The 288,358-nt window shown below is 34.1% G+C and overlaps 8 protein-coding genes across 8 annotated transcripts; 5 read left to right on the top strand and 3 right to left on the bottom strand.

Annotated features, from left to right (window-relative positions):
- Nucleotides 1-13,405: 13,405 nt before the first annotated feature.
- Nucleotides 13,406-24,971, top strand: LOC129946607 (Golgi resident protein GCP60). The gene is made up of 4 exons (XM_056056862.1): nt 13,406-13,656; nt 13,799-14,235; nt 23,884-24,240; nt 24,299-24,971. Exons 1-4 carry the CDS (start codon nt 13,560-13,562, stop codon nt 24,704-24,706), a joined length of 1,299 nt encoding a protein of 432 aa, XP_055912837.1. The 5' UTR covers nt 13,406-13,559; the 3' UTR covers nt 24,707-24,971.
- A 5,257-nt stretch (nt 24,972-30,228) lies between these two features.
- On the top strand, nt 30,229-30,999 carry LOC129944976 (transcription factor Adf-1-like). Its single transcript, XM_056054635.1, has 4 exons — nt 30,229-30,240; nt 30,305-30,437; nt 30,500-30,659; nt 30,723-30,999. The coding sequence occupies exons 1-4, from the start codon at nt 30,229-30,231 to the stop codon at nt 30,997-30,999; spliced, it is 582 nt and encodes a 193-aa protein (XP_055910610.1).
- Nucleotides 31,000-35,951: 4,952 nt separating this feature from the next.
- On the top strand, nt 35,952-37,503 carry LOC129945628 (probable tRNA N6-adenosine threonylcarbamoyltransferase, mitochondrial). The gene is made up of 4 exons (XM_056055470.1): nt 35,952-36,233; nt 36,294-36,427; nt 36,502-36,963; nt 37,022-37,503. The coding sequence occupies exons 1-4, from the start codon at nt 36,043-36,045 to the stop codon at nt 37,453-37,455; spliced, it is 1,221 nt and encodes a 406-aa protein (XP_055911445.1). The 5' UTR covers nt 35,952-36,042; the 3' UTR covers nt 37,456-37,503.
- A 29,242-nt stretch (nt 37,504-66,745) lies between these two features.
- LOC129943986 (proton channel OtopLc) lies at nt 66,746-205,166 on the bottom strand. Its single transcript, XM_056053093.1, has 8 exons — nt 201,876-205,166; nt 117,055-117,672; nt 96,936-97,053; nt 88,076-88,172; nt 79,095-79,304; nt 68,427-68,587; nt 68,187-68,352; nt 66,746-68,112 (listed from the first exon to the last, which is right to left on the bottom strand). Exons 1-8 carry the CDS (start codon nt 203,096-203,098, stop codon nt 67,148-67,150), a joined length of 3,558 nt encoding a protein of 1,185 aa, XP_055909068.1. The 5' UTR covers nt 203,099-205,166; the 3' UTR covers nt 66,746-67,147.
- LOC129943992 (ubiquitin-conjugating enzyme E2 J2-like) lies at nt 108,685-109,835 on the top strand. The gene is made up of 2 exons (XM_056053100.1): nt 108,685-108,822; nt 108,885-109,835. The coding sequence occupies exon 2, from the start codon at nt 108,895-108,897 to the stop codon at nt 109,714-109,716; it is 822 nt and encodes a 273-aa protein (XP_055909075.1). The 5' UTR covers nt 108,685-108,822; nt 108,885-108,894; the 3' UTR covers nt 109,717-109,835.
- Nucleotides 205,167-225,342: 20,176 nt separating the features above from the next.
- LOC129943987 (transmembrane protein 185B) lies at nt 225,343-234,278 on the bottom strand. Its single transcript, XM_056053094.1, has 6 exons — nt 234,062-234,278; nt 233,915-233,985; nt 233,741-233,846; nt 233,347-233,684; nt 233,149-233,279; nt 225,343-226,386 (listed from the first exon to the last, which is right to left on the bottom strand). The coding sequence occupies exons 1-6, from the start codon at nt 234,097-234,099 to the stop codon at nt 226,027-226,029; spliced, it is 1,044 nt and encodes a 347-aa protein (XP_055909069.1). The 5' UTR covers nt 234,100-234,278; the 3' UTR covers nt 225,343-226,026.
- Nucleotides 234,279-244,173: 9,895 nt separating this feature from the next.
- On the bottom strand, nt 244,174-245,137 carry LOC129943989 (NADH-cytochrome b5 reductase-like). The gene has a single exon (XM_056053097.1). It carries the CDS (start codon nt 245,113-245,115, stop codon nt 244,174-244,176), a length of 942 nt encoding a protein of 313 aa, XP_055909072.1. The 5' UTR covers nt 245,116-245,137.
- A 6,083-nt stretch (nt 245,138-251,220) lies between these two features.
- LOC129943988 (band 7 protein AGAP004871-like) lies at nt 251,221-273,160 on the top strand. The gene is made up of 6 exons (XM_056053095.1): nt 251,221-251,362; nt 251,535-251,689; nt 272,053-272,203; nt 272,272-272,637; nt 272,699-272,864; nt 272,926-273,160. The coding sequence occupies exons 2-6, from the start codon at nt 251,551-251,553 to the stop codon at nt 273,058-273,060; spliced, it is 957 nt and encodes a 318-aa protein (XP_055909070.1). The 5' UTR covers nt 251,221-251,362; nt 251,535-251,550; the 3' UTR covers nt 273,061-273,160.
- Nucleotides 273,161-288,358: the final 15,198 nt, after the last annotated feature.

Here is a 288,358-nt window from a genome sequence, read left to right on the forward strand (position 1 = left end):
AACTTTTGGTGGCGCTACAAGCTACATTTGAGATGACAGAAACCCATTTCATTCTTTGACTTTTCACTTTTTTTTTGGGAACGTTCAATGCATTTGAGAATTTTTTCTGGTTTTGTAACTTTTTTATAGTATGCTACCATACAAATTCAGTTCAAATACAAATTTCATATGCGTTGAACATGCCCGCTGCAATACACCATTGTAAGCGACCTTTGCTACATTAGTGAGCGTTTTTATTGACAGCTTATACTACAGCGATTTTTTTAGCTACACCTGCATCTCATTCTGTTCAAGGGGTTAACATCGCCTATAAAATATTCTCAGCCGTAATATGTGATAGTCTAAAGCCCATCGTCAACAACCAGATAGGTCCTTATCCGTGTGGTTTTAGACCGGGAAAGTCCACAGTTGATTAAATTTTCACATTACGGCAAATCCTGAAAAACCCAAAAACACCAAATCGGCACCCACCATCTTTTCATCGATTTCAAGCCCGCATATAACAACATCTACAGGGACGTGCTGTATATAGCCATGTCTAGTTTTGGCATCCCTGTCAAACTCGTCCGTTTGTACAGGATGACCATGGAGAATTCACGCTGCTCCATAAAGGTTGGAAACAACTTAACAGAACCTTTCGATGTCAGAAAAGGTTTTAGACAAGGTGATGCGCTAACATGTGATTTTTTTAACAACGTGCCTGAAAGAATAGTGCAGAGCTCAAACATCAACACTAGAGGCGCTATCTTTTAAAAATCTGTCCGTTTACTAGCATATGCTGATGATATTGACATAATCTGAAGAATTTAGCGTGATGCCAATGAGGCTTTTGTGGGTATTGAGTCAGAGACGTCAAAAATGGGTTTAACCGTTAAGATTGGGTGGCGCAACAGTCCGTTGTGAACCAGGGCCTAGTGGCTTACAACTCTCAACCATTTGCTACTTATTGGGATATATTCCCAATAAGGAGTAAAAATGCACGGAGTGTAGTCGGTCGCCTGGTATGTATGTAAAATAAACATGCAGATGCCTATCCTAAGGAGGATGGAAAACTACCAGGTATGTAGCATGTAGGTGCACATTTAGCATTCCCTCTTTAATTTAACTTTTTTTTTCAATTTCATGAAAGAGAGAAGTCTTTTACCTGCCGAGATGAAAAATCAATTAAGGGAAGCATCAATGGACAAAAATAATCCATGCAGATATGTCTGTATATCAAAACATCAACGGCAAGGTTATGGTGAACCCAATTGAACCGGAAAATACAGTGCGGCTACCTTAATCTCTCTTCAGTAATCTTATGCGGACTTGAATTTTTGTTTATGTTTTGTCTGTGCTGTGGGGAAAAACCCACGGTTCAAGCCGGGCACAAAAAAATGTCGAAGTGTAGGCGACCTTTCTTCACCAACCACTGACTAGGCTTCTGTGAAGGTTAGTACCATTATTTTATAACCTATTCAAATCTAATAATTTTTGTTTGTGTTCAATTTTTAGCAGATTGTGTTTATTGAGTGGTACGGGGACAAAAGTTATTTCCAATGATTTGCGAACCATCTTTTCAACTAATTTACTGGAGAAATTATTATCTGTGAGTGTTTTAAGTATTTGTATTTACATATTCTAGTATTAAGCGTTATTAAAGCGTTCAATTGATTCAAACATGCAAGACATCACAAATTAATAAATAAATTTCAATAAATAAATGAAGGATACAAATAAAACTTAAATCTAGTATCACAGTTGTGTAAAAAGTCAAAAAGTATAGTAAAAAAAGTTGTAAATATCACAGATTAAGAAAAATATAATTTACTAAACTACCATTAAACTAGATTAAAGTAAATATCACAGCTTATAAAAAATATAATTAGCTTAACTATCAGTCTTCAAAAGGTATTCAATCTATAAAATCACAGATGCTTAATAGTTTTTATCACAGTTAAGTACCCACGTATCTATTCTAAATTTTAATCAAAACATATAACAAAATTTCAATAAATAACATTCAGTAACCTAAGTAAAACTAATTTTTAGCATGCAACTAATAAAATTTCTACTAAGTCAAATAAAATAAAAAGCGTTTTTTAATATAAACTGTTTAGGTACAGGGTGTTAATAAAAAAAGCGTCAGGTACTATATGAAATATATAACAAGAATAAACAAAACAAATAAACAAAACAGTAGTATGGCGACTCAGAAACCAATTCTTCGAAAAAGGATTTCCGTTCAGGTAGACATATTTTTATCGGGTTTTTAAATCAGTTTAGCCTAAGTTTGACTTAGACTTATTGTTTTAAGTCCTTTGCATGAAATATGCCCACTTTCTTTCCGTTTAGGTTTTCGAGTTCATACATATGCCTCCCTATTTGTTTAACAATTCGACACTTAATATATTTTGGGGACAGCTTGGCGGACAAACATTTTGAAGAATCGCTCAAAATAAAATTCTTTCTATATACTTCCTGTCCGGGCACATATCGGGTATTTTTAGTTCGGACGTTATATATTTTCGCCGACTTCTCATTTGCTTTTAAAATATTTTCACGGATTTGATTTCGAATGCATTGCAATCGGCTTTGTCGGGGAAGAATCAACAACTCGTTGTCGTCCATCGCGTTCAACTTTTTCGCCAGTTCATAACTACTACCGTGCATCATCATATTAGTACCAAATAAGGCATAATATGGGGATACACCAGTAGCACTATGAACTGCACTCCTTAACGCACACGCAATATCGCTAAGGTGCGTATCCCATTCTCTTTGATCGTTTTTAAGGTATGATCGGATAGCAGCTAACAACGAGCGGTTAACCCTTTCCGACGCATTCGATTGCGGTGAATAAAAAGCTGTTTTAAAATGTCTTATTCCATATTTGGTGATAAGATTCTGAAACTCTTTTCCCACAAATTGTTTTCCATTATCAGAATGGATTATGTTTGGAACTCCAAACATATTAAAAACTTCCTCTTTCAAGAATTTTATCACTTTCGAGGACGTTGCTTTTCTCAAGGCTTTTAATAACACAAATTTGGACAAATGGTCTAAAACAACGAAAACATACACATTGCCTAATTTGGACCTAGGATAAGGTCCTAAAAAGTCAATGTATATTTTTTCGAAAGGACGATTACTACAATAGGACGTTACGATAGGGGGACGGGTTACTTGATTTGACGCTTTACATTGCTTACACACACTACAGTTAGAAACATATACGCGAACATGCACAGTCATATTAGGCCAGAAAAAATATTGTCGAATCCTATCTAACGTTTTGGCTATTCCCCCATGGGCAGCCTTAGGGGGATCATGTGCCCTACTTATAATTTCTTCTGTCAGACCTGACGGAACCCAAAGAAGCCAAGAATGCTCTAGCATCTCTTCTTCACCTAACTTCTTGAAAGCTTTCTTATAAACGTATTTATCTTCAATTTTTAAGTCGGGAAGTTCGTCGGGGCGATTATATATTTCTTCTATAAGATCTAGATATTCTTCTGATTGAAATTCTACTGATTCCAAGTCGATCAACGGGGCAACATCATCAAGAGCCAGAGAATCTACATGTACCCGAGAAAGAGTATCCGGTACTATGTGTTGGCTACCTTTACGGTGCTGTATGTCGAAGACATAGGCCTGTAACGACAAACTCCACCTAGCAAGTTTCCCACTTAAGTCTTTCATACTCATCAGCCATTGAAGGCTGGAGTGATCAGTAATGACCGTGAAATCCATGCCTTCGACATACGGCCTGAATTTCTTCACAGCCATCACTGCGGCCATGCACTCCTTCTCGGTCACACTGTAATTTCTCTGACTTTTGTTAAATTTCTGCGAGAAATAAGCGATTGGGTATTCTTCTCCCTCATCATCTACTTGAGACAATACCGCCCCTATACCCGCGTCTGAAGCATCGCACTGGATAAAAAATCTTTTAGAAAAATCAGGGCGTGAAAGAACAGGAGCGGAGATCAACGCTTCCTTCAAATCTTCGAAAGCTTCCAACGCTTCTTCCGTCATCTTAAACTTTGCGTTCTTCTTTTTAGTTAAGTCAGTCAGAGGGGCGGTCAGGGTGGAGAAGTCTTTTATGAATTTTCGATACCACCCTGCCATGCCCAGTAACCTCCGAACTTGTCTGATAGTTTTTGGGATCGGGAAATCTTTTATTGCTTCTACCTTAGCTGGATCGGTTTTGAATTTCCCACCACCAACAATGAAGCCCAAATATTTTAACTCCTTGAAGCAGAACTTTGATTTCTTCATGTTGATGGTGAGATTAGCCTTGCGCAAACATTCGGCTACTTCACTTAACAATGAGAGATGGGTCTCAAAATCCGGCGCCATGATAAGCAAATCATCGAGGTACACAAAGACACGCTCCCTAAGTCGTGCAGGAATCACCTTGTCCATCAACTGGCTCAACCGTTGAGCAGCATTACACAGCCCAAACGGCATCACAGTGAATTGGTACAAGGGTCTTCCCGGTACCGCAAAGGCAGTCTTTTCTCTACTCTGCTTCTCCAGCGGTATTTGCCAAAATGCTTCTTTCAAATCTATACTACTCATGTAGATGGCATCCGGAAATCGGCTGGTAAGTCCCTCGATATGAGGAAGAGGATTAGCGTTCTTTTTCGTCAGTGCGTTCACCTTACGAGAATCGAGGCAAAGTCGATTTTTGCCTGGTTTCCGCAAGAGAACCACTGGCGAACACCACGGACTATCACTCGGCTCAATAACGCCGAGACTCAACATCCGATCCAATTCTTCGTATAGTATGGCTTGTATCGCTGGAGACACAGGGTAGTGACGCTGTTTCACAGGGAGAGCATCCCCTGTATCAATGATGTGCTCTATTAACGTCGTCTTTCAAAGACCGTCGCGTTCAAAACATAAAAATTGATCCTTTATTGCATCTAGTCTGGCTTGCTGCTCAGATTTCAACTGATGTGCATTAGGATCCGATGGTTCATCCATCGAAAGACTACTTATAATGTTCGGGGCTAATTGAAACATTTTCCAGAAATCTACGCCTAGGTAGACTTCCTGGTCCAAACTAGGCACTAGAAAGAAAGTTAGCTTCTCTTCTCTTTCCTTATACTGTACGTTAAGCTGTACTTTTCCCACAATGGACTGACTTTTCCCGTCGGCTGTTTTGACTCCGGACTTATATGGCGTCACTCGACAGCCGAGCTCCTTGACCAGTTGCATACAATTTTTGCCAAGTATACTAACACTGGCTCCGCTGTCTAGCAAACCTAAAAATTCTTTCGACTTTAATTTGATTTTTGCATACGGTCTAGGATCTGACTCTATATTTAAAACAGTCGACAAAATCTTAGATTCGGTCTCTTTTCGGGCTTTATATCGAGCTCTTGCTTTTAAAATATTTCCCGGCGGGGTATACCCTTTGCTATTAAAAATACGATCTCTTGCTTTATTATACTCACTTATACGAACATGTAACGGCTTTATTTTTGAAAAATGTTGTGTAATCTTATTATCTAAATTTGTTTTTGTACTTCCTTCTCGTTTTAAAATTGTAATTTTTGTCTCACTTTCACATGGAAACATGTCTAATTGTATCTCTTTTTCAGATTCTTTATTTTTGTTATGGTTTTCTATACCTATTGGGGGTACTGTTTCGGGATTGCACGCGATTCCCCCGGAGCTTTCGCGTCCCTCGCTCGGTTTTCCGAGTGGCATCGCGTACAGTTGGTTGTATAGTACCCCTCTAGACCGCAGTTGTAGCAATGAACAATGCGTCTATCTGAGGGGCAGTTGAACCACGTATGGCCCCGCTCCTTGCAGTTCCAACACTCAAGAGTTGAAGCATCGACTTGTTTCCGAGGAGGATTTTTGGATCGTGCCTGACCGAACTGGTAAGCCGCTAGTTGTTCCTCCGAAGACTGGTACTCTTCTTCATACTCCAGCTCGTTCACCCCAAATCTAGCTGGAGGCCTACCAGATGGTTTCGGTAGTTCCCGATCTCTCTTCGGAAACGCAGCTTCTGCTTCCTTGCAAACGTACCTCAGTTGATCAAGGGAAAAGATAGCTTGAGGATACACTAAATTTCTCACTTTTTCGTTGAGGTTCCGTTTTATAATTTTAACCATGTCAAGCTCGGGAATTGGCTTGCGCAACTGATACCTCATTTTATTAATTGCTACGAAGAATTCCTCACTACTTTCGTAGGAATATTGTTTACGTTCTAATATATTTCTTACAATTTCTAGATCAGTCATCGGGTTCTGATATCGGCTAAGCAAAGCTTCTTTTAATGTTGGCCAGTCTAAATCTTTATCTACCTGATACTGCCAGAACCAATCGTATGCCGGGCCTGAGAGCAGTTGGTGGAAGTCTCTCAGTACCTCCTTCCACGGAGATGCATATTGCTTCTGCTGTTTTTCTACCCTTAACACGAATTCTTCGACTGTCAGGTGGTTGGACAGACCGTCGAACTTCCCTATACCCCATTTATCTACCCTTGTTGGGGCGCGATATCCAGAAGTCATGTACGGACTTATAACTGGAGGTGGATAAGGAAAAGGCGTGTATGGAGTTTGCGAACTCCCAAAAACTGTATCTCGATGCCCTACTGGTACGAACGCACTTCTACCTGGATTAGCTAAAGGATTCGTATACACCGGTGGTGGCCCTGCAGGAGCAGGGTTAAAACTAGCTATTGGTGATGGACCTACCTGAACTGGATTTGGTACTGGTGGCTGCACTGTTGCGACAGGTGGTTGACTAGGTGTCGGAATACTGACTGGTGGAACTGGTATCGCCAGCGTTAACTTTTCCAGAAAACCACTTAGTTGATTCTGGATACTTTCGTTGATAGCTTTCTCAACATTATGTTGTAACGCATCCTGACATCTAGACATACTTCGGGTAATTTCAGACTGTATAAATTTTGTTATATTCTCAGGAATAACTTTCTTTTCTTTTGTTTTAGGCCATGATCGAATCAGACTATCGAGTACACCTCTAGATCCCTGGTTGATATGGTTACCCATTGCCCTATCATCAAATTCTGGACCTGGACAGACTTGCCTAACAGTGTCGTCGACCCCTGCACCACTAAGATCACTATAAGGCGGGGTTGAGATCGAACTGGTGTTATTACTGACATTCGGATCGTTTGCGTTTTTAGCGTTTGGATTAGTACAATTTGCATTTATGGGAGTTGTGACAGTTGTGACTACACCGTTAGAATTGGTTATATTTCGAGATGCGGATCTGGTTTGTCTATCAGTTGGAGGTGGTGAGTGTACGACTCGATGCCTAGCACCTGTCTTTGTATTTCTTGTCATTCTCTCCTCTTCTATTTCAGCATCCCTAATCATTCGCTGGATACGATCATCTTCCTCTTTTTTATTTTCGTGTGCCATTTTTAAAAATTATAATCACTTATCTCAACAAAAATAACGAATAAGAGTGGTGAGTTTTGAACTTATTTAAATTTTTTTTTTTTTCTTGAAAACCTTTTTTTTTCCAAAACTAATACCTTACAGTAAACTAATAAACAAAAAAATATTGCAATGAAAAAGAATATGAATTAAATAATCGAACTTTAACCTTTCACCAAAATTTAAAAACAAAAATATGGAAATGTAACAAAAAAATGTATGTAAATGAAAAACAAAAAAATGTAACTTACAAAAAAACTGAATAAATAAATAAATTAATAAATAACGAAAATGTTTAAATAAACGAAAGAAAATAAATATAAATAACGAAGAACGAAAATTGAAATTAATAAATTAATAAGAATTTAAGATTTTTGTTTTTTTTTTTCGAACGTAATCGAAGACTTAAATTTACTAATTTAAAAAAAAAACTAAATGTATTTTCAAAAAAAAGATTGTAATTAATTATAGAATTGTTTTCAAAAACTGTTAAACTAAACCTAGTAAATTTTCAAAAAAAAACAACAATTTATAATTCAAAAAGCAAAGGTGTAACAAAAAAACTATCACTAAAAAGAAACAAATTTTCTAAATTATATTATTTTTTTGAAAAACTTAAAGTAACTTTTCCATAAAAAAAAAACCTAAATTTTACCAAAAATGATTAAGAAATGATTTCTAAAATATCTAATATCAGAATTTTATCGAAAATACTTGAATTAGAACATTAAGAAACCAATTGTAAACATTAACTAAATAAATGAACAAAAAAAATACCAAACTGAAAACCAAACTTTTTCACTTAAAAGGAAAATCTTAACTTTGAAGTAATTTTAACAAAAAAGTTAAATTACAATTAGAACCTAATTTAAGAACTTAAATGAGGCTTAAAATTTCTTTTATCAAAAAAACTTAAACTATTTCAAGAAATCTTCAAAGAAAAGAAGGAACAAAAAAAACGAAAAACGAAATCAGATATCGAAGTTCCAAAAAAAAAATAATTTATGTTCTTTTTTTGAACTTATCTATTTGTATTATTTTATGTTTTGTGTGTGTTTGTATTTATTTTTAGGTACATTAGTTTTAATATTTCAAAAATGGTTATTATTTAGCAAATTCTTTAATAATTTTTTCTTAAGTATGGATTTGTTTCAGATGTTGTATCATAAGCATACGGGGTGCTTCAGGTAGTTAATTCAACGATGTTTTGACCTGAAGAGTTGGAACGACTTTTCTTTAACTATTTACTAGTGTTTTGAGACTTCGGACGGACTAATTTAAACTTCCCTCTGGGTGGTGAAATTGAAGGATAAGGAACAATTCAACAAATTACATTACAAAGTTATTTTCTCATACCCGCAATTCAAGTCTGCCTCTAGGGCTTTCGTTGAAGACATGGCGTTTGAAAAAAATAAACATACGAAAAGAGAAATGAATTTAAACAGAATATTGAAAATCATGCTACAATGTCCGACACCCTGCCAAACACGGTCACTATTTCAACAAATGCTTTATAAAAAAAAACTGTACAAAAGGATAAGAAAATGAAAATCGTATAGAAAAGTAAAAAAAAAATAATAATAAGGATGAGGAAAAAGGAATACGAAACAAAGGTGGTAACTGAAACTTACTTCCACTTTCCAGAGCCAGTCGCAATTCAAACCTAGCATGTCAGGGACTTCCTAGATGAAGACATACTGTACTCTGAAGAAATCTCTGCAAGGCCAGATAAAACACCTAACACACATCAACCGCAGTCACTGAAAATTTTCAACAAATTGTCGCAATTTACACGAGTCCGTCTGTGACCTTCCCTGTAAAGACTTACAAAAGTTAAAAAATTTCAGTAAGTGTGGTTGTGAACTATAACAACATAAAAAAACAGAAACGAATACTACAAAAATCTAAGACGAATGCCTAAGACGTTGGCTTAGACATTGCCTCACACGTTGGGCGCCATTTTGTTGCTGGTTTGTGGAGGGGAGAGGAGTGTGGATAAGGATAAGTCGATAAGGCGGAGAAGCTACCATACCTGGACAGGAACATCTGGAAAAGGAAAGAGGAACACCAGGAAAAAGGGACAGAGTATCTACTCCCGAGAACGTGGCCTGCTTGCTGTGCGCAGCGTTAGCTCGTCGGATATGGGGGGGGATCTTGTTCCCGGAAGTAAACGTCACCAGCAGCCAAAAACACGTATCAGGCCGGTTTATTAAATATTGGACGCGGACGGACGTTCACCACCTCAAGAGCACTGCCGGTGTTATTGCAGTGTGGCCTATACCCACCCAACCATGAAAATCCTTAGGCCATGTTTGGATTTTCCCAATCGTTATCATTCTAGTGGAAATCAGGTCATTACCATCGTTGAAAAGCTGCTACCATCGGCACCCCTGTAACGTTCTTCAACAAATCATCTTCAACAACTCAATCGAAACCAAAATTAAACAAACGCTTTCTTCTTTTCTCATTATAGGCGTCAAGTTTTATTATCACTTTTAAACTTACTTTTTTTTTTTTTGAATGAACAAGAAAAACAAAATCAAATTAACAAAGTGAGTTAACAAAAAAATGAAATGAAAAACTAAGAAAAAAAACCAAAACGCAACGAAAAACAATTCTTTCGAGTCAAAAGAAACTAACAAACATTAACTTTTAAATATCCTTTTTTTTGTTTAGATGGTATTACCGAAACTCTATAAGCAAAAACTAAAAACGTCCTAGGATGATCACCTACCCCTAGAGAGCTCTGTGGAGGTTGGTTCTAACCTGGAAAATCAATCAACACAAATTTTTTTTTTTTCCGCGTTGACCTCTTCAAAAAAACTTATTTTCATTGCTTACATAGGTAGTACGATTAAGAAATTAAATTAATTAGAAATTTTAAATAATAAATTAATGGAAATGACATTTAATAAAATACTTTGGACGCCAAAAAAAAAATAAATAACAATAGATAAAGACAAACACAAACACAAAGATTGACTTATCAGTCCGAAAAATTTCTCCTCCCAAGTGCCTCTACACGGACCGGCGCTGACGGGAACCGGGGTGCTTCGATGGACCAACAAGACGTTTTAAATTTTTTTATTTAAACTGTATATTGCGGCGGTTCAGTCCTTTTAATGATGTTATGGGACCGCCAATTATCAACCGCTTTTAACTATTTTCCCCAAATTTGTCTTTATTGGGTTCATCACATCACGTTCGATTTTTTTTAATTTAGTTTAAATCAATTTTTGTTGAATTCAATTAAAAAATTTCAAAAAAACTATGGCAACACTTATTCAACCGTTTGCTTTTTTTTCAAGAAAAAATGTTGATGTAAAATCACTCTCGAATTGGTTTGTATTTCTTTTTTTCTTTCTTTTTTTTTTTTGAAGTTAATAATTTTTCTTAAAGTTAGCGTTTTTATTTTTGTTTCACAAAATCTTTGGCAGCTTTTCACCACCGAACTCTTTTCTCGGTCGATTTTCAAAAAAAAAAACTCCCACGACTCGAAAAGGTCTTGTCTCGTCTCGAAAAAATACCGATCTCAACGGCGCAAAATCAAGAATCAATCTTCTTCCGGAACAAATATTCGAACATCTCCTCGTACGATCCGTCTAACTGCAAAAAACATCACCCGATCCACATCTCTCAATCTTAATTATCACCTACCTTTCTTTGTATTGGTGAGCTAAAATCAACTTCGAATTCGAACTCATTCTGACGACTTTCATTTGTACTAAAGCTAAAAAAGGAAATTTCTGGTTGTAACCTTCAACCGATAGATGGTGTAAGGTTAATGGTCTCATTACATTCAGATAAATTCAACTAAAAATTGGACGTTTAACTTTGTTTTGTACGTAAAACAACACGAACAACTGGACACCTGATTATTACAAAAAGTACGTAATGAACAAATAAAAACAATAAAAACGGCTGATGCAAACGTGCATTATTGTACTGTGTCCTTATAATTCATCTCTTTCCTTTCCAATCTCTATCTAGCTTTAGAATTGACATTTAGTCGAAATGGTCTATTTCAACTCGACCCCATGTAAACATAAAAAAGTACGAAGTCTTTGTAACCAGTAGTCTCTGTCATTCAAATACAAATCAACCCGACAATCAACATGGTGGTAGGTAGGTAAATAGTTCGTGGTTTGTTTATTTTTTTGCATCGGTTTATTATTTACAAACCTAATAATAATTTTTGTTTCTTTTAGGTCTGGGAGACAGTCCACCAGGCGTCCGCAACACATTTCTGTGTGCGAGTACTGTTGTAAGAAATGGAAGGGACCTACAATTTAAGGCCGAATTCTAACTGCTAATTTGAGAAAGTACTTTTTCATGACAAGAATTACTCTTGGAGGATTTGTCAATTCCTCGCAAGAGGCAGTACCCGCGAAAGTTAATTTTTTTTTAATTAAGGTGGTACAGGCAGGGATTGAACCCAAGTCCCCTTGCATGACAGTCCAACGCACTAACCATCATGCCACGGGTACCACTGGGGGGGTTTAACGGTTAATGAGAGCAAAACAAAGTACATGTTGTCGTCAAGAAATGACATACAACACCGACGTCTTGGACAAAACGTCATCATCGACAGACGTAACTTTGAGGTAGTCAAGGACTTCGTCTACCTAGGCTTCGCTGTAAACGCCTAAACCAACAGCAGCGCTGAGATCAAACGCAGAATAACTCTTGCTTACTGCTGTTTCTTTCTACAAAGAAAGTAACTGAGTGGTAAAGTCCTCCCTCGAGGGATTAAAGTGTTGCTATATAAGACCCTCATCATCAGCGTCCTGCTATACGGTGTAGAAGCATGGACTATAACACAAGCGGATGAAAGGTCGGTTCGAGAGAAAAGTTCTTCGTTTGATCTACGGTCCCGTATGCATCGAAGGGGAGTGGAGGAGAAGATGGAACTACGAGCTGTACGGGCTGTACAGCGACGTAGACTCAGCCAGAAGGGTAAAAGTCCAACGACTAAGATGGCTGGGTCACGTAGAGCGCATGGAAGCCAATGCTTCGGCCCTGAAAGTCTTTGAATCCACACCACACCCAAAGTAACTTCACCCAACTTGGAGCGCGAAACTGAAGTCATCTAGCTAGGGATTGAGCTAGATGGAGAAGTTTCTTGGGTGAGGCCCTAGTTCACATAGGACTGTAGTGCCACCTTAAGTAATAAAGTCAATATTCAGTAAAATTTTGAGAAAAATCGAATTGACAGTTTTCTTACAAAAAATGAAAACCTGCAAAAAAAATTAAAAAGAAAACAATACTAAAACTTGGTAAAAATTTACTTTTGACTCAAATAGCTTTTCAAAAATTTAAAATATTGTCTTCCCTTTTTTTCACAGAAAATATTTTTTTCGACATTCAGTAGTTTTTTTTATTAAAATCCAACAGTATGTTTTTTCATAAAAAATTAAATCTACAAGATATAGTACGCAAATTTGGTAAAAATTGATGTTAGGTTCTTGATATCTCTCAAATTAATTTCATTCATCCAATTTGTAAAAATTTAAGAAATGCTACTAGTTTTCGACTAAAAATCTTTTTAACAAAACTAGGTTTTCAAACTAAACTATTTCTTTCTATGAAAATATTGTTGGTAATTTTAAAATTTATAAGAATAATTCAACTGACAACTTTCTTAACCTAACACGAAAACCTACAAACTTTTAAGCATGACAAATCGACAGACGGGATGGGAAGTTATCAGTGTGGCTCGCATCCCATTCTCTTTTTTCTTCTGTTTTCAACCAATCTGATTTCATTGTTTTTTATCCTTCCTAACTGCTTACTTCGAAATGCAGATACATGTAAGTATACACCATCATACAACTATTGAAAACCTGGATAAACCAAATAAATTTAGGGTTTTGTTTTCCAAAGAAAAAGAATTTAATGATTTATAGTCTTTTATCGAAACAAGAACCTGAACACCTCTAGCCACAAGTATAAAAATGACAGCTCACACCAAAGATAAAAAAAAACAAACAGACCTAAAAATTTCGTCTTGTCAATCAAATAGTTTTCAACAAAAAAAAATCAGGACAAAAGTTGTGGTCACTTTTTGAAGAATCGAGAAAATTGTTGAAAAATTTCACATATTCAATCGAAACTGTTATGTGAAACATTATTCCAAACACAGTAATTGAAAATATGGCTAAATACGTTGAAAGTGATCCACTAGAACACGAAGAAAAATGGGGAATGCCTCTGCGGGAACTTTATCGTCTGGCGTTGACATTCTACAAACGTAAGCAAAAGCAAAAGTAAAGGCACACCAAACATCTGCAGCAGCCCAGCACCAGCAGCAGGCCCTTGGCCTACACAATATTTTTTCTCTGCAAGCTACATAAGTTTTCTGATATTTTTGTTGTTGTTTTTTATTTTCATAGAAAACTCTGGGAAGGCTATTCATTTATCTTACGAGGACAATTTGAAACTAGTTGCATTCACAAACCAAGCTAACAATGGACCCTTCGATGAGAAATGTGCTCCCGAGTTGGGAATATTCGATGTTATTGGCAAAGATCGTCGTTTGCATTGGCAACAGCTTGGTGATATTAGCAAAGCCCAGGCTATGGAGGGCTTTATTAATCTCTTGGACAGAATGTGTACTTCATTTAAGCCATATATCGAAGCTGTTAAACAGGACAATGAAACAAAGCTTAAGTTAGAATTGCAAAAGAAGCAAGAAGCTCTGCAGCTACTGGAAAAGGAGAAGGAGCTGCAGGAAAAACAACAACAGGAGGAAGAGGAGAGATGTAAGGAGGAAATACAACGGCGACAGTTGAAAGATGCTCTCAATCAGCAAACATATCAGCAATTTAAGGTAGTTTGTTATTATTATTTATTTTCATTTCATGTCGATTGGCATTTAACTATTTTTGAGATTAAAAGTTAATCGAAAACTAATTGCATAAACACTGCGCTTTATATTGTTCTCATCGCATTTAACAACGATAAGAACTTTGTACTTTGTTACTAGATAACATTCTCTTTTTAACCCTAACAATGAGTAGCTATCCATCGAATTACTGTTTCACGAATAAGCGTTGGTTATATTGTTTGTGTTTGTTGAAATAATTAAGTGGACGCCTGAACTATTATTCTTTTCTCTTCTGACCGACCCCACAAATGGACAAATGGAAATTAAACTATACTTTAAATATCATAATGTTATCTTCAGACAGAATCCTCGGTAGCTATAGTCTGTCCGATAAAAATTGGCAGTACAGGGAAGATTGGGATATCTGCATCTCGTTCGCACTCTTTTCCTACGCATAAGTACCTTTCTCAAAAAAGATCTTACAGGGTTGCCGTAATGCGCATTTTGAATTTGAAAAAGCTAAAAAAAATAACTGCAGGGTTACCATTCTTCTTTTTTACATTGAAATTTCATTTTGTTCATAATTATATATGAAAATGAAATACAAATTATCTTTTTCCACACCACCAAGAGGTAAGATAAATGGCGCGTTTTTGAAGGGTATCCCCAGTAGACCTAATCCCTTTTTGATAAAAAAACAAACAAAAAAAAATTTATTCATAAATATTAAGATAACAAAAAAATAAAATAAACAAGCATAACAAAAATAAATAACAATTCATGTATCATAATATTTACATATACATATATACATTTTAATCCGAAGAGTAGTTACTGCTGCTGCTCTCTTCATCTAAATTTATGGTGAGGCTTTCCACAGCATCTTCCGAAAAAACTATCATTTCCCACATTTTTGGCAAAATGAACAAACCTACCGCCCGGCACAAGAATCTACGCAAATAATATACTTCCTCAAATAAAATGGCTTTGATTTTTATAACTGCATTTTAACTGATTTCCAGAACTTTAAAAGAAATGCAAAAGTCAAAACACAACACGATAACACTCATCGTTAAGAACTTTTAAAAAAGATCTCAAAGCAAAAGCTCCTCAACAGAAACCCATTGAAAAAGTAAGAAAAAAATACGAAGTGAGTTAAGAAATTGAAAAAGGCAACTCTGAAGTGTGTGATTTAATGAGGGTTGAAAAGCAGCAGAGAACGATCAGTGCATGCTCAAGTGTGTGCCAGGTAGGTCGTTGTGGGATCTACGTTGGATGCCATCGAAAATTCATGGGTGTTTTATTAAACTTTTTAAAGGAGTTTCCTTCAATTGGGTGTGGTGTAGAAAATAGCGCGCCACTGATTTTTAAAAAGCTCTCAGCAGTACAGGCCTGCCAATTTTTATCGGACAGACTATAATAGCTTTAATTACTCAGCTCTGATCCCTGATAAAACTAATGCCAAATACTCTCGTAGTGAAAAATGTCATACAAGTTTGCATTACGAACGGTTTTCGTGATACGGTTTTTCAGAGTACGTAAAAGTTTCCGATTACGATAGAATTCGTGATAGGCCTGATTATTCTATACATTTATACAGAACAGTCCGTAGAGAACCTGTGTGAGAAAAATGAAAAATGTCAGGGATGGAGGAGACATACAATTGTTATGCCAAAAGGCAAGAAATACTCTTTGAAAATGGTTGCAACTAGTTTCTAGGTGGTAGACCTTTGGCATGACAGTCTTACGCAGGAACCACCCAAAGGATACTGCTAATATAGTTGGTTTTTAAATCTAAATTCCGGACTCATCGTATAAAGTGTGTTCGTTTCAAGTCATAATCTATTTAACCTTTTCAAAATGAACTCTTTATTTCGGTGACCTTACAAAATAGACTGAAAATTTTCATGTACCCAAATCTGCATCTCTTGTAAAAAAACAGTAGGAAATTGTTAAACTGAAAACATGGACTATCTACGGCGGGGGATCGAGGGTAGCTACAGCTGATGGTGTCACTGCATCAGGCTCCCAATCAGCTGCAACGCCATCTGTGCGGCAAACACAAAACAACATTTTGAATAGAAAACTTGCCGTCTGCCATCAAAACATTTTTAACGTTTTTAATTTAAGTATTTTTTCATATAATATAACACGGCTTAAGAGTAAACTTTTGTTACCTGACTTTTAAAGATTTATTTTAAGCTTTGATATAATAATACTTTTAGAAAATTTTATTGAAGAAGAAAACGAGCAACGTTATTATAAATAATGGATTTTGTCTTATTTCCTTATAAATTCGTAGAATTTATACTACATTCCAAAGTGGTTGAACAGTTGTTAATTTGTCTGTATCCTCTAGTTGTTTTTGTATTATTTTTTTGATTTTCCAATCCGCCTTGGATTCTGAGGATTCCATTTGAAAAACTATAATACCACCGTTTGATTCTTCCCAGTGAGACTTGCACCGCAATTCTTAATTTTTTGAGTAAAATCTTGGTAATGTGCAAAGTTTTGAAAAGATATAAAATTATAGATTTGTTATGGCCTTTAAATTGTATGCGAAACATTTTAAGGATTTTTTGAGGAACTTATTTCAAAGAAGTGTCCTCACTCTTCTACCATCTTGAGCAGAGAGAAAAAAACTAAACGAGAGAACCAACTTCGACGGTTGCTCTCTTTTTGCCTACAAGCTGCGATTTGCACATAAAATTGCATATGTTTTAACTCCATATAAAAAAATGTGGGGAACGAATACTTATGCAAGAAGATGTGCATACTCCCCACATTTAAAAAATGGCGTCCACCTTTGAAAAATGGCGGATGCAGTCAGCTGTTCAGAGGTGTTCAAAGAAAATTCAAAATTGTGGATGAACAATTTTTTGGTACTCTCATTGTGTTCGTTTGGGTGTAATATCATTCGAATATGAAATGAAATTAATTACTCTTGTTAGGTGCCAAAACAATGAAGATTTAGAAGCAATTCTAAATTACGCATTTAGAAAATATTAGTTAGTTATTTGAATCCAGTTTTAATCATTAAGTAAGTAAAATAAATTCCAATGAGAATTAGGACCTAGAAACATAAAACTCTAAAAGCACTACAACTATTATTTTTTTATTATTAGCTGCGTTTATGCGTTTAATTTTCGCTCAGACCGTTTATAAATGCAAAAAAAACTCAGATTTCTTTCAATTTTCAGAGTTCATCGACTTAATTTTGGCTGCGACTTAATTTTGAAAACACGAGTTAAAGAATGTAAACATGGATCATTAGAATAAATCAACGCAGGAACATTTAAAACATTTTTATAAACTCATCTCTTTTTTACATTCCCATTTTATTTGTGTGTACTCGTTGTTTATTTTCTTTACGTTACCGACATTTCCAAAATGCTGAAAATAAATGATTTAAGTAGAGACTAAATAAAAAGACCGTCAACTTGTTACTTCTGTTGACAATTTTCATCGCATAAGATTTGTGAATAGGTGATAAGCTATTCTTACTACTTTCCACTAAGCTAGTATGTTGCTAAAGGCTTAACTACATAAGCCGAAAAGTACTTTTGTATTCTCGCTAGGTCAGTGGTTTTGTGAAAATAATATACAAATTTGTTCTTCAACCAAAATTTAAGTCTTATGCATCATTTTTATAAGTTTTCCAGTTCTATTATTTATTTATATCTTATCTTTCAGTTATATAGCGACAAGGAAAAATCTGTGAGGGAAAGTTCTAACTACAGTTTTTCTGAAAGTGCATTGTGGTTTATTCATAGATGTTTGTTAAACTTTTTAGGCTATTCATAAATAAATGCAAATCTAAGTTAAGGGCTAAACCTGAATAACTATAAACATAGAAAATGCTGTGTTCAAGTAATTATTATCGCAGCCAAATTGCATAATTAATTTTGTTGGTCTATAAAAAACCTGAAAAACTAATTCATGACAAATAAATGTTACGTTAACACTAAGTTCCAGAAAATATCGATTGATACCGCAATTGCAGAAGATATGGATATTTTATATAAATATTCCCGGTAAACTGTAGACGTTTATTATTTCCGCCTATTATAATTAATTCGATTTAAAATAATTCAATGCAGAATATTTTAGATAAAGCAGCAGTTAAGTTATTAGTAAAGATATTACTATTGAAATAAACATAACATACATTTATAAAAAACATGAAATTGTTCATAAAAAAATAAAGTCTAGTCTAAAAAACCTTAACCTTGCTACACTCTTTCTGAACACATCTTTTCTGGTTTTTGTTGTTAATGCCATCTATCTGTAACTCGAAGAAAGAGAAAGGAAAAACAAATTCACCACGATTTGCCCTTATAACGTTTACCGTAATTTATTGACAAAACGAAAATTATTTGCTAAAATTAATTTGTGAAAACCAGATAAAGAAAGAAATATCAAATGTCTCAATTCTCTCTGCTTTTTTTTCAAAAAAAAAAACACTAAATTTAGGCTACTGTACGGAGACTTTTTGGACTAAGTGTATTTAGTAATGAAGGTTTGCAGTTTCCTAGTGATAGTTGCTGTCGTAGTTTTACGTTCAAGCTGATATCCTAAGCCTTTGCTTTTTGATATGGGTGGCGATATTGTGTTACTTTCCGCTCTTGGTACGGACAATTTTGTCCGTGTACTGATAGCTCAAGGCATTCAAGGCTGAATATGTTAGTTTATCACGTATTGGTTTTGAGCCTCAAGAACTCTGTTTCTCTCTTCGCTTTTGTTGTTATTTGATTGAAATTTATGATCTTTCTAAAAAACAAAGCTATATTGTATTTCAAGTCTCGATGTTTGAGGTCAGGGGTCCGAGTTCATCACGAATCAAAAATGTTGATTTTTGAAGAGGTTTTCCAATAAGGACTTGACTTCCCCAATAGGTAAACATAAGTCGCGTCAAATGACCTATTGGCTACCACTTATTAAGATAGCTTGATCTGGCAGTTTAAAGTTGTTGGGGGCAGCAAAAGAGAGAGAGAATTCCTTAGTGAACACCTTATAAAGCTTCTTCGACTTATTCGGAGCCCGGCTCCGGTTTATACGGCTCCCCATCCTTGGAGTTATACTTCATAGTTGCGAAGCACTAACAAGCTTCGGATACGGACGGATTTCCTGTTGACAACCTACGCAAACGAATTAAGGACAACAAACTTCGGGTATGCACGTGGAATGTTAGGTCCCTTAACAGACCACGTGCGGCTGAAGAATTAGCGGAGGCCCTAGAACGATATAAAGCAGACATCACCGCCATCCAGGAAATACGATGGGATGGACCGGGCAAAAAGAGAATGAAAAACTGCGATATTTTCTATGGTGACTGCTACCACGAAAACCAACAGCGCTTATTTGGATGCGGATTTGTCATTAGAGCCAGACTTAGGCAAGGAGTCTTGAGCTATAGGTGCATCAATGAGTGCTTCATAACCATACGCATGAAGGCTAAATTCGGCAACATTAGCCTGATATGTACGCACGCCCCCACAGAAGAGAAAGACGACAACACCAAAGATATGTTCTTCGAGCTCTTAGACAAAACATATGAGCAGAGTCCTAGCTACGATATTAAAATATTCCTGTGCGATTTTAATGCCAAGCTAAGAAGGGAAGACATCTTTGGTGGAATAATCGGGAAGAACAGCCTGCACGACAACACTTCCGACAACGGATTCAGGCTCATAGATTTTGCTGCGGGCGAAACGTCATGGTAGCCAGTACGCGTTTCCCACAACATCCACAAAGGAACTTGGAGTTCTCCAGATCAATCTACAGTCAACCTGATTGACCATATTGCGATCGACGCCAGACATGCTTCCAGCATCATGGATGTACGAACTTTCCGAGGGGCTAACATCGACTTGGACCACTTCCTCGTTGTAGCCAAGGTAGCACTTCGGATTTCCAGTGGTGCAAAACAGGGAGGTGCTGGGAGAAGGTACAACGTCGAACGGCTGCAATCGCCAGAGATCGCCAAATCCTTTTCCGACCGAGTTACAAGTAACCTCTCTCGAAGTTCTCTGCCGCCAACACAATGTATCGAAAACCAGTGGCAACATTGCCAAGATGCAATCAGAGAAGCCGCCTCTGACGTGTTTGGTTCCAAGCAGCCACCAACAAGGAACCTTTGATGAGGTGAGAGGAACGCCGACTTCTCAGAAGAAATAAGAGAGGGCATGAGAAGCGTGGGTCGAAAATATTGAGAGGTTTAAAAGCAGGAATGAAGTTCGAAAGTTTTATGAACAGGTGAAACGAAATTCACAGGTACATAAACCTAGAACCGAAGGCTGCGGAGACGAAAGTGGAACGACGAACTGAATTTCGCTGTCAGGCAAGATGATGATCCATTCAACATAGACGACGAAAGCCAACAATCCCGTCCTCCCGACTTAGACGAAGTAAAGATTGCCATATCTAAGCTGAAGTCTAATAAAGCCGCTGGAGTTGATGGCTTGAATGCCAAGCTCTTTGAAGCAGCTGGAGATAAGTTGGTTAGGAGCATGCACCAACTTATCTGTAAGATATGGTCGGAAGAAAGCATGCCCCATGAATGGAACCTCAGTATTGTTTGCCTGATCCTGAAAAAAGGAGACCCTCTAAACTGCACCAACTGTAGAATAATCAGTCTACTTAACATCGCCTATAAAATTTTCTCTGTCGTAATATGTGAACGTCTAAAGCCCATCGTCAACAACCTGATAGGTCCTTATCAGTCTGGTTTTTGACCAGTAAAGTCCACAGTTGATCAAATATTCGCATTACGGCAGATCCTGAAAAAAACCCAAGAACATCAAATCGACACCCACCATCTCTTCATCGATTTGAAGGCCGCATATGACAGCATCTACAGGGACGAGCTGTATAGAGCCATGTCTAGTTTTGGCATCCCCGCCAAACTCGTCCGTTTGTGCAGGATGACCATGGAGAATTCACGCTGCTCCATAAAGGTTGGAAACAACTTAACAGAACCTTTCGATGTCAAAAAAGGTTTTAGAGAAGGTGATGTGATGGAAAGAATATTGCAGAGCTCACACGTCAACACTAGAGGCATTATCTTTCAAAAGTCTATCCAATTACTAGTATATGCTGATGACATTGAGATAATCGGAAGAACTGAGCGTGATGTCAATGGGGCTTTTGTAAGTATTGAGGCAGAGGCGGGTTGTGCTTAACGGTTAATGAGGGCAAAACAAAGTACATGCTTTCGTCAAGAAAGGACATACAACACCAACGTCTTGGTCAAACGTCACAATCGACAGACGTAACTTTGAGGTAGTCAAGGACTTCGTCTACCTAGGCTCCGCTGTGAACGCAGAAAACAACACCAGCGCTGAAATCAAACGCAGAATAACTCTTGCTTACCGCTGTTTCTTTGTACTAAGAAAGTAACTGAGTGGTAAAATCCTCTCTCGAGGGACTAAAGTGTTGCTATATAAGACCCTCATCATCATAGCGTCCTGCTATACGGTGCAGTAGCATGGACTATGACACAAGCGGATGAAAGGACCTTGGGTCGGTTCGAGAGAAAAGTTCTTCGTGTGATCTACGGTATCGAAGGGGAGTGGAGGAGAAGATGGAACGACGAGCTGTACGGGCTGTACAGCGACATAGACTTAGCCAGAAGGGTAAAAGTTCAACGACTAAGATGGCTGGGTCACGTAGAGCGCATGGAAACCAATCCTCCGGCTCCGGAAAGTCTTTGAATCCACACCCACACACAAAGTGACCTCACCCAACTTGGAGCGCGAAACTGAAGACATCTAGCTAGGGACAGAGCTAAATGAAGAAGTTTGTTGGGTGAGGCCCTAGTTCACACAGGACTGTAGCGCCACCTTAAGTAAGTAATTAAGTGATCTTGCATCTCGGTCTGACTTCGACCAATCCGTTTTTTTCACTGGCATGGCAAAATCACACAACTAATAAAAGACGAACATTTTTAATCTAAACTTTTTACTGCCTGTCTACTAGGGTGAGACTTACGACTGAAAACCATGATGAAACTGATCAAGTTCAGACGTCGTAAGGGACTTGAAGTAAAAGCAAGTTTCTAGTAATTGGCCATTGTTGGTAAGCTGTCAAAAAAATTTCTATCCAATTAAAAGCAACTTTATTGGAAAGTTGACTCGAAAGTTAGCCAAGAAAAATATCCCTTATTACCAAGTCAAGTCATCTTACCTAAAAATATGACTTGATCATGTTTTTTTAATACAACTGAAAACTAAGCTCCATAATTTTGTATTTTTTCATTTAGTGCACAATTTTATTTTAAGTTTTGTATAAAAGGATTTCTTGTCATTTTGATTTAGGCAAAGTGAAATGTTAGCCTAAAGCTGAGTACCTATACACGATTGGTCTTCCAATACTGGCCGAACTGTCAAAAATCTTCCAATAGCATTCAACTTTCTATTAAGTGAAAATTTTTAGTTTTTACTGTTTTTGGGTAGAAAATCGTTTAAAAATTGCTGACAATTGTCCGTTTACACAGTTGGAAGGCTTAAGAAAACAACAGATGACTGAGTATATGAACATTTATTTTAGAAGTGAAAACAACAGGTCGTACGAAAACTTTTTTAAAATATATAAAATTTAAAAAAAGTGAAACAATAATAAATCAGGTAATAACTACTATCTTGTTCATGCGTTTAAGCATTTAAACTTTTTCTTTTATGACTTTCTTCTCGTTACTTTGCCAAACGGTGACTTCTTATTTCTTAAATCTTCTTGCAATACAAAAATTGATGTTGCTGTTTGGAAAGAACACCAACCAATATTCAATTAGTGGACAATCGTCCAATTATTTGAAAATACAAACGACGCGTGGCCAATTTGTTGATAGAAAATTGACCAACGGTTTGTTACCTTGTCACTTTTGACAGATAAAATTGGGTGTTTACATGGTTGATAGAAACTTAGTTAAAATGTTTTTGCGAAAAATCTTCCAATATTGGAAAATCTTCCAATCGTGTATACTTTTGCGTTCAAAGAATGTAGTTGACTGCGAAAAAGGTATGTTGTCTTAACCTGTATAGCGTTATTTTCACATAATAAATTTAAAATAATTGTTTGATATTCAGTGAAAGGGTGTATTTACAAATTAAGTTACAAGGTGTAAGTCCCTATTAGAAAACCCGATACGTTGAAGATCTCAAACTCGTGTGAAACATGCCGGCAAAAGTAATAAAGGGTATAGGCATATAATTTTATGCAAAGCGTAATGGCTTGTTATTCCCTATTTTGTTGGACAGCACTGCGAAAATATTTGTTATCCGATTTGTTAAACAAAATATACAAAATTTTCTGATCGGTAAAAAGTTCCGGAAACCTTAATAGGAATGAAAACTTGGCATACACCTCCTTCAGAAAGCAAACCAAATAAACTCCTTATTGACGCTATCTTCTCAAAGCTTCTATCAAAGAATATATTTTATTAGCTGTTGGGTTCTGCTAAATTTAAGACGGTAAGCCATCAATTCACATCATTTTATCTCGTTAAAAATGTGCAGCGTATGTGCAAAGTAAATGTATGGTAAAGTTAATTCAAAATAGCTTTCCAAACCTTAAGTTCACCAGTATTTGTACTAATATTACAGTTATTGTATGTATATTCTAAATAATTTGATTTCTTGTCTTTAATTTGTTTAGAGCTACGCTGTCAAACAGTTTCCTGGCTGCCCCGAGCAACAAGCTGTATTGATATGTCAATTACAAAAAGAACACTACCACCAGTACATGCAGCAACTTCACCTACATTCGAATTCAAAATCGCCAAACCTTTTGCAGAATGTAGGCACAGAAGAACCAGAGTCTATCGATTCAAAGCAATCTTTGGCATCCGAACAGAGTTTCTATGAGAAAAATAACGATTCAGACAACGAAGACTATGTGACAATTTGCCCTGCCAAAATGTGGACTCGACCTGATATCAAAGCATTCAAAAAAGAAGTTGCTGCCGGCCGTGGTGATGGGGTAATTAATGTTGGCCACGGTGACATTGTAACGGTATTAATACTAAATTGATATCCAAAAACAGAAGATAGTTAAAATGTTTCAATTACAGGTTCGCGTTCCGACAAACTCAAACGGAAAGTGTATTTTCTGGGAATTCGCTACAGACAACTACGATATAGGATTCGGTGTTTACTTTGAATGGAGCAAACCCTTGACAAATGATGTCACTGTCCATGTCAGCGAAAGTGATGACGATGATGAATTCAATGATGATGAAGACTTTAGTACCCCGGAAGATTTGGAATGCGGTTCAGTTTCGACTGAGAGAAGTCTTACAGCTGCATATAAGGCTCCAATTTCAATAATTGTTCCAGTCTATCGCCGCGAATGTTTCAATGAGGTTTATGTTGGATCCCATACTTATCCCGGCGATGGAGTCTATCTCTTAAAGTTTGATAACACTTTTAGTATTTGGCGCTCAAAAATGCTTTACTATAGGGTTTACTATGAACGCTAGGTTCATGTTTTCTATATACAATTTTTTTAATTAAATTTTATTACTATTGTTTTTTCTTCCTATGAGCGAAGAAATATTGAAAAAAAGATATATATATATATTTATGTGTTGTAATCTATAGAGAATGGAATAGTGCAAAATATTAATTTTCATTCGTGAGTTTTTTGTTGCGATACTGGAAATAAAATTGTTTCAGATAATAAAGAGTGTTTTGGAGACAAGGACAAACTATAAGTGTAAAATAAATGTATACAAAATTTTACAATTTTTTCTTTTCATTTTTCGTTGTTTTTATATTTTTTTCTGAAGACGATATTCGGCCCTATCGAGGTAACCGTCAGAGCGGAATTCTCTCCGATTTCCTCCGAATCGGAGACATTTTGCTTCAAGGTAGTTGTCCGATCAGCTAATCGGACATTTTGTCCGATAAAATTCAAGGCATGCAATTGCGATGAAGTACTTGTTTTGTTTTATTCTTGACAGATACAAACATACAATTTTCCGAAGTCCTCCGACAAGTTCTTGTTGGGGAAAGTGTTTTCTTTTTTTAAAAAATAGTTAAATTAAATGTAAGTAATACAAAAATTATTAATTGTTTTATTAATAATTGTTTGTTTTTAGGCAAAACGAAAAAGCAAGCGCTCAGCAATATGAGGGAATGGTAAATCTGCTGAGCGAATATCCAGACATAGTTCAAAACTATATAAAAAGGTTACCAGAAATTGTGGCTGTGTTTTGGGAAGATCTGGCCAATCAGCTAAATTCATTAGGACCAAGCAAAGGGATGTTGGTGGATGGAAGAAAGTATGCTCGTGATTTTGTGCATTTATTCCATTGCGATTTAAGTATACATATTTCATTATTATATTTTTAAAGGTTTGGAGTGACTATAAGTCTTATATTAAAAAAAAAACTCTCGGCAAATACAAAAGAAATAGCGGGTACTGGTGGAGGACCATGCAGGCAAAAGTCTTTCACCTCTTTAGAGGACGCTGTAATAGCCTTAACGAATATTGGCAGCTCTGTAAGTGACATTCATTGGCTACATCATTTGGAGCAGGAAGCACATCACGCCAAGTGCCACCTGCGGAACCGTCCACATCAAATACCGCTGTCGCTTATGAGAACTAAAAAGAGGACAATCGACCTTCAGAAGCTTGGCAGAAGCTCCAATTGAAAAAAAGAAAATTGGAATTGGAAATTGCAAAAGCCAACATTTTGATGGAATGATTTTTGTTTACTTATTTTAATTTTTGTTTGTGTTTTTATTTTTAAGAAACCTAAATAACGCCATGAAGGATGGTGATTTTTTTAATTTTTTAGTTTAAAGAACAATCATTTTAAGACAAACGCCAAGGAGGTTTGATTTTTGAAAATTTTTTTTTTAAAAAAAAGTGATTTTTTTGAAAAATTAGTTTTAAGAACCAAAGACAAGGCCTGCAACGTCCATATTCGACGGACCAAATTTTTACATGACCAAAAGTTACGCAAAAAATACTGCAATGTCCCAAAGGCAGTAAAAATTGTTGGTCATTTGTTAAAAACATGAGTAATTCATCCTCTTCATCGGGTCCTACGCTCGTTGTGAATGACACTCCTTTTGCTAGCACTTTAGAGAAAGCAAATCAGAGCGGATGGAAAACTGCATTTGTCCAGCCTATTCCCAAAAAAGGCGAATCTTCCTCACCCTCTAACTACCGACCGATGGCACTTACGTCCCTTCTTTCCAAGGTCATGGAAATGCTGATTAATTATCAGCTCAAGAAATATCTTGAAGATCGAAAGCTTCTTAGGTTCACTGGTGATCTCATGGTTCATCTCACCGAACAGTGGAGCAAATCTTTACATAGTTTTGGAGAAAGTAAGATTATTGCACTTGATATTTCAAAAGCATTTGATAGGGTTCGGCATCAAGCTCTCTTACCGAAAATGCTTGTTTTCGGTTTTCATGAATCCTTCATTCATTGGATTAGTAATTACCTTTCGGATCGTTCAATAACATATGGGGCTTTATTTGCAGTCAACTTCATTCTTTGAACGTACATTTTGACCAAGGCAACTAGTTAGTTTTTTAAGTGTCATACATTTTAAATCAAGTGCTTTCTCAAATTAGCCGTTCAGATTCGGCATATAAACTGTAGGTCCCCTCCATCCCTGACAACAGAACTCGTACACAGGAATGGTTGAGAGTTGTAAGTCACTAGGCCCTGGTTCTTCATGGACTATTCATTTTTTAGTTGAATTAAAAAAACATGAACAATTTGATTTTGACATAAGTTGACTTGACTTATTAGTTAGGGAGATTTTTCTTGAATAACTTTCCAATAAAGTAGCCTTAATTGGAAGGCAATTTTTTAGCAGCTGGCCAATTAGATGCTGGAAACTTGCCTAACTTTCATGTCCCTTATGTCGTCCGAACCTATATAATAATTTCGGGAGTTTTTGTGCTATGAACTTGAAGTAGAGGTTTGTGAAGTTAAGTTCTGAATTTGAAATTCATGACACATCAAAAACTAACTAGTTGCCTTGGTCAAAATGCACATTCAAACATTAAAGTTAACTGCAAATGAAGTCCCTTAAGTTATCTGAACCTGCCCATTACTTCTCTTTAATTAAGTTGATTGTTCCTCTATCTATAACATAGAGAAATAAACTTAAGTACGTAGATATATTTCGCTTTGATCTATAACTCGATTTTTGTTCAATACTAAAAGCCATGACCTGAGAAACCCTCGCTTCCTATGGCCTTAATAAACCTTATACACGCATACTCCGGTAAAAGTGCTCAAAAGAAATGTTTGCATTTTGCTTCAGAAAATTCTTCCTTAAGTTTGAAACTCTTTATGAACTTTAACTAAGAATCTTATTTGTCTTTATTTTTCGAAAAAAAAAATTATTAAAATGATCGCATGTACTGTAAGTTAATAATATTATTGAGTAATATGTAAATTATATGGCGCAACAGTTCGTTGAGACTAACAGTGGCGCTACAGTCCTGTGTGAACTAGGGCCTCACCCAACAAACTTCTCCATCTAGCTCGCTCCCTAGCTTTCTTAGTCCAAAGAAACAGCGGTTAGCAAGAGTTATTCTGCGTTAGATCTCAGCGCTGGTGTTGTTTTCTGCGTTTACAGCGGAGCCTAGGTAGACGAAGTCCTTGACTACCTCAAAGTTACGTCTGTCGATTGTGACGTTTTGACCAAAACGTCGGTGTTGTATGTTCTTTCTAGACGACAGCATGTACTTTGTTTTGCCCTCATTAACCGTTAAACCCATTTTTGCCGCCTCTGACTCAATACTCACAAAAGCCCCATTGACATCACGCTGAGTTCTTCCGATTATGTCAATGTCATCAGCATATGCTAGTATGACAGATTTTTGAAAGATAGTGCTTCTAGTGTTGACGTGTGAGCTCTGCACTATTCTTTCAAGCACGAAGTTAAAAAAATCACATGACAGCGCATCACCTTGTCTAAAACCATCATTCAAGCCATCTGCTCCAGTGGCCATATTAGACTTCAGCTTAGATATGGCAATCTTTACTTTGTATAAGTCGGGAGGACGGGATTGTTGGCTTTCGTCGTCTATGTTGAATGGATCATCATCCTGCCTGACAGCGGAATTCAGTTCGTCGTCGCCGTTGTACATTCTGCAGAAGTGGTCTTTCCATATCCTCAGCATTGACTTTTTACTTCTAAGAAGTCGGCGTTCCTCTCGCCTCTTCTGCTCATATAGCTCATGAGCAGCTCTCGTCCAGCGCCGCTTTGCCTGCCGACATTCCTCGTCAAACCAGGGGTTCCTTGTTGGTAGCTGCTTGAAACCCAGCACTCGGTCGGAAAAGGATTTGGCGATCTCTGGCGATTGTAGCCGTTCGCCGTTGTACCTTCTCCCAGCACTTCCCTGTTTTGCCTTGGGTCTGGAAATCCGAAGTGCTACCTTGGCTACAACGAGGTAGTGGTCCGAGTCGATGTTAGCTCCTCGGAAAGTTCGTACATTCATGATGCTGGAAGCGTGTCTGGCGTCGATCGCAATATGGTCAATCTGGTTGACGGTAGATTGATCTGGAGAAGTCCAAGTTCCTTTGTGGATGTTGAGGTGTGGAAAACGCGTACTGGCTTCCATGAAGTTTTGCCCCGCAGCAAAATCTATGAGCCTGAATCCATTGTCGGAAGTGTTGTCGTGCAGGCTGTTCTTCCCGATTATTCCACCAAAGATGTCTTCCCTTCCTAGCTGGCATTAAAATAGCCCACGACTATTTAAATATTTAAATACCAGGACTATTTAATTAAATAGCTAGGGCACTGCTCATATGTTTTGTCTAAGAGCTCGAAGAACATATCTTTGGTGTTATCGTCTTTCTCTTCTGTGGGGGCGTGCGCGCATATCAGGCTAATGTTGCCGAATTTAGCCTTGATGCGTATGGTCATGAGGCGCTCATTGATGCACCTATAGCTCAAGACTTCTTGCCTAAGTCTGGCTCCGATGACGAATCCGCATCGAAATAAGCGCTGTTGGTTTTCGTGGTAGCAGTCACCATAGTAAATATCGCAGGTTTTCATCCCCTTTTTGCCCGGCCCATCCCATCGTATTTCCTGGATGGCAGTGATATCTGCTTTATATCGTTCTAGGGCCTCCGCTAATTCTTCGGCCGCACGTGGTCTGTTAAGGGACCTAACATTCCACGTGAATATCCGAAGTTCGTTGTCCTTTATTCGATTGCGTTGGTTGTCAACAGTAAATCCGTCCGTATCCGAGGCTTGTTGGTGCTTCGCAACTATGAAGTTTTTACGTGGCCAGGAAGTCACCCCGACGCACAACCTCCAACCTGGAGGGCCAGATCCTAAGTATAACTCCAAGGATGGGGAGCCGTACAGGCCTGGGCTCCGAATAAGTCGAAGAAGCCCTATAAGGTGTTCACTAAGTAGTTCAACCTTACTAGAACTGTAGACGCCACCGTTGATTCCATCTCGGGAATTCCTCCGCTGCCGTCTGGATAAGGAGAGGTGCCTTAGTGGAAACACCTCTCCCCACCTCTCTCGTTTGCTGCCCCCAACAACTTTCCACTGGGGTTGGAACCCAATCTCCAGTTGAGGTACTATAGGCACCCGAATGCACATGTCTACCATTTGAACATCAACATCAGTTCGTTGAGAACTAGGGCTTAAAGTAGTATTCACAAGAGCGCGACCAACGAACGACGAATGAATTACAAAATGTTAGTTTATATACATTTGAAGACATATTTCCACACAAATTCTTAACAAAACTATAGCAATATAGTCTCTATTTGATTTATGATATACATACTTTTACTTTTCAATATCATATATTAATAAATTTAAGACCAAAAAATGTATTCGTCGCGAAAAAAAATTAAGTTGATACGAACTGTCAAACTTTATTCGCGTCCCACATTATCCACACTCGCAACGAATAAAATAATCGCTCGTACTTAACCTAAAATAATCATTCTTGTTTTGGTTTGATGGTGAATGGTGTTCAGCTGTGGCTTCTTGAAAAAAATATGGATAATAAGGTAAAGAAAATTTGATTGATAATAAAATTCAAATGAGTATCATAAATATATAAAATAATTCCAGGAGTTTGATGAAAGGTTAATTTTAAAAGTGGAGGCCAATCCAGTGCTTTACAATAAAGCCGACCCTTTCTATTCCGATAGAAATAAGAAGGAACAAATTTGGAAATACATTGGATATGTTTTGAATGCAGATGGTAATTAAAAAAAATATTGCAGGGAATATTTCATGCGCTAAAGTAAACATTTTTTATTTCAGTAACAACGTGCAAAGATAGATGGAAGAATTTGAGAGATACATTCTCGAAATATTACAAAAAAGAAAAAAATGTGCCGATTGGGTCGCAGGCATATGCGAAGAAGCCATGGCCGTATTTTGAAATAATGAAGTTTTTAGTTCCGAACATCGAAGTGCCAAGGTAATTTTAAAATAGCTTTTGTTGAATGTTTTTAGTTAATTTTTGTGTGTCTTTGTTTTCTAGAACTGTCATGAATATGGCACGAGGAAAAGAAAACTCATTCCAATTGCAGGATGATTCCGAGGACTCATTCCCTACGGTATCATGCTGGACTTCAGAAACACCATCACCACCAGCAAGAAAGAGAAAAAGGGAGTCTGATACTGAAAAGGATTTGGCGGCATTGACTCAAATCAATGAGCCAGAGTCAACTCCGCTGGAGACATTTTTTTGTCACTCGCACAACGTGCCAGTTCTTGGACCCGGCGGAAGCAATCAAAACTTGAGGTGCAGACATTGAATGTCTTTCATCAAATTGAATTTGAAGACGACTAAAATTTTTAATGTGATATGTTTTGCTTTTGCTTGTTTTTTAATTAGTTTTAAGTTTTGTGAAGTGTAAATTTTTTAATAGTACAGGAAACATATTTTTATTTCTATTTATTTTTATTTCAAATTAGTTGTAAGGTTTTTTTTTAAATATGAAGATTGAAATTTTAAATGTGATTTTATTTTACTTTTGCTTGCTTTTTTTTTAGTTTTTAGTTTTATGAAATGTACATTTTTTGTTAGTGCAGGAAGCATATTTTTATTTGTGTTTATTTTTATTTCAAATTAGTCCTAAGGTTTATTTAAATTATGGAGTGCATTTTTTATTTGTGTTTTGTAAATATAGAAGAGGCACAAGTTAATTAAATTAAAATTAATTCTTTTTGGTAAAATGAATAACGTCTTTAAATTAATATTGTTTCATTAAACCATATCGTATTGAAAGCTAACACTCCCTTCCTCCAAGCACCAGTTAGCAAGCTTTCCTCGAACATCATATCCTGATGCCAGTGTTGACATTAAAATCGAATCTTCTGAATCTTGGATAGGATTTTCTTGTTCAAACATATTTCTATGGTTTTTTTGTCTGAGAAAATTGTGGAGGATGCAACAGCTTAGAATTATTCGATGACCTGATTCTTTGCCAACTTCCAACCGTTTCAGGAGAATTCTCCAAGTATAGGCCATGATGCCAAACGCATTTTCAACCACTCTCCTAGCTCTGGATAATCTGTAAAAGAAAAAGGTTAATCAAATAAATACATATTTACAAGTGTAAATATTTAAGTATTGCCTATAGTTAAAAATTCTTTCCCTATGTGAGAGATTTCGCCCAGGAAAAGGTCTCAAGATTGTTGACTTCATCGGAAAGCCTTCATCTCCAATGATAACATAGGGTGATTTTGTGGTTGTTCCAGGAAGAGGTGAATTCTCTGGAATATTCAGTTCTGTAGGATTATTGAGCCAAGCGTTGCCAAAAAGACTGCAACTGAAAACTGTCGAATCCGCGTTACTGCCATAAGCTCCTATGTCAACCATAAAAAATCGATATTTTGCATCCACAACTGCCATCAGGTTGTACGAAAATGTTTTTTTTATAATTGAAATAAAAACTTCCACTTTACTTTGGAGCAAACGTTAAAACATGTTTGCCGTCTACAGCACCTAGGCAATTCGAAAAGTTCCAGCGCTCAAAAAATTCTAATGAAATTTGTTTTCAATCGTCTTTTGAAAGTGAACTGGGTATGGCGATTTTTAAGCAATTGGCGTTGATAGCCTCAAGGGTAGTATCTATTACTTTTTTTTACGGTGGACACTCCCATTCAAAATCTGTAGGCAAGTTCGACAAAGCTTGCACCAGTAGCTAAGAATCTGGAAAAATTATAACCTTTAACAAATTTGAAACAACTTTATATTGTACAAGGACAATAGCTCTTACCTCAAAGTAATTACTAACTTTTCCTTGGTGCAAATAATGTCGTTTCTAAAGCTAGTAAGTTTTGCAATCAAGTTGTTCTTTACCAAGCTCAAAATGTAGTCAAATGTTTCCTTTGACATCCTAAAATATGTAAAGAACTTTTCTGGATATTTACCAGCAGTCTTATTAAGGAAACATATTCTCCTTCAATTTTCCGATTTGCATTAAATGGATGAACATGAAATCTCTTACTTGTTTTGTTTATTAACAAGGACACCAATACATTATTTTTTAAACAAATGTAGTTTCGACCGCATGTTCTCACTTGTTTGTTTTCAAAAACTCTCATGTTAACCCTAGAAAGATAATCATATTTTTTAGTGCGTGAAAGATAATCATACGTCTTAGAGACGTATGGCACTTATTCAGCGCGTTTAAAGATGACAATTGATTTTTCATCATTATTTCGTATTTTAATTCATTTTATGTGGGTTATTTTAAGTAAAGTGAATCAATAATTAAGTACAAAAGAAGTAGAATTTGAGCAAAATTTATAAAAAATCTGAACCACCTTTGAAAACAGAACGAACAAAATTCTTTAATTTTTAAAGAAACCTTTGAGTTGACTTTGAGTCTTAAGGCCCAACTATAATAGGCATAAGCAAACATAAGCTTATGTCAAAAACCCAACGATAATTCACTTAAGTTTGCGAAATTACTGCATAGCCATAATGCAATTTTGCTCACGTATCTAAATGTCACATTTTACTTATGCGGCGAGCGACTGGGATCGCTCTTGCTTAAGTGTGCTTAAGTTAACGAAACTGAGAAAAATTGAACGAAACGGAGCTAGACTCCATTATGTTCACTCGTATTGAGATTCTTTGTATTCGCACGTTCACTTATGCGCGCATATGCTAGCTTATGCCTATTATAGTTGGGCCTTTAATATTTAGTAAATTAGTTCATTGAGGGGTAAGCTAACTAAACGGTGGTTTTTTAAGAGCTTGAGAACTTTAAAAAAAAAAACGCATAAAATTTGCAAAATCTCATCGATTCTTTATTTGAAACGTTAGATTGGTCCATGACATTTACTTTTTGAAGATAATTTCATTTAAATGTTGACCGCGGCTGCGTCTTAGGTTATCCATTCGGAAAGTCCAATTTTGGGTAACTTTTTCGAGCATTTCGGCCGGAATAGCCCGAATTTCTTCGGAAATGTTGTCTTCCAAAGCTGGAATAGTTGCTGGCTTATTTGTGTAGACTTTAGACTTGACGTAGCCCCAAAAATAGTCTAAAGGCGTCAAATCGCATGATCTTGGTGGCCAACTTACCGGTCCATTCCTTGAGATGAATTGTTCTCCGAAGTTTTCCCTCAAAATGGCCATAGAATCGCGAGCTGTGTGGCATGTAGCACCATCTTGTTGAAACCACATGTCAACCAAGTTCAGTTCTTCCATTTTTGGCAACAAAAAGTTTGTTAGCATTGAACGATAGCGATCGCCATTCACCGTAACGTTGCGTCCAACAGCATCTTTGAAAAAATACGGTCCAATGATTCCTCCAGCGTACAAACCACACCAAACAGTGCATTTTTCGGGATGCATGGGCAGTTCTTGAACGGCTTCTGGTTGCTCTTCACTCCAAATGCTGCAATTTTGCTTATTTACGTAGCCATTCAACCAGAAATGAGCCACATCGCTGAACAAAATTTGTCGATAAAAAAAGCGGATTTTCTGCCAACTTTTCTAGGGCCCATTCACTGAAAATTCGACGTTGTGGCAGATCGTTCGGCTTCAGTTCTTGCACGAGCTGTATTTTATACGGTTTTACACCAAGATCTTTGCGTAAAACCTTCCATGTGGTCGAATAACACAAACCCAATTGCTGCGAACGGCGACGAATCGACATTTCACGGTCTTCAGCAACACTCTCAGAAACAGACGCAATATTCTCTTCTGTACGCACTGTACGCATTCGTGTGGTTGGTTTAATGTCCAATAAAGTAAACTGAGTGCGAAACTTGGTCACAATCGCATTAATTGTTTGCTCACTTGGTCGATTATGTAGACCATAAATCGGACGTAAAGCGCGAAACACATTTCGAACCGAACACTGATTTTGGTAATAAAATTCAATGATTTGCGAGCGTTGCTCGTTAGTAAGTCTATTCATGATGAAATGTCAAAGCATACTGAGCATCTTTCTCTTTGACACCATGTCTGAAATCCCGCGTGATCTGTCAAATACTAATCCATGAAAATCCTAACCTCAAAAAAATCACCTTTTATAAAAAATATTTTAGTAATTTTTGAGAAAAAAAGTTTTTTCCCCATATACTTTTGTTCAGTGCACAAAAGTTTTATAAAAAATAAGCATACGTCTCCCAGACATATAACATAGTCGTTACTAGCCCTAATGCATCTTCAGCGTGAATTTTAAGATGCACCATGCAAGCTCTGACTTAGTCCTGAGCAAATATAAAAAACTTATGTAATACGGCTTATAATTCAAAAGATATAACAATTTTTCCCCGCGCCATACGTCCCGCAGACGTAGATTATCTTTCTAAGGTTAAAGAAATGTCAAAATCGACGAATATTAGTTCATTCGTTGGTCGTTGGTCGTGCGCTTTACACCTTCATAGTCTATTAGTTTTTAAAATGTTTAAACAAGTGTTGCGTACCATTGTTCTTGGATTTCTTCCGTAGTGTCCCGTATTTGTGGTCTTCTTGCACAATGCTCTTTTCTATTCAAGTCTTTCCAAAGGTTTTCTATTTGCCAATTGTGAACGCCATTGTAAAACTGACAAATTCTTTCGACCTTAGCAGTGTGTTTGGGATCATTATCCTGTTAAAATGTTCACACCAATGAAAGATTATCTTCTGCATATTGAAGCATAACGCTTTTCAATACTTGGAGCTCCGATTTTTTGGCCATAATACTTTTAATCAAAAAAATAGGACATACTCCATTACAGGGAAAACACCCCACAATTTGTATATAACCGCCAACATGCGCTACCACGTTTATGGTGTTTCTAGGATTTAATTTTTCAACACAAATCCGGATATAAGATTTTAAACAAATGTATTTTGGTTTCGGCGATGTACAAAATATTTGTCAAGTTTTTTGGACTTCCTTGGCTGAAGTTTGCGAATTCAATGCGTTGCTTTATGTTTCTTTTAATGAGCAATGTAACTTTCCTTACTACATATTCTTCCGTGTACATTTTTTCTAGCAAACGTCGGCGAATCGTTCTTGAGCTAACATTCAAGGACAAATTTGTTTTTAGAAAGGTGGACATCTAATTATAATCCTAATAGATAATTTGATTGCTAGGTGAGAATGAACAGAGCAGTGAATTGTGTTTACAATTCATTCGCCAGAGAATTGATTCAATTCTCAGACATTTCAGAAATATAAACTGGCCCATTGAACGATATAACAAAATTAGTTGCACGTTTGTAAACTAGCATTGTCCTTTTATTTTGGATTTTTTTTTGACAGAATAGAAGACAGATGATTTGAGTAGATTTGATTTTGTCTTGTTTTCATGTTTTTATATAAAATATCAAAGTTTTGATTGTTTAAAAAATGAGTTTATTTAACAAAAACAGATCATTATTTCTTGGAGCACGATATATTGCTCGATTACATCAACAAAAGTGTAGTCTTTCGGTCCTAGGGATAGAAACGTCCTGCGATGACACTGGAGTTGCTTTAGTTCAATCAGATGGCAAAGTTCTTGGAAACATTACAAATTCCCAACAGGGAATCCACTTGAGGTAAGCTTAACAATTTTAGTTAAAACGAGTGCTTTCATAATTGATTTTATTATATCATAGATACGGCGGCATCATACCACCAAGAGCTCAGGACCTACATAGATTAAATATAGAAGACACCTATAACAAATGTATTGAATCTGCCGGCGTTGATCCGTCTTCGTTAGATGCCATTGCAGTTACAACACGACCAGGTTTTTATTCAATTTTAAGGTATATTCCAATAACTATCACTACAATTTGTGTGTTTCAAAATATCGTCCCTAAGGTTTGGTATTGAGTCTCATGATTGGCCTTCGGTTTGCAAAATATTTGGGTCGCAAATACTCCAAGCCTATTATTCCAATTCATCATATGGAAGCGCATGCCCTGGCCGTGAGAATGGAGCAATCTGTTGAATTTCCATACTTGTGTCTTTTGATAAGTGGTGGACACAGTCAGCTTGTGTTTATTAAAAAAGCTACAGAGTTCTATCTTCTTGGTGAGAGCCTTGACGATGCACCTGGGGAAGCCTTCGATAAAATATCCAGACGACTTCGTTTGAATACTATGACGAAGTATGCCAACTTGAATGGGGGGCAGGCAATAGAAACTGCTGCTAAAGAGGCTACTTCACCGGATCGTTTTGAATTTCCACTACCGCTTTGTCGGTACAAAGATTGCAATTTTAGTTTTGCTGGTTTGAAAAATAATGCCATTCGCGCAATTACCGCAACTGAGTTGAAAGAAAGTAAGCAAATATACCTCATTTGACTCTAAATTAAATTATATAATTTTTTATTTATTAGAAACTCGCCCTGATGATGTCATAATTGAGTATAAAGACTTCTGTGCAGGATTTTTGAAAGCTACAACTAGACACATCACGAATCGAACTCAAAGAGCACTAGAATTCTGTTTAAGAAAAATGTTTTTCGACAACAACTTAAAGCCAACGATAGTTGTCTCTGGTGGTGTGGCTAACAACGATTATATCTTCGACAATATTTGTAATCTGGCTAAAAAATATGATGGACGAGTATTTCGACCTTCAAAGCAATATTGTTCTGATAATGGAGCAATGATTGCTTGGAATGGATTAGAAAAATTAATGGAAGATAAATCTTATGCACTCACGAATTTTGATAATCTAGATGTTAAGGGTAAATGTAGTTTAGGCTTTAGTTTAATTGACGAAGTAGCAAACGAAGATATTAAATGTAAATGGGTTAAAACGTTATAGTAAAAAATTGTAAAAGAAATTAGAAAATAAATTTATTCAGAGATGCAACAGTATTTTTAAATGAACTAGGGTATCTAGTGCTCATAAATGATAACTATAAAAACCGATAAGGTAGATTTGCCAGTGGCCGGCCCTTTAAGGATTTTTCCTCATTTAACATAGCACAGTAGCAACAAATACTAACATTTTCGAATAATTCTTAAAATAAATTATTCTTTATAAAAAAAAAAATATAAATTTTCTTACCGACAAATATTTTATTTAATTTTTTGTAAAAAGAAGTAATTTTTCCAGTGGCCGGCCCTTTGTTTCCTATTTCCGACGATGGCCGAAAATGGGACACAGGTCCCACAGGTCTACTAAACAAAAGTCTTGAATTGTTTTATATTTTTTATTAAAACGTTTTGATAAAGAAAATTAAAAAAAAAGTAATTTATCTTGAAAAAAATAAATAGAACAAAAATAAAAAAATAAGTTAAATTAATTAAATCCATTTTTGCGGCTTAAAAATTAAAATAAAAAAAACCTAAAATTTAATTCAATTAGGCACATGTTTTTGAAAGCTAATTATGAATTATCAAAAAATTATAGGTACACATGTAAATATTATTTTTTCAATACACTTAAGAATGTATAAATTGCTTAAAAGTAACAATTTATTAAAGTTTTTTATCACATTTTAAACAGGTAAAGTCTTGTAGCTCAGCATCTGCAAATGGCATGGTTGAAAGATTTGTACATTGTAGATGAAACCAATTTTTACAGCTATCACAGCCTATATTTTTCAGTCCTTCTTCTTCCACGTCCGAAAGGACATCTTCATTACATGAAGGACATTTTGGAACAGTCTTTTTTCGCTTATTAGTTTTTTTCTTCCCTTCTCTTTTCATTTGTCGCTCAAGCTTCCTTTTTTCGACTTCGGCAGATGAGATTGACATACTAGGGGGTTTTTGAGTCTTAAAAAATCTTTTGACGGAGTTTTGGTATAGGTTTTGGATACTTAAGATATTTTTCAAAAACGAATGGGTTTTCAGCGCTTTTTGAAGTATGAGGTTCTGTCAAAATATAATATAAATAAGTAATAATTTTAACTTTTTTAAGACCTTAAAAATGGAGCATAAAAATTACCCATAGTCAGTGTATTTTCCCTAATAATTTGGGAAGGAATTTCTTGCAAAATATTATCATTCAATATTTCCAGCTCCATAGTATCTTATAAACGGTGATTTTTTAAGAGCTTGAGAACTTTTAAAAAAAAAAACGCATAGAATTTGCAAAATCTCATCGATTCTTTATTTGAAACGTTAGATTGGTCCATGACATTAACTTTTTGAAGATAATTTCATTTTAATGTTGACCGCGGCTGCGTCTTAGGTGGTCCATTCGGAAAGTCCAATTTTGGGTAACTTTTTCGTGCATTTCGGCCGGAATAGCCCGAATTTCTTCGGAAATGTTGTCTTTCAAAGCTGGAATAGTTGCTGGCTTATTTGTGTAGACTTTAGACTTGACGTAGCCCCATAAAAAATAGTCTAAAGGCGTCAAATCGCATGATCTTGGTGGCCAACTTACCGGTCCATTCCTTGAGATGAATTGTTCTCCGAAGTTTTCCCTCAAAATGGCCATAGAATCGCGAGCTGTGTGGCATGTAGCGCCATCTTGTTGAAACCACATGTCAACCAAGTTCAGTTCTTCCATTTTTGGCAACAAAAAGTTTGTTAGCATTGAACGATAGCGATCGCCATTCACCGTAACGTTGCGTCCAACAGCATCTTTGAAAAAATCCGGTCCAATGATTCCACCAGCGTACAAACCACACCAAACAGTGCATTTTTCGGGATGCATGGGCAGTTCTTGAACGGCTTCTGGTTGCTCTTCACTCCAAATGCGGCAATTTTGCTTATTTACGTAGCCATTCAACCAGAAATGAGCCTCATCGCTGAACAAAATTTGTCGATAAAAAAGCGCGAAACACATTTCGAACCGAACACTGATTTTGGTAATAAAATTCAATGATTTGCAAGCGTTGCTCGTTAGTAAGTCTATTCATGATGAAATGTCAAAGCATACTGAGCATCTTTCTCTTTGACACCATGTCTGAAATCCCTCGTGATCTGTCAAATACTAATGCATGAAAATCCTAACCTCAAAAAAATCACCCTTTACATAAAAAAGCAGATTCATAAGTTCATAAGTTATACTTAGCTACCTATGACTGTTTCGTAATCCTGTGAAATTTTTTCTTGTAATGCGGTCTATATCGCAATCGAAGTTGACCACGAATTCCTCGTTATCACCGTTACCAAGATCACCACATACATCAACATCCATAATACCATCATCAATATGAGAACCGCGAAAAGATATACCACCAGGAACTGCATCAAGATTGCCCTTAGAATCCCCATCGCCACCAGAATGAACGTCATAACACTCTCCAGATACAACAGCAGGAACTTCAACATTTGAACCGCGAACATCACCACCAAGATCGGCAACAGTAGTCTACGGCATTAGGGTCGACATGTGACATGTGACAAAAAAAGAACAGGACGTTTAACATCATTCTTGGATATCCAAACGTTAAGACCATCTTTCACATATTGAAGAAAAGTTTCTCCCCGCATCCATCCACTCACAGTCTTGCCAAACACCCAGTCAGGCTTCTTATTTTGGACTGATTATTCAACCAGTTGGGGGATCTTTTGTAAGGCAAAGCAACCATAGGAAGAAGTGTTCTTCCAACTCCTGAAAACGTCATCAGAACAGTTATGTTCTCTTTTTCATTCGATGCCTTGATTTCGTTAACATTTTTGATTCTTTTTGGGGCAACAACATTCCCGGTTTTTGGAGCCATACTAAATCCCGTCTCATCGGCGTTAAAAATTCTAGAAGATTCCTCAAGAATATCTAAGGCATTCTCTTCTGTCAAATATTCCTTCAGCTCTCTAAACCATTTTAGTATACCTTCTTCTGTTATCTGAGCACGGCTTTTGGAAACAGATTCAGCAGTTCGTAGGCTTAGAACGGGATGGCGTCGCATAAAGCCATAATACCATTTCTCACCGGGTTTGTTGTCTTTGAAAGGAGTTTTGCGGCCGTCTTCTTGCAGAATGTCTTGGACCGTTTTCAAAAGATTTTCACAAGTTTGTGGAAAGCCACATTTTTCTGAATTTACAAGCCAGTTTTTAGCTTATTTTCTTCTTCTGCAGACAGGACGGGACAAGGACCAAATTTCCCAAGGTTATCTGATGTTCTATTGTGAATACGGTCCTGAAGAGTCGTCCTTGGAACATTAAATCTTCTTGCTGCTGCTCTGATTGGTAGTTTATTTTGACGTAATTCAAATAATGCTTGCTCTAAATCTGTGCCTTTATATGAAATGACGCGCTTTTTCTTGTCTTTTGCATGCTTCTCATTTACCCGGGTCATAACTAAGCCGCTTAAAACAAGAATTTAAATATTTGAACATCAAAATGTAAGTGGGAACCTTAAAAACATTTGTTTCAACCTTAAGATAAAACAAAGGGCCGGAGTTAGGAGACCTGTGTCCTATATCCGGCCACGAAGATTTCTTGTTAAAAAGGGTAGGTTTATTTATTATTTTGCGTAAACACAGTTAAAAAAAATTGAGTTGCCTATCTCCGGCCGGGGCGGCCGATAATAAGTAAATAGGTTTATTTGTATGCCCTATCTCCGGTCCCCTTAAAATCAACAATAAATTACAACATTTTTCACATTTAAAAGTTAATTTTAATGAAGAATAATATATTTTATAAGAAAAACTACATTTAAAAACACTTACCAACAAAATGAACACTCAAAACACTAATTCTGACAGCAATTTCATAAGACGACGCAGACCGGTTAATTTTTCCAAAGCAACTGAGCAAACGCAAGTAGATTTTTGACAGTTAAGAGAACAATTTAAGACCTAAAATTTGGAAGAGAACTAAACGAATTCACTAGTTACAACGAAATTTCTGAGAGGTGGCCGGCCACTGGGGGGGGGGCGTCATTAGGCTACTCTACCCTACCAATAGGAACTATTTAACAATTGAAGTCGGTTCAATTTGTTTTCCATGGGTAAATTAATTCAATTTATTCTTGATCTAGATTTGTCAAAACACAAATTTGCCCCTGTTTTTGCATTCCATGGGCAAAATAAATTCTTTAATTTTTTTTATTTAAGATCATATCTGCAGATCTGGATCATTTGGTAAATTTAACTCCTCTTTAAAAACTGCGTTTTCAAAAAATATTTAGCTGGAAATTTGACAACTCTATTGCACTCTTTAACACGTAAACACGTACAATATTAGAGTCAGAGGCGTATTTAAGGATTTGGCGCCCTGGGCTGATAAATATAGCCGACCTTTAAAATAATGAAATTCAAGTAAGACATTTTCTAATGCGATTTTTGGAACTATTAACAAATAAGAATCTCGCTCTGCTGTTAAGTAATAAGTCGAAAAATTTTGCAGCTTCTGAACAAGAATCAGCTGCCGATTGAAGGTCCGATGAAGTTTAAAGAATGTGCAGCAGATGGTATGTATGTTCTATACTTATATTTTCTTTTAATACATTTTTGCCCTAACATGTTACTTTGATTATCATAGTATTTACCTCTGTAGTTTTCTTTGTCAATTTGTAATGTAATAAGACTTCTATCTTATGGCCTGCATTTGGCAAAAAAACAAAGAATTCGTTAAACGGGTTCAGCGTTTTTTTTTAAACCTATCTTAAAATGAATGAAAGCTGGTGCATATATAGGTAATGTAGGGTTGCATCGTATGCGCATGTACGCCATTAAGTGTGGAATATGACATTATTTAAATCACGCCTCGGCGTCTTACGGTGGAATGGATCCGAGTGGTCCAATTTTCAATGACTTTCGCATAGATCCGGCTGAATTTGAGCGATCTATGTCTATGGTCATAAACTGAGCTCCTGGGTCAGTTGCATCTTGTATGGGTGTAGGCGCCAGTCCCGACGCAAAATTCGCCAAGTTACAGTCTGCGAAAGGCAGAGTTCTTGTGCCCGGCGAGGAATAGTCTGCCTCGGGTTATGCTGTGCACTTTCACGGACTACGGCGATGTTTTCGACGGATCTTGCGTTCCTTGAGCGTACGGTTGTTGGCTGATTTTTTACTGAACCGGTCGTTTTAAATTTGCCCACCAAACGTTAAAGAGTCGAATGTGAAGTGCCACCAAGTCTACGGTAAAATGGGCGCAATGCGCGCAACGTTTGTTCATTTTGATTAAGTTTTATCATTTGAAGTGTAACTTGTCATGATTTGGCATAAACAATTGGTCATTCTCTCCTAGTTAAGTTTTCTTTCCTAGCAAGGAACTTAGTCAAAAAGAGCGTCTAAATTTACATCAAGTTTTGAAAGCTTTAGTACCCGTGGCATGATGGCTATTGCGATGTACTGTTATGCGAGAGGTCTTGACAAATTCTCCAAGAGTAATTCTTGTCATGAAAAATGCTTTCTCAAATTTGCCGTTCGGAATCGGCTTAAAACTGTAGGTCCATTCCATCCCCGAAATTACTCGCACACAGGAATAGTTGGTAGTTGTCAGTCACTAGGCCCTAGTTCTCAAACGGACTGTTGCGCCACTCAATTTTTTTTTTGAAAGCTCCGACTACTGTAGAGTGTAGATATCCCACTTTTTAAATTCAACATGTTTTAAAGGTTTTGAGTTCGGAAAAAGAAAGATCGACATCGATAAAACGGAATTTCAAAACTCCAATTTATATTTTGGATCGATGTCAATTTGATTTCGAGTAAAAGTGAAATGTAGAACCTAGCTGATAATCTACATTTTATTAATAGAAATATAGGTTCGAACACAAGTTCTGCAGATGACTTTGTGTTAATTCAGCAGAAAACACTCTTGACTTGTTTCTTACTTCTGACCCTGGTACACTATTAGTGTTCTATCTCCTCTAGGCACATCTGATCATTGTGCCATATCAGCAAATTTATCATGCGAAAACTCTCCAGTTAGAGAAAGAGCTCCTAAGAGAAACGTTTGGCAATACGAGAAAGCCAACTGGGACGGTCTCAACAGTTATTTAAGGATCTTTAACTGGTCACTATGCTTCCTCGATAGTGACGTTGACGCCAGCGCTGATATGATCACAAGTTTGATTCTCTTGGGAACGAGAACTTTTATCCCGAATAGGGTTAAGTTAAAAGTATCAGACCCAAGGAAAACGCTTGGTTTGATGGATGCGAGCTGTAAAGAGGTTATTAGGGTTAAGAAGGTAAGTTTCCGTTGTTTTAAAGCCAAACCAACTGAGGAAAACCTGAATAAGTTCAAGCAAGCCAGGAAGGCCTGCGACGCCCATATTCGACGGAACAAATTTTTTACATGACCAAAAATTACGGCAAAAAATACTGCAATGTCCCAAAGGCAGTAAAAATGTTTGGTCATTTGTAAAAAATATGAGGAATTGTTCCTCTTCCTCGGTTCCTACGCTCGTTGTGAATGACACTCAATTTGTTAGCTCTATAGAGAAAGCAAATCTCTTTGCTAGGCAGTTCGCCGCCAATTCAACGCTGCCAGTAAGTGTAATGACTTCGCCTGTATTTGAGCGAGTTAATGATTCTATGGGGCAAATCTTTTTTCGCACTCGTACTGTAGCGAGAGTCCTAAAAGATCTTAACATACATAAAGCTGCTGGTCCAGATGGTATACCCGCTATTGTTTTGAAGAGGTGTTCTTCATCGCTGGCAAAACCACTGCGTAAGCTTTTTCATCAGTCCTACTCCCCAGGTCTCGTTCCAAGCGCATGGAAAACGGCATTTGTCCAGCCTATTCCCAAGAAAGGCGAATTTACCTCAACATCTGATTACCGACCGATTGCACTTACGTCCCTTCTTTCCAAGGTCATGGAAACGCTGATTAATTATCAGCTCAAGAAATATTTTGAAGATCAAAAGCTTCTTAATGACCGACAATACGGCTTTCGTAGCAATAGGTCCACTGGTGATCTCATGGTTCATCTCACGGAACAGTGGAGCAAACTTTACATCGTTTTGGAGAAAGTAAGATTATTGCACTTGATATTTCAAAAGCATTTGATAGCGTTTGGCATCAGGCTCTCTTATCTTCATATTCGTTTTCAGATTTACATCCCTCTTCTTCGGATATGGAACTGCAACGACAAAATTTAATAAGTTCATTAAATTCTCATTGTTCAATGGGAATTAAAAAACCGCATGGAATTTAATGCTTCCAAAACCCAATGTTGTTTTGTATCGTTAAAGCGAGATATACCCCAATTGCCAATAACCATTAATGGCACTTGCATCAATGGGACTGAACACCTCGATATTCTCGGTATGTGTGTCACTAAATACCTCTTGTGGAATGATCACATCCGCGATGTCGCCAAAAATGCTGCAATGTGTTTGGGTTTCCTTAGGCGATTTAAGAAATATTTCACCCCTTATGATCTGGCTGTTATCTACAAGACTTACATACGTCCAAAGCTTGAGTATAACTCCCATCTCTGGGCTGGTGCTCCTGCAACTTACTTAAGCCTCTTGGATAGTATTAAACGTAGAGCATTTAAATTGATAGTATCATCATAAGTTCATTTACTTCATTTGAACATCGTCTTTCAACCATAATACTCGAATGCTCATCAGTATACTCTCGAGCCCAACTTCGGCCGTACTGTCGAATACAGAGATTCGTTCTTTGCCGAACTACGCGAATGTGGAATGCCTTATCACACTCTGTCTTTCCTAGTCATTGCAATATTCAGGAATTCAAAACCAATGTGCACTGACATCTCCTTTTAAACTCTCTCTCCTCTGCCTAGTGCTCACACTCTGCATAATAAGGGTAGTAATATCCCCTTAAGTGTGGTTTATTATAAACAAAATTCACCTTTCGAGAGCGATAGGTTTAAAATGGCTGTCAATGAGAAAGTTAAAGATGAGGCACATTAAAGGAATAAAATTTGTGGTATACCATCAGGGCCTGCATTTGTGGTGCTATCTAAACCTAATAAGGCTGTTTCTACTTCAAAAACCGTCAGAACCATAGACCCTATGTTAACGATAGAAGAAACTCTTGGTATACAAACATTCGTTGGAGTATTTGTGGAGTTAACAGATTGAAAGTAAACAGCAAATAAGTTACAAATTTCTTCAACATCACTCGTTAATTTATTCAGATACTTCATACAGCTTGGATACCCATTGCTTTTGCGCTTACCGTTAATTTACTTCAAGAAATGTTCATATTTAATATTTGACTCAATAGAGAACAAATAAGCCCGATATAAAAATTTATTAAGCGTATCGAATTCTTTTTGAATAGACCTATGCTTTAAGATGAGGAAGCATATTCTTATATGGTGCTGAACGATTCGGTTCTTCATTGTTTAAAACGAATCAACTATCTCACTTGCATTTTATAAGAAACATCGAAACACCATTTGCATTTTAGAAACTGCTGTCAAATTTTATCATTTTTAAATCTTCTTTTGCGGTGGTAACACTAAAAAGATATATTTAATCTAAACTGAGATAAACCTTTGGTGGAAACATAGCAAAACTTAATTATCTTTTCTATTGTTATCTATTGCAAAAAAAGGCCAGTTAGTCCATTTTCATTAACAAAACTAAATAATGTAAACACATGATTCCAAATGCACAACTACTCAACGAACACAGCCGTCGAGATACAAATGCAATATCAATTGTACCAACATTTGAGAACGTAATCACCTAAGACCCATTCGAGACTCGTATAAATGTGAAAAACCCATCCGTAGTAAGATTCTGCTTTAACTTTTATCGGTAGTGTTCATACTACCGATATTGTTTTTGGTATTCGTGTAAAATCCTGCTATACTATTGATAGATTTTGCACTGGTATTATAGAGACTATCGCAACCTGTACTCGGTGAGTGTAAGAAACGATATTTTTTGAAAAAAATGTTGGTTAATTCTGTATAAATGTAACATGTCTCTATTCTTGTCACATTCATTTGAAAGATTTTGTAACAGAACAATCCAAAAACGGTTTTTATTGTAATTCAAACCAAGAATGAACTACCTTATCATTATCATTAATATGTCCATAGAGGAATATATTTCCTCTATGAATATGTCCTTGCAGATAAAGGAATGTGCAGTTTTTCCTTTGCAATAGCATGTTCAATAACCTTTATATAATTTTATCCGAAGGAACATTGTTCTTGAACAAATATCCTTCGATGAATTTATAACCGGTTATTAACAAAAAACCTCGCAATGAATTTGGAACTTGTAAGGAAAATAGTTATTGGAAGGATTTTAACAGTTTCATTAAATTTCCGTGCAGAATATTTTGGCGCTGTTCATTATGTAGAAAAATCCTTTGAAAATTTCCTTTTGGTAAATTTGTAATGAGACTGTAGAAGTATAGATGTCACTCCCGGATAAAAACCATCTGCCTTTGTGAACCTTTGTATAGGGTGGAATCTAGATATTTTTTGTGGAACGTTTAGTGGAGAAATTCATTTTCAGGCGGGAGACTTACGAATGCCATACCTTTTTTATGAAAATATATGCAAAGATGGAATCAAATAGACTGAAAGAAATTTTGGTGTCATTTCAAGTGGTAAATTAATTGTCTCCCTTATTCTAGTGGATGCTTATGCCAATGAAAATAATATTTTTCTCTCGTTCCCGTAAATCTTTCCAATCCAAGTCAAATTTCGGCGTATGTTCGCCCTAATAGTTTTTGCTCATGAGAGCATTGACGAATTTTCTGAATCTAAAATTTGCGAAAATATAAATTGGGATAAAGATGAAGTTGAAAAAAACGTATGCGCTTTAAGATAAATAAATTGAAAACAAAGAGAAATCTCACAAATGTTTCTTAAACCGTTTACAAAAAAAAATTACACAATACTCATCACAGCTGATGAATTGTCGAAGTTTTTGAAGACTGCTCAACCTAAGGAACGGAAAGAAGATGGCATCATTGAATTTCCCATTTTTGATCCCAATCATTCACGAGTGGGCATTATCAAATGGTGTTCTGACATTGAAACAAAAATTGAGCGTGTTGCCGAATGACAGGTTTAAGTTGAAGAAAATCAATTCCAAAATTGTTATAGTTGCTGCAAGAGAGACTATTAGACCAGTTCCAAAAAAAAATTAGAAACATTATGTGATAATGTTAGTTTTATGTTACATTATTAAATTTTATTAAATTGTTACCAAGTAATTGGCTGAAGTTTGAAGTACTTTTGGTTTTTGTTAATTATAACATTACATTTCAAACTACTCTGCACATAAATGTACAGAGTAGAGAACACAACACCTTGAGCAACTAGACTATGTAAGGTGATAACAACACAAGACATTGATAGAAGACAGAAGGACAGAAGAGAAAGAACAAATGGTGTAAGACCAGTGTATGTTCGAGAGTCGAGAGCTAACCCTCTGAGCTTATAAAGGGTGATTTTTTTGAGGTTAGGATTTTCATGCATTAGTATTTGACAGATCACGCGGGATTTCAGACATGGTGTCAAAGAGAAAGATGCTCAGTATGCTTTGACATTTCATCATGAATAGACTTACTAACGAGCAACGCTTGCAAATCATTGAATTTTATTACCAAAATCAGTGTTCGGTTCGAAATGTGTTTCGCGCTTTACGTCCGATTTATGGTCTACATAATCGACCAAGTGAGCAAACAACTAATGCGATTGTGACCAAGTTTCGCACTCAGTTTACTTTATTGGACATTAAACCAACCACACAAATGCGTACAGTGCTTACAGAAGAGAATATTGCGTCTGTTTCTGAGAGTGTTGCAGAAGACCGTGAAATGTCGATTCGTCGCCGTTCGCAGCAATTGGGTTTGTGTTATTCGACCACATGGAAGATTTTACGCAAAGATCTTGGTGTAAAACCGTATGAAATACAGCTCGTGCAAGAACTGAAGCCAAAAGATCTGCCACAACGTCGAATTTTCAGTGAATGGGCCCTAGAAAAGTTGGCAGAAAATCCGCTTTTTTATCGACAAATTTTGTTCAGCGATGAGGCTCATTTCTGGTTGAATGGTTATAAGCAAAATTGCCGCATTTGGAGTGAAGAGCAACCAGAAGCCGTTTAAGAACTGCCCATGCATTCCGAAAAATGCACTGTTTGGTGTGGTTTGTACGCTGGTGGAATCATTGGACCGTATTTTTTCAAAGATGCTGTTGGACGCAACGTTACGGTGAATGGCGATCGCTATCGTTCAATGCTAACAAACTTTTTGTTGCCAAAAATGGAAGAACTGAACTTGGTTGACATGTGGTTTCAACAAGATGGCGCTACATGCCACACAGCTCGCGATTCTATGGCCATTTTGAGGGAAAACTTCGGAGAACAATTCATCTCAAGGAATGGACGGGTAAGTTGGCCACCAAGATCATGCGATTTGACGCCTTTAGACTATTTTTTGTGGGGCTACGTCAAGTCTAAAGTCTACACAAATAAGCCAGCAACTATTCCAGCTTTGGAAGACAACATTTCCGAAGAAATTCGGGCTATTCCGGCCGAAATGCTCGAAAAAGTTACCCAAAATTGGACTTTTTGAATGGACCACCTAAGATGCAGCCGCGGTCAACATTTAAATGAAATTATCTTCAAAAAGTAAATGTCATGGACCAATCTAACGTTTCAAATAAAGAATCGATGAGATTTTGCAAATTGTATGCTGTTTTTTTTTTTTTTAAATGTTTTCAAGCTCTTAAAAAATCACCGTTTAGTTGATTGATTTTTAGAATACTAGTACACACGCGGCCCGCCTCTTATTTACTTAGGTTTTGTGGCAAATAAGACAAGTTTACGCTTGTGAGCAAAACCTCTGAGCTTATAGTTTGCTGATAATGGATTGTTTTGCGAATATTAATAGACAAGTTTTTTGCCTCTGAGTTACTAAGGTTTGTTGTTAATGGTACAAGACAAGTGTACGCTTGCGAGCTACACCTCTGAGCTTACTATTTGTGTTGAATTTATTGTTTTCAAATTATTATTTTGTTTCAAAATAATGACGGTTATGGATGGCCGTGTTATAGTTGAAAAGTACTTTGTTCTAAACAACTTTATAAGATCACTTTCAAAAAGATCGTACGATCATTGAATAATATTTGTATGAAATGTCGTTCAGAATTAGTATAAATAAATGAATCTGTGCTCCTGGAGTTCATTAAAATTTAGACTGTATAAGGAGTAAGCCAGAAGGTTGGCACAGAATCGATTGCTCGGAATTTATCGTATATTTAATTTTTCAAGGTGAAGAAATTAAGTGAGTTGATTTTTTGACCAATTTGTGTCATTATTATAATAAGTGGAATTTTAAAAATAAAATTATAAACATATTTTCTAATTCGAGGAATGAAGTTAAGTCTGTATTTAATAGAGCAGAAATTAAATTTGAGAAGAAACAAGAAAGCAATATACAGGAAAGTTGTGTTTTGTGTCTTGTTTTCGGTTCATGTTGTTTTTTTATTGAGAATATGTAATTTTTCTAACGTGAATCGGTTAGAAACATGTTTCTCTGTCTGTATAACTTCAAGAAATTAATTATATAAATAAATATTTTTTTTGATCGACGGTATACAGCTTCCGCATAAATAAGTCCATAGTTTATTTCACCGGACAGTGAAACAAATCTTTGCATCGTTTTCGAGATTTTATTTTGTTTTAGTTGAAACCTTCCTTTATTACATGAAAAATTATCTTTCTGACTTCTTACACAAGAAGTATTACATAGGCTTAAGTCCGACGGCTTACAAAATAAATGCTGGTGTGCCTCAGTGCTGTATTCTTTCTCCAACACTTTTACTCATTTTTATTAATGTCTGTCCTTAACTTAACTTAACTTTACTGGTTGCTTTACTGAATTCTTAGCTTATTGGTTTCCAAATTTACAACCTTGGTCACTCTGTCCTTGACATATAAATGGTAAATCTTCTTAAAGATTTGTTACCTTTTATCTGTTAATAGAGCTAAGAATAAATTTAAAAAAAAGCTGGGATGTTACTTACACAGATAATTTCTCAATCATGCCCGTCTGTCGATTTGTATAATAGTTCAAAAAATAAATTTAACATAGAATAAAATCATTTTGTAGTCAATATCTACATTTAAAGAGATGTTGTTCCACATAAGTTTGGCGTAATATTTTTGGTAGATCCTTACTTATTTTAATACAAAAAACTGTCAATTAGATTTGTCTATAAAATTTATTATATGTTGATAATACATATATATTTTTATATATACATATTTAAATTATATTTTTTATATGACAAAATGAGTTTAAAAGCAATATCTTTAATTTTTACCAAGATATTCGAGTCGAAAATCAATTATTAACAGCTGAAACTGAAAAGTTGTAAAAATTATACTGAATATAATATCATTTCCTGTTTGTAAAATATTCGAGGTGACAAACATTTTTATCCAATTTTCCTTATTTGGTATCACATTACATAATATAAAATATGATTAAAATCGCTGACGTTATTGGTTCGTGAGATATTTGGAATCAACAAAAAATTTTATTTTTCATCTTTAGTAAAAAACACCATCTCAATTTTTGTGAAAGTCCTTTCTGCATCTTTCGATGTTATAATATGGAAGAAAAAATGTATTTGAAGTCAAAATTTCTTCTAGTTCTTGAGATGTAGACGACGAAAATTGTATCCCAAACGTGCGGACGAGCGGACATACCCTCCCTCTAAAAGTCTTTTGCTTAAGTTTTAGGGATTTTGAAACGTCAAAAAATGTCAAATTTTTCACTTCGACAAATCCCTCAGATTACAATAACTTCCTATGGAAAGTTAATAATTTTGATACAAAATAAAACAAACATTATTTTTGTCACCCCAGTTGTTAATTTGTAATGCAAGTATGAGTATTGTATATTTAGGTATCTATCTATGCCTTCTCTACTCATCCGCAGGTAAGGTAGGTACGTACATATTTATTTATCCCAGGAAATGATAAACATTTTTCACCCGCGATATAGATTCAAGCTGAACTCCAACCCCCACCCCCCTTCACCTCCTCTAGATAAAAACTTTCAACAACTTCTCGCATCTACTGTATTGACATAAATTCAGTGTAATTTCAATCAACAAGGAGCGCACTTTTAATCCTTATCTATAGCCCTACTAGCATCCTTCAACATTCAAAATGCACAATATACTTTTCTACGCAACAGCGTGCAATATAGCTAGCTTCCCTATACCTGCCTCAAAGCCTTGCTACTGCTATAACTTATGCTAAACTGCTCATGCGCTTATCTATTCAAAACAAAGCACGTATCCAGAGCTATATTTTGCAGGATAATAAGAGAGGAGAAATAAATGCAAATGCATCGCAGAAATGTTTGGAAAAGGACAAAGCTATGATTTCTGATATCCCACCGACTTACGACACGGGGAACTATTTTCGAAAAGGAGAACTCTATTGCGAGACAACACTATCCATGCAAAAGAGACCGTTAATTTGGAATCCACAAATTATACCCCAACGAAAAACCTTCTCACTTAAAGGAGATAGAAGAAGGAGGAGAATCTATACAAAGTGATAACAAACGCTTTGCTGTACTACATATCCTTATCATCGAATGTGTGTATCCTACGCTCATTATGTATTCCACCAAACATCCTTCCATATTCCATCTAAGGCTTTGGAGCACCATCAACATCTACCACTTATTACAGTCACACACCCTATCACCACCACCCACTGTAGCCCATTTTCGCGCACAAAATTTATAGTAGTGTAGAGAATTTTCCTGTTTGAAAACTGGGATAAAGTTTTCCAGTTCGACGTCCTTTTCTGGAGTTTTGCAACTTTTTTTTTGTACCATCGATTCCTCTGAGGCTAAAAATCGTTGAAGGGAATGCAAGGATGAGGAATCAGAAATAAAAACTAACTTTTCAGATTCACTTGGTTCCTTTGAACGATGGAAAATCCAGACCCCCAACAACAACAACTATTTGCTTGACATCTATCCACAGTGGTGCGGCTTGGTTTAAAAAACCTCTCTAAGTATAAGCATTATAAAATCTACCATATAAGGATAGCTATAGAATTTCGTTATCCTTTTCTGTTATAATTTATGTATATTTGCATAGATTTATAGATATACTTAGTACCATTGTATAAAATATATGTATGTATTGTATTTTTTGCATTCCCTTTTGCAAAAGTCTCCGCTTGGTGTAGGTAAGGAATTTTTGTTTGACTAATTGAAGGCGAACAAGTTGTGAGGACTTGGGGGCTGCGATGATGGGTGGTTTCGGTTCTTAGTTGGATGACGGATGCATGCTGATGGTTGTTGCTGATGCTCTTTAACTTTATCTTTTTCGATGAGCACGAGAGAAGCATCCTTATGGGAATCGGGACCAAGGATGGTTGTAAAGACCTTATAAGGATTACTTTGTTCATTGAATTCATTGTCGTATGTTTACCCGGATTGCCAGTGGCACATTTCCTAGACATCGAAAATATTTTCCCACAAATGTAGGCCTTTCTTTTTGATGCAAACAAAAAAGCAAGGCAAATATAAAAAAGAAATAACAATTTTTATTTGACCGAGTATATTTTTTATTTCAAATAGTTGGTGAATGTGGAGTGTTATAACAGCTTTTAGAAAGGTTGTCGGCCACAAATGACCAAGAATCCAACTGACCCACCCGGACTTATCTTTATGAGGCACTTTGAGAAACATTTAACCCTTAAAGGCAATGCTTACATTAAAAAGATTGAAAAGCATATTTAAGTCGGGATTTTATATTATGTATGTTTTGAATACTTGCAATACCTAAAGGGTAAGGTGGTATCCTTCACGAAAATAAATGAAGAGAGCTCAAAAAAGGGTGTCCCAAATTTATCAAAAAAATTGAAATTGACGCCATTAATTTAATTAAAGCAGTTAAGTGATGGCAACCCTAATGCCACTCGATATCTTTATGTTACAACAGATTTTTTTTTTACTAAATAATAATGTGGAATAAATTCCTGGTTTTTCAGAATGTAAAATGTCTTTGAAGGAGTTCAATTACTGAATTCGACATTTTCTGTGGGTCCTATTTCTCATTAATACAAAATTACACATCCCAATAACTGCTGACAACAATACTCGCACACAGGAATGGTTGATTAGATCTTGGTCTAGTCATGAATGCGTTCATATTGACTTTTATTTATCAAGTTTTATTATTATTTAATTTTTAATTAATTTTAAAAATTGGGTTATAAATGCGATAAGTGTAAAAAATTGAATTGAAAAGTTCTTCGTTTGCATCATTCAAATTAATTTGTAGGCCTGGAAACTCCATATTGCCGACACCTTTGACAATAGATATTTTAAAGAACTCTATTTTAAGAGTATTTATGGTCATCATTTCATTAAACATTAAAACAATCTTTTTTTGCCTCTAATCATTGCATTACAGATCGAAGTTGACCTACTTTTTAATTTCCCATAAGAAGTTATTGTAATCGGTCCGATTTGACGTCGTCCATATCTCAAGAACCAGTGAAGATATTGACTTCAAATAAATTTTGTTTCATAGGCAATAACACAGAAAGATGAAGAAAAGTCTTTCAAACAAATTGAGAGGATGTTTTTTTTATTTTAGCAATTTGGAAAAAAAACTACGAACTGGCACCAGTGCGATAACTTTGGCTGAAAGATTATTTTTTTTATTATTATTGGTATATCTCCCCTCGTTAAGGCAAGAGGGACTGTTTTATAAAAATTGACTTAAAATCTTTAAATAAAAAACTGTAAAACAACGGCAACATTAAAATTTTTCCTACTAAAAATTGGTAAAAATTTATTTTCGACACAAATATCTCAAGAATAAATAATTTTGTAATTGTAACCAATGCTAAGTTATGAATTTACTAAAATCCAATAGACAATTTTTTTTTTACAAAATTAAGAAAATATCGAGTAGCCGGGTCCCAGCTCTGCAGCTAAAAATAATTAAAAACGCGCAGAAAGTTATCCAGATTAATCTGAAGCACTCTAAGTGTGCTTAAGATAATCTGAGAGTTTTCCTTAGGGAGGAAAACTTCTACATTGGCGTTATCCAAGAACCGTGGCCTCAAGGTGCGAGGCCTCCAAGACAACCAATACGACCTCTTTTATAAAACCGCAGATAAAAACCAAGGTAATCCCAGAACTTGTATTTTAGCTAAAAAACATTTAAAAGGTTTTTTATGTCCAAATTTCAGCACTCCCGATCTGACAGTTGTCAAATTTGAATATAAGAATACACAGGGTTCGCTGTTGACACCTCCGGAGGAGGTGTGCAAAATCATAACCGAAGCTGAAATCAAAAAGGCAATCCTTCTGATCGGAGGCGACGCAAATGCTCGGCATACCCTTTGGGGAATTTCTGTGATCAATGAACGAGGTGAGTCACTTTTTGATTTTATTATTGAACATAATATGACCATTTGTAACATTTGTAATACACTCACTTTCGTCTTTCCGAGATCGGAAAATTACGATGGATGGAATGATGTGCTTGATGTTACTTTAGTAAACAACCCTAATTTATTAGTGGAGAATTGGAGAGTTTCCCGTTTGAATTCGTTTTCGGATTCTTTTTCAAATTAATTTCGAGTCGAAAAACACACCGCTTTATAGATATCCTAAAAAAAACTAACTGGAAGAAAGTCAGTCAAATTGCTAATTCCAAACTAAGCAACTTACCGAATCTCACAGAATCGATAGGAGACCTTGAATCAAAGGTAAAAACCTTTGAAACTGCTATAAGTAAAGCTTTTAGAGTCTCTTGCCCAGTTAAATATAGCCGCCTGGTGAAATGAAGAACTGTCCAGTCTTAGGAAAATGACGAGGACAATTTTCAATGCCACAAACATAAGTTTTACCAACCGTATAAAGACTCTCTTAAAATTTACAAGCAAGCCCTGTCATCAGCCAAAAGACAAGGCTGGAGAGAATACTGTCAATCAATCGAAGACATATAGGACTCCGCAAGGCTCAGCAAAGTTTTATCGAAGGAACATTGTAATCCTTCATTTCTAAAAAAGCCTGATGGAACCTGGACAGACTCTCCAGTCGAATCTCTTGAGCTACTGATGAAGACGCACTTTCCGGGTTGCGAGAGTGATAACCTTGAATCGCTTGAAACCACAGAGCTAAACGTAGCTCATGTGGAGGAAGTCAATTCCGTTATAACCAGAGAAAATATTTTGTGGGCCATCAATACTTTTTCTCCATATTAATCCTCAGGCATGAATGGCATACTGCCAGTTATGCTTCAAAAGTTGCATAATGTGACAGTTCCATGGCTGGAACAAATTTTCAAAGGATGTCACCTTCTCAAAAAATTGCCCATGTTGTGGAGACAGGTCAAAGTAGTTTTTATCCCGAAAGTGGGTAGGCGAGGTCACGAATCCGCGAAGGATTTCAGACCAATAAGCTTAACATCTTTTGTGCTTAAAATCTTGGAGCGCATTCTTGATTACCATATTAGAGAAATCCTAGTTGGACGACCTCTCGAAAGCTCTCAGCATGCTTATCTTAAGGGCAAATCTACGGAGACTGCCCTCCATGAGGTAGTGCGTACTGTAGAACAAACAATCCATTATAAAGAACTTACTCTTGCCACCTTCCTAGGCATAGAAGGTGCTTTTAACAACGTCCTTACAGAATCCATAGAAGAATCGCTCGTTAAGTTCGGTGTAGAAGACTTCATTCGAGAACGGATTATTTCCATGCTCAGTGGTAGGAAGATTCGAGCCTCTCTAGGCAATACAATCGCAACAAAACACGTGAGTAGGGGAACACCCCAGGGTGGTGTTCTTTCGCCTCTTCTATGGCTTCTAGTCATGGATACAATTCTCGTTAAATTAGAGAGATGTGGAGTGAAATCGGTAGCCTACGCGGATGACTTGGTGCTATTGGTGTTAGGAAAGTACACCTCTGTGATTAGTGAAATCACGGAGTCAGCTTTGAAGAAAGTTGGCAGCTGGGCCACGAGTTGTGGACTAGGAGTTAACCAAAGTAAAACTGAACTGTTGCTCTTTACCACCAAAACTAAAGTACGGCCCTTTAACTTTAGTTCACGCTACCTCGACTCAACGGTCAAATCCTATCATTGTCTTCCAGTGCAAAATATTTGGGAGTTATACTTGATCCTAAACTAAACTGGAAACTAAATATTGAAGTATGGGTTAAGAAGGCCTGTGTTGCCTTCTACGCCTGCAGCAAAACTTTCGGCAAAAAGTTGGGACTTCAGTCGAAGATGATTTTATGGACGCACACAGCCAATCTTAACATATGGGTCGATTGTGTGGTGGCCTGCTCTTAGCAAAGCCTATAATATTGATAAGCTAAAGAAGGTTCAGAAAACAACTTGCGTGGGCACCACAGGGGCCATGCGTACTTGCCCAACGGACGCCTTAAACGTTATTTTGGATCTTCTACCAATCGACCTTTTTATTAAATACATAGTTTCCTGCAGCGCTATTAGGCTGAAGGAATCAATAAGCTGGTTGTCAAAACCTTATGGTCACAGCAACACTACGAAATTGATTCCCTCAGATATTACCTCGGTAGACACTGACTACTGCACTCCTACTTTGAACCTTAGTAAGGGTTTTAAGGTTATTTTCCCATCCAGAGAAGATTGGGAGGATGACATCGTGTCGATAGGTTTCGACACAACCATCTTTACTGACGGCTCAAAGATGGAGTACGGAGTTGGTTCTGGGATTTTTTCTGAGTCCCTAAATGAAGCAAAATCCTTTAGGCAAAGTCCGGAATTGCTAGTGCTTTTCAGGCTGAACTGCTGACAATAAGGGAGGCATGTAAGGTACTCAAACAAAACCGAAACCAAAACCGAAATGCAGCTATCTTTACAGACAGTCAGGCAGCTGTCAAAGCCATTAACTCGGCCACATTCTCATCTAAATTGGTCCAGCAATATCGCGATGAGCTTGCGAGCCTGAATATTAACCATTAGTATTACAAAAATGTCACTTTTGCTGTTCTTGGGACATTTATATCATTAAAATTCGTGTTTAAATCTCAGTTCTAGAGAACGCAAAGCAAATTCTCTTCAAAAAGTAGTTTTAATTAATGTTTTAAGATCTTCAACGTTTTTGTATACAATTAAAAAATAAATTTTGAAAGAAATAAAATGCACCACTGGGTCGCTAGAACTTGATAATGTCTTCCAAAAAGTCTCATTTATTATATTTTTAGATTTTAATATGTATCTGCAAAATAAGTTTTCTCAAAAATTTAAATGCCATTTTATTTCTCAAAAAAAAACTAATTTTTTTGGAGAATCAATAGATCCGTTTTTTTAATTGATTTTTTTATATATAATTTTTAAATTTTGTGTGCAGTTATTAAGTGCTTATAAATTTAAAGTTTCGAATTTTCGTATTAAAGAAATGAAATCAAAAGCCTTTTTCCGACTTTTCTACCATCGTAATGTCATGTTTGAGTAAAAGCTCGAGATCGAATTTTTTTTAACGAATTTTTGAGACGTAACTGAAGGAAACTTATTATCAATTTGACGATCTCTTATTCCAAATTTCTTTTTAAGAACCTGAACATTTGTTCTTTTTCTTAGAAACAAATTTTATGAAAATAATTTAAGCATTAATAAAGTTTTTCCAAATTATAAATTAAGTGAAACAAAAATTTTAGTTGTTTTTGATAGATGTCGTTTTTGGAAAATGTCGTTAAATTATTAACAAATCTTTAGATGAAATCTTTATTTATGCAACTTAACTGCATAAGCTTTTTGGCTTATATGATCCCCCCTTGGATCGTCCATTGGTCAAAAGTTGATGAACTTGTGCTGCGTTATTGAAAAGAGATGAATTTCCGATTCATATTACATATGTTCTTGGTCCAGTCCTCTGTTAAAAATAGTACTTTTGGCAAACAAAGTTAAAGGAAGTAAAATATAATTTTTTTTCATATATAAAAAATAAATAATTAAAAAGATAATGGGAGTCATATCCATTAATGCAATACGATAGTGGATCCACCATTGCTGTAAGCTTTCAATGATCAAATTTAACCTCAAGTACTTTCTTGCAATCAGAAAATATTTATCCAATGACAGAACTTTTCAATGGAAGCTACAATAAACTTGTGAACAAATTCTAATAATTGATTTTAATGATGAAAACTAATGCTAGCTTTAACTTGAGAAGGGTGGCTTTTAATTTGATTTAATACATTTAAAGAAATTTAAATAGCGATTTTGTTAGTTAGGGGCCAGTTATAGCTATTATTAAAATCGATCCGGGAAAATTTTTGAATCGATATTTTGTTTAAAGCCTAGTACGCTGCTGATGCGAAACGAAATTTTTCGGTGGTCTCCAAGTGTAGAGCGAAATTAAAACGAAAACCACAACGGAAAAATATTTGTGTAGAGTCTATATATCTATAGAGTCTATATCTATATTAAAATGAAAAACACCGAAAGTCACGAGTAAACAATTTTCAATTTTGATTTGTAAACAATTTTTTCCAATAAATAAATTAAACGTCAAAATTTCGCAAGCAATTAATATACCGGGCAATTAAATTGAGAACGAAAAGAGTGGAGAATTGTACTAAAAAATCTAGTACAGCTATCCACTAAAATGACACACATTTCGTTGTTCAGCAGCGTACTGAAAAACTAAAAGCACAGCGAAATTTTTCGTTTATGATTTCGTCATGTCATTTTTGTATGGGAAATTTCGTTTCGCATCAGCAGCGTACTAGGCTTAAGGAAAAAAAGTGTAATTGAGCATTTGTTTTTCTCTAGAAATGTATTTTTCTATTTTCCGGACGGAAATTCATTTTCCTGAGCAGCTGATACTTTAATGTTTAAAAGTGAAACGAATCGTTCCACTGATTTGTGTTCCAATTTCATACAATTCCAATGACAGATTTCTGTCAGTTAACATTTTTCGGTGGCTTTCAATCAAGACATTTTTTCAATGGGAGACATTTTCAATGATAGCTATAGTCGACCTGTCAAAAAAATCCAATGTTTTCTTTTCAAATAATGAAAACTAATGATAGCTATAACTTATAACTGGCGCCTAAGGGCCGTTCCCATCCTGAGCAGCTGATTCATTTATATCCAAAAGCGAAACGAATTGTCCCTCTAATTTTTGTTTCAGTTTCTATTAATTCCAATGACATATTTCTGCCAGAAAAGATTTCAGGGGGACTTCAATCATTAAAATTTGTTTAATGATTGCTATAAACGATAGGTCAAAAAAATAAATATTGCTTTTAATGGTGAAAACCAATAAAAGCTATAATTGTCAACATAAACTTTATTAAAATGTTAACAACCAATATCTTTTGAAATTAAAAGCAAAAATTATTTTATTAACTTATTACTAAATTATTTAAAATGTTGGATCGGTTGTGTTTAAAAGAGGACGTTCAGTGAAGAAAGAAGATTTTCTTCTTATGTCCGCCATGACACGCTATTCCACAGCTGCCATCTCCATCTGTAACTATACTTTTCCGTCGAATTATCATCCTTCTTCGATTCTAGGTTGAATAAGATAGTTTTCATTCAATTGTTGACTAGCGCCAACATGAATGGATTTATAAAAAAAAAACTTTGAATCCTTATAAAAGACTTTTTCTGATTTGATAGGGTATTGTATTAAATATCCTTCCTGGGATAATTTTTCATTTTGATGTTATTGTTTTTATTATAGTTAAACCTTTTCTTCAACCTACAATGAAAATTTGCGATGGTAATATAACTATTTCAGCTTTTTAAATGTTCACCTTTTCCATCGCTTTCTTTCTTTACAGTGAATATAAAATATAACAATATAAGTACTTATTGATCTTTGGAAATTCTGCAGTATGTACAATTTTGATTTCTTCAAAGTGTTCAACTTTTTCTAGAGGTAATATAAACATTCAAACTTTCAACCAACGACCGAACAGGGGAACGCAAACTATTAACAAACGGTTTTTAGTTAGACGTGAAATTGAACAACAATCTTATAGTTAAAAAGTTGAATGATTCAAAAATTTAATGTTTAAATTAATGAAAATTGTATTTTTTGGTTGCGCGATGTTAATTTTTCGATGTTTTTTCGGACACAATAAGTATTTTCTTCTTTGGAAAAAGAGTGACCATTCCAAGTTTACTTTAAATAGAGTTTAATCAGAGCTCTCTGATTTATTATTTATGAAATTCTCATCTTACTGAAAATGTGAAAGTGCAAACAAAAAGATATTTATAAAAAAGAGGCTGGAATGCGACCTACACTGCACCTTCTACACCTTCCCATCTCTGCCCGTCTATCAAGTTTCTAAAGCCTTTAACAAAATATTGATAACAATATTTGTATAAGATACAAAATTTGAAGTCAATATCTTTCTTTGTTCTCCTAATACCTGTGTCGAACCCCATTTGTTATCAGCTTATCGTTGTTTTTGTAGGTTTTCCGTTTTTGTAAAAAAAGTTTTCAATTGATTTTTTTTTAAATTAACTAAAAGTAAGGAACAATGTCCCTCCCTGTGCGAGGAATTCTCAAAGAGTATTTATTCTCACCAAAATGAAAATAACTTAAAGTTTGTGGATAAGATAGATGCAAGTGAAAAACCAATTGTAAGACTTAAAGAAATAAAAAATAAAAACTATCAAATAAAAAATCACCAGTTTACGATCTAATTACTGCTCAGGTTATGAAAGAAATGCCATTAAAAGCCTTCATAAAAATCCAATATATAATAAATGCATGCCTTAAGCATCGTTATGTCCCGCACCATTGGAAAATTGCTGTAGTAATTGTAAACTACCTACAGAAGTGAAAATTTACAGACCAATATCGCTTATACCAATAATGGCAAACGTTTTTGAAAAACTGCTTCTGAAGTGACCTAGCAAAATCATAGAAGAAAGAAGGTTAATCCCAAACCATTAATTTGGCTTTAGAAATAAACATTCCACGATAGATCAAGTTCATAGAATATTGGATGTAATAGAAAAAGCATTAGAAGAAAAACAAGTACATTCAGCTATTTTCTTAGATGTTACTCAAGCTTTTGACAAGGTTTGGCATGAGGGACTTGAGTACAATTTGCAAATTGATCTTCCCAGGCAGTACATACTTTGAAATATTAAAATCGTACATTTCAGACTGATTGTTTAGAGTAAGGTACGATGAAGAATACTCGGAATTGGAGAAAATAGAAGCCGTTGTACCACAAGGAAGTGTCCTAGGTCCTACCCTGTATTTACTATATACAAGGGATATTCCAGTTGGTAATCACACCATAATGGCTACTTTTGCAGATGATACCGCAATTTTGGTACCCGACAAATGTGTCTCTAAGGCAGCAGTAAAACTACAAAATGCCGTCGACACAGTGAAAGCTTGGACCGAAAAATGGCGTATCAAACTCAATAAACAAAATCTTCACATATAAATTTTACAAATAAAAAGATAAACAATATTCCAATATTCATTAATAATCAAGCTGTACCTTACGCCAATACGGCCAAATACCTTGGAATGATTTTGGATGCAAAGCTAAAGTGGAAAGAGCACATCAAAAAGAAAAAAAAGAAAAGAAAAGAACTAAACTTGACCTCTAATTTATCAATCCAAAACAAAATAATGCTGTACAATCAAGTGCTAAAGCCTGTTTGGACCTATGGAATCCAATTATGGGGCTGTACAAAGAAAACAAATACCTAAATCATCCAAAAATTCCAAAACAAAGTTCTTCGTGGAATAGTTAATGCACCTTGGTACATACAAAATACCGATCTACATCGTGACTTACAAATAGAAATGGTTACAGAAGTTGTTAAAAAAACGCTGTATCGCACATGTAGAGACTGCAAAGTCATACTAATTCTGAAATGGAGTCCGTCTTGAATATTATAAGAAACCATGTTCGGAGATTAGGAAGAACCAAGCCTCATGAGCTTATGGTCTAAAAAAAACATGAGAAAGTATTAAAAGTTTAAACTTCCCCCAAAGTGATTGTACAAAGTTAAAAAAAAAATCGGAAGTCGATCCTTCAAGATTGGTCCTGATGAAGAGGTGGTTTTAGTGGTTAAGAGTCCCACACTGCTTGATATCGAATACTGACAAGTGTCTTTTGAAGATTTCCTCCTGTCAAAAAAAAAAAACCAAAATTGCTTTTGACATATAAAACTTAAAACCTCGAGAAATGTCAAAATTTTAAATTTGCCAAATCTTACCGATTACAATAACTTGTAAGCGTTTTTACTCCATTAGCTCCGGCATTTATTTTTTTTGAGCTCATAAAATTCTCTTCATGCTCAGATTGAAAAAAACGGACATAACCTAAACGCTTTCATGTACTTAAGCTAACACAAAATTTTAAGCTTCTGCCCAGATATAGTTTTTGGTGAGCTGGTTGAAAGTTTGAATGGTTGATTTTGATTCGATTTGTTTACAAATAATTATTCTTAGAATTTTATTCGGGTAACACAATCTTAATTTTTTTAACGCACCTTGTGTTAAATTGAGAAACCATTAGTCTTATGGAATCATGAAAAAATAACATAAAAAAAACACATTTTTAAGTTTGATTGTTTCTATTCTGGAATTTATTTTATTTAAGGTTTAGTGATTTTGTTTGTCATAAATATTTTCATCAAATACCTACATTATACACTGTAGAATTAAAATTATTCTACACTGTCCAAAAAATTTAGTTTTAATTAATAAAACTAATAGTATTGCTTTGGAAAAAAAGTCTAATTACTAAATCGATTTTTAAACAATTCGTTATTATACATTTAATTAAATATATAGACTTAATAATCGCACAATTACTTTTTTTGTTTTTCTTAAATTCATTATTACAAATTTCTTTCTTACCAAGCAACTAATTCTGTAATATATAATTATAATTGTATAATAAAGTTTTATTTTGTTATTAAATTATTATTTATAATATAAAATACCTTTGTGTAGTAACAAGTCAAATAAATAAAATATTTCACTGTAAAACTTATTTGCTATTAGAATTTATATTACTTTTAATTTTTGTTTTATATTAAAAATTGATTACTCTTAAAAATTTTAAATAAATGTATTTGTTTTCTTTCTTTTTGTTTATGTAATAATTTTTAAATGTTTGAATTAAATTTAAAGTAACGTGAAATCTATATTTTACTTTCTGTTGAGTTTTGAAATAAATAAAATTTCTTAATATTTGGCAACTTGTTTATTTATTTTTTAATTCTTTTTGTTTCGATTTTATCACTGTTTAAACGTGTTTAATTTGTTCCATTAAAATGTTTTAGTTTGTTTTTGTTTTCATAAAATGGCGATGAGCGAATTCAATTGATATATACTTGTTATGTTTTGTGTTGATTTTGATTATAAATTTTTATATATTTTTTTTAAATCGAGTTTACATATTTTTTTTTATATTAATAATTAATTAGTAGTTTTCTTTTTTTGATTGCAATGTTGAAAATTAAAATGATTGAAATATGTAGCTGACAAATTTCAACGTTTTATATTTGTCAAAATTATCACAAATTATATTAAAATACATATACGTATATATTTATAAACACAAATACAGCAAGCAGAGATGAATTTTTGTTTTTTTAAATGAAGATTTTGATAACAGCCTTGAAAGGAAAAATAAATAATACTACATAGTTTTGTTTATGACAATGATTATTATTTTTATTTTTAGTAGGGATGAGAAAAATATTTTGTATTTAGATTGTTTTTTTTTTTAACTTTTCTTTTTGTTTGCTACCACGTACCTAATTGTACTCTTTTATAAAATTTTAGAGCTTATTCAGTCTATATGCAAGAATTAATTTTGTTAGAATAGAAGTTTTTGAAGATTTAATCTAAGTTTTTAGAGAATTAATACCTTCACAGAATTATGGCAAATCCAAGATAATTTTGTTCTTTTTCAAATGGTAAACAATTCCTTAATTTATATTGGAAACAATAAGTTATTTCGACTTAAGGCAAACGTTAATAACAGTTTTTCAATTTTAAATGTTAATTATTGATCAATTCATAACTCAATGTCAACATTCTTGATCATCTCCAAATGTCGAAACCGAAATTCGAAATGAAATCTTTTTTGAGACTGATAAAATCTTTGGGAAACCGATTTACTCCTATTTAAAGTTCGTTTTGACTTGACTAGCTGTTAAGTTCAATCTTTATACATGCGAATTAAACAGTATACTTAGAAGAATTTAAGTCCAAGCCAAGGATTCGGTCTTGAACTGTGATTTCAAATACTAAATTCAATAAGTGATGAGTTGTCATCATTAAGGTGTTAACAAATACTTGCTTCTTGTGTTGATCTATGTTCACTTTTAGTATTTGGAGTGACATTTGAATTATCAATGAACTTTAATGTTGTACCAAGTCAGTAAATCACCTAAAACATCTTTAGCATCTTTAGCATCTGCTTTATCTTTTTATGCGTATGAACAGAATAAGACTGTTTTCAGAAATTCAATTTTTTAACTTATAAACTTAAAATTTTTCAATCCGTCCAAATCACAATTACTCTTATCACGAACAAAAAAATGCTGTTTTCTTTTCACAGATTATAGAGCAAGGTCATGATTTTTCTTAATACTGTGCTTATTTTTGTTACACAGATTTGAATAGTACTGTGAACTGGGGTATGTAATTAGTTAAATTAGAATTGCTGTAATTGGTTTTCATCATTGAAAGCAATAATTGTTTTTTTTTGATATGACATTCAAAATTACTGTCATTGGACACAAATTTTCCGATTGGAATCAACATTTAAGGTAAGAGTTGATCATTGAAAGTAAAACTTCGGTGATAGTACAAAGAAAATGGACCGCTTTCAGTGGAACGATTTTGTTCTGAAATGTAAAATTAACAATCAGTTGTTCATTGAAAACAATTTCATCATTGAAAATTTAAATTTTAACTACAAGAAAAGTCGCACTAAAAGTATGAAATTTGACTCTCTTAATCGCTTTTAAATCTCGAAACAAAACTTTCATTGATGAAAATTAATGATAGCTACTGACTGATTTTTTTGACCGATCGTTAATAGCGATTATCGAACATTTTTGTCATTGAAACAAATTTCTTGATTCAAATGGAAGCGACAATTTTTTTCAAACCGAAATATGTCATTGCAGTTATAAATTGAAAAACAACTAAGTGAAACGACTCGTTTTAATTTGAAACATAAAAGCTCAGAAAAATGAATTTCCGTCCGGAAAATAGAATTTATCAATTTTAATTTTTTGAGTTATCGGGGTTTGTCTTAATGTATGTTTTGTTGGATCCATTTAAAACCCTTTTAGGTTTTGAAAATTAACAAATTTCTCAGCAACTTTTAGATATACTAAACAACACTTGAATTTTTCAAACTTTGTTTGAGAAATTTGTTAAGATTTTATGATGGTGTTTACACAGGTCTTTAATGACTGTATCATTCATGCTAAGGCAACATTAATTCAAAAGCATTCTTATTCAACTTTAGATTCAATTTTTATGCAAACGAAAATAAGCCAAGTTCCGAGAAATACATGCATTTTTGGCAGTATATTGGGTCTTTTGAACCATTTACCCTTGGTAGATCAGTAAGCTGAGTTAAAGTTAAATCCCCAAAAACCATTCCATTCATTCAAAATTATGTTTACAAAATTGAACAAAATTTTCCTACAACTCGAATATTTTTTTTAGTATGAAATAATCTCAATTTGTTTGTATTCTTTATTGGAAAATTTCAAAACTTCTATCTACGTTATTTTTGTGTTTTTGAAAATAAAAAAAAGGTTGTTTTGAATTTCTTTGGTTGTATTTTTTTGTTTTGTTTAATAGTTTATGTTTATTTTCTTTTTTTATGTTTTGTAAGTATAATTAGAATTTTACAATATACAAAAATAGTATGCAAGTTTGTGTATATTTTTATTTTATTTTATAACCTCGTTCGTGGCTTTTTTGGTGGGTATAAGTTGAGTATTTTTGATCCAAAAAATATTCTATAAAAACAGATGATGGAAAATTAGCAGTGCGAGTGTTGTATATATCCCGTTTTAGCTCTTGTTATAATTTTTCGGTTCAGATAAAAATGATTCGAAATACATGGTAGACATATTCGTTTTCAAGAGCTTTAATATTGTATTGTTATGTGTCGAAGTGTAGGCCTTTGTGTATTTACAACATAAGTCAATGTATTATTTTACTTTAATTCATGTCTAATATTTTAGGAATACGGGGATATGTTTTAAAGTTCTAAAAAATGTCTATTTTATTTACTGTATATTGTTCTGTTTGATCTAAAAATTGGTCATTACAATTCTTGAATAATAATTTTTTTTTGTCATAGGGGGACTGGATTTTGTTTTTAATAATATAATACTAAATTTAAATAAATCTCAAATCCATATAAGTAATAATAGTAATAACTTAATACTAACTAAAGATCTTTATATATATTATAAAGTGTTTAAAATCTCAAAAACATAGAACCTAACATTCCTTAATTGTATTTAATTAATTGGCATCCGAAATAACGAAAACAGGATACCGATCCGCTTGCTCGCTACGCGTCCTTGACGACGAAACTAAATCTTCACGATAATCTAAATCAGAGTAACAATAACAGCGCCCCCTGGCACATTCTCACATGTAAGTAGGTTTTAGTTTGTACGCCCTCTTCCAGATCTCGCACAGACATACAGTGCTGTGGAAGCGATAGAAGATCGCCAAAGGCATCGAAACGTGTGTTATTATCGTCCATGCCCAGAGACCGTAGAAATTCAATTGAATAGGGTGGGATTCAGCTCGTGATTTTTCCAGCGTACTTATGGCCCACATTGCCAAATTTACCACAAGCATAAAGGTTACGATTTCACGGCCGGGTTTCTTTCGAATGTGTTCGGGGCTGACAGCCTGACGACGACTTGCGTCCAAAATGAACATCGTTTGGCAAGCAGTCTGCACGATTGACGCTAAGGCGTTAATCAACACGAGGATTGTATCACGACGTAGGGTGAAATGTCCCGCAATAACGGTGAAGATGTTATAAAGAAAAGATCCGGTCTGTGCCCCCACCAACAAGATGTCATCCAACTGGAAACTTCGAGCTGCGTCGTACTGCAAGTGCCTAATCTGGATCATTCCGACTAGAGTCGCGATTGTTGCTGTCCCGTAGATGAGAAGCTCACAGATAGTCACTTCTGTAACTGCTAGACTGACAAAATCCGGTCGGGATATGAGTACGAAGAAGAGTATCAGCGAGATTATGGTGAGAACCAGGATGAGAATTCCCACAAAGAGTCCCTTATGGGCTCGAGCACAGTCGACTGAGTAGTGATGAGGGGATCGTTTGCAGGGTGAGTTCACCGTCTCCATACGCTGGATTGGAGGAGCTTGTGGTCGGGATATACTACGCCACATGACATACAATATGGCCGCGCATATAAGGGAGTATTCAATGGTGCAAGGGAAAAGGAATGGTGAGGCGTCTTGTACCAATGTTCCTATAATATTCGTACGACGGCATTCGAAAATCTGATACGGACCCTTGAGACCACGAGGTACACGAACATGTGCCATAGCGTCTATATTATGTTGAGCTCGATGTCCTTAAAAAAATAATACAAAAAAAAAACAAAATTTAATTAATTGTAATGAAATAAAATTTTATTCAAGAACCTACCTAATCGATGAGCTATTCTTAGAGTTCGATTTTCTGGATTATAAAATGTCAAAATTTCGTGCTTCGTTTCTTGAATTAGTACATTTAACCAAACAGCCAAATTTGTTCCAATCATGTGCATCAAACCGAATCGGGCTATTATCTTGTAACGATAAACCTTTATTTGCTGTAAAAATAATTAAGTTACATGTTACGTTTCATTATTTCATCGGTTAATAAATGTTCATATAATAACTTTACCTCATTGTTCAAAAAGATAAAGTACATTTGAATGAAGATGAAAGCCATTCGGGTAGCAGGTGTTAAAGCCAGCATAACATTATGACATTTAGTATCGCGCTCCAATTCGAAATACTGTCCGAATTCAAGTCCTGAATAGATCATACTTCCAATTCCAAAAGCTAAAACAAAAGGAATTATTTTATTTTTGTATCTACATAAATTATTTGTCTAAAAATTTGAATTAGCAAGAGTTGTGATATAATTTGTTTTACATTTCTGAAAGCATCAATAACAAAAATAAAGTTGGGTTAAGATTCTGATATTTTAAACAAGCTTAGTCTACATTTATATCTTAGTTAAAAAGTTAGAATTCTAATAGCATTAACATACTAAACGAGCTGGCACTAGTGAAACATGTAACCACAGCCCTTAAAGCACAATAAAGTTATTGTTCTGACATTCAACGAATTCAAAGAAATACTATTAATTTTTCATAAAGTGGATTAGAGATTAAAAACTATATTTTGGTATTAAAAATTACATATATTATATTCCGAAAATGATCGAAATATAAATATTATATCCACAAAATATTTTTTCTGTTTCGAGTCTTGTGGTTTTCAATCTGGCAATACTTTTGTCGAAGTTTTGACAGCTGTCACTTAAATATTCTCTAAGATTTCTGATAGCAAAAGTGAGGAATTAGTATGAGAAATACAAAACATACAAATTTGAGCTGTGATAATCTGCTTTGAGGAAGGATATTGGCTTGCGGGCAATCACGCGCGTCTTCGTACGTTCGGTGAGTGGGCACAGAACAAGATGGCCACCAATGCGATTTTCAGAACAAAATTTTATTCAGCGATGAAGCTTATTTTTGGTCTTCAATACTCCTAATATCGTGTGGAAGACTATTCCAAAGACGAATACTATTTATAAAAATTGGCGCTCCGATGTTAAGGATGAGTACCGCGGTTGAATGAGTTGTCCGGATTTACTAGAAGTAGGCGTTCGTATTTTTTCGAACAAATAGCGGGGTTCATGCGTTAGTAAAATGTCAGAAAACAAAAGTAGAGTACGAAGCTCCAGGAAACTGTTAAATGTCATGTTGAAAAGCTTAACTGAAAACGCTGAAACATGCTCATATCTTCGTAAACCATAGCGCTGTTGAAAGTTACATTTAATTTACGCTTGCTTTCAAAACTGCACGAACTATATATTTCACACCCATAAATAAGAATTGGTACTATTAATGTTTTCACCAGCATAATTCGAGTTTTGAATGGGGTTAAAACATTGAGAGGCTTTAAGGGAACGTAAAGCACCATACGTTTTTCCTATGACTGAATTTATATGATTATCCAACGTCAAGCAGCGATTAAAAAGAATACTTAGATTTCTATCTGTCTCAGAGTATATAATTGGAGTATTGTTGAGGAATACCAATGACAAGTAGGATAAGTCTAATGGTTTCCGTGAAATAACGAGACAGTTTGATTTCAAAGGGTTTAATAAGAGGCCATGAGATTGAGACCAACGTGAAATGCTCTCCAAATCTTCGTTTATACAAGCTGCATGATGTCCAATGAGACCGACTCTGCAACTTAGGTACAACTGCACATCGTCAGCGTACATACGGATTTTACAGTACTTTTCAATACTAGGAAGTGCGTTAATGTACAATGAAAACAAGAGTGGACCCAAAATTGACCCAAACTCAGATAAATTGTTATTTATATCAACTGCTTGTTTTCTTCTACTCAAGTAAGATTTGATTAAATCTACAGCATTGGATGAGAAACTAAACTCATTATGAAGTTTGTTGCACAGAACAGAGAAGTCTACGGAATCGAATGCCTTGGAAAAGTCTAGTAAAACTAGAAACGAGATTTTGTCTTCATCCATCGTCTTACGGAAATCAGATTGGTTTGGCGTTAATAGATTCGTACGACTTAAATACGCTTTCATTTGTCTTTGTACCAATCTTTCAAAAACTTTTGAGATGTAAGGCAAAATGTCTATGGGCCTAAAATTATCCGTTTTTGATTTTTTTTTTTGATAGGGATGACTTTTGCAAGTTTCCATTGAGGAGGATATTCACTTGTTGTAAGAATGTAATTAAAAATATGAGTTATGTATGGTAAAAGAATCGGGAACATAACTTTTAAAAATATGGGATGAATATCATCAAAACCAGAAGCATTAGATTTTAAAGATAAAAGGCTCTCTACTATATATGTGTCGTTTATTTGTGTCGTTTATGGTGCTGAAACCAAAACTTAATGTTGAGGTTATGGCCCTCTCGCCCAGTCTTACATCGTTTGAGTTTTCAACGTTGATGGAAACGATTTACGATTTAAGACGTTGTCATCGTTATTGTCAACCGCGTCACCTTAAAGTTTACCAATGCCTATTTCTCTTAAATTCTTCCACAACTGACGCTTGTTCAAAGACGAACCTAAACGTGTAGAAAAAACCGTGGCCTTAGCAGCTTTTATCTCTTAAACTACTTTATTACTTACGGAGCAGTAAACTTGTCTTAGTTCCTGTAGTCTATATCGTTTCCACCATTTATAAGCTTCATCACGTTTCTGTATAAGAATTCGTATTTTGGAATTGAACCAAGGAGGCTTATAAACGTCAGTTCTTACTGTTTTTGAAGGAACATGAGCATCGTACAAGATTTTAATATTTTCGTTAAGGAATTGTATTTGTTCTGTTGTTGAATGCATATAATACAAAGCTTCCCAATTTACATTTCTAGCTTGGTGTTCCAATGCATTTATATTAATATTTCTTAAGTCCCTGTACTGGAATGTTCTTAAATATGAAGAAATATGAAAATCGAATGCAAGAAATATCAGGTCATGTCTTGAAAAACCTGGTGCAGAAAGTTGGTCATAAAGTGCAACTTTTTGAATATCACTTACCCAGAACAGATCGAGCAACGTTGAACTGCTTCCTGAGAAATGTGTTGGCATGGTAGTATTTACTGATTGCAAACCAAAAATACTTAACCTTTCAGGAAAACTAGTATCAACTTAAAAATTACTGTTAAAGTCTCCGCACAATATAACATCAGAGCAGATATGAGAAACTTCTTCCAAGAGGCTTATTAAAAGCAAAAAGCTAATGCTATTGTTTGGTCTGTATACTACTCCAACAAGAAGTCTACGAACACATACTCAATTTTACTGTCGGAAGCGGAAACACAGTGCAACTTACATTTAATAATGTTCTTTACAAAAATTGCCACCCATCCACCTCGACCCAATCTATGTATCTGCTCGAAAAACTTTATATCCCTTCAGTGAACACATTTGATCATTAACATTGCACGAGAACCATGTTTCCGAGATACAGATAACTTCCACACCGGATTCCTCGAATAGATCCCGAAACTCATCGATATTGGGCAGTAAGCTCTGGTCCTTATTTCTTAAATAATAAAGCTGGCTTTAATGTAACAATCAATGGGGAACGCTGTAGAAACACTTTTAATGATTTTTTCATTCCTGAATAGCAGGATATGACAAGGACGACCTGTGGTTCCAACAAGACAGCGGCGCTACGATTTAACACCGCTGGACTATTTTTTGCGAGGTTTTGTTAAGTCGCAACAAAACATTTTGTTGTTATACGATTTGGGCAATATTATCGAAACCTTTAAAACTTTGTTGGGTTCTTATGACATTTTAAATAAAAGTCTTATTGCCCAATGAAATAAGTCAAAAATATTAAAAATGACATATCGAAAAAAAATGGCTCTATTGCCCAAAAAGCTTTTTCAGAAGAAAATTCCACAAAGCCCAAGATCTATGTCATATTGCCCAAATCAATTTTAAAATATCATAACGCCAAAGAAACTTATTGACACATCGTCCAAAAGATGTCATTTGTTTCAACAATTTGTTAATTCTGACACATTTTTTGTTTATTTTGGCGGTTGTAAATTTTTGTTTAAAATTGTAATTGTTAAATCAAACATTAAACGAAAAAATGTCAGATCCCCCAAAAACTCTGAACGTCAAGAAAACGTTACAAAAATGTTTGACCTTATTTCACTTTAAGGAAACGAGAAAAGTTGCTAGAATTTGCCAATATGGCGTATAAATTGATATGATTGATATGACATTTTTATTGTGGACTTAGTTCGACATTTCCCTTTTTGGGTTTTATGACATTTTAGGATTTGGATGAAAAGACCTAAAGTCAAGTAGTTGGTTGTCATTTTTTGTGAACCCTAAATTTTGACAGAAAGTTAGTCTCATAAAAGTCCAATTGACTCAAAAGTTGAACGCACATGATCATTCCTTTCGCAGATGATCCTTAGAGTAGCTTTATTTGTAAAACGATTTTAGGTACAAAATAATCCTTTCTAACGATGCTGAATATTCAATTCGAAACGCAGTGGCATAGGTTAAGTTAAAATACAAAATTGAGAAATCCAAGGTTGGAAAAACAGTTTGATGTGGATTGTGGTGTAAAACCTCATACCAATTTTACAAATTTTTATATTGTGGGGTGGACAGATTATAAATGATAAAAGAACAGAAACAGAGATAAAAGTTTTTTATGAAATGATCACTATGATTGATTTGAACTGCATAAACAAAATTTTAATTATTATATATACGTAAATAAATAAAGGGAATAAATATTATTAAATGACGTAGTTTAACAAAGATTCAATGTTATAAGTATCGAAATTATGGATTTAAAGCAAGACTGTTGTATAATTTGCGAGACACAATAGTGTAAAAATTCCTAAAAAGTGTAGTTCGAAAAATGTTTGATCGTACCGAGTTAGAATTTCTCATATTATATGTATTACTCATAGGGCTTTCCAAATAACCACTATTCATAAAAAATATTTCCAAAACCTTAAAATAAAACAAGTGTCTTACTGGTAGAATACCTGTTTGGCTAAATAAATCTGCAGAATGAGTAAGGCGGGCAGCGTTGCATATTTTTCTTAGTACAGTTTTTTGAACGTGGAGAATGAACAATATTTTTTTAACCGATAAAAGCATCTTACGGTTGAAAGAAGATATTGCTTTAAATCCATAATGTGCTCAGTCCATTTTAAATGTTGGCCAATTTTGACACCTAAATACTTAAAATCTTTCACTATTTCTATATTAAAGCATGTACTGCAGCAGTCCATTGCTGAACATCAAAAGTTTGGATTTGTTACTGACTAAAAATGTATGGTCCGCAAACAATAGCCTTAATAAATGTACATCATAGTTTATATCCGAAACCAAATTTAATGGACTAAGTGAATTGTATCCAATTGCTATAATATCAGCAAATGCGTTAAATTTCCCTAAAAATGGCAAATTGAAGATGGAATTTATATAAACCAAGAAAAGAATGGGCCCAAGAACTGACCCTTGTGGGACACCCAAGTTAATATCCATGGAATCACTTAGAACATTACCTACTTTGACTATCTGAGACAGGTAGGATTCAAACCAATTGTAGATGAATCCTCGGAAACCAACATCATGCAATTTTTTCAAAAGGATAGAGTGACTGACCATTTCAAAGGCTTTTGTAATGTCAACAAAAAGCGCAGCACATTTCATTTTTTTGTCTACTCCTTGTTGTATTGAACAGCAGAAATTTAATAAAGCATCTTCTGTTGACATTCCCGATCTAAATCCAAATTGCAAGGGGCTAAAGTAATTCTTGCTTGTGAGATATCGTAAGATTCTACTTTTTAATAATGAAATAGGTCTGTAGTTCTTTACATCCTTTTTGCTCCCTTTTTTGAAAATGTGTATAACACAAGCAGATTTTAAGTCATTTGGGAAAACACCTGAATAAAACACTTTTATCAAAAATATGCGTCAAAACATCCACTAAATATAAAGCAGCTTTTTTTAGCAATGTATTAGAAACGCCATCAACGCCAACTGAGGTTGATTTATTCAGTGTATTTATAGTTTTCAGTACTTCAAGGCCATTTATTGTTTCGAAGACGAAACTATTTTCACTATGTACTACATTTGAAGAGGTGAAGCTATTACAACATTCACAAGAGTTTGTGATATCACGAGGAAAAGAAGTTTTACCAACATTAGTAAAATAATTGTTGAATAGATTTGCAATTTCTTTTGGATTTGAGATACATGTATCTCCATATTCAACTGTCATAGAATTATACTGACTATTTTCTTTTCTGTTTATAATTTCATTTACGACTTTCCATTCTTCTCTTGGATTATTCTTCGCATTTATTATTTTGTTGTTATAATAACTAGCAGTACCCGTGGCATGATGGTTAGTGCGTTGGACTGTCATGCAAGGGGTCTTGGGTTCAATCCCTGCCTGTGCCAGCTTAATTTAAAAAAAAAAAATTAATTTTCGCGGGTACTGCCTCTTGCGAGGAATTGACAAATCCTTCAAGAGTAATTCTTGTCATGAAAAAGTGCTTTCTCAAACTAGCCGTTCGGATTCGGCCTTAAATTGTAGGTCCCTTCCATTCCTGACAACAGTACTCGCACACAGGAATGGTTGAGAGTTGTAAGTCACTAGGCCCTGGTTCACAACGGACTGTTGCGCCACCCCATTTGATTTGATTTTTGTTATAATAACTATCGCGACTCTGATGAATTTTATTATTAACTTCCTTGCTAATTTTTTTAAATCGTAATTTTAGATTTGTATTAAGCGGATGTTTTCCACATTTTTTTATAATTTATTTTTAAAATTTATAGATTTTAAGAGCAAATTATTTATCCATGGCTTTAATTTTATATTAGTCCTTTTTTTGATGAAATAGAACAAATTGTTGATTAGCTGTTTAAAACGATTAAAAAAAAAGAGGCTGGGATGCGACCCACACTGATAACTTCCCATCCCATCTGTCGATTTTTCTTGCTTAAAAGTTTGTCTATATGTACTAGTATCGATTTAACCAAATTTGCGTACTATTTTGTATAGGTTTCATTTTTCATGAAAAAACGGACTATTGGATTTTTATATAAAAATCACTGAATATTGAAAACAATATTTTCTGTAAAATAAAATAAGTTTGAAGCCAATATTTTGAATTTTTGAAAAGCTATTTGAGTCGAAAGTAAATGTTTACCAAGTTTTAGTATTGTTTTTTTTTAGAGTTTTATTTTTTGTAAAAAAACCGTCAATTCGATTTTCTTCAAAATTCTATCGAATTTTGAAAACATATTTTCTATAAGATGAAATTAATTTGAAGCCAATATTTTATAGATTTGAAAAGATATTTGAGTCGAAAATCAATTTTTACCAACTTTTGTTATTTTTTTGTTTTAGGTATTTAATTTTTTGTACAAAAACTATCAATTCGATTTTTTTCAAAATTTTACTAAATGTTAACAACAATATTTCTTGAAAGATAAAAGTAGTTAAAAGCCAATATCTTAAATTTTTGAAAAGATATTTGAGTCGAAAATCAATTTTTACCAACTTTTATACATTTTTTTTTTAAGTTTTTATTTTTTGTAAGAAAACTGTCAATTCGATTTTTCTCAATATCTTTCAGAATACTTAAAACAATATTTCTTATAAGGTAAAATAAGTTTGAAGTTTAACTTTCAAGTTTTTGAAAAGATATTTGAATCCATATTCAATTTTTACCAACTTTTGTTAATTTTTGTTCGGTTTTTAAATTTTTATAAAAAAAACTGTCAATTCGATTTTGTTCAAAATTTTACTGAATGTTGACAACAATATTTTTTGAAAGATAAAAGTAAATTAAAGCCAATATCTCAAAGTTTTAAAAAGATGATTGAGTCGAAAATCAATTTTTACCAACTTTTATTAATTTTTTTTTTAGGTTTTTATTTTTTGTAAAAAAAACTGTCAATTCGATTTTTCTCAAAATTTTATCAGATTTTTAAAACATTATTTTCCGTTGCTCAAAATTGTTTTGGAGATGAAATCATATGTTAGTCGTTAAATTTAGGAGGTGACAAATTTTTTTTTTTCAGTTTTTTTGATTTAGAAAAAAAAATTGTTAGATAGATTTTTTTCAAAAAATATACTTCTTTGAGATCACGTTGCAGTCTATTATATAAAATTTAATTCAACTCTCTAGCGTTTTTGGTTCGTAAGATATTAAGGGTTAACCAAAATGTTCACCTTTTTTTTAAACTGCTATGGTAAAAAAACCACCCACGCAATTTTCTTGAGAGCCCTTTCTGCATCTTTCTGTCTTATTATCTGTATAACAAAGTTTATTTGAAGTCGATATCTCTTCTGGTTCTTGAGCTATGGACGACGAAAAAAACGTCGCGAACGTACGGACGTACGGACGTACAGACGTACGGACGTACGGACGTACGGACGTACGGACGTACGAACGTACGTACACACGCACGCACAGACATCTTTCTAAAAATCTTTTATTTCGACTCTAGGGACCTTGAAACGTCGAGAAATGTCAAAATTTTCAATTTGACAAATCGGACCCATTACAATAACTTCCTATGGGAAGTTAATAAACTATAAGTTTTGATTTAGACTTAGAAGATCTCTGTATCAACTGGATCTATCCTCTTTACATCAATCGTGTTATCAACCGTCCTGGAGTTGTAAATTGATTTCGTCAGATCTGCTATTTGAAGCATTTAGATATTTGTTGTAGGGAACTATAGATGCCCGATGTTATGCCAACAATCCGGAAAGGATTAATTTATGAAAGGCAACTTTATCCAAGCAATCAACTGAGCTACAGTCCAAAAACATCAACGAAACTGCGAAGTCAGCTGATGCAGCCAGTTGAACGACTTTGTGTTCCATAATTAATAAAAATGTTTTATCTTAATAAAAAAGCCACAAAACATGTGGTTTGGTTCATTTTATTTCTTCGGGACACCTCTTACAAAACATTTAAGATTCTTACAAATTTATCTCCTTGACCTCCAACTTTTTTATTTAACTTCGCTAAATGCATTAAAAAAGTTTTTCGGTCTAGAGATATACGAACAAAAAATTGTAAACAAAAGAAAACTTTAAAAAAGTTATTAAGTCGTGCCTTATTATCATCTCCATATAAAGATATAAATGTACAGATACCTCCAATGTCCCAAGTAAAGAGATTAATAGTAATTTGTCTTCTCAGTTTTATCTGAGTTTGAAATTTTGTGTACTTTAAATTCTGACGACAAACCAATGTATTCAAAAGTATAGGTAAGTTAGGTAAGGTTGGTAAGTATCTTATGAAGATTCTTTAAAGACTTTAAACTTTAAACCATAAATCGTATTTTCGTTTTTCATTTTTTGTTAATTTTCCACGAAGCTATTAATCCAAAGTAGAGATTCACTTAGAAACTTGATCCTTAAAACTTTTATATCTCTTCACACATAGAATAAAGTAGAACCGATGAAGAAGCGCCAAAAAACGAAGACGCACTGCCTCGCCGCCGTTCTACACGCTTATTCCGCTTTTAATTCTATAAATCACAAAAACTTTTCCAAGTATGAAATCGGAAACATAATTAATTACCACACCAATCGCGCACTCCCAAAGGAGCTTTCCGCAACAAAATTTACATTTCATTTCCGGCTTTGACTTCCTCTTCTATTATGAGAGTTATATTATGTAGGTTGGGTATGTATAGGTTTTTGGTTTTAGTTAAGGAAGGAAACGTCACTCTTAAAGACTGTGAGGCTTCTCTAAATAATTAATATTAACAAGAAAAAAAAACTCTACACTTTTTGATTCAATTATACAAAAGAAAATGACAAAAGGATAGAAAGCATCCCAGATAAAATGAAAAACAAAAATGTTTCTCTAGAAAAAGCCTAGCCTATAGGTAGAGGTACATATATATGTTTAATGGAAGAGAACTCCACATTTTACCACCTTCTTCATTTCAATGTGTTTCTTATTCAGGAAGTGGAATGGCCCTAGAATGGAGTTCAAGTTGATAATCACATCGTGGAACACCTAATTTGTCAGCGCAGTGAGGGCATAAGTAAGGCCTTGGTGGTAGAGGACTTTGGCATCACAGGCAAAACTTTAACTCTGGAAGGAACTCATTAACACAATTTTGTCCTTATTTCTTAAACTATATTCGTTCAACGGAAAACTTCAAAAGTCAACTTTTCTATTTTTCTGCTGCTTTGCTTTTAAGGGTGATACATTGGTGGCAAGGATTTTACGGGGAAATAACTGCATGGTAAACAAAATCATCTAAAAGAACTCCACAAAGTTGAGGATAATTGAGGACTTCTTATGCTCATACATTTGGAATGTTTTGTGTGGTTTCTATTGAACTCACGGCCCCAGCATTACAAAATAAAATTTCTTCACAATTGAGCATGTAGATACAACCCTTTTGATCCTCTAAAAGTCCCCAAGACCCACTCAGTTATAGAGCTTTCATAGCTTAGGTACTTTTTTTTGTTGGCCCCTGATGCAACGAGTAAAGGTTCTTAACTTAGAAAATTTCCGCAAACCTGTCCGGATGTTAGTCCTATTCCAAGTTTGATTCCCAGGCTTGCATATTCATAATTATAATTCAGAACTTAAAGGAATGTAAATAGGGGATAAGCAATCCCTTTTTGATTTTATCAGATGAAGGGAGGGGGATTCGGAGTTCGTGCACTTGCATATGTAATTTGTCTGATCGTATATAGGTATTGCAGAGGAGCTACGGTTATGGTTCTGGTCTTGCGTTTTAAGGGAAAACTTACCAACAGCACCCATTCTTAAGTAGAAACTTCCGTAGTGATGTTGACGTCCCAATGGGGCCAACAGTGATGGCCTACGCGCTGATGGTATTGTACTTGGAATTGGCTTGCTATCCGTTGAGTTGCTACTTTCCGTATCCGATTCATCCATGCTCTCCGATGAGGCACTAGTTGAGTTGCGTTTCTTCGAGGATGAAGATTTAGATGGAGATCCTAGATGGAGAAAAAAAGAAGAAAAATACAAAAATTAAATTATATGCAAATGCTTTTGAGAGAGTGCTCTTTATTGCTATGTCAAAGCAAAAGAAAAAAATCAAGTTGAAAACTTTAATGTAGATTTATAGAGTAGAATAATGTTCTCATCAAACTTGTACCCCTTATATGAAGCTTCGAGGTTTTCAAGTAAGTTATAGCACACAAATTCACATGATCATAAAATAAGTAATAAATAACACTTCAAACATGAAAGTGGTTTAAAAGTTTTGAAAACTGAAAACTAAAATCACAGTTTCTAAAATTCAAATTAACGGAGTAAGTTTTCAGCATATCTAAACGTATGTGTAAAGATAGGTATTCAAAAATGCATATATTTAGGGTAGCTGGTGATGTGAAGTTGAAATTTCCCCTTTAATGTTGTAGAATATGATATTTATTTCTATATTAATGAAAATGTACTATTCCAGTAAAGAATACTTTCCTATTTAAAAAAAAATCATTTAATTATTTACAAACTTAATGATTGTTATAGTCTTATAGGGCTTCGTCGACATATTCGGAGCCCAGGCCTATAAAGAGCGGTTTTATCCGGCTCCCCATCCTCGGAGTTATACTCAGGATCTGGCCATCCAGGTTGGGGGTTGTGACGTCGGGGTGACTTCCTGGCCACGTAAAAGCTTCATAGTTGCGAAGCACCAACAAGCCTCGCATACGGACAGATTTACTGTTGATAACCAACGCAAACGACGATAACACCAAATATACGTTCTTCGAGCTCCTAGACAAAACATATGAGCAGTGTCCTAACTGCGATATTAAAATAGTCCTGGGCGATTTTGATGCTAAGCTAGGAAGGGAAGACATCTTTGGTGGAATAATCGGGAAGAACAGCCTGCACGACAACACTTCCGACAACGGATTCAGGCTCATAGATTTTGCTGCGGGGCGAAACGTCATGGTAGCCAGTACGTGTTTTCCACACCTCAACATCCACAAAGGTACTTGGACTTCTCCAGATCAATATACTGTCAACCAGATTGACCATATTGCGATCGACGCCAGATGCGCTTCCAGCATCATTGATGTCCGAACTTTCCGAGGAGTTAACATCGACTCGGGCCACTACCTTGTTGTAGTCAAGGTAGCACTTCGGACTTCCAGAGACAATGCAAAATAGGCAGATACTGGGAAAAGGTACAACGTCGAACGGCTACAATCGCCAAATCCTTTTCCGCCAACACAATGTATCGAAAACCAGTGGCAACATTACTAAGATGCAATCAGAGAAGCCGTCTCTGATGTGCCGGGTTTCAAACAGCCACCAACAAGGAACCCCTGGTTTGTTGAGGAATGTTGGCAGGCAAATGCAGCCAAACAACAGGCACGCAAAGCGGCGCTGCATAAAAGGACGAAAGCTGCTCATGAGCTCTATGAGCAGAAGAGGCGAGAGGAACACCGACTTCTCAGAAGGAAAAAGAGAGGGCATGAGAAGCGCGCTGTCAAAGATGTTGAGAGGTTTAAAAGCAAGAATGAAGTTCGAAAGTTTTATGAACAGGTGAAACGAAATTCACAGGTACATAAACCTAGAACCGAAGGCTGCAAAGACGAAAGTGGAAACATCATGGTGAAACCGGAGTCAATGCTGAGGATATGGAAGGACCACTTCTGCAGACTGTATAACGGCGACGACGAACTAAATTCCGCTGTCAGGTAGGATGATCCATTCAACATAGACGACGAAAGCCAACAATCCCGTCCTCCCGACTTGGACGAAGTAAAGATTGCCATATTTAAGCTGAAGTGTAATAAAGCCGTTGGAGCGGATGGCTTGAATGCCGAGCTCTTTAAAGTAGCTGGAGATAAGTTGGTTAGGAGCTTGCACCAACTTATCTGTACGATATGTTTGGAAGAAACCATGCCCGATGAATGGAACCTCAATATTGTTTGCCCGATCTTGAAAAAAGGGGACCCTCTAAACTGCACCAACTATAGAGGAATCAGTCTATCAGTAATATGTGAACGTCTAAAGCTCATCGTCAACAACTTGATAGGTCCTTATCAGTGTTGTTTTAGACCAGGAAAGTCCACAGTTGATCAAATATTCACATTACGGCAGATCCTGGAAAAAACCCAAGAACATCAAAGCGACACCCACCATCTTTTCATCGATTTCAAGGCCGCATATGACAGCATCTACAGAGACGAGCTGTATAGAGCCATGTCTGGTTTTGGCATCCCTGCCAAACTAATCCGTTTGTGCAGGATGACCATGGAGAATTCACGCTGCTCCATAAAGGTTAGAAACAACTTAACAGAACCTTTCGATGTCAAAAAAGGTTTCAGACAAGGTGATGCACTGTGATGTGATTTGTTTAACATCGTGTTTGAAAGAATAGTGCAGAGCTCACACGTCAACACTAGAGGCACTATCTTTCAAAAGTCTTTCCAATTACTAGAATATGCTGATGACATTGACATAATCGGAAGAACTCAGCGAGATGTCAATGGCAAAACAAAGTACATGCTGTCGTCAAGAAAGGACATACAACACCGACGTCTTGGTTAAAACGTCACCATCGACAGACGTAACTTTGAGGTAGTCAAGGACTTCGTCTACCTAGGCTCCGCTGTAAACGCAGAAAACAACACCAGCGCTGAGATCAAACGCTGAATAACTCTTGCTAACCACTGTTTCTTTGGACTAAGAAAGCAATTGATTCGTAAAATCCTCTCTCGAGCGACCAAAGTGTTGCTATATAAGACCCTTTTCATTCCCATCCTGCTATACGCTGCAGAAGCATGCACTATGACAAAAGCGGATGAAAGCTTTTTGGGTCGGTTCGAGAGAAAAGTTCTTCGTGTGATCTACGGTCCCGTATGCATCGAAGGGGAGTGGAGGAGAAGATGGAACGACGAGCTGTACAGCGACGTTGACTTAGCCAGAAGGGTAAAAGTCCAACGACGAAGATGGCTGGGTCACGAAGAGCGCATGGAAACCTATGCTCCGGCCCGGAAAGTCTTCGAATCCACACCCACAGGACAGCGCAGTAGAGAAAGACCGCGGATCAGGTGGCTCGCGCAAATGGAAGGTGTTTAAACAACCATTATGATGAGCCTTTGATCGTAGTTTGACGCTTGCTATAAGCGTAATGTTTAAATTTCGAGTACTTATTAGAACTTTCTTATTTAGGGACTTACTTCTATTCTGATTACTTTTTCGTTTATTAGAACAAAACAATAATGTACCTCCTAGTCACTGCTCTTAGTATTTTTAGACATAATGATGTGCACATAAGTAGTACCCGTGGCATGATGGTTAGTGCGTTGGACTGTCATGCAAGGGTTCTTGGGTTTAATCCCTGCATGTGCCACCTTAATTTAAAAAAAAAAAAAAAAAAAAAAAAATAATTTTCGCGGGTACTGCCTCGTGCGAGGAATTGACAAATCCTTCAAGAGTAATTCTTGTCATGAAAAAGTGCTTTCTCAAAACTAGCCGTTCGGATTCGGCATAAAATTGTAGGTCCCTTCCATTCCTGACAACAGTACTCGCACACAGGAATGGTTGAGAGTTGTAAGTCACTAGGCCCTGGTTCACAACGGACTGTTGCGCCACTCCATTTGATTTGATTTTGATGTGCACATAATCACCTACAAAATTTATTTCACCGCCTTTGCAAAGCATTTGAAGCCAACAACGTCAAAATAATGTTTTTTTTCCGTCACACAAATAAAACAAGACTTTTTTAAGGGATTAATCTATCCTGAATTCAAATCTCGCCTTAATTTGTCTAACACATTAGATTTTTAAAACATGCAATTTTTAAAATGCTTAAGACTACCAAAATAGAGCTTTTTAACGCTTAGTAAGAGCTCAATATATTGCTAAGCAAATAACTGTATGATGATTTTAAAAAGTACAAATTTGTTTTTTCTAGATTCAGTTTAAATTACTTCAGAATCTTACTTAGTTTCTGGATATTCTCATTAATTATTAGTTTTTATATGACAACATATGAAGTTTTAAGCAAACCTTGAAAATAAAGTTTAAGTTTTGAAAAATATGTACGTTCTGGAGATAAGTTTTAGTGGTGATTGCGAATCCTTCGATTTTATAAATATCCATTTTCATTTGATTTATTAACATATTTCAAGGAGTTCATTTAATAGAATTGTTTACATACAAGATTAGTTTCAAGAAAAAAGCTTAGTTTAAACCGTTTTACCTTGTTCTGTTAAAAACCGTTTCAACACAAATATTTTAGGGCATTCTTTTTAGATTTGTGTAAGACAGCGGAATAAAAATCTGCATGAAATACTGTACGTATATTTAAACTGAATTTTGAAAAAGGAATATTGGAAACTGATCACGAGTCGTATCGAAATAAATACAACTTCATGAACTTAGCCTCAAAAAGACTTATTTATGTATACATGTTTTTTCGCAATTTAAATGAAATATCTCAAAAACTTTACGTTAAAGAGTGATTTTGAAGTCAAATTGGAATTAAGGTTATCAAGACCGATTGAAAAAGTGCAATTTGATTGCCTGGAAGAGAAACTTGCCGACCAGTGAAATTGGACTTTTATTTAAATAAAAGAATGAATATCTATATAAACCTTATACATATTACTAATTTTAAAAGCTTAACGGAAATAGTTTTGGTTTATTCTTAGATAACTGTTTAACAGCAAGGCATATGTTCTAATTATTTCAACAACTTCTTGATTATGAAAGAAAGAAACTTAAGATGGCACTTCAAAACTCTTCTTATAGCACGGTGATAGTTTTTACGAGAAATATGCATTTCTATCTTACAAAATGGCGTCGTCATGAAAAATCTGTTTTATTGCATTTATAATTATCGTTATTATTTGATAAATTCTGGAAATGACCCACTTTCACAAACCCCACAACTTTTAATGTACGTTAAAAACTTAAATGAAGCCAGAGTTGAGTTTGAGAATTGGAATGAAGACTTTTTCACTAAACATGTTTCACTTTGTAACTTTGCAAAAAAATCATATCCTGCAAAGTAAAATTGCAAACTTCACAAAATTTGCAAAATGATAAGATTCGATTTTAAAGATTTTATTTGAAAATTAAAAATAAAAGTGTTTCACCAATTTACTCATAAAATACAACTTTGCAATTAATTAATTAAATCGTATTTTGAAAAGTTGCAAATTAAATCTTAGGCTATGTTTAAGATCAATGCAATGAAAAAAATCTTTGATCATGGTACCGGAAATCCTCATTTCCTTAGTCGTAGTTAATTCGTATAGTTCCAATAGTCTTTGGTCACTATTTTTAATTTCTTCGTTTTATTTAAAACATTTATTGCAACTAACTGTCAAATTTAATTGAAGGATGGCTATGGTGTCGACGGTTCGAAATTGAGAAAAATCAACGCGTTAACCTTAAAATTCAAAATTCCTGTTCGTGTAAATTCGTCAAATTAAACAAAAAATAGCCTATGTCCGTTGTCTTGTTAACTATTATTTACTTCTTCATTTTCAAAGCAGTTCATTTATTAACTTACCATAGGAAGTTATTATAATGTGTCCGATTTGTCAAATTGAAAAATTTTACATTTCTCGATGTTTTGTCGAAATAAAAAATTTGTGTGTGTACGTACGTTCGCGACGTTTTTTTCGTCGTCTATAAATCAAGAACCAGCAGGGATATCGACTTCAAATATATTTTGTTATACAAATAATAACGCAGAAAGATGCAGAAAGGGGTCTTAAAAAAATTTCGTGGGTGGTTTTTTTTTACCATAGGAGTTTAAAAAAAGTTGAAAACTTTGGTCAACCCTAAATATTTCATGAACCAATGGCGCTAGAGACTTGAATTCAATTTTTATCATATATTGTAACATGATGATACCAAACAAGTTTGTTTTTGGAAAAAATTCCATTTTTTAAAAAAACTAGAAAAAAAAATTTATTACCTCGAAAATTTTACGACTAAAATATGATTTCATCTCCAAAATAATTTTGTGCAACGAAGTATAATGTTTGTAACATCTGATAAAATTTTGAAAAAAACATAATAGACAATTTGTTTAATAAAAAACAAAAACATAACTTAAAGTTGGTAAAAACTGATTTTCGACTTAAATATCTTTTCAAAAACTTGAGTTTAAGGTTTCAAACTTATTTTATCTTATAAGAAATATTTTTGTCAATATTCTGAAATATGTTGAAAAAATCAAATTGATAGTTTTTTTTACAAAAAAATAAAAACATAAAAAAAATTGTTTTTCGATTAAAATATCTTTTTAAAACCCTGAGATATTGGCTTTAAACTACTTCAATCTTTTAAAAAATATTGTTGTCAATACTCAGTAAAATTTCGAGAAAAATCGAATTGACAGCTTTTTTACAAAAAATAAAAACTTAAAAGAAAATTTAACAAAAGTTGGTAAAAGTTGATTTTCGACTCAAATACCTTTTAAAACTTTGAGATTATGGCTTCCAGTTTATTCAACCTTACAAAAAATATTGCTTTCAACATTCGGACAAATTTTGAGAAAAATCAAACTGACAGTTTTTTTTACAAAAACAAAAACCTTAACAAAAAAAAATAATAAAAGTTTTTAAAAATTTATTTTCGACTCAAATATCTTTTCAAAGCTTTGATATATTGGCTTTAAACTACTTTTATCTTTTAAGAAATATAGTTGTCAATATTCAGTAAAATTAAAAAAAACGCATTAAAAGTTATTTTACAAAAATTAAAAACCTAAAAAAAAAACAATACTAAACCTTGGTAAAAATTTACTTTCGACTCAAATAGGTTTTCAAAAATTAAAAATATTGTCTTAAACTTTTTTATTTCACAGAAAATATTGCTTTCGACATTAATGAGTTTTTTTTTGTAAAAATCCAACAATAAGAAATATAACGTACGCAAAATTTGATGTTCGGTTCTTGATATCGCTCATCCAATTTATAAAAATTTAAGAAATGGTAATAAAATTGGTTAAAATTTTATTTCACAAAACGAGATTTTCAAACTAAACTGTTCCTTGATATGGAAAATATTATTGGTAATTTTAATTTTTTTAAGAATAATTCAATTGACAACTTTTTGAACCCAACACGAAAATCTACAAACTTTTAAGCAAGACAAAACGACAGGCGGGATGAGAGTTTATTAGTCTGGGTCGCATCCCAGCCTTTTTTTTTTATTAGTTTTCGACTACTTTTCAAAAAAAATATTATGTATTTGCAAATGAAAATTCCTTTTGCATAGTACTGAAAAATATTCCAAAATTCTTTGTAGCATTTGAAAAGTCTATTGTTTGGTGAACTTTGCAAAATAACAAAAATATTCACTTTTTAGAAAAGACTTTCCACTTTGCAAATTTGGGTTTGAAAAGTAGAATGTGTTCAAAATGGTAATTTTTCCTACATGAATGCTTTAAATCAGAAAACATAAATTATATCACATCGGCGATCTCTTATCCTTTTTAAATGTGTTAATTTATTAAAGTTAAAGTATTGTAATAGGAATGGGTTTGAGTTTTGGGAAGACCATACAGTTTTTATTTATCAGAAAAAAGATTTTGAAGATTTACGTAAAAAAAAACTGCAAATTTATGCATGAAATCATAATGGGGTTTTACTACTAAAGATGATTTCAATAATTTGATGGATTTAAACTTCATTTCAAAAGTTCTTATGCGAAATATAGTGATAAGTCATTTGTGGATTTTAAATATCAACAAGGAATCGAGAAAGCTGGGTTTTAGTAAACAGTACGGACTGTAACTACAACTGGTCTTGAATAAACCACACGATTTCGATTGTAAACTTGTAACGATTGTTCAAAATTTTCCACCCAATATGTACTTCACAAAGACTCAAAAGTGCTTAACAAACTGTGACAGAAAATGTTCATTCACAGCGAATTTCGTCAACAATTTTGTTGTTGTGTATCTTTCTACTTTAAGTAATGCCTTAGATATTACTTGTCAAATGTCAAAATATGACATCCTTAACAGCCACATATACCCAACAATTGAAATATTCAAAATTAAACATTTTATTGGAAAACGCTGTGTAAAACTAGCACAGGTTTCTAAATCCTGAACATTCGAAATAACCTTTCATTTGTTAAAAAGTTACATCACATAAAACTAGTACGCTAACTTGTTTTCTTGCCAAATTGCTTCATAAACTTCAAATTCATTTTTCCGACTGCCGGACTCGGCAGTGTAAATTTTTATTTGCATACTTTATTATTTGCGCATAGCACGACCCGACGCTCTCCATCTTTTTTAATGTTTGTTATTTAATGCGAACAGAAATTTAAAATAAAAGCACCATTTTCAGTATCATGTTTGAGTTTTCTGAAATTTCCCTCTGGCGTGCAATGTAGTCAAATAAAACGCAATTATACACGTACAACTTTTTCCCAATTGCTAGGACATGAATTGTCTCTTAGTCCAGTAGCGGATTTGATTATACAAAGTATTTTGCAAGTAAAGTCATACCCCCTCTCTTACTGGGAGTGGATTCTGATACGACATCCTTTCATATATTTGAATTACAATTTTGAAATCTTCAACAAAAAACTCCCTTTTGAAGCCAAATAATTAGAAATTTGTTTTTGGTATTTATCTTAATTTAAATCCGGCTATGTCACGAAATTGGCATCAGGAGCCCTTCCAGCTCTCCTGAAGCTGTAGCTCTTTAGAGACATATCTACTGTCTCGCGCAGCAAGCCAACCATCCTTAATATTATAACGAACTCAACTCACCTATGCTTAATGGAATTTTCGGTCGACCCCAAAGCAATGTGGCGTACATGAAGAACAGAAACAGCATACTGCCAATATACAGATACAGATAGTACACCTGAAAAGATACAAATAGAAAAATAATAAAATACCATCGTCATTTTGAAATGCATCTATCTATATGTAAAAGTTCACATACATATATCCAACTGCATACATATTTGTATACAGCTATGGCCAAAACAATAGGAACACAAATTAATTGTTGGAAGTTATGTCTTAAGGATTTAATGGTACAAATCAAAAAGTTGACTCCTTGATTATAATGTTGAATATTTTGTTAATGTTCCTTAATTTCGGATCTAACAAATGTAATATTGATTTCCAAGATCTTAAGGTTTAAATTTATTACATGATAATTAATTTTGATTAATTTGAATGTAGGCAACATTCTATATAGCAACAAAAATTTAACACAAAGTCACCCAAGAAAATAAATCCACAAGTTTTTTTCTGTAATCTGCATTTTTGCACATTAATTTTTCAGCTTGGGATTAAATGATCCTCACATTGACCCAACAAGCCAAGTGAGAATCATACAAACCCAAGCTGAAAAATTGATGTCTAAAAATACAGATTACAGAACAAAAATTGAGGATTAATTTTCTTGGGTGACCTGTGTTCAATTTTTGTTATACATTAATAATTTATACATTAATTTGTATTTCAATACTTTAAAATCTCTTCCAGCCCTCCTTCAAGCCTTAAAAGCATCATGATTTATATAATACCCATATTTTTGCAAAAACCAATTGTTTTTACGTCCTTAATTCAAATTCGGCTTCAAAATTACTCTATATCAAGGTTTTTGAGATATTATTTTCTTAAATAAAGCTTTTTGCGGTAGATTTTTCTAAATAAAATTCTTAATAGTTTTTAAAATCTTTAATCGGTTTCTTCAATATTTAGTTGAAATATTTATATTCCCTGATAAAATGTTCAAATAATATTTTTATATATTATTTGAAGTGTCTCAAATTAATCTTTAAAAAACGATGAAGATTTTGTGCTAAAACGGTTCGCAACAGAAAAAGGCAAAACAGATTCAACGTAATTTTTGTTCTTGTAACGAAACCGTCGTTTAAACAATTTTATCATTTCAAGTTTTTGAATAATTTTAAAAATAAAAAAACCTTGAAAACGGGTATTTTATAAAATTTAAGCAGATAGTTAAAACCGAAGTTCGAATTCGCAATCAGCACTTAGAATTAACTCCAACGCTCATTTTTCGAAAAATTTGAAAGCATTAAATTCAAGGATTGCTCTAAATTTCTTATAAAGTCAAATAGAGGCTTAAAAACAATGAGAATGTCCAGAAACTAAGAGACAAAGACTAGTAATTTGCAAAATCAAAATCATTGATGTTAAGGGATGTGCTGTGTTTTAATTACTTCTTAAGAATCCACTTTTCCAAAAAGTGTCCTACCACCGGTGAGGTGGTTACAATTCGGTACCGATTCTTACCGATTGTCTTTTGAAGATTTCCATCGGAAAGAAAAAAAAACTTTCTATCGAAATTGTGCTTTAAGGATACGAATAACAGTTGAAAAACTGCATCTAAAAATCTCAATACGTAAACTTAAAATTTTCTTATTAAAGTTATCCTGTCTCCAAAACACATTTAAAACGAAAAAATGGTTGATCATGAGAGTAAGAAATGTTCCTATTATTTTGGCCACAGTTGTGTGTATGTAAAACTGAAAGGAAGAAAAACTATGAAAAAAAAATAGGGAATGTTTAGTTGCGAGGTTGGAACAAAACCAACACTAAAAAGTTAAAAAAAGAAGAAAACAAAAACTCGGGAAAAGTTTGCCAATTTTGTGCTTCTCAAGGATAAAAGGTAAATATCCTGTCAATGTTGTTGGTCTTGGTATAATAGCGATGCCAACCTCATGTACATCAATAAACCCGGAGCAAGTGAAAGTGTTATATCCAGTCGAACGACCCAGACTCTGTTCTCTTTCTATAAGGACTATGACGACGACGACGACGACGCCGACGATGGAACGGTTTGCATTCGGAATAGAAATTTGTCTACAGTCTTCCTTGTGTTTCGTCTGGTGTCCATCCATGCATGTTTGGGTGAGTGTGTTTTTTTTGTTTTTCGTTTTTGATGCTGCAAGGACAAAACGCAGTGGCAGCATCCCAAAGGTGGAATAAACTGTCTATACACACAGGGGCATGCACATGATTTACTGACTCCAAAACATCCCCATTTCTGACGAAAGTTCCTACATTTCGGGAATCAAGGTATGTGTATGTACCTGTTCCTAGTATTTCGTTGACTCAGCTTGAACTGATGAGGTGTTGTATCTTAAAGGGGGTGTAGTATGGAGGAAAGTATAGATAAGGGTAAAAGGTACAGCCATTCAATCGGACTGTGGAGGAGGGATGAGTATGGAGATGGTTGGAGTAATTTTACTGTGGGGCTGTCTGAGATTTAAATTGATTCCAAGTGATTAATTTCCGGCGCCAAGTCATGTTTAGGTAAGAGTAACCAAACTCTTAACGCATCAATTTATGCGCTTGGTCTGAACTCTGGTTAGAAATTCCATACCAAAATATATGTACCTATTCGTAGTATACGTATATATATATTTTTTGATTAAACCAAATCAAAGGGCATACACCTTGGGATTGAATTGAGTTTTGTAATTTTCTTTCAATCTCAAAAATACCACTGGATAAGGTAGTTCTTCTTCGAATTTTGGTTTTGAGTTTTACCATCATATGTATATGCACTTGTGTTCTTGAATAAAATTGAGCTCAAATTGTGGCAATTTTCTGTACAATAAAGATTACTAAAAATTAATTTTCTATAAAGTTTGCAATTCAAATTAATGCTAATGCAAGGAAGTGAAACATTCCAATCAAAATTTAAATTATGAGATGATGTACATGTACGGAAATTCAATTGAAGAGACAATTTTTGTTGAAGAAAACAGAAGACACTGATGACTTGGTAACCGCTAAAAACTTTTAAATCTTATTTCTTGTGAATAGTAATTGTTTTAAATTTTCTTATGAAAACATATTTGAAAAGTTCAGCTTTTTTTTGTAGTTTTTTGGACAACTTTGATTTTCGAAAAACTATCAAAGCTAAAGTTTTGTATTTATTTTTTGAAGGAATGGCAACTCTAATATTTAGCAATTTGGTTAGTCTATGTGCCATCAGTATAATTATTCTTATAAGAGCAGTACTTCGGTAAATTCAGTCAGTACTTTGGAATTCCAATTAATAGGCCTGTTTAAGCTTATTTGCTTTGTTTAATTTCAGGAACTGTCCCTTTTTAGACATGTTTGGATGCTCGTTTTTTAATAAAAGGCAATCAGCAATTTACTAGTTAGTAAAACGAAAAGAAAGGTTTAACATTTTGTTGCTAACTATTAAATTCTTAGACCTTTAACAATAAAAAATTAGGTGGCGTAGCAGTCCGTTGAGAACTAGGGCCTAGTGACTTACAACTCTTAACCATTCCTGTGTGCGAGTACTGTTGTCAGGGTTGGAGGGGACCAACTGTTTTAAGCCGAATTCGAACGTATAATTTTAGAAGGCATTTTTCATGACAAGAAATACTCTTAGAGAGTTTGTCAATTCCTCACAAGAGGCAGTACTCGTTAAAAAACTTTAGATGGCAGGGATTGAATCCAAGACCTCTGGCATAACAGTCCAACGCACTTTTTTTTTTTAATACATTTTTATTAGTTCATTCTTAAACCTATCTCAAAGCTAGACAAAAATTCATAAAACTAGCCTAATTATCCATAACTTACAACTAACTTAATAGCCCCATACGGACACTCTAAGCTTAACTATAACACTAACTACTAATGCCTTTGGCCCTAAGATCTATTTTATTTCAAATTAAGTTTTATTTATTTTGTTTTTATTAGAAAATTTTGAAAAAAAAACTAATATCAAGATCCTTTTTTATTTTCACTTAAAAACTACTTAAAATAAGGGCCTTAATATAAAATTTAAAGCTAACTTAAACTAATTATTCTACCTATAAACTACTTAAACTAAAACAACCACAGCAGCAAATCTAACTATCTAACAGTTTTGTTTATCAAATTTTGCTGTCTTTTTTTAAATTTTTGTTTTGTATTCCATGTTTTTTTTTTATTTTTTATTTTTATTTTTTTTTTCTATTTCTTTTTGCGCCACCATGCCTATTCTACTTAAAACTAAACCCTAAAACTTTAAAACAAGTATGTAAGCAGGCCAAGGCTTAAAATCCCATCCCGACTTCCAACTATCCAGTGCCGATTGAAGACACCAAAACTGGTCCGCCTGCTACACCCTTTCAGTTCGGTCCCGTTCGGATACAGCCCTACTGAACAGAAGGAGCTCTGCTCCGCCTTGTGCCATGACGTCCCGCTTGTACAGGAGTCGCCTATTCACGGTTCTTCGTCTGACGTGGTAGATTAGCGAACTGTCAATCTATCCTGTATCAGACCGCATCTATCTAAAAAGAGGAATGCCTCTGGTGGAATGAAGCCGTTCAAGCGTGAACTTTCAAAATACTCGTCGTTCTATCCGAACGAAGAGTATTAAATTGTTGGTAGAAGACATAGCTCTTGCAATGATGTGATCTCGAACGAGTTTTATTACGAAATTGTCAATTCTGTTGATTCGAGCCCCGTTGTATAGGACCTCGTTTGAATAGTAATGCTGTTCGATATAAGCCGGTACAACGTCGGAAACTCTGCCGCTCGAACGCCCGAAACATCTCCATCTGGGAAGGGCCAACGTTGAACCACACAGGACAACCATAAACGATCATTGGCCGTATGAGGGCCATGTAGCAAATTACCTTCACTCTGGGGTCAAGCCGACTACTAAAAAACATCCGTTTCGTCAGAGCGAAGGCTCCTCTGGCCCTGGTCAGAGCAGCATTTAAATGTCTGTCGAAATATAAATACTGATCGAAATATAAATACTGATCTAACCAGTCCAACGCACTTACCATCATACCACGGGTACTACCCTGAACAAAAGATTGTTTAAAATTTTGCGTCAATATCTTATTTTAGGATGAAATTATTTTAAAGTGTCTACCTTCATTTGCTCTCAACATATTTGAATCGAAAATTTATACGAATAAATGAAGGCATTGACTTCAAAATGTTTTAATTCTGTTGTTACTTTTGTTGTTAAATATAATGGTCTTCGACTTGAAAAACAATAGAATGTAAAAGAGAGAAAAAACAAAGTTAGAGTTAAGAAGAGAAGATAAGCTGAGTTAAGTAAGTTGCTTTGCTTCGAAAAGAAGATTTAAAAAACAGTATTAATGTTCGAAGCTTCCTTCATGAAGTTATTTAAGGGCATATTAAGGAGAATCTCTTGCAAATGTGAACATTCTGGTTATTTTCCAAGAGATAAGTTGGTTGAAGTGTTTTCGAGATTTAAAAAAAAACAGTATCAATGTTTGAAACTTCATGATGTCATTTAAAAGCATTTTATTGATGATGGATTCGCAGTTGTATAAAATTTCGCATCCATGAGTGAGAAAAGGTATTGCTAGGGTCCTTGCTAGCATTAGTCTGGTTTTAAACGGAGTGATGTCTTAGGCGGTCCACAGAGTTCTAATCATTCCAGGCCAATGTTCTATTGAAGATGACACCTACATTTTACACCTAGAATTTACGGATTCTAATATACAGGGTGTCCCGTAAGTAATGGATATCCCTGAAATGCCGCATAGTAGACTTTATGACCGTCCTGAAAACTGATACAAAAAGTTCTATCCCAACCACAAGAAAAGTTATATGCATTTTTTTGTTCAGTGCCTTATTTTTTTTCTGACTTTACATTTTTGAATGCCACGACTACAAGTGAATGAGTTCCATCATTTTTTTTGCAGGAATATTTTGCATTACAGCACATAAGTAAAAGAAAATTATTATAGCTGTTGGACTTCTTAGAGAAACAAATTATTTAACAATGAATTTCAATGCAAAATGTGAAAACAAATAATTTTAAAAATATGCGCGTTAAATGCAGATTTCAAAATGATATTACTTATCATTATATCTAGAGTCAATAGCAAGTTATTGCTAAAAATCTGCAATACTAGAGTAAATTTAGCAAACACAAAAGTTTTCAAAATTAGCACAGTAAACGTGAAAATAATACCAAGCGTTGAACATAGCAGATTTTTCATTTATTGGCTGTTTCTACGATGTTGTCCTAATTACAAATCCCAACTTCTAGGGCCGAATGCATTATTAATAAAAATGTCAAAAAAGTGCAAAAAACGGTTACATTTTCGAGCTTGTTTTGAATTTTACCTGTTCTATTGGGCTTTAACAAACCCATCAAATATTTTGTTGGTTGGTATTAGTTTATTTGTTGTTGTTGTCCAGTTAAATATCTTTTCTGGTTTCTGGTTCCGGGTGAAATCGCAGTCGGCAATTAAAACCAAAGGACAGCTTTTGTAAATTTGAATGTCATCTGGATAGAAATGTTTTGATACTTCATTTATAAATAATTATTTACATATAATGAAAATAGAAGGGGAGATAAAATTGATCCTTGAGGAACTCTTTGTTGAACCGTAAGAAACAAAAATATCGGGAACAAAAACAGATATTGCAACCAGACTTATTTTATCATATGCAAAATATTGCATTTTTAGAAAAGTTCAGTTGACAACTTTTATACAAAACACAGACATCAACAAACAAAATCGACAGATTGGATGGAAAGTTTTAAGTGAGAATAGCATCCCAGTCGCTTTTTAGGAATATTTTGTAAGGTATTCAATAAAGAAAAATTTCAATTAGATTTTACTAAAAATGTTACCAAATATTAACAACAATGTTTTTAAATTCAATATCTTTATTTGTTACCAAGATATTTGAGTCGAAAATTATTGTTTACCAATTTCTAGTAGGAAGTTTTTGCTAAAAACTATCAACTAGATTTTTCTTAAAATTTTATCAGATGGTAAAAAAGTTATTCTTCGATGTATTTGACTATTTAAAATATTCGGGGTGACAAAATATTTTTTGATTTATAGAGAACCATTAAATGTCGTCTAAAAATGTCAAAATTTTCAATTCGACAAATCGGATCTTTCTTTCTATTTGAAATTTATATCAATTTGTGTTATCTCAATGAAGTAGAACTTTGCTTTGTTTAAAAAAAAGGTAACAGACAGCCAATCAAGTGTTCAAATCTACTCTCGCTGATAAGCTGATAAGCGAGGAAGAGAAATTTCGTGGATCAGGTGGCGTACTTCAACGAAGTAGGTGTGTGCAATTGGAGACATCTAGATATTAAAGCATGAAGAAATTTTTGTCGGCGAGGGCTAAATTTGCACTGCATCTTTCTTGTTAAAAACAGTTATAGTATAGTTCTTTTTTGCTTAATATTCTCGTCGAAAAAACATCTTTTTTTTCAATAAACTGTATTGTTCAGTTTCGCAATAAAACTCTACTTCCGATGAGTTTAACTATTTTTAAAGCAAGGTTATCGAAATGATAGTTAAAGTTATAAATTTGGAAGTACCTAAGCATGTCATATTTAATGTAGTGACATTATACAAAAGTCACCAAACATAACAATTTCTTATATATAAAGATCAATGAATAATCAATTTCTTGAAAAACTTTTTAAAATTGAATTCAGGTGTGGTTTACAAATAAGATCGTGTCTGTGTCGACAGTTCTTAATCAGCGCCAAGAACAAACAACAAAAATTTCTAGAAACAAAATGGGATACTAGAAGACTTATATAATCTATATCTCAAAAGATATACATTTTTACTTTGCAAAATCATTATACGATTTTTCCAATAAGAAGTTTTTTTTGATATTAAATATTAGCATTTTTTAAGAGGGACGTTTACATTTTTTGTGTGCTATTAAAAATGCAATGAAATGGCTTGAATCGATTGTGGAGCATTGGAATATGCTTTATCTTTCACTTGGCCTAAAATCTCGCCATTTTTGAAATGTCAAAGGATAGCAGCTTTAAAGGAGGCGTGAGCTTTTTAAAATAAAGCCCCTAATTCGTGCAAGCAACCATTTTGATTAATGTTTATTTACGACTTTAAGGAACTTCAAAGTTTTATGTTGATAAGAACAATAACAATTATTTGTTTGATTCATTTTTTCGTCATTTATTGCAGATTATTGAAATAACGTAAACAAATAAAGTTAAATTTATTCATTTTCATTTTATAGAGCTACAAAGTTAAAGCATTTAATTTAACTTAATGTGTTTTTGAATTCTGAATGAATCAATGGCAATTAAAAAACTAATAGAGCTCATAAATTAAATGAAAGTCCCTCTTTTTGCAACCCTCTTTATTATAAAAATAACCAAAATGCTGTAAATTTCTGCCAGTTTTCTTTAATTACTTTTTGCAAGGATCCTATATAAATATTATGATGTTCTTATTTTTGCCCTTTTAACAGTAATCCTTGGTTATATAAAATTTTATTTTGATGTTTTTTTTTTCCGATTAATTGCTCATATATTGAGGAGCATCATGGTATTGCAATAATGTTGTTGATGATGATGAGGACGATGAAAGGAGATTATTTATCATCCTCTTCCTTTGCTGCTGCTGTATCTGAAAAGTTTCAGTTTTCACTCCAACACTTTCATCATAGTGTGTTGTGCATGCAGCATGTAGACGCTCTATAAATGATTTTGTGAAGCGTATAAAGTATTTAAGCAAATAATTTAAGTGATGGCGTTTGCTTTGCTTATACTCAAATATGGATAGGGATACCATCTATGTAGTATACATTATATGCAGGAGTATAGTGTTAAAAATAAAGATAAATATATATATAATGTACATACCTCATAGAATGATGGCGGGATGTATGTCGAAATGACTTCAGCCATTGGAAAAGCAATTCCCATCACTACCAAAAGTTTACCGTAAAGCGCTGAGAAAAGTGTTGCAAGTGCATCCCCGCTGTAAATATATTTAAAAAAAGGAAAACATGTTATTTTAAAATTAATATACAAAACATAAAAATAATACAAAAAATGAGAAAAATAATTTATAAAAGTAAATGCTTGACTAAATCGCACGTACTTGCTCTTATATGGATTTGATAAGCACTTTTTAAAGGGCATTTCATTATTTCCTGCGTATGTTTTATTTTTAAACAAAAATGTTGGTTGAGATATAATATTAACATTTTGTTTTTCACAATCCTGTATGATCAAAATTTTGTATGACACTTTTTGGCCATAAGAAGGATATCTTAAAATCATCTTTAATTCCGTTACAAAACACTGTAAGCTAAGAACACTGCATACCAAATGACTGTACTTCATTATACTGTACCTCCGAATTTCTTATAACAATATTCTGTATCTTTAAAAAATGTGGTTTTGATAGTTCTGTTTCTTAACTATCTGTAGAAAAAAATTAATACTTGATTTTATAACTAGTCTAGCCATAAGTTCTGTTACAAACTTTTAAGTTGAACTTGCTCGTTACTTTAAGTGGAAATAGTCCCTTAAACATTTTCTCGTAACACATATACTTATGTGCTTACAATGGAATCTAGTTTTGTTTAAACTTTCGATCAGTTAATATGGAGTGGGGTCCCAAGAAAATCGTGTTGCTCTAATCGCTTTTTAAAAGTGTGGCCAAAAATTAAACCAAATTTTTGAGCTTCTAAGACCACTCGGTATATATCAAAAATGTTTCGATGAACTTTCGGAAATAAAGGATACACTACGAAGTAGTCGTCCACGTGTCGCTTGAATAACTAGAAAAAGTTAAAGCTGTGCGTAAACGAATTCCTCTTCGTAAGCGAAAGATAATATCCAGGGAATTGGATGTTTCTATTAGATCGAAGTCAAGGCTGGTGAAAAAGGATCTCCACATGAAAGCCTATCGTCGATTGACGATCCTAGCTCCCAACCAAACAAAATAAGACTGGAAAAAAGTAAACGATTGCTGCATTGGCACGCGAGAAATGGGCATCAAAATATTTTATTTTCTGATAAAAGCATTTGTACGGTAGAAGAAGAGTTTAATAAACAAAATGATAATGTTTATGCCACGTCGTCTAAAGAAGTCAAAAAAGTTGTTCCAAGGGTTCAGTGTGGACACAACCCATCATGTGTTATGGTTTGGTGAGCGGTATTGTATCAAGGTGTCAAATCACTGCATATTTGCGAGAACTGTGTCACAACCGGAAGAAAAGTCTACTAGGAGAATGTTCTTGAAGGTGTTGTGAAGAATTCAACAAACGTTTTTGAGGTTTTTAGCGCACAAGGCCAAAACAATGCAAGATTGGCTTCGAATCAATATTCCCGCTTTTATCGCCGCTTCGGCTTGGTCATCAGGAAGTCTAGATTTCAATCCGTTGGACTACAGTTTGTGGGTAGAGTTAGAGAGCATGGCTTGTAAGACTTATAATCGAAATTTGGACAGCCTGAAGCGAGCCCTAATAACGGCAGCGTCGTCGATTCCTATGGAAACACTGACGCTACAGAACAATGACCAAGCTATTTTGATTACAACTTGTTTCATTCAGTACACACTTTTTTATTGCGTTTTTAATATGTAACAGAACTTATGGCTGGATTATATTATTTTTATTGAAAATTCGAACAATTGTTGTATCAGAAGAAAAAAATCTTCAATACAAACAAAAAGTCGACATATTGATATGTTCATGAAAAAAAGTAATTAAAGTACGGTTTTTGAAAAACTTTTAAAATTGATACCTAATTCTTTAAATTATTCTGTTGTAAAAATTCTGTACTTCAAAATGCTGTTAATAGTCAAAAAAAAAGAAAATCTCGTGGAAAATTTAAAGTGCGCACTTTTTTACTTTAACAGCACGTTTAGGCTCTTTTAGACTATTGACAGTATTTTGACTAAACAGAATTTTGACTACGGAACTTTGTAATACAGAATTTTGACTTACAGTATTATATTTACAGTATTAATTGCCATAAAGTATTTCAACAACCAAACCATTTCATATTCATTTTGAATAGTACGCTACTAAGGCAGATGCTAGATCTAAACTTCTTATCTTTAAAATTTTAAAAGTAAAAATTTCGTCTTTCGTAGAAAAAGTTTTCTGACAGTGTTACTTTTCGAAGAGGTGATCACAACTGGTCAGCGAGATTTTCTGTGACAATGTTTTCTGATATTCTTTTTATGACAAGACAGTACGACCGAAGTTGAGCTCAAAGGTTCATTGATTAGCATTCATGAGGGCTTAGTAATACGGTTAAATTGTTTGAGGATGTTCAAAAATTTTAAATGAAACAGATTTAACGATGATAACACCTTCAATCTATTTGAATTCTCTGAACACAATGCTGCCTAAGAGACTTAAGTACGTTGCAGGAGCACCAGCTCTTTTTACGTATTTGTGTTGTGACAGCCAGATCAGAGAAGGAAGACAACTTTTAACGCAAACATCATTTTTCGAAATTGCGAAATTTTTAGTCTCCTTGATGAAATTGCCACTCGGATAGTAGAAAGGTGGTAAATTATGTTTTAAGGCAAGTAAGAAGCATTGATTTTTTGATGCATTAAATTCTACTCGATTTTTGAGTCCCCATTTAACAATGCTGTTTGCCGTTGAAGATCCATATCCGAAGGGCAGGGTTGTGAACGTAAAAATAAATATGAAAAGCTAAGGGTACGATTAGCAGTTTTAGACTTCGCTTAAAAAAAATGAGAAAAATATCGGTGCCAGAAGGGAGCCTTGGGGCACACCAAAACGATGTAAAGATTTGTTCAATTGTTCGTTAAAATACGCCATCATATCACCAGTGAATCAATTGCTACGAAAGCCGTACTGCCGTTCAGAAGGCTTCAGTCTTCGATATCGTGGTTCATTGTCTATAAGTTTATTTTTTCGGAGATGAATAAACATCCATTGATTTTTCTTAAAAATACTAGTTTATTTTAAAATCTTTTATTAAAAAAGAACTCTGTATCATTACCATTGTTCGAAAAGAGTGAGTGTTTCAAAGTGCTACAGAACTTGGCGAGAGATTCAGCAAACGCAATTCACTTCCTTTGGTCCTTTATTGTCAGCTATTTAAAAAAATCGTCAATTTTCGGTGTGCAGAAGACCGGGTTGTAGTGAGCTGAATTACCGGCTATAAATTCATCTGTACACTTTCATATTCTTAGATTGTTGAGAAGCCGACATATACACTGTACTGGTGTTAAATATCTATCATGTTAAATAACCCTGTCACGAATATGCAAGCGACTGCTATATAAAGAAACAAAGGCTATGTCGTGAACCTAAAGAAGTTTTTTTTTGGGAATCTTCAAATCTCATTTCAGTTCAAATTTGTAATAGATGTCATGTATATTATACAAACATTAAAACACATTGCAAAAAAAAAAACAATCCTTTAATTAAAAATCTCACAATTTGCAAATTGTTAGTTACCAGATTAATTTGTCTCTTGTTTGTAGATTTCGTACTTTTCAGAATGTGCAAATTAGGTATACGTTAGAGCTTCTGTAAGGTGTTGTAAGAATAACTCTTATTCCCCCTTAACACTCGCTTAGAAAATCTTAAGAATGTATGTAGATAAATTTCTTTATTTTATCCAAAACTTAAATACAAAAGTCCCTTCGCTTAAAGCTATACAAGATTATCTTCGGATGAAGGTGTAGGTACCTATAATTTTCTACAAAATTGCACTCTCAGGTGAAATGAGAAAATACATATATTTACATTTCCAAGAATTCTCGCTTGCATCTAATTACACTTCAACAATGTTACAAATTACAAAACTTGTTCAAAACCTTTGATTTACGAAGAAACTAACTGCATCTCTTAAATATTTATCACCCTTAGGGAATCTTTTTAACATCAACTTCAACAGTTATACACTCTTCTAGTTTGTGTGCAGTTTATTGTAAAACTTTTCGCAATAACTCCTGTTGAATATTTTTCTTCTACCACCTCAGTAAAGAACAAGAAGAAAACTAACCCTCGACAGGTCGAAAAAAAAAGAAAACGAATGATACAAAGTGGGATGCAAAGTTTTGCAGCACATCGTGCGCCATGTAATTAAGGCTGGCTGCCATTATTATCCTGCAATCATCACGAAAAACAACAGCTTAAACAAAAAAAGCAAGCGCCCACACAAAGGAAAATGTACTACGCAGTCTTTGTGACACTTAGATCAACCCCTTCCTTCTTATCCGCCTCAGATGTGGCTGCTACGCCGCGCTGTACCGCAAAATGTGTATAACTGACAATGATGTATGATGGGGTTGTTGCACGCGCACTTTAATAAACTAGCTGAACTGACTGTGTTTTTCAACTTCATCAGCATCAGTAGCAGCAACAGCAGAAGCAGCGACAGCGTCAGCATCAGCATCAGCTTCAGTATTCCCGACTCAGCACAACTTGTTGTACTAGCAACCATCAACAATAGTAGTGGTGGTACTCTCATCAGGAAAACAACGCCCTACCATCAAAGCGTCACTTTCGAGAGGAATGCATTCACCCTGTTTGCTAATGGAGCAACAGGAATTCTGAAAATAAATCACGTATTCCTCACGTGAATTGTTTATAGTGCGGTTGTTCTACTTTGTTTGTGGGGTGGCTTTGGCTTATATGCCAAGCCAATGCAATTGAAAGGATATTACCAGGATTAATTTTCGCCTCACCCAATTCGATCTGGATGAGGGACTAATAGGCGTATAGGCTTCAGGCAATCTAGATCACTGTTCTCAGTTAGGAAACGAATGACAGTAATTGGACCTAATGAGGTTATTTGGATTTATTTTTTTCTCAAATCATTCAGGAATATGCACTAAAGAAGTTTTTAACACTCCAAATATTGACTATTGTGGAAAGTGAACGCTTAGGAAATGGCGAAGTTAATCCTTCGCCATTTCCTAAGCTGGATTGCTGGAAAACATTTATTTGCATTAGGTACTTTGCAAGATTAAAGAATTTCTATATCATATGCAGTACCGTCCTAAGTAAAAAAAATGTAATTTGCATTAAAGAGATAAAATTGTTTTGAAAAGATAATTAGAATTATCGTATCGAAGGAAGATTGTACCAAAAAACTTGTTTGGTTTTCATTAAAACAAAATTTGTTGTCCCAAAATTCGAAGTTTGTAAAAACTGCAGTCTTGAAATCTTTGTCAATGTTCAGTTACAACAGAAGGTATGATAGTTTTGATAGCCTTTCGATGAAAGATTTTTCTCTTACGGGGTCATATATATATTATAACTCAAACACAATTTAAATAATGTGCTTAAATTATTAATGCCCACAGGAAGAGATGATGTTGAGCCTAGTAGTAGGTGAGTTATTAGAAAATCTTGCTTTGCCAGCAAGAAAATATCTTGAACTGAATTAATAAATAAAAGGAAATCAAAAGGAAATGTTGAGATTCATCATGGAGTTAATTAGGAAAGGGAAGTCATAAGTTCTAGAGAAAGAGCCTCGCGATTCTTCTGAACAAATTCCCCAAGTTGATATTCCAAGAGTTGGTATGGTCAAAAAATATAACTTCCACATTTTGTTTAAAAGGGAATTAAGTTCAACGAAGGATTGGAAAGTGCGAAAGTGTGGACTATGACCTCAAATCAAACCTTATTAACTGAAACATCTGAAGGAACCGTTGCAGGATTCTTTGGGTCTGGAACTAAACTCTCTATACAGATGCTTTAGTCCAGTAGCATCTTCTAGGCGGAAGTCAACGCTGAAGATAAATGCGCAAAATTAAATACAGGTGGACAATACAGGAACCAAAGTTTGTTCATCATTGTAGACAGTAAAGCCGCGTTAAAAGCGGTTAACTCCTTTTAAATCAGCTCAATAACTGGTTTGAGAATACGTTGATAGATACAGACAATATCCATCATCACTATCAGAAAAACAGATTTCTGGGAAATTAATTTATCAAAGATAAGAAGCTATCCTAACTGAAAATACCCTTCTCAGAGAAACTAATTTAAAGGATAATAAAATGCACGACTGAATCGCACGAACTTGCTACTTTATGCAAAAAGTCTGTTTAAAAAAGTACCTATATAAGATTCAAAAATATGCCTGTTAAATAATGTTGTCTTTAAAGATATAAATGACATTTGATTTGTCAAAAAAACCTCCATTTTTTCAATTTTTTTATTTGAAAATCGTTAGACCGGTTTTATTTAAATTGATTTTTTTATATATACAAATTTTCCATTTTTTCTTAAAAATATTTTTGTTATCCAGTTGTTTAGTGATTGAATAGAAATTTAGTCTAGACGAATCATCATCATATATATTATTTTTTTGGCATGTCTCCCTTTTTAGTCTTTCATACGGAACTAAGTTTAACAAATAAGGTGTCGAAACAAAGAGAATTTTCCGTAGACAATGCGAATTGTATTTTATTGAATATTAATTTATAATTTGCTGAAAAACTTAACTTTTTTTTATAATAAAAATATGATATACTCGGAAAATATTATGTTAGGGGAAATGGTTTGTGTATTTGAATGAACTTATCGAATACAAACCATTTTTCTTCGGTAAACTAAAGGGTGTCCCAAAATTAACGCAAGATTTGAATTTGCCGCCATTTGTGCAGTGAAGTGTTGGCAATCCTGAAAAAAAGCATTTTGACAGCTAACAGTATAGGGTTATCAAAAATGGAGCGTTACACAATAGAACAACGTGTCTTCATTATTAAAGAATATTTCAAAAATAGTGAAAGCTTGGCGGCTGCAGTTCGAAAATTTCATACAAAATATGGTCGGAATAGTGTTTTAACTTCGTCAACTGTGAAGAGATTAATTGAAAAATTCATGGAGACTGGATCCGTTGGAGACGCCAAACACACTGGTCGTCCAAAAACAAGCCGTTCAAATGTGAATGTCGAAGTAGTGCGTGAGACTGTTGCTGACAATCCAGGAACCTCAATTCGACGTCGTGGACAAGAATTGCAAATTTCAAGAACCTCTCTACAGCGTATACTCACCAAAGATCTGTGTCTTCATGCTTACAAAATTCAATTAACACAACAATTGAAGCCTAATGACCATGGACAGAGAAGAGAGTTCTTTGAATGGATTATTGAACATCAACAAATGGACCCTGATTTTTCGAGCAAAATCATCCTAAGCGATGAAGCACATTTTCATCTTGATGGCTTTGTTAATCGCCGCATTTGGGGTTCGGAGAACCCACATGTGATTGTCGAAAAACAAATGCATCCACAACGCGTGACTGTATGGTGTGGATTTTGGGCTGGAGGCATAATTGGGCCATATTTTTTTGAAAATGATGCTGGTCAAGCAGTGACTGTTACTGGTGCTCGATATCGCAATATGATTACACAGTTCTTTCCTCCAAAATTGGATGATATTGATGTGTCCAATATGTGGTTTCAACAAGACGAAACGAAATTGAAACAATTCAATTACTGTATGAGACATTTACAGGTCGTGTACTCTCTCGTTTCGGTGATCAAAATTGGCCTCCTAGATCGTGTGATTTAACACCATTAGACTTCTTTTTATGGGGTTATTTGAAATCACAAGTCTATGTCAACAAGCCCACAACCACCCGTGCATTAAAGGAGGAGATTCAACGCTGCATCAACGAAATTCAGCCACATTTATGCAAAATGGTCATGGAAAATTTCAACAAAAGAGTGCGCATGTGCATGCAAAGCCGTAGAGGCCATTTGTATGATGTGTTATTCCATACATAACCCTATCCTATGTACTTTACGAGTCAATGAAAATATAATTATGAAAAGACTAAAACGGCGTTTTCTATTTAATTCAAATCTTGCGTTAATTTTGGGATACCCTTTAGTTTCATCGCAACCCAAGACACAACTCAGCCTAGGAAAACTCAACCCGAAAATGAAAAATAAAAACAATTGTTTGTGTATTCAATTAGTTCGCTCAAAGCTTTTTCTCTTGGATAGCTTCATTAACTTTATATAGGAAGTTATTGTAATGGGTCCGATTTGTCAAATTGAAAATTTTGAAATTTCTCGACGTTTCAAGGTCCCTAGAGTCGAAATAAAAGATTTTTAGAAAGATGTCTGTGCGTGCGTGTGTACGTACGTTTGTACGTCCGTACGTTCGCGATGTTTTTTTGGTCGTCCATAGCTCAAGAACCAGAAGAGATATCGACTTCAAATAAATTTTATTATACAGATAATAAGGCAGAAAGATGCAGAAAGGGCTCTCAAGAAAATTGCGTGGGTGGTTTTTTCACCATAGCAGTTTGAAAAAAGGGTGAAAATTTTGGTTAACCCTAAATATCTTACGAACCAAACACGCTAGAGACTTGAATTAAATTTTATATAATATATTGTAATGTGATACCAAACAGGTATGTTTTTTTGAAAAAAATCAATATAACGGTTTTTTTATAAATCAATAAAACTGAAAAAAAAATTGTCACCTCCAAAATTTTACGACTGAAATATGATTTTATCTCTATAACAATTGTGTGCAACGACGAATAATGTTTTTGACATCTGATAAAATTTTGAGAAAAATTGAATTGACAATTTTTATTACAAAAAATAAAAACCTAAAAAAAATGTATAAAAGTTGGTAAAAATTGATTTTCGACTCAAATATCTTTTCAAAACTTTGAGATTTTGACTTTAATTTACTTTTATCTTTCAAAAAATCTTGTTGTCAACATTCAGTTAAAGTTTGAAAAAAATAGATTTGACAGTTTTTGAACAAAAATTTAAAAACCGAAAAAAAAATTAAGAAAAGTTCGTAAGAAATAATTTTCGTCTCAAATATCTTTTAAAAACTTTGAGATAATAGGTTCTTACTGATTTTTTCTTATAAAAAATATTGTTTTTAACATAAGGACAAATTTTGAGAAAAATCGAATTGACAGTGTTTTTACAAAAAATAAAAACCTAAACAAAAATTTATAAAAGTTGGTAAAAATTGATTTTCTCTATATATACTATATAATATCTCTTCAAAAATTTGAAAAATTGGCTTCAAACTAATTTTATCTTATAAGAAATATTGTTTTCAACATTTGGTAAAATTTTTAAAAAATCCGAATTGACAGATTTTTTACAAAAAAAAACTGTAAAAAAACAATACTTAAACTTGGTAAAAATTTACTTTCGGCTCAAATAGCTTTTCAAAAATTAAAAATATTGGCTTCAAACTTATTTTATTTCACAGAAAATATTGTTTTCAATATTCAGGAATTAAAAAATAAAATCTACAAAAAATAGTGCGCAAATTTGGTAAAAAAACATATAGACAAACTTTTAAGCAAGACAAATCGACAGACGGGATGGGAAATTATCAGTGTGGGTCGCATCCCACCCTCTTTTTTTAATTTCATGTTAGAAGAACCAGGATGGAAATAAAATTATCTGAAGATAAGAAAGAGGAAGAACATGTATGTTTAAATTGTAAAGCGATCACCTATTGGTTGTGTAGTTAGGTAGGTGTCTAAAACGGATGAAGAATAGTTCATTGGCGTGCTCAGCTTTATGGAGATAGATAGATATAGACATGTTTATGATGGTAATGAAAGAATGAAAGAATGAATTCGTAGGTAGAAGATTGTTAATACAATCCAGTCACATTCCTTCTCTTTATTACAAGTTTTCAGCGCAAACATTGAGTTATAGGGTTCAGCTTATTTTTTTCGTTAAAGAAAAAGAAAAGCATACGAACAGGTACAAGAAATTGCTGTTCATATGTTGTTTACAGTCAGGATCTTGTGGTATTTGGATTTTAGTTATGAAGTGACACGTAAGCAGTAGTTGTAGATTTTGTATGTAAATTTTTTATAGGTATAATGTGTATACATTGATAATCCAAAAAAAAAATTTCACTTTTGATAATCAATTATTATTAAAGAAATATAAGAAATCGTTCAAAAAAATGATTGAAATCAGTTCATAAGTAGCTGAGAAAATTTAAAAACAAAAAAAAAACCTTCTATGAGCAGTACCTTACCGTAGAAATACAAAAATATATTTTTCTTGTTTAAAGAAGCCACGTTAAAAAATCAAAACTTTAGAGAAAATTTAAAAAAAATCTATAGGTTTGTTTTTGAGAAAATTCAAATTTGCGTTTTTGAACCAAAAAAATTGTATGGGGGCCACTGTTAGTTTTGATCCTAAAAATGAAAAAAAAAAAAAAAACGCCTAACGCGAATCTTTTGAAAACCTTTACTCCCAAGTTTGAACTCAATCGTCCCAATGGTTTAGGCTGTAGGAGCGTGGACAGACGGAAGGAATCGCGGCACCCACTTTTTTCGACTTCTCTACCATCGTTATATCATGATTGATTAAAATCTCGAGTTCGAAATTTTGCGCGAATGCAAAACTTGACATATAGTCCCTATATGTCGCAAGTAAAAAAGGAGTATCATTATCCAGTCTTTTAATGGACACACAATAAGAAAAACAACAAATTAATAGTCCTTATATCTGGAAATGTTACACCATTACTATAAAAATGCCATTGTAATTGTAAGTTACTGAAAAATTGTGAACATTTTGAAGTATAGTTTGCAACTAAAGTATTTTTGGTCTTCTGCAATTACGTATCTGCGCTGATTGAATCCTTGAAATGCATCAAAATAATTAAAATTTGTATTGAAAATCCATCTTTGGTGATAATAAGCAGAATTGCATTTGGGGCTCGAAACAGCCACGAATAGCTGTACGAACGCCTCAACATGTTATTGGATCTTATTTATTTGAGAATGAGGCCGGTGTATGATTATTGATGTTTTATTGCCAGAAATTGAAGATAATGAAATTGATGAAGTTCATTTTGAAAAGGAAACAATCCAAATATTTCTCAACGAAACCAACGAAATATTGCAATTGGTGTCCGAGGTCTTTTAATTTAATTTTAATTTTTGAAAAGATTTGAATTTTGGACGTGTCACTAATACCAGCGAACATTTAAAAGGGTTAATGAAAACACAGCATAAACAATATTTTTAAAGTATGTTTTCTATACCTGACATTACAGGTACATTACAGGAATGGTTAACAGATGCAAGTCACTAGGCCCTGGTTCTCTATGAGCTTTTGCCGCACTAAATTTAGTTATGTAATTTAAGTAAATTCATTGAGTTCAAAAGGTGTGCTGTGAGAATATTTTGTTTATGAGGGTAAGATGGGGGAAATTTAAAAATGTAGGTTTCTACATTAAATTTGATTTCTCCTTTGTGATTATTTTGAACTCAAAGTATAGAGAAGATTTTAATTATATCTGTATAATTAAAATTTTACTATACGGTTTTTTAAAGAAATATGACATGGTAACTGCATTTGATAGTATGTTATCAAATTTTGAACCAAAAATTACATAAAACAATTTCGATAGTTAAAAGCTTATTCACGTCCTCCTAAAACCATTCAACATTTATATCATATATATTTCAAAAATTACACTGTGATAAAAAAAACTAGAGCAATGAAGTGCGGGAACATTATTAAAGCTAAGGATTTACTCACTTCCTCGAAATATTGTCCTAATACCTATTAGTCGATGATTGAAATGTCTATATATGTATAAGCCACCTTGTCACCGGATTTATATGTCAAACGTATGTTCATTTATATTTCGATCATCAAATTAGTTATCCCATTCGCAAATAACTGTGTCTGCGTATTTGAAAAAAAAAAAAAACAAATTAGCACACTCAGCGTATTCTTTCAATTAAAAAAGATTTGATTAGTGCTTTAAACTTTGTAATAACAAATTGATAAATTAATTACATAACATATTAACTTTACTCAAATTTTCAACCCAGGTAAAAAAAAATGACAGGCCGCAAATCATCTGCTATTTTACGCATGAAACGAGATTATTTGAACCTTAAAAAAGATCCAGTTCCGTATATCACAGCTGAACCCCTGCCATCCAATATACTCGAATGGCATTACGTTGTCAAAGGTCCTGAAGATACACCATATAAAGGTGGTTATTATCATGGTACACTTTTATTTCCACGTGAATTTCCGTTCAAGCCGCCTTCGATTTATATGCATACTCCAAATGGTCGATTCAAAACAAACACGCGACTATGTTTGAGTATATCAGATTATCATCCGGACACTTGGAATCCAACGTGGTCTGTTGGGACGATATTAACTGGATTGCTAAGTTTCATGTTGGAAAATACTTTTACCATGGGTTCGGTGGAAAGCCTTCTATATGAAAAGAAACAATACGCAAAGAAATCACTAGTTTTCAATTTGAAAAATCCAATTTTTAGAGAATTATTTCCTCACATATGCGATGAAATCAATTGTCATTTGAAAAAACAACAAGAACTGCTAGAAGCTTCCAGCGCTGGTAGCAGATTAACTGTATGCCCTAATTCAGCAGGTGAAATATCAGGAGTTAATATTAATATTAATTTCGGCAACAGTCGTGGAATTGGAAGTGGTACCGATGGGCAGGGTGCCATTACGGATATTGAATTCAACGAAAATTCCAAAAAATTTAATATCAATCAAATACACCGAAATAATAAGAATTCGTGTTGCAATTGGTATTCGATATATTTATATATAATAGCAATCATAAGTTTTGCAATGTTTGCTCTGATTGTAAATTACATGATTACAAATTTAAACTAAAAATCAGAACCGTAGAAAGAAATCCAACGCTGCACTATCTAAATTCAATCATATATTAAAGAAAAAGATCAGCCTTTGTATTTGTTCAATGTGATGTTTAATAAATACTAAATCTTTTGTCAATGATATGATAGAAAAATAAAAATCGATAAATAAAAACTCAAAAAGTGGAAAAACAAAAACTACAATTAGTTTAAATACTATCTTGAAAATTATACTTTTTTTTTGTAATAAGCAAAATTGTTACCAATTTATATTATTTTTGAGTTTGAATTCCTTTTTCGAAATTTATAAAAAGTTGACGAGATATCAAGAATGCTATTCATTTTCTTACGAAATTATTAAGAATGTAAAACATTCTGTATAACGGTGTAAATATAGAAAATCTAAGTCACTTTATTTGTTAACAAGATATTTAAGACTGACCACAATTCGTTTTGAATACATTTCTGCACATTTTGATATTGAGTGTAGATCTAAGAATGAGCCCCTATAAGTTTTGGAGATACGTTAATTCCACGCATAATCTGCTAGTACGACTTCTCAAAATTCTCAAGTTCTTACAGAGTCCAATTTTAAAGATTTCTTAGGCTTCCATGTGTAAAAATATATTAAAGCTAAGTAAATGTTTCAACGCCATCGTTTATGATGAACAAGTTTCTGAAATGTTCTAAGTTCCTAGATCGTTGAAAATATTCGTACCTAACGTGGTTTAGCTATGAATTTTCGTCCTCCTTGTCTGTAACATAATTTCTTTTAATTGTTTACATTTCTGAAAATCAACATTGATCTGTGAAATAAATTTACAATTTCAAATTTATTACAATTCCTTACTTTTTGTTTGGATACATTCGAAAAGCACTCCTGAGTTCATTGCACCTTCACAGACTTTAACATGGCTTTTGACAAATTAAGTCATGAAAATCTTCTTAATAAATTAAGTAAAATTGGACTTAATGAAAGTTTGGTAATGTGGATCTTGTTAGAATCTAAAGAGATAGGTAGTTTATCGTCATATTTAGGAGTAACCCTTCATGTCAATTTGAAGTCAATTTTGGTGTACCTCAAGGGAGCCACCTTAGTCCATTGATGTTGATTTTGTTTATTAATAATTTGCCCTCTATTTTAAATAATTTTGTATCTTTAATTTATGCAGATGCTGTTCAAATTTTACAATCAAGGATTGTAAAGAGCTACAAGAAGATCTTAATTTATTTTGATAAATGGTGAAATAAAAATCATTTCATGTTAAATATTTAGAAATGTAAGACGATCTGTTAAATTATGACCATAATATTGAATTCGTCACGTTTGAATAGACAATTCAATCAAAAGATAATCTGAAAAATACAGAAATTGACCAACATTTACAACTGATGGACGAAACAATAAAACAAACGATGGAACAGACAATACCAAAGTAAAAAGAACGAGACCAAAAGGACGCTTACAGAAACGCGACTATTGACGCTCTACGTAAGCACAAGAGTGGCTTACTGGCAAGACTCAAAAACTTGTACAGACGACTTACAGACTCACACGATTATGAGGTTGGGACACTGAAACGTCAATAAAAAATGGAGGCGGTGGGAGCTGCTTTCCAGCAAGTGTACAAGGTGAATGTAAGCATTCGCCCCAACCACGACCTAGAAAACAGAGCCCTACTTAATCACTTTTACTTTCGAAATGATATGACACAATGGCGATCTGAGAACCGCGGTTTCATGCGGTTCAATGACGATTCCTTGGCAAATGCCATAATCGCTGAGCAAACGGGACCAAGTCCCTTGTTAGTGACGAAGGTTGAACTTTAGCTTATCTTCAATTCAATATAAAATAAAAAATCAGCAGGTGTCGATGGTACATCCAACGTTATAGTAAGACATTTACCGATGGAGTCAATTTACGTTTACACCACACTCTTCAATAATGCACTGAATTATGCATATTATCCAGTGCATTGGAAGACCGCTGTGGTTCATCTTCTACCGTAAAAGGGAAAGGACAACTCTAACCCATCAAATCTTCGGTCGATAAGTCTTCTTCCGAGCATCAGCAAAGTTTTCGAACAAATCATTAATAGGGCTCTGACTAAGTGGGCTGCGGACAACAAAGTAATTACGGATAAACAGTTCAGGTTCAAGGCGGGTCATGACACAACTCATGCTGCGTTTAAGCTCGTTTCTGATATCCAATGTAATAAATCAAAACAACAATGCACAGAAGCTGTTCTGGTTTATTTGGAAAAGGCCTTTGACACCGTATGGTTAGAGGGTCTTTATCTAAAACAGAGCAGGCTTGGCATAAGCATGCCATTTGTTGTATATATACTATATGATATTCTTAACGGTAGAAAGTTTGTTGTCAAAAGTGGCAATGTAACCTCTACAACAACATTCACAGCGATCTGATAGGTAGTCTTACAAAGGTAATCGCGTACGCCGATGATCTAATTGCGTACATTATTAGAATTTTGTATTGGGACGACTGAAAACTGAAAATAAATGTCCAGAAGTCAGAGAAAATTCTGTTCTAGACTCCGTTGGACAGGGCCATGAGGGATACGAGCAAGAATTGGCGAAAGATGGTCATCGTTGATCTTAACGGGCAGCCATTAGCGAGCAAAAGTGTAGTGAAGTACCTCGGTATCTGGTTAGATCAGTATTTATATTTCGACATACATATAAATGCAGCTCTGACCTGGGCCAGAGGAGCCTTCGCTCTGACGAAACTGTTTTTAGTAGTCGGCTTGACCCCATAGTGAAGGTAATTTGCTACATGGCGCTCATACGGCCAATGATCGTTTATGGTTGTCCTGTGTGGTTCAGTGTTGCCCCTTCTCAGATGGAGAAGTTTCGGGTGTTCGAGCGGCAGTGTTTACGACGCTGTACCGGCTTATATCGAACAGCCGAATCTTCTTATGTGCATTACTATTCCAACGAGGTCCTATACAACGGGGCGCGAATCAACAGAATTGACAATTTTGTGATAAACCTCGTTCGAGGTCACATTGCAAGATCGGGGCGTTCTATCCGAACGACGAGTATTTTGAAAGTGCACGTCAGACGACAAACCGTGGATAGGCGTTTTGTACAATTGGGACGTCAAGGCATAAGGAGGAGCAGAGCTCCTTCAGTTCAGTAGGGCTGCATCCGAACGGGACCGAACTGATAGGGTGAAGCAGGAGAAAAAGATTTGGTGGCTTCAATCGGTACTTGATGTAGGGTACATACTTGGACGATTTACATACTTGTTTCATAGTTTAAGGGTTTAGTTTTAAGTAGAATAGACATGGTGGCACAAAAAAAAATCAAAAAAAAAACATGGAATAAAAAAAAAACACAAAAAAAAAGACAACAAAATATGAAAAACAAATAATGTTAGATAGTTAGATTTGCTGCTATGCTTGTTCTAGTTTTAAGAAGTTTATAAGTAGAATAGATAGGATAGTTTAAGTTAGCTTTAAGTTTTATTAAGGACCTTAAAGGATCTTGATATAAGTATTTTTTTTTTAATAATACATAAATAATAAAAAAGAGGCTGGGATGCGACCCACACTGATAACTTCCCATCCCATTTGTCGATTTGTCTTGCTTAAAAGTTTGTCTATATGTACTCGTACCAATTTTTATCAAATGTGCGTACTATTTTTTGTAGATTTTTTTTTTTATGAAAATCTGTAATTGTAAAAAAAACTGTCAATTGGATTTTTCTCCACATTTTTCAGAATGTTGAAAACAATATTTCTTATAAGATGAATTAAGATTGAAGCCTAAATTTCAAGTTTTTGAAAAGATATTTGAATCGATATTCATTATTTACCAACTTTGAGCAATGGTTTTTTAGATTTTTATTTTTCATAAAAAAAAACTGTCAATTCGATTTTTCTCAAAATTTTATGAGAGGTCAAAAACATTATTCTTCGTTGCACAAAATTGTTTTGGAGATGAAATCATATTTTAGTCTTAAAATTTTGGAGGTGACAAATTTTTCAAATAACATATTTGTTTGGTATCACGTTACAGTTTATTATATAAAATTTAATTCAAGTCTCTAGCGTTTTTGGTTCGTAAGATATTTAGGGTTAACCAAAATGTTCACCTTTTTTTCAAACTGCTATGGTAATTTTCTTGAGAGCCCTTTCTGCATCTTTCTGCCTTATTATCTATACAACAAAATTTATTTGAAATTGGTATCTCATCTGGTTCTTGAGCTATGGACGACGAAAAAAACGTCACGAACGTACGGACGTACGGACATACGGACATACGGACATACGGACATACGGACATACGGACATACGGACATACAGACATACGGACGTACGAACGTACGTACACACGCAGACATATTTCTAAGAATCTTTTATTTCGACTCTAGGGACCTTGAAACGTCGAGAAATGTCAATATTTTCAATTTGACAAATCGGACCCATTACAATAACTTCCTATGGGAAGTTTATAAGTGCACCAATGAGAAGTTATCAGTGCAAGTCACATCTTAGTAAGTTTTATTTTTTAAATTTTAGTCTGTTGTTTCTCCAACAAAAAGATTTAAGAACTGTTTTACAAATAAAATACAGCAATTTCAGACTTATTATAGAGAAAAATTCCTGGATATTATCAACGAAATGATTTTTTTTCAAAAATTTTCACAGGGATAACATCACATTAATTCAACACATTACTTCAATATTATATACCAAGCGGGGTTTCAGGGTGATTGTCTATGCTGACGACGTTGCAATATCTGTATCTGGGAAGCACCCACAAGTTCTCTCAGAACTCTTACAAAATGCCTTAAATAGGCTAACAAAATGGGCTAAGCAATGTGGCTTGGACGTCAATCCTCATAAAACAGAACTAATACTCTTTTCGAGAAGGTACAAAATTCCTCAGATTAGCCCACCCAAGATTAAAGGAATACCATTACGCTTTTCCGACCAAGCTAAATATTTATGCCTCATTTTAGACAAAAAAACTAAATTGAAAGGCAAATATTAATGAAAGAGTAAAAAAAGGCTACTGTAGCGCTTTTTACTTGTAAAAAGGCCATAGGATCAAAATGGGGCTTCTCCCCAAAAATAACCCACTGGCTATACACTTCGGTAATCAGACCGATACTCATTTATGGAGTTGTCGTATGGTGGACCGCACTGGACAAGATGGTAAATCTAAATAAGCTCATCAAAATCCAGCGGTCAGCAGGTATATGTAACACAGGAGCACTTCGCTCAACACCAACCGCAGCACTGGAGGTGCTTTTAAACCTAACAACTCTTGACATCTTCTCCAAAATGGCGGCAGCCAACTCATGTGTGAGGTTTAGAGCCACTTCTCAATGAAACAGTAACAATACTGGACATACTACTATTCTAGACAGTTTCAGATCTATCCCAGATCGCTTAGACTATACCACCCCAAAAATGGTATTCGGTATAAGCTTCCATGTGTCCATCCCTTCCAGATCCTCCTGGGAAGAAGAGAAACCCCTGGAAGAAGATGCGGTACACTTCTATACAGACGGTTCAAACACAAATTACGGAGTTGGAAGTGGTATCTAATCGGAACAACTGAATCTCAGTCTATTATACAGACTTCCCAATCAATGTAGTGTATTCCAGGCAGATGTAATGGCGATTAAAGAGGCATTGTCCTGGCTCAAAGAAAACGTTATATCTTGCGTCTGTCTCCACACACTCGCGTCTATCTCCACACACTCTCAAATAGTCGGAACAGTTTAATGTTCACCTCATTTGCGTGCCGGGCCACAAAGACATTCCGGGAAATAGCAAACCCGATAAACTCGCCAAATCGGAACAATTCTGCCTAATGTTAGACAAAAAAATAACATAGGAACACCACTTGCTACATGCAAATATCTTCTCAAACAATATGCTCTAGAATCAACAAATGCTAGATGGTCACAGAGTACCACAAGCATAGACTTAAAACGGTCAAAGGGCTTGATATCCCTGAGCAGACAAAGTATAAATAGGAAGACATGCTCTGAGGCTAGGGGTCTACACAAATGACTTTTGTAGAAGCTGCATGGACGAGGAGGAAGAAGAAACAGTCCAACACTTTCCTTTGTACATGTCCAGCACTCTCCATTAGAAGGAATAACTTTCTCGGTAATCCCTTCTTCGATAACTGGCAACGATTGACACAAAACGTCTCTTTAACTTCATTTAAAATAAAAAATGGTTTGTTTAAGTTCATTACCCTCCCATGAGTAACCACATTAGTGGTATCACAATGGACCCTTGAGATATAGGTGAGTCAATGACATCTGGACAGCCACTCCAACCTAACCTAACCATATACCAAGCAATCATGAAAATCCGATCACAAACTGACTTAAACTAGTAAAATCTAAATTTAATTCTTGTTTATTGAAATTTCCTCTGCAACAAAAGGGGTTGTAAAAATAATATAGCCAGATACCAGACCCAGGGTTAAAACAATACGATGGTGTAATTTGAAGAACACACATAAGTCTAAAAGTTTAAAACACAGCTTTCACTTTTTATGGAAAAAAAATTATAAAAGTTATGAATTGTAATTACAGAACATTTAAATCATGTGAGATACTTTCAAGAAAACATTAAAATTAACAAGGACATTAAAATGGTTAATTTACGTGGTTTTTAATATTTTATACCAGTCAGTCAATATCTACCTGTTTTGACCTATTTTTCAATTTGTGGCACCAAATAAACTATCGTGAAAATAGTTCAGTCAGAAGAGTCCATAGAGAACTAGTGCCTATGTGAGTTACAACTCTTAATCATTCCTGGAAGCTAGTCATTTGAGGGATATAGTCGACCTACCGAATCAAATTTTATTATCCTAATATTCAGAAGAAGAAGGTTTAAAATTAATCAGCACGAGTTTGCGAAGTAGACCAGTTTATACCAGTTTTTCCTGTTCCGTAACTTGGCACGGTCGTGACAAAATATAAAGTGATAAAATTATAGTAATACCAATCAGTGATTACAATTCGATCGAACTATTTTTATTTCACTTGTAATAGAAATAACTATAAGGTTGCCATAATTTTCAACTGTAAATTATTAACACTTCTTTAATATTCCTTGACTAACTGGTATACACTAGTTATTTCATTTTTAAGCTTGGTTTCCGTTCTTTTTCGTATGCAATTAATTTATAATTTCAGGACGTTTACTTTTGAGATATAATCTAGGCTTTAGCGAAAAGGATTTCGCCTTTTATACATTTTGTTATGCCGTTGATACATTTGCTTATCATTTGTCCTTCAATCCTATTTTTAAAAACCGTTAACAAGAAATAAGTTAATATGTGTTGCTTTACTTACGCTTTAATTGGTGGATACCGATGCTCGGCGTAACTTAATCGACGTGGCGGTCGTTTAATCGCTGGCAGGACTGGAAAACTTGTTAACTGGTGGTGATGATACATCAGTGCCAAGTGTCCTGTCTGTCGATCACCAATATTGGCCAATTGATTTTGTGAAGATCCGCCCGATGGCGGATCCTTAGATGTTATGGCCAACAGCTGATGATGAGTCGATGAGGCTGAGAGCGGTAAATTAGAATCATCGATTGTCACTCGATGATGGGAATGAGAAGTCGATTGGAGGCGTGACGATGACTTAGCTGGTGACGAATTATGACTGCCAGTCTCCGAGGATAGAAAGAGGTTAGCGGAAGACATTGGAGATGGCGGTTGTGGTGCTGTCGGCGGGATTGGACTACGATCCATGAACGGTGAATGCTGCAGATGGTAATAATGTTGTTGAGTCTGATGATGGTGTTGATGATGCTGATGATGCTGGTGATGATGGTGTTGATGATGGTGATGCAAATGATTGCTAGGAGGTGATTTTATGTGTTCATCGTAGAAGTTGATGTGTGTTGCTGAAGCTGGAGCTGTTATCGTTGTTGCAATGGGTGACGGCATATCTGTCACTGAGCTGTAAGGAGAAGACAAACAAAAACAAACATTATAATCAAGATCGTCAGAAGTTGAAATAAAAGAAAGTGACATATTTAATAGTTAAATGCATTTATTTTAAATGAAATTATTTACACAGCAGCAACAGCAGCAGCGTGATGGAAGCAAAAATCAAAACACCAGAAATACGACGACGACCCTACTTAACGCTTAATACTATGCAAGTCAACTGGCGCAAATCAAATACTTTTGATGCATATTCCGAGAACTTCCTCTTCAAATTGACTACCAGCCAGTGGATTTCTGAATTCTGTTTCTGCTTCTGCTTCTGATTTTGAATTTGATTCAACAACACTTTAGCCGTATATAGCTAATCAAGTCAATTGTAAAGCACTCGTTTTTATGAGAGAGAAGACTATTTGATTGTGAGGCGTCGTTATTGTTGTTATATATGTTTGTATTTTTTTCAATTTTTATTTAAAGGTTTGATTGACGTTGCTATTTAAAATTAAATTTATTGTTGGATTGGATATTTTTTAAGGCAATTTTTTTTTAAGTAATTAAGTTTTACTCACGTGGAAGACAAATTTTAAAAATTGAAATGGAAACATACATTATGTAAGTACAGCAAAGAAATGCTTAGTGAAAGTGGATAACTCAGTGTTATCAAATCATCCAAATAGAGAATGATGTTTTTATTTTTTAATGCTTGGTGCACATGTACTTACTTCATTTGGGGGTTCAATGAAGCATATTAAAGCGGCAAGTATAAGAAGTGCGGACGCAATGAACACTTGATTCAACTAACATATTATATAGAGAAACGAAATATAGACAGGTTCGCGTTTAGTTTGTCAAGAATTTACTTCTTTAATACTTTCTTCATAATCAAAACTTAAGCGAAAACTAGGCAGGTTTCCGCAAAGGTTATTAAACGGTAGAACAAATGTACACCATTATTTATATTGCTGGAATCTTCATAGACAAAAAACAAAAACTTTACTCATTGTCTAACTATTTTAAAGCAGCCTTTGATACCATAGATGGAAGAGCTCTAATGCTTAAGCATGTATAAAAAAGGAATATCAATGAAATTTGGGAAGAAACTGAATTCAAATACATCTTTTTCTTTAGCAGTTTTAAATAGGTGTGAACTATCTGATTACTTTGAGAGATGCAAGGCTGGTATCTTAGCCCCTAACTGTTTGCTTTGTACAAGTAGGAAGTTTTCTCTGTTGGAGGAGCAAACGTAATTGATACGATGAGAGTACGCAATCGAATGTTAGCTGACGATATTGTAGCACTTGCAGAACCACTGAACGAGATCTAACTAACTATTAACAGGTTAGCTGACTTCTGTGATAGATAACGGCTAAGATCAACCTGATGGTATTTAAGGAAGCAGAGGGCAGAAATTGCAGTAGGGAAAAGTAATTGAGGACATTGAGGTGGTTAATGACTACAATAACTTAGGAATACTTGTAACAAGTAATTTGAACATGAGAAAGTATAAGTCGGTGAAGCAAGATAAAAAATGCAAACACAACCTGAACGAGTGTTATGACACACAAGGAGGAGATGCGGATAGGACGCAATGCATAGAACCTAGCAAACAATTATGTTTTAATCGGCACAATTTAAGGGTCATTAACAATTCCACGAAGTTAAACAACTCTTGCGATACTTTCTGAAGAGAAGTTTTAAGCTACCTAGTGCAATACCAAACCATATAGTGCTATTACAAACTGGACTTCCCCCTATTTTTAGCAAAACTCAAACTGCAAGTAAACTATGTACTCTAAACTTTCAGGCTCGAAGACAATACAATGGTTATCTACCAAAGAAAATTAGTTTGCACATAATAATAAAGCAAAATTACTCGATGGCAGATTGGAAGTGCTTTTTGGATTTTTGCAACCATTCACTTAATCTTCAAGGCATCAACTGGGGCTCTTGGAAAGTTACTTTGAATGAATTCATTAATGCTGTCGATTTAAAAAAAAGATCTAATTTTGAATTAATAACTAGTAATTCACAATCGAAGAACAATCTGTGCTACAAAACCTACTTCGATTCCGCTTGCTAAATAGTTTCTGTCTTCAAAACCAGAGCATTAATACTTTCTCTTAATTTCATGCCAAATAGGAGGGATTGGCCAGAACTTTTTGTTCCAAGTAACCTGAGAGAAAAAGAAGACGTACTAAACTACTTAGGAAGGTGCCCTATTTCGATAGAGATCAGAAGGGTCATGTATGGAAAAAATCACCTTACAAGATGACGAAATCAACACACTGAAAGGTGGAAATCGGAAAAAACTTAAAAAGTACTTTAGCTGGACTCAAAGATATAGAAAACAGAGTTATATGTAGATGAAATGTTCTAGAATATATCATAATATCTTATACATTACATATGCATTTTTTTTGTATTCTGTTAAAACATTTTTTTCAAACGGAATAGTAGTCACTAGCAGATGGCGCAAGCCATGCTATAAAATGAACTGTTAAACTATTTATATGAAGAAAAATCGACTAATAAAAGACAATTAAATTTGAATAATCAACCAAATCTTTATATGCGGTTTATTCTCGACATTTGACTTTGACTATAATATTTAAGGTCAGCTCAATAAAGATTTGAAAGCGTTTAATAAAGTTTCCTTCGATTTACTTGGCATGATCTTCAGATCAAATACCACAGTATTAAAACCGTATTCAATTTCTTATTCTCAAAATTCTGGAGGAAGGTACAGAATTTGTATGTATTAAGTTCGTTTTAATGTGGCAATTCCTTGCCGATCCATCTTTTTTTATCGTGTAAAATTAATTGAGATATGCTCGTCTTTCTTTTGGCTCATTTAAAACCATTACTAAAATGATACGAAATAGCTTTTTTATTTTTCAAAGTAAGCAATTTTTGGTCAAAGTTTCGTCTTAAAACCGTACATATTTTTTTGCAAAATTAGTCATTTCTTAGCCAGGATCATTTCGTGTGTTCAAATGTGGGCATAACTGTAAAAACTAACAGGAAAAGAAACAGTGATGGATTCTTCAAAGAACTTTGCTTTATTTCTAAAAAAACAAGGAAGAAGAAGTTCAGCTTTTAACCTCTTTTACTCTTTTCGTCATACATACCCAAATAAATAAATAAGGTGGCGCAAACGCTCGTAGAGAGAGGGCTTAGTGACTTAGAACTTTAAACTTATCGAACTTGTAATCTGAATTACTCCTGGAGGATTTGTCAATTCTGTATGCGATTGAACCCAAGACCTCTAGAACGACAGTCCTACTCATTAAATATCATTCCACGGATACTTCTGTCGGTAGTGTAACCATTCGTTTTTAGATAGTGGATAGTCACGGAACGAGATTATGGGTGACCACAACTTCTAACTACCTTTCTTTACCTTTTCGAACAAAAACCATTAGTTTTCTTTTGAAACCCTTAAAAAGTTCCTATCTATGTGAATCTGAACGTTCATATTGTTCCCATATCCCATCATATATAGTGTGTCAACCCTTTAAAAAAATTCTATTTCAAGTTACAACAACCAATGTCTCTAGGGCATCTCAATTTTTGAAACAATGTTTTGCTATTTCAAAAAAAGTGTATAACAAAAAAGCTGATAAAACTTTTTTTCTTGCCTTCCTCGTTGACAAACAACTTTTTTGATCCCAAAGCAAAAAATCTATTTTCACGTTTTAGGTTAAAAACTTCAATATCGAATACAATGTCACTCTTTTCATGTTAATCTTATTCTCTCAGGAGGTGTAACCTCAATTTAAGTTTTGAAATAGATAACAAAGGTCTTTTGTCATTTTGATGGTTGTTGTTTTTTAAGTGAAAAAGTTCAATATTTTTTTCAAAACATTCCTTATTGTTTTTTTTGTTTTTTTCTTATAGAGATAATTAAATAAATTTAAATTTTCAAAGAACATAACACTTGTCATACCATCATAGGTTTTTTGAAATGACAAGTTTAATTGACACACCTTCATCAAAATATCATTCTTCTTCTATTTTTTCACTCATGTTCAGAGCACCTACGACCTAAGAGCCTCTTTTATGTGAGATGTGAAGAATACAAGGCAAAAATAATGTGATTCTCCATTAGAGAGACCAATGATGATGTAAAACATCGTCTTCTCTTGCCTTGGCAATCTATAATGACATTCTAGTTGTCAAGAAATAGAACTAGGTATAACATAGACCCGACCGTGTACCGGCCAATGAAAGAGCTCGTGGGCTTAAAAGTAAGGCACAAACTGAATAAAGAAAACATCACTATAAGATACACGGATACACTCGTAGAGACATATACCTTCTATAGGTACTTGTATATTTCTGTGAAAAATAAAAAAATATTAATGGAGTTTGTTTTTCGTCGCATCGTCCTCGACAGAATCTAAATGTAAGATTCAGTGCTGGGTTTTTCTTCTTTTCATCTATAGACTTGTCGTAAAGAGGCACTATCATCCTTGTGCCACTTAAAAGCTCCTTATGAGTACATGATGCATGATGTAGGCCCAGGCAGGTCCGCTCGAGCATCTTTTCTCGCACTCCTACAAACTAATATGCTAATAGCATTTTTCATGAGCCTCTAGATGTTGATGGGGATGGTTATTGCTGTTGCTGAGAAGGTAGGTAGGGGTATAGTGTGTAATTGTCTGGGAGTCCACTTTAAGTTTCATCCAACTTGGGTCTATTCGATACGACAACGACTACGACTACGACGGACGCCATCATCGTCGTTGTCGCGTGCGTTGTATAGGTTGGCTGGCTGTTGTCTAATGACAACATAAAAATGGCCTGACAAATATTTCCTCTTTTAGTTTCTTTCAGAAGTAACAATTTTTTTACATTAAAATGTAAATAGAATCATTAAATTAAATACGGTTCACCAAGTAAATCGAATCTTTGAGTCTTAGTAGCATATGATGATGTAAGAAAATGCAATTGTCAGTAAATTTACTTAATTTGGTATCATTAGTTAACTTGGTTTCAAACCTATATCTATTTGCAACATCATTGTGGGATTTAGAAGATAACATTCTTAAAGTGAAGAATGCTTAATTTAATGTATTGCCATATTTTTGGAAGAAAGAATATTCTTCCCGAGGCATCTGATCATGACAATTTCAACACATTTTAATTTTACTTAGGGTAATTTTAAAACTGTATTTTAAATTCCTATAGGAAATTATTAAATTGTCTCCTCGAATATTTTGCGAACAACAAATTATATAAACACTAAAATGATTGATGCATCTGTTAATTTTATTAGATATTTTATCGAAGGGACATTTTTCTTACAAAAAATAAAAACCAAAAAGATGGTAAAAAATTGATTTTTGACTTTAAAATTTAAGAAACTATTAAATTATTGGGCTCAAACTAATTTTGTCTTATAAACAACATTGTCTTTAACATCTTAAATATAATAGAAACAATAAAGAACATATACAAAAATAACAATGCACGAATAAGAACAGAGAGTATAGAACGCAAATTTAACACAACAAAAGAAGTTAAAAAAGGAAATACAATTTCACTACCTTTATTTAGTTGAGTCCTTTAAGACATTTTCCAAAACAACTTAATGTAAAACAAACAATGGAATAAGGATTGCTAACCAAATAAAAAATAAAATTGGACGGAGAAAACTTTGAGTACATAAATAGAAGATTACATTATTTGGCACAACTTAAATCATTTAAGGAACAAGAAAATAAAGAAACTAACCGACGCACAACAAATATGTAGCTGGAAATAATTCCAGAGCCTTATACAAATTTTACAATTGGACCTATTCTGCCGATTATTACTTACAGACTATAATGAGCTTGACTGCGATAATACTTGATCAGGATGTGTCTGAACATAACGAATGATATCCATAATAGACACAGAATTATTGTCGTCATTAATAGAACAAGTTGGCTTAAAAAAAGGGGGGTACGTCACTTTTAGACTTCTATCTCAAATATGGACAAAAAATACAACGAAATAGAGAAAAGCAGGACAATCCATTATATGATGGAGTGACGATCTATCCCATATACGAGTATGTAAGTACAAATTGGTGCAACGAATTACTATGGCCTTGTGGGAGGCTTATACCAATAAGCAACTTATTTGCATTATTTAATTATTTTAACTTTTTGAATTTTAACATTGAATAATACGTTTTGTTTTTATTTTTAGTAATAATTGCATTATTTAATTATTTTAACTTTTTGAATTTTAACATTAAATAATACGTTTTGTTTTTATTTTTAGTAATAATTGTTTATATTATTTGAATTCTACAATTTTCGAAAAAAAAATTAAATTGTAAATATCGAAAAGTAAGTAAGTAATGTTGTTTATTTCACTATATCCATACATTAAATTGTTTCTTATATTTTTATGATTTGCTTCAGTTCCTATAGAACTAGTAATAATTTAATAATTTATTTCTTTCTGTATATTGAAAATAGCATTATGGAACAAAGGAATGATTTTATTTCCAAAAAAGATATTCGTGATGTTTTGATAAATTTAAATGCAAGAAAATCTGTGGGATTTGATGCTATAAAAAATCTTTATTTACAAAATCTCCCAAAGAGTGGAGTTAGGTTTTTGAAGAAATTATATAATAGTTGTTTAAAAATTAGTTATTTTCCTTCGACATGGAAAAAAGCAAAAATTATTCCTTTATTAAGACCCGGCAAAAGTGCTTGCGAGCCCACTCACTATAGACCAATAAGTTTATTAAGTTCACTCAGCAAATGCTTTGAATTATTGATTAAATCTAAAATGTTAATCCATATAAATCAAAATAATCTACTGCTTCCAGAACAGTTTGGTTTTAGGGCTTTTCACAGTACTGTTCAACAAATTAACAGAACAACTCAATATGTTAAAAATAACTTAAGCTCTGGAAAAAGTACCGGTTTGGTACTTTTAGATATTGAAAAGGCATTTGACTCCGTCTGGCATAAAGGGCTCATACATAAATTAAAAACTTTAAATTTTCCTTTATACATAACAAAAATTGTAAAGTCCTTTCTTTTCGAGAGGCTGTTTCAAGTTACTGTGAACAATGAACTTTCCGATTTATTTCACATAAATGCAGGAGTACCTCAAGGGTCTGTTCTTGGGCCAATTTTATACATACTGTATAAATCCGATTTCCCGAATTTAAGATACTGTGAAAAGGGTATTTTTGCTGATGACACTTGCATTTACGTATCAGATTCACTAGGTTCCGTTATTGAAACCAAGCTGCAATACGATCTAAATGTAATTAATTCATATTTCAATGATTGGAAAATAAAAATCAATGGTGATAAGACTCAGGCTATCTTTTTCACAAGGAAAAGAAAGTCTTGCCTCTTACCCAATAACAACATCCATATCGATGGTAAAATAATTGAATGGGGTAATTCCGCTAAGTACCTCGGGGTATTCCTTGACTCTAAACTTTTCCATGTACGTCAAGTTGTAAATAAAATCAACGTTACAATAAAAACGCCTTACCCTTTCATAAATCGAAGATCCAAATTAAGTATTGAAAATAAAATACTTATATTTAAATCCATATTTCAAGCAATTATGTTTTATGGCTCTCCAGTATGGAGTAAATGTGCAAAAACACACATAAAAAAATTGCAAATAGCTCAAAACAAAATTTTAAAAATGATGCTCAACTTGCCTTGGCACTTCTCAACGCAGGATCTTCATTCTGTCACTAATATTGAGCTAGTCCAAGATAGAATTTCAAAGTTAAATGTAAAATATATATAATTTCTTAATTTCTAATCTGGATTTTGGTTAATTTCTTAAAATAAAAAATAAATAAAAATATAAAAAATAAAAAACAAGTGATTTTATAGATGCGTTTATTAAATTAATAAAAACAGTTATTTACATTTCGTTCTATATTTATGTATATAATAAATTTGTTCTAGTTACTTTAATTATTTATTATTTTTTAGTCCATCTATTGTTTATATAGTACATAGTTGTTCACTTATTAATTTAGTTGTTTACGAATTCATTTATTTATTTATTTGTTTGTTCATTTATATATATACTTTGTATTTGTGAATTTAATATCTTGTTTTTATGTATTTATTGATTTATTTATTTATTTATTCATTTATTTATTTATTTATTTAATTACATATTTATTTTTATTTATTTATACATAAATGTATTTATTTATTTATTCATTTATTTATTTATTTATTAATTAATTTATTTATTTATTTTATTATTTATTTATTTATTTATTTATTCATTTATTTATTTACTTCTATCAAAATGAAAAGACTGATTTAACTATTAATAAAAATAGTATTGTACTGTGATATTTATATACAATTGTTAGCATTATTTCTATTTATTTTATTTATTTATTTTGTTACACAAACTGTAAAATAAAGTATCTTGCAAATAATTTGTTTAGAAAAACTACCATCTCTACTCTCGTTCCCACCTTAATTTAAACATATTTACTATGTAATCATTGATGAAGGTTTTTTCATTAGCTTTTCCTTCCAATTATATTTGATCACGTTCTTTTAATTTTTTTCCCAAACATATTATTGACATCAGTAAGGCATTGAAACCATATCTATGTAAATTGTGCAATTGCCATTTTGTAAAAAAAAAAACGATAAATTAACGCTAATAAATTAAATTACAAATTACAATTTCTTTAAACAAAAAGGTTCAGCAATGACTTTTGTCGTCTGTCGAAAACTATAATTTTTTTTCTTAAAACTTCCCTAGATTAATAATTATTTTTAAGGCAAAAATATAATTAAGATACGAGTACGTTCAAATTCTAGTTGTTAAATTCACTTATGAGTTGTTGGCGATAATTCAGTGCTATTTGTAAGTATTTGATGATGCATTTCCAATCCCTTATTCCATTTAGGAAATCTATTATAGTGTTCATATCAAGTGAACCACTTCCTAATGACTCTCGGCCAATAATTCTTAAAATTGCCAAGTTCCCACAAAATGTGTAAGTGTCTCCATCCACAACCAACTTAAACAGAGTTTTGTTGGTCACGATTTCATCCGACTGTTCTACATCTTTCCGATTGAGGATATTTTCCCAACTCCTAAATCAGACAATCTTCTTTTCAATTATCAGCTTGGCTAAAAATGTTGGTAACCTGTTATTTGCGTAAGCACTGAGAACTCTTCCCACATAGTACATATGACATCTCATCGTGTACTCAAAGAAAGGTTTCAACTGGCATTCAAGGTTCAAGACATAGTTAGGTGTCACACTTGGCAGACCCAGTACTTTTTTGTGGAAGTATCTTTGCATCTTTTCCACTTCATCATGTTGTAATACCCCCCATACTTGTGCTCCATAACCGCGTTGAAGATATTGATCTTAGAAGTTAATTTGTCACCTTTATTAGTGATAAACCGATTCCACGTAAAATTTAAGCTCTGTCATGCGCATACAATCGAATTTGAATTCCATTCAGCGAAATACCCCCTCCTATGAACTCATGGATTTCATTTATATAGAGTGCCAAAAATAGTGGACTCAGCAAGCAACCTTGTTTAACACCCATCGTTGTTTCAAACCAGTCTGACAATTGTTCCCCATCCCATACCTCAGCTGTTGTTTTATCATACAGATCTATAATAATTCAAATGAGTTTCTCAGAAATCCCTAAGATTTGCAGTTTGTATAAAAGTGCTCTTCGGTCGATATAGTCGAACGCCGCTTTAAAGTCAATGAATAAACAGTAAACTTTCTGTTGTCATTCATTTGAACTTTTATGATATTGAAGAGGTTAACCGGATTATCAGCAGCGCTGTTGCCTTCTCGCAATCCAGCTTGGAACTCTTTTAGGATTGCTGTAGTCTTTTTAATAGATTTTCGGCAAAGCTTTTTGCAATAGTGTCATAAACGATATCCCTCTATAGTTGTTGTAACGTTCTGATCACCTTTTTTGTAAATTGGAAAAATAATAGTTTTTTTTTTTAAATCTGATTCCACTTTTCCACATTCGAGCATTCGATTGAAAAGTTTAGCTAATATATTTATTCCTGATTGTGGGTAAGAAACTAACTTTCTTTAATACTTTGTGATGCATTTTTCCTCAGTTTTTTTAACCAACAAAAGGACTTTTTCGCACTTTTAATTATACCTAGGATTATAAATCCTCGGATTTATGCAAGGGATAAAATCCCGACTCAAATATCTTGAAAATACATGAAGGTATTGATTTCGAAATTATTTTATTGTGTACAAAATATTGTTGCTAGTAAATGGTTATTTTCTTAGAAAAACATAAAAGCAATTTTTTTAAAAGCGAATATGTTTTGAGAAAGATCGACCACATTCTAAACAATAACAATTTTGACAATATTTCGAAATTCAGATATTTGATTTTGTAAGTTATATTAGTCGATGTTTTTTATTAATTAATATGACTTTAGAAATATTTTTGTTTAAATTCCTCATCTTTACAAAACAAAAACTAATTGACCACACTTATTAAATGCCAAGAATATGGATTGTACGAAAGCCTTAAAATGTTACAATTTGAATTAAATACTTAATAGCAGGTTTTTGGTTTCATTTTAATTATTTTGATATATTAATGAGACTTTTCAAAACGTTATGTTGAATTTTGTTCTAAACATTATTATTTTCAAACAATTTTCTTCTAAATATTCTTTACTATGAATAACATTGTTTCGGTAATTCAATTTTTTCAAGCTATCGATATTCCTCCTCAAATAGGAATGATTGCATTCGGAATATTAATACAAAACAAATAATCTTTCCAAACAGACAAGTCACCTTAAGGTAAGGTAGTGAAAATTAAAAAAAACTAGTGTAATTGCTTCGTAGTAAATTTTCTTAAGTGCTTTTAATCTTGGCTGAACGGTATACTTTAAGCTTCCGTGGTTATAAAGTCAATTCAATAAAACTCCTTTTGTTAGTTCCATGAAAAAGAAATTTAATTTCTTCGCTCGGCAGTTCGTCAACAATTCAATGCTTCCAGAGTGTTATGACTCTCTTGCGAGCGTAAATGATTTTATTTGACAAATCTTTTTTCGCACCTGTGCTCATGTCTAGAGACTAGAGTTCTAAAATATCTAAGCACACATAAATCCGCTATCCCGAATGTTATCCCCGCTATTATTGTAATGAGGTGATCTAACTCATTTTCTCATCTATTCATTTTTTAAGGTCTCATTGCGAGTAGATGAAAAACGCCATTTAACTGGCCGATACCCAAACAAAACGATTGCGCTCTTGCCCTTTGAATAATGAACTGATCGCACTTATGTCTCTTCTTTTCAAGTTCATATAAAAGTTGATTAATTATCACCTCAATAAACATCTAGAACAGCGAAACTTCTTAATTACTGTTAGTATAGCCTTTGTAGCCTTTGTAGGAAAGCTGTGCTGCAAGCAAACTGGCTTTTTCGATCGAGCTTACAAGAGGAGTGTCATTGAAAATGAGCGTAGGAATGGTTGATTTTATGAAGTTAGGTACGTTAATTTTTCGAAAATTATTCACTACTGCATAGTGATCAGTTAAAGTTCCTAAAGAAGTCGTGAGACCGTCCACGTTGGCTTTTCACAAAATCCTAGTAGTCCTAGTAAGAATTTTGTCTTTAACAGTTTTTTTTGTTGGCGTACAAAAATTTGTAGATATAGAAGAATGGTCAAATGAGCCTAGAGGCGATAATACACTGATTGCATAATTATCAGTATCAAATTCAAGAAACAAATCTAGGGTCTTGGTTAATTGACATGCAATATCAGGAATCTGAGTGCGGTTGTTTAACTCAACAAAAATCTCGACATAGATTCAATCGGATGTTGTCTGACGATTATAATCGTAATTTACTATTTTCATCGTATTATTATTTTGTTTTGTTCATAATGCCGGAAATTAATATTTTTCTCTTACAAATCTCAAAGGACCAATAACACGTAAGTCAATAATACATAATTTAACCTCATATTTTAACAAAGTGAAACTAATATAAACTAAATTCTAACCTTTTCTCTTATGAATTGAAACTTTCTAGTGTTTTGGCAATTCACAAAAAATAAAATATTTGTCTAAATAGTAATAAATTCTATTTTACTGTGCATATATGAGTAAATACATGACACACTTTTAGAGGAGCAGGAGTATGGAAGTCACATAAGTTCCCACTATCTCATCACAAAGCACACAGAAAGTACACTTAACTTGGAAAATATAAAAAGGAAAGAAAAATCTCTTCTTTTTTGGAACAAGAACATATTACGTTCTCTCAATCATCTTTAACCTCAAAGGTACACCCTTCATGACTCTGACATTCCTCTTAACATTCATAATCCATTGTCCCACATATTCTATAGGAGAATGTCACGTAAGCTAAGTACCCCATAAAATGCAGGTTTCCATGGATCTTCAAAAGCAATATAAAGACGAATAAAAATGCTTTCATATGTTCATACATAACCTACAAAAGATATGCCTCTCACTTAATCTGTCAAGATTTTTCCGGTGTCAAGTGTTATATTTTTTTATATTTTTATTATTTTTCGAGGGTGTCTTTCCATCTGGCAATTTTGAATTTCAATTTCATAGACGAGAAACGCTAACGCCCACGCCTACCACCCCTATCTATATTAAATTGTTCACCCAAATCAATTAAATATATCCAAGTCATATCATTATAGGTGTGATTTATTTCATCGCTGTCACTACCCTCTGTCAAGGTTAATCAATAAAAATAATAGATGATGTCTCATCTGATAAACGAACAATAAAAACACAAAATACTTATACCTCATCTGCCGTCTAATGACCTATTTAGATTAACCCACAGATATAATTTTATCACTTGGTCGGTGTCGTTGTCGTAGTCGTAGTCGTCGTCGTGGGTCGTTTTAAGTGAGATATTAAAGTTAAACGATTCTTATAACCACAACAACGTGATAAAGGCGACCTCACGACCAGGTCGGTCGGTCGGCCGGCTGAATTAAAAGTGAAGATGTGATTTTGCTCGTTGGATTAACTATTTTACTTAGACGTCAGTACTTCAACTATAAACAACCCCCAACCCACGCCCAACGCTCCACCCTGCTATCCACTTATCACCATCGTCATACAATTTTTATCTTCTTCTGCCTCGATTTTTTTTAATTTTTGTATTTTCTTTTCAGAGTGGAAAACTAGGTTTGTGTACTTAAAATGAAAAAGTTTACACAAAGCAGCTGAGCTTGGTTTTGTAAATATCCTTCTGGCTAGGATGAACTGCATCTTGACCCTCTTTTTTTTAGAATCCCTTTTTATTCTATTTGCTAGTTTATAGCCCAGGCACCAGGTACCGTCACAGATTTTCCGTTTACACTTGAGGACGGATATAAGTGCAACTTGGCAGCAAAAGAAAAAAAAAAAGTGAAGCAAAAAATATGTAATCCTGATGTTTTTAGTCGGTCTTAATCGTAGAGTGTCCTAAATGTTATGGATGGTTATGGGGTGTCATTGAAAACGCTCATTTGGAAAAATTGAATGACTAATTTTTGTGTTATTTGGGATGGGAGGAGTAAAGCATTACAAAAATAATTGGCCAGTTAAATGAGGTTAAGGAAGAGATACATACATTTTCATCATTCACTTGAAGTTGGGTTACGAAATGTATTTGAATCTAAAAGTTTTTTGACACTTTACTTGGAAGAAGCTTGTAACTGACAAATAAAACAGAATTAGGTAGTAATATTTAAAAAAATAGTTTCAAGTTTGTTTTTGAAAAATATGCACAAAGCTTCAATTTTTCTTAAACATTCAAAGTCTATTTATCTTTTCCCAGGACAACTATAGCGAACAGGTTAATATTTGCCCATTATAGAAAAAAGTGTGAATGATTTGTTAGAGCTAAGCAGGCTTGTAAAAGAATGCAATCTTTTGGAGTGCAATCTTTTATAACTTTAATACAATGATTTTACCCATTGAATTATTCTTAAAACTTTGAATCAACATTTCGCAATCTCCAATCATTTCACATTTAAAAAGCTACAATAATTTTTTCTTCAATCAATCTTTTGACTGCAATCAATTGACTGTAATCATTTGAGACTTCATTCATTTGAAATCCTTGCGTTGTTAAGTGACATTTCACAACACAAAATATTCTGAAGTGGCCCATACACCTCTTATATAAATTTTTGTTGTCAGACACCAAAATTTATTTGAAAGTGTTTAGGGAAATTTTACTTAAGATTGCAAAGACTTAGACAAAATTCAAAGTCTTAAATGACTAGAATGAATTGATTGCAGTTTAATGATTGGAGAAAAAATGATCTCGATCTTGTTAATATCAAACTGTTAGTGATTGCAAAATTTGAAATCACAATCTTTATTTTAAATCAATGAATGAAATCTACAAGTTGAATTCAATAAATGATTTATAATAATTGCATTCTCAAAAACTTGCATTCTTTTACAAGGGAGGAACTAAGAAGGCTTGAATTGTCGTGTCATACCTTTAGCGGAGGACAGTTTTGTTTTCGTTCTCGTTATCTTGGCTTTTGGTTAGGTTAGGTTAGGTTAGGTTATAGTGGCTGTCCAAGATGGAAACGGACACACTTAGGCCAGTTTAATGGCCCATTATGATACCGCATGAATCTTGAGGCTTCCTCCTAAGCTCAATGGAACTAGCTTGAGTCCCTTACGAACCGTGAGAAGCTGATTTTACCGATATGATTTAGATCGTTTAGATCGTTAAGGAAGAATTCTTCTAGGTTTTCGAGCCAGAGCAGGGTATGTGCAGAGAAGATGAAGAACCTCGTCCATACAGCTTCTGCAAAAGTCATTTGAGAATACGCCTAGTCTCGTGTCGTGCTTTCCTATTAGACAGTGTCCGATTATGACACCTATTATCGAGCTTATATGTGAACTTCTTAGAGAGAGAAAGCACCTTGAACGTTTAAAATCCAGTGTTGGCCAGATGTTTTTTGTGACTTGACACGTGGTGATGTTGTTCCACCTGGTGCCTGCCCTCCTCACAGCGTCTTGCATTATCAGCAGTTTACAAGTAGCGATTGGTATGCCAGTACTTGCCAAACGTAGGATGGGCTGTACTGTACCGTTAATAGCGAGTTCATCTGCCTGTCTCTATGGCCCGGCACCCATCAAAGGTGAATATTAAACTGCTGCGCCATCTCCATTAGAGATGATCGACAGTTATGGACTGTTATAGAGTTTGTAGAGACAGAGTCCAGAGGTTTGATAGCGGCCTGGCTATCAGGGAAAATACGGATATCAGATGTTGATATCACGTTTTCTTTGAGCCAGAACGAGATTTAATTTATCGCCAAAAGTTCCGCCTGGAACACGCTACAATGATTGGGAAGGCGGAATGAGAGACTTTATTTCAATATTTCGGAGTACACACCTCCCCCAAATCCTTCTATTGTTTTTGACCCATCTGTGTAAAAATGGATTGCAATGTCCCAAAGGCAGTAAGAATTTTTGGTCATTTGTAAGAAACATGAGGAATTCTTCCTCTTCCTCGGTTCCTACGCTTGTTGTCAATGACACTCCTTTAGTTAGCTCTATTGATAAAGCTAACTTATTTGCAAGGCAGTTCGCCGAAAATTCCACCTTACCAGATAGTGTCATGACTCCTCCAGTTCTTGAACGCGTAAATGATTCTATGGGACCAATCTTTTTTCGTACTCGAACTGTGGCGAGAGTTCTTAAAGATCTCAACATTCATAAATCCGCTGGCCCAGATGGTATCCCCGCTATTATTCTGAAGAGGTGTTCTTCCACGCTAGCAAAACCACTGCGTAAGCTTTTCCATCTATCCTATTCTTCTGGGCTCGTTCCGAGTAGTTGGAAAACTGCATTTGTTCAGCCAATTCCAAAAAAAGGCGAATCTTCTTCTCCCACAAATTACCGACCGATAGCACTAACGTCCCTTCTTTCTAAGGTCATGGAAACGCTGATTAATTATCAGCTTAAGAAATATCTTGAGGAACGGAAGCTTCTTAATGACCGGCAATACGGCTTTCGTAGCAATAGGTCCACTGGTGATCTCATGGTTCATCTCACCGAACAGTGGAACAGATCTTTACATCGTTTTGGAGAAAGTAAGATTATTGCACTTGATATTTCAAAGGCATTTGATAAAGTTTGGCATCTTGCTCTCTTATCGAAAATGCGTGCTTTCGGTATCGACGAATCTCTTCTTCGTTGGATTAGAAATTTTCTTTCGAACCGTTCAATACAAGTTGTTCTGGACGGATTCAAGTCTGAAACTCATAAAATAAACGCTGGTGTGCCCCAGGGCTCCGTTTTGTCTCCGACCCTCTTCCTCATTTTTATAAATGATCTCCTGTCCGCTACTTCTAATCCAATACATTGTTTCGCTGACGATAGCACTCTTAGCTTTTCATATTCGTTTCCAGACTCACAACCCTCCTCTTCGGATGTGGAACTGCAACGGCAAAATATGATTAGCTCATTAAATTCCGACCTACACAGCATTGTACAATGGGGAATAAAAAATCGTGTGGAATTTAATGCTTCGAAAACGCAATGCTGTCTTGCTTCGTTAAAGCGAGATAAACCGTCTTTGCCACTATCTATGAGTGGCACTTGCATCAACGAAACAGAAAATCTTGACATCCTTGGAATGTGCATCAGCAACCACCTTTTGTGGAGCGATCACATACGCGATGTTGCCAAAAATGCCGCAAGATGTCTAGGTTTTTTGAGACGTTGCAAGAAATTTTTTTCTCCGTCTGATCTGGCTACAATCTATAAAACCTATATACGTCCGAAACTTGAATATAACTCTCATCTCTGGGCTGGTGCTCCAGTAACTTATTTAAGCCTCTTGGACAGTATTCAAAAAAGAGCTTTTAAAATGATTGGTGACATAAACATCATCAACTCGTTTACATCACTCGAACATCGACGCAAGGTTTCTTGCCTCACCCTTTTTTACCGTTATTTTAACGGACTATGCTCTAGTGAAATAGCCAGTTGCATTCCTCCCCTTAAACAATTTAACCGTAATACCCGCGCTTCTAGGAATGCCCATCAGTTTACCCTTGAGCCCAACTTCGGACGTACTATGAAGTACAGAGATTCTTTTTTTAGCCGTACTACGCGAATGTGGAACGCCTTGCCACGCTCTATCTTTCCCTTTCATTGCAATGTTCAGAAATTTAAAACCAATGTACACCGACACCTCCTATCCAACCCTTCCCTCTTTTCCTAATGCTCACACTGTGTCTTTGGCATATTAAAGGTATAAAAAACCCTTTTAGTGTTTGCTAATTATAAAAAAAAAAAAAAAAAAAAATCCTCCAAAGAATGTCCTATCCTCCCGAAAAGATCTGGTAGGTATAGAAATCTGGAAGTTTCTGTCGAATTGCAGTTGGGGGATGGTATAGTCTGTGCGCTTTGAAATTGATTCTAAATACCTTAGAATTACGGAGTGGCCAATGTTGTTGGTAGGCCACTGCGACGAAGCTTTTAGGCGAATAGCAGAGCTTGCAGCTATTTGTTTGGTAAATATGTCGAGAGGTGTTAGGTAGAGCAAGGTGTCCAGTGCCGCAGACGGGGTCGTGCGAAGCGATCCGCTTATACATAGGCAACCTGAACGTTGGACTTTATTTAGCTTATCCCTGTTTATACCTTTCTCTAAAGCAGTCCACCATACTGCCACATCGTACGTTCAAATCGGTCTGATTACCGAAGTGTATAGCCAATATCTGATTCTGGGTTGTAAACCCCATTTATTACCAATAGCTTTTTTACAAGGAAAGAGAGCTACAGTACCTTTTTTGACTCTTTCCTTTACGTTTATTGGCTTTTGGTAGTTTCTTAAAAATTAAAATTTAGAAAATGTAAAAGAAAATTTAAGGGTGGTTATTAAAGTATGCTCTTATTCTTTTAAATATAAGATCGAAAATGTATAACTTGACAGTGTTCTTAAGGGGGTATTCTGGTCTAGAGACATGAATTTTAGGTAATTTTTGAAGTGCTGTAGAAAAAAGCAAGCAACAATTTTACCATCAATTTTTTTATACATTATTTATTTACATTAGAAGGATACAAAAAAAAATAAAAAAGTAAAAAAAAAATCAAAATTCCATTAGTTATCAGCTGATGGAGTGGTGCGTCTCAAAAATTTGGTGCGTGACCATACCCACGATTTTAACTCTTCTAGAAATCTGAAATCAAAAACTTAAAAAGATTAGTAATCTACAATAATGTCGCAATGTCTGGAACTACGGAAAAGTTACAAACATTTTTTTTTACAAAATGGCGACTGTCTAAAGAAAAATAAAACAAATTTACCATTTTTTTGAACGTTCTTCGATTTGTTTAAAATAGTAAAAATGAAAATTGGGGGATGGCCGTAGTTCCGGACGTAGACAAGTCCCTAAAGAAGACTCTCTTAAAATTTCAAGTAAATCGGTTCCGCAGAACCTGAGAAATCGTGGGTATCAGATTCAAAAAGAGAGTTCTGAGAAAAACGCGTTTAAAGTACCCCATTATGTATTTTGTTCTATTAGTTCCAACCCAACCGATTTGGATGGCTGCTCAGCAAAATACTTATTTCTCCGAAAATAATTTGAATTTGGGAAAATCCTCTCGTAGAAATATTTTTAAATAGTTAAACTATGAAAATATGAAAAGAAAAAAAAAATCGATTTTTTTTTAATTTCTAGACCAGAATACCCCCTTAATAATTTATAGAAAATCGTTTTTAAAAAATGTGAAATGGGAAGTTTTTTACTCCAATAATTGTTGACTTTATTTATTTTTGTACTTTAGTTTCATGTCACGAATATAGTTATGAAACGCAATTCAAATTTATTAAGATAAGTAATAAGCAATAGGTGGATCAAAACAGCATTTTTCCAGCAGGTCCCTAACAAGGCGAATCCTACTCACGTTCTAAGTATCGTCCATGGCGTTTACGTCTCTTCTCTCCAAGGCCAGGAAAATGCTGATCATTTTTTAATTTAAGAAATATCTTGGAAGTTAGAAAGCTTCTTAACGACCGGCAGCCTGACGTGATATTTTAAAGGCGTTGGATAGAATATGGCATCAACCTTTTATACCGAAAATACATACATTTGTTTTCGTTGGATTAGAAATTATCATTCGGACCATTCAGTTCACGTAGTATTGGATTGGTCCAATCTGATATACACAAAACAAACGCTGGTAAACCCTGGGGTTTCGTGTTGCCTTCTACACTTTTCTTTGATTTATAAATGCTCTTTTGCTTGAAACTTCGATTTAACTAATTGATTTATTAATTATTATATAACATGTCTTTGTTATCACTGACACTTCGAAGTTTGGCCTTGCAACAGCTTGAATTGGACAACAAGCACTTAGAGAAAATATCATCCAAGCAATCTATCAACAATGTTTTGGAAAAATAAAAGTGAACGAATGTGAAAAAAGTGAAGCAAGTTACACGACATTGTGTTTTGAAGATAGTCTTATTTTACAAATTTATTTGTAGTGGACTCACAGAAATTCAGTTCTAAATCTAAAACAGAACAGCATGAGACTTTTATACTGTCAATAAGAGGCCTTCTAAACTTTTCCATAGTTAAACGGAACACTCAAAAAAAACGAAAAATGTTGAATAATTATTTGAATATAAGAAATGATTATCCGTATAAGATCTAATGTTGCACAAAATAACACTATTAAAAAAAAATAGGAACTTCGTTCGGTCTATTTTAAGGTAACCCTTTCCAACAGTCCGTTGAGTATAAGAGCCTAGTGACTTACAACTCTCAACCATTCCTGTGTGCGAGAAACGTTGTCAGGAATGGATGCGACCTACGACAAACGGCTAATTTTAGTAAAGAAGTTTTTATGACAAGAATTAATTTTGGAGAATTTTTCAATTCCTCGCAGGAGGCAGTTCCCGTGAAAAAAAAAGCTTAAGATGGCACAGGCAGGGATCGAACCCAAGAGCTCTGGCATGGCAGTCCAACGCAGTTTTTTTTTAAATTCATTTTTATTAATTTATTCTTAAAACTATCTTAAAGCTAGAAAAAAAATCATAAAACAATCCTAATTAACCATAACTTAAAACTAACTTACTGGTCCCATACGGACACTCTAAGTAAAAATACAACGGCCTAACGTGCTAACCATCATGCCAAGGATACTACGAAGTTTTATGGTTATTCGATGTAAAAACAGAACAAAAATTGTTTTAATTGACTGCACTAAGGATTTATTTTTTCTCTAGCAACACAAATAATGTTACAAAATTTAGTTTCGTATGACTTTTTTTTTCGTTTTCCTTTCCGATTTGTATTTGATTTGCATCAATTAAATTATAAATTGCTAATGATTTCCGTTTAAGCTTTGCAATTTCTTAAGTAAGCCAAACATTTTAACCGAAATATAATCAGCATCCTTCTCTTCTTCTCTATAAAACCTACTAGTTTTTTTAATTCATCATAAATTAATGTTTTTTTTGTTACATTCACATAATTTTTTACTGGGATGTTCACAGAGAGTTTTCATTTTTTTTTGTTGGTGTTGTAAATTGTCTATATGGCAAGTATTGGCTTCGTAAAAATAAAATCATTATTTCAATTTACATAATAAGGACAATTGTTCAGTAAAGTATTTGTGTTTAAAGTCGTAAGGCTTATGCCTGTTTTTAAAAATTAAACCTATCATGAAAAATGACAGAGAACATTATTTGTATGCTAATGCAAATATTTAAGTTTTTATACTTGGATATATTTATTTATTTATTAGTTATATCATTGATCTACAAATTATTATATCTTACAGGCTACTGTAAAATTTATACAAATTTCAGAACATAAGATATACATATAACCTAGTTTGACAGTTTAATATTAAATGATATATCTATTTCATTTGAATAACTTATGAATAAACTATTGGGCCCAGTAAAAGGCTCATTGCAACTATAATTTTTTCTATGCCCTGGAAAATTAAAAAAAAATACGTTCCCGCATTATTCTTTCTGAGACATATAGTTCTAATGCTAAACATTTTTTCGGGCTTATCGTCGCTCGAGAATTGGTTTGTTCCATACGCCACTTTTGGCGGTTTTGAGTTAGGAATGGATTCTATGGCAATTTTGTATGCTCTTTCTAAATCTGTGATCAGATTTGCGCCAAGTCTTTTCAATCCCGAGATATCCAACATCAATTTTGTTCCATATCCACCAAAATCAACATTTTCTAGAATTGTTTTGTGCCATAAACCATTTTTTGGCGTTTGGGACATTTTTTCCATATAATTTTTGCCAAGCTTTTTGTCAGAATTGTTTTGTTCCACTTGCATATTACGGTGACAAGGGATAGAAAAAATACTAAGAATGTTGAGAATTGGTTTGTCCTACGTGCACTTGTGTTTAAGAAATGCTATGTTTATGGGACAATGATCGCAAACAAAATTTTAGTATTGGTTTGTGCCATATCCATTACAATTGTGTAGATATCCCAAGACAATTGTATGAATCGCATCCGAATTTTACTATATAAGAGTTAGTTTAATATGTTCAATCTAACTGCAACAGTAGTAGTTGCTATCCCTATAAAAAGATTTACTTATTGCGTAGTTTGGACAGAAGCTCATAGTGGTCGCTTCGGAAATGACATTGCAAGTGCATTAATACAAATTTTGGAAAGGCTTATCGAAGTATACCCCACCTTAAAATCCATCATACTATGGAGTGATTCATGTGTTCCGCAGACTAGGAGCAAAACCAATTCCACCGCAATTAAAATATTCTTGAACCGAAGTGGTATAGAGATGATTGCCCAGAAATATTCCGAGCCGAGACATTCCTTAATTCAGGAGGTGGATTGCATTCATTCGGCAATCGATAAGTATTTGAAAAACCTTGATATCGATAGTCTACTGCACCTAGTCCAGCTTTTAGCAAGCATGAACACAGACAAAGTTGAACTTAAAATTATTCAAATGCTTCCTGAAGATTTTGGCGTATTCCATTTTGGCTAACAAAATGGACTTCAGCAAAGTACCTTTTCCCAAAGTAAAAATATTGCTTTATGAAAAAAATTTCGTTTTTGAAATAAAATTTAAAAATTCGGCGAAAGAAAAAGAGTACAAAACTGTAAGTTTATTTAAGACAGCCACCAAGGGTTCACTACCAACACCGAAAAATTTGCTTTGTTCAAAATAACACAAACCTTTAAAACACCGATCTCAAAAGAAAAGAAAAAAGACCTTAAAGACCGTTTTTACCTGAAATTGATAAGCAATATCTTAAAACATTGCTTAATATTTAGAAACTAAAAAGTGATAGCAGTAGAACTGCTTTTTTTTTTTTGTTTTTACCAAATTAATGTAAACGGTGATTTTTTAAGAGCTTGAGAACTTTTAAAAAAAAATGCATACAATTTGCAAAATCTCATCGATTCTTTATTTGAAACGTTAGATTGGTTTATGACATTTTTTTTTTGAAGATAATTTCATTTAAATGTTGACCGCGGCTGCGTCTTAGGTGGTCCATTCGGAAAGTCCAATTTTGGGTAACTTTTTCGAGCATTTCGGCCGGTATGCCCGAATTTCTTCGGAAATGTTGTCTTTCAAAGCTGGAATAGTTGCTGGCTTATTTGTGTAGACTTTAGACTTGACGTAGCCCCACAAAAAATAGTCTAAAGGCGTCAAATCGCATGATCTTGGTGGCCAACTTACCGGTCCATTCCTTGAGATGAATTGTTCTCCGAAGTTTTCCCTCAAAATGGCCATAGAATCGCGAGCTGTGTGGCATGTAGCGCCATCTTGTTGAAACCACATGTCAACCAAGTTCAGTTCTTCCATTTTTGGCAACAAAAAGTTTGTTAGCATTGAACGATAGCGATCGCCATTCACCGTAACGTTGCGTCCAACAGCATCTTTGAAAAAATACGGTCCAATGATTCCACCAGCGTACAAACCACACCAAACAGTGCATTTTTCGGGATGCATGGGCAGTTCTTGAACGGCTTCTGGTTGCTCTTCACTCCAAATGCTGCAATTTTGCTTATTTACGTAGCCATTCAACCAGAAATGAGCCTCATCGCTGAACAAAATTTGTCGATAAAAAAGCGGATTTTCTGCCAACTTTTCTAGAGAACATTCACTGAAAATTCGACGTTGTGGCAGATCGTTCGGCTTCAGTTCTTGCACGAGCTGTATTTTATACGGTTTTATACCAAGATCTTTGCGTAAAATCTTCCATGTGGTCGAATAACACAAACCCAATTGCTGCGAACGGCGACGAATCGACATTTCACGGTCTTCAGCAACACTCTCAGAAACAGACGCAATATTCTCTTCTGTACGCACTGTACGCATTCGTTTGGTTGGTTTAAAGTCCAATAAAGTAAACAGAGTGCGAAACTTGGTCACAATCGCATTAATTGTTTGCTCACTTCGTCGATTATGTAGACCATAAATCGGACGTAAAGCGCGAAACACATGTCGAACCGAACACTGATTTTGGTAATAAAACTCAATGATTTGCAAGCGTTGCTAGTTAGTAAGTCTATTCATGATGAAATGTCAAAGCATACTGAGCATCTTTCTCTTTGACACCATGTCTGAAATCCCGCTTGATCTGTCAAATACTAATGCATGAAAATCCTAACCTCAAAAAAATCACCCTTTACTTACAATGTACTATCTGTTTAAGTAATGAATTAATAAGAATATTGTACTTTAAATGAAAACTTTGTTATAGCAGTAGAACTGCTTTAATTTTTGTTTGTTTTTTTGTTTATTTTTAAAGAAAAATATTAATTTTATTCTGTTTTTTTAATATAGACTTTATTGAAAACAAATATTTAATCGATTTTCTTTTGAAATTTTAGCATCCAACAACATGCTTTCTTGCCTTTCACAATATATATTTATGAGAATTGGTTTGTGAAATATTCATTTTTGTTTGTTCCACGTGTATGGAAAAAAAATCATTTTCAAAATGTATGAGGTGGGATACAAGCTAAAAAAGTAGACTTTTGTGATGATTAACGTATCTTGTTAACGGTAAGGCAAAACACTTTGAAAATTGGTAGGTGAAGTCTTAATAAGACTAACTTCAATTTAAAAAAAATAAAAAAAATCCTATCGCACAGTTTCGGAGTACTAAGTACGCGAACCTTTAAATGCGTTTTTCTCGAAAAAGTGCCAATGGCGTAAGGAACAAACCAATTCTCGGGCGACGTTATAGTTCTATGAGAAGACAAACAGCAAGCACTGAATAGATCGTCTTTTTTTAAGGGAATGAAGACCAATAAAACATATATTAAAAAATACGATAGAGTTTCAATCGTTCACTTCAATTTCTTACCAGTAAAAGCCTTTTGAACTGGTTCTTATCGATAAATAGGTAATAACACAAGTTAAACAAAAGTCGATGGGCTCCACTCAAAATAACAAAAATTTCATCTCCATCTTACGTTAAAGTTCCTGATCATAAATTCAGCTAACATATTTATATCATCTTAAAGTTCAAATAAATCTGATGAATTTTGCTTGCACAAGTTTTAAACAGTAGAGGGCTAAGATAGCTACCTTGTGGAACACTAGATTATTATTTGAAAATTCGGAAAAATTGTGTATTTCCAAGTTTTATGAATTGTGTCCTGTTTGTAACGTAACCCATTTTAAAAGCCTACTCTGAAAACCAAAGGACTTAAATTTAAATAGACTTGAAATTTAGATTCAAACGCAACATATGTATGTAGACATGGTTAGTAAATTTGTAAATCCGTGTTCTTCATTGCAAATTATTTCCTTTATATAAAAATACAAGCGACCTTTATAAGTTGACATAATTTTGGAAATGCTAATAAATTTATTTATGGTTCTATAATTTTCAATATTTTTTTGAGATATATTTGAAAATTTCCAAATATCAAAAATACTCCTACTTACGAGTACAATGGAAAATTGAAAATAATTTGTAATAAGTTTTCCATATAATGTTGATAATTTTAAGAAGGAATTCGATAAAGATATGGTTTAGCACTAGATTTAAACTTAAATATATATTAATATGTTAGAAAGGTTTGAATTTTGTAAGTTATAAAACGTTTTTGAACAATTTAACGATAAATGATTAACATACATTGCTTTAAAAAACTAGTCACATGCACCCTGCAGTTCGTTGGATTATTAACTATTGTATACTAACTTTTGTTTTAATAACACAGATTTTTTTTTCTATTTAAAAATATATCAAAGGTTTCTGGTGAGGTAAGATTTGAGACTCAGAATTCAATGGAATTTATATTTTTAAATTTCTTAAAACCTTTATTTTGAATATAAATCTTTGATGACCACAGAAACTTATAAGAATTTTTTCTCTAATTTTTTTGCATAAGATCATTAGACAAATGAAGATAAATAATCGTTCAATGCAACGAAATCTACTTAACAGAACTCAAAGCTAATTTGATTTAGAGATATGGAATAATATGCAATACAGTTTCCAAAGTTTAAAAAAACAACAAATAGCTTAATGGTGAACGGAATTATTTAACAATGGAAATCGTACTTCATAACTCACATACATGTACTTATATTAGATACTCACTGTAGTTCAATTATCTTTGATAACCGGCATGGTTTTGTTAAAAAGCGTTCAACTGTTACTAATCTGTTTAACTTTAAGTCCTTTTGTTTATATGTTTTTTAAAAACGTGAATAAGTGGATTTTATCTTTACTGATTATAGCAAGGCCTTTCATAAATTGTGTCATAAAACATAACTTTTAAAACTATCACAGCAAGGTTTTAACGACAGTTTCATAAACTGGATCCCGTCATATTTGCAAGATAGACGTTATAGTGTTAAATTTAGTAATGAGTTTTCAAGTTCATTTGTTGTGAATTCTGGTGTACCCAAGGGTAGTCGCTTTTGTCCTATTTTATATGTTTTATTTATAAATGACTTGCCTTAGATCATACAAAATTCGTCTGTCCTAATATATGGTGATGACATACAATTTTTTTTAAATTAACTCTAAATCTGACTTTATTTTCTTGCAAGAAGACTCAATATTATTCAGGGAATGGTGCAATAATAATCGTCTTGTTTTAAATGTTGAGTTTTACACACAAAAAAGTTCCAATCGTTTTTAGTTACATCTTTGGTTCTTGTCCTTTAAGTAGAATATATGTATGTATTTTCTGACTTGGGAGTTGTCTTAGATCCTAAACTAATATTCAATGAACATATTAACTTCATAGTTAAAAAAGCAAATAGAGTTCTGGGTTTTATTAAGAGATTAAAATTACTTTTTGTTTCATTTGTGAGACCAGTCCTGGAATATGACTCCAAGCCATTCAGAAAAGATTTTTGCGCTTCTGTCTACGATCCCTTCCGTGGTTTCATGATATTCATACATTACCGCCTTATTCACAGAGACTTTCTCTCATAAATCTTAATTCCTTAAATAATCATAGGATATACTTGCAGTTTTGTTTTATTGTTAGAATAATAAACCTACAAAATTTCATTACCATCAGTTCTTGGTAGTTTAAACTTTAGTTTTAGTCGTTCAAGTATAAGACTCCAGAAGCCTTTGAATACTATTTTTAGCAGATCAAACTATAGTCGGAATTCCAATCCGTAAGGGCTTTTCTGCGGTAGATCACATTTATGTGCTGGCAAATGCTGTTGAGCTGTATATGGATAAACGTAAAAAGGTGCAGACGTGTTTTGTTGATCTTAAAGCAGCGTTTAATTTAATTGAAATTAGATCTCTTCTCTACAAGTTGGCAAACAAAGGACTGTCGTACAAGTTACTCAAATTTATCGAAGCTATGTATACGAAAAGAAGTGCAGCGATATGAAATGGAGAAATGCTTTCAGCCTACTTCGGAACTGAACTTAGATTAAAACAAGGTTGCGCGCTAAGTCCCACTCTATTTTCACTGTACATAGATCATCTGCCGAACATATTACCTGGTGGTATTCATTTGAATAAATGGAACTTAAACGTTTTATTGTAGGCAGATGATTAAGTGTTACTAGCAAAGTCTCCACAAACGCTACAATTAATGATAAATCGTCTTCGTGACTACTGTATGCTATGGAACTTGTCAGTAAACCTAGGCAAATCTAAGGTCATGATCTTCAAAAAAGGAGGGGGAATGCATGCAAGGAATGAGTGTTGGTATTATGGTGGAGAAAGTATAGAAGTGGTAAAGGAATACGTTTACCTGGGTCTCACCTTAACACCTTCACTTAGCTTGGAGAAACATCTTGCAAAAAAACTTATGAAGTCTAAGGTAGCTATAAACATGACGTGGAAAAATTGCTTTAGTAACGATTCAGTACCAAACGCAGTCAAACACAGAATTTTCGAAGCAACCTCAAAGTCAATTTTATTCTACGGAGCACAGTACTGGGGACACAAAGGGAGTGATACTGTTGAAAGACTTTTATCATTTTACGTACCTTAAAAGAAATTTCAAACTACAGATGAAAACTCCCTCATATATGCTTCACTTGGAGACTGGGCTATCACAGTTGTACATACAAACTATGAAGCTGCATGCAGACTATATATTATGTAGAACAATTGGTATGGGCGCAGGTTGAATGCCCAAAAGAATCACAAAAATTGCAATTTCAAAAGGAAAACTGTGGTTTAATGATTGGAATGAGTTGGCGATTCAGTGTGGGAAGATTTTTGAACTAAATTTAGCAAACGTAGAAGAATGTAGAGGGATTTTCTATATGATATTATTGTGGCTATTGATGAAGATATGATGCAAAGATGTATAGAAAAGGCGAGACAATCAGTGCATCGAGAAATGTATTCAGTACTTAACTATTTATTCGGAAAAAACTCCTATTTTAGTAACGCGGTACAATACAGAAGTCATCTCCACTATTTTTCAAGCAAAGGGAGAGCTGCTGCGTAGAACTTTGTTCCACATCGAGAAGACCTGCCACTGATTTGTAATCTCTGTAATGCGGGAGTGAGAGAAAATAAAATCCATTTTCTAGGCAAATAATGTGCGGTTTTAATGGAAATAAGAAGAGTATATTGGAGAGTCAATTATCTCAACAGGTACGAGGTGCTGGAAACAGGAAGAACTGGATGAAATTATTCGAGTTCTGTAAGGAGCTGCTAAATTATCGTAAAAGAATCATCAATGAACTTTTCTTATTACTGAAGTTTATATCAACTTTAATTTTGCGAATATTTAATAATAATGAAATAGTTCTAACTTCTCAAACTTTTAATAAAAAATATTGTTCACTCAGGCAAACGGCTTTAAGTCATTGCTAAAGTATTGTATGACTGTTAACAAAAGATATACAACGAATAAACTTAAAACTGTAAAAAGTTAAATCAATTAATTGACACCTATAATCAATTTTACTCTTGTATTAAATCACCAAATGATAATATAAAAAGTATAAATTACAAATTAATATTTTTCAACAGCCTAGTTTAAGTTTTTAGATTTTAAGTATATGTTAAGAATTGTTAACGTTAGTATATAACGAATTATAAATAAATAAACTTTTATATTAAAATACCGATTCTAAAGTTTTATTTCGAAATCAAAATCAGCAGGGTCTTAATTTGTAACTATCTGTGCGTTCAAGCCTGCGCAATCCTATAAGAACATTTCAACTAAAAAATGTTTTGGGTTAAAAATCATTCTCATTTGACGAAGTTAAATGAGTTTTCGTATCATACTTTGAATTCTAGAACTAAAATGTGTTCATTGTGTACTTTGTTTAAGGAAAACAAGCCCAAGGATTCTAAAGTAGGTACCAGTAAAGTTTTAAATACCTAAAGAGGAAAGGAACAGTCAACATTCTTGATGTCCGGTGGAAAAAGAAATGTCTATATACTATACAAAATATGTCGTAAACTGATGGAAATACGAAGAGACACGAGTCTTTCGGCTATGAAGTGTGGAACACAATTAGCTATTTGAAAAAAAAAAAAACAAAACCATGGATAAATATTACGACGATGTTTCAGCTATATAAAAGCTTGGGTATAGTTCTATAGCCCATCATTTTCAAAGTTCTTTATTGAATGTTGTCCAAAAGACTTAATCGTTTCTTTATGTGAGTTGTACTTAAATTATGGACAAACTGTGGGTATGGAGATTACAGTCAGAAGAAGACCAGAATACATGAATTGTTTTTAGAATTGCCATAACATCTTATAACAGTTGAATAGATTTGTTTTGTGTACATCTTGCTACACCTTCTATTTATACCTTTGTCAACTCGCAATTTATTTCTTAGAATGTATCTATTTTAATATGCAATCATACAAAAATTTAAACTTCAAAATTGTTAAAAATAGAACAAGTTCGTTCGACCTAGGATCTCATTTAAATTTGAATAGTGTATTTTGTATGTTATTTATTTTGAGGAATGTATACTTTTTTGCATAGAATTATAGCCGTGAGGTACTCGACTTAGAGCCTTCAAGCCTTGCATGTAATATTTGCGAAACTACTATAACAGACAAAACAAAAAAAAACCGACAAAAATAGATTTGTTGCAAGCCGATTTCCGTTTCCAGGAGGAAAGAAAGTTACAAAAAAAAACTAGGTTATGCTAGTAATCATCGTAGTGCCTCTCCTTTCGTGTTGTTCTAGAGTTATAGATGTGCACTGAATATCCTTTTCAATACGCTATTATGGTGTGTGTTTATGCCTACGTCTGTATTATATTTTTTTATCTGAGAGAAGGCAGTCGTAGGTATTGCGGCTTGACCGAATTCACAAATTTGTTATAGTGATAGAGTTGGAAAATTTTAGTTTATTTTTTCGTTCCGTTTGCATTTTCCCTCTTTCGGTCACAAAAGATCCTACATTTTGAATGACTATACGTCTGGAAGTTCTTATTTCGTAATTTCAATGCGCTTTTTTCACCCAAGCTAGCTAACCAAGAATAAGGACTCCGAAACCGTTTCTGTTAAAAAAAAAGAAAGAAAGAACCATTTTTTCAACTTAAAATGTGTAAAAAAAGGGAAATACAAAAAAGCTTAAAAAACGGAGTGAGACCGGACATTCCACTCGTCAAAGTGATATGGAGGAGATGAAGATGAAAAAAGAAGAAAAATAGAATTCTGTATCCTTGGATGATGGTGCTTTGTATAGTTTGCTGTTGCATTTTAAGGGTGTTGGTTCGAGTCCTTGCGAATGGTGAAACAGTCTCTTTGTTGATGGAAGCGGAGATTGGTATGCTCTGGTATCGAGCAAACGCTTTATTGATTCGTGTTTTTTTTTTTCTTTTTGTTTTGTTTTGTTCTTCATCTTTTTTTTCTTCGTCCTTGTTTTGTGTGCTCCCTTTTTGCTTGAGCTGATGGTGGTTCTTTGACTTTATGAATTGAACTAGCAATTGCTTTTATTTTCGTTCCTCTAGGATAAATTTACAATTTTTGTTTTTTGCCTTTTTGCAGAATTTCATTTTACTATTCGATGTTTTTCTTTATTTTTGTTGATTTTTCCGAACTTAAACACAAAAGAGTTATGAAAAATGGAAGAGAGAAACAAAAAGAGCAAGAAAGAAAATTCAAAATGGAAACACTGAACTTATATAGTTATTGTCCAATAACCATATTTTATGTTTTATAGAAACTTAAGTCACTGACCTGAAACTAAGAAACTGAAACCTCTCTTCTAATAAGATTTCAACTCTGATGGCAAAGCAAGTTTCTATTCATTTTATTTTTTTTTTTCATTTTTTGCAAGTTTAACAAAATCAAATGAAAGAAAGTCTTAGGAGCGTGAATTCTGTTATAAGAACTTATGCGAAATGAAATATCCTTGCTAAAATAGAAGATATATATTTTTTACTTTCTTTTCTCAAGCTGAAAATAAAGTGGCAGCAAGTGTTCTTTTATTGAAGATAAGGCAGAGAAAGAGAGTATTCGAGGATCCCTATTGTATAATATAATTGAATTATTGAATTGTGCCAATTTTCCCTCCAAGCCGACACAGACGACGAAGACAACTTTATGAAAGAGGACTTTTACCTACTTCTTTGTGTTTGATCAGATATCAGATATTATTAGGAGTCATTTGTTATGTGGATAAAAAGATATGAGAAGTATTGATAGAAAAGTTTTATTTAAGAGAAAATTATTGAAGAAGTGGCTTTGTGTAAAGTCAACTAACTATCTATAAAGAGATATATAGAGGAAGATAGAAAGAAATTTTATTGAAAAAAGTTTTTCAACTTCCATTGCAATTGATTTAATATTTTATATTTTGAAGTGTGTGATTATAAAATAAAAGAGAAGAAATCTGCTTTGAGGAAAACACTATTTTATTTTCGTTATCTTGACTTGTTAACGATATCTTTAAAATTGTATTTGTGTTTTGGTGTGTGTAACTTGACCTTTTCTGAACAAACCATAAAAACATTAAAAAAATGATTTGTTTGCACTAAAATACTTAACAATGTTGGAAATACAAAATTTAGAATTATATACATACAAATTTTAAAAAATCTTTCAGTATAATGTATTGGAGAATTTGTAGAATGAAATACACCGTATTTTTCGAAAGTTTAGAATAGTTTTCATCTAACAAAGCTACTTAACCGAAATTGTGGTAAAACTGACTTAAAAAAGAGGGTGGGATGCGACCCACACTGATAACTTCCCATCCCCTCTGTCGATTTGTCTTGCTTAAAAGTTTGTCTATATGTTTTTTTACCAAAATTGCGCACTATTTTTTGTAGATTTTATTTTTTAATCCTGAATATTGAAAACAATATTTTCTGTGAAATAAAATAAGTTTGAAGCCAATATTTTTAATTTTTGAAAAGCTATTTGAGCCGAAAGTAAATTTTTACCAAGTTTTAGTATTGTTTTTTTTAGAGTTTTATTTTTTGTAAAAAAACTGTCAATTCGAATTTTTTAAAAATTTTACCAAATATTGAAAACAATATTTGTTATAAAATAAAATTAGTTTGAAGCCAATTTTTTAAATTTTTGAAGAGATATTTGAGTCGAAAATCAAATTTTACCAACTTTTATACATTTTTTTTTAGGTTTTTATTTTTTGTAATAAAAACTGTCAATTCAATTTTTCTCAAAATTTTATCAGATATCAAAAACATTATTCTTCGTTGCACACAATTGTTTTAGAGATGAAATCATATTTCAGTCGTAAAATTTTGGAGGTGACAAATTTTTTTTTTCAGTTTTATTGATTTATAAAAAAAACCGTTATATTGATTTTTTTCAAAAAATATACCTGTTTGGTATCACGTTACAATATATTATATAAAATTTAATTCAAGTCTCTAGCGTTTTTGGTTCGTAAGATATTTAGGGTTAACCAAAATTTTCACCTTTTCTCAAACTGCTATGGTGAAAAAACCACCCACGCAATTTTCTGGAGAGCCCTTTCTGCATCTTTCTGCCTTATTATCTGTATAACAAAATTTATTTGAAGTCGATATCTCTTCTGGTTCTTGAGCTATGGACGACGAAAAAAACGTCGCGAACGTACGGACGTACGGACGTACAAACGTACGTACACACGCACGCACAGACATCTTTCTAAAAATCTTTTATTTCGACTCTAGGGACCTTGAAACGTCGAGAAATGTCAAAATTTTCAATTTGACAAATCGGACCCATTACAATAACTTCCTATGGGAAGTTAAAAATAAAGTATGGGCACAGTGTACAATAATTGAAAAACGTGTTAATGTGCACTTGGGCGTATACGCACTTTTATCAAATATAAATAATTTGCTACTTTTAATTATTTTGTATTTTATTTGATACGTTAAAAAATGTAAAGATATTTGTTTCATTATTATTGATGAATTAATAATCTTATGTTTTTGGGAAAATAACATATTTTATTGATTATTAAAACGTTGATATTCGTTTAGAACATGGTTAGGTAAGTTTAAAGTGGATATCCTTGATGAAGTAAGCCAGTCTAATAGCTCATAAATCTTTTTATAAAAAATAAAAACCTTAAGAAAACATTACTTAAAGTTGGTAAAACTTGAATTCCGACTGAAATATCTTTTCAAAAACTTCAGATTATAGCTTAAAACTTAATTTATCTTATAAGAAATATTGTTTTCAACATTCGGTTAAATTTTCAGAAAAATCAAATTAATTGTTTTTTTTACAAAAAAATATAAACCTAAACAAAAAATTTAATAAAAGTTGGTAAAAATTGATTTTCGACTCATATACCTTTTCGAAATTTAGAGATATTGGCTTTAAACTACTTTTATCTAAACAATATATTGTTTTCAATATTCAATAGAATATTGATGAGAAAAATCGAATTGACAGTTTTTTTACAAAAAATAAAAACCTAAAAAAGAAAACAATACCAAAACTTGTTAAAAACTTACATTCGACTCAAATAGATTTCAAAAATTAAAAATATTGTCTTCCAATTTTTTTTATTTCACAGAAAACATTGTTTTAAGATATTCAGTAGTTTTTTTTAAATCTAACAGTCCGTTTTTTCATAAAAAATAAAATCTACAAGAAATTGTAGGCAAATTTGTTAAAAATTGATGTTTGGTTCTTGATATCTCTCAAATCAATTTCAGTCATACAATTTGCAAAAATTTTAAAAATTCTACTTTTATTGGTTAACATTTGTTTTCGACTAAAAATCTATTTTACAAAACTAGATTTTCAAACTAAACTATTTCTTTATATAAAAAATATTGTTGGAATTGGAATTTTTAAATTTTTAAGAATAATTCAACTGACAACTTTCTTAGCCCAACACGAACTACAAACTTTTAAGCAAGACAAATAGACAGACGGGAATGGAAATTAACAGTTTAGATCGTTATAGAAGAATTATCCTTAGTGGTTCTTGCCTTTTTGAGTCATAGCAGGCCCTACACAGATAAGGTGAAGAACTGTTTCCTCTTCTTCCTCATCCATATAGCTTCTGCTTCTCATTTCAGACAATGCCTGATTATGACACCGATTATCAATCTTATATGTGAGATATAGTAAGCACTTTTAATCTAGTGTAGACCAGATGTGTTTTGTGATCCGACATGTGGTGATGTTATTCAACCATGTACCGGTTGGTATGCCAGGATTAGCCAAACGTGGTATAATGGATTGTACTGTACCATTTCTGGTGAGTTCGTGTGCCTTACAATTTCCTGGAATGTCTCTATTGCCAGCACTGTTTAGAACATAAAAAAACCTGTGAATAGATTTTAAATGTAAAGAAAAACTCCAGTAATTTTTGTAAGCAAGATCTTTTGAGAGTTATTTAAGGTTTTAAATTTTGCCTTCTCTTTATATTCATCTGTAATAATTATGAGCTTTGAGCCTAATACTTTGATACTTCAGTTCTATTTAAGGAATTTTTTATGATACTTCTGGAATAAATATACATAAATCAAATCCAAACGATAAAAACTTTAGTTAAAATTCAATAACTTCACCTTACATAGATCGGCGAGAAAAATTTAACTTTTTTTCTGTGTGCTACTTTTTAAGGTTCATTGGGATCTGTGGTTCATAATAAACTATGGTTACTTGCCCAAAAGTTTGCTTTCATTTTTTCTAATCTAACGTACAGTGCTTTAAGTCAATGAGATAGCTAATAGCTGCTGTAAAATACCAAGGAATTTTAAATAAAGGAACAGTAAATTATACCGAAATTACAATTTTTCAATAGTTATAGCCATGCACAGAGCTCAAAACAATTGAACTTCTTTAAACTTGCACGAAGAAAACACAAACTTTTGATGTTCTTAATCGGAACATTGAAACCATTGACAAACTTTACTCCTGATGTAACATTCGAATTAGATTCAAATCACGTTGATTTTAATTGGATATTCAATACCAAAGTCTACTTTATGCTGCTTTATAGCATAATGTTATGTTATATGCTGTAAATAAAAATAGCTTTAGTAAAGAACTAAACAAAGAAACTGTTCTCAAAGCATTTACAATCCGCTTTTGTAATTAGCAGTCCCCAGCTGTATTTATAAAGGATAAAAGTCCAATATTGTCAAATCACTTGATGAGGCTGCCTATTGACGTTGTCACGATAAAGCCGTAAAATAAAACGGCCATCAAATTTCTTTCTTTGTATGGCAAGTTGTAACACCCTTAAGGAACTACATTGTCCAGTTTTATATCTTTGATTTCTAGATAAAAAAGTAAGTTATCGTCTCGCGATAGGGAATACCATTCGTGGTAATTGCTTTGCCGACTTAATTTTCATAGAAGTGTGGCCCAATAACGCCGCCCACTTAACAGTCAGTTTTTAACAATTATTCTCTAATTTTTAATTTGATTTTTATTCGTACAAATGCTGCAATTCCGCAAATCACCGGAGGTGAAAGAAAGTTACATCGTAAAATCAGTATTCACTTCTGTCTCTTAAACTAACCATGTACGTGAAACTGCCGTAAGGCCTCATTTTGAATCTTCTTTTTAAACTTGCATCAGTGACTTCCTTGAGATATTCAATTTTTGAGCCTAAACAACGTGACGGTGATAGAGGTTAACTAAATTTTCGCGAGCAGCAGCCTTTTTTTAGTCAGATCGAACTTAGCAAAAAAGCGTAGCGTTTTTATTGCCTCTTACAGATCCGTTTTGCTGAAATTTGCAGACAATTTTCCAAAGCAATATACAAAGTTTACGGAATACATATGTTTTGAGATGAACGCTTATTTTCAAATTGCGCTTCAACAATCCTTACACTCTGCTCAGTTGTGTTTTTTAAAAATGTTATTCAATTTGTTTAAAGTTGAATTAGTCAAAGATCTAGACTTGATGACTTTTTGTATTCTTTCTGTAAGAGTTCAATTTTATTGACATAATATTTAAGACGTCTTTTTGATTTTATTTTAATTTACTGTATATATTATATGTTATTAAAATATTTATGTACGTACCTGCATACAACTTTAACAAATTTATAACACGTCAAGTGATTTTTGAAAGTACGAAGGGTACTTTTGGAACTAAAAAAGCTTGGATTTAAAAAAGCCAGTGTACACAAGAGAATTCATTGCCAAGCATAAACTATCTTTCCATAATCTTTGAAAAACATTGTTTGCATGATTATGATTGTTTTTTTTTTATTTCAAATATGTTTTTAGTTTCAAAGTCATACGCAACAATGTTCTTCACACTGAACTTCTCAAAGAACAACATAAAAGGCAAAGCCGCCCTTGGAGCTTGATTTTAAATAACATATTATATAAACATAGTCTTGGGGTTCATATAAGATTATTCAAGCTTCTATAACAAACGCAAACCGCTTTCCTTAGAGCGATCGTCATCGTCAACAAATACACAAGGCAAACATCTGCAAAAACTAAAAAGGAAAAGAAAAACACCATCTCAACGGAACTGAACAGAACCATCAGCATCACTCATCACACAGCATCAAACTTGAGATTTTCTTAATCCTTCCATCATGCAAAATATTCCATTAGGGCTAACGCATCCATTGCATAGCATCACATCGCATAGACTGCCTGCCCGATCTTAATCCTGTTTTCCCATGGTGATGGTTGTGCTCTACTTCCATCATCATCATCATCATCATCATCATCGTCGTCGTCTTCATCATCAGCTTCTGGCTCTCTCTCTCTATAGATGGCTTAAGCTCATAGCTCACCCATGGAGTTGGGAGTTGGGACTATACAGAAGCCATTTAGGGATTCAAAGCAACAATGGATATCACGTTTTCATCAAACTTCATATTTATATATGTTTTTATACTATATGCACATTGGTAGAACACGAATTAATCTCACATTGCTTAGCTTATAGGATGCTTATCTTCAGGTGCAGTATACCAGGACCATCCCATCTGTCAGTCGGCCATTAACCTTTTTTCTGTGCCCGAGGGAAATATTACAACAACAACAAAACTATAGGAAACATATACAAAAAAGAGCAAACGATATAACAAAAAAGGGAATTCCCTGGGTGAAGGTATCCTTTATTTTAAATGTTTTTTTTTCAAGCTTTTTCTTACTTGTTGTCTACTATTTTTCATTATTTAATGTGGTGACATTTTTCGTTTTTCTTCTTTTTCCTGAATTCATTATTTTTGTATATGGATGGTGTTTGGGTGTGTGTATGTGTATGTGTCTGTATTTGTGTTTGTGTATTATCCTTGAGCTATCGGAAAGTAGTGAAAAAGTGTTCAAAACTCCTATTTTGTTAATTTATGTGAGGAAGACGTCACAGTGCAAACCTCACATTGGGGTTTTTTTTAACGGAAAACTGAACAGGAATCATATTGAAAAATTGTGTTTTAGAAAAGTCTTAAATATTTCAACAAATTGAAGCGTAGTCCTTAAGAAGAAGCTATAAAAAGATGGTGATGACTTTTTTTAATTTTCTAGACCTTAGAAGCCTTCCAAAAGAGAATCTGAAATTTGACAGTTGAAGCTATATGTGTCAGATTTGCTGTCATTTATTCTGTCTGTTTTGTGAAATCAGAACAAAGGGATAAACCACTTAAAAGAACGTGATTAAATGATTTAATTGTTTTATTAAAATTAATTTTCTGTTGGAACAATATTTTCACTTTTCTATTCAACCAGAGAACCAGGAATCTTCCAAGGTTCCATCCAATTACATGGATATGCCGATGATATTGACATAATTGGAAGAACAAAGCGTGTGCGGCTCTGATGTATGTGACGGAAGCAGAGAAGAAGTTTTTTTGGTCATTGAGTTCAATATAAGCATATCCTGTCAACAAAAAAGGACGTCTTGAATAAAACATCAACATGAACAGCTATAACTTTGAGGTAGTTAAGGACTTTGTCTACCTAGACCCGTTATAAATTCAGACAACGACACCAGGGCTGAAATCAAACGAAGAATAACTCTTGCAAACTGCTGCTTCTTTGGACTTAAAAGGCAGTTGAGTATTATAAGACACTCATCACCCCGGTTTTCGTTTATGCCACTGAGAATTGGACGCTATCAAAGAAAGATAATAACGTTTTAGGATGTTTCACGAGAAAAATACTACGGGTATTTTTTGGTCCCGTATGCATTGATGGAAAATGGAGGAGAAGATATAACGACGAACTGTAAGGGCTGAACAACGACAGCGAATGGACATCAACGCTCCAGCCCGGAATGTCTTCGAATCCAATCACGAGGGTCGGCGGCGCAATGGAGGAACACCATGACTCAGGTGGGGCACGCAGGTGGAAGAAAACCTCAACCAACTTGCCATGCAAAACTAGATACAACTAGGGACCGAGTTGGCTCGAGACGGGTGATGGATGAGGCCTAGGTCCCTCCAAGACTTGACAGCCACCATAAGTAAGTAAGAAAGTATTTACCCAGGGAAAAGGTTTTGGATATTTAAATTACGTTTGTATCGATAGACCTCTCAAAACATAAGAAATAGACATTTTTTTTATTTTAATTTGAAGGTGGAAAGTCCTTAATGAAATACAAAATATATTTTTGGTCAAATTTATCAATGTAAATATTCCACTGTGTAACACTGTTCAAAAATTGTATTACATTTAAAGGCAAAAGACCACTTGCAACAGAAATATGTATAAAGGATAAAACTACTTACAGTAAAAATAATTTTTGCCAGCAACGAGGACGATAACGTGGCAATATGATTATGCTCTCCATTCAAAAGAAAGAAGAGAAAAGAATCTAGGATAAGTTTTGGTTGTATATTGCCATTTATAACAGCTGAAACACAAGCTAAAAACCCAACTTCCCATAGCTAGGATATTTTTACACCACACTCAATGGGCTTAAGCTCCGCATAGATTTTCCAAAGAATTTGAAATTCTTTCAATATAGTTAGCGTTGGATACAATGGACAGGACACTAGGTAAATATTTACGTTTGACGTTAAATCCTTCTGATGAAAATGGAAAAGTTTATAGAATCCTTTTTTTCTACATAAATGCAATCTCGGTGTTCGGGATGTTAGTGTGTGTGTGTGTGTGTTTTGGTGAAAAAGGGAAAATGCAATATAACAACAAAATGGTGAACATGGATAAAGTTGTGTGTAATAGTGTATGTATATAAATGAACCACTAAACTGTCCAAAAATTCAATTTAGTCCATTAAGATCTTTTTATTTTGTCTTCGTATATTTTCCTTTTTGAAAGAAGAACGAAGATAAATCGATTTGCTGTCTTCGTAGTTCGTCGACAAAGTCCTTTCGACGATTACAATGACAACAAATTGAAGAAAAAAAGGAAAGTTTTGTATGGTGTATATTGCTTTGATCATGGCTTTGGAGTCAGTATCCTAAAATTACTAAATAAGACGGTCTGACAGTCTGACACATTCGATAAAAGGTAATTATATACGAGTATTATTTTCAAAAGAGTAAAAGAGTAAGTTTGTTCTTGAATTTAATGCTACTTCTTTTGAAAAATCATACCTTTTATACTATTGATGAGGTGTGCATAGATTTTGTTGAATTAATTGAGCTGTTAAAAATTCATATAAACAGTTACTTCTAATTTATTGTTCAACTTATGTTTTGTAACGTATTTCAAAACACTAACAGTTGATAAAAAGGATAAGTTGAGCAAATAAAGCCGGTAGCGGTTTAGTATTTTCTTATTCAGTATTTTTTAATAAGAGGTATCATTTTTACATTAAAGAAAACAAGTATTATTGTATTCGTTTAGATTTGTCAAATTGAAAATGTTGACATTTCTCGATGTTCATGTTTCCTAGAATGTTAATCAAAGTTTTCTAGAGAGATATCCATATCCTAAGAACCAACAGAAGTATTGACTTCAAATAAAAGACAGAAGACTTTAATAAAAGAAGAAAGAAAGATGCAGATAGGACTTTCAAACAAATCGACTGAATAGATTTTCTTACTATAACAAAAACAAATGAAAACATGGGGTTACCCTTAATATCTCAAGATCGACCCGAATGTTTTGGAAAATTTGTAATATACATATATCAACCAAACTCCCCTCAGCCGTCAAGGCTGGGATTTCAGCACCGTTTCGTTTTATAAAATTTGAAATTATCAATTCGGACAATTGAGACGGTATGGCCTGTAACATCCACAATAACATCTTTAAGAACTTGTATGGATATCGTTAGGTATTGGTATGGACCTTATCCTTTAAGCGGTAATGCAACTGGCTAATTTAACAGAACATTGCTTGTAAAAATATCAGAAAAACAATGCAAGGCAAGAAACATTCCGGAGGTGTTCGAGTGAAGTAAATGTTTCTGTTTCTTGTTCTATAGCCTATAGTTTTTAAGACTCTATTCTATCCAAAAGACTTAAACTGCCCAAATATGGTAGTAATATGCAAGTGAAAGTTGATTAGTTTCCTCGATGCAAGTACCACTCATGGATAGCGGCATTGAGGGTGGTCACGTTTTAATGATAGCATTGAGTTTGTGATGCATTAAACTATATATACACGGTTAATAATTCCACATTGGAAAATGCTGTCGACATATTAAATTATTGAGTTCATTAAACGCTACCATTGAAGTTTCACGTCCGAAGAACAAAGTAGTTTCTAATATAACAAAGAATAGATGCATGAAAACTAAAAGCACGCATTTTCAATAAGAGAGCTTGTTACCGAAATCTATCAAATGGTTTTGGAATAGAATATAGTAGATGTGAGGACATGTTCTAATGTTCGGTTAGATATGCATCAAATCACCACTGGACTTGTTACGAAAGTTAAACTGCCGGTCATTAAGAAGCTTTCGTTCTTCGAGATATTTCATTAAAAAATAATAAGTTAGGTGGACTAGCAGTCCGTTGAGAACTATGGCCTAATGACTAACAACTCTCAACCATTCCTGTGTGCGAGTTCTGTTGTCAGGGATGGAAGGGACCTACCGTTTTAAGCCGAGCTTACTTAAGTAGTGTCATTATGTCACTATGGAAAAATCATAGTGACCACCTAAAGTTCCTAAGAAAGCCGTTGAGACCGTCCTAGTTGGTTCTCTCACATTGCCAAAAGGTTCTCGTACGGTTTTTATTTTTAACTCAGATACAATACAATAAGTTCTAAGGCGGTAATACACTTATTGCTTATATATTAGGATCAGAATCCTGAAACAAGTTCAGGGTGTTGGTGAAATGATCCGCAACGTCAAGAATTAAAGTTCGCTCGTTGAGAACAATCGCAACTCCATCAATAGCTTTTAATTGTGGTTGTACAAACATCATTAATAAAAGTTTAATAAAGCAATCTATTCGGTTTGACAGTTGCACCAGCCTTATAGTCGAAACTTTAGTGATGTCTCAGACCTATTAACTGGACTCATTGAAGAAATACGTACATTTGATCAAGATCATAAAGTCAGATTATTAAGAAATATAAAAAGAGAAGGTCTGATAAGAGCGCGTGTCATTGGTGTCAGAAATTCCACAGGCGATATTCTTGTTTTTCTAGACAGTCACATTCAAGTGAATAAAGATTAGATAGAACCTCTTTTGCACATAGTAAAATATAAAAACTCAACGCTTGCAGTTCCCGTAATAGATATTATCAATGTCGATACTTTTCAGTCTACATCAAGTCCTCTAGTAAGAGGTGGATTCAATTGGGGATTACATTTTAAGTGGTTCATATATTTTGAAAGTGACGACCATATAGCTCCCCAGAAGGTGTCAATACAATGCTTAAAAACTCACTTCGTCTAGTCTATGTTTGGATAAATGAATTTAAGGTGAATTTATAAACCGAAATAAAATGTTTCTTTTTCATATATTTTTGTTTCTGGAGGATTACTACATTACGCATAAAAATATCGCTCGATTTTCTGATTTTGGTGACATTAAAGAACGCCTTGAACTGAGAGAGAAATTAAAATGCTCAAATTTTACTAGGTAGTAGGTACATGCATAATGTTTATCCAGAGTAAGATTTACTCTAACTAATCTCAATGGAATAAGAATTGTTAATTATTATATAATTAATATATATAATTATTTTTAGTAAGTTAAAATTCTCTCTATGTATAGATTAATCTTGTAAGACTTGTACTATAAACTTTTGTTAAATAGAAAATATTTACAAATTTGTTAGAGATGATTTGTTTGTATTATATTTGTTGAGCGGAGAAAAACATCTAAAAGTATATTGCTATTTGATAAGCATGATTTTAAAAAGTTTTGAAAACTTTGTGCTCCTATGAAAAAACAACCACTGTACGGGTTGTATTATTTGTACGGTAAAAATGTAAATTCCATTTGTAAGGCTCTTTTAAACTAAAACAGTAAAACCACAACTATTATTTCTCCTATTTTACAACGAAGTTGTATGTTAGCATCTACATCAACATTACTAGAACAAGAAAAGACAAGAGAAATTTATGAAGAACTTAAACCTTTTTGTAAATAGTTTATTCGTAAAACTAGTTTCAAAGCCTTCCAATAATTTGACTGAAAATGTAGTTTCTTCATTTTTTAAATTCTGTCAGTTAGTCAGAAAACGAATATGAATATCAAAGAGTACTATCGTCAGCAAAACAATGAATTGGATTACAAAATGCAGACGGGAGATCATTAAACAAAATAAGAAAGAGTTTTGGATATAGGACAGACTTGACCCCATTCAATTCTATTTGTATTGAATGATCCGAAGGTAATTACGAATCAAATGAATGAGGGATTAATGAAAACAGAAAGAACGCATTTTCGATAAGAAAGCCTGATGTCAAATGATTTTGAAATATCAAGTGCAATAATCTTACTTTCTCCAAAACGATGTTAAGATTTGTTCCAATATTCGGCAAAATGAACCATACAAATATTGCAGCTAATGCCGTAATGGCGGTTATTAAGAAGTCTTAAATCCTTTCTTGAGCTGATTAATTAGCGCTTCCATACCTTTACAAAAAAGGGACGTAAGAGCAATCGATCAGTAATTAGAGGTTGAGGAGGATTCGCCTTTTTTGGGACTGGATAAATCCTGTCCTCCATCTACTCGAAACGTGACCTAAGGAGTACGACAGATGAAAAAGCTTACGCAGCGATTGTGCATTTGATCCGTCGACGTTAGTTTGAAATAATTGATAAACGACGATATTATGCTTTATTATTTGAAGCGATTATATTTGCTTTTAAAATACAATGAGAGATCCTAGCTTAGGTGTTAGTTATTCAAACATGGTTATTCGAGTTCGTATAATCTATAATGTAAGGAATAAAAGTTGAGTATAGCACCATTAATCCAAAAACCTCGAAGGGTTTAGGTCCAATTTGTTCACAATGGGTAAAATCAGCTTCTTAGATCAATCCATAATTAACATCTCACACTAAGGATTCCTATACAAAGATTTTGGCTTACGAGTGTATTTGAGCATATATGAAGAGCGATACTCATAGAACAGGAATGATAAACTCTTTAAAACCAACGCTCTTGTTTAATAAGATATTCCTTTTGTTTGGCAGGGTGTCTAAGTTTTTCTTAATACTGCGTTGTTCAATTAAAATTAGTCAAGATAAGTAAAGTTGGATAGTTTCCAATCACAATAAATAAAAATAAGACTGAATTAAGTATTCAGTTAAAATTTCTTATATGTAAAATTGATATGAAAATCATGTCTGCGTTTTCTTATTCTTCATTTGCAGCCAGCCTGTTCAAAAACCACATCATTATTCATGCATTTTCGAGCTTTAAATGTGGCTTATAACCGAAGCATTCGAGGTTGAAACGAACCTCATCGATGAATATGATTTTCTGATAAAAATGTGGAAAAATGATGCATTTAAAGGACTCAATCAGCAAAAAAATGACATTGCTTGTGATCGACCGGCCAAGGTTCTTATGTTAACTGAACTTTAAAAGCCTTAAAACCTTAGTATTTGTACAAAATACGGTGAATTGTCGTTTGGCAAGTGCTTTACTCCAAAAATCCAAGAGAAATCAGCAAACCTGGGTTTAAACACAATATTTTTGTTGTTCTTGTACAAAGTGCACGATTTTACTACTATTTCGCAGATCAATTCCGTTCACCAGTTTCATTTTTGTCGGCACAAATTTAGTTTTGTGAATTGTGACATTTTACAGCTCATACAGTGAATTTTGAAAAAAAAACTCAATGAGTTTTCAAATCATTAAAAATAAGGAATTTAAAACTATTTTTAAAAAGTCATTAAAAATAAGGAATTTAAAACTATTTTTAAAAAGCTTAATTTTGCTTCTTACTTCAGATTGAAATTTAAGTCGAAAATTCTTTTCTGAAAAGCTATGAAAACAGACTTAATTATCACCGATGTGCAAAAATATCTCTTTTACGTATGAATATACATAAGCATTGTTATCTTCGAGACTAGAATCAAAACTTCAGACTTCGTATTATTCATATTCCATGCACCCCGACAAAAGTTTTAAGAACTTTTCCTTATTATTCGAAGAAATTTATTTTCCAGACATTAACCTATCACAAAGCCTACAGATTGCAAACTTTGTATTATTTATGGCAACCCGCATAAATCTCAACAACTCATCTGTATGTAGATAAACTATATTAAGACCACTTCTTCCTCAGTCCTGATGCTGATTATGCAGTCACTGCCAACGCCAACAGTGTGCCATGTTTCTACTCTCCTACTTTTATATGAAATTCAAATAAAACATTCATTAAATCACAACACAATGATCAACACATTTTCATGCAGAAAATTATCGCTTTTCACTTTGTCTAATTCGCACACTCCCACACCATTTAGCATTCATGCATAGATTTTTATAAAATGTTGCGTGATTTAAAGCATTGTGTGCCTCGCTTCTATAGATGCTCCAACAAAAGGATACAAAAGTCTAATAAAAAGCTTGCAACCGCAATGAATGAAGAAGTCTAGAATAGTGTACACGCCACTCCTTTCGTTTGGACGAGAAGGATAATAGTGAATCTCAAGCCCATACAGTTGCACTACTGCTCTATATTTTATTGCACGGCATAGTTTTGAAAATTATGACTTGGCTCGTCCTTTCAAGCTTTCACTTCCCTGAGAAAAATAAGCAAACAAGAAAGAAACAAAAAAATAAAAAGAAACTAATATGCTCACCACCATAATGGTTGTCAAATTAGTTTTTTCTTTCCTTTGTTTGGCGTTTTGTGAAGTCATTGTTTTCTTGAATGTTCCTGGTTCAAGAAATGGACGATATTCCTCCAACCTACATTTATGGGTATAAAAATAAACGTAGGTATAATGGAGTCTTTGCATTTTTATACTTTTAAATTGCGTGTTGAATAAAACAAGCGAAAGTTAGGCAACTATGCATTTTGGAATGAAGATTTAAGAGCCTTGTTATAACTTATAACTCTTAAGGCAATGACCAAACACATACATATACATACATATTTGTATATTATGGTATTCAAATATAAGTAATGTGGCTTCAAAAATTTAAAATCAAGACCCTATTTGCTGATGCATGTTTGTGTATTTTGTTATAAATATATTATGTAAAAACATTGCATTTCTAAAACCGTTTTGGTTTTTCAGCAAACTCGGGTTGAATACATATATAATTTTTACTACTTGTAATTTAAATAGAAGTATAGTAAAATTGTGAATCTAAAACAAGCCAAAAAAGAGGCTGGGATGAGACCCACACTGATCACTTCGTATGCTGTCAGTCGATTTATCTTGCTTAAAAGTTTGTGGGATTTCGTGTTTTAATACAAAAGTTTTAAGTTGAATTATAAATAAAAATTTAAAATTTACCAACAATAATTTGCATATAATGAAATAGTTTGATTTCAAAATCTATTTTGGCTAACGAGATTTTAATCCGAAAACCAATTTTTACCAATTTTAGTAGCATTTCTTAAAAAGTTTTATTTCGTATACAAATAAATACAAATCAGATGAATGAAATTAATTTAAAGTCAATATCTTTTATTGTTAACGATATATCGAGAACCGAACATCAATTTTTACCAAATTTTCCAACTACTTTTTTGATTTTAATTTGTATGAAAATCTTTACCAACTTTTGCTGCTATTTTTGTAGATTTTATTTTTTTATGAAAAAACTCTTGATTCGATTTTTCTCAAAATTTTAACGAATGTTGAGAACAATATTTTTTTCAAGACAAAATTAGTTTAAAGATATAATCTCAAAATTTCGAAAAGAGTAAAGTTAATTTATCTATTTTTCCAACACCAAAATGTGAAACTATCAATGTCGGTTTTTAAAAGGATACGTAGACATGACGATACTTCGTTAATATACAAGATGAACAATAAAGGGCTAAGATGGCTTCCTTGGGGAACACCAGATTGAGCAACAAAAGGTTCAGAATGACAATTTCTAAATTTTACCTCATAGGATCTGTTTTCAAGGTATGATTTGATCCAATCTAAGAAAAATGGTGAAAAACGAAGAGATTTAGCTTTAAATAAAATAATTTCATGGCTTAGTTGGTTAAAAGCTTTAGAAACGTCAGTGTATACAAAGTAAACTTCATAACCTTGTTTTAAAGCGTTTCAACATATGTTTGAGAATGTGAGGAAATTTGTAACGGTTGATCTATTTTTCACAAATGAAATTTTTACTAAATAATGCTACACTTTCACAAACAACTTGTTCAAACAATTTAGGAATGCAATAAAGCTTTGCAATGGGCCTGTAGTTTATTATATCCACCTTGTTACCATTCTTGAAAATTGGTGTTAGAAATGACTTCCTCCAAAAACTGGGATTTTTGTCTGTTTTTAGAGAGTTTGAATAAGAACGTTACTCAACCATTACTACACTTTTTAATACTATCGGGGGAATACCATTGGGACCGGCTGATAAAAGATCAAGGACCGTACTCTGAAGGACAGAGATGTGACATTGTGACCACAGCTAGTTTGCGAAAAGGAGTGAAAATTATGAAAATGTACTTTAATAACTACTGCAGGGCTATTGACAAATGAGTCATGGATTGATGGGTACTGGAAATTGGTTGTTAGAGCGTTATTGACATCAACAGTTATATTTAATGAAATGTACTTGGAAGTGAAGTTAACTGGAAAGCTATCTGATTTTTTTCTTTAAGTTTACAAGACTAAACGTTTTTTAGGATTCTCTTTTTTAGATGTGTCCATATCAGTGACATAACTAGCATTTAAAAAAATTAGAAAGAGACTTAAATTCATTAAAGAGTTCAATATAAAATGAGAAGTTGATTGGAAACAGAGTTTTGAGGTAAGTTTTCCATGCCTTATTACGCAGTAAACGCAATTCTTTTCTGTATGTCAGTAAGAAGGATTTTATCGAGAGAAGATAGTTCCAGTTGCGAATAAGAAGGAGAGGCTCCAAGGCAGACAATGTCAGTATTCAACCAGATCTTTAATTCAGAAGAAGGTAAGCACTAAAATTCCAGAAAACTACAGAGGAATCTCGTTTTTGAACTCATCATGAGTATAAATGAATGGATACATTCTAATAATCTGCTTAGTAAGTTCCAAGCTGGCTTCAGATCAGGATGTACTCCGCTCGATTGCTGACTCGTTTCTATCCAAAAATAAGAATTTTTCGTTGATTTCAAAGGTGCTTTCGACACCGTAGATCGCAATGCCCTATTTTACAAGCTTTTCCAGATTGGAATGTCGCTTAAATTCGGTAAATTATTGCAAAATGTATACAAGGCTATCAAAGCATCAGTGTGGAATGGCCAATGTTTATCAGTATGGTTTCAAACGAAATCAGAAGTACGACAGGGCTGTGCACTCAGTCCAAGCTTGTTTGCACTCTTTATTGATATAATATAGTCGAAGTATTACCAGCAGGAAAAGAGTACGCAGGCGTGGACATTAAAGCTCTTTTTTCGCTGACGACATGTTCTACTCGCGTTTACTCCGCAGTCTCTTCAGCTGATGATAAATAAGCTTGCTGAATATTATAAAACGTGGAACCTGGTGATAAATTTAAATAAAAAAAAGTTTTTAAGAATGGCGGTGGAAGATCGGATGCAAGTGAGTAATGGCACTATAATGGTGAAAGAGTAGAGTTGTAGAAATAATACAAATATTTAGGAGTCTGCTTTACTGAGAACTTGAGCATGGACAAACATCTTACTGACAAACTTGTTAAGGCGAAAGCGGCTATAAACGTAAATCGGAATAAATTATATTTTATGCAGCGTAAGTTTAGGAGGTTGGAAATATGAACAAGTGGAAACCCAATACAATGTACGAATATTTCAGTGCCTAAATATGTCTCATTGTCTGTCATTCTAGAGGAGGAATTTATCCAGCCCCTCATGAACCGCAACCCTGACTCGTAAATGCTTACACGGGCATCTGTCTCTGCCCAGCATATTAGTCAGTTGTCTGTTCCTTACATGGGAAATCTGCAAATCCGGCTCGAAGGACCAATGTTTCCGTTTGTAATTATTTAAAATTAATTAGGAATTGTGTAAAAATATTTAAATACTTCAATATCGATCCATATGTAAAGTAAAATTATTAAGACAAAGGAAAAAACACCACTTCTTTGTTCAATCGATTTCTTTATTATAAATTAGAACGACAAGCAATTCTATGACTTTTCCTTGTGGATCATGTGGAACGCATTTGTTACTCCAAGGTTTGTTCGTATCTAGTTTAGGTTCGCACCGCCGCCGCCAGCCGCAGCCTTTCCGTTTGGCATCCCTGTATGTTCGAACAAACTGCTTAGATTTTACATAAAAAGGATTTTCCACCTTCCTTCGAGTTCGCCAAACTACATGATCTGCTGGAAACGGGTCGTCTTTTTTTTAATTAAAACACTCAAGATGCAGGTCGATTACATCCTCAAAGCTCTGGATATTCCAAGTTATCGTGTCCCAAAGAAAGTAGTTCTTCAAACAATCAAATTTTGAAGTGGATGGTTTAAAGACTGGATAAAACCAGCCGAGCAGGTGGATGTTCACCTAAACTATAGTAACCTTGCCACTTGGAAGCCAACTTTATATTGCCTAATAGCTTGTCTGGATGCAGGCACAAGAACGCAATACATGAAGCTAGCCAAAAGCTCACTACACCGCATGGTTTACAGTAGACTACACTACGATCTCCGGGAAAGAAACCACTTACACGACAAATATATCATCGGAGAAATTTGGTGCATCTTCCGACTAAGAGGAGAACTCCTCCTCACCGTCAGGACTAACCGATTTTATGCAACCTGTGCAACTTTAAGGAGCGCGAGGATATTTTTCGTTTTGTTGGACGATGTGTGATATTGAGAGAAATAAGAAGACTTGTCCTAAGCAACGAATTTCTTTCAAGTATTGATATCATAAGCATATTTTAAAACAGCACTTAAATATAGACATCAAATTTTAAATGAAACGTTTTAATCTTAAACTGCACTTTCTTTTTTTTATTGTGAAAAATTGTACGAGAAAAGGTAAAAATAAACATATTTTTTTAAACTTCAAGAGTGAATAACTTTTGAGCGTTAAATTTGTTCAAAAATATTACGTAAATAGCGATACAGGATTCAAGCTATTAAATAGCAATGATTTGTATCATTCTGAACAAGATTTGTTGCAATTTTTGGATTATTCCAATATGCATAAATAAATTAAATAAATAATATACTTTACTTAATAAAAACCAAAACTGAAGGAATGTAAAAAGACGTTTTTAATTGTTCGTATAGTTTTATATTGATGCAGTTTACTTGCTCTTTAATTTATACAAAAAATAATGTTTGTACACAAATCATCATTCCAAAAATAAAGCACAACAAAATACGCCAATTCTCAATCTCTAAATTCTGATTTATTTAAATATTGCAAGAGGGTTTATTAATAAAGAGAAAGACATTGTAAAAATGCTCAATAAAATTGAGATAAATAACACGTTTGTAGGTGTCACAGTCACCTCTTCAATAAATCAGCCTCTATTAGCTAAATTAAGCCTTGTAATTAAGGTACTTATAATTCACAGTCACGGTCTTTAAAAAATGAATCTGTTTTAATTGTGCACAATCAGTAATTTACTTAATTATAAAAACAATAACGTATATTAAGAGTACACTTGTTTGGACGGCAGATATAACATCTATGTTTATATTTGGCAAGATCTCACAATTACCATGCCACAAGTCACCGCGCTAACTACATACATGCAAACAAAGTCAAGGTTTTATACTTTGGTATAATGTTACGTTCCATAAAAAACTAAAGCTAGGATACACTTAAAATGCTGCGTGAAACGTGGTGAAATGTTTGTATGTGTTTATTTTGTAAGCCAATAAAACACAAATGATGTGAATGTGCCCTAAATCTTAAAATGTATTATTTGTTATGTGTACAATACGCCAGCTGATGATGATTACCCTAACTATAGCCACTCAACCCCTTAAATTTCAAAACAAAAACACTCTCAACAAAATGAAGCCGGAAGATCAGTCTAAATTGAACAGAAAACCATTTGTTCCTTAGTGTTTTTTGTGTGTTAAATCACCAACAACGACAGCAACAACAACTGTCAAAATGAAGTGAGAGAAGAGGCATTCAACAGACCGACCAACCGGCCCAGATTTACAAAACCGAGTACCAGTGCACTCGTCTTGTTTCATGATATATAATACGGAGCCCCCTTAGCATAGGGTGAAGTGGAGCATTTTCGAACTCAAAACAACCGCAAGTTCACTTAGACTCAAACTTTTTAAGGAAACATTTAGGTTGAAGTGTGACTTCAAACCGTTTCTTCTAGTTTCTTACGGTGGGAATTGCCTAGGTTAGATTAAGGTGGTTGTTGATAGGGCAGTACATCAACATAGAAGGTGAAACACTGTCTGCAGGAGCTCCAAGTCGAACAGCATGCCTATGCCTATTCATCAAGCAGTGTCCTGTAAGGACTCCTATAGCGGAGCTATTATGTTGCTTAAAGCGGTTAGAATCAAGCATTGGCCAGATTAATTTGGCTGACCGGTTGTATCAGAACATCAGTGGTTTGCTTTTTTGTATGGTTTATCAAAAGTTTAGGGTATAACTACTTTGGATTTGTTGCCCACCAAAGGTAAAGTTGTTCCATTTTCTGCAATATTCTGCCACATAAAATGTCACTATGAACCGACACCCAAATGAGGTTAACTCCGAATTCGTCCGCCCTCTCCACAAGAGATGATCGACAGTTTTGGACTGTTAGTGAGTTTAGCAGTGTTTAAATCCTAGAGAATTTAGTAATTCCCTAGAAATAGACGGAGTTTGTGAAATAAAAAAGTGTTTAGATACAACTGTAGACCTCTTCGTAGATTTAATTCCCGATTGAAATATTTCATCGGTATTTCAAAAACACACAAGACCGAATAACACTTATCTCCCCTACAGTTGAGTCAACTTGTTTTTCTTAACAGGCAACTTAAATTGCTAAATAAACCAAAATAAATGCAATCCACCCACAACGACAACACCAAAACAACATGACATGTTAAATGTGTCCACTGTCCAATGTTCATGTCCAGTCCACCCTGACCCATCACCTGTCAAAATGACAGATAGAAAACACAGCTTATTTTAAATGTACAGTATAGGGGTTAAAAAAAGAAGCAAGAACACAAACAAAGCAAAAATATTCTCCGGAGATTTAATTGCAAGTTATGAAATTTTATGATCATCATCATCTTCATCAAATCAAAACCAAAATAAAATAAAACATAAAACAAAACATCCCCCATCATGACCAAGTACAGCAATAATAATCTACTATTCCTATACAACACACAAAACAACAATAACAATAATTGTAGTTTGACATTTATTGGATGTCATGCAAATTGAGCTCCATGCTGTTTCCCTGTGGTTGTTGCGCTATATTTAAAAGCTTATAGAGCTCTGTGTGTTGTTTTGTGCTTAACTCGATTCGATTGTTGGGGTTATGTCGGTGGTTTGGATTTGCATATATACCTTTTAGTAGTTGGGTTTAACTCTGTGTTTGGTCTTGATTAAGAGATCATTAATTATAAAACTCAATGATCCGATATTCCACCAGGTATACGAGTACCAGAAGCATTACTTAAGAGCAAAATCTAAATATAGAAAATTTTAAAATTACTTTTACGAGTAGCAATTTGGAAGCAATATAACGACAGCGTCAACGTCAACGAATGCCTCAAATTAACCGTGAAAATTTTGTCTGAAGGTAGATACAGAAGCTCTACTTACTTACTTTTTTATATTATATAAGGAAGAAGAAGTCTGATAATGTTGTAAAATGCAAATCTATACACGTGAACATTCTCAAGAAATTGGAATTTCAATCTACAAATAGAACCGGATACAATTTCTCCCATCATTTTCCATTCAGTACCAGGCACACAGGGAACTCTCAATCTTTATCTCTATTTCTATATGTAAAACAGGAACACAAAATGGAAATGTCATGAATAATGTGACTCGGAATCAGCGAGTTTAATAATGTGAAACAAAAACGTGAGAATATTGAAGATTGGGTTCGTCAAAGAGTAAAATAAAACATTGTAAGTGGAATATATATAAATGGTAAGTTATTTTAAATTCCTAATTTAAATACATCAAAAAGGAGATAAGGAATAAGCGATGTGAAACTATGACGACATTCGGAAATATTAGATTTTGTGGCAACTTAAGGGCCTGCTAATGAAGATTTACGAATTTTGACAGTTAATGGCGGACATTTTGTGTTGTAGTTACATCTGCCAAATTAGTTGTCGTTAAGTAAAAAATCACCAGATACAGTTACATTTATTACGATCGGCTATAAGACTATCTTTGATTATTAATTTTGTTCCTACGGGTCCAGCCACAAGTTGGCGAATATAAAGACTTGACTTGGGCGTACAACTTTTAAAAAAATCAAATCACTTGAGAGCTGAAGGTTAACGACATTGAGTAACGTCATGAGTTTTTTCAAAATGATCTGAAGCTGTCTGAAAACTGAACCTAATTTTCACCGGAAAAATACAACAATAAACAACGTGGAATTTGGGATCTAAGAGCTGTCGTGCATTTTAGAAAAATAGTCACTGTATAGCATTTCATGTTAATGCAAATATGCCACAAAGTTAACCTAAGTCTGATCGGTCAAAATAAGACCGTTTTTTGCTCCAGAATAATGGTATATTGGTCTTTGTATGCCATTTTATATGCACTTAATAGTTATTTGCGGTTTTGATATAGCTTATATTTAATGACTGTAAAAAACAGAGCATTGTAAGACGTTCCACACTCACGTAGTACCAGTTTCTTTACTGAAAAATGTGGGCTTAAGAACAAAAAATCACTTCTTTGAAAGCTATTGAAGGTGCTTAAGTGAGTTGGTGAAGCACCAGAGTTGTTCTAAAGCACTGTTTTTTTTTTTAAATTGTAACCAGATCAGAATGAGAGAAAATCTTGCATTATTTTCAGCGATATTGTTTAAGTGAAGTTGTTGGTGATGCAGGCACTCAAAATGTCGAGATTGTCCATTTTATTGATGCCACTCATAGATATCGGAAAAGGAGGCTTATTTCGTTTTAACGGTACAAGACAACATTGGATTTTGGAAACATTAAATTCCACTCAGTTTCTTATTCCCCATTATAAAATTCTGTGTAGATCGGAATTTAATAAGCTTATCATACTTTTTGATGCACTTTTACACCTCAAAAATTTGGAAATGAATATGAAAAACTAAAAGAACTTTTGTCAGGCCACTTTTTTTTAAATACATAAATCATTCTTCATATCTTTTGAAGAATTAACCTGCCCCTCAATGCAAACATTCTTCTTCTGTCCCTAAGTTTACCGAATATTGAGAAGTCACATGGTGCAAGTCAGAAGAATACAGTGATTTCGGAACTATTTTTTCATGATCAAGAAGTACGAGCAATGAAATTTAGACTTTTTTTTTAAACAATCGGGATTTTCCTTTTCAGGGGCATAAATAATAAGTTAAAATACTTTCCACTAATATTTCCGATTTCAATCTTTACTGTTCAAAAAACGTGGACTTGGACTTTTAGCCAACGATTTTCAAGCACGAAATCTTTGATTTTGTTGACATTAGTTGAGAGCCATAATAAAATGGTTTAGAGGGAATTTGGGCACATTCCATGCTGAAATTGTTTGGAAATAAAGCTTTTTTTCTAATAATAATATATTCTGTTCTTTTTGCTCTTTCTGTAAGTGAAAAATACTCTTCAGAAATATAGATGCAAAAAACCAGAAAATGAGAAGGTTTTATAGAAAAACATTCAATATTTTTCCCTATACAAATAAAACAGGATTTATTTTTTGAATAATTTTAGGACTTGTTTTTTTCACTAACATTTTTAGACTGCTTCTGCTTACTCGCAGGTTGGAGCTGATGCTTAAAGACAAATTCTTAAAAGTTATCGCAAAGCGTAAACGGTTTGAAATTATTTTGATCAAAAAGTAATAAACATAAACATAGGAGAGAGACAAATTTTAGGTTCTTGAATGTATGCAAATAAAGGGTGTCCCAAAATTAACGCAAGATTTGAATTTGCCGCCATTTGTGCAGTGAAGTGTTGGCAACCCTGAAAAAAAAGCAATTTGACAGCTAACAGTATAAGGTTATTAAAAATGGAGAGTTACACGATAGAACAACGTGTCTTTATTATTAAAGAATATTAAACAAATGGACCCTGATTTTTCGAGCAAAATCATCCTAAGCGATGAAGCACATTTTCATCTTGATGGCTTTGTCAATCGTCAAAATTGCCGCATTTGGGGTTCGGAGAACCCGCATGTGATTGTCGAAAAACAAATGCATCGCGTGACTGTATGGTGTGGATTTTGGGCTGGAGGCATAATTGGGCCATATTTTTTTGAAAATGATGCTGGTCAAGCAGTGACTGTTACTGGTGCTCGATATCACGACATGATTACACAGTTCTTTCTGCCAAAATTGGATGATACTGATGTGTCCAATATGTGGTTTCAACAAGACGGTGCCACATGTCATACAGCCCGTGAAACAATTCAATTACTGCATGAGACATTTCCAGGTCGTGTACTCTCTCGAAAATTGGCCTCCTAGATCGTGTGATTTAACACCATTAGACTTCTTTTTATGGGGTTAATTGAAATCACAAGTCTATGTCAACAAGCCCACAACCACCCGTGCATTAAAGGAGGAGATTCAACGCTGCATCAACGAAATTCAGCCACATTTATGCAAAATGGTCATGGAAAATTTCAACATGTGCATGTGCATGCAAAGCCGTGGAGGACATTTGGCCGATGTGTTATTCCATACATAACCTTATCCTATGTACTTTACGAGTCAATACAAATATAACTATGAAAAGACTAAAAACGGCGTTTTCTATTTAATTCAAAGCTTGCGTTAATTTTGTTACACCCTTTACATGAGTGCAATTATTTACAAAATTTTCAGAAAAAAATTACTTTCAAATTTCCCGATTTCCGTCGAAAAATGTGTTCAGTTGCTATAATTTTTCAAAACATTAACGGAATTTATGTCCAGTTAAAGGTTTAGTAAGGAATTTATTAATATACTATAACGTATCATATCCATAAGCAATAATAACGATAAAGTAATTCCCATAATTATTTTCTCCTCTACGTGATTGAACATTCCGATAACTTTTGCATCGCCATACTTATGGGTGAACATTCATAATAAACGGTGATTTTTTAAGAGCTTGAGAACTTTTTTAAAAAAAAAAAACGCATAAAATTTGCAAAATCTCATCGATTCTTTATTTGAAACGTTAGATTGGTCCATGACATTTACTTTTTGAAGATAATTTCATTTAAATGTTGCTCTTCACTCCAAATGCGGCAATTTTGCTTATTTACGTAGCCATTCAACCAGAAATGAGCCTCATCGCTGAACAAAATTTGTCGATAAAAAAGCGGATTTTCTGCCAACTTTTCTAGGGCCCATTCACTGAAAATTCGACGTTGTGGCAGATCGTTCGGCTTCAGTTCTTGCACGAGCTGTATTTTATACGGTTTTACACCAAGATCTTTGCGTAAAATCTTCCATGTGGTCGAATAACACAAACCCAATTGCTGCGAACGGCGACGAATCGACATTTCACGGTCTTCAGCAACACTCTCAGAAACAGACGCAATATTCTCTTCTGTACGCACTGTACGCATTCGTGTGGTTGGTTTAATGTCCAATAACGTAAACTGAGTGCGAAACTTGGTCACAATCGCATTAATTGTTTGCTCACTTGGTCGATTATGTAGACCATAAATCGGACGTAAGGCGCGAAACACATTTCGAACCGAACACTGATTTTGGTAATAAAATTCAATGATTTGCAAGCGTTGCTCGTTAGTAAGTCTATTCATGATGAAATGTCAAAGCATACTGAGCATCTTTCTCTTTGACACCATGTCTGAAATCCCGCGTGATCTGTCAAATACTAATGCATGAAAATCCTAACCTCAAAAAAATCACCCTTTATAATATTGTATAGTTGAACTAATACAAAAATATTAATTCCAGATATAATGAATTCTTTGGAAGATTCATATTTAGACCATTAACAGCAGTTGGTATTTATTAATAAGACATTAACATTATGAACAGTAAAGCGAGATTTTGGATGAAGCTGTTTATGGCTTTTTAAGTACCATTAAGCAATACGTGGGTATTTCTTTTATACGAAGTACCTTTTCACATATATTTTTGTAAAAGCTTACACAAATCAAAAAGGGGGAGTTGATACATAAACGTATTCATTATAGTTAAATATGAAACTTGCTATAGGAATATTGAACAAATTAAAATTCAAAAACAAATGCTACCAACTTTCTAACATCAACCTATGTTCTATTTGAGAAAACAGAAACATGCAAACCATATCATTTGGGAATTGTACGTCCTAGTATACAAACAAATTCCGAAGAGATTTCTATTAAAAACATCACCGGAAACTGCAAAGGATAGCACATAAGAGTTGTTGAAACCCAATGTCCCGCTATAAAGCTCCTACGTACTTTATAAGTCGAAGGTCTTATGAAAGTTTTCGTTATTTATTTAAAATATATATAAAATTTAATAATTTCCTATAGGAAGTTATAGTCATTGGTGCCATTTGTAGAATTCACTTTTATCAATGTTTGTAAAAATCTATTTCGAAGGTTTTTGTTGGCTATATCTCAAGAACCATAGGAGATATATACTTCAAATTAATTTTTTTTTAAAGAAATACCATCAAAAAATGCAGAAAGCACTTTTACAAAAATAAAAACATGTTTTTTACAAAAAATAAAACCCTTAAAAACTAATAAAAGTTTGTAAGAATACTACTGTCATTTTTTTTTTTAAATAAGAATCAAAAAAGAAAACCTACAAATTTTTTTTTAAGAACTGATGACCGATTCACCTTCAACCTCTAACACAATAGCCTGCACGACAACACTTCCGACACCGGATTCAGGCTCATTGACTTTGCTGCGGGGCGAAACGTCATGGTAGCAAGTGCGCGTTTTCCCCACCTCAACCTCCACAAAGGAACTTTGAGTTCTTCAGATCAATCTACCGGATTGACACCGACGATAGACACACTTCCAGCATCATTGCGGCTGCCAACACAATGTATCGCGAACCAGTGGCAACATTGCCAAGATGCAATCAGAGAAGCCGCCTCTGACGTACTGGGTTCCAAGCAGCCACCAACAAGGAACCTCTGATTTGTTGAGGCACGCAAAGCGGCGCTGCATAGAAGAACGAGTGCTGGTCACGAGCTCTATGGGCAGAAGAGGTGAGAAGAACACCGATTTCTCAGAAGGAAAAAGAAAGGGCATGAGAAGCGTGCGGTCAAAGATGTTGAGAGATCGAAAAGCAGGAATGAAGTTCGGAAGTTTTATGAACAGGTAAAACGAAATTCACAAGTACATAAACCTTGAACAGAAGGCTGCTAAGACGAAAGTTTAGACATCATAGTAGAACTGCAGTCAATGCTGAGGATATGGAAGAACCATTTCTGCAGACTGTATAACGGCGACCACGAACCGAATTCCGATGTCAGGCAGGATGATCCATTCAACATCAACAATCCCATCTTCCCGACTTAGATGAAGTAAAGATTGCCATATCTAAGCTGAAGTCTAAGAAAGCCACTGGAGCAGACGGCTTTAATGCCGAGTTCTTTAAAGCAGCTGGAGATAAGTTGGTTAGGATAATGCACCAACGTATCTGTAAGATATGGTCGGAAAAAAGCATGTCCGATGAATGGAACCTCAAAATTGTTTGCCCGATTCTGAAAAAACTACCCTCTAAACTGCACCAACTATAGAGGAATCTACTTAACATCCCTTACAAACTCTTCTCTGCCGTAATATGTGAACGTCTAAAGCCCGTCGTCAATAACCTGATAAGTCCTTATTCACATTACGGCAGATCCTGGAAAAAAACCCAAGAACATCTAATCGACACCCACCATCTTTTCATACGATTTTTTTAACATCGTATTTGAAAGAATAGTGCAGAGCTCCCACGTCAACACTAGATGCACTATCTTTCAAAAGTCTGTCCAATTACCAACATATGTTGATGACATTGACATAATCGGAAGAACTTAGCGTGATGTCTATGGGCATTTTGTGAGTATTGAGGCAGAGGCGGCTAAAATGGGTTCAGGGGTTAATGAGGGCAAAACAAAGTTCATGCTGTCGTCAAGAAAGGACTTACAAAACCGTCGTGTAAGTCAAAACGTCACCATCGACAGACGTTACTCAAGGACTTCGTCTGCTTAGGATCCGCTAAAAACGTAGAAAACAACACCAGCGCTGGGATCAAACGAATATAACTCTTGCTAACAGCTATTTTTTTGGGCTAAGTAACTGCTATACGGCGCAGATGCATGGACTATGACAAAAGAGGATAAAAGTGCCTTGGGTCGTTTCGAGAGAAAAGTTCTTCGTGAGATCTACGGTCCCGTATGCTTCGAAGGGGAGTGAAGGAAAAGATGGAACTACGCGACGTAGACTTAGCAAGAAGGGTAAAAGTTAAACGACTAAGATGGCTGGGTCACGCAGAGCGCTTATCATATTTTGGAAGCTTGTCATTTTTTTAGACGCACTTCTCATCTCACTGCTGCTTTTTGTGCACAGAAGTTCATAAAATGTCAAAGTATCTCTAAAACTTGTGAAGAGTTATTTAAACTGAAATTCCAAAATATATATTAAAAGCGAGAAAGACTCATAACACTTTTGTTTTCCTTCATTTATTTTTCGTATTTAATATTTTCTTAACTGTCCAAAGCCATTTATAGGAGCCACAATCAACTATATAGAGGTTATTAAATTTTGTCACATTTTTGTGTTCGATGACGACTTTCTATTTAAAATCAAACAAATGTACAGAAGACAAAAATAAATGCCAATTTGTATGAGCTGGAAACATTTTAAACATTTACGCTGAATTGGGAGATTCAACGCTTTTATAAAATGAAACATACATAAGCCTTCGAACTTATTATGCAAAAGTATATTTTCATTTCAATTTTAAAGTTTTTTAATTGAAATTTTGCAGGCAGAAGTCCAGAAGGTTAGAAAATAATCTTTCAGATGCAGCACAATCATTCAATAAGTTCTGTTAATCATTGAATTGTTTCGACAATAGTAATTTTCTACAAAATTCAGAAAATAGGTTTGTCAACAAATCAGCCTTAAAACACTCAATATTTCCTTAAGGCTTGCAGCAAACCTTCTCCTCTAAGATTTGCTATAGATATCTAGTCTAGTCTAGCGGATTAAGATCCGCGTTTTCAAAAAAACTATCTTTAGCGACGACTATAACCAAAGCAAAACGCAACTAGTTTTTACCAGAAAATAAATTGTCACTAAATAGCTTCACAATTCACGTTAAAAACACATGTTTCACGCCTGGTTTTTAAAAAGTTAACTTAATACTTATTCCACCTTTTCAATAGTTTTTTCTCAATTTGCTGTTGTTTCAAGCAATTCTTTTGATCTTTTCGTTTTTATTGCTAAAAAACTGACTTAAACTACCCTCAATACAAATTGATGCTAAACGTATTCAAAACCATTATACTAGTTCAGTGAAAAACTTTTGAGTGAAGTATTGAATACGTAAAGTTAAAAGTATGTTATATATATGTACATGTAAGTAATCTAAAGTTCGACTCCCTCTCCTTTTACTATTTACGTTTCTATCGGTTAACATATATTATGAACTTTGTAACTAGTACAAAAAATACAAAGCAATCCTCGTATGTACTACATTGCCTGAAATGTATGTCAAATTATCGAATACCAGAAGACAAATAACGAGCGCAATAAAACTCACAGAAAAAAGCCTGAAACTAGAGCTACAATATAGGATAACGTCTGAGAAAAAAAATACTGACCCTATTAGGTATTCAATTCGTATAACTGTCCTGGGTAGATAATAAAAAACCTATATCACATAAAAGCTTCTCTTTGAAAAAATCATAAAAAGGCACTAAACGTCTGATACTTAATCCCTAAAAGACCTAAAGCCTTTCTAAAGATATTCATACCTATATATCCTTTAGCTTAATAAAAATAACCAACAACAAAAAAACGAAAAAAAAACAAACAAAGTTGCCTCACTCATTTTATTTACAAAACAAAAATATAAACACACAAATCCATGAACTCAGCCCACATTTTCAATAAATAAGTTGAAAAATTAAAATTATATCCTTTTTCTGATGGCAATCTCAATTCACCAGTTATGTACCTAGTCCTACAAAAACGTACATATGTGCGAGTATGATAAAAATAAACAAACTTACAAAACAAAAATCAAATCAGGTCACCATATAGAAAAGACCATTAAAGGATTTCAATCTCGGGCCAATTCCTAACAATTTACTTAAGTCAGCTTAAGGCCAAACACAAACACGGTATATGGACTAAGATCTTTCATAAACATAACACACAACTTTTCCCATGCATGGCGTACTGTGATGATGGCTCTTTGAACAAATACCACATCAGATCAGAATAAAACAAAAATGGATCAATGTCACATAATATTATCATTTCAAAGCTGAGAAAAAATAATAAAAATACAAAGTGTGCCCGCATTTTCTTGAAAGTCCTCATCCTCATAAATGATTTTTTCTCTTATGGTAAAAAACTATAGATACCTATTTACCATAGACTAAAGAAACTCAAAGCATATCCTTATAGTGATGTGATAGAAGCTCACACATCAGCAAACCCATCATCCATGCCGAGAAAGTCGAATGGATTTTCTTTGTTTTCTTTCAATTTTTTGTTTCTACAGTAAATGGAAATATTTTCATCTTGGCTTTTTCCTGTGAATACCCACTCCTTACAAGGATTTTTCCTTATCTACATTTAAATTGTTCTACTCTTTATTTTTTCTTTAATAAATTTTTTCTTTCTGAACGTTGGGCGCCATTTAACAGAGTATGGGCGATGGGTTTTTATTACTGAGCTCTGCCGGTCCAATATTCCAAGCAATTCGCTAAATAGACGATAGTGTATATTCGGCTTTAAGTTGATTCCTTAAATTGTCTATTACTTTTCGGTTGAACACATTTCGTAGTCTTCGTCGTCTTCGTTGTCGACGTGTTATGGAAGCGAGGGGTTGACGAATTAGAGCTCCAAAAGAATAAGGACCACAACAACCATACTACTGCCAACTGCCACAAGCCTTTGGGGCTTGTTTGTTGTTGTTGTTATTTTGTTGTGTATATATATCTATAAACCTACTTGTGCTCCACCATTTCACAAACTTCTGGATCCCTTTCTCCATCTATTTCCTCTACATCTCAGCCATCTTACATAAATTTCTCAATGGAATTTCTAAATGCCAAAGGATATCTATCTAGGTATAAGAATTCAGCTTCATTTCCAGCACCGAAGAGCTCAAGAAAGGAAGAAAAAAATACTGCTTTAAATTGCAATGTGCTCGAGATTGGATTTGGTATGCTGGCGGCTCCTATGGTGGTAACGAATGATAGCAAATGACAGTGGTGGCGGGCGGGAGGCTGGTGGAGCTAAGTACGGAACAAATATAAATACCATTTTTTCTTATTCGCTCAGGTAAGAAAAACGAGTAGAAGGCCAGGGGCCCATAGAGGAAGGATTTTTTTGTTCATAGTTGTTGTTATCCTTAAAGAGAGGCATGAAGGTTTAATTAAAGACGGTTGGAATGAAAAAGACGTGCGCTGCAAAACGAGTGGTTTTAGGGTTTCACAGCCTCTTTTTTGAGATTTATTTACTCGTACTAGTAGAAAAGTTATATTTACTCTAGAAGTAAGGAATGGTAAAAGTTTGAATGATGGTTCTGATAAATTTTTAACAAAGCTGTTCCCAATACAATGCCACCTGCTTGACTATAAAGCATTTAGTCGAACTATGGAAAGTTTAATGAGGCACGAATCACAAAAGCATCATTTACACTTAGTTTATATATTTTTTTTTCTTTTAATAGATTGACCTACATTTAGGTTTCGTTCAACTTGAGTCCCTTAAGTGGCATGTGTAAGTGTAGCTTGGGATATTATATTGCGATTTTAATGGAATTTTGGTTTTAAATGTGTTTGAAAAGGGAAGAATTGTAAAGGATAGCAGCTAAGCGATAAGTTTTATGGTTTTCTTCTGACAGCTGACTGTGCAATAAATTTGGCATTCGAATAAAGTTATCATTTTTTTTTTAAAGTGCGTTTTATTATAGATACAAGACTAGCATTTTTGTGTTGAGGAATCCTACTACTCGTTTTTCTAGGATTGAAAATGATTTAACTCTTGAACTCGACTTAGGTACATGTATTTTTTTTTTCTTCGGTAACAATTTTGAAATGTTGAATGGTTTACTTACCCTAATTGATTTTTGCTTTTACTGAGAACTGTTCCTTGAAATTGGAAAAAGGAAAGATGTCGAAAGTATCCAATGGAATTAATTGATATCGACAATTAAATTAATTCAGTCCTTAACTTCCATTTTTCTTAAACTATTACCTAACGTTTTTTTATAAATTAAAAGAACTGAGACAAAATATTTTTCGAATAAGAAATGTATCAAGACCTAAATAGTTTTATAAAAGAAGCTGGGATGCGACCCACACTGATAAGTTCTCATCCCGTCTGTCGATTTGTCTTGCTTAAAAGTTTGTAGGTTTTCGTGTTGGTTTAAAAAAAGTTGTCAGTTTGAATTATTCTTCAAAATTTTAAAATTACCACCAATATTTTTCATAAAAAGGAATGGTTTAGTTCAAGTTTAGTATCAAGAACCAAACATTAATTTTTACAAAATTTGCGTGCTATTTCTTGTAGATTTTATTTCTTTTATGAAAAATCGGACTGTTGGATTTTTATAAAAAATAACTACTGAAATAAAAAAGTTTGAAGACAATATTTTTAATTTTTGAAAAACTATTTGAGTCGAAAGAAAATTTTTACCAAGTTTTAGTATTATTTTTTTTAAGTTTTTAGTTTTTTGTAAAAAGCTGTCAAAAATTTGCTCAATGTTAACAAAAATATTTTTTAAGACATAAAATTAGTTTAGATCCAATAAATCAAAGTTTTAAAAAGTTATTTGAGTTGAAAATCAATTTTTACCAACTTTTGTTAAATTTTCTTTTAAGTTTTTATTTTTGTAAAAAAAACGGTCAATCCGATTTTTTTCAAAATATTGCTGAATGTTGAAAACTATATTGTTGATGAGGTAAAATTAGTAAGAAGCCATAATCTCAAGTTTTTGAAAAGATATTTGAGTCAAAATTCAATTTTTACCAACTTTGAGCAATGATTTTTGTTGGTTTTTTTTTTTAACTGTCAATTTAATTTTTCTCAAAATTTTACCTGATATCAAAAACGTTATTTTTCGTTGCATTGTTTTGGAGATGAAATAATTTTGTATTCGTAAAATTTTCGAGGTGACAATTTATTTTTTAGTTTTTTTGAGTTATATAAAAAACCGATTCGCTTACACATTACAATATATAATATACAATTTCATTCAAGTCTCTAGCTTTTTAGGTTCGTGAAATATTTTGGGTTATTCAAATTTTTCATCTTTTTTTAACTGCTATGGTGCATTATTATCTGCATAAAAAAATTTATATGAAATCGATATCTCTTCTGGTACTTGAGCTATGGAAAATAAACTTTTTTGACATTTGGTAAACTTTAAAAAAAAGGAATTGACACTTTAATAAAAATCTTAACCTTAAAAATGTTGGCTTCAGAATAGTTAAATCTTATAAAGGATATTGTAGCTACTATATAATAAATAAAAAACAAAATTTAATACATTGTTTTCCTTACAAAAATAACAAAAGCTTTGAAAAATACCACTGAAAACTTTTAAACATTGATTTTTGACTTTAATATCTCGAGAATTTAATATTACTTAATTTTATACAAAATATTTGTAGCAATATTGCATTGATTTAAATAAAATCTTATTGATAGTTTTTGGTTTTATTCAAATTTAAATATTTACAAAAATAGTTCTACAATTTGGTAAAAATGATTTTCGACTCGAATATCTCGAACACATACTTATTATTTGTGATTTTGACATATCTTATAAAACTTCATCATTTTTTATTATACGAATGAAATTTAAACAACAATTGTATAACGTACTTCAAATATGGTTAAGAGATAAAATTGTTGAAAACTAATACCAACTTTTAATATTGTTGTGCGGTAAATTGATCCCAGAATAAGTTGTGTGAGTGCAAATTGACGATTCAGCTTTTAAGCAAACCAGAATGACAGCTATAGGTTTCAGGTCTTCATATGGAGTGTCTTTGTTAAAAATCAATGAATTTGTGTATTGCATCCTCTTGAATCCTTTCGAAATTCGTATAATTATTCAAAGAACTCAGAATGTATGAAATCAGTAATTGAATTTTAAGCTGTTTTCTAAAATTTTTATTTTCTTAATATTTATGGTAATAGATTCTGAGAGCTTCCACTGCGTGTGCTACTAAAATGGATTAAGTTTTGTTAAAAGATTTTAATAATTCTAAAAAATGTCTGCGACAGAATATATCTATCTTTAGCTGATTATAACCTTTTGATGCTAACTAAATTTGTTCTGAAATAAAGCATACGAGATACGACTTATGCCTCGAAGCGGAGTTGGTAATTGATAAAAACGAGATTTTTTTTGGGGCTTTGATAAATTTTGACTATGTTGAATTGATGACTCGAGGTCATCATGAGATGAGGATGAGGATTATTCATGAGAGTAACTTCATAAACACTGGAGAAAAAATGTATGCAACGAATTTGAAACTTATACTTTTTGCAAATTTTTAGTAAAAATTGGATTCATGAGAGTAACTTCATAAACACTGGAGAAAAAATGTATGCAACGAATTTGAAACTTATACTTTTTGCAAATTTTTAGTAAAAATTGTTAAGGTCTGCAAATTTTGCAGAAAGACTCAATTAGATTTTCAAACAAAATTTCCAGATGCCAAAACTGTTATTCTTCTATGGACGAAATATAATTTTTTTCGTAAAATTTTTGAAATGACTAATATTTGCTTAAGTTTTAATGTTTTATTAAAACACGCCTTTGTTAAATTTTTGTGAGTATATACCAATTTGGTAGAAGCCTTTTAAACTTATTTTGATATCTTAAATAAATAAATTAGGTGGCGCAACAGTCCATGACGAACCAGGGCCTAGTGACTTACAGCTCAACCATTGTGCGAGTAATGTTGTCAGAGATGGTAGGGACCTACAGTTTATATGCAGAATACAAACGGCTTATTTGAGAAAGCAGTTTTCATGACAAGAATTACTCTTGGAGGATTTGTCAATTCCCAGCAAGAGGCATTACCGGTGAAAAAAGTTAGGTGGCACAGGTAGGGATTGAACACAAGACCCCTTGCATGACAGTCCACGCACCATCACGCTACGGGTACTACTATTTTGATATGGTCATCGTTGATCTTCATGGGCAGCCATTTGCGAGCAAAAGTGTAGTGAAATACCTCGGTATCTGGTTAGATCAGTATTTATATTTCGACAGACATATAAATGCTGCTCTGACCAGAGCCAGAGGAGCCTTCGCTCTGACGAAACGGCTGTTTTTTAGCAGTCGGCTTAACCCCGGAGTGAAGGTAATTTGCTACATGGCCCTCATACGGCCAATGATCGTTTATGGTTGTCTTATATGGTTCAACGTTACCCCTTCCCAGATGGAGAAGTTTCGGGTGTTCGAACGGCAGTGTTTACGACGCTGGCTGTACCGGCTTATATCGAACAGCCGAATCTTCTTATGTACATTACTATTCCAACGAGGTCCTATACAACGCGGCTAGAATTAACAGAATTAACAATTTCGTGATAAAAAACGTTCGAGGTCACATTGCAAGAGCTATGTCTTCGACCAACAATTAAATTTTCGGGGCGTTCTATCCGAACGACGAGTATTTTGAAAGTGCACGCTTGAGCGGTTTCATTCCACCAGAGGCATTCCTCTTTTTAGACAAATGCGGTCTGATACAGGATGGATTGGCAGTTCCGTTAATCTACCACGTCAGACGAAGAACCGTGGATAGGCGACTCCTGTACAATCGGGACGTCATGGCACAAGGCGGAGCAGAGCTCCTTCGGTTCAGTAGGGCTGTGTCCGAACGGGACCGAACTGATAGGGTGAAGTAGAAGAACCAATTTTGGTGGCTTCAATCGGCACTTGATAGTGGGTAGTCGGGATGGGGTTTTAAGCCTTAACCGGGTTACATACTTGTTTAATAGTATTAGGGTTTAGTTTTAAGTAGAATAGGCATGGTGGCACAAAAAAATACAAAAAAAATTAAAAAATAAAACAAAAAATTAAAAAAAAAAACCAAAAAACAAAAAAACATTGAACATAAAAAAAGAATATTAAAAAAAAACATACAAAAAAAGACAATAAAATATAAAAACAAAAAACGTTAGATTTGCTGCTGTGGTTGTTCTAGTTTTAAGTAGTTTAGTAGAATATGTAGTTTAAGTTAGCTTTAAGTTTTATGTAAGGACCTTATTTTAAGTATTTTGTAGGTAAAAATAAAAAACGATATTGATATTAGTTTTTTTTTTCAAATTATAGTTACAAAAAATCACTCTAAAAAGCTTTCATTTATAGATTCTATGGACCTTGAAACATCGAGATATCTCAAAAGTTTCATTTCTACAAATCATTAATATTTGTCTATGGGAAGGTAAATATAAAAACGGATGCATTCTTTTTTAAAAATTTCTACATTTCAATTAACCAGCTAAGGACAGTAAAATGCATTGAGCATGACATTACTAATTAAAATACTAAGGTAATATTTGTCAAAGCCTTTTTCCCCTCTATTCTTCATTATTCAGTACAATGCTTTAAAGAATTTAATTAAAGGAACCTTGTTTCTTGATCAAAAAGAACAAAAACAAAAACTGCTACCTTTAGCCGAGTGGCGGTGGCGAAAAGATAAGCTACGAATGACCCAGTAGAGGACTTGTTGTTCTGTTCGTTAATTTTCTACAATACTTTCAAAGTTAACCACCTCAACCAAAAAATAAATCGGCATACTTTCGTCATTAATTAAAATGAGAATCAAAAAGAAACTCCACAAAATAATAAGCAAAGTTCATTCACTTGTCTTTGTCAGGTAAAGTTAACCCATTTAAATTTTTGATCCTTAATGCGGGCTTTACTCGGCTCTAGACCAACAAGATACATCAAATAACTGTAAATACGAAATATATACCTAAGGATAGGTAATTCCAACCGTTCGACGTCGTCGTTCGTCGTTGTCGACCCAATTTCCGGCAATTGTGCGGTCAACATTATTTACTAAGCCTACAAAATAAAACGGTTTTTCCTCAGTTCGTTAGGTAATAAAAATAAAATACACCAACGGAAAATCCTTTTTATAGCTATGTATGTATATGTAGGTAGTTACTATAGTAATACTGGAAGGTATAATGTTGTTTATATTACCAGCATCTCCGCTCCGTCTCCAGGTTTCCTGCAGAATCTCTCATCGCTCGTCTATACCTTCCCTAGCGATAGAACTACCATATTCGCGAAGGGTAACAACCTTTTGCGTATTGATTCCATTGAAAGGCAAAGTGCGCGTAAAAAATAATACACCACCTCCGTGCCATTTTACAGCATCCATCGAGCTTTATGTACGTTTGTTAATCCCCAAAAGGGTCTGAGGCTGCAGGAGCTAGGGTTCAGGCGAAGAAGAAAAAATTAACACAAAATTTATGTAAGGACGTGATGTTTTTTTTTTATTATTATTTTCCTTTTTTAGAATCGTGAGGGATGTATATTTTATGAGAGGATATGCACTTGAATATTTTTTGTTGTTGTATTCACAACTTTGAATTGGAAATGCACACATATGTACGGTTATAGGAGATGCGGGCAAAGGACATAGAATGAATGATATCTGAATTTGTACCACCATCAGTTTTAAGTCAGGGAAAAGAGTTCTTTAACATTTGATCCTGCAGTGCCAGTGCAGAATGCAGATACAAAAAAGCATATGTTCTTCATAATATGCTAAACATTGGAATTGAGTTCTCTGTCGAGGTGTTTTTGTTTATGCTGGGGGAGTATATATGAGCGTACGGGAAATGCATATGTGGAAAAGATCCTTAAGAGGATTAGTTGGGTTAGGTTATTTTTTCTTTTGAAAACTGACAGACCTGCTGCTATGCTCCTGATGCTAAGCTGCGCTGGGCTGGTATGGGCGTGGCTGTTACACTAATTGAAGTGTCTGAAAAGCTTGTATATTTTGTTTGATAACGAGTTTGTAACAGTAAGCAGTTAAGAGCATTTAATTGCAGCTGAACTTTAGGTACGGCGATACGGCGGGCGTATATTGTAGGTAGTAAATATTTTTGGAATAATTTGAAACTGGACCAAACGCATTTTACGTTCGAATATTTTATTCGCTTAACAATAATTACTGGATTCTGCTTTTGTTACTAATGAATGGTTCAACTGACATATGAATTTATAAAATTGTTTGTTACAATTAAAAGGGGTTTAACACCAGCATTTGGCTCTAGGATTGGAGAATGGTCCATCAAAGCGGATAATATATGCATGTTCATGTTGAAAATACTGTAAATAGGGTTTTACATAATGAAAAATCTTGAAAAAAGTTTTAACCTACGCAATTCTTAAATGTCAGAGTTTGGTTTTTGGTATACATAGTTTTTGATTTTGAGCTCGAGGATCTTCTTTGCCAAATTGGCATAAAGAGTTTTATGTTAACTTTCGCAATTTTCACTCTTTATGCAAATTTTCCAATTAAATTTTTCAACAAAAAGTTCAAATGATAAAATTGTTTTATAAAAATGGGTGTTTTGTTCGGCAATGTTCTACGTGATTTGCCCATTTTACGATCGTCATAATCGTTTTACCAAGTGGACACTTGAGTCCACATCAGTTCTCTGAAGGTGAAATCGAGTTTTCGTTAAATAAAGAACTCATCTTTTTTGAGATCAGAGTTTATCGAATTTTGTGTCGTGACTTTGGCCTGAACCCGTACAGAGTTAAACAGCACATGCTTTTAAGAGAAGCCGCTTTAGACAACGCGTTATTTGGCGAATTGGCTCTGGAGCGGTTGAAAGTTTATCTATGTTCAAAACAAAATTGTAAAATTTGGGATGTTCCCAATCCAATATGAGATTCCAATGCATCCTGGGATGTAAGTGTTTCTTAGTGAATGGACATCACCATCAACGGCGAACGCCAAAACTTGGTAATTAGAATCTTTTTTTGCCTAAGTATGTTATTATGGACACCAACGACCAGAGGATTCAAAAGGAAAGATGCGCAGTGGCGGCCTATGTCAAAAACTCACGCAAAATGGACGTTCTGTACCATTGGTTTAAGGCCAAGGTTACCTCACGTGAAAGTGACATTAATAATTTTTAATTTAAAACGTGCGCCAAAGACATTTGGTTGTTAGTTTGGCTCCAACTGCGTTTTGCAGCTTTATTGGTTGTGACTACACACCAAATTTTTGTTAGGAAGAAAAAATTAAGACTTTTGAATTCTTAAGATTTGGGTTAAGTATTAAAATGCTTTTTCAATATTCGGAAAGTTTTTCTACATAATTTATGTTGAAATTTTGATAGTAGAAGAATTTGATTGCACATTATAGAAAAAATCACCGTTTAAGTAAATAAGGAACAATATTTTTATAAGCAGGAATTTTGAGTCTTCAAGAGTTTTGGTTTTCAATCAGGAGCTTTTTCTAATTTTTAGATGGTTTTCATTTCGAATTCTAAATCCGAAAAATTACCATTTTCGAACGCTCAACCCCGCCCAGGAGGCGTGGAGAAAAACATGCCAGATAGTGGAATTTAATAATGGCGTGGAAATCTATCTATCAGTTAAAGGAATTCTGGATACCACTCCACTCCCAAAATTTGCTGCCGGTTTTAGGGTTATAGGATTGATATTGAGAGATTGATAACTAGCGTTTTATAAAATCACAAGTTTATGCAAATAAGCCAACATTTACAATAGTCTTCAAAGCCAACCCATCAACTTATGAAATGCGTAAAATTCAGCCTTATTTATTAGCCGTTTCGTCAAATGCATATAGACGTTCAAACGAACAAGAAATGTAAATTATAGACACGTAAGTATGTACTTTTCTATATCAATAAAAACCTAAGAACTAAGCTTTTGAAAAAATTCCATTTAGTGAATTTTAATACAGTATGTTTAAATTTATAGCCAAAGAAACTTAATTAATTTTTAATTTCCGTTTTTAAATTAAATACATATACATACAAATATAATTGGTTTTGGACCTATAAACTTCATTTAATTTTTTCAGACATAATTGAAAACATTACTGTTTAAAAATGAATTTTATATACACCGTTTTTATCGCATTCCAAAGAAGGATTTCAAAACAAAACTTATTTCTAAATGGAAATATTTAAAATAAAATTTAATTAAACCTTATGGTGGTATTTTTTTCCGGATATTTAAAAGTAAACAATTTATAAATGTCAACTATGTTTATATTCAACAAAGTTCAATAGCAACGGTATATGGTGTGTGTATGTTATATCCTTTTGGATTTAATCTATTTTACGCTGCTTTACGCCATTCACTCCCACGCACCTGTTTCCCTCTCAATTAACTGACTCAACTGTACACCTAATCTCATTAAAATAAGAACAGGAATGTTTAAAGTTGAAAAAAAAAAACAAAAATGAAAGGCAACTTCAATGCTATATTCTTCATGACCTTTAAACCAAGGACAGACGGACAGACGTGGAAAAGTGAAATAAAAACAAATAATCCTGTTCGAGCCATCATCACTATGGAAATGAAAATACCAACCTGCCTGCCTGACGCCTGTATTAAATGTCGTCGTTGCTGCTGCCCCCCGCCGTCTCACCTTTATCCTTATAAACATTCCACCATCATCGTCATTGTGAAAGTAAACAAAGACAATCACAGTGCATCCGACACCTCAACGCGAATAAAGAGCAGCGTTCAGTGTTTCCTTCCAGGTGGCATGGCGGCCGCGGCGCGCGCGGCGGCGGTGTGGTAGTGGTGATGTTACTGGTAAAGGTGGTGATGGTGGTTATTTTGCCTTTTCATCCACCCTATCCACATATACTTTTATGCATCTGTATAGAACCCTTATTTTTTATCCTGATTCAGGGAAATTTACCTTTCTATATCTTGATGCCTGATTGTTGGTAATAAAACTGCGAAAGCGAAAGTCTAGGGGTTTTGATGTGTTAAACAACAACTGATGAATATACGTTTCTACCACCTTTAATCCATGTTCCTTCCTTCAAGTATATCCCTACATATTTTCCAACAGAGTATCTATACCCTATTTATACCTATTCAACAGAAAGCTATGCCATAACCAACACTCGCTCTTCATAAACTTGTTTCGAAAAGGATATTTAGTTAATAGGCAGTAATGAAGCTCTATTTATGGAGAGAAATCCTATATTCTGCTTTTCTGTACCTGATAATTTGCGTGACGAACTGACGAGGACGACTGAGGACAGATATCAGCTGATGATTGCATGGCACTGGGCACCTGCGACTTGCGATTGAAGCCGAAGGCTGAACTAGACAAATGTTTGAAATGCCAAACCAACGAAAGAATGATGAGGGTGTTTTTGTTGTCATAACAATAAACTGGAAATAGCTGAAATGTGTGTTTATTGGTATACACCAAAACCATATCTATCTGCTGAACTGGGGAGCCTCTCGTACACTCGTATCATAGCTCGGAGGGTGTGTTTTTGGGACACAAAAACAAACTGATGAAAGTTATGTATACATATACATATACCTAAATTGCCCGCCATATGCGGGAGCGGAGTGCCCTTATAGTGTTCTTATAAGCAGGGGGCCTAAGCTTTTAGTATGATTGTATGATGAACTTGATCGTGGATTTTAGTGACCATTAAATTTCAAGGGATCAATTTACTTTTAAATACCTTTAAGAGCTCAAAAATTAGGTGATGCTATAAGGAACGTGTAAGTTTTGTATATAAGAAGGTAATTCTATGGTGTTCTTTATTAAGAGCTGCCTTCCTCTAAATTCAAAACAAAGTATTTTTGAGACCTTTTATGGTTATACGGTCAACGTAAAGTTTTAATCCGTTTACACTCTCACGTTATCAAAGAACTAAAATTCTTCCTATCAATGTACAGTCAACGTTCAAGGTGTCAATGCATGAAACCTTGGCCATCACACGAATGAAGCTGAAGCTTTTGTAAGTCACAGTGACATTAAACACTCGAAAAAACTTTGCCGATCATACGATTTGACAAAATGCGAAAGAATGTTATTTAAGGATGTTAAAGAATAGCTGCGTTTGACTATCGCAAGTAATATATATGGGTCATCTTTTACCACGTAACACAGCATCAATTTGTGATCCTAGTTTCTATCTGGGTCAATTTCAGGAACCTTTAAAATAGTTGTCACTATGTCGGGTAGATATCTATTTTTTCTTTCAAGTGGTAAGCTAGTGTGAACAAAATCAGTCCAGACTTTTAATCCTTACTAAAAAGACGAGATTTTCGAAAGCGTTTAAAAATGTTTTTAAAAGTTCTGTAAAGGGGGTGCTGACAAAATCAAAATAACGAAAGAGGCTGCGACCCACACTGATAACTTCCCTCCCATCTGTCGATTAATCTTTCTTAAAATGTTTGTAGTTTTTCGTGTTTTTGTTAAAAAAGTTTTCGGTTAAATAATTCTAAAAAATTGATGACGGCAATGCCATAGCTGCAAAATTTATAAAATTTATAAACAATGTTCCAAAAGCAAAACGAAACAATAAATTCATGAATTACTTAGTTTAATTTCAAAATCTTTCTTGTTAACAAGAATTTTAGTCGAAAACCAATTTTAATACCATTTTTTTAAAGTTTTTATTTCTATTATAAACAAATACAGATTGGAATTTTTTAGAAAATTTATCACAGAATGAAATCATTTTTTCATTTATTCATGAGATATCGAGTCCCGAACATCAATTTTTACTAATTTTGAGTACTATATTTGTCAGGTTTTAATTTTTATGAAAAAAACAACTTACTGTTGGAATTTTATACAAATTTTACTAAATGTCGAAAATAATAGTTTCTATAAGATGGATTAAGTTTGACGGCAATACCTTAACTTTTGAAAAAAGATATTTGAGTCGAAAATACATTTATAACTACTTTTAGTTATGATTTTTGTAGGTTTTTATTTTTTTTATAAATAAAACATTTTTGCTAAAATTATTTGGTATTTTAATTAATTTAATATAAAGAATTTTCTGGCTTTTTTGGGCGTATTTTTTCTGAAGCAATTTATGGGAGTTTATTATTACTTTTCAGTCTACTTACTTTACCAACAAATTGCGTGAATAACATTTTCAATAAAACTTAAAAACTGGAGGACTCACAACATACATGTGGCAGAATCTTTTCCCACTTCAATTTTGAAGAACTTCAAAGCTTAAGTGTCACTTATGATGTTTTTCGGAAATGTATATTCTTGAGATTTAAGTTTTAAATCTTGGTTCTAGAGCATCCAAAGCAAATCCAACTCAAAATGAAGGTTTATTTAAATTGTTAAGATCTTGAAAGTTTTTTATTTTCATTTTTAAAAGAAAAAAAATAAAGAAAATTTAAAAAAGCCTGAGACTATTTATGTACAATGGAACTGAAGACTAATTTTAGGAATTTAAAGGCAGCTTCAGTTTGTGTTAGGAGAATTAAAAAATGGTTATTTCTTAAAATATAATATCAAATTGACGTTATTTTATTCAAGGTTTCTTCTTAAGAATCTGAACATTTGCTCTTTCTTTCAGAAAAGATCTTATTAAAATTTAAAATTTTAAATTTTGTAAATACCTTTAAGACTATAACAAGTTTTTGCGTAGACTGGACGTATTATGTCTTGAATCTATACCTTATTTTTTTTCGTAGAATGACCTGTATGGGTCATTGGCGAAAATAAAACACGACTAATATTTAAAATGGTACAATATTAGCTGTTGACAATTACAAGTCATGAAGTTATTATATTGTTTTTACTATGACAGATGAAATACTATTGAAAAGCCTTTAAAATAATGTCAAGGTAATGAAACTTGAAACATTTGTTAAATACCTGAAGGAAAAAGATGGTATAGCATTATCTGGCAACTTAATTCCTATATGCATTCAAATCAAATGGGGTGGCGCAACAGTCCGTTGGGAACTAGGGCCTAGTGACTTACAACTCTCAACCATTCCTGTGTGCGAGTACTGTTGTCAGGAATGAAAGGGACCTACAAGTTTAGGCCGAATTCAAACATCTAGTTTGAGAATGCACTTTTTCATGACAAGAATTACTCTTAAAGGATTTGTCAATTCCTCGCAAGAGGCAGTACCCGTGGAAATATTTTTTTTTTTAAATTAAGGTTTCACAGGCAGGGTTTGAACTCAAGACCCCTTGCACGACACAGTCCAACGCACTAACCTTCATGCCACGGGCAACTGCTCCTATATGCATTGCTTTGGGATAAAATAATGCCCTTATAATGTTAGCACTCTGTTAATGAAATGGAAGACAATCTCAAATCGTATTAAAGCTAGAAAAAAGTTGTAGTTCTCAAAAAAAGGGACCGAAATACAGCCTCCAATCTCCACAGCAAACAACCACTTTTCAGAAATGAAATGGTCATTTGTAGATAATTTTATTTTTGTTTTCGCTTAAAACCATAACTCCCCACTCCTAAAATATCATAAAGCCCGAAATTGGTTACAATGCCCAAAAGTTAAAAAAAAAAAATTGTCAAAAACCCTAAGCGAATGTCATAACGCCATAAATAAATTGTTAGTTTTCATTTTGCCCAAAAGAAAACGTCACAAAGCCCGAATAAAATGTCATATCACCCAAACCAACTTCCAATGTCATAACGCTTAAGTTAAAAAATGTCATAACGTCCAAAATATGTCTTTTTTTGTATAAACAGTGCCCCCAAAAGGTATTTCACTGTTTATACGCCATAAAAATGGTTGCTAGAACTGCGATAGAAAAAAAAAAAACAATTACGTTTTATTTCATTTAGAAAATTGGCCTTATTTCGCTTTTTGAAAGTAGTATACGGCCAAACTCATTTCTTAAGCTTACTTGGCGTCAAATCTCAAATTTGAGTAGTCAATCTGACATTTCGTTTGTGGGTTTGGGCGATAAAAACAAAAACTCAAAATGTTGCAGTGCCCATAATAAACAAAAATGTTGTCAGAATGCCCAAATTTGGAAACACATGACATCTTTTGGGCCATATATCACTTAGTAATTTGGGCGTTAAGTTATTTTAAAATTGATGTTGGCAATGTGACATTGATAAATGGGATTTGTGGCATTTTCTTTGGAAAAGTTTTGTGTTGATATGAAACTCTAAAAAACCTTGGCGTTATGTTTCTTTTTATTTAGAGTTTCATAAAATTAAAAAATTCTTGATGCTTAAAAATTCGGTAATATTGCCCAAATCTTACAACAATAAAATTTTAATAAAATTGTTTCGGTCATTTTAAATTTGGGCGATTTTGCTTTTTGTATCAAAAATATTGGTTACTTAATTTAACCATTCATCCAGAATTGGACTCAACGATGAAGAGGTTTTTTTTTTGAAAAAATTAGGTTCAGTTTTCAACAGCTCAACATTTTGAAAAAACATATATTTTATTTTTTAATGTAGCTCCTACAACATACCACATAACTACTGGCAAAGTTACTATTGAAAGACCTTTATGAGACAGAATAAATCACGACATTTAAAATATGTTCGTAGAGTTATGCATATAAACCAGGCCCCATCATTAAAAACTTTAAGGCCTTTATTTCGAAATTCCGGCCCTTACCTAAAACAGAAGGAGCTTTTTCTGCTAGACTCGTGTATATGTATTAGTTTATTGGGTTTTACATTACTGTCGCCGCTGAAATAAATTGTCCTTACATATAATGTAGGTACCAACTATTGCTACATAGCTACTTCTCCATAAAACGGAAGAATACAGAGACATAGTCGTTATGTTTGGTGGAGTGAGGGCGCATAAATTATTAACAAATTAGGTTTATTTTCCTTCTGATGTCGTGTCGTGTCGTTGGCCGGTGGTGGCGGCGACAACAGCGGATGTTTGACTTTTTTTCTTTTTAAAGAAAAATATTTTGTTCATTTGGCGGGAGATTTCGTTGTCAACAGATTTTTATCAGAAACGAAGATGAAGAAGAAAATTTTTAAGGTGGAGATTTTAAGACTAAGGGCCAAAAGATTTTAAAGTTAAAAAATCAAAAAAAACTTCAATTAAATGATGTCAAGTGTTTACTAAGACTGATGCCATAATCTGGAAATTTTAGCATTTGAAATTAGGACAAAGAGATTTTCTTAATAGAAATTTTTGATGAAGGTGCAAAACACTGTCGACCCCAAACTGACTGAACTGCTAAAGTATTTTTTTTACGTTATATGAATACATTTCTGTGAAAAGTTTAAACTTTTTCTTTAAATATCAAGGAAGTATTTTTTAGACAGGAAGAAAAATTGCTATGATATGTATACGTATGTATGATTGTATATTAAAATGAATGTGTCATGCTTACAGTCCTCTATTCTTATTACTTAAAAGTTACTTTAAAATGGAATGAGAAAATTAACCCTTTAACACCCAAGTGAGAAGTTGATCCTTTCTGTGAAGAACTCCATCAGTTGCAGGAGTAATAATGTTCCAGAAAAGTAATTATGTATTCTCATTTAAAAAAGCATATCCTTGGAAACAAGACAAAAGAAAAAAAAAACATAGATGAAAAAGTGAAAACATAGGAATGTGGAAGAAAATTGTTTAAATATTTTCAGAAGGCTTCTTCTTATTTTGACGCATATGCATAATTCATATTTATTTTTAATTTTTGTGTTATTTCGTACGACAAAGTGAACATATTCAAATTTATAAGTATATATGGGCTCAGTGTACATACCTACAGTGTCTCGGTATAAAATGTTAGGGAAAATTCTTTTCTGTATATTATTAAAATAAGTATGGGTTTTTTTGTGATTACAACTTTTGTAAGGCTTACATTCAGGTTTTGAGAATTTTAGAAAGACAAACAACTTTACATACGCTCTGTTTCAACTGAATACGCACAAACATTTTTGAAGTTACTTTGTACTTTTTTACAAATATTGAGCTTTTTTTTGTGCCATCTGTTGATGCTAACTACTTAATATTTTTAGACAAGGACTTCAAAAAATTATCCAAATAAATCTGTGGGTTTTGTGTTCGCAAAAATGTAAAATCTATCATAGTAGAAGTTTTTTCCATTCAGTACTTTTGGTGAAATTCAATTACTATCTAAAATCTCAAAAAAATTGCTTCAGCAGTGTTCAAAAAGCTAACATCGATTTGCTTAGAGACGAGGACCTAACCGGGCCTGCAATAGCTGATAAAATTTTCAGGAGTTGTAATGGTTTCTATTATTACTTAAAATAAAAAGATTAGCACAGAAAAACTATGAACGGAGGTGAAAATTAGCAGCAGCTTGAAGACTTGCAGTTTTAAAGTGTGCAGCAGATTTTTCTGATTTAGTGACAAAAATAAAAACAAAACAAAATTTGCGCAAGTCATTCAACAGTTTTCAGAGTTATCAAAAAATCGAAAAATGTCAAACAAATTAAACTTAAGAAAGATAAGGTGATTGTTGATAAATGACAATCAAAATGATCGAATTTGATCTACGTAAGGTGATAGTCAAATTGATACCTATAAAAAGCTGTCACAAAAAAATGTGATAGTCATTTTCAAACAAATATGTTTGTTCTGAATAGATCTACCAGACGCTTACATAAACGATTGGAAAAACACATTCCTGTGAACGACAAAGCTTACGACATTCGAAAAAAGCAAGAGAAGTAAGAATTGTATTCAAACACAGCTATTTGGATACTTTTATTTAGATATTTTATAAGAATCGATTTAAAATTTCATCAAGGCAACAATGAATTTTGGCTATTTGAATCTGAAATTGTTCAATCGAATTGAATTGAGTTGAATTATTTAACACAGACGACATGAAAATGATAGTCAACTATCACCTTAGCCGATTCCACCCCAGAGTGGATTCCAGATTAGAGTTTCTTAAAACTCCAGTATACTGGAAAAATAATGGTATTATCATAGCCGTAAAGAAAGTGTTGTGATAAAGAGAGCTGTGAGATATTATGGAAGAGTAGAGTTTGAGCTCGTTACATCAAAATGTATTCCTATGCGTAGAAGGAAATGTTTTCTTAATACTCAAAACATTTGTTTAACCATAAACTTGGCCTTTACCAACATGATAACGCGCCTGTGCATTGGGTTACAAATAAACGCTTCGACAGAGGATTAAAATAAGCACTTTCTTCAATGGCTGCCGTACACATAATGATCTAAACATTATTAAATAAAAGAGGCTGGGATGCGACCCACATTGATAACTTCCCATCCCGTCTGTCGATTTGTCTTGCTTAAAAGTATGTAGGTTTTCGCCTTGGGATAAATAAGTTGTCAGTTGAATTATTCCTATTTCTAAAATTACAATTTCAACAATATTTTTTATATAAAGACTATTTCTTTAGTTTGAAAATCTAGTTTTGTTAAAAAGATTTTTAGTCGAAAACAAATGTTTGCCAATTTTAATAGCTTTTCTTAAATTTTTACAAATTGGATGAATGAAGATAAAAGAAGTGTAAAGCCACTATCTCAAGGTTTTGAAAAGATATTTGAGTCGAAAATCAATTTTTACCAACTTTAATTAATTTTTTTTATTCGATTTTTCTCAAAATTTGTCCGTATGTTGAAAATAAGATAAAATAAGTTGGAAGCTATAATCTCAAATTTTTGAAAAGATATTTGTGTCGAAAGTCAATTTTTATTAACTTTTGTTAAATTTTCTTTAAAGTTTTTTTTTCGTAAATTGAATTTTTCAATTGAATGTTGAAAACAATATTTCTTATAAAATAAAATAAGTTGGAAAACATAATTTCAAATTTTTGATATTTAAGTTGAAATTCAAGTTTTACCAACTTTGAGTAATGTTTTTTTTAGGTTTTTAGTTTTTGTAAAAAAACTGTCTATTCGATTTTTCTCAAAATTTTACTGAATTTTGACTACAGTATTTTTCAAGAAATGAAAGTAGTTTAAATACAAAAGCTTAAAGTTTAAAAAAGATTTTTGAGTCGAAAATCTATTTTTAACAAATTTTATTAATTTTTTGGTTAGGTTTTTAATTTTTTTTTAAACTGTCAATTCCATTTTTCTCAAAACTTTGCCGAATGTTGAATACAATATTTCTTATAAGTTAAAATTAGTTGGAAGCCATAATCTCAAGTTTTTGAAAAGATATTTGAGTCGAAATTCAATTTTTACCAACATTGAGTAATGTTTTTATTTTTATAAAAAAAACTGTCTATTTTATTTTTCTCAAAATTTTACTAGATGTAAGAAGTGTTTTTTTTCGTTGTTGCACAAAATTGTTTTGGAGATGAAATTATTTTGTATCCGTAAAATTTTCGAGGTTACAAATTTTGTGTTCAGTTTTTTTTCGTTTTATAAAAAAACCGTTGATTGTATTTCTTTCCAAAAATATACTGGTTTTGTATCACGTTATTTTTATTAGCGTAACGCGTTAACCGACATTTTTACGTTTTTTTTTAAACTGCTATGGTAAAAAAAGTCCCACGCAATTTCTTTGAGAGCCCTTTCTGCATCTTTCTGCCTTATTATCTGTATAACAAAATTTATTTGATGTCGATATCTCCGCTGGTTCTTGATTTATAGATGACGAAAAAATCGTCGAGAACTTTCTCGTCTAAATCGTCTTTCTAAAAATCTTTTATTTCGACTCTAGGGACCTTGAAACGTCGATAAATGTCAACATTTTTAATTTGACAAATCGAACCAATTACAATAACTTCCATTGGCGGTTTCAAAAGTATAGCGCTGGAATTCGACATCTGTCAAACTAAGTTGTTAAACCATTTTGTTTACAGATGAAAATCTTACATTTACGAAAATGGATCGCTTAACTATCGCACAACGCATACAAATTGCTAAACCTACTACCGAAATGGTGATTCTGCCACAGCCACAAGTCTGGTAGTAGGACTGCCTTACGGCACATTATGGCTTGTTTTGCATTTGGATCTATACCTGGGGTTCCGAAATCTTTCAGTAATTGAAGAGAGGCTATTACATCCTTAAAAAGTCACTGTTCGGTGGCTCTTTGCTCCTAAGGATTTATTGGACCTTATTTCTTTTCAATTCCGAACTTTACGTTCATATGATAACCGAAGTTTTGCCTGCTTTTGAAGAATACGACTTATAGAAAATGTGGTTTAACAAGACGGCGCCACATGCCACATGTCACACAACTCAAATGAATATGGCTTTATTGCCAGAGACGTAATTTCTCGTCGTGTCAATACCAATTGGCCACTAAGATCATGCAATTTGAAACCGCTTATTTTTTGCGAGGCTACTCTAAGGACCGTGTTTATGCAGATAGACTTTAAACTCTTGAGCACTTAACAACCAAACTTTTTCAAGTTATGGCTGAGGTACTGCCGAATATATTGTGTCAAAAAGTGGGTGAAAATTACCTCAAAAGAATCGATTCTTCCAAAAACTCTCGTAAATAATGTATTTTACACATAATTCCAACTTTATACTAAACAGCTTTAACTTTGAGGTAGTTAAGGACTTTGTCTACCTAGGCACCGCTATTAAAGCAGACAACGACACCAGCGCTGAAATCAAACGAAGAATAACTCTTGCAAATCGCTGCTTCTTTGGACTTAGAAGGCAATTGAGAAGTAAAGTCCTCTCTCGAGCATGTAAAATCACCATCTATAAGACACTCATCATCCCGGTTCTCATTTATGGCGCTGAGGCCTGGACCCTGTCAAAGAAAGATGAGAGCGTCTTAGGATGCTTCGAGAGAAAAATTCTTTGGGTGATTTTTGGTCCCGTACGCATAGATGGAGAATGGAGGAGAAGATATAACGACGAGCTGTACGGGCTGTACAGCGACACTGACCTAGTTAGCAGAATCAAAGTCCAACGGCTTAGATGGCTAGGTCATGTAGAGCGGATGGACATCAACGCTCCAGCCAGGAAGGTCTTCGAATCCAATCCCGAGGGACGGCGCAATAGAGGAAGACCGCGACTCAGGTGGCGCACCCAGGTGGGAGAGGACCTCAACCAACTTGGCGTGCGAAACTGGAGACAGCTAGCTAGGGACCGAGCTGGCTGGAGACGCTTTTTGGTTGAGGCCCAGGTCCGCCCCGGACTGTAGCGCCACCTTAAGTAAGTAAGTAAGTAAAAAATACTGTCCTTACATGTCACAAAATCTTCACAACAATATTTCTGTGGGATAACACAACTTTAAAGTCAAATCCGTATTTTCAAGATTTAAATTGTAAAATTTAATTTGTAGTACTTTTAAGTATTTTTGTTTAAAGCTTTTGTTTATTTTTTTATAACAAAAAATTCATTTGGAATTATTCATAGCTCTTCAAATATTATAAATAACATTTTGTTTAAGATAAAAAAGTTTTGATTCAATATCGTTATTTGTTCTTAAGATGCTTGAGTAGAAAATACATTTTTACCAGGTTTTTTTTTTTAATTTTATTGCAAAAAAAAACGTGAATTCCATTTTTTTTAAATATTTTTAAAATTAGCATAGTAATTTGTTGTTCTTAAAATATTCGAAATGATAATGAAATGACGTTTCCTTATAAATTGAAAATTGCAAAATATTTGTCATCTTGAATGTTTTACAAGTCAAAAATATTTGTTATGATCTTTAAACTAATTTGATCTTATATGAAATATTGTTTTAACATCTGGTGAAATGTTAAGAAAAATTAAACTTTTGTTTTTTTTTGTATAAGAAACAATAATCTACAAAAAATACCACCATGAATAAAGGTATTGAATAAAACTATTTCATTGTATGCAAAATTTTGTTACTAACATTAAGGTAATGTTCTAAGAAAATCATAGCTGTAATGCTTTTATACGAAATAAAAAATTTCAAAAAAATGCTACTAAAATTTGGTTAAAGTTGGTTTTCAACTAAAATATAAAAATAGTTTTCCACGAAAAACAATAAGAGCACAGAATGATTTGTAAAACTACGAACGTACAACAAACACGCACGCATCTTTCTAGAAATTTTATTTTTACACTTCAGAATTTTCAGAAAGTACACACACCTAACACACGCACAAAATACAAAACAAAATTAACACTAAACATGAATATTTATATTATTTAGACTCTAGGGACCTTGAAACGTCGAGAAATGTCAAATCTTTCAATTTGACATATCAGACCGTTTACAATAACTTCCTTTGGGAAGTTAATACAAAAAAAACCCAAATATTTTTGTTAATACTTTAGAAAATATTTTTGTTTGTATTTTTTACAAAAATTAACGCCCTTACAAAAACAATTTTAATTCTTTGCGAACACGTACTTTTTTATTCAAATTTTAAAAATCATGTGCTTCATCTTTAGTTGTTTTACTTTCAAACATCAGTTCTTACAAAAGTTTAACTAAAATAGATCAAAATGTATGTGTGAATTTTTCTAAATTAATTGTTGATGTTTTATAAGCATAAAGATTTTGTTTCTTATTTTTCAATATGAGATTTGTAGTAGTTCCGTGTTCATTTCATGTTCAATAAATTAATTAAAATCCGTTACACAAAATAAGCATTAAAGCGTAAAATTAAATTGAAAGCAGGTTAAAAAGTGCAATCCTTTGTTTTTCCAAAGAACATCCTTGTAAACTATTCCCACCAATTTTAAAACGGTTTAAGTTTTGTAATCTATAATTATAATCCTCATTGAACCATAAATAAATCGAACAAAACTACAAGTGAATACGTAATTACATTTTTCCTATACATAGATTTGTATGTAAATAAGTGCATGTGTATAAATTTGATTTGTATGTTCATACATAATAGATATATGTACATAAATGTATATGAAAACCGCAAGTCTCTAGAAAGTTTTAACTCCAAAGAAAAGTTTTTCATATTCAATAGTCCTGTTCCTGTACTACACTCGCCTATACCCGCAACGAACAACAAAGGATATTAATTTTTTTGCAAGCCTCGCGGCTGCTATCAACTTGAAAGTTCTTTCTTTTCAAAGTGCATTCAACGTTTGTTGCACAATTTAGGTCAGTCTTCTCCAAATAGACCCATCATAACCACATTTACCCATTTCTAACAATGGCTGTTGGGTTTGGTTTGGTTCGTTATGATGGCTATAGTGATGGTATAGAATAGAGGTAACCCAGTGAGGTGCGGTGGTGGGCGGTGGGAAGCAAGAGCGCGGTAGAGGTAGCGCTAGCGATGGCGGTGGCGGCACAAGAATGATATTCAAATGAACCTACTCGAGAATACTAGGTTAGTACCGTCACATTAATATTTGATGATTGAATGTGAGTTCTGAGAATAGAAACTAACAGGACTTCCTTATTTAACAACCCCCTAGCTTCTAGCTAACGTTTGCCTGATGGTGGAAAGTTTAATATTTCATGTGGACCAATTAGCAAAGAGTCATGCTCGTGGTCGTTGTCGTGGTCTATGCGAGTTCAGCGAACTATCTTTTGTTAACAAACTTAAACTACAAATTGTACCTTGTATATGGGTCTTAAATATCAAGAAGAGTAACGAACTCGAACTTACCTTTCCCGAAGTGATAACGACTTGGGCTGAATGATGTGCGGAGTAGCTGATTTTGGAACAGTCGGTCCTGGAACTGGTATTGGCATGGTTCGGTGCGGGTGAGGGTGCGTTTGCGATTGCGGGTGCTGGTGTGTTGGCACAATAATTACTGGTTCCGATTCAATTCCTGTTAAGTCCGTAGCCACGGTCATGTTACTGCTAGCGGCCGGAGTGAGGGGTAACGAAGTCGAGAATCCATTACTCGCTGGTGTGGTAATTGTCGTAGACGAATCATCATTGTTTCCTCCGTCAATGCTTTGTGTTTCATCTGCTTGCAGAGGATACTCCTGTATTCCATTCATGGCAGCAGCACCAGCAGCGCCACTCTGTTGCTCCAAATCATCAACGTCGTCTTCGTTAACATCATCGTCGTCGTCTACTTCATCGGCTTCATCGTCTGCTTCCGCTTCTTCTTCTTCGTCAGCGTCTGTTTCATCTAATTCGGGGGCTTCCACTTTGGGATCTTCGACATCATTGAATGCTGGTGGTGGTGTTGTTGTTACTGCTGTTGTTGTTGGACCGTTGCCACTGCTGCTGCTGCTGCTTCTGCCATCTGGCGGATGTGGCTGCTCCTGATGTCCCATTAGTGACATTGGAGGCGGAGGCGAACCTGCAGGCGACATTGGCAGCGGAGGCAATGGAGGTGGTGGTGGAGGAACTATAGATAGTGGTGCACATGGCGGTGGAGTTGGTGGTGGTGAGGGAGATGACGAAGAAGGCGTAGTCTCCTCCGAATCGAGGACATAGTGCATATTGGGAGGAAGTGGTGGCAATGGTGGTGGCATCACTGCTCGATCCCTATCGTCGTCATCATCCTCGTCCTCGTCATCGCCCTCGGTGTCAGTTTGCAGGTCCACATCGGACGGTCCAGTTCTATAGTGTGGCGACGGGACTTCGGGAAGTGTGGGTAAGGGATGTGAAGACCCCGAAAAATTTGAAATCGTTACTTGAGTACTAGACGCAATTGGTATTTCCATGGCTGGTGGAGGCGGTGGCTGAGAAGGAGTCGTAGTGGGTAGGGTTTGAGGGGGTGGAGGTGGAGGTGCCGGTGGCCGTGCAATTACGGTCGTATCCACTTCCTCAATATCAGAGTCAATTCCTTGAGCAAAATCCATATAAAATGAATCCCGTGAATCACTCGAGCCGCGGCGGAGCTTTAAAGAAAGATCGGGAGAGCTATCCATGATTATTAAAGATTGATTTAGTTTTTTTTTTGTTTATTTTCTTAAACAAAATTGAACACCTTGGTGGTTGTTGTAGTAAATTTATTTTAATTTAAATTCTTAATGGTTTTTTCTTTGTCACATTCATATTTTTATGTCACATCAAGCTCTCGACGACGACACGACACAATTTTTCATCACATTCATTGTAATCATATCAAAAAGACAGAAACGCTCGGGGTTTGGATACGCTACATAAATAAGAAAATAAAAATAAAACACAGACACAATAATACACACACACACAGGAGTAGATAGGATTCCTGCGACGAAGTTTACCGAAAATTTGGTGCAAAAACTCTACTTCGTCTTTCAATTTGGTTTTCCTGTTTTTTTTTCCTATTTTTTCCAACCCCCAAATTTAAGAACTCAAAAACGGACCGAGCTGTAGGGCGGGGGGATGGTTGGGAGAAAGGAAGCTTTAATGCGTTGCACTTTAGAATTTCTTTTTAATAACTTATTAATTTTTATATGATTTAGAATTTTTATTTAAAGAGCACCCAACACTAATATTGTATCTTTAAGAACTCGGTTTGAACATAGATAGATATCACTGTCTGGCGATGGCGATGGCGACGAACCTTCTGCGACAACACTCGCCCGAGGAATAGCGTTCAGTAGCGGCTTGCTGCTGGCTGTGCTTCACGTTCACATGCAGAATTTCAAATCCGAAGTTCGGTGTACGGTGTGTAAAAGCGTCCTAGAGGAATATCACGACTCACGAGAGTACGACGACGACAAATTTGCACCCTTCTCTCGTGGAATGTACATTGTACATACAATTTGCTGCAATTTCGCTGTGTTATGATGTGTGTTGATTGTGCGCTTTTTTTCAGTACGTACGAAATTGAATCTCTCGAACAGTTTGAAATGTATCTTACGGATACTACGCCTGAACTGACTGAACCAGACGTAGTCGATGGAAATGGAATGTTATGATGGTTTGTTTTCAGATCGGCGCGCGTTATGAGGATGCGTTGAGGTGAGCGGTATGGTGATGTGGTGTGGTGCTATCGGCATCCCAGAAAAGAATCTCTTTCGGATACACTTGTTTTCATCGTGAGTGTGTTTGTGGGTGTCTGTGTGTGGGAGAGTTACTATTAAAATGTCGTTTGTGGAAAATGATAGTGGCGGAATTTATTTATTTCTTTTTATTCGCGCAGCTAGACCGCTACTTTTCGGTCATGTTGTCGTGGTGATTCCATTCATTGAGTAAATTCCAATGAAGTGAATGTATTTATGTACGTGTGTATGTGTGTGTGTGTGTGGATTTCCAGGCATCAACCCTTAAAAGTATGGAAGTAATGTTGGGCGCCCGTTAAGAATGAACACAGGAAATGTGTATTTGGTATATTTTGTGGGTGTGGGGTTGTGTATTGTGTGTTGCTTAGCGACCGTGTTCATTTTAACTTCAGATAAAGAGTGATTTATACCTCTCTGAATGATTCATTTGGTGTTTATATGGGGGGATGTGAATTTTGATGCTATTATGGTATAGGGATGCCAAATAGAATATTAATAATGTATTTAACCAAAAAGTTATTTCTACCTATAGCTCAGTGTGTATTTTCATGAATATCTTCTGTGAAGTTATGATGGATCCTTTTGGTGTTCTTTCAAACATTGTGTAAAAAGTCTCATAAAACCTCGTGTCCACGAAAACTGTTTTTTTTAGTGAATTTCTCAATTTCTATAGTATAAAATAGTACTTTTTCTTCAAAATGCGTAAGTGAAGATAGTTTTTTTATCCAAGCGATGTCTATTCTGGTCGATAAGGTTTTGGTTTTGTCAATTAAATTAGATTTAAAATGGTTTTTGATATCCGTAATTCAAACCTGATTTTTAAGTTACTTTATCAAGTAAGATTTTAGAGATATTACCTTTTCCAACCTCTAAAGCTCTCTGAGACTATCTAAATCTAAGCAGGTAGTTAAAATTAAAACTCCAAAAATATGAATGCTTTAAACTCAAAGTTTCCTCAAAATTCATATAGTGTCAAATAAAGTGTAAGAACTTATGAGAATTTCCACACACTAAATAAGTGCTTGATAATTTGAATAGGTAATAGATGTGGCTGTAGTTGCAGAAAAATGGATTGTAATTAATTAATTAATTAATTAGTAATTTATTTTTGAGTATCCCTACTATTCGCGGGTTCGAAATCATGTAATAACCATTCTTGTTTTTGACAATAGAAACCACTTATATGATTATGAAATGCTGGTCTTTTCGGTGGATTGGACAACTAGTTAAAAGTTTATAATTTTTAAGGAAATAAGTTTAGACTGCTGCAGTCTTTTTGTTCTCTATCTGCGAAACAGAGAAACTATTCAGCGTATCAGAAAAGTGACAAACATTTAAGCAAATTGTATGCTTGACAATTTTGGTAAAAGTGTCAACACCATGAGATAACAACGAAATAGCAGTTTTCGTTAATTTTGGCGGTCCATAACTTACGACGTGGAACCGAGATCTTATGAGACTTTTTATGCCAATGAAAGGTATAAACGAATGTCCAGCTAAGTATCTCGCATTTTAATGTTGACCCCTTTGTAAGCCTCGACCAAAACATCATAAACAGGGATAATGCAGGTTGTCTACTTTGTTATGAAAACAAACAATTGTTTTGCCACTCATTCGACAATAATATTCCTTAAAATTCAAAGTACCTGAAGCTATAAATCCCAGGTACCAGAGGGTTTAAGTTGTATATTTTATTTCGTCCTTGCCTAAAACATCATGGTGTTGTTTAATATTAAGTTTCAGTAAACAAAAATGTTGAGTCATTTTTATATAGTTGTTATTTGTTTACTTGAAAACATAAGTCTTAATATTTATTGTATCTTCATTTTCATGCAGGTATTTTTAATGATTTGTTTTCGTTAGAAACCTAAAAGGTAAACAATTTAAAAGCAGCGTTTTCGGTTGTTGCACATTGTAATACCTTAAATCCTACATATAATGTAAGTTTAACAAAATAGATTTTAACATTAGTCTATTAGTTAATAGAATTTATGTTTGAATAAAAGCCAAAACACAGCTTAATTTTCATTGGTTAACAAAACAAAACATAGGTTGAATTATAATAACTACTTTTTGCAATTAGTTTCAACTTTATTACAAATAACTAGTAATTGACCTTTTTTCCATTATAATTATCAATATGATTGTATTTAAAAATATATATTATAATAACTTGTAATTGTTTATGAAAAATATATATTTCAATTTCCTACTTGTAATTGTAATTGAAAAAAAAACACTTAATTACATGTAATTGAAAATTGTGATTGGTTTGTTCAACTTCTTAAAGGAAAGGACTTTTAAATTAAAGTTAAAGTAATTGATTTCTTGGTTGTAATTTTAAATATGTTTTTATTCTCAATAAATAAAAGAGAGCAGAAAACTTACTTATTTTACTAATAAAATAAAACAATGTAATATATTTTAATATAATATAATTTAATTATTGCCAAAACTGTTGGATAACTTAAAATACAAATTTAAATTGGAAAATACTTAATATTTGCAAGTCAAATAAAATAAAATATCAATTGAAAACAACACACATAAAATAACTTAGCATTTCAGGAAATTAATTTGTAATATCGTCGTTAAAGCCTAGTACGCTGCTGATGCGAAACGAAATTTCCCACAAAAATGACATGACGAAATCATAAACGAAAAATTTCGCTGTGCTTTTCGTTTTTCAGTACGCTGCTGAACAACGAAATGTGTCATTTTAGTGGATAGCTGTACTAGATTTTTTAGTACAATTCTCCACTCTTTTCGTTCTCAATTTAATTGCCCGGTATATTAATTGCTTGCGAAATTTTGACGTTTAATTTATTTATTGGAAAAAATTGTTTACAAATCAAAATTGAAAATTGTTTACTCGTGACTTTCGGTGTTTTTGTATTTTGTTTTCCACAGCTGACAGAACTCTACACAAATATTTTTCCGTTGTGGTTTTCGTTTTAATTTCGCTCTACACTTGGAGACCACCGAAAAATTTCGTTACGCATCAGCAGCGTACTAGGCTTTAGTCTTTTCGCCCAAATCAAAAATGTCATAGCGCTAAAAACAATTTTATTACAATTTTGTTGTTGTACGATTAGAGCGGTGTGTTACTTACTTACTTAAGGTGGCGCTACAGTCCTGTGTGAACTAGGGCCTCACCAAACAAACTTCTCCATCTAGCTCGGTCCCTAGCTAGATGTCTCCAGTTTCGCGCTCCAAGTTGGGTGAGGTCACCTTCCAGTTGTGCACGCCACCTGATCCGCAGTCTTCCTCTACTGCGCTGTCCTGTGGGTGCGGATTCGAAGACTTTCCGGGCCAGAGCATTGCTTTCCATGAGCTCTACGTGACCCAGCCATCTTAGTCGTTGGACTTTTACTCTTCTGGCTAAGTCTACGTCGCTGTACAGCCCGTACAGTTCGTCGTTCCATCTTCTCCTCCACTCCCCTTCGATGCATACGGGATCGTAGATCACACGAAGAACTTTTCTCTCGAAGCGACCCAAGGTGCTTTCATCCGCTTTTGTCATGGTCCATGCTTCTGCACCGTATAGCAGGACGGGGATGATAAGGGTCTTATATAGCAACACTTTGGTCCCTCAAGAGAGGACTTTACCATTCAATTGCTATCTTAGTCCAAAGAAACAGCGGTTAGCAAGAGTTATTCTGCGTTTGATCTCAGCGCTGGCTGTTGTTTTCTGCGTTTACAGCAGAGCCTAGGTAGACGAAGTCCTTGACTACCTCAAAGTTACATCTGTCGATGGTGACGTTTTGACCAAAACGTCGGTGTTGTATGTCCTTTCTAGACGACAGCATGTACTTTGTTTTGCCTCATTAACCGTTAAACCCATTTTTGCCGCCTCTGCCTCAATGTCAATACTCACAAAAGCCCCATTGACATCACGCTGAGTTCTTCCGATTATGTCAATGTCATCAGCATATGCCAGTAATTGGACAGACTTTTGAAAGATAGTGCCTCTAGTTTTGACGTGTGATCACTGCACTATTCTTTCAAGCACGGTGTTAAAAAAATCGCATGGCAGCGCATCACCTTCACTAAAACCTTTTTTGACATCGAAAGGTTCTGTTAAGTTGTTTCCAACCTTTATGGAGCAGCGTGATTTCTCCATGGTCATCCTGCACAAACGGACGAGTTTGTCAGGGATGCCAAAACTAGACATGGCTCTATACAGCTCATCCCTGTAGATGCTGTCATATGTGGCCTTGAAATCGATGAAAAGATGGTGGGTGTCGATTTGGTGTTCTTGAGTTTTTTCCAGGATCTGCCGTAATGTGAATATTTGATCAATTGTGGACTTCCTGGTCTAAAACCACACTGATAAGGACCAATCAGGTTGGTGGCGATGGGTTTTAGACGTTCACATATTACGGCAGAGATAATTTTATAGGCGATGTTAGGTAGACTGATTCCTCTATAGTTGGGGGTTCCTTTCATCGGGCATGCTTTCTTCTGACCATATCTTACAGATAAGTTGGTGCATGCTAACCAACTTATCTCCAGCTGCTTTAAAGAGCTCGGCATTCAAGCCATCCGCTCCAGTAGACTTCAGCTTAGATATGGCAATGGTTACGTCGTCTAAGTCGGGAGGACGGGATTGTTGGCTTTCGTCGTGTATGTTGAATGGATCATCCTGCCTGACAGTGGAATTCAGTTCGTCGTCGCCGTTATACAGTATGAAGAAGTGGTCCTTCCATATCATCAGCATTGACTGCGGTTCCACTATGATGTTTTCACTTTCGTCTTTGCAGCCTTCGGTTCCAGGTTTATGTACCTGTGAATTTTATTTCACCTGTTCATAAAACTTTCGAACCTCATTCCTGCTTTTATACCTCTGAACATCTTCGACCGCACGCTTCTCATACCCTCTCTTTTTCCTTTTGAGAAGTCGGCGTTCCTCTCGCCTCTTCTGCCCATAGAGCTCACGAGCAGCTCTCGTCCTTTAATGCAGCGAAGTTTTGCGTGCCTATTGTTTGGCTGCATTTGCCTGCTGACATTCCTCATCAAACCAGGGGTTCCTTGTTGGTAGCTGTTTGAAACCCAGCACATCAGAGGCGGCTTCTCTGATTGCATCTTGGCAATGTTGCCATTGGTTTTCGATACATTGTGTTGCTGGCAGAGAACTTCGAGAGAGGTTACTTGTAACTCGTCTGGAAAATGGTCTGGCGATCTCTGGCGATTGTAGCAGTTCGACGTTGTACCTTCTCCCAGCACCTCCCTGTTTTGCCTTGGGTCTGGAAATCCGATGTTCTACCTTGGCTACAACGAGGTAGTATTCCGAGTCGATGTTAGCTCCTCGGAAAGTTCGTACATCCATAATGCTGGAAGCGTGTCTGGCGTCGATCGCAATATGGTCAATCTGGTTGACGGTAGATTGATCTGGAGAGGTCCAAGTTCCTTTGTAGATGTTGAGGTGTGGAAAACGCGTACTGGCTACCATGACGTTTCGCCCCGCAGCAAAATCTATGAGCCTGAATCCATTGTCGAAAGTGTTGTCGCGCAGGCTGTTCTTCCACCAAAGATGTCTTCCCTTCCTAGCTTGGCATTAAAATCGCCCAGGACTATTTTAATATCGTAGCTAGGGCATTGCTCATATGTTTTGTCTAGGAGCTCGAAGAACATATCTTTGGTGTTGTCGTCTTTCTCTTCTGTGGGGTCGTGCGCGCGTATCAGGCTAATGTTGCCGAATTCAACCTTGATGCGTATGGTCATGAGGCGCTCATTGATGCACCTATAGCTCAAGACTTCTTGCCCAAGTCTGGCTCCAATGACGAAGCCGCATCCAAATAAGCGCTGTTGGTTTTCGTGGTAGCGGTCACCATAGTAAATATCGCAGTTTTTCATCCTCTTTTTGCCAGGCCCATCCCATCGTATTTCCTGGATGGCGGTGATATCTGCTTTATATCGTTCTAGGGCCTCCGCTAATTCTTCGGCCGCACGTGGTCTGCTAAAGGACCTAACATTCCACGTGCATATCCGAAGTTCGTTGTCCTTTATTTGTTTTCGTTGGTTGTCAACAATAAATCCGTCCGTATCCGAGGCTTGTTGGTGCTTCGCAACTATGAAAGCTTTTACTTGGCCAGGAAGTCACCCCGACGCACAACCTCCAACCTGGAGGGCCAGATCCTAAGTATAACTCCAAGGATGGGGAGCCGGATAAAACCGCTCCTTACAGGCCTGGGCTCCGAATAAGAAGAAGCCCTATAAGGTGTTCACTAAGTAGTTCAACCTTACTGGAACTGTAGACGCCACCGTTGATTCCATCTCGGGAATTCCTCCGCTGCCGTCTGGATGAGGAGAGGTGCCTTAGTAGAAACACCTCTCCCCACCTCTCTCGTTTGCTGCCCCCAACAACTTTCCACTGGGGTTGGAACCCAATCTCCAGTTGAGGTACTAGGCACCCGATGTTCACCACGGGGAGGTGAGAGTAGGAGTTGATAGACAGAGGTTTGTTTTAAGAAAAACCTGTGGACGCTTGTGTCCTCTTGAATGAACATGTTTACCATTTGAGCACTCCGCCAATTTCAATTTAAAATTTTATCGACCAAACACAAAAATTATTACGAAAAACTCGGAAGTCAAGAAAGCGTAAGAAGTATATTTGCAAAACAGTATATTTGAAAAAAGGTCAAAAAGCCTAACCATCGAAAATCTTATTCGCTTTTCAACGTTTTCTTAGTGATATTTTTGCCACATTGTTTTTTTTTTTTGGTTTTATTTCATTTTGGACTATCATACCAGAGGTATTGGGTTCGATCCCTGCCTATGCCATCTAAAGTTTCTTTCACGGGTACTGCCTCTTGCGAGGAATTAACAAATTCTCCAAGAGTAATTCTTGTCATGGAAAGTGCTTTCTCAAGTTAGCCGTTCGGTTTCGGCTTAAAACTGTAGGTCCCCTCTATCCCTGACAGCAGAACTCGCACACAGGAATGGTTGAGAGTTGTAAATTACTAGGCCCCAGTTCTCAACGGACTACTGCGCCACCTAATTATTTATTTTTTTATTTCATTTTATGAATTGGGTTTTATGTCGTTGGGTAATAAGGCATACGAAACGATAGAAAACATAATCGTAGTAATTCCCGAATCAAATGTCTCTAAGCCCAACCCCTATATCATAAAACCCAAATTCCAAATTCTTTTGAGCAAAATGACAACTAAGAATTTGGTCGTTTTTTTAATTAAAACTTATTTGGACGTTACGACAATCGCTGTGGGTTATTTTGGCGATTTTTGGTTTTAAAGCGAACAATTTTGGCCTTTACGACATTTTAGGAATTGGCCTTGGGCGAATACTAGTAAATTGGCTCACAACGTACCTAATTGATGAAAATAATATTTTATTACATTTTTGTGTAATAAATTATTATACTTTGTACTCGTAATAACTTTTGCTTTTAATAACATTTAAGTTCCAGTTCTTTTTTGTAGTCTTAAGTTTTATTGAAAAGGTATATGGAAATTTCAATTAAGAGTTATTGTAATCGAAGTTTTGTCCAACTCTGGCGTAATGCCACTATGAAGTCAAGAATGTTAGAAACTGTTGATATTTGAGAGTAAAACACCGCTGTTGAAGTCATTCTACAGAATTAAGGTACATTTTCCCGACTGACAAAGAATAAATAAAGGGACAGATAAACTTCATCAACAGAAACTCCTCAACTAACAATTTAGGCAAACATTCAAATTCCAATATAATATGTAATTTCGAAAAGGATTTTGTCAAATACGTTTTTTTTTCTACCAATGTGACATTTAATACTTGTGTTCACCCATTAAGATCGAAAACAGCACAACCCAAGTATTAATTCTAGTATAAACGTCATCGGCTGTACATACAAAAAAAATTAAATGTATGGACTAGTTTAAATAAATAAACAGTTTTTTGAACTCCTTTTGAAATTGCATATTTAATTGTTTTCTTAATAATAAAAGTTTTATAGAAGCGAACTATATTTTTCAAACCCTTAGGTTTAAAAAAAAACAACTGTGGAATAAGTAAGTAAGTGATTGCCGTCATTTTCGAGTTTTAAAAATCCAGCTCCACGGTCCCGTAATAGGTGTTTGCATTAGTGAGTAAAACCGCCTCCTTTGATGTGCTGGTTTTCAAGATAGATTTCTTTCTTAAGTCATAGATCCTTTCTTAAGTCATGAAAACATTAGCTATATATAAATCAGGTAAATCCAAATTAAATGTAAGTTTTGACAACAACTTCAAAATATCAAACGAAATTAACAGACAAATAAAACACGCCTAGAACTTCGATTTGAAAAACAATTTAAAGTGGCATCACTATTCAATCAATGGAAACATGTTTCCCTAATAAAATTCACCTGGAAGATAGAGCTTTTAGATTTCATGTACACAACATTCCAGTCTTTCATTCCAAGCAAGTTATAAACAAATCTGATTCACAATCCTGTTGGCTCTGACTCCGAGCTCCGACTCCGACCCACCCATATACTCTCTCAAAGTTCGATTTTATCTCGATGAGGAAAAAGATGAGTACTAGCTAAGCTTTGTTTCTTTTATCAACAATCACAGAGAGGTCTGGAGAGGAGTGCATTTTTGTTCATCAAAAAACATGAAGGATAAAGGATTATCCTTGGTTACTGTTACAGCTATAAAAATATAAACATGTATACTATAATGTGTATAAGGATACATATAACATTATGTATGTTGTTTTTGTAGGAGTAGTGAATACTTCCTTTCTAACAAGATAAATGGAATCATTAATATGTTTTCATAAAATAAAAACACAAAAACACTCTCGCTTTATGAAGAGAACTAAGGGAAGAAGAGGGATGTATGAGGTCTGTATTGTTGCGTTGGTTACATTATTACACTTTAGATATATAGGGTGTGGACAAAATTTAATCACACTGGTCCAGTGTAGATACTTCGGTCCCTTAACTTTCAAAAAAGGAACTTTTCAAAGTACCCAAAAATGAAACATCGTCGAGAGTATCTCGTCATCAACTAAAAAGCAAAGCCAAAGTGTGAAGCGGCAAGTGGCGGAAATTCCAAGAGATAAATCCTCAGTTTACGAGTTTAAAGTTGAATTTTAGCGGTTTTTGAACTAGAATGTAAAGAGTAGTGGTCAACTGATAAGTTTTACAAACAGGCGGCAAATACAAATACACATCATGTTTTTCAAACAACATTTTATAGTAAAGGATTCGAATTTGGGAAATACGTACATACATAGGTATAGGGATACCAATAAATACATGGGAAAGCTTTTGGTGTGGTCAAATCGGTCTCACTTTTTGTCCTTGACATAAAAAGGGTAGGTAGGTAGTTAACTTTTAATTTCGCCTAAAGGCCCAACTATAATAGGCATAAGCTAGCATATGCGCGCATAAGTAAACGTGCGAATACAAAGAATCTCAATACGAGTGAACATAATGGAGTCTAGCTCCGTTTCGTTCAATTTTTCTCAGTTTCGTTAACTTAAGGGTATGTCTCCCGCAGAAGCGAACTCAGAACTCATGTAAATGAATTTGAATGTATTAGTGAAAGATCTTTACTCTCTTCATTATCAAATTCAAAATTTGAATTTCCAATTACTCTATATTTGCCTCTTGATCTTTTTTGTCTCTCAGAGCGAGGGATATATTTCCGCACAAGCAGCCAATCAAAGAAATAAGAAACAGAACAACGTTGCATGATAAACCGGTTTTTTTTGGTATGTCTAGTTAGGTAGATTTGTTGTTGTCTTTTGCATATGGTTCGAATTTTATAAAGCAAGTGGGTATTTTGCTATCGAAGGAGATGTTTTTTTCTTGAATTTCTTTTTTTGGTCGACATTTTCTAATTATTGAAAATACCTATTTTATTTTAATATTTTTTTACTTCCCATTGGAAATTATTGTAATGGGTCCGATTTGTCAAATTAAAAATTTTGACATTTCTCGAGGTTTCAAGGTCCCTAGAGTCAAAATAAAAGGTTTTTAGAAACATGGCTGTGCGTGCGTGTGTACGTACGTTCGTACGTCCGAACTTTCGCGACGTTTTTTTCGTCGTCCATAGCTCAAGAACCAGAAGAGATATCGACTTCAAATAAATTTTGTTATACAGATAATAAGGCAGAAAGCTGCAGAAAGGGCTCTCAAGAAAATTGCGTAGGTGTTTTTTTTACCATAGCAGTTTAAAAAAAAGGTGAAAATTTTAGATAACCCTAAATATCTTACGAACCAAAAACGCTAGAGACTTGAATTAAATTTTATATAATATATTGTAACGTGATATCAACCAAGTATATTTTTTGAAAAAAATCCATTTAACGGTTTTTTTATAAATCAAAAAACTGAAAAAAAAATGTGTCACCTACCAAATTTTACGACTCAAATATGATTTCATCTCCAAAACAATTTTGTGCAACGAAAAATAATGTTTTTCAAATCTGATAAAATTTTGAGAAAAGTCGAATTGACAGTTTGCTTACAAAAAATTAAAAACCGAAAAAAATTAACAAAAATTGGTAAAAATTGAATATCGATTCAAATATCTTTTCAAAAAGTTGAAATTTAGGCATCAAACTTTTTTTATCTTATAAGAAATATTGTTATCAACAATGTTGAGAAAATTGAATTGACAGTTTTTTTTATACAAAATAAAAATCTAAAAAACTTTACTCAAAGTTGGTAAAAATTGAATATCGATTCAAAACTCTTTTCATTTCATTTTTATATAAAAATCCAACAGTCCGTTTTTTCATAAAAAATAAAATCTACAAAAAATAGTACGCAAATTTGTTCAAAATTGATACGAGTACATATAGACAAACTTTTAAGCAAGACAAATTGACAGACGGGATGGGAAGTTATAAGTGTAGGTCACATCCCAGCATCTTTTTTGAAATAGTTTGACAGGATTGTGCACACTGATAACTTCCCATCACGTCTGTCGATTTGTCTTGCTTAAAAGTTTGTCTATCAATTTTTAGCAAATTTGCGTTTTATTTTTTGTAGATTTTATTTTTATGAAAAAACGGACTGATGGATTTTTATATAAAAATCACTAAATATCTAAAACAATATTTTCTGTGAAATAAAAAAAGTTTTGAAGCCAATATTTTTAATTTTTGAAAAGCTATTTGAGTCGAAAGTAAATGTTTACCAAGTTTTAGTATTGTTTTTTTTTTTGAGTTTTATTTTTTGTAAAAAAAACTGTCAATGAGATTTTCTTCAAATTTCTATCAAATGTTGAAAACAATATTTCATATAAGATAAAATTAGTTTGAATCCAATATTTCAAATTTTTGAAAAGATATTTGAGGTGAAAATCAATTTTTACCAACTTTTGTTAAATTTTTTTTAGGTTTTTAATTTTTTGTACAAAAACTGTCAATTTGATTTTGTTCAAAATTTGACTGAATGTTCAAAATTTTCAATTTGACAAATCGGACCCATTATAATAACTTCGTATATGGGAAGTTAAAAAAATGCAATACCCAGGAGTGATAGTACGCAAAAAAAATGAAGAAAACAAAATATATGACAGCGAATTCACGATAAATACAATACCTCTTTACCCTTTTTTATACCTACACTACAATGTGCAACCACAAAACTTGCCGAAAGTTGAACCAAAAATCAAATTCTGCGTATACGATTGACTCCGTAACACCCAAATCACGAGTCCATGACCTTACATCATACCACATACTAGAAAAAAAAATATTTCTAAGAAAAGTCTTTTTTTTTGTTGTATTTTCTGTTATTGTATACCGCAAGCAAAACAAAGAATACAAAAACTAAATGAGCCATGAGTCCAACAACAAAAAAAAATCTAAGAGAGGATGGGCGGGCGCAATTCTTTTGCAAAGAATTCTCTTGCTTGAGCGCTGAGATGCAGTGGCATTCTTGGGAACTGGAAACTTCATTGTGTGCGTTTACAAAGAAATTTGTTGTTAAAAAATGCAAAATAGACCTCTTTTATAAAAATTAAATTAAATAAACAGTAGACGCAAGAACTTTTTACTTTTTTAAATAGAATAAACAAAATGCCAAAAAAAAATAAAAAAAATATTTTGCAATTATATAAACTCCCAATCCCTCACAATTGCACCACAAATGTTGTTATATTGAAATGCATTTTTAATTATGTTGCGACAAATATTTTTTTTTTTCAAAATCGATAGTAAGAGTAATATATATGGTCCTTTTTTTTAAAAAAAAAATTAAAACTAAAAAAATAAAAATCAGCTCGCCCCATGAATTCGCAAAAAATATTGGAAAAAAAAGAATGCATTTTGGATTTGTTGTCTAAAAAAGTTACTATAACTATTTGTTAAAAAAAAATTTAAAAGCAAATATCTGAACATATATTTAGAATTTGAAAAAAAGTTAAATTTACTTAGCTAGCTGTTATACTTTGGAAGTTTTATCAAATATTGCACCTATGCCACAATGCAAATTTGCCCTATTTTTCATAGTTTTCTACAATTTTTCTTGGAATAAATAAATAAATTAAAAAAAAAAGAAAATCGATACTATTTATAAAAATTTATTGTTTTTTGGAAAAAAATATAAAAAAAATAAAAAATTATATTTTACACACTGCCCCATTGATTTTCGCAAGTAACTACCTGAATTTAATGATTTTTTAGTGATTCTAGTGCTGTTAAGGAACAAACAATTTTTTTAAATTTTTTATTCCTTTATACATATTTAGCCCAATATATTTTCAATCAAAACCCGTTTATTTCGTTTAAATATTTAAAAAAATGTGAACGCTACAAAGCTAAGATCAAAGCACCAATCAATTTTTTTGCATGCGACATGCCCTTAAGCACACTTAAGCAAGAGCGATCCCAGTCGCTCGCCGCATAAGTAAAATCTGACATTTAGATACTTGAGCAAAATTGCATTATGGCTATGCAGTAATTTCGCTAACTTAAGTGAATTATCGTTGGGTTTTTGACATAAGCTTATGTTTGCTTATGCCTATTATAGTTGGGCCTTAACTGTTTTTTAGAAAAAAAAACTCAACGAATAGCCACATTTGTTTCTCTAATTGGGTATAGGTACATATGTAGGTACCCACTGAAGTCCTTTTTGTGTTGTAGGTAGGAAATTGATCAGTTTAATTAAAATGTTGTCTACAGCCAAGAGTGTGAGGTTTTTTGTTTTAAATATATTATCTATGACATGTTGTGGTTGGATTTATTTTTATTCATAAACCCGTATGTAGGTATATATTCTAATGTTTTAAAAATTAGATTATTATTTATTTGATTTAATCCACGTCATCCCTCTTAGTCAAATTCGAAATCAAACCAACTTCAATTCGTTTTAAATATCTTGGCAAAATTCAATTAGATTACAAAATTTGTTTCAATCCTTTTAATTTTCCAAAAATATACAAATTACATCCAAACAAAAGATCCAATTTTTTTCTAACAACATTTTGTAAAATTTACGGATGCCAATTTTTAGAATAAATAGGCAGTTGGTAAAAAAATTGATAATACTTTCATCTTATAAAAATATTATATTCAACATTCAGATAATTTTGAATAACAATTCAGCAGTCAATTTCTCTCCTAAACACTAAAATCTAATGTTCAATTCGAATATCAAGTCAATAGATCAAGGTATTGACTTCAAAATTATTTCATTCTATGGTAAATTTTGTAAGATTTTTGATTTAAGTATTTCTCTTTTTAATAAATACAAATTTGTTTTATTTTACAACAAAAAAGATAGGCTAAGCTGTTTTCGTTCCGACATTTTTAGTCAAAACCCACTTTATCAAATTGACCAAAGTTTTTTTAAAAGTTTCTATTTATTGCATGGAATATAATAATTTCGAATTCAATTCCTTAATTTTTCCTCAATTTTTTTTAATAATTAACGGACACTAAAGTGGTCATATTTATTGCAGCATTTACGAAAATAGGGAAGCATTTAAGAGGTCTTAAGGTTTTGAATATCAAAATGATAAGGGAAAACGGAGTTAGTTAAAGCATTCCACATTTTGCTTGATAGTACGTCTTATATTGAGCTCAAGGTTAAACTGCTATGCATTCCTAGAAGTACGAGTATTACTATCTTATTTAACAGAACACTGTTTGTAAAAATATCGGTAAAAAAAAGTTCCGGTCATGGGATACTCTTTAACGACAAGAGACAGCATTGATTTTTTGAAGCATACAATTTTACACGGTTTAACATTCCAAATTAGACAGTGCTGTTCAGATCGGAATTTAATTAGCTTACCACATACGATCGACAGGGATTCGAATCTAAAAACTGGAAAACTGAAAGTACTCTCGTCAGCGAAACAGTTTAATGGATTAGGAGTGACAGACAAAAGATCGTTTATGAATTTATTTATTTTATGAATTTCAGACTTGAAACCATCCAATACAACTTAGTAAGTAAGTTATTCATTTATTTACATTTCAATATTAAAAATAAAATACATATTATGAATTTAAGAGCTATGGCTAAGCCGTCAGGCTGGTTGGCAAGTTCATAAATGTTTATTTAAAAATTTAATAAAATGTTCAATAATCAACAAAAAAAGAACTAAAGTATCAAACGTATTCTGATACTAATAGCATCCTATATTTGTAAACTGTTTTTAAGAAATTGTTTATAGGCTTTTCCAGTCACACTCGTTTAGAAGTTGGATAGTTTCCTGCATAGTTAACCCACCATTGGTGACGGAAATTTGACTTTGATCAATGGTGACACCGCCACCGGTTTCACGGACCGTGTTTTTCAACTGAATATTTTTCGAAATTTGTTACTAATATTTAGTGTTTTTTTTAAATATATGCTCCTTGACAATGAAACAATGATATTAAATCAACAGAAGCTCTTTTGTCACAATACACAAATTCAAATTCAACAAAAAAAAAAACAATTACTCCCATTTCGCACACCCTGTCTCACAGACCAGTAGGTCACCATTGGCGGGTTAATGATTGTTTTAAAAAGGAAATTTGCCTTTTAGATTTGAATATTGGGCATATACTTATAATATGAAAGCAATCTTCTTTCGATTTTAGGTTGCAAAGCGTACAGAATTAAATTAAGTTTCCATTATAAGGATTACAACTTAAGGAAATGAGCTCACACCTTCTTTGAATATCACGGATATTTCATCATAGCTAAGTGAGTCGCGAAAGTAGTTTTACTTGTTTAGATTATAATTAAGCTGACTGTATAAGATTCTTCTTTCAGAATTCTGAGCTTAACGATGAAGGCATCTCGAATAGAGTCTTCGTTTTTCTGAATAATGGGGTAGAGTTGGTCTTTCAAATTACGTTGGTTGTTCTCATCAATATGCAAGTTTTCCCCACAAGCGTTTCCAATAGATTGCCATCTTTCATGCCACCAATCCTTATTCTGCAACTCATGCGAAAGTAGTTTTTTTTTGAAAGCCTTGATTCCTCCATAATGACAGCATACATTTATTATAAAGTTAGCCTGTGATTGAGTGTATTTGTCAAGATTTTTGGTAGTCCGCTTTCCAAGTATATAGCTTAATAAGGCGTATTTTGTTGAAGAGCTTTTTTATGAAATTCCTATGGAATTTCTCAATATACAACTTATATTGAACAGTTAGCAAGGTAATTATTAATCCAACGAAGAAGGGATTCATTAATACCAAAAGCACAGAGAGCTAGAGAACTCTATCAAATGCCTTTGAAATATCAAGTTCAATAATTTACTTTTTCCAAAACGATTTAAAGATTTTTTCTACTGTTCCGTGAGATAAACCATGAGATCACCAGTTGACCTATTGCTACGAAGCCCAACTGCCGGTCATTATTAAGCTTCCGTTCTCCGAGATATTTCTAAAGATGATAATTAATCAGCTTTTCCATGGACGAAGGGACTTGCTATTGGACGATAGATAGAGTGGGGGAAGGATTGGCCTGTTTTTAGGGACAGTCTGTATACAAATGCTGTTTTGCATCCGCTCCGAAAGAGACATGTAAAGTAGGAAAGATGGAAAAGCTTACGCATTGGTTTTTTCCAGCGTTAAAGAACATCTCTTCAGAACAATAGGGGGAATACTATCCGGGCCAGCGAAATTGTGTGTGAAGTTTTTAATAATTCTGCAACTGCACGAATGCAAAAAAAGATTCGTCCCATAGAATCGTTAACGCTCTCAAGAACAGGAGAATTCATGACACTTTCCGGTAACGTTGAGTTAACAGCAAACTGTGCTGCAAGCAAATTGGTTTTATTAATCGAGCTTACAAAGGGAGTGTCATTGTGGACGAGCATTGGAAGCAGACCAGAAATTTTTACTACCTTAATTACATTTTAGTATTTTTCCTTAATTTCCTCTAAGAAACAAGTCTAGGGTGTTGGCGGATTGATTTGCAACGACAAGGATTCGAGTTGGCTCATCGACAAGCTTAGTTATTTAATTTAACTCAGCAAAAACCTCAACATACCTTCCTTCGAGTGTGGTCTGGCTAGAATATCGAAGCCAAGAAGAATTTATTCTTTACATTGAAAATGCCTGCAATGACGATTTCAGTGTGAGGATAATGGGCACTATTTCTTTCGATGGAGTCGGGCAGAGCATCAAAATAGTTTAAAGTTGAATTTCTGTCCAGATTTGGACTTCGATATTCGAATCAAACATCAGTTTTTACCAATTTCTGAACTCCTTTTTTACTTTATGACAAAAGACACATTTTCCTGAACGAACATTTCGCTTTCAGTGTTATTGGTTATACAGAAATAGATAAATAATTAATTTGGGTGGCGCAACAGTACGTTGAGAACTTGGGCCTAGTGACTTACAACTCTCAACCATTGCTATGTGCGCGTACTATTGTCAGGGATGGAGGGAACCTACAATTTTAAGCCGAATCTGACCGGCTAATTTGAGAAAGCACTTTTTATAACCAGAATTACTCTGAAGGAATTGTTAATTCCTCGCAAGACGCAGTACGCAGTTAGATCTTTAAAAAATACAAAGTTCTTTTGACCTGACTTTGAATAAACTCCATTCAAATACGTACATACATTTCCCAACACTGTATGGAATTATATACATATGTAGATACGTAAATACACATGAAATCATAATTAAAAACCAATTTTTTTTTATTTTTTTGTCAGGGAAAATCTTCAAATTGGTCAGGAAAATTTACTTTGAAAAATAGTGGGCACCGTGTATTTGCGGTCAAGATCCCCTCTTCTTCACTTACCTCTCAGTACTTTCATTTTCACTTCCATATCGATTTTAACTCCCCCCCCCCCCTCCATTCCTGTACCATTACTATTATTTCAAGAAGCTTTTTATTGCCTCAAGTATTTTGATTAAATTAGTTAATATAAAAAATTTAATGTGCACAAATTATGATAATTTAATACTTATTACTAAAATGAGAATAGTTTAAAATTTGTAATATTAAAATTATATATTTATGAATTGAAATTTAATGTAAAATTACAATTAATTTAAAAGAAATGAAAACTATTTTGTTCTCTGGTCTCCATTTCGTAGTCATTTTGTACATCTCTCCTTAGACTTGGTCTTTAGTTCAGAATGTTGTTCCATTTTGGTCTGACATATCCTTAGTTGGTAAAGTGTGTTTGCAGTCAAGCTCATTGATTGTAGTCCGTAAGTAAGGATCGGTAGAAGAGCAGAGACGAAGATATATTTCATTGTGTCCTCACATTGGTCCAATTGTAAAATTTGGCTCCAGAATTGTTTCCAGCTGTCTGTTAATTTCTCTATTTTCTTGACCCCTGAATGATTTTAGCTATCCAAAAAATATGTAATTTTCTACTCATTTTTTTTTCTTCGTCCAACGTTATGTCTTTTCTGCGCTTTGTCAAGACTTTAGTTTTCGATGTGTTTATTTGAAAAACAAAATGTTATCACAAGGTAGTTGTCCTTCAAACCTTCTCCAATCCCTTCCAAAAGCTATCTCGGTAGAATAGAACAAAAGTAGAAAGGAGTCACGTAGTTGGGCACACGTAATTTTTAAAGAAGTTCAAATATAAATGGAGGCCTTGAAATTTTTAGTGTGGTCTTAAAATATGAGAATGCACACCTAATTCAAAATCCTGAATATTGGAGGATAGAACAAAGCCAGTTTCAGGTGATTACATATTGTCCAACTAAAATGTCGATAGGCTCTGCAATTTTTCAGCTAACATTACAAGGCACATGAGACAGTGATGTTCTATGTAAAGATTTTTACTGAATAAATGCTAATTTTTAATCTCAAAATTATATCTCAAAGCCTGTATTAACATGTAGGTAAACGGCCTGGAATTTGAATACTAAAGCAACTTGATTGTGCTATCACAAGGGTGGAGTTACATATGTTTAACGGGTGCCAATGCCAACCGATCATTAGCCCATTTGCTGACAATCTTCTTAAATCTATGCCATAACTAAATATATCATGTGGTTGTCAGAAAATTTGTATGTTTAACTTTACCAAGTTACACATAAAATGAAACGCATTTAACTTCGTTTACATATATTAAATTAAAATTGTGTAAAAGTAAGCCTGATATTAAAAAAACGGTAAATTTATGGAAACATTGTGTGATTTACTTTAAAAGAAAAGTGAACACTTTTAGAAGTTACTTAAAAAGAAATAATTGAATATAAAAAACAAATGGAGTTACGTGGAAGGAAAAAGAAACAACTTGGGAGGGAATAACATTCAACTTTAATTTTGAATTTCCAGATTGAAGAAAGTCAGGATGATGAAGCAACTAAGGATTGGAGAAAATACAAACCCAGTCAATTGAGAAACCCGATCCCTCCTAAATTAAAGCCATGAAAATGTTTCTAATGAGCAGGAAGTTACCTTTGAACATATTGATGAAAATAGCCCACAAAATAACATTCCTATGTCAAAAGGATTTAAAAAGCAGTTCAAAAATTCCACAAGAAAGGCGCAGAGCAGTTGCTTCAACGTCACCTAGCAGCAAAATAACTGAGCAATATTGGCAGCTATCTGTAACAAAAATTGAGCTTGCTTAGCTTCAATATGATACCTACCCAAAAAAAAAGGAAGCGCCTCAATAAAAATATACAGCCTTTATTGAACATGAGTTAAGAAAACGTTCTTTGGAATTGGATATTGAAATAAAGGCAGATTTTCTTAAAAAATCAAAAGTAATTCGTTCAGAATGTGTGATACGTGTAGTATCCTAAAGGATTTGGGAAACCTTAATCCTAAATAATAAATAAATACTACATTCTCAAAATAGTTTCTTAGACCTATATATATGTAATTCTGTTGTTTTGGCATCATTCTATGTTAATAGAAAAACTTATTTTTAACGTAACTTGGCACTATTGTTTTTCTGCTGAAATAAAATTGTACTTTCTTCTTTCAAATTCAAATGACGTGTTTTTATTTTCTTGAAGATTTTTTACAGAATAATCTGCGGCTTTCAACAGGTTATGGGCCAAGAATTTTAATAGGAAATATTAAAGATAAGTGAAGAAAGTATACTTTAAATTAATTCGTTTTGATTTTTTCGATTTGTGTACCTAGTCACAAAAAATGACGAAGAACGCTTAAAAGGTCGTGAACACTACGACAATTGCAAATTCGCGGTTGAGAATTACATGTTGGATGACTTGTGGAAGTCGTTCTAAGGAACTGAGGCAAAACCCGAAAAAATTGCTTCAGCAAAAGAAAAGTTAGTTTTCTAATCGACCCGTCGTCGATCTATGTGCACGTCAAGGAAGCCACCACTGCGAACGAAATGTTTGACAAATTAGCGTTGACATTTGATGATTCAGGACTCACCAGAAGGGTGGGACTTTTGAGAGAACTGACCACAACTCGTCTAGATAACTATCATCTATCATTAATATCAGAGTACGTCAACAAAATCATCTAAACTGCTCATAAATTCCATTAAAATAAATTCAGATGGATGTAAAATTCTTCACAGCAAGCAAACTATTTTTGCATCGGCTATTGAAATCGATAAAGTTTTTAAATTAAATATTCCTGTTACAGATACTACTAGGGTAGTAGGCGAATTTGAAAACAAGAGTTTGTGGCACAGACGGATGGGACACCCAAATGCTGAGGTCTTACGAAAATTAGGAGACAGATGGTTCCAATGATGAAGTTGCAAAATATTTTTGAGTTTTCAAAACATGGTGGAAAATCAAATGAAGAAAAAAATCAAAATCTTTCTCTCAGATAATGGAACCGAGTTCCTGAATAAAGAGATGCTTTGAGTCATCTGGGATTATTCATCAAACGCCAACTCCATGCTGTACTGAATAAAATGGAAAATCGGAAAGGATGTTGGAGATTAATCTGTACTAACTGCAGCATTTTGACTACAATTAGGTAGATCAACCTCCATAATGGTTTTGTTCTGATAATCTGAGTCTAAGGATGAACCCAAGAGTTCGTCCTCGCTCAGAAGGATCATGTTAAGGTCGTCCTCAATCTCCATTAAGAATGGACTGTCTACGACTTTTGTAGAATGTGGAGTCGCGATTGGAGAGGGCATGGGTGCATCGTCACCCTCTGTTAGGAGAGAAGACGACGTCCCAGGCCCACCAACCGCTAGTTCACCTTCGGTAGTTAACCTCATTTTTTTATAGATTCGAAGCCATAGTTTATGGAGCCCTCGTTTAGGGCTAAAGGAGCCAAGGATTCTTTATTGCGTACCACAATGGCACTCCTATAAAGACCCTTCACTTCCTTTAGCTTGCCTATCTTCCAGTTATGCGTCGGAAGGGACGGGTTGCAACACTGATCATCTCGAAAATGTCCTCGATACCAGCAGGTTCGATTGGTATCCAAATGCGGGCTCTAGGTGTGCTAGGAATGTCTTCCACAGCGACAACCTCGAGCTTCGCACCTGGCCAAACTTCACCTAACCGGCTGACAGCAAGCTTGTAAAGGTCACAAGATCTCTGGTCGCCACAAACCATGAGTTTGATATGGCCTTGATGCCAACCCCCATCGCTTATGGAAGGAAGTGGTCCTGAAAACTCCCTCAAAATGCTCAAAAAGCCACCCGCTCCTGTCAATTACCGCAACCAAGACTTTGCCCTTAGCGACGTCACTGAAACTGGATTGTTTCTTGATGGGATTCAAGGGAGTGCTTGTGTTGTGCACCCGAGGCCGTTATGAGTCGTATCAAAAACGAGTCTTAGAGTCTTATAGCTAATTAGAAAAAAAGTTCTGTTTTTACGATAAGTTCAATTTTTGTTTTATATTTTTAAATGTTTTCATACATTTTTAAATAAGTAGGTATACATATAATTGTGGTTTCATTCTGTTTTCTTACTACTAAATTTCAATAAATCACCTTAATTTATTTAACAAAGAACTTATAGTTAATTTAAAAAACAAAAAATATATTCATTAAAAATACAAATTAAAAAAATCATTAAAAACTAGATGTATGTAGGTTTCTTATTGTATGCAAGTTTTTGATTCAATCAATGCGATTTATGTAACACTTTGTTTACTCTTTTATTCTAGAAGTTATCATTATAGTTTATATTTAAATTAATTTTCAATATAAAACCTTTGAATCTTGTTTGTTGCTTTTGTTTTTAGTTTTTGAAAATATTTAATTTAAAAAACATTTATTTTATTACAATAACTACATCAATACTCTTATAGGAGTTTATTATACTTTTATGGTTAGGGGCCAAAGTGTAGATAGTTTTGTAATGCAGAACAGAGATTCTAGGAAAGATGAGGCAAAGGATTTTCGATTGGGTTAGAAGTGCTTGCATTTTTTGTGCTACAGGGTGTTTTTTTGTGTGTTTCAGTTAAAAGGTATGAGTTTTGGGAGGATGTTTTTGTTTTTTTTTTTGTTTGAATATGAAGTTTTAAATTAATAAGTTAATCTTATCTAATCAGGTAAATCAATACTTATAATGGGAACAACAGGTTTCATGCTGTCATTTTTGAGACCTTTTTTACTCTTTTTATCGTGTTTCTCGTATTCACTGAGATGCACATTGGTCGAATCTAAAGGAATCGATTGTCCACCGTTATCGGTGTGATAAGATATGTTACCGTATTCTTGTAGGAATGGCATGGTCGATAGTAGGAATTGGCTGAAACTCTTTCGAATTCCAAACCACCATTTGTTGCCACCTTTGGCGCTGAAGCTTAGGATGATGAGCGTAAAGATGGCCACCAGCAGCGGACTAAAGACCACAATAAAGGGGAACTTCAATTCATTATCAAGCTTGTCTGCAATTATCACCTGAAAGAAATTTAAATGTTATTTAACTTTTTAAATGTTTGTTTTATGTTTATTTATATAAATATATAAAAGAAAGTCCTTTTCGCAAAACTATTTTAAACTCAAGAACGGTTGAAGCGATTTGGTTCAAAATTGATGGAAAAGTAGAGGTTGACAAATCTAAAATAATCAATCCTGCTTTTTTTGCTTTTTTTATTTTTTCTAATTGTCCCTTATCTTTATCGACCATTACCGGTCTTGTGATACGTAAAATGCGGATTCATCTAAATCAGTTTGATGACGAAAAAATTAGGACCGGTATAAGACTTAGATGGTTTGATGAGGAAACTAGGATGCTACAAGGTTAGATTCATTAATTTGGAAGTTCATAAATTTTGTTCAACTCGGACCCTGAAAGCTATCAAAAAGGAATGGCAGAACTCTTGAGACGAAGTCAACAAAATTTCTCGTCTCGGTTCATGCAAAGGAGCTTCATCCTTAACCAGAATTAGAACCACAACCAGGATCCCCCCCAGAATTACACGCTTATTTAAGTAATTTACAATCACTGCAACCCCCCATCCGGTTAGACAATACTAGTCTCAACAAGATCTCCTGAAAAGCCTTAAATCTGGTTCTTGAAGAAAATACGGAACGTTTGGAATGTTACCTCCGGAAACTTTTCCCTTGAGAGGTTGGCCTGCCCGCAGTCAAAGATAACAACTATCTTCTTTCCAACCTAGCAACAGTAAAATGCGAAGACGACTATAAAATACCGCACTACGGCACTACCCAGAGGAATTTGGAAAATCATCAAGAGCAATGTATTAATTCAATAAACTCAGCACGATATATGTATGCCGCCGAAAGAAATTGTGATTTCCTTCTGGGAGAATGTCATGGGACATGACTTTTTGTCGAAACCACTTAACATCCCTTGTCTAAACACACTGATGCCGATTACGACTGAAGATAAAAATCAAGAACGTCGATGATTACATGTCTTGATATCGACTCGACGATATTCCCACAACAACTTGATGAGACCATTGTGAGAACCTTTAGCTTGTTCTTGTGGTGTGACAGGGTTTAAAGTTATCATTAACAGTAAAGGACAACTCTGATCTTTAAGACCAATAATGCATTAGAGCCAAGCGACTTTCAACCCATCTCCTGAGTTGTTTTGTGGCAGTTTTACAAAATTTTGTTCAGACGACTTTCCAACGCCTAGAAACTCAACCCACGCAACACTTTTATGTCTCATCGAATGGATGTGCTATTAATACGACCCTTTTGGATCAGCTTCTCAGATACCAACACCGAACACCTTTTAGCTGCTATCTTCCTTCAATTGATGTTGCTAAAGTTTTCGACTTGGTGTCCAACCCAACAATACTTGGGCCGCTACAGTCTTATGGCGCCCCTTCTGGATTTATTAATTAACATCCATTCCAAAATTGTAGCGTGTTACTGGGGCTTCTTGAAATCCCCAACCGTGCTTAAACATTTTGCGAACGGCTCAACTTGCCCAACAATACGCCTATTACATACTTCCTTGTCAGACTAATGGCACCGCTAAGCTAAAACGAATCTAGAAGAAGTGGTCATGGCATGGCGAACACATTCATTTCCAAGGCAATTGATGCTGCGAAAAGAGAAAACTACAGATCGGCAATAGTAACACTAACGAAATCGGAACTCGAAACACACTGGGTGGGAAAGCTCCATAATTCAATCGATAATGCGTTCCTTAGTGAACAAGATTTTTGGCAGTGTATAGAAACAAGAATTGATGCGCTGCCCACATGGGAGACCTGCTAGGAACCTGCTAAATAAAAGAGCATAAATCGATCATTGGTTTCATTAGGCGCAATGTTAATTCAAGAGACTATCCACTTTAGGAGCACGGATTGTGGAAACCGATGAAAGACCCCGAAAACCAGATCTAAATGCCAAGGAAGAGAATCGTGCAATCATAATCGACGCTAGTGTTAGGTCCGATTCGTACAGGTCATCGTAACACGATTGCAAAATATATGACATAATCAACAAGAAATTAGATTAGGACACTCCTTGAGGTAAATGAACTCGCCCTTAGATCTGCTACACTTGAATAGATTGATGAAAAGCCTTCAGGTACTCCTCGATATAAAAGTTTTTAAAAACCGCACTAATTTCAACAAGAGTGCTTATAAACACAAGTTAAAGTTTCAGGCAATTTAATGAAACCACCTCGATGAGATGATGAATGAATCCGGGATAGATCCTTCCCCTTCTATGACGCTACGTCGACGAACTGCCTGAGTGAATATGATGCACAATTCAGTATGGCCACTTGATGGATCCTCCGTAGATCATAAAGTCGTATAAAAGAAAAGTCATAGTTACATTTCCGAATAGCTTCCTCGTGCCGACCGCTGGATAAGCCCAAAAAAGTAGTAAGATGGATGAAATGTAAAAATGGATTCCTGTCATTCTTCAAGTAAACGGGATGTCCAATAGTTAAGACAAAACAGATCCCCGAGGATCATGACAAGTTTTCAAAAAACTGCTACATTTCACGTACAAGCACATCAAATTATGAATGTGTTGAAAAAAAATAAAACCTATCGGCTATATTCCTATATGTTCCTCAAGCCTTTGACAAGTTTTGGAACTTAGGACTGAAACTGAAATCCTATCTTTCGGTGCGGAACTAAGTTAGATAATAGCCGCAAGGAAGTGTCCTAGGACCAAACTTACATCTCTAAAAGAAACTTCTGCAAACAGTGGCATATGGCTGAGCATGACCAATTGTTCAAAAACCATGGAACACGCGCAGATTTTAGAGAAATACATAGGGAACGATGTAACCTGGAGTACGAGTAGGTTTCTTTTCTCTGCCAACTCCTTCAGACTTCCCGATTTAAGCAGCGCATTTCATACACGTCAAAACAGCGTCAATTATGGCGCTGCCGCCAGCTGATATCATATTCATTGGTAGCGAAGCCACATTACAGCCACAACAGTCAATTTGTTCACGCCAAGAACGTACGGTTCTTCTTAGTTGACAGCATAATACTAGACTCTGCTGGGTATCAGGTCACAGCGATATACCCAAGAGAAAGAGAGCTCATGAGCTGGCGAGGATAGGTACAAAACTGAACCAATCAACTATAGACGTTCAATCCATTCCATCCGTAAACTATGACCCAAATTCGACAAAAAAAATTCAGCTCGTTTATGCATCTAGAATGCAATCTTTACGACTGCTTATTAGAATAGTAACAGTTATTAGGGGCAGCAAACGAGAGAGGGGGGAGAGGTATTTTCACTAAGACACCTCTCCTTATCCAGACGGCAGCACAGGAATAAGGTTGAACTACTTAGTGAACACCTTATACGGCTTCTTCGACTTATTCGGAGCCCAGGCCTATAAGGAGCGGTTTATCCGCCTCCCCATCCTTGGAGTTATCATTAGGATCTGGCCCTCCAGATTGAGGGTTGTGCCATCGGGGTGACTTCCTGGCCACGTAAAAGCCTCATAGTTGCGAAGAACCAACAAGCCTCGGATACGGACGGATTTACTGTTGACAACCTACGCAAACGAATTAAGGACACCGAACTTCGGATATGCACGTGGAATGTTAGGTCCCTTAACAGACCACGTGCGGCCGAAGAATTAGCGGAGGCCCCAGACTGCTATAAAGCAGACATTACCGCCATCCAGGAAATGGGATGGGTCAGGCGAAAAGAGGATGAAAAACTGCGATATTTACTATGGTGACTGCTACCACGAAAACCAACAGCGCTTATTTTGATGCGGCTTCGTCAATGGAACCAGACTTAGGCAAGAAGTCTTGAGCTATAGGTGCATCAATGAGCGCCTCATGACAATACGCATCAAGGCTTGATTCAGCAACATTAGCCTGATATGCGCACACTCCTCACAGAAGAGAAAGACGACAACACCAAAGATATGTTCTTCGAGCTCTTAGACAAAACATATGAGAAGTATCCTAGCTACGATGGGCGATTTTAATGCCAAGCTAAGAAGGGACGACATCTTTGGTGGAATAATCGGGAAGAACAGCCTGCACGACAACACTTCCGACAACGGATTCAGGCTCATGGATTTTGATGCGGGGCGAAACGTCATGGTAGCCAGTACGCGTTTTCCACACCTCAACATCCCCAAGGGAACTTGGACTTCTCCAGATCAATCTACCGTCAACTAGATTGACTATATTGCGATCGACGCCAGACAAGCTTCCACAATAATGGATGTATGAACTTTCCGTTTTATCAAAACGGCGCACTACAGCGCTAATTGGATCTCAGGCTAGGTTGCCTTGAGATCGCCATTTCTACCTATGAACTTTCCGAGGCTCTAACATCTACTGGGACCACTACCTCGTTGAAGCCAAGCTAGCACTTTGGATTACCAGACCCAACGGAAAACAGAGAGGTGCTGGGAGAACGTACAACGTCAAACGGCTACAATCGCCAGAGATCGCCAAATCCTTTTCCTAACGAAGTTCTCTGCCGCCAACACAATGTATCGAAAACCAGTGGCAACATTGCCAAGATGCAATCAGAGAAGCCGCCTCTGATGTGCTGGGATTCAAGCAGCCGCCGCAGAACAGACAAGCAAAGCGGCGCTGCATAAAAGGACGAGAGCTGCTCATGAGCTCTATGAGCAGAAGAGGCGAGAAGAACGCCGACTTCTCAGAAGGAAAAAGAGAGGGCATGAGAAGAAAGCGGTCGAAGATGTTGAGAGGTTTAAAAGCAGGAATGATGTTCGAAAGTTTTATAAACAGGTGAAACGAAATTCATAGGTACATAAACCTAGAACCGAAGGCTGCGGAGAAACTGGAAACATCATAGTGAAACCGCAGTCAATGCTGAGGATATAGAAGGACCACTTCTGCAGACTGTATAACGGCGACGACGAACTGAATTCCGCTGTCAGGCAGGATGATCCATTCAACATAGACGAAGAAAGCCAACAATCCCGTCCTTCCGACTTAGACGAAGTAAAGATTTAAGCTGAAGTCTGATAAAGCCCTGGAGATGGCTTGAATGCCGAGCTCTTTAAAACAGCTGGGGATAAGCTGGTTAGGAGCATGCTCCAACTTATCTGTAAGATATGGTCGGAAGAAAACATGCCCGATGAAAGGAACCCCCAACTATAGAGGAATCAGTCTACCTAACATAGCCTATAAAATTATCTCTGCCGTAATATGTGAACATCTAAAGCTCATCGTCAACAACCTGATAGGTCCTTGTCAGTGTAGTTTTAGACCAGGAAAGCCCACAGTTGATCAAAAATAACATTCCGGCAGATCCTGGAAAAAACCCAAGAACACCAAATCGACACCCACCATCTTTTCATCGATTTAAGGCCGCATATGACAACATCTACAGGGACGAGCTGCATAGAGCCATGTCTAGTTTTGGCATCCCTGCCAAACTCATCCGTTTGTGCAGGATGACCATGGAGAATTCACGCTGCTCCATAAAGGTTGGAAACAACTTAACAGAACCTTTCGATGTAAAAAAATGAAAATAGTGCAGAGCTCACAAGTCAACACTAAAGGCACTATCTTTCAAAATTCTGTCCAATTACTGGCATAAGCTGATGACATTGACATAATCGGAAGAACTCAGCGTGATGTCAATAAGGCTTTTCGTGAGTATTGAGGCAGAGGCGGCAAAAATGGGTTTAACGGTTAATGAGGGAAAAACAAAGTACAAAACGGCCAAAACGTCACCATCGACAGCTGTAACTTTGAGGTAGTCATGGACTTCGTCTACCTAGGCTCCGCTGTAAACGCAGTAAACAACAACAACGTCCTGCTATACGGTGCAGAAGCATAAATTATGACAAAAGCGGATGAAAGCACCTTGGGTCGGTTCGAGAGAAAAGTTCTTCGTGTGATCTACGGTCCCGTATGCATCGAAGGGGAGTGGAGGAGAAGATGGAACGAGGAGCTGTACGGGCTGTACAGCGACGTTGAATTAGCCAGAAGGGTAAAAGTCCAACGACGAAAATGGCTGGGTCACGAAGAGCGCATGGAAACCTATGCTCCGGCCCGGAAAGTCTTCGAATCCACACCCACAGGACAGCGCAGTAGAGAAAGACCGCGGATCAGGTGCCGCGCACAAGTGGAAAGTGATCTCACCCAAAATGGAGCCTGAAACTGGAGACATCTAGCTAGGGACCGAGAATTTTGTTGGGTGAGGCCCTATTAGGACTGTAGCGCCACCTTAAGTAAGTAAGTAACAGATCACAACCTGTTCGCGTACCATTAAAATAAAATGCGGCATGTGCAAAGGATACAGTGATGTGAAAGAAAAAGAACACACATTTAATAATCTTGAAAAACTCGAAGATATTCTAAGAAGCAGCCTATGAGGCTTCAGTAAAAGGCTAGAACTAGACATCCCATAAATATCATAGGTTTAATCAGTCACTTTCAGGGAATTCTAATACTTCAGGGTATCACAGCCACATTGATCTAAGTCTAGCAATAACGTCAATAAACGCAAGTTAATCAACCTACCAAACTACTGAAACCCGTTTGGACAAATGGCATTCATAAGGTAAAAAAATTCTAAAACGAAATCCTTTGTGGAATAATAAGTAGAAGTAGTAGTATGGTCTTTATAAGAAATAGCAATCTACACATAGTGGCCTTCAAATTGAAGTGGTTCAAAGACACACTGCGTTAGGACTTCTTGTGTCATGTTCCGAAAAGCTACTCTTTAAATGACGCCATACAAAAATCATTGTCAACTCACCTGAAAGCATAGTAATGGCAAAACGGTGCATGCATTGCCAATGGCAGAGTTTAGGGCTGCTTTTTTCTGCTGCAATGATATTTCTGGAGTTCTCATCATGATCCCACAGAAAATGATATTATAGAGGACACCTTAAAGGGGAATCAATTCATAAAACTTCACACATAAACAAATGCCATCATATTGTGCTCAACTTACTAACTAAGCTCAAACAAACAACAATCCACATTGGAACAATGACAACTTCCCAGCTCCAATTGACGAAGCCATCTAATTTCAGAGGCAATGAAACAAATAGCAAAGCATTCACTGCAAGGAATAATTCCAGCTCGAACGAACGGTCGTGCTTAACAGCCCAAACACATGCTCCCACACTGGCCACACTACCGAAGATCAATGGTATGAACACCAGCACCCAGAGATTGCGGTTCGAGGTGAGTTTGTCACAAGCCAATAGCTCGAACATCAGTAGAATCAAATGAAGGGACAACGAGATGAGCATTGCCTTAAATTGGGTGTAAGAGTCGCCTTCCAATCTGTGTAATATTAGAATTAATAAATTTTGGAAAAGGAGACTCTCCTCAAAACTAACCTATAATGAGGATATCGACACCACACGATAGCCCCAATAGAAGCTCCCAAGGCCGCAATACCTTTCCATATCCAGAGTGGTGCGAATATAGCCCAATAAGGCCAATCTAACAGAAAAAGAAAACAATCACAGAGATTAGGAACTTCTTGCGTTTCTAAATGAGTCTTGACTTACCAATGTAGTTATCTAGACGCAGACAAAAGAGTGTTATGAATGTGAATAAACTGCAATGGACAATGAATTTGCTAAAATAAAATAAAAACAAAACGAGAAGTTGGAATTTGTTATTGACTGAGGTGCGATGTTTTTCTCTCAACGAACCTGGGATTGAAATCCCGAAAAAGTGATTGTAAATTCATTTTAACGGTGAATGTACTAATTGTGCATTTTAAATGCAGATAGCTTCTATAGCATGAACGTTTTTTAAAAAATGATAAAATGCAAGATTAGACACTAATTTTATATTATTTATTTTTATGTAGAAATTTATGTGAATGGAAAATGCAAAGAAAGATGAGTTATGATTTTTGACAGTTTGTCAATTAGAAATATGTCAAATGGATGACAGTTTCCCAAGAGAAAGAGATCTATACGAGCGCCAACAAACGATAGAAGCGCTCGGTGTTCAATGTGAGAAGTATATATATCTTGTGGTTCGACTACATGAAGTTTTCGTTAGCTTGAAGGCCTGGTCAAACGGATAATTTATAAAACTATACGTTTTTGTTCAGACGGAACGCGGTCAAGGCAATCGGTTTAAAATGTAACACGGTGACGGTCAGATTGATGTTGAGGATTTTCACAAATGCAAGTTGTTTTTTGAATGTGAACTAAAACTCATGGGTAATTATTTTTAGAAAATTCAGGGAGTAATTCTCAATTTTATAATTTGGAAGAGTATTTTCGATTTGGCTTTGGAAATCTGATTCTTCTGACTGGATTATGGCTGAAACACAAACACGCTTCAGCTTGGGCTGAATTTATAATTTTGTTGTAAAATACCTAAAGTTTATTTCGCAGGTTTTTGAACAAAGAAAAATAACTGAACTAGAGGATGATTCATCTTATGTATCAATTTATTTTATTTATCAGGAAATGATTTCGGTAAAATATCTTAAGCTGTTTTCTTATGCGGTAAAATCGATTATGTTATCTTAAGATATTTTATCACAAAATTAATTGCAAGTACATTTCTTAAGATGTTTTACAATATTTGGTAAAAAAATAACACAATTAAAAACACAAAACCGTTAAACCTTACCTAAAAACATCTTAGGATATTAGTAAATGAAAAACAGTAAAAGCTGTTTTGTTTTGTTTTGCTGTTTTAGTCACAAAAACAATAATAAATATATTGAATACTGCACTTATCAAAATTTAATTTAACTTTTTAAGCCTTGTATACATATTTTTTATATTAAGCACACACTCAAGGGGGTATAATTACCCTTATTATGCAGAGGCACAGCGTGAGCACTAAGAAGAGCAGAGAGGGTTTAAAAGGAGATGTCGGTGCACATTGGTTTTTAATTCCTGAATATTGCAATGACTAGGAAAGACAGAGTGTGGTAAGGCGTTCCCCATTCGCGGAGTACGGCTAAAGAACGAATCTCTGTACTTGGCAATGCGACCGAAGTTGGGCTCGAGGGTATATTGATGAGCATTCCTAGAAGCACGAGTATTACGGTTGAACTGTTTAAGGGAAGGAATGCAACTGGCATTTCACTAGAGCATAAGCATTTAAAATAACAGTAAAAAAAGGTCAGACAACTGACCTTACGACGATGTTCAAGCGAAGTAAATGAACATATGATTATATTCTCATCTATCAATTTAAATGCTCTACGTTCAATACTATCCAAGAGGCTTAAGTAAGTTGCAGGAGCACCAGTCCAGAGACGGGAGTTATACTCAAGCTTTGGACGTATGTAAGTCTTCTCGTAACAGCGAGATCAGAAGGGGTGAAATATTTCCTGCATCGCCTAAGGAAACCCAAACACCTTGCGGCATTTTTGGCGACCTCGCGTATGTGATCATTCCACAAGAGGTGGTTGGTGACACACATACCGAGAATATCGATGTGTTCAGCCTCATTGATGCAAGTGCCATCCATGGATAATGGCAAAGGGGGTATATCTCGCTTTAACGATAAAGACAGCATTGGGTTTTCGAAACATTAAATTCCACGCGGTTTTTTAATCCCCATTGTACAATGCTGTTAAGGTCGGAATTTAATGAGATTATCATATTTTGTCGTTGCAGTTCTACATCCGAAGAAGAGGGATGTGAGTCTGAAAATGAATATGAAAAGCTAAGAGTACTATCGTCAGCGAAACAATGAGCCCTGGGGCACACCAGAATTTATTTTATGGTTTTCAGAATTGAATACATCCAATACAACTTGTATTGAACGATCCAAAAGGTAATTACTAATCCAATGAAGCAGATATTCTTGCAAACCGAAAGCACGCATTTTCTATAACATAGCCTGATGCCAAACCCTATCAAATGCTTTTGAAATATCAAGTGCAATAATCTTACTTTCTCCAAAACGATGTAAAGATTTGTTCCACTGTTCGGAGAGATGAACCATGAGACCACCAGTGGACCTATTGCTACGAAAGCCGCATTGTTTGTCATTAAGAAGCTTTCGATCTTCGAGATATTTCTTGAGCTGATAATTAATCAGCGTTTCCATGACCTTGGAAAGAAGGGACGTAAGTGCAATCGGTCAGTAGTTAAAGGGTGAGGAAGATTCGCCTTTTTTGGGAAGAGGCTAACAAATGCGGTTTTCCATCCGCTCGGAACGAGACCTGAGGAATAGGACAGATGAAAAAGCTTACGCAGTGGTTTTGCCAGCGATGTAGAACATCTTTTCAGAACAATAGTGGGGATACCATTCAGACAAGCGGATTTATGTGTGTTTAGATCTCTAAGGACTCTTGCCACAATACGAGTGCGAAAAAAGATTGGTCCCATAGAATCATTAACTCGCTGAAGTACAGGCGGAGTCATAACACTCACTGGCAGCGTTGAATTGGCGGCGAACTACATAGCAAAGGGATAAGCTTTCTCAAAAGAGCTAACAAAAGGAGTGTCATTGACAACGAGCGTAAGAACCGATGAAGAGGAAGAATTCCTCATGATTTTACAAATGACCAAACATTTTTACTGCCTTTGGGACATTGCAGTATTTTTTGGCGTAATTTTTGGTAATGTAAAAATTTGGTCCACCGAATATGGAAGTTGCAGTCCTTCCTGGCTTGTTTGAACTTTTTCCGGATTTTCCCAGTACGGTTGGCTTTATAGCAACGGAAACTTACCTCATTGGCCCTAAAAACCTATTAACAGCTCGCATCAAACCACGCGTTTTCATTGGTTCTGATACTTTTAACCCTATATATTGTGGTAAGAGCTGATAAGCAACATCCTTCCTAATGTATATGATGCCATGGTGGGAAAAAATAAAGGCACCAAGCTATACCCATGAATAATAAATTCAGCAGGATCGGATCATCACCTACTTGGGTTTCACTTAGTGCCAAAGTAGCTGGCCTGTATAAATCAATATGGCGGTATGCCAACAAAACATGTGTCCTTAGCCCACGAATATTACAATAATCAATAATCATTGCAAATAATAAAAATGTCTTCAACCACTACAGATAGAGATGAGAAATAACATTCACTGAATTGAAACACAAAATAATTATCAATACTATTCACTGCTAGTGTTATGCCTTAGCAGTGACGAGAACCGATCCGACCCTGGGATGCAAAACAGTAAATTTAATTCAAATAATCTGCTGAAACACAGATTAGCATATGCACCAATTCCAATTGTAATTGATACGTAAACTAGGCTGTGGAACTGTGGCGAAAGCCGAAAGTAAGAATGGGATAGTACTCACTCATCTTATAGCTTATCATTTTTTTTTTGTTGTTCTTGAGTGACGTGATTTATTTATTGTTGTTAACTTCCCATAGGAAGTTATTGTAATGGGTCCGATTTGTCAAATTGAAAATTTTGACATTTCTCGACGTTTCAAGGTCCCTAGAGTCGAAATAAAAGATTTTTAGAAAGATGTCTGTGCGTGCGTGTGTACGTACGTTCGTACGTCCGTACGTCTGTACGTCCGTACGTCCGTACGTTCGCGACGTTTTTTTCGTCGTCCATAGCTCAAGAACCAGAAGAGATATCGATTTCAAATAAATGTTGTTATACAGATAATAAGGCAGAAAGATGCAGAAAGGGCTCTCAAGAAAATTGCGTGGGTGGTTTTTTTACCATAGCAGTTTGAAAAAAAGGTAAAAATTTTGGTTAACCCTAAATATCTTACGAACCAAAAACGCTAGAGACTTGAATTAAATTTTATATAATATATTGTAACGTGATACCAAACAGGTATATTTTAAAAAAAAAATCAATATAACGGTTTTTTTTTAAAAATCAATAAAACTGAAAAAAAAATTGTCACCTCCAAAATGTTACGACTGAAATATGATTTCATCTCTAAAACAATTTTGTGCAACGAGGAAAAATGATTTTGACATCTGATCAAATTTTGAGAAAAATCTAATTGACAGTTTTTTTTATAAAAAATAAAAATCTAAAAAAAAACATTACTCATAGTTCGTAAAAATTGAATATCGATTCAAATATTTTTTCAAAAATTTAAAATTTAGGCTTCAAGTTTATTTTATATTATAAGAAATATTGTTTTCAACATTTTGAAAAATGTTGAGAAAAATCGAATTGACAGTTTTTTTACAAAAAATAAAATCCTAAAAAAAAAATTATAAAAGTTGGTAAAAATTGATTTTCGACTCGAATATCTTTTCAAAACTTTGAGATATTGGCTTTAATTTACTTTTATCTTTCAAAAAATCTTGTTGTCAACATTCAGTTAAAGTTTGAAAAACATCGAATTGACAGTTTTTTACAAAAAATAAAAACCTAAAAAAAATGTTTAAAAGTTGGTAAAAATTGATTTTCGACTCAAATATCTCTTTAAAAATTTTAAATATTGGCTTCAAAGTAATTTTATCTCATAAGAAATATTGTTTTCAACATTTGGTAAATTTTTAAAAAATCGAATTGACAGTTTTTTTTACAAAAAATAAAACTCTAAAAAAAAAACAATACTAAAACTTCGTAATTTACTTTCGACTCAATTAGCTTTTCAAAACTTAAAAATATTGGCTTGAAACTTATTTTATTTCACAGAAAAAATTGTTTTCGATATTCATTAATTTTTATATAAAAATCCAACAATCCGTTAAAAAATAGTACGCAAATTTGGTAAAAATTGATACGAGTACATATAGACAAACTTTTAAGCAAGACAAATCGACAGACGGGATGGGAAGTTATCAGTGTGGGTCGCATCCCAGCCTCTTTTTTAATTTGGGGATGAACCATTTTTTTTGGAACCACTTGTTAATTAATGCGTGATTTTTTTGTTGTGGTAATTAATTGTTTTTGTATTTGTTTATTAAACTTTTTGTGTATATGAATAATTGTATTTGATTTAAGTTTGATTTAAAAAATAAATAAACTGCTCCACGAGACGATTAACAAACAATACAAAAATAAATAAAAAAGAATGAGCACAGACAGAACAGTGACGCACAACCTTCCCCGACAAAGTTTCACTGACAAAATGATTTGTAGGTTTATTTCTATATCCTTTTTAAGTTTTTCAAAGAAAAATTATAAGTTAGGAATCCGTTTTCTGAAAAATTATATCTCTTTACTCTTGGACACTAAACACGTTTGGAAATAAAGAAGAAAACTAGAACTTTTATTATAATTGCAAAATTGAGAAATACTCATGGAAATGAAGATGCTATAATAAAGATTGAAATTTCTATCTCCACTATAATCTTGACTCAGCAATTTTTCGAATTTCCTATAATGCAGATTTATGAACATCTTCTGCACTTTAAGTCTTTTCTCTCTATCTCACAAACATTAATTTAGTATGTTACATTACTTTCTTGCAGAAATCAAATGTAGATTGCTCAAAATCACCAAGGTGCAGAATTGGCTTTGCTAGCAATTTAATGCCTTAAATCTTGACTTAATTAAAAAAAATAATAAAATATAATGTTGTTTGTGTCCATCAAACAATATATACTTATATTTAATCAATATGGTGAATTCAAAATGAAAACAATATACACGAATAGAAAAGCATATCAGGAACGCGCCCTAATTTACAATCTTCAACAAAAAGTAAGGTATTTAACCCCGGTCATTACTCAATACACAATATTTTTTATACAAAATGTAGTTTTAGAGATAATACTAATAGATTATTTATTTTAAACTATAAAATTGCAAAAATAGTTTGTTCAATACCGCACAAGTCATTTCAGTGAACATATAGATAGTCGATCAAAATTAATTTTTTAGTAAATCCAGCCATTCGGTGTCAAACGCAGGAAGAGAACAATAACAAAGCCAGCTGTCAGAGTATTTTTCGTCAAATAGGCTATTATCTAAATGTTAAGTACCTTTCTATTCATTATTCGTAGAGCGTACATCAATATTCCGTCATTCCGTGAAGGTATTTATTACATTAAATTATTGAAGAAATTCTTTTTACGACTCGATATAACAAAGAAACCTCAAATATGTTCCTATTGACAAAGTAACATCGCAGTTAAGATGGCAGCCGTATAATTAAAGGACGCTCTTATTTGAAATCGTCATTTCGTGAACGGCCATTTTGGGAACGTTCCCGGAAATGACTTGACGTATTTTCCTTGGAGAATATTTTGTATGTATTGTTTTCATTATTGCTTATTTAATATAGAAACATAATGCACCCATGTTATAAATCAAAGCTTTAATTATGTGTTTTGTTTTGTTCTTGTTGATTTTATCCGTTCCCGAAGTGATGGTAATATAAGATATTAAATACTAAAAAATATTTAGAAAATATTAATTTAATCAACTTTTCTTAAGCTTAATATACACGACCGGCTTAAAAAAAGTTGCATATACGATCCAGCCAGCTTATATAAAATAAACTCAACATTTCTAGTTATTTCTTCAGAAAAATATATTAAAGTTTGCATTTGAATCAGCAAAAATAAAAAGGGTAAGTTGTGTGAGGTAGACTAAGATAGTTTAATAGTTGCTGGGTGGAGAGATAAGATTGTACTGATAAGACAGAACTACTTGGCTTGTTGATTCCCCACACATAGCAAAGCCAATTGATGCAAATGAATTGGCAGAGCCGAACCGAGCCATCTCAATTTCCCCACACACGCTCGACTTTATATTGGCTCCGATCCATTTGGATCTTTAGCTCTGTTGTGTATGGCTAGCTTAATAATTTTGATTCTATTTCTGTTTTATGTTCAGAGATATCAATAAAAGTCCATTTTATCCCAAAAAGAAAAAAGAGGCTTGGATGCGACCCACACTGATAACTTCCCATCCCGTCTGTCGATTTGTCTTGCTTAAAAGTTAAAAGTTTGTCTATATGTACTAGTATCAATTTTATCAAATTTGAGTACTATTTTTTATAGATTTTATTTTTTATGAAAAACGGACTGTTGGATTTTTATATAAAAATCACTGAATATCGAAAACAATATTTTCTGTAAAATAAAATTAGTTTGAAGCCAATATTTTATAGTTTTGAAAAGATATTTGAGTCGAAAATAAATTTTTACCAACCTTTGTTAAATTTTTTTTAGGTTTTTATTTTTTGTAAAAAAAAAACTGTCAATTCGATTTTCTCAAATTTTTATCAGATTTCAAAAACATTATTCTCCGTTGCTCAAAATTGTTTTGGAGATGGAATCATATGTAAGTCGTTAAATTTTGGAGGTGACAAATTTTTTTTTTCAGTTTTTTTGATTTAGAAAAAAAACCGTTAGATAGATTTTTTTCAAAAAAAATATTTCTTTGAGATCACGTTACAGTTTATTATATAAAATTAAATTCAAGTCTCTAGCGTTTTTGGTTCGTAAGATATTTAGGGTTAACCAAAATTTTCACCTTTTTTTTAAACTGCTATGGTAAAAAAACCACCCACGCAATTTTCTTGAGAGCCCTTTCTGCATCTTTCTGCCTTATTATCTGTATAACAAAATTTATTTGAAGTTGATGTCTCTTCTGGTTCTTGAGCTATGGACGACGAAAAAAACGTCGCGAACGTACGGACGTACGAACGTACGTACACACGCACGCACAGACATCTTTTTAAAAATCTTTTATTTCGACTCTAGGGACCTTGAAACGTCGAGAAATGTCAAAATTTTCAATTTGACAAATGGGACCCATTACAATAACTTCCTATGGGAAGTTAATAACATAATTGACATACTAGATATGAATCCTTCCAAACTATGTATGCTATCTTTTCCCTTTTGTAGGGTTGGTATACAAAATAATAATGTATCTTAAGACGTAATCTCTTGTTTCTAGTCAACAAGTTACTTTTCAAGAAAACTAAGAACATTTCTAATTACATAGCTTTACAAAATACATAAATCAATTGTATTTCTGCTCAACCTACAGAAGGACGTTAAAAAGTAGATGACATAAAAGATCACTATCAGACTACATCTAGGCAGAAAACTTTTCTCCTAAAATTTCAATGGTTTTGTTGCAATCTTCTTAAAAATAAATGTTCATTCTAACGACATGCTGCTGATTGATCGCCTTGAGTTCTTTGTTCAACTGAACTTTAAAAAGCTGAAAAAAAGAAACCTTCTTAACTACACCAACTATAGAGGAATCAGTCTACTAGTTTTACATTTGAATGTCTAAAGCCCACCGTAAACAGCCTGATAGGCCCTTATTAGTGCGGTCTAAGACCACTTAATTCCGTAGTGGATCAAATATTCACATGGACATTCACATTATTCACAAGGTTGGAAACAACTTAACACAAACTTTCGATGTCAAAAAAGCTTTAGACAAGGTGATGCGATTTCTTTAACATCGTCCTTGAAAAAGTAGTGGAGTGGAGACTAAGATGGAAAAAAGAGCATTACTAATTGTGCAGTGGCGTGGACTTAGACAAAAGGCTAAAAGTTCAACGACTGAGATGCTTAAATCACTTACCCCCAGTTTCACAGTAGAAGTTTAAACTTCGGTTTTGGTTTAAACTTCAGTTCAACAATTTATTCGGTTTCACACTTTCTTTTAAACCTTGAACTAAGTTCCTTCTGTAGTTTAAGTTAAGCATTCCAACAGTTGTCAGAATAGCTGCCATTTTCATATTAAATATTGAATTAATTTATGATGGTGATTTATCCTATTTTCAATAAATATTAATAAAAAGTATATTGTTATTTTGAAATGTCGAGTTCGGAAAGTTATATTGAAGTTATTAGTGATGAGGAAAACTCCATTTTAGTTGCGAATGTGAGAAGAGAAAAACGCATTCAATTTAGAACAAATCATTTCAAATATTGGGACGATATAGAATTCTTCACCAGATTTCGAATGTCGAAGAATTCAGCCTACATTGTTTTGGAGCAAATCCGATCCCAAATTCAAAATGCAACTAACTAAATGGTAAGAAAAAATATAATAATATTGTGTAATGATAAAATTTAAAATGTTTTTATTTTGCAGGAACCATTCAATATCTGCCGAAATCAAGCTTTCATTAACCTTGCGCTTGTATGCCAGTGGATCACTCCAAATAACTGCGGTAGACTTTTGTGGTGTTTCTAAATCATCCGCTACCACAATTTGTAAGATAGTCACTCATGATACTGCTCTACTTCGAGTGAAATACATAAAGTTCCCGGCGACACCTGAGGAAAAGTTTGAGGTTGTAAATGGATTTTACCAATTTGCAAGGTTTCCTTGTGTTATAGCTGCTTTAGAAGATAGATTGTACACATGTACATTGTATAACGAATCTCAGATAAGAACAAGAAATTGTGTTAAACGCTGGTATGGAGTATGGAAAAGAAGGTATCCTATATTATCAACAGGAATAAAAGTAAAACTAACAACAATTCAGAGCATCATTGTTGCAACAGCTGCACAACATTTGCTGTATAAATAACGAAGCTGATCCTCCAACGGCGGACAATTCAAGAATAATGGACAAGCAATGAATAATGGCTATGATAGTGAGAGAACTCCGAACTCTCAAAATGAAAATACATCTGTTCGAAGTTCGCTTGTCATAAGATACGATTTTTTTTTATTTTAACACGAATTTTCTCCATTGCCGGCTGAAAAGCATTTCACTACGACCCAATATGCTTTTGTTTTAAGAATTGTGACTAAAATGTTCACAATTTTTTTCGTGAATCTTAACAATTTTTTGGCGCGTTTTTGTTTCACTTGTCTGAGTTAAAAGATGGCAGCTTAACAATTGACAGCTGACCAAATAATGGCAGAAAATCTCTGCTCTGATATGAAGAACAAAAATATAATTAGAGTTCTTTTAAAAAACAAATATACAGTTTTTATTAATATCACATTTTATAAGACAATCTTTAATGAATTCTTGAAAAGTGTTAGATCCACAAACGACAAACTGCTTCTTCGTACTTTTGATTTCTTCAAGACTCGAGCTAATAATTTGCATACTCAAACGACGTGGCTTCACTTGCTCCTTGTACTTAAGCAGTCGCTTAAAGTGCTCGCACCCGCCATTGAAGCTTAAATCACAGCACTCACTGCATTTCTGGTGTGATAAATAAGTTTCACTTGAAAAATTCCAATATCTATTAAATTCTATTAGTTTTTCTCTAAAAATTATACTATCGATATTTTGAAAACATGAAAAGTGGTATATTCTACAATTATCATCTTCGTTGTGGAGAATTCTTTCCAAGATAGGAATTGTTGGAGCAATAGCAACACCTTGACAAAATATTACCAAAGAACTGTCAGCATTCAAACTTGGTTCATAGACGAAAACACCAATTGGCCCACGAAACTCGACTTCATCATTTAATTTCAATTTCTCGATATATTTTGTCATTTGTCCATTTGGTTTTAAATTAACGAGTATTTTAAATTGAAATTCTGTCATATCCGTCCAAAATGGCGAATATGGTCGTAGAACAGTTTTGTTGCAGCGTATACCCGTTCCATCAAACACTGGCGCTCGCATCATTAGATGGTGCCCAGGCGGACAATCCAAAATAAATTCCGTCAGCTGTTTGTTATCACCATTTTCTTCGGCGATGGTAAACTTCAATTGAATTAAATGAGGCCGATTATTGTAATGATTTATTTCGATTAGTTTGTATTTACGATAAGTGTGTAGGATATTCTTCTTTTGTGTTAAGTCAGCTCGTTTAGTTGATAATGGTTTAGAGTCAAGAATACAATTTGTACAACCATTTCCACAACAATCACTTTCACTTATTTCACACATCTTCAACACACTGCCATGGAAAAACAAAACAAACTAAACAAAAGGTTTGTTCGATTCAAATGTTGAAATGTCAGAATTTAACTGAAGTGCATTTATTTTCACTTGTCGAATGGAAAATGTAACATTCCGTAAGAATCTATTTAAGTTGTTTAAAAAGTTTGTTGGTCGTTTAGGTTTGCATTGTATAAACTTCCCATGGGAAGTTATTGATATCGGTCCGGTATCTAGAATTGAAAAAGATATCGACTTCAAATTAATTTTTTACAGATTATAACATCGAAAGACACCGAAATTACTTTCAAAGAAATTGAAATTGTTTTTTTTTTTAACTGAAGTAATTTAAAAAAATGTAAAATTGTGGTTAACCCCAAGTATCTCACGAACCAATAACACTAGTGACTTCTATTAAATTGTACCTTTATCAATGGTTGATCCAGAGGGAGGGTCTTAATGGTCATGACCCCCCCTAGAAGATATTTTTTTTTTTTTTTTTTTTGTAGGAATTCCCCTTCAATTCTCCAATTTCAAAACTAATCCTATTGAGTCAATGGATATGATCCCTATTATATTTTGAATTATTTGTTTTTTGTATATGAAAACAAAATTTGTATTTGTTTATTTTCTAAACTTTGTTGCAAAAAGTACTACTTTCAACTGAGAGCTGGACCAAGAACATAATATGAATCTGACGTCTCCAATGTCTCCAGTTTCGCGCTCCAAGTTGGGTGAGGTCACCTTCCACTCGTGCGCGCCACCTGAACCGCGGTCTTTCTCTACTGCCCTGTCCTGTGGGTGTGGATTCGAAGACTTTACGGGCCGGAGGATTGGTTTCCATGCGCTCTACGTGATCCAGCCATCTAAGTCGTTGGACTTTTACCCTTCTGGCTAAGTCTACGTCGCTGTACAGCTCGTCGTTCCATCTTCTCCTCCACTCTCCTTCGATGCATACGGGGCCGTAGATCACACGAAGAACTTTTCTCTCGAAGCGACCCAAGGTGCTTTCATCCTCTTTTGTCATAGTCCATGCTTCTGCACCGTATAGAAGGATGGGGATGAGAAGGGTCTTATATGGCAACACTTTGGTCCCTTGATAGAGGACTTTACCACTCAATTGCTTTCTTAGTCCAAAGAAACAGCGAAATCTGCGTTTGATCTCAGCGCTGGTATTGTTTTCTGCGTTTACAGTGGAGCCTAGGTAGACGAAGTCCTTGACTACCTCAAAGTTACGTCTGTCGATGGTGACGTTTTGACCAAGACGGCGGTGTTGTATGTCCTTTGTTTTGCCCTCATTAACCGTTAAACCCATGTTTGCCGCCTCTGCCTCAATACTCACAAAAGCCCCATTTACATCACGCTGAGTTCTTCCTTCCGATTATGTAAATGTCATCAGCATATGCCAGTAATTGGACAGACTTTTGAAAGATGGTGCCTCTAGTGTTGACGTGTGAGCTTTGCACTATTCTTTCAAGCACGATGTTAAAAAAATAATATGACAGCGCATCACCTTGTCTGAAACCTTTTTTGACATCGAAAGGTTTTGTTAAGTTGTTTCCAACCTTTATGGAGCAGCGTGAATTCTCCATGGTCATCCTGCACAAACGGATGAGTTTGGCGGGGATGCCAAAATTAGACATGGCTCTATACAGCTCGTCCCTGTATATGCTGTCATATGCGGCCTTGAAATCGATGAAAAGATAGTGGGTGTCGATTTGGTGTTCTTGGGTTTTTTCCAGGATCTGCCGTTATGTTATTATTTGATCGACTGTGGACTTTCGTGGTCTAAAACCTTACTGATAAGGAACTATCAGGTTGTTGGCGATGTGCTTTAGACGTTCACATATTACGGCAGAGAAGATTTTATAGGTGATGCTAAGTAGACTGATTCTTCTATAGTTGGTGCAGTGTAGAGGGTCTCTTTTTTCAGGATCGGGCAAACAATATTGAGGTTCCATTCATCGGGCATGCTTTCTTCCGACCATATCTTACGGATAGGTTGGTGCACGCTCCTAACCAACTTATCTCCAGCTACTTTAGAGAGCTCGGCATTCAAGCCATCCGCTCCAGCAGATTTATTAGACTTCAGCTTAGATATGGCAATCTTTACTTCGTCTAAGTTGGGAGGACGGGATTGTTGGGTTTCATCGTCTATGTTGAATGGATCATCCTGTCTGACAGCGGAATTCGAGTTTTATGAACTTGTGAATTTCGTTTCACCTGTTCATAAAACTTCCGAACTTCCTTAATGCTTTTAAACCTCTCAACATCTTTGACCGCACGCTTCTCATGCTCTCTCTTTTTCCTTCTGAGAATTCGGCGTTCCTCTCGCCTCTTCTGCGCATAGAGCTCATGAGCAGCTCTCGTCCTTTCATGCAGAGCCGTTTTGCGTGTCTGTTGTTTGGCAGCATTTGCCAGCCGACATTCCTCATCAAACCAGGGGTTCCTGGAAATCCGAACGAGGTAGTGGTCCGAGTCGATGTTAGCTCCTCGGAAAGTTCGTACATCCATGATGCTGGAAGCGTGTCTGGCGTCGATCGCAATATGGTCAATCTGGTTGACGGTAGATTGGTCTGGAGAAGTCCAAGTTCCTTTGTGGATGTTTAGGTGTGAAAAACGCGTACTGGCTACCATGACGTTTCGCCCCGCAGCAAAATCTATGAGCCTGAATCCGTTGTCGGAAGTGTTGTCGTGCAGGCTGTTCTTCGCGATTATTCCACCAAAGATGTCTTCTCTTCCTAGCTCGGCATTAAAATCGCCCAGAACTATTTTAATATCGTACCTAGGACACTGCTCATATGTTTTGTCTAAGAGCTCGAAGAACATATCTTTGGTGTTATCGTCTTTCTCTTCTGTGGGGGCTTGCACGCATATCAGGCTAATGTTGCCGAATTTATACTTGATGCGTATGGTCATGAAGCGCTCATTGATGCACCTATAGCTCTTGCTTTAGTCTGCATCCAAATAAGCGCTGTTGATTTTCGTGGTAGCAGTCACCATAGTAAATATAGCAGTTTTTCGTCCTCTTTTTGATTGGCCTCCGCTAATTCTTTGGTCGCACGTGGTCTGTTAAGGGACCTAACATTCCACGTGCATATCCGAAGTTCGTTGTCCTTAATTCATTTGCGTTGGTTGTCAACAGTAAATCCGTCCGTATCCGAGGCGTGTTGGTGATTCGCAAATCTAACAGCTTTTACGTTGTCAGTAAGTTCCCCCGACGACACAACCCCCAACCTGGAGGGTCAGATCCTAAGTATAACTCCAAGGATGGGGAGCCGGATAAAACCACTCCTTATAGGCCTGGGCTCTGAATAAGTCGAAGAAGCCCTATAAGGTGATCACTAAGTAGTTCAACCTTACTGGAACTGTAGACGCTACCGTTGATTCCATTTCGGGAATTCCTCCGCTGCCGTCTGAATAGGGAGAGGTGCCTAAGTTGAAACACCTCTCCCCCCTCTCTCGTTTGCTGCAACAACAACTCTCCACTGGGGTTGGAACTCAATCTCCAGTTGAGGTTCTACGCACCCGATGTTCACCACGGGTAGGTGAGTAGGAGTTGATAGGCAGAGGTTGATTTTGAGAAAAACCTGTGGACGCTTGTGTCCTCTTGAATGCACATGTCTACCATTTGAACATTGAACTCACCAAACAGTGACTTTTTTTTCATTATTAGGATCTCAATCCCAAATACGAAAGTTGTGTATATAAACAAACCTTCCGAGTAAGAAATGTGCTCCCACGCTGAAGAAAATTTTGACTTAAGTACAACGTTGTGAATGTTAAGCTGGCTTCAGTTGTTGTGTGAGCTGGACTTTATACATAATGCAAAATACGCCATAATGTGCAGTAAGACAGACCTAATTCCTGAGATCCACTAGGAATCCACACATTCGGGTCTTCGGCAACATTTTCATTTACAGCACCGACATTTTCAGTGGTACCAGCGAAACGATGATAAAATAACTACTGTTAGCAATCCAGTGTCCCCGAATTTGTGCACAATTCTGCCAATTGCTTGCGTCTTCGGACGATCATGTAAACCATGATAACGACAATTTTCAGTGATGTTTTTGTCAATAATCCCTCTTCTTTAAATATTCTTTAAGAAACTTAAGTCATTTTCCAGAGCAGCAGCTCAAAGATAGTTGGCATACTCAAACTCTTGAACATAGAAAATATCCAGAAAGTATTCTGAAACATCTTCCGGCATTTTTTCCAACATCGCGACTACCATACTAACGCAGGAAGTATAAATGCGGCACTTTCTATACTATTGTCCAAAATTATGCCACCCAAGATACAGATTCTTAGTAAAATAATTCTTCGGTAGTCTAGAAGAATTGGAGGACTTTGCAGAAAACAGTTTCTCAGGTTTTATTAAAGCAATTAAGTGGTTGGAAAATGACAACAGATAGAATCGTAGGTTATATGATAATTTTTTAGAGAAGTTATAAAACGTTAAGGTATCACAGGGGATCTACATTGATCCCGCTTTTTATTAAAAACTCTCAAGAAAGGATAGTATATTGAATCCAAGCTGGTTCTATTGAAATCCACAAGTCAACTTTCGTTGTTCGCTTAAGATTAAATTAAGTTTTTTTTGTTTTTAAACAAGATTCTGTTCTTACCTTATTCCAGTACCATACATTTTATGTTTATAGTTTATTTAGCGATAAAATATAATAAACAAAAATGAACTATTAATTGCACTATTACTTACAGCGACAAATATGAGTTCTAAGACTTTAATATCGATGATAATATTTCTTGCAAAGCTGAAATTTCAATTTTCAAATAAGTTCTTTATGTTTAAAAACGGAATAATGAAAACCATCAAGTCCTTATCCAAACCTAACCACGACCACTGATTTTAAATTAACCCAAAATAAATCTTCTTATTCATATAATGAACATTAATATTTTATATACGCAGGTTCATAAATATTGTCCAAATATCTTTCCATAAAACAAAAAAGTGTGTAAGGAATATTTTAGTTTTATTTTAAATTTTTGTTTAAATCAACTCACATTTGTTTATTTAATTTGTTGAATTTATAAACAAAAACCATGATGCAATCTCTGCTACATTGGCACAACTAAACAACTCCTTCGACAAAGAATGGCTAACCATAAATCAGACATTCGCCAAAAAAACCCGGAAAAGACAGCACTAGCATGCCACACCATCGAAACAGGACATCAACCAGACTTTGAAGGAGTCCAAATTCTTGCAACGGAGAAACATACATCCAAACGCTATACATTAGAAACACTTCACATAATAAATAACAAAAATAATATGAACCGCAAACAAGACACTCAAAACATATCCGCCGTTTACTGTTCCTTAGTTTCAGACAAAAACAATTCAACAGTTTACATTTAACAGTGACAAGTCTTCAAAGTCGGAAGCGCTTTAAATTTTAATTGTTTTAATTGTTTAAATTATTTTTTGTTTTAATGTTTTTGTAATATTTAAATCAATGTAAGTCATACTTGAAAGCTTTACATAATATTCGTATGTATTTAATAAACACTCTTATCATTTATGTGAATAAAGACATCCCCTGAAGAAGACGGCAATCACCGTCGAAACGTTGGGAAAAATCAAATGAAAATTGTTTTCATTTAATCATCAAAAAGATCAACAAAGCCGATGAGAATCACCACTTAATTGTTCTCAAATCAAACACAAAAACCATGATTCCCAACCTAATCACACAATTTCTTCCTACAATACCAACTGATCATTCCGATTCCGAAATATCAAACTTTACCGCCCTATAGAACATTTATGGTTTCTCTTACAACACCACAACAGTATTACCTTCAGAACGGACCATCATCATGCTTCGTTGTTTTGTCGCTCGCGCCGATCGTTTTCATTCACTCTGTGTTGTATTTTTGAAAAAGAAAAAACGATCATCATCGTATGCAAATCCCAACCTAAAAATACATTTCAAAAACAATATGATGATTATGTAGTTCTCCAGAGTAGATTGGAATATGGGATTTTCTTAACATCAAAAACCAAAAAAAAAAGAATAAAAGATTGAGGTATATTTCACTGCTGGAAAATTTAGTTTACATGCCACGCGTATAAATCAGGAACTGATGATGATGGTGTATCGGAAAATTTGAATTCGGTGGATATTCAGTTGAACGGGTACCGTCGGAGTATTAAGACGATATATACATACAAAGTATTGAAATATCCTTGTAAAATTTGTGTGTTTAGAAAATAAAATCGAAGGTACCTTAAGCAATTTTGAATATTAAAACGGAAGTTGAACCGATATTTTACTTCATCATTGTGACTACTTAAATTTCTTTGTTTGTAGATTGGAAATTTTAAAATATCCGAAAATCCCTATATGTTTATTAATAGTGATTTGGTTTTTTAAAACATAAAAATCATATTACAGTTTTTTGTGATTAAAAATGGCTGCGAATTCTCCGAGGACCCCAAGACCACCTGCGCACATAAATATGTATACGGATAGAACTATTCAAGCCATACCTGTACCACCGCCTCCAGTACAGCATCATGTACATCAAGTTTATCAGGGGCTGAAGACTTGTGAGTTATTTTTTGGAAGTGAAATAATAGGCTTAGAGTATCATTTATTATGGATTTTCAAAATCAAGATGCGTAGAATTTATTCTAAGTTTTTATGAAAAAGGTTACTGCCAAAAGGACTTTCGTCAATAATTTAAACAATTCCTTAGAGTGCCTTAATACTTTTATGTTGTTAAATAGTTTATGAAAAAAGTTAATTTTTTTCATTGGTTAGTTTTCAAAGTTAACATTCTTAGATACATTTATTTAGGAACCTGTTAATTAAAATTTGTTGTAAAAATCAAGCATAGAAAATTCTATGACTGTTGACTTCTAAATGAAATTTAGGATTTCAAAGTCTTTAAGTAGCTTGATGTAAATGGGGCTCGAATTTCAAAGACCGATTTGTTTTAAATTTCAAATTTATTTTGTTTTTCTTTGTAGAATATTTCACAATGTACATATTTTTGTATTTCAAATTCATGTCTTACATTTCCGAAATTACAACTTTGACAATCTGTTTTTTAAATTATTAAATTTTAATTTATTTAACTTTTTAAACTCGAATCCCTGACGTTGCAGTCAATGCGCCAACACCCTAGACTTGTTTCTTACCTCTGACCCTAATAAATACACAATTAGTGTTTTACCGCCTTTAGGCACATCAGACCATTGTATCGTATCTGCAAAATTCTCATGTCAAAAAAACTCAGTTAAAGAAAAAACTCCTATGAGAACCGTTTGGCAATATGAGAAAGCCAACTGGGAGGGTCTCAATGAATTCTTCAGGAACTTTAACTGGTCACTATGTTTCCTCGATGGTGACGTGGATTCCAGCGCAGAAATAGTAACAAATTTAATTCTTTGTGGAATGAGAAATTTTATCCTGAAAAGGGTGAAATCTATCAAACCCAAAGAGAACTGATGGTTTGATTCGAGCTGTAAAGAGGTTATAAGGTTCAGAGATGTAAGTTTCCGTTGTTATAAAGCCAACCCGACTGAGGAAAACAGGAATAAGTTTAAACAAGCTAGAAAGACCTGTAATGGTCATATTCGACGAACCAAATTTTTGCATGATCAGAAATTAAGGCAAAAAATACTACAATCTCCCAAAGGTAGTAAAAATTTCTGGTCATTTGTAAAAACACCACGTCATCCTTGGTTCCAACGCTCGTCCACAATGACACTCCCTATGTAAGCTCGATTGATATAGCCAATTTGCTTGCAGCACATTTTGCGGTTAATTCGACGCTACCGGATAGTGTCATGAGTCCTCCTGTTCTTGAGAGCGTAAATGATTCTATGGGACGAATCTTCTTTCGCACTCGTGCAGTCGAAAGAGTACTGAAAGACCTTGACATACACAAATCCGCTGGCCCGGATAGTATTCCCCCTATTGTTCTGAAGAGGTGTTCTTCATCGCTGGCAAAACCACTGCGTTAACTTTTCCATCTTTCCTATTCTACAGGTCCCTTCCCGAGTGGATGGAAAACTGCATTTGTCCCTTAAAAAGGCCAATCCTCCTCTCCCTCAAACTATCGTTCAATTGCACTTACGTCCCTTCTTTCTAAGGTCATGGAAACGCTGATTAATTTTCAGCTTAAGAAATATCTTGAAGAACGGAAGCTTCTTAATGACCCATGGCTTTCGTAGCAATAGGTGATCTCATGGTCTATCTCACTAAACAGTGGAACAAATCTTTACATCGTTTTGGAGAAAGTAAGATTATTGCACTTGATATTTCAAAAGTATTTGATAGAGTTTGGCACCACGCTCTCTTATCGAAAATGCGTGTTTTTGGTATGGATGAATCTCTTCTTCGTTGGATTAGAAATAACCTTTATAACCGTTCAATACAAGTTGTATTGGATGGTTTCAAGTCTGAAATTCATAAAATAAATGCTGGTGTACCCCAGGGCTCCGTTTTGTCTCCGACTCTCTTCCTTATATTCATAAACGATCTTTTGTCTGTCACTTCTAATCCATTCAACTGTTTCGCCGACGACAGTACCCTCAGCTTTTCATATTCGTTTCTAGATTCACATCCTTGTCCTTCGGATGTGGAATTTAAACGGCAGCGTATGATAAGCTAATTAAATTCTGATCTTGACAGCATTGTCCAATGGGGAATCAAAAACCGTGTAGAATTTAATGCCTCGAAAACTCAATGCTGTCTCCTGTCGTTAAATCGTAACCCACCCCCGATGCCACTATCCATGAGCGGCACTTGCATCCAGGAAACTAATCAACTTTCAGTACTCGGTGTGAATATCACAGATCACCTCTTATCGAATAATCACATATTCGATATCGCCAAAAATGCTGCCAGGTGCTTAGGATATCTCCGAAGATGCAAGAAACTTTTTACCCCTTCTGATCTGGCTATAATCTACAAAGCTTTTATCCGTCCAAAGCTTGAATATAATTCGCATATCTGGGCAGGTGCCCCCAAAACAAGTTTAAATCTTTTGGAATAGTAAACATTTTTGAAATAGTAAACATTTTTGAAACAAATTGAAATCAGCACTGCCAACTTATAATAAACACTGTATGTCGTAAGGAAAATGCTTTTGCTGTTTTAATCTGTTTCTCGCTTTTTGTTTCAGAACCTAACCATTGACTAACTTTTTTCGATCAACTTCTCTCAAGATCCTAATGTCATCTGAATGTTCCAGTTTTTCTTTACGTTTTCAGTTAAAATTACATTTCCTTTTGAAATTTAGATGATCAAAACTGGTAACATTTTAAAAGTACCATATTAAATTGTGTTTTATAACTTTTTATTTCAATTTCTATCAAAGAATAATCAACTACCAAACAAAATTAAAAAAAAGAAAAATCTTGCTTACTATCAGGTCAACTCTATACTTGCGTCAAAACATAGGCTGATCACAAATTTGTATATTTAACTGAAAGCAGATCCTCATTACTATTTAATTTAATAATTTTTGTTAGCGTCAGTAAATCTTTGTTAACTTAGAAACGGAACAAGTAACGTTTTCAATACTACACAAAACTCATTCGCTTGTCAGAGGATTATATTTGTAGATGATATTGTTTTAACAACTTAAGGTCATTTCCAAATTCTATATTAATGACATGTGAAAAACTTGTTAATTTGGTCTTAATTTACCTTCAAATACAAAAATACAGTGGACTGCATATTAAGCCCGGGACGAAGAAGCGTCACTTTGACGCACACTGACGCTACAGTTCCGCAATATTTCAGTGCACAGTTGTGGTTTTTTCTCACAGGAATCAGTCCGCTGTTCGCATGTGACTTGCAGCAGTGACATGGAACCCGTGGCATGATGCGAGAGGTCTTGGGTTCGATCCCTGCCTATGCCACCTAAAGTTTTTTTTTCACAGGTACTATCCCTTGCGAGGAATTGACAAATTCTCCAACAGTAATTCTTGTCATAAAAAGTGCTTTCTCAAATTTTCCGTTCGGATTCAGCTTTAAACTGTAGGTTCCTTTCCATCCCTGACAACAGTACTCGCACACAGGAATGGTTGAGAGTTGTCAGTCACCAGGCCCTAGTTCTCAAACGGACTGTTGCGTCACCTAATTTATTTTATTTACTTACTTAAGATTTACATTAGATTTAGATTTTATTTTTTTTTTTCAATAATAAAGTTTACAAAATTTACAATTCAAATTTTATTTAATAAAAGGTTATGGGCGTGGCCTTGCCGTCTGCCCAACGGCATTTATTTAGTGGAAGAAAACGGGTAAAACGGTTCTCTTACCATGCAAATAAAAATAACGTTTCTAAAAGGTATCGAAGGTATTGGTAATATCCTTTTGTGGCACATCGGCTTACAAAAGGGAGATTTTAAACATAATTTGAAAATATAAAAGCAAATCCTGAAAGGTTTTTTTTAACTATTTTCAAGTGTAAGCCTTTTGATGAGTTAGAAGTTAAAGTTTCACCAAAAAATGGAATCTCAGAATACACATATGAGAATGGCCAAAACTCCATACTTTTCTATTTCATTTAAAAATAAAAATCCCGCAAGTGTGCACTGCTCAATAAAAAAAATGTATAGAAAGACGGAATCTCCTTCGCGGTGAGGCAGCGATCCCGCAGAAACATGCGGGTGTAACACGCAAATCCGGTGCCTTAGCATCACTGCGCATCAAAATGACGCTTGTGTGCACCGGGGCTAAGTATTTATTTCGTTTATTCTACTTTTTTTTTAGCAAAATGGGCAAATAATGAGATATTCTATTCAATACAATGTTTAAAGTTTTGTTCAGGATCAACAAATATGACATTTCTCAAATTCTTTATGATTAATTATTTCATCAATCATTATCAAAGAATGTGCAAAAAACTTTCTGCATCTTGAATTATATAAAGAAGGAATGTTCCTGTGATATTTTCGTTGAGGAATTTAATTCAAGAATGTTTTGCTTTAAAAAAATTCTTCAGGTTAAAAATCGTTGTGCAGAAAAGAAACATACATAAAATGCTCTAGATTTAGCAAAAGACTCTCGAGTCTCGCCACAATGTAAACAATAATTTATTTGGATATCATTTATTGTGTAAATATACAAAGTGCATCTCCTCTAAGCAAACACGCGATGAAATGTAAATATTCAATTCACCTTTTCTAATTTTGCAGATTTTTCGTTTGAAATTGCCCATCAAAACACTTGTTGTTAAATAAATAAATTAGAAGTTTAGAAATTGTTTGTTTATGAACAAAAAATAAAGTTGTAGAAATTTAGACACATTTACAGTGTAACAAAACAATGTTGATGTAAGGTCCATAAGTTGAAGGTATTTAAAAAATCCTAAAATATGCGTATAAATAAAAATGAATGAATGAATAAAATGAAAAGATTTGCAGAGGGATGTATTATTTCAATGCGTCCACCGATCGCGTCGGACTGATGGTGGATATAGTCGACGATTTATAAATCCACACATATTAACAATTTTCTTTTTCAGCGTTACAAGTTACAAGATGTATTTAAACCAATTGAACCACGTTTGTCCGACGAAAGAAGCATATTTAAGAATATGAAATGAAGATTTCAAGCCTTTCACTTTATAAGTAAACAAAATTTGACTTCTTTAATAATTAAAGGTCATGAAAACGCTGATTATTTATCTCCTTAAGAAATATCTTCAAGTTCTAAAGATTCTTAATAGTCGGCAATGAGGGTTTTGTAAATAGGTTCTCCGGGGATCTGATGGTTTAACAAATCTACATGGCTTTGGAGAAAGTAAGATGATTGCACAAATTTATTGATGTCTCTTGTCATTAAAACATAACCCATAAGTCATCAACTAAACTTATTAATTTTCAGTACTCGGTATGTGGATCACAGAACCCCTTTCGTGGAAAGATCACATATTCATCACATGCTGCTACGATTGCTAATGACAATTTTTCAACCCCTCTGATCTGGATGTAATTTACAAAAAATTGAATAAAACTAACATATTTGGACAGGTGCTCGAATTAAAAAAGAAGCTTCGAATGATAGGCTACAGAACTATAACTGAAACATTTACATCTCTTAAACCGTTTATACCGTTTTTTTTTGTTAAACCTATATTTTTAAAGACAATGATTTGTCTAACTTTCCAGTTCCATTTAATGGTACCCCTCCCCATTTAAATTCAGCAGTTATACTCGCACCTTCAGTCCTGTTCATCAGTTAACCCTTGAACAAAATTTCGGACATACTGTTAGGTATATCCTCTTAAATTTTTCCATTTTTCGCACTACGTTTAATAACTTACAAACGTATTAAAATTAAGGTATGTAATAACACCTTCAATGTGTGCGAATTCAAAATGAAAAATAAAAAAGAGGCTGGGATGCGACCCACACTGATAACTTCCCATCCCGTCTGTCATTTGTATTGCTTAAAAGTTTGCCTACCAAATTTTCGTACTATTTTTTGTAGATTTTATATTTTATGAAAAAACGGACTGTTGGATTTTTGTATAAAAATTACTGAAAATCGAAAACAATATTTTCTGTGAAATAAAATAAGTTTGAAGCCAATACTTCAAATTTTTGAAAAGATATTTAAGTCGAAAATCAATTTTTACTAACTTTTGTTGATTTCTTTTTAGGTTTTTAATTTTTTGTACAAAAACTGTCAATTCGTTTTTTTTTTCAAAATGTTACTGAATGTTGATAACAGTATTTTTTTGAAAGTGTTACACTTTTTTTTACTCTTATTATTAGTAATAATTATTTGAAATTAGTTATTACCACACAAAACAAAATCGACGACGGCGGCTGCGTAGCGACGAATCTGCACTCAAATGAGTATGAACGCGACACAAAGGAGAGAACAAAAAAAGTGCAACAATACAGCTCGTTGACGAAGCTGTAACCGCGACTGCTCAGCTGGGCTGGGTTCTTTTGGAAGAATTTGTTTTTATATAAATTATAACAATATTGATCGATTTACGTACGTTGCAATAGAAATGGGCGCCAGAATTTTTTTTTTTAAACCGAAAAAGAAAATTCCAAAACTCTTTGTGGTTAAAATAACAAACGTTTGACTTTAAAAATTTATTTCTTTGGGAAACCGTGGGATTGAAGATCCCTGGACTAAAACCCAAAATGTTTTCCAAATAAAACTTTAAGAAATTACAATAAAATTGAAATTTAAATTAAACAAGGAAATAAATTCAAATATCAAAGGAAAATGGGATTTTAACACCGGACGCGTACCGAATAAAAGAACAAAGAACAAAACAAGAAAAAGCTACTTATCTTTTTTTTCTATTTCCTTCCTCTTGAAATCCTAACACCTCGATCCTCTATCCTCGAATCTCCAATTTTCTTTTTAATTTCTTCGATTTCCTGATCTTTTTCCTTCTCCTCGATTTTTCCTTTTCCTTTACAAATTCCTCGAACTTTTCCTTATCTTCCTACTGCACACATTTTCGTGATTGTCGGTCACGGTATCGCGGTTTCCTGGAAGCTTTACGCTCATCAGGAAAGCCACCGTTGTTGACTCTCAGCGAAACTTTACGTTCACACACACAATCACGGTTTCGACAAGATGTTGGATGAGTTTCCAAAACTTGCCGAAATATAATGGCGAGTTCAGACCCCTTCCCAACTATTCTTATTTCTCGAAAAAGTTCAAAGAAAAACAAAAATCGAGAAGAAGTCTAAACTAAGCATTTTCATATTACTATTAAAATCGCTCGAGGTTCGAGGTGTGAATTTCGTACCAAACATGAACTTAAACGACTTTAAAAACGCGGCGTTAAAAACCCAGATATGTTGTTATTGTTGTTGTTGTTTTTGTTGTTTAAGTAGGGTCCGCCTGACCGCATACTTCTTCGGCTCTTCCGCCGGCATTTTCGACCTTGTCGAAAGAACTCGTCCTCGAATTCGATCACCTGCTTTTGTTGCTTTTTCAAAATAAAGGCTAGGTACAACTGTGGCTGATGAGACCATGGTTGCCCTCAACTTTGCCGATGGTTTGCAGCCACAACTAGGGAAAAAGAAAAAAAGCCAATATCACAAAGTTTTGAAAAGATATTTGAGTCGAAAATAAATTTTTACCAACTTTTATTAATTTTTTTTTAGGTTTATATTTTTTGTAAAAAAACTGTCAATTAGATTTTTCTCAACATTTTTCAGATTGTTGAAAACATTATTTATTTTAAGATAAAATAAGTTTGAAGCCTAAATTTCAAGCTTTTGAAAAGATATTTGAATCGATATTCAATTTTTACCAACTTTGAGTAAATTATTTTTTAGATTTTTATTTTTTATAAAAAAAAACTGTCAATTCGATTTTTAATAAAAGTTTATCAGATGTCAAAAACATTATTCTTCGTTGCACAAAATTGTTTTGGAGATGAAATCATATTTTAGTCGTAAAATTTTGGAGGTGACAAATTTTTTTTTTTCAGTTTTTTTGATTTATAAAAAAAAAACGTTAAATGGATTACAATATATTATATAAAATTTAATTCAAGACTCTAGCGTTTTTGGTTCGTAAGATATTTAGGGTTAACCAAAATTTTCACCTTTTTTTCAAACTGCTATAGTGGAAAAACCACCCACGCAATTTTCTTGAAAACCCTTCCTGCATCTTTCTGCCTTATTATATGACAAAATTTATTCAAAACCGATATCTCTTCTGGTTCTTGAGCTATGGACGACGAAAAAACGTTGCGAACGTACGGACGTACGGATGTACGAACGTACGTACACTACACACGCACACACAGGTAAAAATCTTTTATTTCGACTCTAGGGACCTTGAAACGTCGAGAAATGTCAAAATTTTCAGTTTTTCAAATCGGACCATTACAATAACTTCCTATGGGAAGTCCAGTGTTTTTCTAGAAATTATCAAACATTTCGATTGGGTTGGGGTTTAAAAGGAGTCCATTTTCAACGTGATATTTCTGCCAAATCATGGTTTGTACTGCTAACAGTGTGCTAGATTAGACCCAAAGGGCAGCTAACATAAAGCTGACTGTCGTCGACGTACAAAACAAATGTATAGAATATTGCCTAATAATTAATGGGAGTTCAGTAATGTACAATGAAAACATTTAAGGTCCCAAGATTGAACCCTGAGGAACTCCACTCACTTAAGCTTATTTCTCAAATAGGATGAAATCAACCTTACAGCGTATGGGGAAAAGTTGAAATTATTTAGGAGCTTACTACATAAGGTATTGTGATCAACAGTATCAAAAGCCTTCGAGAAATCCAGTAGGACTAGAAATGTAACCCCATCTTTATCTATACAATGTCGTACACCTTCTGTAACATTTATAACAGCTGTAATGTAGCTGTGGTTCTTCCGAAAGCCTGATTGTGTGGGTGTTAAAATGTTCCTTTGTCGCATATACTGGCTTATTTGCTATTCCATGTTTTTCTCTAAGGCTTTTGATAAGAACGGTAGAATAAATATAGGCTTGAAATCATCCATTTTCGATTTTTTTGGAATAGGAAATACTTTCCACTGAGTTCTTTCCACTCCTGTTATAAGTACTGTGTTAAAAATGTGTGTTAGGAAGGTAGAAGAAGACTGAGTGGAATCGCTATAAGATTCTACTAAAGGATCTTCAGTTCCACTAATGGTTTGTTGAAAGGATACAAACTGCCAAATCTACGTCTACACTGTTACTGTCTTTAGATTTTCCGATACCAACACATCGTAAGTTTCTCCACATCCTTTTGCCGTCTCCAGAAACATTTAAACGGGTAGAAAAAACTCGGGTTTTTGCCCTACGTATTTCCATTACAACTCTGTTACCCAGTGAGCGGTAACGATTGTGAAGTTTGTTACAGCAATAACGCTTCCATTGCTTATAAACTTGGTCACACCTAAGCATGAGGTTAAATTAAATTTGCTTGGTTTTCTATTGATTGAATTTAGATTTGTTTACTGAAAAATGGGCACTTTTAAACCGAAAAAGATAAAGGAATCAAGGGTACACGGTTATTTAATCAGTTTTTAATGTCACAGGTGCACCATTATAGGTCTATTAAGTAGGTAGTATAAAACCAAGGACGAATAGTACCAGTCAAAGAAAACACGACTACTCCGTAGCTTTAGGCTGGGTTTTATGTTGATACCTAAAAGTCACCATTAACCTTAATGGCAAGTGAAGGGTCCGTGTAAAACAGAAGATTTAAAGTTTTGGTTAAAACTGTCACAAAGTGTTCTATAGAATGTTTAGGGTAAAAATAGTCAATTAAAGAAGAAGCTCAGAGATCTTATGCTGTTTTAGTTCAGCCAAGTTAATTTTTTCCACATGTTTCCGAAAAGTTTTTTAAATACTTTCCATTCGTTCTAAATCTTGGATGAGATGCTTTTCTGCATATTTCCGTCTCCTGATTAAGATTTGCCTTTTTTTATTTATAATGGGTAAGTTCAGACGACATATGTAAGAAAATTGAAGGTTAGGCTGTCAAAAAAATGGCTTTCATCTCAGACTGAGATTACAATTATACAGAATACGAAAAAAGTGGGTCCCAAGATTCCGACAGTTTGTCTTTGCCCCTACACACCAAATCATTGGGTCGATTGAGTTTAAATTTTTTAATTAAGGTTTTTAGCAAGCTCGAGTTTTGCGTTTTTTTTTCATTTTTTAGACCAAAAATAGCAAAAGTCCCCATACAAATCTTTTAGTCAAAAATTGAAAATTCGAATTTTCTAAAGAAAAACATTATAATTTTATTAAATTTTCTCTAAATTATGAATTATTATCTTGGAAATGTTTAACAAAAAAAAAATAATTGAATTGCTTTAAAAGGGTACCCCCATAGAACCGTTGTTTTGTTTTAAAGTTTTCTCAAGAACTAATTAACCGATTTCAATGCTTTATTTCTGCACAAGCTCTTATTACTATTTGATAATAATCGGAAATGTCATTCTTCATTTATTTAACTTTTAACAACTCTAAATTTTTTTTTAAAATTCAATATTTCGAAAACGGATCAGCATTTTTTTCTCTTGTTTGACAGCTGTTTTGAACAAAAAAAAACTTATCAAATCAAGTCTATTTATTTCAAAATGTCAACTGATCATACTTTTTCATTCGATTGAAAGCTGAACTATATAACTATTTTTTGCATAATTTTTTTAAAGATTTGTGTTAAAGGTGTAAAATGGGTTCTTGTCAAATTTTTAAAAGCAATAAGGTCTTTTTTTTAGAATAGAAAACGCAACTTATGATGGACATGTAATCTGTGTAAGGAGTAATTTTGGAGATATTAATATTATTTGTACTTTCTGCCTAATAAAATTTGAAATTATTGACATTAATAAAGTCGCTTATGTTATCTTAACCTGCCCTGCCTTTCTAATAAGCTTAACTTTAGAAATATTTCCATTCAAAACTAATATACATATGCCAGCATTTGAGTTTAATAACATCTGGAAAAAAACTTCGTCCGCCAAAAGTTTGTTCGATCTTCAGAAATAAGACAAGTTCTCATCAAAAATGTAACATGCTACATGCTACATGCCACAACAAATCCCATCGCTTCAACTTTACTAAACAATTTATCACCCATGTTCCACCTTAATTCATTCTAAATTAATGTCCTCGTATATTTTATCAGTTAATTTTTCATAAAATATCTAAAAATAAAATATTGATATTTCTCTTCGGCTTTTTATTTTCAACATCGCACCCGGCCGGCGCGGCGCGGTGGCAGCGGCGCGGCGGACCGGACAGCCTCCGTTCGTAAATTACATCTTTAAAAAGCTAAAATGCTATTAGTAGATAGATATCCATTAAAAACATTTCACTACCTTAAAAAAAGATTAAAATGCAGACTCATCGTCGTCGTTGTCGTTGTATTATTTTCGATTGTGTTCAAAAATTCCGGGGCACAATCAATCAACAATGTGTCAAGATCAAAAACACCAGTATCGGACGAATAAACATGTCATTTTTTGAGTTGGAATATCGCGCTTCTGATCTTTTATTAAAGTTTGTTTTTGTTTTTTCTCTCCTGTTAAAAACCAATGGAAAAAATGATTTTATTATTTAATTTTTCACACGATGGAGTTTTGATGAACGATCTCGAAAAATAAAATAAAAACTAGTATTGCGATGTGATTTATTGAGATTTTATGGGTCTTGTCTTGTTGAAAATTAAACAACACAATGGGCACGATTTCGAGAGATTAAATATATGTCCGGCATTTCAGACCAGACAAATATTTTGAGAAATTTTGTTTTAAAAATATCCTCTTTGGTACAAGTCAGGTGCGGGTCGTAAAATTTGGTACAAGGGCGTTCGTTGGCGTTCTAAAATCACAAAACTTTACTTTCAGTTCATGTTATAAAATAAATTTGTTATTAATTTAATTTTGAATTATTTTACATTTAAATTTCATGTTATTGTTACCTTAGGAATTACTAGATGTCAATGATCCTTAGTTCATGTTCCGCATATGAACCTCCTCAGACTACGATCTTGCATTGCTTTCCTAGTGCTCGATAAACTATAGAAACTATATATTAAATTTCCTCTTTCAAGTTAATAAAGAATTTCAAGAAAATAATAATAATAATCATGAATTTATACTAGACTTAATTTTCCATTGTTCACACCTCGAATGCTAATTTTAGGCGTCATCACGCTATTAAATTTATTACGATCAGCATGATCGCAAATTGTTTAAATTTTTTTCCAATCCATTTGATGTTTGAATCTTCTTGAAATTGAAATTATTCAATTATTCAAATAATAATTTTTATAGCCAAAACTACAACAACACTAAATTTATATACAGAAATTAAGTTTGCTTTATTGTTTGCATTTTACGGATCGTTATTGATCTACAAAATGTTCCAATAAAATTACAAACAACGTGCGATCTTGTAAACATTATAGACTATTTTGTTATTCACTTGAACTTTATTTTTGATCTGAAGAACGTCGATTTTTGCTGTATTCTCGATTTCATTCTTTTCTTTTTTTAGTTGGCGTTCATATTGAAAGTCGTAAAATTTGGCAAAATTAGTTTTTTTTTTACTGATTGAAGATTTATGGGGTGATTAGGAGATTTATAGAGATAGTTTTGGATTTTTGCGTGTCTTAAGTTCGAACATAAAACTTAATAAATTCAGAAACTAAATAACACCTATAGGAATGTATAGTTTGCCTTGATTGATATGACAAATAAAAAAAATCTAATTAAGAACGGAAAATAACTTTATGGGTGGAAGAAAGAAATAAAAAGTTGGTCAAATGCTTAAGAAGAATTAATTGAAAATTATCACTGTTCCTCTTGAGCCATACATACTACAACATTTAATTTTTAGAATGTATTGCAAATTTGAACATTTTTCAATTTATATGGTTTGAAAATATGAAATATTTATCGATCAGGAGCCAAATGATTTTGTAGATTATCTGAATTATGTCATATAAGGGTCAATCTGCTGTTTTTAAGGTTTTAAAAATATTGGTTTTGTAGATAAGAGATCCGCAAAAACTTGAACGAAACGTATGAAATTACAAATTTTTTGAATGTTTATAAAGTCAAATGACCAAATATTCACACTACGGCAGATCTTGGAAAAAAACCAGGAACCTAAAATCGATACCATCAAACTTATCCGTTTGTGCAGAATGACGATGAAGTATTTACGCTGCTCTATCAAGGTCGGAAAAGATCTCACCGATGCATTTGATGTCGAAAAAGGTTTTAGACAAGGCGATATATTGTCATGCGATATTTTCAATATCGTTCTGGAAATAATTGTGCAAAACTCAACCGTCAAGGCAAGAGATATAATCTTCCAAAGGTATTTCCAATTGCTCGGATACGCAGATGACATTGACATAATTGGAAGATCAAAGCGTGATCTCAGTGGAGGGTATTTGGGCATTGCGACGGAAGCAGAGAAGATGGGTTTATTGATCAATGAGACCAAGATGGAGTACACGATGTCAATAAAAAAAGGACTGTGGTAATGACGTCTTGGACAAAACGACACCATGGACAGCTATAACTTTGAGGTATTTAGGGACTTTGTCTACCTAGGCACCGCTCTGAACTTAGACCAGCGCTAAAATCAAACTAAGATAACTCTTGCAAATCACTGCTTCTTTGGCCTTAGAAGGCAGTTGATTAGTAAAGTCCTCTTTCGAGCATCTAAAATCACCATCTATACGACACTCATCATCCTTGTTGTCATTTATGGCGCTGAGGCCTGGACCCTGTTAAAGTAGGATGAGAACGTGTTAGGATGCTCCCGTATGCATGGTGAATGGAGGAGAAGATATAACGTCGAACTGTACATCAGTTAACAGAATTAAAGTCTAACGACTTAGATGGCAAGGTCATGTAGAGCGAATCCAATCCCAAGAGACGGTGCACGCAGATGGGTGAAGAGCAACCAGCTTGGCGTGCGAAACTGCAGACAGCTAGCTAGCTACCGATCTGACTGGAGACGCATGTTGGTTGAGGGCCAGGTCCTCCCCGGATTGTTGCGCCACCTTAAGTAAGTAAAAATAAAAAAAAAAACAATAAAATTGTATCACACAATTTTTTGACGATATAGCCTATTTCGAGATAATGTCATAAGAAAAAAAGAGGCTGGGATGCGACCCACACTGATAACTTCCCATCCCGTCTGTCGATTTGTCTTGCTTAAAAGTTTGTAGGGTTGGGTTTTTTTCTTATAATAAACACAAACTCAAGGGGATATTACTACCCCTATTATGCAGAGGCACAGTGTGAGCCCTAGGAAGAGGAGGGAGGGTTTAAAAAGTGATGTCGGTGCACGTTGGTTTTGAATTTCTGAATATTGAAATGACTAGGAAAGACAGAGTGTGGTAAGGCATTCCACATTCGCGTAGTACGGCTAAAGAACGAATCTCTGTATTTGACAGTACAACCGAAGTTGGGCTCGAGGGTATACTTATGAGCATTCCTAGAAGCGCGAGTATTACGGTTGAACTGTTTAAGGAGTGGAATGCAACTAGCTATTTCACTAGAGTATAAGCCGTTAAAATAACGGTAAAAAAAGGGTCAGACAAGAGACTTTAAGACGATGTTCAAGCGAAGTAAATGAACTTATGGTGATATTATCATCTATCAATTTAAATGCTTTACGTTCAATACTATCCAAGAGGCTTAAGTAAGTTGCAGGAGCACCAGCCCGGAGAAGGGAGTTATACTTAAGCTTTGGACATATGTAAGTCTTGCAGATAACAGACAGATCCGAAGGGGTGAAATATTTCTTGGATCGCCTTAGGAAACCCAAACATCTTGCGGCATTTTTGGCGACCTCGCGTATGTGATCATTCCAAAAGTATTGGGTTTTCTAAGCATTAAATTCCACGCGGTTTTTTAATCCCCATTGAACAATTTTGTTTAGGTCAGACTTTAATGAGGTTATCATTTTTTGTCGTTGCAATTCCACGTCCGAAGAAGAGGGATATGAGTCTGAAAACGAAACGTCAGCGAAACAATGTATTGGATTAATTGTTGGAGACAGGAGATCATTCATAAAAATGAGAAAGAGTGTTGGGGATAAAACAGAGCCCTGGGTCACGCCAGCATTTATTTTATGGTTTTCAGACTTGAATCCATCCAATACTACTTGTATTGAACGATCCGAAAGGTAATTACAAATCCAATAAAGCAGGGATTCATAAAAACCGAAAGCACGCATTTTCGATAAGAGAGCCTGATACCAAATCCTATCAAATGCTTTTGAAATATCAAGTGCAATAAGCTTACTTTCTCCAAAACGATGTAAAGATTTGTTCCACTGTTCGGTGAGATGAACCATGAGATCACCAGTGGACCTATTGCTACGAAAGCCGTATTGCCGGTCATTAAGAAGCTTTCGATCTTCAAGATATTTCTTGAGCTGATAATTAATCAGCGTTTCCATGACCTTGGAAAGAAGGGACGTAAGTGCAATCGGTCGGTAGTTAGAGGATGAGAAAGATTCAGAACAGTAGTGGGGATACCATCCGGACCAATGGATTTATGTGTGTTTAGATCTCTAATGACTCTTGCCACAGTACGTGTGCGAAAAAAGATTGGTCCCATAGAATCACTAACTCGCTCAAGTACAGGCGGAGCTATGACACTCACTGACAGCTTAGAATTGGCGGCGAACTGAATAGCAAAGAGATTAGCTTTCTCTAAAGAGCTAACAAAAGGAGTTTCATTGACAACGAGCGTAGGAACCGATGAAGAGGATAAATTCCTCATGTTTTACAAACGACCAAAAATTTGTACTTGCTTTGGGACATTTTAGAATTTTTTGCCGTAACTTTTGGTCGTGTAAAAATTTGGCCGTCGAATATGGGCGTTGCAGGCCTTCCTGGCTTGTTTGAAATTTTTCCGGCTTTCCTCAGTACGGTTGGCTTTATAGCAACAGAAACTTACCTCTTTGGCCCTAATAACCTCTTTACAGCTCGCATCAAACCATGCGTTCGGGATTAAAGTTCTCATTCCCAGGAGAATCAAACTTATGATCATATCAGCGCTGGCGTCAACGTCACTATCGAGGAAGCATTGTGACCAGTTAAAGATCATGAAGTAATTATTGAGACCGTCCCAGTTGACTTTGTCGTATTGGTAAACGGTTCTCTTAGTTTTGACACGAACAATTCGCTGATATAACACAATGGTCAGATGTGCCTAGAGGTTATACATACATATGTATAACAAAATTTATTAATTTTTTGAATTTAATATCTCTTCTAGTTCTTAAGGTATGGACGAAAAAAAAACGTCCCGAACGTACGGAAGTACGAACGTACATCTTTCTAAAAATCTTTTATTTCGACTCTAGGGACCTTGAAACGTTGATAAATGTCAAAATTTTCAATGTGACAAATCGGACCCATTACAATAACTTCCTATGGGAAGTTAATAACACGGTTTACTAGCCCGAAACATCTCGTTGGGGAGAGTTATTAATAAACTGCAATGGAAACTGCGAGATAGTAGAAGGACATGCCGGGAATCTATAGAAATTAAAAGAAATTATATCAAGGTTTACCTATATTTTATGTTGCAAAACTAAAAGTGACGTTTATATAGGCTCAAATTTTCAGGAAATTGGTTGTTTGAAATTTCGGTCAAATTTTTAACGCGGGACCATAAAAAAAATCGTCGCAAGAAAGAATTGTTTGACAGCCAAGACCGGGTTCTTAAAAATAGAGCTCTCAACAAGTTGTTTCCACTTTTGTAAAACATTTCAAAAATAAGAACTACTTGGCGAACTTTTTAATTTAAAGTTGAAGAGCATTTAAATTTCTTGTACATTTCTTCAGTGTATTATTCATTTTGAAAGTTCTTGAGTATAGAGCAGATGAGGAGGTTCCAAATTTAAAAAGCAATTGCGGTATATTTTCTTTAAGGATTTCTATATTATTTATTTACCTGATAGATGACTTTCGAGCCACAGGTGTCGAAGCTCTATGTATCAAAATCAAGTTGAAATCTGTCCATTTATTTATTATCTCTGCGTATATTCCCCCAAGTTCAAACAATGAGGCTTATGAAAAAATTAATGACTGCATAGAAAATATTTATGTACTTATGGAACCCGAAGATGAAATTTTGATCGTAGGTGACTTTAATCTACCAAACCTTAACTGGACAAAAATTGATGACGACAACTTCCATGTTCCAATAAATGCATCCAGCCTTAATGAACTAACATGTATAGATGGTATGTCATCGTGTGGTTTAAGTCAATTCAATGGAATGAGAAATCGTTTTGAAAAAATTCTTGACTTAGTGTTTTTCGTCGATACAATTAACAACGAAATTGCTGTTTTACCTGCTACTGTAAAACTAATAGACGAAGATCGACATCATCCTGCATTAGATATTTCACTAGGTTTAAACATGTCTTCTCCTTACAATAACAATAATAACAACAAACTTGAATTTGACTTTTCTAAATGTAATTTTGTAGATCTTTTTGATATGTTAATAACTGTAAATTGGAATCAATTATTTTGTAATTGTAATATTGAGGATATGTGTAATAATTTTTATAGAACTCTTTTTAACTGCTTTTACGAAACTATTCCTTTAAAAAGATCACGTTTTGCTTCAAATGCACCACCATGGTTTGATACGCGTATTAAAAACTTAAAAAATAAAAGGAACAAAGCTTGGGTAAAATATAACATAACTAGAACTGACGATGATTACAGAACTTTCTTAATTCTAAAACAACTCTTTTCTGATTATTCTAACATTTTATATGACGATTACATTCGTAAAATAGAACATGGTATTAAATCTAATCCAGATAGTTTCTGGAATTTCGTTAATAATAAAAGGAAAACATGTGGCTATCCGAATTCGATGTCAAATAATTCGTCAACTTGTCATGATCCAAAGATTATTGCAAACATGTTTGCTAATCAATTCAAGTTGCATTTGAAGAATCAGACTTTAATAATTCCTCTTCTTTTTCTTCTTCTTCTGACAGCTTTACTCATTTAAACGCAATTAATTTTGAAATAAGTGAAGACACAGTTGCTCAACATATTTTAAAACTCGATGAGTGCTTTACTCCAGGCCCCGATGGTGTTCCATCTTATATATTAAAAAAATGTGCTTCTTATTTGTCATATCCGCTATGTGTTCTCTTCAATGCATCCTTAAAAAGTTCAATTTTTCCTGTTATCTGGAAAAGTTCATTTATTATTCCCATACACAAAAAAGGCCCAAAGAATGAAATAATGAACTATAGGCCCATTGTGAAACTATCTGTGATACCTAAACTGTTTGAGTCAATTGTGAGTAATGTTCTTTCTTTTCATTGTAGTTCTCTTATTTGTGATAGCCAGCATGGCTTTGTCAAAAAGAGATCCACTGTAACTAATTTATTTAACTTCGTGTCCTTTTGTCTAGATGTATTTGTAAAACGCGGGCAAGTTGATTGCGTATTTACTGACTTTAGTAAAGCCTTTGACAAGTTATGTCACAATACACTAATTCTAAAATTATACCATCTAGGATTTAACAACAATTTTATAAATTGGATTTCTTCATACTTAAAAAATCGTCGATATTCTGTTTTGTTTCGTAATGAAAGTTCAATTCAATTTGTTGTCAATTCTGGCGTCCCTCAGGGCAGCCACCTAGGTCCTATTTTATTTGTTTTATTTATTAACGACTTGGTTTCAAACTTAAAAAACTCGTCTGTCCTTATTTATGCTGATGACATTAAGCTTTTCAAAAGTATAAAATCCTCCTCTGACTGTTTATTATTACAAGAAGACTTAACAATATTTAGGGAATGGTGCAATAAAAACCGACTTGTTTTAAATGTTGACAAATGTAAAACTATGAGTTTTACACGTAAAAAAATTCCGTTTTTGTACGACTATATGTTTGATTCTTGTCCGTTATGTAAAGTTTCTATGTTTTCTGACTTAGGTATTATTCTAGATCCCAAATTAACTTTTAATGATCATTTAAGTTATATAATTAAAAAAGCCAATAGGGTTCTTGGATTCATTAAAAGATTCGGTCGTGATTTTCGGGATCCTTATGTTCTTAAACTTCTATTTATTTCGTTTGTTAGACCAATTTTAGAATACGGCTGTGTGGTATGGTCACCTTATTACTCAATACATGTTTCAAGAATTGAAGCGATCCAAAAAAGGTTTCTGCGTTTCTGTCTTCGGCCTCTTCCATGGGCAAGGGAAAATCTATTTTCTCCTTATTCTCAAAGACTAGCTTTGATCAGCCTCCCTTCTTTGACTAACCACAGAAAGTATTTACAATTTTGTTTTATTGTTGGAATTATTAATGGTTCGATATCATTACCATCAGTTCTAAGTAAATTAAATTTCAGTTTCAGTCGTGCAAGTTTAAGGCGACAGCAACCTATTATTCAAATATTTAGCAGATCAAACTATGATGTATGTAGCCCTCTCAATCAGTTAATAACAATTTATAACGAATTTCATTTTTGTTTAGAATCTGTAAATGATAATATAAAATGTAAACAATTTAAACTTATGTTTTTCAACAATATTGTGTAATTAATGTAAATTATGATATTAGATATTATTAGATTATAAGAATTTTTTTAAATATTGTTAAAGTTAGATTTTAACGAATTAAATAAATTAAATTAAATTAAAAAAAAAGACTAGTTTTGTTCCTAAGTCCTTCACAAAAATGTCAGTTTTCCACTTTTAAATGAAATGGTTTGGAAATAGGACAAACTGTTAAATTTTACAATTGCATTCTGGTGTTCCTTTGTAATTTTATCTAATTATTAATAGAAGTTCCATTTAAAACAACACTGCATCTCTTGTATACTTAATTAAATTTTCAATATCAACGTAATCGTACATTATTGAAAAGTTTGCATGTTTGTATCTTAAGGTGTTTGTTTTTGTGTATTGTAACCATATCGTAATAAAAAACTATAATTATGCTAGAAATTTAACAAGGCCAAAAAATAAACAAAGGTTAGGATTATTTAAAAGTCGCAAGGGATATTTTACTCAACCCAAAAATGTTATTCATGCCTTGATTTTTCACTCACACTTAAAATAGATTTAATTTTGATTACATTTCATTGCGTAAATTTTATTACAATCATTTTCCTTTGACGAGCATTAGTTTTTGATAAAAATCATGGCACGTCTTTCATTAACTATTCAAAGTTCATACCACAAACTTATGTGAGATGGCCTCGTTAAAGGAGAGGACAGTTAATATTTATGCTATCATCTTCTTCCATTATATGCTAAATGAAACTTAATGAACTTGATAGTTAAATTGTATGTACCTACGTAGAGAGAAATGCTCAATTTTACATTTAAGTTGTTAAATTTAAACAAAACAATAATTCAAAGTGTCTGAAAATACTTTCTTTTTTAAACTTATTTACTTTCAGCTGAAAACGACGAGGTTGGCTGTGTGGAAGCAATTTCTATAATAGTATCACTCATCATCATGTTCCTGACCTTTCCCATTTCAATTTTCGTTTGCTTCAAAGTGGTTTCAGAATTCGAAAGAGCTGTGATATTTCGAATGGGTCGATTGAGGTCTATAATATTCTTATAAGCAAACTAAGTACAATAATTTTTGAGCAATATTTTATATATTTTTATAGAAGCGGTGGTGCTCGAGGTCCTGGAGTATTTTTCGTCCTGCCATGTGTTGATGATTATTGTAAGGTCGATCTTCGTACTGTTTCCTTTGATGTACCACCCCAAGAAGTCCTATCAAAAGATTCCGTAACAGTGACAGTTGATGCAGTTGTCTATTATCGAATAAGTGATCCTTTGAAAGCCGTCATTCAAGTATCGAATTATAGTCATTCGACAAGACTTCTAGCTGCTACGACACTTCGAAATGTCTTGGGAACGCGAAATTTATCTGAACTTTTGACCGAAAGAGAAACTATTTCACACACGATGCAGGTTTCTTTGGACGAGGCTACCGATCCATGGGGTGTTAAAGTCGAAAGAGTTGAAATGTTAGATTAAGAAGATTTTCTTGTCCATTAAATAAAATGTGTAATTTGGTATTAATTCCAGAAAAGACGTTTCACTCCCAACAGCCTTACAACGCGCTATGGCCGCTGAAGCTGAAGCCGCTCGTGAAGCTAGAGCTAAGGTCATTGCAGCTGAGGGTGAAATGAAGTCATCACGAGCACTTAAAGAAGCATCAGATATTATTTGTGAGAGTCCTTCTGCCTTACAGGTAAATGATAGCAAAGTGGGATTCGAAGAAAAAAAAACTCATATGTAACTTCTTTTTATAGCTTCGATATTTACAAACGTTAAGCAGTATTTCAGCTGAAAAGAATTCAACAATTATTTTTCCACTGCCAATGGAGTTACTGACACCGTTTCTATCGAATTGCAGTAATTGTACTTTTAAAAAATGTGGCACATAGTTCCTGGTACATATTAATTTGTTTTTACGAATCAAAGTTATAGTTTGTAATATTTAAATAAACCAAAATGAAGAGATAAATATAAAATTAAATAAAACTATTTTATAATATTTAAAAGTTTTTCAAGAAATTTTACTTTACCCACAAATATTTTAGAAGTTCTTATTTTTGAACACTGTGAATGATGTTTGCATTATTATGTTTGAAATGTTAGCATCTAAGTTCTGAAAAGTTCAAAATACTTTTGAATTAAAATAACATATGCATTCGCAAGAGGCTAATTAATTTTCAAAACTTTTACTATCTAAAGGTAACTGTCAAAAGAACAGGTTTAATTTAAAAGCTTTAACGAAATGCGAGTAGCCTCCAGTGACAACGGATATAAATCGTTTGACGTTTAAGATGGGAGGGAGGGTAGTCACAGACTTAACATAAAGATGAGATTTTGTGAACGGTTTCCAAATGTTCTATAATGTTCTGTAAAGGAGGCTAAAAGAATCAAAATAATATAATGTATATCTTAACCACACTTAGATATTTTAAGGGCTTTAGTTAAAATATATTTTCCATTTATTTTTTAAATACCCCCTATTTAAGAGCTAAATTGTGTTAAAACTTAGCCTTTTAAAAACAATATTAAATTTTGTGGCTGTTGTCATTTCTATAAATGGGAAGAACGCTACGAAAATATAGATTCAAATGGAATTAAATATGAAGAACTTTCTGGCTTTTGTGGCGTATTTTCTGCTGACGCAATTTTCGGGATTATATATTATTAAAACTTAAAAATAGGAAAGAAAATAATGTTTGATTCTTGAATTTAAAAACAAAATAATATGGTAGGCAGGTAGAAATGGCGATCTCAAGCCAGCTTAGCCTGAGATCCAATTAGCGCTACCTGACTGTCTGTAAAGATAGCCGCATTTAGGTTTTGGTTTGGGCTTTGTTTAAGTATCTTACATGCCACCCTTATTGCCAGCAGTTCAGCCTGAAAAACGCTAGCAAAGTCAGGAACCTAAAGGATTGAGCTACATTTAGGGACTCAGAAAAGATCCCAGAACCAACTCCGCACTCCATCTTCGAGCCGTCAGTAAAGATGGTTGTGTCGAAACCTATCGACACAATGTCATCCTGCCAATCTTCTCTGGATGGGAAAATAACTTTAAAACCCTCACTAAGGTTCAAAGTAGGAGTGCAGTAGTCAGTGTCTACCGAGATAATATCTGAGGGAATCAATTTTGTTGTGTTGCTGTGATCATAAGATTTTGACAACCAGCTGTTTGATTCCTTCAGCCTAATAGCGTTGCAGGAAACTATGTATTTAATAAAAAGGTCGATTGGTAGAAGATCCAAAATAACGTTTAAAGCGTCCGTTGGGCAAGTACGCATGGCACGCAAGCTGTTCTCTGAACCTTCTTTAGCTTATCAATATTATAGGCTTTGCTAAGAGCAGCCCACCACACAATCGAACCATATGTTAAGATTGGACGTACTACGGCTGTGTACGTCCATAAAATCATCTTCGACTGAAGTTCCAACTTTTTGCCGAAAGTTTTGCTGCAGGTGTAGAAGGCAACACAGGCCTCCTTAACCCGTACTTCAATATTTAGTTTCCAGTTTAGTTTAGTGTCGAGTATAACTCCCAAATATATTGCACTGGAAGACAATGATAGGATTGACCGTTGAGTCGAGGTAGTGTGAAGGGCTGTACTTTAGTTTTGGTAGTAAAGAGCAACAGTTCAGTTTTACTTTGGTTAACTCCTAATCCACAACTCGTGGCCCAGTTGCTAACTTTCTTCAAAGCTGACTCCGTGATTTCACTAATCACAGAGGTGTACTTTCCTGACACCAATAGCACCAAATCATCCGCATAGGCTACCGCCTTCACTCCACATCTTTCTAATTTAACGAGAATTGTATTTATGACCAGAAGCCATAGAAGAGGCCAAAGGACACCACCCTGGGGTGTTCCCCTACTCACGTGTTTTGTTGCGATTGTATTGGAAGCATGGAAATAATCCATTCTCAAATGAAGTCTTCTACACCGAACTTAACGAGAGCTTCTTCTATGGATTCTCTAAGGACGTTGTTAAAAGCACCTTCTATGTCTAGGTAGGTGGTAAGCGTAAATTCTTTATGATGAATTTTTTGTTCTACAGTACGCACAACCTCATGGAGGGCAGTCTCCGTAGATTTGCCCTTAAGATAAGCATGCTGAGAGCTTTCGAGAGGTCGTCCAACTAGGATTTCTCTAATATGGTAATCAAAAATGCGCTCCAAGGTTTTAAGCACAAAAGATGTTAAGCTTAATGGACTGAAATCCTTCGCGGATTCGTCACCTCGCGTACCCACTTTCGGGATAAAAACTACTTTGACCTGTCTCCACGATATGGGCACATGTTTGAGAAGGAGACATCCTTTGAAAATTTGTTCCAGCGATGGAGCTGCCACATCATGCAGCTTTTGAAGCATAACTGGCAGTATGCCATCTATGCCTGGGCATTTATATGGAGAAAAAGTATTGATGGCCCACAAAATATTTTCTCTGGTTATAACGGAATTGTTTTGCTCCATATGACCTACGTTTAGCTCTGTGGTTTTAAGCGATTCGGGGTTACACTCTCGCAACCCGGAAAGTGCGTCTTCATCAGTAGCTCAAGAGATTCGGCTGGAGAGGCTGTCCCTGTTCCATCAGGCTTTTTTATAAATGAAGGATTACAATGTTCCTTCGATAAAACTTTGCTGAGCCTTGCGGAGTCTTTTATGTCTTCGATTGATTGAGAGTATGCTCTCCAGCCTTGTTTTTTGGCTGATGACAGGGCTTGCTTGTAAATTTTGAGAGAGTCTTTATACGGTTGGTAAAACTTATGTTTGTCGCAGCTATTGAAAATTGTCCTTGTCATTTTCCTAAGACTGGACAGTTCTTCATCCCACCAAGAAGGAAGGTTTTTTTTTTGGCAATCTTGGCAAGAATGTGAGAGGCCGTTTTGAAGCGGTTCCTGAGAAGAGCGCCTTCTAATGGTTTTTTGGTTCCTCGAGTTGCACTGGTAGAGCCGATATACTGGGGTAAGGCAGAAGATAAGACGGACCCTGCCAAGGCATCCGAATGAGCTCTTTAGCGACTGGTTTGCCCTCCAGCATTTCATTCTACGGCACGGACTATGTAAGACGCTCACACCACCACTGAAATTAGGGACCCCGTATGTATGGTCAAATTGCATTGCTAATACTTGCTACTATTAAGGAGTAGGAAAGTTCAGCAATTCAACCTGACCTTAGCTGATCTCCATCTTGACAACGTGCAAGACAACTGTGGTGATCATTACCGATTGGCATCCACTCGGAAGGTTTGAAACGATGATTTTTGCCAATCTTTTTTCACTTCAGTTCTCGTGAGATTCACAGTTTGTACGTATTTTAATTAGTTACTAGTTTAACTAAAGTGTCACTTTTGCTGTTTTTGGGTCATTTCTATTCTTGAAATTCATGTTTTTAATGTTAATTCTGGATGCTTTAGAATTAAAAATAATTTACAAAAATTAAAAACGAAAATACTCTCTCAGGGGCGTAAAAACCCCATGTGACGAAGAATGTAAAAATATTGTATATATTTATCCATTCTTAGCCCTAGTGCATATAAGATTTATTTTAAAGTGTAATGACACTGCGGTGCCGCGTTTGTGCTTTACAGAACAAGCAAATAAACCCTCTTGTGGTGACTCTGCGTCATCGCGAGTCGTTTTTTCGGGAAAAACACTCACACGTTTCTGCGAGACAAATAAATCATGTATAAAATATTCCTTCTTTCAGCCAGTGTTGAAAAAAAGGATGAATCTAATACCTAAATGTTCTTTGAGGAACATATTTTTTATTTACAATTTACGCTAAATTGTGTGCCCTGAACTATTGCAGCACCTCAGCGCTCGTCGCGGTCGCCGATTGTCACAATGACTCTTGTGTGCACCGGGACTTACTCATAATTAATATTTTCCCATAAAATGGTATTTTCAGCGATTGTATATTCTAAATTGATATTTTTCTTTAATAAATATTAATGTAATATATTCAAAAATTATTCAGTTCCGTCATTAAACTGTCACATGTGCCAACACATTTTATAATTTGTAACCCGACCAACACATTTCAATAAAATTCTAAATTTGCTTAATAATACATTATCATCATCATGAATATTTAAATATGTTCAATTTACACCATTTAACTTTTCACACAAAAATTCTTAAATTCTTAAAAAGTTAATCTTGATTTTATTTTGTAATAAAATTTAAACAAGTATGTAAATTTTGTAACCGGTTTTAATGGGTTTTTCAGTGGGTGAATCTTACCCTTCATTTTCTATTGTTTTGTTTGTTATTAGAAGATCAACAGTTTATAGGAAAATATCAAACGTTTGTTTTATAACATTTAACTGAAACTAAACATCTTCAATGCTTAATTTATTAACATTTTTTCTTAAGCTTAAAATGACCTAGTTATGGATTTCATTTCCTATTGTTTTACTACCTTCATAGTTTCTGAATTCTGATAGTTGGTAGTTTGTTTTCTTCTAGATCACAGATCATCTTGAAAATTTGTTAAGAAATAAAAATTAAGCTTCTGTAATTATTGTTAATAAAAAATCTTTATTACGTTTATTTAAATAAATTAAATTAAATCACTTACCGTTTTTTAAGCCGGAAGTTTTGAACTGTCAATCGTGCATAGACCGGTATTTTATAATATACGGAATCAATAATTAATCATTGTTAGATTGAATTTTGTTTTATCATCTTCAATAAATTTAACACATTCACATAACTTAGTATAAACTGCATTTTAAATAGATTTTTAATCAAGTTCAAAAAACAAAAAAAATGAACTTGATTCCGAACAAAAAAACTTGATTTGACATTTTTATAAATATTTATAGAAGGTGTGTCTTTTAGATAAAAACAAAGGTGAGTTAACTCAACTTAAATAAAAGATGAAAGGTAATAGAACAAAAGGAAAATTATACAATAGCGTAAATGATAATATATACCGTCTATTCCAGGCCTATAACTAACCTAGATATATATTTGAAAAGTTTTGACGTCAGGTCTTTTGTTTTATTTTATTTTTTGTTGACATAATCTTTGGTTCGGTATCTTGTAGTGACAAAATATTAATTAAAATATTTTTCAAAGTTATTATTGTTAAAAACTTTATTAGTCTTTTTAAATATATAAGAAGTATTTATTAGGATTAAATCCGTAACATAAATAACTCTTATTTCTTAATCCGTTATTAAGTGCTCACGATCATTTATTTTAAAAATGTATTTATGATTCTTATTTGTTATATTATTTAAATTTTATTTGTTTATATCTACATATTTAAAATGTATATTTTAAATTCTTTTTTTTTAAAAATGTTATTTTAGAATTTTATTTGTTAAATGTAACAAGTTTTAAAAAGAAATAAATATTATATCTTATGTGATATAGTTCAAATAGTACCTACCTTTCTCTTTCGATGTTTTTTAAAACCTGATTTTGTTTGTTTTCGAATGAAAAAATAGTAAAACAACTGGTTTTGTGTTGTTTTTATTTCTTATAGTATTTACCTTATTTACTAGTCACTTTAAAATAAAAATATTTATTCACTGTTTCTTACATATATTGCAGCTAAGTTGTTTAACAAAGAGGTATTTGAATTAAATTCCATTTTTGAGTAATTTTTGTACATTTTTTAAATTGTTTTCAAAAATGTTCTGAAAACAATTTGAATATTAATGTTTTTTTTGTAAGAAACAAAGTGAATTTAAACTTTTTTACCATCACCGTGCAAAGATGATTCCCCTTTAATTCTAGTTTTATTTATGAAGTCTACATTTTTTTTGTCTATGTCTACCATAATTTAATTTAATTTAAAGCTACTAGGTTCTACTTCCTAATGATTTTTTTTTTAATTTTAACGGATTAAAATAATTGACGAAAAGTACAATTAAATATTTTATTTTTGTTAATCTTACTTTATATTTTTAACTTCCCATAGGAAGTTATTGTAATGGGTCCGGTTTGTCAAATTGAAAATTTTGACATTTCTCGACGTTTCAAGGTCCCTTGAGTCGAAATAAAAGATTTTTAGAAAGATAATGTGCGTACGTATGTACGACGTTCGTACGCCTGTACGTTCACGACGTTTTTTTCGTTGTCCATAGCTCAAGAACCAGTAGAGGTATTGACTTAAAATAAATTTTGTTATACAGATAATAAGGCAGAAAGATGCAGAAAGTGCTCTCAAGAAAATTTCGACGGTGTTTTTTTTTACCATAACAGTTTGAAAAAAGGTGACAATTTTGGCTAACCCTAAATAACTTACGAGCCAATAACGCTAGAGACTTGAATTAAATTTTATATAAGATATTGTAACGTGATATCAAAGAAGTGATATCCAAACAAATTTTGTGCAACGAAGAATAATGTTTTTGATATCTGATAAAATTTTGAGAAAAATCGAATAGACAGTTTTCTTACAAAAAATAAAAGCCTAAAAAAAATTAATAAAAGTTGGTAAAAGTTGATTTTCGACTAAAATATCTTTTCAAAACTTTGAGATATTGGCTTTAATTAACTTTAATCTTTCAAAGAATATTGTTGTCAACATTCAGTAAAATTTTGAAAAAAATCAAATTGAAAGTATTTTAACAAAAAATTAAAAACCGAAATAAAATAAACAAAAGTTGGTACAAAATGATTTTCGACTCAAATATCTTTTTAAAAATTTGAGTTAATAGCTTCTTACTAATTTTCTCTTATAAGAAAATATTGTTTTCAACATTAGGACAAATTTCGAGAAAAATCAAGTTGATAGTTTTTTTTACAAAAAATAAAACTCTACAAAAAAAAAACAAAATACTAAAAGTTGGTAAAAATTTACTTTCGACTCAAATAGCTTTTCAAAAATTAAAAATATTGGTTTCAAACTTATTTAATTTCACAGAAAATATTGTTTTCTATATTCAGTATTTTTTATATAAAAATCCAAATGGTTTACCGAAATCACGTACACACGCACACACAGACCTCTCTCTAAAAATTTATCATTTAGATTCTAGGACCTTGAAAAGTGGAGAAGTGTCAAAATTTTCAATTCGTAAAATCTACCCGATTACAATAACTTCCTTTGGGGAGTTTCACCTAGATAATTATTCAATCAATTATTCAATCTATCCCGTTCAGCTACAAAACAGCGCTCGGCAAGTTTTTTTTTGAGAGACTTAAAATCCTTGCAAAGTCAGGTTTCAAAGAAAGTTTTTTTTTTTTTAATTTCTCTCGAATGGCTGCAGTGAACCGGAATTTTGAAATAGTGCCTATAATGTTTGCGCAAAAAGTTAGTTCAAAAGTTAATCTAACTCTTACTTTAGTTTTGCTTTAGATAATTTTCGATAAAAAAACCCAACCTTTGTAGCTTTAAAACGAAAATAGAATTTTCTATTTTCTATTCAATAATAAATATTTGGTTTGTTTAACAGATTTGTATAATCTTTTAGATTGAAATACGGGTCATAAGGTTAGAAGCAGGATTTTTTGAGAAGTAAAATCGATATTTCTCCCGTTACATAATGGATTAAAAAAAATAACTATGGTTAATGAAAGACTATTTTGTTAACAACGCAATATACATTTTGGGTATAGAAGAGATTAAGCTAACTGAACTTCTAAGACAAATTGTTAATTAAGTCAAGAATATGCGAAAATAAATCGGGTCATTAGATTAGAAGCACATAAAATAAATGAGAATAAAATGCAGTTATTCATATTTTGTTTAAGTTTTTTGGGTTTTATTAAATATTTGATAATTTGTACTGCCACCAGCCTTTAAAATAATTTCAAAAATTCTATCTTTTAGGGATTTATAAAGAGATTCCAAGTAGTCCAGTGAAATCTCACTCCAGGCTAATTTGATACCATGAATAAGCGCTTCCTTGTCATCGTATTGCTTCCCTCCCTCATACACCTTACGTGTAAGCCAGCCCCATAGATTTTCCATTATGTTAAGTTCCGGGGAATATGGTGGCTAAGGCAGCAAGTAGATGTTTTGGTTTGCAATGAAGGATTTTACCTCTCGGGCTGTGTGTATCGGAGCGTTGTCCAGCTGAAAAATCCATGAACTTGGTCCAAAAAACTCGGTAATTTTGGGGAATACTGATTCCAGCAAGGCTTTGTAGGTTTTTCCAATCATTTTACTATCTTGGACTACTAAGTCTATAGTGCCATAAAAAAAAATTGAGCCCCAGACCATAACGCCTCCTTCTCTGCTATGGTGATCATATAAATAATGATTTCATCATGTCATATAAATAATAATTATAACCATCTGGCCCATCTAGGTTTTTTTTTTTTTTTTTTTTTTTTTTTTTTTTTATATCCGATGGAAATCTTCAAAAGACACTCGGTAAGAATCGGTACCGAGTAGTGTGGGACTCTTACCGCACTAAAACCACCGGTGAATCAGGACCAATCTATGAAAGATCGACAAATGATTTTTATTTCTTAATTTTTAAAATCGCATTGGGGGAAGTTTAAGGTTATAACACTTTCCCGTAGCTTTTAGCCCATCAGCTCATGAGGCTTGGTTCTTCTTAATCTCCGAACATTGTCTCGTACATTTAATACGGTCTCCATTTCAGAGTTAGTATGACTTTACAGCCGCTTATTGTGTGATACAGCGTGTTTCTTAACCACTTCTGTAACCATTTCAATTTGAAGGTCACGATGTAGATCGCTATTTCTTATATACCAAGGGGCATTTATTATTCCACGAAGGACCTTGCTTTGGAATTTTTGGATGGGTTCAGCATTTGTTTTCTTTGTACAGCTCCATAGTTGGATGCCATATGTCCAAACGGGTTTCAATACTTGCTTATATAACATAAGTTTGTTCTGGATAGATAGGTCAGAGTTCTTTCCTATTAACCAGTACATTTTTCTGTACTTCAAGTTTAGTTCTTCTCTTTTCTTTTTGATGTGTTCTTTCCATTTAAGCTTTGCATCCAAATTCATTCCAAGGTATTTGGCGGTATTGGAGTAAGGTACTTCTGTACTGTTTATAAAAATTGGAACATTGTTTATGTTTTTGTTTGTAAAGTTTATATGCGTCGATTTTGTTTCGTTTAATTTGATACGCCATTTGTGCGTCCAATCACTAACTTTATCGACTGCATTTTGCAATTTTTGTGTAGCCTTCGTAACGGATTTATCTGGCACCAATATTGCAGTATCATCAGCAAAGGTGGCCATGATAGCGTTGATGTCCACTGGAATATCCCTTGTATATAACAGATACAGGGTTGGTCCTAGGACACTTCCTTGTGGTACACCGGCTTCAATTTTCTTAAGTTCCGAGTAATTTTGGTCGTACCGTACTCTAAAGAGTCGGTTCGTAATGTAGGATTTCAGTATTTCGTAGTACTGCCTGGGGAAGTCCCTATGCAGTTTGTACTCAAGTCCCAAGTGCCAAACCTTGTCAAAAGCTTGAGCAACATCTAAGAATACAGACGAGCATACTTGTTTTTCTTCAAGTGTCTTTTCCACAACATCCGTAATTCGATGCACTTGGTCTATCGTGGAATGTTTATTTCTAAATCCAAACTGATGGCTCGGAATTAGTCTTCTTTCTTCAATTATTTTGTTAAGCCTTTTAAGTAGCAGTTTTTCAAAAACTTTTGCCATGATTGGTATAAGCGATATTGGTCTGTAAGATGTAACTTCTGTTGGTGGCTTACCTTGTTTAGGTATAACAATGACTTCCGCAATTTTCCAATGATGTGGCACATATCCCATCTAGGTTAAATTTTTTTCGTCGGAAAAAATAACCTTCTGCCAATCATTTCTAGTCATTGAATTCTGCACATCCCAGCTCATGTGATCTTTCGCAAAACACAAGCGTTGCTTCTTCCTTGCATCATTAAGTGGTGGTTTTTTTAAGCTTCAGGCGCTTTATGTGTTTAGCATTGCGGATCGCGTGTTTGACAGTCGATAAGCTGGCCTTAGCATAGCTTTATCCCTAATTTTAGCTGCCCATAAAGATGAATTTGACGCTATTCTAAGTATATTTCGAGTTTCGCGAAGTATTAAGGCGGAGGAAGTGTTTCCTTTATAAATTTTTAGATACGACGATGGATTTTTTAAATAGTTGCTGACACAATAAACACTTCAATTTATTTTTCGGGCTATAGCACGGCATGAAAGACCTTCAGAGTAATAAACATCTATTCTTGCCATTTCCTCCACTGTCAAACATTTTTTCTTGCCCATTTTTACTCGTATTCAAATCAAATCAAATGGGGTGGCGCAACAGTCCGTTGTGAACCAGGGCCTAGTGACTTACAACTCTCAACCATTCCTGTGTGCGAGTGATGTTGTCAGGAATGGAGGGGACCTACAATTTTATGCCGAATCCGAACGGCTAATTTGAGAAAGCACTTTTTTCATGACAAGAATTACTCTTGAAGGAATTGTCAGTTCCTCGCAAGAGGCAGTACCCGCGAAAATTAATTTTTTTAAATTAAGGTGGCACAGGCAGGGATTGAACCCAAAACCCCTTGCATGACAGTCCAACGCACTAACCATCATGCCACGGGTACTACTTTTACTCGTATTACAACTCAATAAACAACAATTAATTTATGAAATGCACCGTTTATACCGAAAATAAACTGAATTCACTTCACAAGACAACGTTTATATGTTCACTGCTTCTAATCTTATGACACGATTTATTTTCGCATATTTTCGACTCTATTGACAATTTGTCATAAAAGATCCGTTAGCTAATTCTCTAATATCCCCAAATTTTACATTTTGTTGTTAACAAAGTAGTCTTTCATTTACTATAGTTGTTTTTTTTTTTCTAATCCACCATGTAACGGGAGAAATATACTTCTCAAAAATGTCTGCTTCTAACCTTATGACCCGCAGTGTATTTTAAATCCGACAGAATGTGTCTGGTGCAAAAGTAAAGGATGTAGTTTAAAACTTTATTTGAAATCAATATGAATTTGAAATAAGTCTCTGTTTGGTGTATGTATACGCTTGATTTTAAGTTGATTTAAAATTACTGGTCCCTACTTATTCCTACTTGGAAATATAAAGGGGGTGGAAGAAACTTACTGACGATCATACAAAAGGGAAAGCTCAAGCTAAGTTTAAAATTGTATAAATAAAAACAATGGATTATCTATCCACCTTGTTTTTTTGTTCGCATAATCCTTTGCTCTTCAACTTTGAGGTCTTGGTAATAATATGTTTATACGAATACTTTTTTTTAAATATCCGTGTTGTAATGTTTATTTTAATATTATGAGACATTTTGAATTTTTCAATTGATCTCTTAACTAAATATTTTGAAATATTAAACTGAAACAGCGAAACTTTTATTTATTTTTGAAATGCTGTTCATGTCCTTTAAAATTCTGGATTTGTACAAACATTCAACTTTAATTTGTTGGTTTTAAAAGGTTCCAAACTCTTAAACTATTGACGACACATTTGTAATACATTTTATATTTTACAATGCCTTTTTTTACATTTACAGAGAGTTGAATTGAAGAAAATTGACTTGCAGTCAAAAGTCTTTGTAGCTTTCCTTTTTTTCTGGCTTTAGCTTCTTAAAGCCATAAGTCTTAGCTTTTTTAGGTGGCGCAATAGTCCCATAAGAACTAAGGCCTAGTGAATTACAACTCTCAACCATTTCTGTTTGCGAGTTGTGTTGTCAGGGATGGATGGGACCTACAGTTTTAAGCCGATTTCGAACGGCTAGTTTGAGAAAGCAGTTTTCATGACAAGAATTACTCTTGGAGAATTTGTTAATTCCTCACAAAAGGCCGTACCCGTGAACAAAAACTTTAGATGGCATAAGCAGGGATCGAACCCAAGAACTCTGACATAATAGTCCAACGCACTAACTATCACTCAGGTGTAAGCTAATATTGTCAGATCTAAGATGTAAAAATCATAAAGAAAAAAAAGAGGCTGGGATGCGACCCACACTGATAACTTCCCATCCCGTCTGTCGATTTGTCTTGCTTAAAAGTTTGTCTATATGTACTATTATCAATTTTTACCAAATTTGCGTACTATTTTTTGTAGATTTTATTTTTTATGAAAAAACGGACTGTTGGATTTTTATATAAAAATTACTGAATATCGAAAAAAATATTTTCTGTGAATTAAAATAAGTTTGAAGCCAATATTTTTAAGTTTTGAACAGCTATTTGAGTCGAAAGTAAATTTTTACCAAGTTTTAGTATTGTTTTTTTTAGAAAACTATCAATTCGATTTTTTAAAAATTTTACCAAATGTTGAAAACAATATTTCTTATGAGATAAAATTACTTTGAAGCCAATATTTAAAATTTTTGAAAAGATATTTGAGTCGAAAATCAATTTTTACCAACTTTATACATTTTTTTTAGGTTTTTATTTTTTGTAAAAAAACTGTCAATACGATTTTTTGCAAACTTTAACTGAATGTTGACAACAAGATTTTTTTGAAAGGTAAAAGTAAATTAAAGCCAATATCTCAAAGTTTTGAAAAGATATTCGAGTCGAAAATCAATTTTTACCAACTTTTATAAATTTTTTTTTAGGTTCTTATTTTTTGTAAAAAAACTGTCAATACGATTTTTTTCAAACTTTAACTGAATGTTGACAACAAGATTTTTTGAAAGATAAAAGTTAATTAAAGCCAATATCTCAAAGTTTTGAAAAGATATTCGAGTCGAAAATCAATTTTTACCAACTTTTATAATTTTTTTTTTAGGTTTTTATTTTTTGTAAAAAAAACTGTCGATTCGATTTTTCTCAACATTTTTCAAAATGTTGAAAACAATATTTCTTATAAGATAAAATAAGCTTGAAGCCTAAATTTCAAGTTTTTGAAAAGATATTTGAATCGATATTTAATTTTTACGAACTTTGAGTAATGTTTTTTTTTTAGATTTTTATTTTTTATAAAAAAAACTGTCAATTAGATTTTTCTCAAAATTTTATCAGATGTTATTTTTTGTTATTATTTTTCGTTGCACAAAATTGTTTTAGAGATGAAATCATATTTCAGTCGTAAAATTTTGGAGGTGACAATTTTTTTTTTTCAGTTTTATTGATTTAAAAAAAAATCCGTTAAATTTGTTTTTTTGCAAAAAATATACCTGTTTGGTATCACGTTACAATATACTATATAAAATTTAATTCAAGTCTCTAGAGTTTTTGGTTCGTAAGATATTTAGGGTTAACCAAAATGTTCACCTTTTTTTCAAACTGCTATGGTAAAAAAACCACCCACGCAATTTTCTTGAGAGCCCTATCTGCATCTTTCTGCCTTATTATCTGTATAACAAAATTTATTTGAAGTCGATATCTTTTCTGGTTCTTGAGCTATGTACGACGAAAAAAACGTTGCGAACGTACGGACGTACAAACGTACGTACACACGCACGCACAGACATCTTTCTAAAAATCTTTTATTTCGACTCTAGGGACTTTGAAACGTCGAGAAATGTCAAAATTTTTAATTTGACAAATCGGACCCATTACAATAATTTCCAATGGGAAGTTAATAAGGAACACTACTGATGTTATGCTAGAGACTTTTGACCACAAGCGTGCTACTTGAGTCGATTTTTCACTTAAGAGTGTAGTTGGCAAAAAGTTTAAGTTACGTGACGTTTTAGTTTCCGTTGAGCATAAATACTTAATTGTCTATTATGATTTTATTAAAACCAATAACTGAAAGTTTAAATCAACTACTCTCATTTTCTGTCTCCATATTTTCAAATTATCACCATCATTATATCACATCAATAACATATTATAACTAAGTTACAACATAATTGTTTAAAGACTCGAAATTGAAATACGTACATATACTTCATCTACAATCTAATTACATCAATCTCTAAGCCACACGCAAGTCTATTTGATGGGGCATTGGCACCACCTTCTTCAATGAAAATAAATTGAAAGTAGCTTACAACTCTATAAATACATATTTCAAAATGGAAAACAAAATAACAAAAATAGTTACAGATGAATCATGGACCCAAACGTTATAATAACCCATCAATCTTATTAAATTAAATTTAACAAAAAACCACAACAACCTAAAACCGGTGTTAGCTCCGACTTGCTTAATCAAATCTTGGGTTTGGCATCAGATACATTCTCCAATCACACATTTAAACACAAAAACTGATTCACTTTTCTTCATCAAGCTCTTATAATAAATGGAGATTGTTTCGTGGTGATCTGTGCAATAGAAATAATGGATCAAGTTTTATGATTTGCTCGAGTCCTGACTTCCTGAACTATTAGATAGCCATGGAATAATTCGAATGTACTAGATTCCTATTATATACCTACTTTCCTTTTTCACCTATAAGCAAACTCAGATTGTTGTGCAGTCAAAAGTTACTTCCTGACATGGAAGTGTGTGTTAAACAGGAACAAGATCCAACAAAGAAAATTCGTTCCAACTTAAGTATGCTCTATAGACTTATATACATAGTATATATGTTAGTCCTTTTAGTGAAGATTGTATCAATGAAAAATGATTCATCGTTGCAGTTGTAAGAGGTCTTCTGCAGAATTGCAGTATTTCAGTGTCGGACTTTATGTTGGTGATGTGAAAGCCACGACTAGTACGCAATTCACGAACTTTGGAATATTTTAAAAGAATACAAAATTAAACTTGAAGCTTTAATTATAGTAGAAATTTATCAACCATTTATATATAACTTTGAAATCGTATGAGATGATCTATGGACAATACAACATCTATTAGACTTCTAGATTGAAAACTTTAAGCAGGCCTCAAATCAATTTAACCTAATGCGCTCTTGGTTTAATGGAAAAAACCATTGAAATGGAACTCAGCAAGTCTTGTTATTCAAGTTCAATATGATGGTAAAACAATAAGTCATACAAAAATCGAGCTTCCTTCAGCTCCAGGGAAGCCAATAAATAATTCGATTACGTGTTGCCGCCACCACAGGCCGCTTCGATATGGCCATCGCGTCTTGGTCGTTATGCTATTGATCGATGATTATCAAAACATTAACATCGCGATGTTTTAGCCAAAATGTTACATAATTCCTTTTGACCTTTTGTGTATGTAGATGAAAAAGGTTATTCAATGAGGCTGTTTTTATTTTATACAAAATAATGCGTTGGTTGACCCAATTTGTGTTCCCAGTATATTACGACATTAAAATCGTCTCTTTTGTTGATGTCCATCAATTTGATGTGAGTTTGATA

This window comes from Eupeodes corollae, chromosome 2, assembly GCF_945859685.1.
Source record: "Eupeodes corollae chromosome 2, idEupCoro1.1, whole genome shotgun sequence".
NCBI classification, from domain to species: Eukaryota; Metazoa; Arthropoda; class Insecta; order Diptera; family Syrphidae; genus Eupeodes; species Eupeodes corollae.

Bases quoted from the DNA above. Each gene is read 5' to 3' on its own strand.
- LOC129943986 (XM_056053093.1), bottom strand. From the start codon at position 203,098: ATGGATAGCTCTCCCGATCTTTCTTTAAAGCTCCGCCGCGGCTCGAGT. The intron at 88,173-96,935 runs GTATGTACATTA...GTATCTTTTCAG, and splicing joins TCCCGCCATCATTCTATGAG to GTGTACTATCTGTATCTGTA. The intron at 68,113-68,186 runs GTAGGTTCTTGA...TATTTTTTTAAG, and splicing joins AAGAATAGCTCATCGATTAG to GACATCGAGCTCAACATAAT.
- LOC129943988 (XM_056053095.1), top strand. From the start codon at position 251,551: ATGGCTGCGAATTCTCCGAGGACCCCAAGACCACCTGCGCACATAAAT. The intron at 251,690-272,052 runs GTGAGTTATTTT...ATTTACTTTCAG, and splicing joins TTATCAGGGGCTGAAGACTT to CTGAAAACGACGAGGTTGGC. The intron at 272,638-272,698 runs GTTAGATTAAGA...TATTAATTCCAG, and splicing joins AAAGTCGAAAGAGTTGAAAT to AAAAGACGTTTCACTCCCAA.
- LOC129943989 (XM_056053097.1), bottom strand. From the start codon at position 245,115: ATGTGTGAAATAAGTGAAAGTGATTGTTGTGGAAATGGTTGTACAAAT.
- LOC129945628 (XM_056055470.1), top strand. From the start codon at position 36,043: ATGAGTTTATTTAACAAAAACAGATCATTATTTCTTGGAGCACGATAT. The intron at 36,428-36,501 runs GTTTTTATTCAA...ATCGTCCCTAAG, and splicing joins TGCAGTTACAACACGACCAG to GTTTGGTATTGAGTCTCATG. The intron at 36,964-37,021 runs GTAAGCAAATAT...TTTATTTATTAG, and splicing joins CGCAACTGAGTTGAAAGAAA to AAACTCGCCCTGATGATGTC.
- LOC129943992 (XM_056053100.1), top strand. From the start codon at position 108,895: ATGACAGGCCGCAAATCATCTGCTATTTTACGCATGAAACGAGATTAT.
- LOC129943987 (XM_056053094.1), bottom strand. From the start codon at position 234,099: ATGAATTTACAATCACTTTTTCGGGATTTCAATCCCAG. The intron at 233,986-234,061 runs GTTCGTTGAGAG...ATTTTATTTTAG, and splicing joins TTTCGGGATTTCAATCCCAG to CAAATTCATTGTCCATTGCA. The intron at 226,387-233,148 runs GTGAGTTGACAA...AATTTCTTTCAG, and splicing joins TGCCATTACTATGCTTTCAG to GTGATAATTGCAGACAAGCT.
- LOC129946607 (XM_056056862.1), top strand. From the start codon at position 13,560: ATGGCTAAATACGTTGAAAGTGATCCACTAGAACACGAAGAAAAATGG. The intron at 13,657-13,798 runs GTAAGCAAAAGC...TTATTTTCATAG, and splicing joins GGCGTTGACATTCTACAAAC to AAAACTCTGGGAAGGCTATT. The intron at 14,236-23,883 runs GTAGTTTGTTAT...TAATTTGTTTAG, and splicing joins AAACATATCAGCAATTTAAG to AGCTACGCTGTCAAACAGTT.
- LOC129944976 (XM_056054635.1), top strand. The intron at 30,438-30,499 runs GTAATTAAAAAA...TTTTTATTTCAG, and splicing joins ATATGTTTTGAATGCAGATG to TAACAACGTGCAAAGATAGA. The intron at 30,660-30,722 runs GTAATTTTAAAA...TTTGTTTTCTAG, and splicing joins CCGAACATCGAAGTGCCAAG to AACTGTCATGAATATGGCAC.